This window comes from Pan paniscus, chromosome 5, assembly GCF_029289425.2.
Source record: "Pan paniscus chromosome 5, NHGRI_mPanPan1-v2.0_pri, whole genome shotgun sequence".
Lineage (NCBI taxonomy): Eukaryota > Metazoa > Chordata > Mammalia > Primates > Hominidae > Pan > Pan paniscus.
The window spans coordinates 41,001,481-41,273,713 of NC_073254.2; the positions used below are offsets into that span (position 1 = coordinate 41,001,481).

A 272,233-nucleotide genomic window follows, 5' to 3' on the forward strand; every position below is an offset into this window, starting at 1 on the left:
GTAGCTGGGATTACAGGCACATGCCACCACATCTGGCTAATTTTTTTGGTATTTTTAGTAGAGACGGAGTTTCATCATATTGTTCAGGCAGGTCTCGAACTCCTGACCTCAGGTGATCCACCCACCTCAGCCTCTTAAAGTGATGGGATTACAGGCGTGAGCCAACGTGCCCAGCCCGTTCTTTTCCTTTTTTTTTTTTTTTTTTTTTTTTTTCCCAGGCTGCACTGCAGTAGTGTGATCTCGGCTCACTACAACTTCTGTCTCCAGGTTCAAGTGATCCTCCTGCCTCAGCTTCCAGAGTAGCTGGCGTGCACCTCCACACGCAGCTAATTTTTCTATCTTTATTTATTTATTTATTCTGAGACGAAGTTTGGTTCTTGTTGCCCAGGCTGCAGTGCAGTGGTGTGGTCTCAGCTCACTGCAAACTCTACCTCCTGAGTTCACGTGATTCTCCTGCCTTAGCCTCCTGAGTAGTTGGGGTTACAGGCATGAGCCACCATACCTAGCTAATTTTTGTGTATTTTTAGTAGAGATGGGGTTTCACCATGTTGGCCAGGCTGGTCTCGAACTCCTGACCTCAGGTTATCCACTCGCCTTGACCTCCCAAAGCATTTGGATTACAGGAATGAGCAACCGCAGCTGGCCAACTTTTGTATTTTTAGTAGAAATGGGGTTTCACCATGTTGGCCAGGCTGGTCTTGAACTCCTGACCTCAAATAATCAGTCTGTCTTGGCCTCCCAAAGTGCTGGGATTACAGGCATGAGCCATCTCGCCTGGCCAAAACTTTTTTTTTTTTTTTTTTTGAGACAAAGTCTCACTCTGTCACCCAGGCTGGAGTGTAATGGTATGATTATGGCTCACTGCAGCCTTGAACTCCCAGGCTCTGCTTCCCAAGTAGCTGGGATTACAGGTGCATGCCACCACGCCTGGCTAATTTTTGTATTTTTGTAGAGATTGGGTTTTGCCATGTTGCCTAGGCTGGTGTTGAAATCCTGGGCTCAAGTGATCCACTGTGCTTGGCTTTTTTTTTCTTTTTTTTTTTTTGAGACGGAGTCTCGCTCCGTCACCCAGATTGGAGTGCAGTGACTCGATCTTGGCTCACTGCAACCTCCGCTCGGCTGGGTGCGGTGGCTCACGCCTGTAATCTCAGCACTTCAGGAGGCCGAGGCGGGTGGATCACCAGAGGTCAGGAGCTCAAGACCAGCCTGGGCAACATGGTGAAACCCCGTCTCTACAGGAAATACAAAAATTAGCCAAGAGTGGTGGCGGGCGCCTGTAATCCCAGCTACTCAGGAGGCTGAGGCAGGAGAATCATTGGAACTTGGGAGGCGGAGGTTGCAGTGAACTGAGATTGCACCCATGCACTCCATCCTGGGCGACAGAGATAGACTCCCTTTCAAAGAAAATAATAATAATAATAATAATAATAATAATAATAATGTTTTCATGATGCTTTGTTGATATCTCCTTCATCTTAACATATCCAGAGGCTGCTGGCCATAGTCACGTGTGAATCGGGAATAAAGTAATAGAACCATGGGAAGCACTCGCTATGTCTATTGACTTATGTGCTCACAACTACACAGATAATAATTGGGGGCATATTTAATCCACGTCTCTCAACTGAATGACAGTTGTCAGAGGCCAGTGATCTGCTATTGCTGTTCATCGTGCCTTCCAGCTGCCTCCACATTCTAAGGCAACTACAACATGTGAGAAGAAATCGATAGGTCACCAAAGTGTGGTATCATATGTTCTATATTATAGAGCACATATGATTTAACAACAACAAAAAGCTTTCTAGGCCAAATGCAGTGGCTCACACCTGTAATCCCAGCACTTTGGGAAGCCTAGGCAGGAGGATCACTTGAGCCCAGGACCTCGAGACCAGCCTAGGCAACATAGTGAGACCCTGTCTCTATTAAAAAAAAAAAAAAAAAAAAGCTGCCTAAGCACATCCGAGAACTGTAGAAATCACTGTGGTCTAACCACCTCATTTATAAATGAAACCATTGATATTCAGAGAGGAAGTGATTTGCCTGTGGCTACCCAGGTTTTGTCCTGGGATGACGATTTAATCCTTAAAATAGTAATCTGTTTATGAGTTTTCTGATTTTAAAAGTAATTTGTTTTTATTCTGGAAAATGAGAAAAATAAGGAACTTTTTTGGAGGTTCTAACAAGGGGGTGAGTGCAGCTACTCATATATCCTTAAATGATCTGGCTGGGCGTGGTGGCTCATGCTTGTAATCCTAGCACTTTGGGAGCCCAAGGTGGGCGGATCACTTGATGTCAGGAGTTCAAGACCAGCCTGGCCAATGTGACAAAACCTCACATTGTGAGGGGGCCTGGGGCTAAGCAATAGAAAAAATTTGCTGCTGAGCATTAGGAAGTTTCTCCCTCTCGAAACTGTGTGCTCAAAGAGGATGACCTTCCCCAATAGAGGAGGCTCATTCTTATTTTTTAATTAATTAATTAATTAATTATTATTATTATTATTTTGAGATAGAGTCTCACTCTGTCACCCAGGCTGGAGTACACCCAGGCTCACTGCAACCTCCGCCTCCCAGGTTCAAGCAATTCTCCTGCCTCAGCCTCCCAAGTAGCTGGGACTACAGACATGTGCCACCACGCCCAGCTAATTTTAGTATATTTAGTAGAGACAGGGTTTCACCACATGGGTCAGGCTGGTCTCGAACTCCTGACCTCGTGATCCACCCGCCTTGGCCTCCCAAAGTGCTGGGATTACAGGCATGAGCCACCACGCCCAGCCTCTTTCTTCTTTTATTGCAGACCCCTGGGATTCAGTTTACCATGGCCCTTCTCTCAACAGCAGCCACCAGCAAACCACTTAACCCCTTGGGCTCCTGCTTCCCTTCAACCAAGAGCAACAATCATCCTTTTCTTTTCTTTTTTCTTTTTTGAGACAAGGTCTCACCCTGTCACCTAGGCTAGAGTGTAGTGGCATGATCTCAGCTCACTGCAGCCTCTGCCTACGGGGTTAAAGCGATTCTCCCACCTCAGCCTCCCGAGTAGCTGGGACTACAGGCATGTGCCCCACGGCCAGTTAATTTTTGTATTTTTTGGTAGAAATGGGGTTTCACCATGTTGGCCAGGCTGGCCTCGAACTCTTGACCTCAAGTGATCCGCCTGCCTCGGCCTCTCGAAGTGCTGGGATTACAGAAATGAGCCACCACGCCTGGACAGAAATATTAAAATTTTAAAAAATTATTTTAATGCGAATTTAAATCTAAAAATTGTAACCTAAGCAGACTCTGTATCATCTGGTTCACATCTTTATAATCAACTGTTGTGGAGTGGTTCCAGTTTCCAAGGAAACTACTGTTTATCAAATCAGTGACCAATGACTTCCCTAATAACAAATTTTAACTTTTAATGCTGCATTTTTAACTAGTTCCCATCTCTTTCAGAAGTTAGAAGACATATTTTCAGATGTATTATAAAAATTAGTTTTTGTCTAAACAAGTTTTTTACATAACTCTGCTGAAGAAACTCTGGCCTGAAAGATGAAGTCCAGCTTTCTTGGACTTTTTTTTTTTCTTTTTCTTTTTCTTTTTCTTTTTTTTTTTTTGAAACGGAGTCTCGCTCACTCTGTCGCCCAGGCTGGAGTGCAGTGGTGCGACCTCAGCTCACTGCAACCTCTCCCTCCTGGGTTCAAGCGATTCTCCTGCCTCAGCTTCCCGAGTAGCTGGAGCTACAGGCACCCGCCACCACACCTGGCTAATTTTTGTATTTTTAATAGAGACAGGGTTTCACCATATTGGCCAGGCTGGTCTCGAACTCCTGACCTTGTGATCCGCCCACCTTGGCCTCCCAAAGTGCTCGGATTGCAGGCGTGGGCCACCGCGCCCGGCCTCCTTGGACTTTTTATCTGCATTGCAGGCACTCAGTGGTCCAGGCCACCTACTTCTGCTCTACCTTTGGACATCCTGGCCATGTGCTGCTCCTCAGCCTGACCACAACACCTGCAGTGTCCCAAACATACCATGCAGTTTCATGCCTCTGCACCCATTTCCTCTCCCTGATCAACACACCTGGGTGACCCCTATTCTACTCACTCAGACAAACCAGGACAGGATCCTTGACCTTTCTGCAACTCTATTTTTCTCACCTAGAAATAGAATTAATGGCATCTACTTCTTTAGCAGATGTTTAGGAATGAGATACGGTGTGGAGAGCACCTGGTGCGAACACAGCGCGTATCTGTGATAGTGACCGTTAGCCGTTATCCTCATCACCACATCCTTTCCCCACATCTCAGATGGTGCCACAGTCTACCACCTCAGAGAGAAAATAGAAAAGGGAGGTCCCAAACTTCCTGCTCCACCACCTATACCTGTCCCTCATGATCTGTTTCCTCTGATTTCAACAAGCAGGTGTTCTTTCTCCTGTCTCAGGCTAATTCTGCACCCACATCGGGGAGCCCCCACCCCAGCTTCCCTCAGGCTTCTCTATTTGGTCAATTCATTAATTCATTCATTTGACAAGGATCCATGAACGCTAACTATGTGCCAGTCACTATTCTAGGTGGTGGAGTCATAGAAGTGAACAAAACAGAAAGTTCTCATTCAAAAACAACATAACTTGTGGTAGGAGGCAGACAGGAAATAAAATAATTAGTAATATATATGGTGTGCTGGATGATGATAAGTGCTCAGGAGAGAAATAAACCTGGAATAGCAGAACTTGCATTTCTTTTTGAAGGGGTCTTGCTCTGTTGTTCAGGCTAGAGTACATTGGAGTGATCATAGCTCACTGCAGCCTAATTTTTTTGAAAGACAGAGATCTTGCTATGCATACTGCCCAGGTTCTTGAACTCCTGGCCTCATGCAATTCTCCTCCCTCGATCTTTCAAGGTCCTGTGATTACACCTGTAAGCCCTCGTTCCCGGTTGGAAGTTACAGTTTAAAATAGGGTGGTTATGAGCAAGGGGAGCGAGGCACAGAATACTTGGGAGAAAAGCATTCCGAGTTGAGAGAACAGCAGTGCCAGAGCACAGAGGCAGAAGCACTGTGGTTTGTGTGAAGAACAGCAATGAGACTGGGGTGGGCAGAGCACACAGTGTGATCAGGAGAAGAGGAGGTGACAAGGCCAGAGGGGGTTGAGGGCCAGATCATGTATGGCCTTGAAAGTCATCATGCTGACCTGGGCTTTACCTCTGAGAGGGGAGCCACTGGAAGGTTAGAGCAGAAAAAGGACTGGACTGACTTATGTTTTAAGAAGTTACTTCACATGCTAGACCAAGATGGGCTGTGGGTAGGGGTGGTAGATGGAGGCCTGAAGACCCAGCTGGGAGCTACTGCAGTGATCCAGGGGAAAGATGCAGATGACTTGTACCAGGGAGGAGCCATGAAAATGTTGATGCTGGATTTATTTTCAAGATAGAATAAAAAGGCTTTGCTGATAAACTTACAGGTGGGGTGTGAAAAAGGAGGGCATCAAGGGTGACCACAAGGTTTTGGTCCTAAGAAACGGTACAGATGGAGTTGCCACTTACTGAGATGGGGAAAATTAGGGAGAAACCGCTTGTGGAGGCCAGAGGAGGAGCCAGCACAGAATCCAAAGGTCAGTTTTGAATATATTGGGCTTGAGGAGCTTACTAGAGATTCCCGTGGAGATGTAGAGTAGGCAGGTCAATAATAAGCTTGCAGTCCAGGCAACGGGTCAGGGCTGGAAACACAAGTTATTCTCTTTGTCTTCTTTATATTCATGTTTGTTGCCACTGTGTGTTTCACTTACCTAACGCATTCGTGATTTATTGCTGCATAACAAATTACCACAAACTTAGTGGTTTAAAACAGTACACTTTTCCAGCCTGGGCAACATGATGAAACCCCATCTCTACTGAAAACGCAAAAAATAAAAGATAAAAAATTAGCCCAGCGTGGTGGCACACACCTATAATCCCAGCTACTTGGTAGGCTGAGGCACAAGAATTGCTAGAACCCAGGAAGCGGAGGTTGCAGTGAGCCAAGATTGTGCCACTGCACTCCAGCCTGGGCAACACAGCAAGACTCTGCCTCAAAAATAAATAAATAAATAACAGTACACTTTTATCACTTCAGTTTCTGTGGGTCAGAAGTCCAGGCAGAGCTTAGTGGGCTTCTCTGCTCAGAACTTCACAAAGCAAAAGTATTATTCATGCATGTAAACCTCTAAGCACAATACCAACATCACGGTAGGTTCTGTGTGAGTATAAGCTATTATTAAGAATAATAATCAATCCTCTTCCCTCTCCTCCATCCCTAAGGCCTCATCATTTCTTGCCTGGAGTGTCACAGTAGCTTTCTTCCTGGTCTCCTTGTCTTCTACCATCCGATTCTCTAATGAGAACTGGCTATATTGTGTAATCATAGCGTCATCATTCCACAGAATACAATGTAAATGGCACTCTTACTTCCCATCTTCCCTGGCACCTTTCACACTATTGTTTCCAATGTACACATTTTCTCATGCCATTTTTTAAAAAGATTTTCTCTTCACCTTCAAACTAAAACTCCAACTCCACAACAGGCACCAGCTGATACCGAACCTTTCATAATGGAAAATAATGACATTCATAAAGAGTTAATATGTGCCGGTGCTGTGCTAGGTTCTCCCCAAACAACTTAAGAAGCAGGTCACATCCCTACCCATAGCTGAAGAAACAAAGACATTGAGTGAGAAATGGACTTAGGGGTCTCATAGTTTGGAAACTACAAAGTTCAGAGATATGAAGAGTTGGGCTCAGAAACTCCTAATCTGAAGCTTAGCACATTGGCTGCTTCTTTGTGTCAAAGTGACTTGGATCCTCCAGGCAAAGGTGGGATGTTCATTCTTACTAATACGATCTCAAGCAGCACAGCTTCTGATAGACTCTGAATTTAAAAATAAAAAAATGAACAAATAAACAAATATTGATGGATGAATAGGGGTGAACAGCAGGATGGATTTATAAGTAAGAAACTAAAATATTAATTATACAATCTACATGGTAGATATATTGGAATTTACTGAAATTCTTTCACCTTTGCTATATATTTTAGAAGTTTTATAATAAACTGTTGGGGAGGGGGAAGGGGGAGGGAAAAATTGTGTTTTTCTGTTGATAACAGAGACCAGAAGTACCATTGGCTTAAACAAAACAAGGATTTGTTTTCCTTTCATGAAAAATAAACTTATTTGGAAATTTACCCTGAGTACTAATATATAATAAAATATTTTGAAAGAAAAAAATTTTTAAAATAAATTTAGATGGTGACAGTCCAGGGCTGATCTGGCACCTCAGATATGTCATTCATGCCCCAGCCTGCTTCTGACTTCATTCTCTGCTGTCCCAGTGTGTGGCTTCCAACCTCAAGGCTGCCTCATGGTCCCAGGGTGGGCTACTGCACCTCCGGGTCCAAAGTCCATGTTCTAGGCAAGAGAAAGAAGGAAGAAGGGAGAGTGTACCCTCGCACCCCCAGCTATTTTGGCCTCCCTTTGAAGGATTTCTGGGAGAAGTACAAGCCCACAACTTTCACCTACAAACCGCTGGCTCCAACTTAGTCCCTTGGCCTGCCCTATCTTCAAGGGGGAAGAGCAGGATGCAGTACCCCAGAAAATTAGGCCTTGTCACTAAGAAGAAGGGGGCATGCACGCTGCAGAAGCAACCAGCCATCTCAAGCAGATACCACACAGCCTAAATTCAAACTGTTGCAATATAATCAAATCCCATCAGCTCCAGTCACATATTAGCTCTAGGAGCTTTCTGGCTTGCAGCCCAAAAAAGTGTGTTTTGAGGTCGTAAGCCACAGGGAGAACAAGATTGTCCCATAAACTCCTTACAGAGATGGTGTACAGGAAACGAGCCTTACAGAGACCACAGCCTATGGAGTGTCTAGCTTCAGAGAATATGTACTCCACTGGCAGCGTGAGAAACAAATACCCAAGAAAATACAATATAGCACAAACCAGGAGCTGAGGGTGAATGAAGATGCTCAGAAAGATCTGCAGTAAGAATTTCCTGGGAAAGGTAAAACAATGTCAAGCAGCACTGCCTCTGGAAACCAGAAAAATTATATTATTTGATACCATATCCTAAGCCTAAATGTCAGAAGTTCTTAAAGAGGTGCAGTTTGTCTCATTTTCTTTCCATTCATACCTTTATTAGGCTCTGTAAAAAAGATCCTCCTCTTCTACGTACCTATCTACATGCAAGCAAACTGCCACAGAAGCATCTTAATTAGTGCACATCTTCCTCTCTTTGCACATTAAATTTTTTTATTTTCCTACTCCATTCTGCTAATATTTCTATTACCATATAAAAGACACGAGACAGGTGAATATAAAGAAATACTTATATACATCCACGCACAAGAATGATTCAAATAGATAAACACAGAAACACAAACACTAAGGGAGGTAGGGCTGGAGTTTTTCCTCAACGTGTACAATTCAATGTACTTTCAGTTTTCATTTCAACCTTCCTCAGTGGTTTCTGCCCAGCAACTGATGAGAAACATCACCTCTGAGCCAATCAAAAAACTAATTCTTCCAAAGAGCGACTCTTACTGTTTCTCATGGTGAGAAGACAATATTTGCTTTCTCTTTTTCCTTTCTTCCGGATGAGAGGCTAAGCCATAATAGAAAGAATGGATAATTATTGATTGACCATCTTTATTCTGTGGGCTCTGATTCTCCAATGGGAATACCAAGGGGTAAGTGCAGGAAATTGATTAGAGCCTGGGCTACAACGCATGGGAGGAGCGGGGCTGAATCGTTGAGAGTGGTGAGTGGGCATGCAGGGAGAGTACTCGCCCAGAGAAAGGGGTGCAGTGCCTGTGTGTGTGTGTGTGTGTGTGTACATGTGTACATGCGCACACCCGCACATGCACATATGGGCACGTGGGAAGACGGGAGAAGTACTGCAAAGTATAAGGAACTGCAGAGGTTGGGATTTAGTGGAAGGAAAGGGAGACAACATGAATGAAGAAATATTCCAACTGCATGTTCTTAACGTGTTGTGGTCAGAAAAGGGCAAACAAACAAACAAACAAAAAACCCTTAAAATCTGTTCTGGCCAACTCAAGGCATCTATTCTGAGAAATTCTGAAGAAGAAGAAGAAAAAAGAGATGTGCCTCATAGATTTATATGTAAATGTGTTTATTACAGAAGTATTTATAATATAGTAAAATCTGAACCAACATACGTATTCAACAGGTGGGGAATAGACAAACAATGCATGGTTGAGTCATAAAACATGTTCCATGTAACCATTAGGAATCATAACTTTAATTAAGTGAAATTCTTTATAATTTTAATAACACTGGATCCTTATATTAAACCATTTTTGGTATCTTTTAGGGATAGTACTTGGTTTTCTTTCCATTCATCATTTCCCCAAAACCTAAAGCATGATTTCCCATGGTTACAAGCTACTACATTGTATGAATATATAATTATTGGGAGTCTCTGTGAGCCTACTCTGACTCAGAAAGCCGCTCCTAAAGAAGAAAAAAGAACAAACAAACAAATAAAAAACCCGAATTATTTTTAAAACTCTTTCTTTATTTTGGATTTTTCAGTTTCTACATTTTGTTACTATAGATTTTACTAGATTGAACAGCCTTAACCATAAATATTTGCATCAATCTCTAAATTTTTTTCTTCAACACTAACTTTTATAGTTGGAATTTTGGGGGCAAATAATACAACATTTTAAAGGCACTTGCCATGTATACATGGCCAAATGCTTCCAGAAACATTTCCACTTCCATTAGCAAAGTATATAACTACAGAGTATTTAAGGTTTTATTCCTTTATATTTTTTTCTTTGGCAAAATTGTCTATAGTAGAAAGAATGAATAATAAATAACCTAAAAAATAAAAGTTCTCCCTCTGAGGACAGCAGAGAAATTTTTAGCTTAGCTTAATAATACCTCCTTCTCCTTAGGAGCATAAAGAGCAGTTTCGAGGAGCAGAAGATGTGGTGAAATATAATGTTTAGTCTGATGGTGGATGCAAGATCCAGGCAGGGGTGGAGCATGACCAGCTGCACAGACCTTTGTTCCCTTGCTTCCTCTACATCTCTCCCCACCTCCATCTGCAGACCTTGTTCTCAGAGGCCATTCCCAGACCCACAGCAGCTGGTATGATGGCTGCAGGCCTCATGCTCCTTTGTTTTGGGAGAAACTGTTGAGGAGTTAGTATTTACTGAGCAGCTAATATGTTCCAGTCACTATTATTCCTCATAATAATTAGTTATTAACTAATACATGAAAATTTTAAACTTAAAGCATTCCAATAATTTTAAAAGTAAAGGAAGCAAAAGGCCAAAGTGTCCTTTCACTCGCTTAACCTCCAATTTTCAGTTTAGCATCCATCATTTTAGACTTTTTCAGGCATTTACATATATAGTTATGCAGAAATGTATAGCTTTGCTTTTGTTTTTCAATTGAATCATTAGTATAGTTCTGCAAGGTGCTTTTTAATCACTTAGTATATCTCCATTATCCAGGCTAGTGACATTAAATCACTCTTTTTAACCGCTGCATTGAATTTCCTCATAGGGATGAGCCATCATTCCTCTAACCAGTCTCTTGTGAGTGGCTGGTTCGTTGGTAACCACTTTTATACTTTAAAAATAGTGCTGCAGTGTCATTCCCACAGAGGCTTCTCTCTGCACCCATGCGAGTACTTAGCTGAAGTAAGCATCAGGAAGTGGAATTGCTGGGCCAATTGTGAACATTCTAAGTCTCATACTCGATATTTTTGAGTAACTAAAGTTGAAATGGTTTTGTCCCATGACCGAGATCATCAAGCTTGTGACTTGTAGAGCCTTTACCTATTGTCTACCCTCTTTGTGTCCCTAACTCTACCATAGTGGGTCCAGCCCATTGTGGGTGCTCAGTAAATATTTGTTGAATAACTTTATGAAGGGAAGAAAGAAAAGATGAGTAAAGCCTGGTCTTATTCAAAGCTCTCCTAATCAATATCTTTGTGATTAAACATGGTGGGTTCAGCCCCTGACTGACTTCAGGGCCTCTGCCAGGCAGTCTGCCTGGATCCCACCAGGAGCAACCAGGCCATAAGTTGACTGTAGTAATGGCCAAGAGTTTGACGCTTGAGGAGTCCATAGTGTTGGACACCCATAGAGCTGAACAAGGGTGGGACCAGGGAATCCAGTGAAGAGGGTCCTTCATGAATCAGAGGGGGATGATGGAAGCTTGGACCTGGCAAGGGAAGTGTGGGGAAGTGATAGGATTCTGAATATTTTAATATTTGAATGCAGTAGAGTCAGAGATGTCCTGATCAGATAACAGATATTATTTTTACAGATGGTTTTCCATACTGGAACCCAAAGGTAAAGACACTCAAGGACAGACATTTTTGGCAGAGGTAAGATCTTCTTCGGTCACCATACTTGAGTTAGCCCTGGGAAAGTGGACATTTCCATGCAGAATCCTAAAGCTTCTTCCAGGCCATAGTGTCTGTCCCACACCTTCTGGTATCTCTTGATATGCAGCATAGATGAAAATGGCAAGTTCCCTGGCTTTCCTTCTGCTCAACTTTCATGTCTCCCTCCTCTTGGTCCAGCTGCTCACTCCTTGCTCAGGTAGGGAATGATTCCACGATTCCACATTTATGTTTCTGAAGCAGACAATTATCTCAATTACCTAATTAAGCAGACAATTACCTAAATGCCCTCTTAGAACCTTTAACTCATTCCCATACCTGGAAGTCCATCCCAACCTGAAGGATCACCTGTCACAAAGAGACAAATGGCCCTTCTGTTAGGATTGTGTTCCCCTCTAGGTTCTCTGTATCTCGCCTTCCCTGTCTGAGAAGGACCCTTCCTCTCATGACCCCAACTCCAAAACCCTCTGATGGAGCTTCCCCCTTGTGCTGACAGCTCAGTTTTCTGTGCTTGGACCCTCTGGGCCCATCCTGGCCATGGTGGGTGAAGACGCTGATCTGCCCTGTCACCTGTTCCCGACCATGAGTGCAGAGACCATGGAGCTGAAGTGGGTAAGTTCCAACCTAAGGCAGGTGGTGAACGTGTATGCAGATGGAAAGGAAGTGGAAGACAGGCAGAGTGCACCGTATCAAGGGAGAACTTCAATTCTGCGGGATGGCATCACTGAAGGGAAGGCTGCTCTCCGAATACACAACGTCACAGCCTCTGACAGTGGAAAGTACTTGTGTTATTTCCAAGATGGTGACTTCTATGAAAAAGCCCTGGTGGAGCTGAAGGTTGCAGGTGAGCCTCCAGGTTTTGTTCTGAGAACATTTCTCTGTAGGATCTAGAGCAGATGCAGAGTCCCTCTTGCAAAAGCACTGCAGACACTCCTGGCTGCTCACTAGCAATTGCCTGCACTGCCTCCCAACTTAGCTTCTCTGAGGCCCTTGAGTAAGACACAGGTTTTCCTTTAGGAAGAATTCCTGCTGTACACTACATGCTCAAGTAAAGAACTCCTTTCCTCTGGCCACCAGAGATATAAGCGAAGTGAAGGACGAGGGATAGGAAGCATAAGAAACCATCTCTTCAGTGACTGGTACACAGTCATTTTGGTTTAGTTGTGTAACAGATGGCTTCTGTTATGTCTCCAAGTGCACACTACTATGGGTCCTGGGAGGTGGAATAGTGACTGTATCTGCTGCCAGTGTTTTCCAACTAGCCATCCCCAGGAATACTCCTGTAGTAGAACTAGCTGTATTTCTTACGTGTTGCAGTGAGGAAGAACACACATCATGGGGAGCTGTGGCGGGGTCTCAGTAAGAAGGTGTTAGAGCAGACTTGGTATACAATTTGGGCTTGTGTTAGGGGATTGGGGCCGGGGGAGTTTATAGACTTAGCCCTCTGCTCTGGATGAGATTCCATCAGGAAGGTGTGGGCAGGTTAATTCTGAGTGAGAGCCTTCATCAATCTTATGTAGGAAGAAGGAGACCAGGGTGAGACAAAAGCTGTAATTGATGAAGGGGCAGCAATCCCTCATTGCTGAGGGGGGATGTTTGGTCACTGCTGTGGTTTGGACAATGTTCATGTTTTTCTCTATGCTCACATATGATGTGGGGTGGTATTGTTTTTCCCATGATCCATCATAGTCACAAAGTGCCATTGTCTGTGTTCTGTGAAATTGCTTATGTTCAACAGGATGACACAGAGACCCGGTGTCAGTTTCCATATGTTGGGACAGCTTTTCTCTTTCTCAGTGCAATCCCTTGCCCTGTGGCTTCTGGTTAGGTTTGGTTTAAGGGGATCTCTAGCAGACAATCATAGGAGGAAGAGAAGAGGAAGAAGTCTGGGTTCTTATTCACTGGCTTCCTTACTGCAAGTTACCCTCAGGCTGGCTGCATTGCCTTGCTGAAGGTAACAGCTCCTCTAAAGGAAGTCCTCAATGCATGAATCTCTTCTTTTTTGTGTTCAAAACAGCTTCCTCTCCTCCTCCCTCTGGTAATTGGGGTGGGTGGGAATAGCCCCACTGTTTCTGACCCTGGGATACTGCACTAGCAAATTTAGTTTTCCCCTCATCATGACCACACTTTTGTAAACAGCTCCTGAATGAAATATCTCTTGAATTATCAAATCTGAGTCTGACATTGATTCCCATTGAGACCCTCCCTAATACAGGAGCTATCCAGAATTTAGGCCAAATTATCCTTCCACAGCACTGGGTTCTAATCTTCACATCGAAGTGAAGGGTTATGAGGATGGAGGGATCCATCTGGAGTGCAGGTACACCGGCCGGTACCCCCAACCCCAAATACAGTGGAGCGACGCCAAGGGAGAGAACATCCCAGCTGTGGAAGCACCTGTGGTTGCAGACAGAGTGGGCCTATATGAAGTAGCAGCATCTGTGATCATGAGAGGCGGCTCCGGGGAGGGTGTATCCTGCATCATCAGAAATTCCCTCCTCGGCCTGGAAAAGACAGCCAGCATTTCCATCGCAGGTCAGTACCTGCTTGGCCTCAGGTTTTCTGAGCTGAGCTGTGGCAGTTGAATGAAGGGGGATGTGTTAATATCTGTGGTCGACCTGGGTCTCTGCACTGAATATAAGGCCCAAAGCACAGACCTGGAGGCTCCTCTTTGTGCCAGGGTAGCTTCTTTCCTCCATAAAGGTGTTAGTAACACAAACATTTTCTGAACATTTCCTATCTGCCAGAAAGTATGACAGGCAATGGGAATTGGAGGAAAAACATTAAGATAAGCTCCTTATATAATGTGAAATGACAAAATGGTTATATATATATATTTACAAACTCATATCATAGAGAAAGAGCTGATCTCCTTGAATCAGAAGGAGATTCTAAAAACCTAGTAAAAAGTTTTGGCCAGGCATGGTGGCTCACGCCTGTAATCCCAGCACTTTGGGAGGCCGAGGCAGGCAGATCATTGAGGCCAGGAGTTTGAGACCTGCCTGGCCATGGTGAAACTCCATCTCTTCTAAAAATTCAAAAAATTAGCCAGGTGTGGTGGAGTGCACCTCTAATCCCAGCTACTCAGGAGGCTGAGGCACGAGAATCACTTGGACCCAGGAGGCAGACGTTGCAGTGAGTGAGAGCACACCACTGCACTCCAGCCTGGATTACAGAGCGAGACTCTGTCTCAAAAAATAAATAAAATAAAATAAAAACCAAGTAAAAAAAATGTTAACAAAGCCCATGAATTATCAATTCACAGAAAAGGAAATAACTCACAAAAGGGTGCTCATTCTCACTCACTGGGTAAACATATGAAATAATTTTTCACTTATGATATTTGCAAAAATCAAAACTGCTTTGGCTTATAATACATGATTCTCATAGGAATGTAGGAAGGCAGTGACTCTCAGTCATTTGCTCATGTAACTTCCTGTATTTTTGATGTGCATTAGGTCAACCTCTGTTGGGGGCTCTATAGCAATATCTATCCAAACTACACACTTATCGATCCAAACTTCCACTTCTAGGAATTTATCTGATAGATAAGCTTGCATTTGTATGAGATGATCCATGTAAAAGGTTTCTGTTTTTCGTTGTGTGTGTGTCTTTTTTTTTTTTTTTTTTAGACAAAGTCTCACTCTATTGCCCAGGCTTGAGTGCAGTGGTGCAATCTCAGCTCACTGCAGCCTCTGCCTCCCAGGTTCAAGTGATCCTCCTGCCTCAACCTCCCAAGTAGCTGAGATTACAAGCATGTGCCACCACACCCAGCTAATTTTTGTATTTTTAGTAGAGACAAGATTTTACCATGTTGGCCAGGCTGGTCTCAAACTCCTGACCTCAAGTGATCCACCCGCCTCAGCTTCCTAAAGTGCTGGGATTACAGGCGTGAGCCACTGCAACCGGCCTGTAAAAGGTTTCTTATAGCACTGATTACTATTGCACAAGGTTAGAAACTGTGCAGATGTTCACTGCCAGGGAACTTCCATACAAGGGAATACTGCACAGTTTGTAAAAGGAAAAAGAAGCAATTCTCTCTATACTAATATGGAAAGATCTCCAAGATACACTTTACACAGAAAAAGCAAGATGCAGAGGGACGTGTATAGAATGCTATTTTTAGTTTAAACAAGAGGAAAAATAAGAATATATTTTAATTTACTTTTTTTAGTTCTCAATTGGGTTAGTTTACATTTTTAAACTTCAACAAGCAATTTTGTAACACTCACTGTACATCAGGCACTTTATAAGCATTAATTCAATTCTTCTAACCTCAGGAAATAGGTATTATCATTACCCTCATTTTACATTAGTAGATCGGGCCACTACAAACAGAGAGGTTATGTAAGTAGTCCAACATCACACTGCTAGTCACATGGGGGAGCCAGCATTGAAACCCATACCCTCTGACTCCACAGGTTATGTTCCTAAGCATCATATTAAGTGGATTAAGAAGTTAATACATGGAGGGAGGGAGGACAGGGTGGATGAGAGAGTTGCGTGCCTTTATGTGTATGTAGTTTTGAACGATGTAAATGTGTTACCTACTGAAAAAATATTTAGAAAAAATGTGTATGACTTTGCTCAAGTTACTTTCCATGTGAGAGGCAGACATCTCAAGATAAGTAATAGTAGTAGCTTGTAGTGAGGGTTTACCAAAGTCTTATCTATAGTCCTCTGAGACTTTAGGGAGAGAATCCTTATTTAACCTCATGAGATAGATTCCCCACCCCCAACCTGAGCTGAGCAGCTAAAGCTTGGGGCGCTGCAGGCTGGGGAGGCTGAGTGCACCAGCGCCCATGACCTACAACTCTCCCCTTCGCAGACCCCTTCTTCAGGAGCGCCCAGCCCTGGATCGCAGCCCTGGCAGGGACCCTGCCTATCTTGCTGCTGCTTCTCGCCGGAGCCAGTTACTTCTTGTGGAGACAACAGAAGGAAATAACTGCTCTGTCCAGTGAGATAGAAAGTGAGCAAGAGATGAAAGAAATGGGATATGCTGCAACAGAGCAGGAAATAAGCCTAAGAGGTATCCAACGCAAGCAGAGAATCTAAGCTCTTGGCTTGCATGCCCCAGCCTGAAAACCTCACCTCTCTCCCCCACCCTGGCACTGCATCATGTTTAAGGTTTATTTCCCAAAACACCAACCTCTCCCATAACAGTTCATCTTTTTTTTTTTTTTTTTTTTGGTTATTTTCCAGAGAGCCTCCAGGAGGAACTCAGTAAGTTACCATTCCCCCAGAGATCCAGACATGTCTTCCTATCCTCGCTTTGAGCACCTTGATGACTCTTCCCTGTTCATTCCATTGCAGAGAGGAAAAAAATCCAGTACTTGACTCATGAGTGGCTTTGACATTTTCTCTGAATTCAAATCTATTACTCTCTCTCTGCTTCATTGTTTTCCAGCCCATAAGTCATAGCCCAGGGTTGAAAAGTGGTCTTGGATCCCTTTACCCAGAAAAAGAAAACAAGTGTGGCTCTTTGGAGAAACCACCCAGTGCTTTTTCTCTCTAGAAAAAAAAAAAAAAAGAGGTCTTCAATCTCTTTGTACTAGGGGCTACAGACCCTTAAGCTCTAAAAAGCACTGAGGAATATCCAGGGGTACACTTCAAAAGGAAGAGGGAAGAGAAGGATGAGGTGCATTTTCTATGGCAGGAAACTTGTTGTTTCCCATAATCTAGAGGCTGTTGAAAGGAAAACAAGAATGGAAGATGTAAGAAATAAGAAAATCAGAAAAGAGAGAGGGAGGGAGAAAAGTGTGTCTAATAAAGAGGAGTAGCTACAGTGGCTCAGTTGGTACAGATAGATCATAACTGCTTTCAAAAACTAGTCCCTGAAATTGCTCATTAAATTTCCCAAATTCTTTTTAGAGCAAGGTAGGAAATGATACAGATTGAGAAGGATGAATCTTGTACTCCTAGGCATACACATATAGACATGGTGACACCTATGCCCAGGTACAGATTCAAAACAGATGAGCTGGACCCCATTGGGAAGGAACTCTCATAGTGCCTGCCCTGCCACTAGCGTTCAACCAATGTTCCCACACTTGATATTAAGAAGAGGTGAAGAAAGAATTGTACCTGCAGATGGAGACCGTGGGGAAGGGTGGGATGGCAAAAAAAAAAAAAAAAAAAAAAAGACTAGATGGATGCAAAAAGAAGGGGAAGGGGCCAACACAGAAAAGGCAGAGTTCTGGTGACACCTCTACCTTTCTTTCATTGTAGGTGGAGAGGAGTCTTCGTCCGATACCAATAAGTCAGCCTGATGCTCTGTAAGTTTGCTGGGTCACATGCCCTGAATATTTCAACTTTTTCTCCACTGTGACCCATGGATGCTCTCAGCTGGATTAATTAGATCTAATCTAAAGACTCAATTTCTGTGTGGTGGGGGTTCACCTCCGCTTTTCTGGAGCCTCTGAGAAACTCCTGATCCTGCACACCCCCTTGTAAAGCCTGGCCATGCATCCTGCACCCCCCATGACACAGGGAGCCAAGCCTGACATTTTTGAGAAGGTGCCACCTCTGATCCATCAGAGCTGTAGAGGAGGGAAGCTGGACCCTGGAAGAGACTCTGAAGAAAAGGAGAGAAAACATGTAGTGAGAGGAGAATGGAGTGGGAAAAGTACAAAAATACTGACCTTTTTCTTATCTGTGTCTCCTTCCTTTCAGAATGGAAAAATGGCCCTCTTCAAGCCTGGTGAGTAAATCACTGCATGTTCCCTGGACCAACAACCTGAGGGACTACATTCCTTTTTCCTTTTTTCTTCTCCAACTCTTGTGATTTGGAGCAGAAAAGTTCCCTTGACTTCCTTCCTGGGTAGGAAGACGCATAAAGGGTGGAGGTGAGGGGAAGGAGACACACACTGAGTAATACTGCAGGGAGAGTGAGGATGGAAATGCCAAGGAGAGGAGGTGATGTGTGCCCAAAGAACTTTGTCCTTCCCAGGCTTCTCATGCCACCTACTGCCTGTATCTCCTCAAAGGATTTAATGCTTCCAAGCTTTGGCCTCCACATTTTTAGATGATGATTGCAATCTGTTTTTCATGGGGGTTGAGGTGAAGACTGAAGGAATAATGAACATGCTTGGCAGAAACCTAGCAAGAAATAGATGGTGAGCTCAAACGGGGTAGTTGAACAAGGTTTCCAGAAAGAAGGGTTAAGGGAAAGCAACAAGGAAAAGTGCAGTGCCCCCATGGTTCCCAACAGTAGGGAGCTGTCTCCACCCCTAGCCTGGGAGGGCTAGAAAGGGGAGGCAATTACTGGAACCCAGAGAAAGAGGTAGCTTAAAGAGGGAGCTTCCTGAGAAGAGTCGTCAGGCCTTGTTAGAGCACCACCAGCTGCTGCTGGCAGGGAGGAAGCAGGAAATTAAACGGTGTGTCTCTCCTTTCTTTCTCCTTCTAATCTTCTATCAGGGCCTCCCATTGGCCAAACACAACAGCAAACCAGAGGACAAGGGAGCCCAGTGGCACTGTCCATAGAGGACAGATTCCTGGGGTCCAGAAGAGGGTGGAGAAAGCTGAAGGCTGGAGAGTGAACCTAGGGCATATAAGGTGCCACACAGAGCCCAGCACAGAGACGGCCTTGCAGCTATCAGGAAGATGAGGAGCTTCCTTCATGGCCTGCTGTGGGCTGAGTAAATAACATGATTGCCTTCTACAGCACTAGAGATTCATGTGTTTATCCCCGTTTTTCAGGTGAGGAAATGCTTCAGATGAGGCTCCACCTTGTTAAATAAATTGGATGTATGGAAAAATAGACTGCAGAAAAGGGGAACTCATTTAGCTCACGAGTGGTCGAGTGAAGATTGAAAATTAACCTCTGAGGGCCGGCGCAGCAGCTCATGCCTGTAATCCTAGCACTTTGGGAGGCCGAGGAGGGCGGATCACAAGGTCAGGAGATCAAGACCATCCTGGCTAACACGGTGAAACCCCGTCTCTACTAAAAATACAAAAATAAAAATAAAAAATAAAAAATTAGCCGGGCATGGTGGCGGGCGCCTGTAGTCCCAGCTACTCGGGAGGCTGAGGCAGGAGAATGGCATGAACCCGGGAGGCAGAGCTTGCAGTGAGCCGAGATCACACCACTGCACTCCAGCCTGGGAGACAGAGCGAGACTCTGTCTCAAGAAAAAAAAAGAAAAGAAAAGAAAAGAAAAGAAAATTAACCTCTGAGTATAAAGCATCAGTGGGCAGAATCAATGTGGGGAGGGAAACAACAAAAATGTAGAAAGAGGATCCTTGTTGCTTCTTGGGGCCGCATCAGGGTATTGGGTTAGGCAGATACTGACCTTACTTTCATTTCCCCTCTGGTCACCAGACCCCTGGGGCTTTCACCAATGACATTGATGAGAGAATCACATTCAGGGCAGGCTAGGGACATGGGGTTCTGGAAGGACCTCCTCAGCATGGCCCAAGCCTTGCATGCTGTGGCTCTTAAATCCAGGAAAAATGGCTGACCCCATGGACACCTCCTCAAACTCTCTGCAGCGGATGTAATTCTGGATCCAGACATGGCAAACGCCATCCTCCTTGTTTCTGAGGACCAGAGGAGTGTGCAGCGTGCTGAGGAGCCCCATGACCTACCAGACAACCCTGAGAGATTTGAATGGCGTTACTGTGTGCTTGGCTGTGAAAGCTTCATGTCAGGGAGACACTACTGGGAGGTGGAAATGGGGGACAGAAAAGAGTGGCATATTGGGGTGTGTAGTAAGAACGTGGAGAGGAAAAAAGTTTGGGTCAAAATGACACCGGAGAACGGATACTGGACTATGGGCCTGACTGATGGGAATAAGTGTCGGGCTCTCACTGAGCCCAGAACCAACCTGAAACTTCCTGAGCCCCCTAGGAAAGTGGGGGTCTTCCTGGACTATGAGACTGGAGATATCTCGTTCTACAATGCCACGGATGGATCTCATATCTACACATTTCTGCACGCCTCTTCCTCTGAGCCTCTGTATCCTGTATTCAGAATTTTGACCTTGGAGCCCACTGCCCTGACCGTTTGCCCAATACCAAAAGTAGAGAGTTCCCCCGATCCCGACCTAGTGCCTGATCATTCCCTGGAGATACCAGTGACCCCGGGCTTAGCTAATGAAAGTGGGGAGCCTCAGGCTGAAGTAACATCTCTGCTTCTCCCTGCCCAGCCTGGAGCTAAGGGTCTCACCCTCCACAACAGCCAGTCAGAACCATAAAGCTACAGGCACGCACTGAAGCACTTTACTGATATTCATTCGATTATTCCATAGGACAGTTGTTTGAGTTTGGTGCCATCTTATTGTGCCCTTTATACAGATAAGGAAACTGTGGTGTAGAAAAGTGTATTGACTTTACAAAGCAGACAGGAATAGTGAACAACAGAGCTGGGATCTGAACAACAATGACTAACATTAATGGAGAATTTAAAACGTTCTGAGTGCTGTGTTATGAGCTTTGGTGGGTGTCACTCCTTTAATCCTCACAACACCCTGTCAGGTAGTCTCATTTGGCAAGTATGGAAGCAGAGGCAGGGCAACATTAAGTAGCTTACATAACTCATACAGTAATTTGTGCAGTTGGGAGATGTTCAGCTTCAGTCCCTGGCCAATTGCTCGTTCTTTTCCAGCCTGATTTTTCCCGCATGGGAAGAACCCACATGTAGCCCTGAGGTTCCCTTCCCAGGACAGCTCCAGGATCAAGATCATTGTGAGTGGTTGTGGAGTTAAGACCCCTATGGACTCCTTCCCAGCTGATTATCAGAGCCTTAGACCCAGCACTCCTTGGATTGGCTCTGCAGAGTGTCTTGGTTGAGAGAATAACGTTGCAGTTCCCACAGGGCATGTGACTTTGAAAGAGACTAGAGGCCACACTCAGTTAATAATGGGGCACAGATGTGTTCCCACCCAACAAATGTGATAAGTGATCGTGCAGCCAGAGCCAGCCTTCCTTCAATCAAGGTTTCCAGGCAGAGCAAATACCCTAGAGATTCTCTGTAATATAGGTAATTTGGATGAAGGAAGCTAGAAGAATTACAGGGATGTTTTTAATCCCACTATGGACTCAGTCTCCTGGAAAAGGATCTGTCCACTCCTGGTCATTGGTGGATGTTAAACCCATATTCCTTTCAACTGCTGCCTGCTAGGGAAAACTGCTCCTCATTATCATCACTATTATTGCTCACCACTGTATCCCCTCTACTGGGCAAGTGCTTGTCAAGTTCTAGTTGTTCAATAAATCTGTTAATAATGCTTACTCTTCAACTTGGTTTTTTCTAGACTGTGGTGTCTACTCAGCACAGTAGAGTAGTCTACACACCCACTGTACTCCCCACAGTTTCAGTTTACCTCACTGCAGCATTTTCACAAAACGCTTATTGGATGCCTCTTCTATTGCTGCCATCTGAATTACCAGAAATTCATAGATTTAAAGCAACACAAATCTATTATCTCACTGTTCTGCAGGTGAGAAGTCCCACAGGGATCTCACCAGGCTATAATCAAGGTGTCTGCAGGCTGGATTCCTTTCTGGAGTCTCTAAGGAAGAATCTATTTCCTTGCTTATTCAGATCGTTGGCAGAATCAGTTCCCTTCATTTACAGGAATGAGGTCCCAGTTGTTTCCTGGTTTATAGCCAGGGACTGTACCCACTTCTAGAGGCTGCCACACTCTGACTCTTAGCTCCCTTCTTCCATCTTCAAAGCAGCAACAGTACATTGAGTCTCCTCTCCTAGTTCTTTTTCTCCATTGTATCATTCTGATTCTTTTACCTTCTCCTTTTTTTCCTTCCTTTTATTTATTTATTTATTTATTTATTTATTGTTGACAGGGATTCGCTCTGTCACCCAGGATGAAGTGCAGTGGCGTGATCTCGGCTCACTGCAAACTGTCCCCTGGGCTCAAGCAATCCACCCACTTCCGCTTCCCAAGTAGCTGAGACCACAGGCCCACATCACCATGCCCCGGTATTTTTTGTAGAGACAGGGTCTTGCCATGTTGCACAGGCTGGTCTCAAACTCCTGAGCTCAAGCAATCTGTCCATCTTGGTCTCCCAAAGTGCTGGGACTATAGGCATGAGCCCCGGCACTCAGTCTGCCTTTTACTTTTAAAGACTCCTGTGATTTGACTGAGTCCACCCAGACAGTTTAGAATAATCTCTCTATTTTAAGGTCCATAATTTTAATTTTGTGTAACATCCATTTTGCCATGTTATACATTCTATTCATAAGTTTCTTAGTGGATATAACTCAAAGGGTGGGTGGCGGGGACACTACTCAGCTCACCACACTGATTTGGGAAGTGATCCCAGGAAACACAAGTGCAGAAATAAATTGAGAAATGAAAGAAAGCCAATTACATGAGAAATGAGATAAAGAGTTCATTCATGAGTCAGTTACCATGTGGAAAACTTGGCTCAATCCCTTTTAGGACTCTCTAAGAAACCATATGAAATGTGTGATATAGCTCAGAATCTTCCTAAGGACTACAGGGCCTGGGACTTTATCTCCACTTCCCATCCTCCTTTGCTTGAATTGGTTGAAGGTTGGCCTGGGAGTGTTAATTCTAATGCACTTTAAGATTGGGCTATATAACTGCAGAAAAGCAACTATCACGGGTGTGATAAAGCTCACAGGCAAAGGAGAAGGGAGATACTCACTGGAGGTGGGAAGGTTGTCATCTTTGCAGAAAACTGTGCCTCAGCTATTGGCAAACTGTGATAGGCCAAGAGAATATGGGATGGGGCATCAACAGCGTCTGTTATAAGGGCTCACCTCTGAGAATATAGTGAATGCCTTTCAAGGTCTCTCTGCCCTCCCTGCACCACATTTATTTAGCATTAGTGACCTCTTGTCTTCCAATACATGCCCATATCACATGGCCCTGCAGCCTCACCACATGGACTGGGTCTGGGATGGACACTGACCCAGGCTGGGCCAGAGGACCAAGTGACATGTGGCCAGTTACTCCTGTAGCAGATGTGCATGGGAGCTGTGGGAAGTAATGCTCCATTCATGGTGTGGACTAAAGGATGGTGGGCTGCAGAGAAGACCAAAGCAGACGAGCAGAGAGAAGGCTCCAAATGGAGAGCTTAGGCAATTTTATCATGTTTGTTTCTTTTAGAAGCCCAATATCACTTCTTCTCTTTGAAAAAATTTGTTGTGTTGAGACAAGGTAAATGTACTAGTTAATATTGCAACAGTCATAAAATTTGGAAGCTTACATAAGCATTATAATATGCTCATTGATTCTGTGAGTCAGGAAACTAGAATTTGAACACGACAAAGTAGAAATGGATTTTCTGTGTGCCAAGATGCCTGCGGATCCCCTCGGAGTACTCCATAGCTGGAGATGACACACCCATATTACTTTCAAAGATTGGAGTTTATTGCACAGCAACAGTGAATCATTGCTCACTCTGGGTCCTGGTTCTTCCAGGATTGGCAGGTACACCATGTCCATAAAGAATCTTTCTGAAGTGACCCTTCCTGTCTCTTTTTCCATCCCAGGACACAGTATGATTGGGTTAGGTCATTACTATCTAACCTGGCACACCCCAGTAGAACCTGGTTTCTTGCTAAGCTACCCCATGGCCAACTGATCCTCTTCCTTCTCAGAACACACATGTTTTCCTCCTGCTCAGATCAACTTTGGCAGAGGTTGAGGCCTGGCTTAGCTGGATGCTTCTTGCACAAGTTGCTTCAAAGCCCTGGGCCTTATTTCTTCAAATAAAAATATGAAGCCGGGTCTCATCCTGGGTGGCCATGCTCTTAGACCCTTGCATCCTTCTCTTCTGTCCTTTCCCAACAGCTGCCCAGTCCTGGTTGGAATATTCTAATACTGACGTATTTACCCTCATTAGCCACTTAACCCAGAATCCAATTTTAATTATAATCCAGAAACATCAGGTGATGAGTGAGGCTGCTGTACTAGAATGGGAGAGTTCAAGTGTCAATTCAATAGTAAAAACAGTTCTTAGGCCTTTCCTTATCTTATTCTCATCAAAGAGCTTTCTCTGCAGAAGGGACCTACTGGTTCATCCTTCCTGGTCCTTGATCTTCTGACCTAGAGTGGCGTAATCCTGCTGCCACCTCTCTCTCGAACTCTGGTGCCGAATGATTCCAGGAACTGGGCCATGCTGTGGTGGGAATGACCTTACCCTGAGCATGTCACTCATGCATTGAACAACAGCTGAGAGCAGAGCTTAGAGTTGGGCCTTGTAAGGAGAGAAGAATCACATCCTGCAGAAGTCTGTCCTGAGGAACAGGTACTCCAGTCACAGCAAAGACACAGTTGATACCTGGATAACAATAATAGAAGACAGGACATGGGAACAGCAAAAGATATGGGTGTCAGAAGAGGCCGAGAACACTTCAGGCAGGAACATTCAGAGTTGTTCTTGGAGGAAGTAGGCACGAAGGCTGGGCAGGATTTCAAGGGGCAGAGATGGAGCAAGCAATTCAAGTGAAAGGCATGGCATGGGAAAGGGAGCGCTGGCCACAGGGAGTGCAACGTTGTGATGCAAGTCCACTGTGGAGCCATTGCTAGCGTATTAACTGCAAAGTTTTGAATTGAATCAGAAGGGAATTGGAGGCCTCTAGACTAAGCATTTATTTATGTATATTTTATTATTATTTATTTATTTATTTTGAGGCAGGGTCTCACTTTGTCACCCAGGCTGGAGTGCAGTGGCATGATCTCAGCTCACCCTAACCTCCACCTCCCAGGTTCAAGCCATTCTCCTGCCTCAGCCTCCTGAGTAGCTGGGATTACAGGCATGTGCCACCACACCCAGCTAATTTTTTTTTTTTTTTTTTTTTTTGGTAAAGACGGGGTTTCATCATGTTGGCCATGCTTGTTTTGAACTCCTGACTTCAAGTGTTCTGCCTGCCTCCTCCTCCCAAAGTGCTGGGATTACAGGTGTGAGCCACTGCACCAGTTCCAGACTAAGTATTTAGACATTTGAGGGGATTATTGACAACTGGGCCTTGGGAAGATTATTCTGGAAGATATCTATACAATGACAAGATTGGATTCTGTGGGGGAGGGATTATGTTTATGGGGAGGAGGGTATGTGTGCTGGTGTGTGTGTGTGGTCCTTGGACTTAACCCCACCACCTACTGGCAGAAGGTCAAGGTCAACTGAAAGTCTTTGCTCACTTCCATCTTCTGCCTCCACCAGAATACCACCTCCCCATGGGAAAGGGTTTTTAATCCTCACTCAGTATTCTCAGCACGTCTTATGCAATAGCTTTGGAGTGAACAACAAGACCTTCATAACAGCCACTGCAACTGCTGTCTCCTTTCCTTTGCTATCCCTCCCACTCCAGCCATGCCTGCTTCCCCCAAGGCCTCCCGCGCACCAGGCCCAACCTCCAAAGCCAGCAACATGAACAAGAGTCCTCTGGCTTTGGAAAGACGGCGGCTTATGTTTTCCTCCTCATGTTTCCTCCCAGGCAAAATCACTCTACATAGAGAGCCCTCTCCTCGTCGACACCAGCAAAGCCACTGACACCTTGGGGATCTCAAGGCTTTGTAAAAGAACGGAAGGAAAGAAAGAAAGAAAGAAAGAAAGAAAGAAAGAAAGAAAGAAAGAAAGAAAGAGAGAGAGAGAGAGAGAGAGAGAAAGAAAGAAAGAAAGAAAGAAAGAAAGAAAGAAAGAAAGAAAGAGAGAAAGAAAGAAAGAGAGAGAGAGAGAAAGGAAGGCGAAGAGAAGGAAGAGAAAGAGAGAGAAAGGAAGAGAGAGGAAGGAAGGAAGGAAGAAAAAAAAGAAAGAAAAAAGAAGAAAGTGAGAGAGAAAGAAAGAATAAAGTGAGAGAGAGACATATGAAAGAAAGAAAGAAAAGAAAGAGAACGAGAGAGAGAGAAAGGAAAGAAGGAAGCAAGGAAGGAAGGAAGGAAGGAAGGAAGGAAGGAAGGAAGGAAGGAAAATAAAGGAAAAAAGTCTTGCTTCCAAAGACAGAAAAAGGAAATAGAAATACCTAATAATCCCAAAAGGTTATTTGCTGCTTGAGATTTTTGGGGGGTTTTTGTGTGTGTATTCTACCTAGTAACTGCTGAGAAATAAGGCTCGAGACACCATTGGCTGGTTCAGCCTCACTCGGCCAATCCTGGGCTCGAAACTGCTCAGTGGAAATCTTGGGACTTTTTGGACACCCAGAGAACAGGTCCCAGATACCGAGTCCGCAACTCCAAACATCGCGATTAATAGGAGGTGAACACAGCTTTTCTCTTCTCTTTGGGATGCTTTGTTGTCTGGTGGTGACTGTGCCCATGGGTGAGTTGTATCGGAAAATCGTCATGTGAGGATCAGAGGGGAAAAGAAAACAGAGGTTAGTTCTAGAAGGTAGGAAAGGGAGAGGAGGCGCTACAGCTCCGGGGTGGGGGCGGTAGCTGGGGGCGGTAGGTGCGGGGAGCGGGATCTGCTCTGGAGAGGAGAGGGGGTCCTGGGAGACAGGAAGCCTACTGGTGGGGAGGCGCAGCCTCGCCTGGCTTTACCTCGAGTGTCCCGACCTGGGTCTCGGGGAGGGGGAAGTGGAGGGACGAGAGTGTGAAAGAATCCAGGGACAACTGAAGAAACCGGACTGTGGCCCGAGAAGTGAGCAGAGGAAGTAGGAAAACGGCCCCCTTGATCTCTGCATTGATGGCTTACTTATAGAATGTTTACGGAATCCGTCTTTCGGAGATACCTGAGCCTTGAGATGCAAGCGACTCTCTGAAGTTGGGGCACTGATGAGACCTACTTGAGTTACAGGAGAGGTTGGGCCCGACCAGCACTGAGGTGCCAAGACTCCTAGGCTGATTCTCCTCCTCTGTAACCCTAGGCCTCTGGTCCCTGCCTGTCCTGGGTGCTCATGGAACCAGCTGCTGCTCTGCACTTCTCCCTGCCAGCCTCCCTCCTCCTCCTCCTGCTCCTCCTCCTTCTCAGCCTGTGTGCACTGGTCTCAGGTAGGGATGTGTGTCACTTGCTGCTGTCACCTCTCAGAAAGGAACATCAACCCTGTAGTCTGCAAAGGGAAAGAAGGAAGGACTGTGGGGTTGTTGAGTTACCCTTTCATTCTGAACATGTTCACTGAATTTATACCAGCACTGTCCAAAAGAAACACAGTGAGGCACAAAGGTCAAGTGCATATACAAGTGCAAATCTTCAAAAAGATTTTTTTAACCTTTTATTTATTTGTTTATTTATTTAAGAGAGAGTATATTGCTCTGTTGCCAGGCCGGAATGAAGCAGATGGAGAATGAGATCATAACTCACTGTAACCTGAAACTCCTGGGCTCAAGGGATCCTCCCATCTCAGCCTCCCAAGTAGCTGAGAGTACAAGCAAGGGCCACCACACTCGACTAAGTTTTATTTTTTGTAGAGACAGGGTCTCACTATTTTGCCCAGGCTGGTCTCAAACTCCTAGCTGTTAAGGATCCTCCCACTTTGGCCTCCCAAATATCTGCAATTACAGGCGCAAGACCCTGTGCCTATTCTACTTTTTATTTTAAAAGGTAAAAATATACTTGAAATAAATTTTAATAATGTATTTTGTTTCATATAAATAACCACATATCAATATTTAAATGCTTAGTTAATAGAACTATTACCAATGAGATATTTGACATTTTGAAGTTTTAAATCTTTACAATCTGTGTGTGTTTTACACTTAGAGTTCATTTTGATTGGAACTGTTAAATAGCTAGTGGATAGATACCCTAATGGACAGTTCAAGTTTACACTACACTCAGGCACAGTGCTAGATTGCAAAATGGAGGAAAATCTCAGGGGCACAGGGTGCCCAGGGCGGGCTCCCCAATGTTTCCTTCATGAAGCAGGAGCAGCCTCAATAGTTACTGCTCCCAGGGGTTGGTGCTGCCGACCAGCCACAGCTACTGGTCCCCAGAAGGGTTCTCAGCCCAAGAACCCCTGTGGCCTTGGAATATCTGCTTCCTTTCATCTCTGGAGTTTTGTTTGTTTGTTTGTTTTTGTTTTTTGTTTTTTGTTTTTTTGCCTTAGAGATGTGATAACTGACATCCTTGTCTGATTCTGCCCCTTTGTTGAACAGCCCAGTTTACTGTCGTGGGGCCAACTAATCCCATCCTGGCCATGGTGGGAGAAAACACTACATTACGCTGCCATCTGTCACCCGAGAAAAATGCTGAGGACATGGAGGTGCGGTGGTTCCGGTCTCAGTTCTCCCCCGCAGTGTTTGTGTATAAGGGTGGGAGAGAGAGAACAGAGGAGCAGATGGAGGAGTACCGGGGAAGAATCACCTTTGTGAGCAACGACATCAACAGGGGCAGCGTGGCCCTGGTCATACATAACGTCACAGCCCAGGAGAATGGCATCTACCGCTGTTACTTCCAAGAAGGCAGGTCCTACGATGAGGCCATCCTACGCCTCGTGGTGGCAGGTGCATCACTTCATTTTGCTTTATTACTTTTGCACAGTGTGACTTTTGGGGAAAGTTTCTCCCTTAACCTCAGGCCTATTGCAGACCAACGGATTTCTATCTGGCGTCCCCTTTCCACAGAGAAAGTGGCTTCCTCTTGCACAAAGGCCACATGAGTGGGTTTGCCCTGCTAAGCTATAGGTTTCACTTCTTTTTTTTTTTTTTTTTTTTCAAGACAGAGTCTTGCTATGTTGCCCAGGCTGGAGTGCAGTGGTGCGATCTCGGCTCACTGCAACCTCTGCCTCCTGGGTTCAAGCTATTCTCCTGCCTCAGCCTCCTGAGTAGCTGAGATTACAGGCATACACCACCATGCCTGGCTAATTTTTGCATTTTTTTAGTAGAGACGGGGTTTCACCATGTTGGCCAGGCTGGTCTCAAACTCCTGACCTTGTGATCCACCCGCCTCTGTCTCCCAAAGTGCTAGGATTACAGGCGTGCGCCACCACGCCCAGCCTGGGCTTCACTTCTTCAGAAGCACACGCATTCCTCAGCTGAGGCCATGAGCAGGGGAAAATAGTTAATCCCGGAAAAGAAAGTCTTATGCCTGCCTTGGCACTGAACTGTGCACGTCTGAGAGTGAAAGGAGACACTGTCAAAAATTGTCCCGGGGCAATCAGAATCAATAAGAACTGCCCAGAGAACTATGACATGAAATCTTATTTTTCGATAAATATTAATCTTGACATTTTCTTCTTTCCTGAAATACTGATTGCAGAGAGAGTGACTTTTATATAAATAGATGATTTTTATTAAAGCACAACTAAATACAGAAACAAAATTATCTATAATTCCTGCTAACTCCACAGAGAAAGACTAAGAATTTAGTTGGGAAGAAATTGGTAAGGCTTCAGCATAGAAATGCACTTAAACTGGGATTTCTAAGAGTTTGTTAAAAGTGACACTAAGTGATTACCTCAGTGTTGCGGTTAGTGTATTTTGCTTTAAAAGGTATATTTCAGGACTCAAAAAAGCCTTTAAGTTGCAGAATAATTCATGGTGACATTTCAGTCCATCAGACCAGTGGAGGCAAGGACTAGGAAATTGGGTTCTTCCCAGGGGGCCCCAAATCATAACAGGTAGGAGACCCTATCTTTGCTACTCACAAAGGCAACCTTACATCTGATTAAAACAGAATATCGTGGATGGAGGGCTTCTTGACCCATTGTCATGACTGTGTTCACAGCAGCACTGCAGTGTTGCCCAGTAATGAATGGTTCTATGTGGCAGGGACCCACTACTCTTTCTCTGTAAAACCAACCCTGTCCTGGCCTTCCCTAGTCTGAATTGGGTTGCTGTAGGACTTTTTGTTTACTTGCTTATTGTACTCTGTTTTTTGGATTGGTTGGTGGCTGATTTTTCCCTTAAATCTATTGTGTCATGCTTACCTGTATTGAACCCATGGAATGTTTTGTAGGACTTTGTTTTCCAATTTGCTGAGGTATTTTAATTTCTTTTCTAATTCAGGATTTCTGTGTGAGCCTTCAAATGCACAACTAGCTTTTTTCTCCTGACAAAAATTAAACAGAGCAGAAAGCACTAGGCTTAAGTGATTGCTTTAATTTTCTTTCTTTAACATAATTTGTTGGGAGACTTTACAAAGGAATTATTCAGGAGAAGTTTGGATGATCACGCATGGCTGAAGGGTCTCCCAGGACCATGCTTTTGCAGCTCTCTCACTCTGGGTATTCTCTTTCATTGAAGCTTCTAGTAAAGATAGAATATATTTAGGATGAGCCTGAATTATTAGGATTTTTGGTGATGATCTCTGACATTGAGGAGGCGATATGGTTATCTTAAGGATCCCAGGGGCATCCAGATATTTCTAATACATTGATGTTCTTAAAGGACTGTAAGAAAATTCTCTATTGGATGGAACCTCTGGGAGGTAAACAACTGTGAATTAGAATAAGAGTTGGCTTTGCCAGCTAGCTCTGTCTATTCTCCTAAAAACCATCACCTCCTATGGAGGTAGATAGCCATGGTGATGTGAGGCCCTGAACTAGACAGAAGTGTCAGTGACTTTGCTTCAAAAAGTTTCTTAAGATTTAGTCAAGGCTGAGCATAGTGGCCCATGCCTGTAATCCCAGCACTTTGGGAGGTCAAGACAGGTGAATTGCCTTAGCTCAGGAGTTTGAGACCAGCCTGGGCAACATGGCAAAACCCCATCTCTACAAAAAAAAAAAAAAAAAAGAAAGGAAAAAAAGCTTCTGCCAACCTGATAGGTTTCTGTCATTAGTGTATTATTTTAGAGCTTCAGGAAATTGAGGTCTGCAGAGAAGTCATCCCAGGAGCAGAAAGTGAAATTCTCAACCTGCCTGTTGAGAATTTGGACACACCCTCCTGGAAGTGAGAAAATTAGTCTTTGCCAGAATAAATTGCACAGCAAGCATTTATATCAGACAGATAGATGCTTGGTGCTGTGATGGGGCCTTCAGGTGGAGCATAAAGAAAAGTGTGCAATGTGATCCTTTCTGTTTGAGATCTCACAATTTATTTTGCATATTGGTTTCCTGATGTTCTCCAAAACCAAGGGTCTTTCTAGCAACCATCCTTCAAGGTGCAGTAGGGGCTAAGACACCACTGCCTTTTGGCTGAGCCCTGGTCTCCCTTTCCAGGCCTTGGGTCTAAGCCCCTCACTGAAATCAAGGCCCAAGAGGATGGGAGCATCTGGCTGGAGTGCATATCTGGAGGGTGGTACCCAGAGCCCCTCACAGTGTGGAGGGACCCCTACGGTGAGGTTGTGCCCACCCTGAAGGAGGTTTCCATCGCTGATGCTGACGGCCTCTTCATGGTCACCACAGCTGTGATCATCAGAGACAAGTATGTGAGGAATGTGTCCTGCTCTGTCAACAACACCCTGCTCGGCCAGGAGAAGGAAACTGTCATTTTTATTCCAGGTTAGTTCTCTGCCCTCTGAGACCTATCGAGTGTATGCAGGATCCTCAGCACCCAGATGGAGCCCAGAGCGGGAATGGGGGCAGCAGTGTGGGTGGAATGGTCCTGGGCCCTGAGGAGCTGGAGGCTGCAGCTGAGTTGAGACGTCTCCCCTCTTCACAAAGGGAGATTCAAAGAGTCCCAAAACACAAGAGTAGGAGCCTCTTCTCTGAGGGTAAACCTGGTCTTTTTTTTCTTGATTAGGTCTTTATGCTGCAACAGTTGTAAAATATTAAGGACAACCATCAAACCTGGAGAGTAGTGTGGGTGGGTGACTGTCTATGCTTGGCATTCCTGTATGTTGCAGCCACCCCTTCCTGTCTATGGGACTTCCCAAAGGACAGAGCTGGGGAAATTCCCTATCAACAGACATTCATAAATGTATTCAACAAATGTTCAACAAGCATTTCTTATGTTTAAGACTGTACCGGAAACCAAGGGCCAATAATTGAACAAAATATATCAAAATTTCTCTCCTCAAGGAGTTCATATTCTAGAGAGAGACAGCGGCCGGGCACGGTGGCTCACACCTGCAATCCCAGCACTTTGGGAGGCCAAGGTGGTTGGATCATGAGTTCGGGAGTTCAGGACCAGCCTGGCCAAGATGGTGAAACACCATCTCTACCAAAACTACAAAAATTAGCCGAGTGCGGTAACAGGCGCCTGTAATCCCCGCTGCTTGGGAGGCTGAGGCAGGAGAATTGCTTGAACCCAGGCGGCAGAGCTTGAGTCAAGATCGTGCCACTGCACTCCAGCATGGGCAACAGAGTGAGACTCTGTCTTAAAAAAGAAAAAGAAAAAAAGGGAGCACGCGAGAGAGACAGCAATATATGAAATAATTGAAACAAGTGATTAAATAATAATCTATATATTCTATCACATGGTGACGAGCATGTAGGAAAAATTAAGCAAAGAGAAAATAGAGAGTTCCAGGGGTGTGAGGCATCAGAATTATTAACAAGGTGGTCAGGGAAGACTTCACTGTAAAGACGGAAATTGAGCAATCAAGACAAGGAACCATCAGATGCTTAAGGACTGAGCAGCCAAGGTACAGGAAGAGCATATGCAAAAGGCCTGAGGAAGGAGCGTGTCTGGCAGTCTCCAGGACTCCCAGGAGGTGATGCTGGTGTGGCTGAAATGGAGTGAGTTCAGGAAGTAGGGGGAGATGAATTCACAGAGTGATGCAACTACGTTATATATGGCAGCACAGGCCACAAACAGGCTTTGGCTTTTAGAGTGAGTGAGTGGGAAGCATTGGAAGGTTTTGAGCAAATAATTAACATGATCCCACTTGGGCTGCTCTGCTGAGAGTAGATTACAGAATAGGGCAGAACAAGAAGGAGGGCACTCTAGTATTCCAGGCGTGAGTGATGGTGGTTTGAGGCAGGGTGATGGCTGTGCTGACTCAGCATGGCTGGTTAGTTTTATGCACTCTGGTCCTTTCCATGGTGACTCCAGATGTTTCTGCTTTGCCCCCTTCTGGTCCCGGCCCTGGCAGTCAGCCAGTGTTGAGCCAGCATCGCTTTCTCCATCTGAGGTTTCTGAGGGAGAAGCCAACAGAACAGGTGGCTGAGGAGCTCTTCAGATGTGCTCTTAGGGGCACTCTCATCCGGATGTTCTATTTCAAACTAAATGGACTTTTCTGGCTGCCTTTTCAGAATCCTTTATGCCCAGCGCATCTCCCTGGATGGTGGCCCTAGCTGTCATCCTGACCGCATCTCCCTGGATGGTGTCCATGACTGTCATCCTGGCTGTTTTCATCATCTTCATGGCTGTCAGCATCTGTTGCATCAAGAAACTTCAAAGGGAAAAAAAGATTCTGTCAGGGGAAAAGAAAGTTGAACAAGAGGAAAAAGAAATTGCACGTAAGGAATTTGTAAAGAAAGTGTGGAAAAATAGAAAGAAATTCAAAAAGAAAAATTAAATGAGTAGGAGGACAATTGACTGTCATAGAAAGGCCACAGCTCTCACAGGTACCGGCTTAGGGAAGAGAGAGAGGAAATGCACAGCAGCAGCCACAAGGGCTTGGAACTCTCATGTCGTAAGAAGTAATCATTCAGAGCTTTCTTTCTTCCATGCTGCACACATTGCATTCATTCACCTGGCTATGCGCAGCACTACATGGCTGAACGAAAGTTCAGACAAAAGTCTAACAATGTACTGATACTACCCAGCCATCTGATCATACATCATTGCTGGTTTCTGACTGTTCCCTAGGCATAAAGGAAGGGTGATGTTGGTGTTCATAGAAAGGACGGTTCCTACGTTGTTTAATACAAGCTCAATTTCTCTTAGTTCTTCTGTTGAAGACATGATTTTGTTTCTGTATTTTGTTTTCAGAGCAACTTCAAGAAGAATTGCGTAAGTTTAGCCTTTCCTGAACTACTCCGTGTACAATTTGTGTTCTGCTTACTTAGCAGTGTCTCATGACCTTCACCTCTGTCTGTCCCTTGCAGGATGGAGAAGAACATTCTTACATGCTGGTGAGTGCCTCTGATGTTCCCTCAGATCTCAGCTTTCTCCCCACTAGCCAGCTAACAGGACTCCTTAGAGGAGATGAGCAAGGGGCCCAGGGCTAGACGGGGACCATAGGGAACTGGGGTCAGTTCATCAACAGTGTCCCAGCAATGATGCATCATGGCTCTTCTGTCAGGGAACCCCAGCAGCTCTTAATGAACCCTGCAGTTTACGTCCCCAGGACCCTTTCTCTTTTGGAATAATTTAATGCATGATTATCAAAGGTTTCCCATGCATAGTAGCCTCCTAAGAGTTACATTTCAGAAGTCATTGCTCTTTGATTCTGGATCAATTTGAAAGAAAATAATGCTGTCTTAGCAATTTATATCCTGGGAATGGTATAGACTGTGCACAGTTGAAGACCTATGTGAGGAAGAGGCCATAAGGGTCCCCAGTAAGCCTGATGCAATGGTGTACAAATAGGTGGCCAGAAATACCTTTCTGCCTCTAAGAGAGCACTGATATTCTGCGTGTAGTCTGCCAGGGGAAGGGGTTTGGGTGAGTGGGAGGGTGAGTGGGAGAGCACAGAGAAACCAATCGCCCACTTTCAGTGAGTTCTCATCTTGTCATTCGGCACCTCTGCCTGTCAGCACCAAAGAATCCAAACTTTACCAGATACCAGGGCCCATGGACCTTTCCTCTTTGGTGAGTTTCAAAATTGCCACTGTCATTTTGGGACACAATCACAACTTGTCACAATCAGACATATCAACTTGTGGAAAAGAGAAAATCATTTTAATGCAATAGAAAAGTAGACTGAATAAGTAAGAATACATGCAGAAGGTAGAGGTTTGCAGAATGCTCAGCTCCTGGGGCATTTCCTGTATGGGAGAAGTAATCCTGGTAGATGTCAGACTCATATTGTTAAAGCAAAACTGGATTGAAGTATTTCTTCCCTAACTTTGCCCACACACCCCTCAGGCACCAGGTTTTCTTTTGCACACATTTATTCTCCTTCTTTATCCTTTGAAGTGTGCCCTTGTCAGCCACTTAAAACAGTTGTCACCTATTAAAACAACCTATAGGACCAACGAAGAGGTCCTTCACCACCTAGGACAGTGTGTAATGATAGACTCACTTAACTGATCCATTGAGAGGTATGTGGGGGAACAATAGGAGATAAAGCTTCTGTGATGGTTTAAGCCAAGTTGGAAAGTTTCTAACTAAAGAAAGTCCCAGAGATCATATGTCTTGAATAGAAAAGGGATCAGATCTTAGAATGCTGAGAAAAAGTGGGAACCATTAATTTTGGCTCATTTCCTAAACTCTCTGGATTTCATAGAGCCACAATTCTTCTCAACCTGGGGGCACTGCTTCTGTCTCTGGAGAGATAGAAGTGCAGCTTCCGTAATTCTCAGGGTATGAGCTGCCTGGGATCAGGGGACCTTCATGGAAACAGCCACTACATGGGGAACCCCCTTCAGCTTTCTGAGACTTCTCTGGGGACCAGGAACCACACAATCCCCAGGGTTCCTGAGACCCCAGGCATAAACCTGAGACTTCCTCTGCAGCTGATGTGGTCCTGGATCCAGACACCGCTCATCCCGAGCTCTTCCTGTCAGAGGACCGGAGAAGTGTGAGGCGGGGCCCCTACAGGCAGAGAGTGCCTGACAACCCAGAGAGATTCGACAGTCAGCCTTGTGTCCTGGGATGGGAGAGCTTCGCCTCAGGGAAACATTACTGGGAGGTGGAGGTGGAAAACGTGATGGTGTGGACTGTGGGGGTCTGCCGACACAGTGTTGAGAGGAAAGGGGAGGTCCTGCTGATTCCTCAGAATGGCTTCTGGACCCTGGAGATGTTTGGAAACCAATACCGGGCCCTGTCCTCCCCTGAGAGGATTCTCCCTTTGAAGGAGTCCCTTTGCCGGGTGGGCGTCTTCCTGGACTATGAAGCTGGAGATGTCTCCTTCTACAACATGAGGGACAGATCACACATCTACACATGTCCCCGTTCAGCCTTTACTGTGCCTGTGAGGCCCTTCTTCAGGTTAGGGTCTGATGACAGCCCCATCTTCATCTGCCCTGCACTCACAGGAGCCAATGGGGTCATGGTGCCTGAAGAGGGCCTGACACTTCACAGAGTGGGGACCCACCAGAGCCTATAGAATCAATTCCTTGGACTCACAGCCATGCAGATAAGCCCTGGCCATCTCAGCAGCCACCGCACAACCCCGCTAATGAAAGACACGCCCTCCTCCCCTCTGGTCACGTAAGAGAACATCTTCCAGCTGCCTTTTTCACACCCACTCCAGCCCTCTGCCCCAGTTTTCTCCTCCTCACTAGGCTGTGGCTTTAGTAGTTCCTTTGCTTGTAATTACGGGATGGGATCCAGGCATAGGGAACTAGTTGTTTCATAGCTCCCAGTCAAAAAGAAAGTGAGAGAAGCTGTTGGGCAGCGAACCTACTGTTTAAAATCAGGATAACCACATTAAGCCCAATATGCCAGTTGGCACCAGATGCTGTGGACTTGGAATGAGGCCTACAGGGTTCACCAGGATGAGAGAGGAGAGAGGAATCCACAGGACCACCAGAAGGGAGAGGGAACCAGATATGCAGATCAGAGATAGAGGAAGTGGAACCAGAGAGCTGGGAGGGACCAAGGTTGTAAGGATGGCTAAGTCCCACCATAAGAGCTAAGGGGTCCTGGGAGATGATGGCTCATTTCCACCCAACCCCAGGATTTCCACAGCACACACCCACAGGCCTGGACCTGGGATGAAGATGAATGAAGAACATGGACTCATGTGGATGTGGTTTGGCTCAGATGTCCCTGCAATAAACAAGGGGTCAGTATGTAGTCCCTGAGTGTGGTTGAGGTTTGAGGTCCTGGTCGAGCAGGGCAGTACTGGACCAGGTCTACGTCAGCATTCAGGTTCAATGGGGACACCAGTGGCTTCAAACTTCCTGATCTAATTATGTTTTTAGACACTTAGAAATTATTGAGGACTTTAAAGAGCTTTTGTTTATTTGGGTTAATATTTATGACATTTGACATTGAAACAAAAATTTAAAATGTTATCTTTTAATTTATGTTAAAATAGCATTAATAAATCAGTTATAGGTTAATGTAGATAGGATGTTTTGTGAAAAAGCAATCTATTGTGTCCAAATAAAAAAACAAAAAGTGTGACACTGGTTAACTTTTTCCAGATCTCATGTCTGGCTTAATAAGAGATATTTGTATTCTCATATCTGCCTTTGTATTAAACCTATTGGTATATCATAGGTCATGTTAGCTCAAAAAAACTTTACTGCACACTACTGACAGAATGAGATGAAAAACGATTAATGTTTCATTATTATTATTGTGAAAATAGTATTAACACTGGGGACTCCTTAAGAGTACATCAGAGTTCTCTCTAGGAATTCCAAAACCACATTTTGAAACTAGAATAGTGGATCCTGGAAGTTAATCCATGTGCTGGTTAATTTTAGATGTCAACTTGACTGGATTAAGGAATACCTAGACAGCTGGTACAACATTATTTCTGGGTGTGTCTGTGAGTGTGTTTCCAGAAGAGATTGGCAAGTGAGTCAGTGGGAAATTCTCTCCTTCTGTTGGCTGGGTGCCCAATACAACAAAAAGGCAGAGGAAAGGCAAATTCTTCTCTCCTCTGTAGCTGAGACACTCTTCTTCTTCTGCCCTTGGACATCAGAACTCCTGGCTCTCCGGCCTTTGAACTTCAGGACTTGTACCAGGAGGCCCTGGGTTCTCAGGCCTTTGGCTTTGGACTGAGAGTTACACAATCAGCTTCCCTGGTTCTGAGGCTTTCAGACTTAAACTGAGCCATGCTACCAGCATCCCAGGGTCTCCAGCCTACAGAGGAGCTGTTGTGCGACTTCTTAGCCTCCATAATCACATGAGCCAATCTGCTTAATAAATGCCTGCTCATAGATCTGTATCTACATCTATATCTGTATGTGCATCTATATCTATGTCTATATCTATATCTATATCATATTGATTTTGTCTCTCTGGAGAACCCTGACTAATAAAATGAGGCATCTAAAATTCTAACTTGAATGGTAGTATTTTAGGTTTTAGACAATTCAGTAATCCAGTTGGACTGAAAAAATCTAAGTAATCAAAAATTTTATTACTGCAGTTACAAATAGACACAATATTGAAAGAATCAGGAGTGATTTTTTCAATACCTGATTTGTAAAGATGGAAAACAAGGTTGTTTGTGTTAATGTGTATGTCTTAGTCTATGTGGGCAGCTATAACAAAAATATCACCAAGACTGAATGGTTTGTAAACAACAGAAATTTATTTCTTGCAATTCTGCAGGCTGGGAAATCTAAGATCAACACCCCAGCATAATGGTGTGTGGTGAGGGCCCATAGACTTGTTCACATGCCAAAGGATAAAGATAGATCTGTAGGGTCTCTTTTGGAAGGACACTAATGACATTCATTAGGGATCCCTCAATCTCAGAAAGAAAATAGAAGGAGGAGATTCCAAACTTCCTGCTGCTACCCTGACCTGCTCCTGCCCCTCCTCATCTATTTTCTCTGATTTAAGAAGCAGGTATCCTTTCCCCTGTGTCAGGCTAATTCTCCATCCACACCCTGGACTCTCACTCTCCAGTTTCCCTTAGGACTTCTGTGCTCAGTTCATTCATTCATTCAACAAAAATCAATGAGTACTAACTACATGCCAATCAGTGTTCTTGGTACTGGGGGCAGAGAAGTGCACAAAGTGTAAAGTCCCATTCCTTATCGTTGTAGAAGACAGAAAACAAAATAAGTAGTAACAGATATGGTGTGTTGGATGATGATAACTGCTCAGGAGATAAATAAATCAGGGGAAGGAATATAGGAAATCACAATTTCTAAAAGAGTGGTAATGAGCAATGGGAGTGAGGCACAGAATACCTGGGAGAAAAGCATTCTAAGTTGAGAGAACAGCAGTGCCAGAGCACAGAGGCAGAAGCACTGTGGTTTGTGTGAAGAACAGCAATGAGGCTGGGGTGGGCAGAGCACACAGGGTGATCAGGAGATTAGGAGGTGACAAGGCCAGAGGGGGTTGAGGGCCAGATCATATATGGCCTTGAAAGTCATCATGCTGACCTGGGCTTTACCTCTGAGAGGGGAGCCACAGGAAGGTTAGAGCAGAAAAAGGACTGGATTTACTTACATTTTAAGAAGTTACTTCACATGCTAGACTGAGATGGGCTGTGGGTAGGGGTGGTAGATGGAGGCCTGAAGACCCAGCTGGGAGCTACTGCAGTGATCCAGGGGAAAGATGCAGATGACTTGTACCAGGGAGGAGCCATGAAAATGTTATGATGCTGGATTTATTTTCAAGACAGAGTAAAAAGGCTTTGCTGATAAACTTACAGGTGGGGTGTGAAAAAGGAGGGCATCAAGGGTGACCACAAGGTTTTGGTCCTAAGAAATGGTACAGATGGAGTTGCCACTTACTGAGATGAGGAAACTGAGGGAGAGGCAGGTTTTGGAGGCCAGGGGAGGAGCCAGCATAGAATCCAAGGTCAGTTTTGGATACGTTCAGGTTGAGGAGCTTACTAGAGATCCCTGTGGAGATGCAGAGTAGGCAGGTCAATAATAAATGTGTAGTCCAGGCAAGAGGTCAGGGCTGGAAACACAAGTTTTTCTCTTTATCTTCTTTATCTTCGTGTTTGTTGCCATGCCTGTTTCACTTTAATGCATTAGTGATCTATTGCTGCATAACAAATTACCACAAACTTAGTGGTTTAAAACAGCACACATTTATCATTTCAGTTTCTGTGGGTCAGAAGTCCAGGCAGAACTTAGTGAGCTCCTCTGCTCAGAACTTCACAGAGCAAAAGTCAAGGTGTTGGCCAGGCTGTAGCCTCATCTAGAGTCTCGACTGTGGGCGAGTCCTCTTTTCAGATCACTCAGGTTGTTAACAGAGTTCATTTCTCTACAGTTGTAGGACTGAGGGCCCCAACTCCTTGCAGGCTGAAGCTGGAGGTTGCTCTCAGCTCCTACAGGCCTCCTCAGCTCCCTGCTGTGTGGATCCCCATGATGACTACTTTCCTCTTCATAGCCAACTAGGAAGACAGAGCCTCTAGAGTGGGTCAGCTAGCAAGAGAGAGTCTTACACTACATAATGTAGTCATGGAAGGGACATCCCATCAGTTTTACCATATTTTATTGGTTAGCAGCAAGCCACAGGTTCAGCTCACACTCAGGGAAAGTACAGGCTGCAAACTGCAAGAGGAGTAATCATAAGGGGTCCACTCCAGACTCTGTCGGCTACATCATATAAGAAGCTCAATGTTCTCCCATTGTAACTGCCCTGCTTCCTCTTTCCCTGGGCAATACAAACGTGCTAACCTCTCTCTAGGTCTCTACTTTCATACAAGCAAAGTCTCAGAAAGAGAACACATACATGGCCATCAGGGACTGTCTGCCATCATGATGGCCACTGCTGTACCACACCATAAACATTGTTTGTTTTCTTTCTTTCTTTCTTTCTTTTTTTTTTTTTTTGAGACAGACTCTTGCTCTGTTGTCCAGGCTGGAGTGCAGCGGCATGATGTCGGCTCACTGCAACTTCTGCCTCCTAGATTCAAGCAATTCCCCTGACTCAGCCTCCCGAGTAGCTGGGATTACAGGCCTGTGCCACCATGCCCAGTTAATTTTTGTACTTTTAGTAAAGCGGGGTTTCGCCACATTGGCCTGACTGGTCTCTAACTCCTGACCTTAGGTGAACTGCCCGCCTCAGCCTACTAAAGTGCTACATTACAGGCAAGAGCCACTACTCTCAGCCCATAAGCATTGTTTCTATCAGTTACTAATGGTTTTGCAAGCATTAAATCCGTTATACATTTCTATTTTCCCCTTCCACCCCCGTGCTTTCCTTTTTAGAGAGACAGGATCTTGCTCTGTCACACAGGCTAGAGTTCAGTGGTGTGATCATCGCTGACTGCTGCCTTGATCTCCTGGGCTCAAGCGATCCTCCTGCCTTAGCCTCCCACAGTGCTGGGATTATAGCTGTGAGACACTGGGCCTCGCTTGTCATTATACACTTCTGTCCTTCCTTTATGGACAACACTGAGTTCTTCATAGACCTGCCTGAGTAGGTGTTCCTGCCTATGTGGCGTCTGCCTCATCAATCCCCAGGGCCCTCTTCGTGGTCTTTCCCTACTCCTAGGGAGATACTTCTCAGAATTCTTGTTCCACTTGTTCCAGAACTGCTGATATTCCTTAGGCTTTCGTCCTGGCCTCTCTTTTCACACCACATATGCTCTTGCGGGGTCCAATCCGTTTTCAAAGCTCTATCCCATAAGCAGACCCCCACTGGCACTTGCATTTCTGTCTCCAGCCCCACGCATTCCCTGAATGCCCACTAGACATCTCACAATGAGTGTGTCCAAAACTAAATTCCCATCAACCCTGCCTACCCATCATTATCTGAATGAGTGACACCACCTAAGAGTCATTTTAGCCTTCTCATGCTCTCTTTTACCCACCACATCTGACTGATAGCCAAGCCCTGCTATTTATACTTCCTTTCAATAGTCTAGCTCAGTGGTTTCATCACAGACTCTGGAGTGAGACAGCCTGGACTCATAGCCCAGCTTAGAAAGAAACTACTCATGTGGCCTTGGGGAGTTATTTAACCTCTCTGGACCTCAGATTTTATATCTATTAAATGTGCGAAATAAGGTTTCTACCTCTTAGGGTTGTCATGAGTCGTATTAATACATGTAAATCTCTAAGCACAATACCAGCATGGTAGCAGGTTCTATGTAAGTATTTCCTAGTATTAAAGTTAGTAATCAATAAAGTCTCCTATCCCCCATCGCCAAGCCACCATAATTTCTTGCCTAGAGTGTCACAGTAGCTTCCTTCCTGGTCTCCCTATCTCCTAACATCTGGCCCACCAGATGAGGACGGGATATATTGTGCAACCCCAGTAGACATCATCCCATAGAATACAATGTAAATGGCACCTCCTTCCTCCCATCTTCCCTGCACCTACCTCACTTGTATTTTAAACATACACATTTTCTCATGTCAAACTTTTCAGATATTTTCCCTTCACCTTCCCACTAAAACTCCAACTCCACAGCAGACATCTGTTGATGTTGTCTCCAGGGGAAGTGGATTTAGGACTCATCAATGCAGGGATCAGAATTGAGCCTTTCAGAATGGAAGACAATGAAATTCATTGAGGGTTACTACTTGCAGGGCCTGTGCTAACTGCTCCTTAAATAACTTATGGAACAGATCTCATTTCTGCCCTACAGATGAATAAACAGAGACCTTGAGTAATTAGTTAACCGGCTTTGGGTTCCAGGGCTAATGAGTTGTGAATGAGAACAGATGAAGATAGAAAAAAAAAAAATCTCGAGACAGTAGATAGTAAGGCAGTGTGCCTTGGATGTGCTGACAGATATCTAGATACAGCATAAAGAAAATGTGTGTTCATGAGAGTTCTTAATGGCAACAAGAGGTGGCATGATATCCATGAGAAATGGACATTTGTTGATGAGACTAACTAAATAAAGGAGGCGGATTTCTGGGCATTTTTCCACACCTATTGCATGCAGGACACTGCACTAGGTCTTGTAAAAGACAAAGAGAAGATAGCATCAAGGGCCTAGGTCTTGAAGGAGGGCTGAGTACACTTTCACTAAGTGTACATTCTTGTGACATTTTTTTTGATACACTGTTGTAAGCAAACTGCATGCATTATCTCATTCCATCCTCACAACAGCAATCCAAGAAGTCAAGTACTATTACTGTCCTTATTTTACAGATAGGGAAACTGGGCACAGAGATGTTAGGTAACTGGCTCAAGGTCACGCAGGCCACCTAGCTTGAGAATTAGTGCTCTTATCCACTCCATTATGCAACTTCTACTCACTAATTTTGAACTTCAGTGCCTGAGAACTACTAGATGGTAGGTTCTCAATAAAAATTTGTTGAATCACTGAATTCATTTCTGCCCCATTTCACATCCATTTCTTTCCCAAGATTTCTTTCCCAGAGTTCTGTGTGAAGGACTGCATGAGAAATGGAGCAAGGGGCCTGATACTTTGGAAACTACAAACTTGAGAGATATGAATTATTGGGCCCAGAAACTCCTAATCTGAAGCTTAGCACCTCAGCTGCTTCTTTGTGTCAAAGTGATTTGGATCCTTCAGGCAAGGGTGGGTGATCACTCTTACTGATATAATTTCAAGCAACACAGCTTCTGATAGACTATGAATTTAAAAATAAGTAAATGAGGTGCAGTAGCTCACGCCTGAAATCCCAGCACTTTGGGAGGCCGACGTGGGCAGATCACCTGAGGTCAGGAGTTTGAGACTAGCCTGGCCAACATGGCAAAACCCCATCTACTAAAAATACAAAAATTAGCTGGGTGTGGTGGCAGGTGCCTGTGATCCCAGCTACTCGGGAGGCTGAGGTAGGAGAATTGCTAGAAACTGTGAGGCGGAGGTTGCAGTGAGCCGACAGCATGCCACTGCACTCTAGTCTGGGAGACACAGCGAGACTCCATCTCAAAAAAAAAAAAAAAGAAAGAAAGAAAAGAAGCAAATGAACAAATAAATAAGGATGATGGATGGATAGGGAATGAATAGTGATATGGATTATAATAAAGTAAGAAAGTTTAGTAAAATATTAACTCTATCAATACAATTTACATGGTAGGTAATTGGTATTCACTGAAAATTCTTTCACCTTTGCTTTATGTTTTAGAAGTTTTATGACAAACTGCTGGGGAGGAAAAAGGGAGAGGGAAAAATTTTGTACTTCTGCTGATAACAGAGACCAGAAATACCACTGGCTTAAACAAAACAAGGGTTTTCTTGTTTTTTTTGTTGTTGTTTGTTTTGTTTTGTTTTCATGTAAAATCAATTCAGGTGGTGGCAGTCCAGGGCTGATCTGGCACCTCAGAGGTGTCATTCATGCCCCAGACTGCTTCTGACTTCATTCTCTGCTGTCTCTGCATGTGGCTTCCAACGTCAAGGTTGCCTCATGGTCCCAGGAGGGCCGCTGAACCTCCAGGTCAAAAGCCTACATCGCAGGCAAGAGGAAGAGGAAGTACGGAGAGTGTACCCTCACATTCCCAGCTCTTTTGGCCCCTCCTTTGAAGGATCTCTTGGAGAAGCATAAGCCCATAGCTGTCACCTACAAAACACTGGTTCCAACTTTGTCCCTTGGTCTCTGCTATCTACCAGATGGAAAAGAACGTTGCAGTACCTAAGAAAATTAGGCCTTATCACCAAGAAGAAAGGGGGAATGCATGATGCAGAAGGGACCAGCCATCTCAACCAGATACTACACGGCCTAAATTCAAACATTTACAATATAATTAAATTGCATCAGCCCCAGTCACATCTTAGCCTTAGGAACTTTGATCATTGACTTGCAATCCCAGAAAGTCTGTTTTGAGGTCCTAGGCCACAGGAAGAACCAATTTGTTTTATAGACCTCTTACAGAGACAGCATTCACAGTTTATCTAGAGTCTGGCCTCAGAGAATATGTACTCCACTGGCAGCAGGAGAAACAAATACACAGGAAAATACAGTGTAGCACAAAACAGGAGCTGAGGGTGAATGAAGATGCTCAGAAACACCTGCACTAAAAATTTGCTGAAAAAGGTAAAACGTGTCAAGCAGCACTGCCTCTGAAAGCCAGAAAAATTACATTTTTTGATAACAGATCCTAAGCCTGGATGCTGGAGGTGCTTAAAAATGTGCATTGTGGGCCGGGTGCGGTGGCTTAAGCCTGTAATCCTAGCACTTTGGGATCTGAGGAGGGAGGATCACTTGAGCTCAGGAGTTTGAGACCAGCCTGGCCAATATGGCAAAACCCCGTCTCTACTAAAAATACAAAAAGTAGCCGGGCATGGGGCGAGCACCTGTAATGCCAGTTATTCAGGAGCTGAGGCAGGAAAATCACTTGAACCTGCGAGGCGAAGGTTGCAGTGAGCCAAGATCCTGCAACTGCACTCCAACCTGGGTGACAGAGTGAAACTCCGTTTCAAAAAAAAGTGCATTGTGTCTGGTTTTCTTTCCATTCATACGTTTATTTGACTCTGTAGTAAAATCTCCTCCTCCTCCATGTACCCATATTCATGCAAGCAAATGTTAGCAAACTGCCACAGTAGCATTTTAATTAGTGCACATCTTTCTCTCTTCACCACATTAAAATCTTTTCTCATTGTGTTCTGCTGATATTTCTATTATGATAAAAGACTTAAGACAAGTGACTATATAGAAATACGTATATACACACAAGAATGAAAGAGATAAACAGTAAGGGAGGTAGGGCAGGAATTTTTCTTCAACGTGTACAATTCAATGTACTTTCAGTTTTCATTTCAGCCTTCCTCAGTGGTTTCTGCCCAGCAACTGATGAGAAACATCACCTCTGAGCCAATCAAAAAACTTATTCTTCCAAAGAGAGATTGTTATTATTCCTCACGATGACCCGACAGTCTCTGCTTTCTTTTTCCTTTCTTCCAGAAGGAGATTTAACCATAGTAGAAAGAATGGAGAACTATTAACTGCCTTTCTTCTGTGGGCTGTGATTTTCAGAGGGGAATGCTAAGAGGTGAGTAGGGGAAGTCGATTAGAGCCTGGTTCACAATGCCTGGGAGGACAGGGGCTGAATCGCTGAGAGTGGTGAGTGGGCATGCAGGGAGAGTACTCACCCAGAGAAAGGGGTGTGTGCCTGAGGGGGTGCGCACGCACACATGTGGACACATGGAAAGGGGAGAAGTAGTGCAAAGAATAAAGACCTGCAGAGTTTGGGATTTGGTGAAGAAATAGTCTAATTGCATGTTCTTAAGAACGTATTGTAGTCAGAAAAGGGCAAACAATCTTTAAAATCTGTTCTGGACAACTCAAGGCATCTATTCTAAGAGATTCTAAAAAGAGGTGTCCTTTATAAATTCATATGTAAATTTGTTCATTACAGAAGTATTAAAAATGTAGAAAAACCTGAACCAGCATACATATACAACAGGTGGGGGATAGACAAACAATGCATGGTTCAATCATAAAAGAGATTTCCATGCAGCCTTTAGGAATTGTGTTTTTAATGAAGGGCAATTATTTATAATTTTAGCAATGTTAGATCCATACATTAAACCTTGTTTTAAAATCTTTTAGGAACAGTATGTGTTTTTCCTTTTATTCATCATTTCCCCCAAACCTAACGAATGCTATCCAATGGATACAATCTATTTCATTGTATGAATCTACAATATTTTTGTTTGTTTTGAGATGGAGTCTTGCTCTGTCACCCAGGCTGGAGTGCAGTGGCACGTTCTCGGCTTACTGCAGCCTCTGCTTCCTGGGTTCCAGTGATTCTCCTGCCTCAGTCTCCTGGGTAGCTGAGATTACAGGTGCACGCCACCACACCCAGCTAGTTTTTGTATTTTTAGTAGATTCGGAGTTTCGCCATGTTGTCTAGGCTGGTCTCAAACTCCTGACCTCAGGTGATCTGCCCACCTCAGCCTCCCAAAGAGCTGGGATTACAGGCGTGAGCCACCACACCCAGCCTTTAAAATTATTTTTAAACACTTCCCTAGTTTGGACTATTTCTCTTTTCTGCATTTGGCTATTGTAGATTTTACTGTATTGAGCAGCCTAAAACATAAATTTTTGTCTTAGTTCCTGATTTTCTTTTTTCTGCAACACTAATTCCTACAAGTGGAACATTTGGGTCAAAGCACACACCTTTTTTTTTTTCTTTTAATAGCCATTCCTTAGCAAAGCATATAACTTTTTTTAAGGCCCTTGATATATATATGGTCAAAATACTTCCAGAAATATTTACCTTTTCACTACCAAAGTATATGACTACTACTATAGATATTTTATTTTATTGATTGATTGATTTGTAGAGATGGGGTTTCATTATGTTGACCAGGCTGGTCTTGAATTCCTGGGCTCCAGGGATCCTCCCATCTCAACTTCCCAAATTGCAAGGATTACAGGCATGAACCACTACTTAAACTTGTATTCCTTTATGCTTTTTTTCATTTGCAATATTGACTATAATCAGGAAAAAAAAATATATCCTTTATGAAGAAGAAAAACTTATGTCTCACTCTAAGGACAGCAGAGAAATTGTTAACTCAGGGAAAATGATAATAAAAATGATACCCCCTCTATAGCAACATAAAGAGCAGTTTCGAGGAGCAAAAGATGTGGTGAAATGCATTGTTTACTCTGGGTGGGTGCAAGATCCAGGCAGGGGTGGAGCATGGCCGGCTGCACAGATCTCTGTTCTCTTGTTTCCTTTACATCCCTCCCCACCTCCCTCTGCAGATCTTGTTCTCAGAGGCCATTCCCAGACCCACAGCAAGCGGGATTATGGCTGCAGGCCTCATGCTCCTTTGTTTTGGAAGAAACTGTTGAGGAGTTAGTATTTACTGAGCAGCTAATATGTTCCCATCACTATTGTAACTCATAATAATTATTGTTAAGTAATACATGAAAAGTTTTAAATTTAAAGCATTCCAATATTTTAAAAGTAAAGGGAACAAAAGGCCAAGTGTCCCTTCACTCACTAACCTCTGATCTTCAGATTAGCATGCATCTTTTTTGAGTTTTTCAGGCATTTACATAAATAGTTATGCAGAAATGGATAGCTTTGCTTTTGTTCTTCAATTGAATCTTTAGTATAGTTGTGCAAGGTGTTTTTTGATCACTTAGTGTGTCTCCGTTATCTAGGTTCATGACAATAAATCAACTCTTTTTACCTGCTGCATTGAATTCCCTCCGAGGGATGAGCCATCATTCCTCTAAGCAGCCTCCTGATGGGTGGCTGGTTCAGTTGGTTACCATTTTTATACTTTAAAAATAGTGCAGCAGTGTCATTCTCACAGAGGCTTCTGTCTGCACCCATGCAAGTACTTTGCTCGACTTGACATCAGGAAGTGGAACTGCTGGGCCAACTGTGCAATTCTAAATTTCACACTTCATGATATTGTATAAGTAAATAAAGTTACAATGGTTTTGTCTCATGTCTGAGACCAAAGAGCTTGTGAATCTTAGAGCCTTTACTTATTGCTTACCCTCTTTGTGTCCCTAACCCTTATATCATGGGCCTGGCCCCTTGTGGGTGCTCGGTAAATATTTGTTGAATGACTTTATGAAGGGAAGAAAGAAAAGGTAAGTAAGGCCTGGTCTTATTTGCAGCTCTGTGATCACTAGCCTTGGATTAAATGTGGTGGGTTCAGCCCCTGACTGACTTCAGGTCCCCACGAAGCAGTCTTCCTTAATCCTACCAGGAGTCCACTAGGCCATGAGTTGACCATGGTGATGGCCAAGAGTTGGGGCTTTGAGGAGTCCACAGTGTCGGACACCCACAGCGGTCGACCCCGGTGGAACCAGGGAGCCCAGTGAAGAGTGTCCTGCATGAATCAGAGGGGTATTGTGGTGGGTTGGATTTGGCAGGGGAAGTTTGGGGAAGTCATAGGATTCTGAATATTGTTAAACAGTACAGTGAGGATTTTCTGATCGAATAACAGATGTGCATTTCACATAGACATGTTTTTACAGGTGATTTTCAATGTTGGGACTCAAAGGTGAAGACACTGAAGGACAGAATTTTTGGCAGAGGTAAGATCTTCTTCGGTCACCATACTTGAGTTAGCTCTAGGGAAGTGGAGATTTCCATTTGGAATTCTATAGCTTCTTCCAGGTCATAGTGTCTGCCCCCCACCTTCCGGTGTCTCCTGATATGCAGCATGAATGAAAATGGCAAGTTTCCTGGCCTTCCTTCTGCTCATCTTTCGTGTCTGCCTCCTTTTGCTTCAGCTGCTCATGCCTCACTCAGGTAGGGAACGATTCCACGCTTGTTTCTGAAGCAGACAATTACCAAATTATGTCCTCATAGGACTTTTGACTCCTTCCCAAACCTGAAGTCCATCCCGACCTGAAGGTTCACCCGTCAGTAAGAGACAAATGGTGCTTCTGTTAAGATCAGTTTCCCCCACCAGTTTCTTTGTATCTCGCCTTCCCTGTCTGAGAAGCACCCTTCCTCTCATGACCCCAACTCCAACACCCTCTGACAGATCCTCCCCCTTGTGCCTACAGCTCAGTTTTCTGTGCTTGGACCCTCTGGGCCCATCCTGGCCATGGTGGGTGAAGACGCTGATCTGCCCTGTCACCTGTTCCCGACCATGAGTGCAGAGACCATGGAGCTGAGGTGGGTGAGTTCCAGCCTAAGGCAGGTGGTGAACGTGTATGCAGATGGAAAGGAAGTGGAAGACAGGCAGAGTGCACCGTATCGAGGGAGAACTTCGATTCTGCGGGATGGCATCACTGCAGGGAAGGCTGCTCTCCGAATACACAACGTCACAGCCTCTGACAGTGGAAAGTACTTGTGTTATTTCCAAGATGGTGACTTCTATGAAAAAGCCCTGGTGGAGCTGAAGGTTGCAGGTGAGCCTCCAGGTTTTGTTCTGAGAACATTTCTCTGTAGGATCTAGAGCAGATGCAGAGTCCCTCTTTCAAAAGCACTGCAGACACTCCTGGCTGCTCACTAGCAATTGCCTGCACTGCCTCCCAACTTAGCTTCTCTGAGGCCCTTGAGAAAGACACAGGTTTTCCTTTAGGAAGAATTCCTGCTGTACACTACATGCTCAAGTAAAGAACTCCTTTCCTCTGGCCACCAGAGATATAAGGGAAGTGAAGGACAAGGGATAGGAAGCATAAGAAATCATCTCTTTAGTGACCGGTACACAGTCATTCCTGTTTAGTTCTGTACTGGATGGCTTCTATGGCTCCACTAGGTACATGCTATTGTGGGCCCTAGAAGACTGGGCTATCTGGACTGTATCTGCTGCCAATGTTCTTGAGCCAATGACCCTAGAATACACCTGTAGTCATGGGAGCTGTGTTTCTTACTTGTGGCAGTGAGGAAGAACACATATCACGGGGAGCTGTGGTGGAGTCTCCGTAAGAAGCTGTTAGAGCAGACTTAGTATATAATTTGGGCTTGTGTTAGGGGATTTGGGAGGAGGGTTTATAGACTTTGGCCTCTGCTCTGGATGAGACACTGCTAGGAAGGTGTGGGCAGGTTAATTCTATGAGTGAGAACCTTAATCAATCTTATCTAGGAAGAAAGAGACCAGGGTGAGACTAAAGCTGTAATTGATGAAGGGGCAGCAATCCCTCATTGCTGATGGGGGATGTTTGGTGACTGCTGTGGTTTGGACAATGTTCATGTTTTTCTCTGTGCTCACACATGATGTGGGGTGGTCTTGTTTTTCCCATGATCCATCATAGTCACAAAGTGCCATCATCTGATGCTGGTGTTCTGTGAAATTGCTTTTGTTCAACAGGAGGACATTGAGTCCTGTTGCCGCTTCCAGATAAGGGGACTGCTCTTTTCTTTCTTAGTGCAATGCTTTTCCCTGTGGCTTCTGTTTAAGGGTTTGGTCAGCAGGGATCTGTAGCAGACGATGAAGGGAGGGAGAGAAAAGAGAGATCTGGGTGCTTAGTCCCTGGCTTCCTTCCTGCAAGTTACCCTCAGGCTGGCTGCATTGCCTTGCTGAAGGTCACTGCCCCTCTCAAGAAAGTCCTTAATGCATAAATCTCTTCTTTTATGTCTTCAAAAAAGCTCCCTCTCCTCCTCCCTCTGGTAACTGTAGTGGGTGGGAATAGCCCCACTGTTACTGACCCTAGGATACTGCGCTCATTCATGTAGCTTTCTCCTCACTAGGACCACACTTTTGTAAGCAGCTCTAAAATGAAATTGTTCTTGAATTATGGAAGGTGAGTGTGCCATGATTCCTTTTGAGACCCTCTCTGATACAGGCCTCTCAAGAATTTAGGCTAATTCATCCTTCCACAGCACTGGGTTCTGATCTTCACGTTGATGTGAAGGGTTACGAGGATGGAGGGATCCATCTGGAGTGCAGGTCCACTGGCTGGTACCCCCAACCCCAAATACAGTGGAGCAACAACAAGGGAGAGAACATCCCGACTGTGGAAGCACCTGTGGTTGCAGACGGAGTGGGCCTGTATGCAGTAGCAGCATCTGTGATCATGAGAGGCAGCTCTGGGGAGGGTGTATCCTGTACCATCAGAAGTTCCCTCCTCGGCCTGGAAAAGACAGCCAGCATTTCCATCGCAGGTCAGTACCTGCTTGGCCTCAGGTTTTCTGAGCTGGGCTGTGGCAGTTGAATGAAGGGGGAGGTGTTAGTGTCTGCAGTCAACCTGGGTCTCTGCACTGAATATAAGGCCCAAAGCATGGACCTGGAGGCTCCTCCTTGCACCGGGGGAGCTTCTCTTCTCCATAAAGCTGTTCATGACACAAACATTTACTGAACATTTCCTGTCTGCCAGAAGTATAACAGTAATTGGAATTAGGGGATAATTGTTAAGATAAGCTGCATATGTAAAGTCAAATGACGAAAGGGGAAAACATATATATATATATACAAACTCATAGAGAAAGAGCTAATCTCCTTGAGACAGAAGATTTTAAAAACTGAGTAAAAAATTTTAACAAAGGTCATAAATTATTTAATTTACAGAAAAGGAAATAACTCACAAAAGAGTGTTCGTTCTCATTCATTAGAGAAACATACTGAATCATTTTTCACTTATGGTATTGGCAAAAATCAAAACAAACGTCTGTTGGTTGATAACACATGGTTATGGCAGGAATGTAGGAAGGCTGTGACTCCTAGGCATCTGCTGGGATGACTTGTATTTTTGGTGTGCATTAGCACAACCTCTGTTGGGGGCTATATAACAATATCTATCCAAACTACATCTTTAGTGATCCAAAATTGCACTTCTGGGAATTTATTTGGTAGATAAGCTTGCATTTGTATGAGATGATCCATGTAAAAAGTTATTTTTTATAGCACTGATTATGACTGCACAAGGTTGGAAACTATGCAGATGTTCACTGCTGGGGAACTTTCATGCAATGGATACCACTCAACTGTGAAAGAAAAAAGAGATAATTCTCTCTATAGTGAAGTGGAAAAACCTCCAAGATTAACTTTGCACAGAAAGAGCAAAATGCAGAGTGGTGTGTATGGAATGCTATCTTTAGTGCAAATAAGAGGAAAAACAAGAATATATTTTTATTTACATTTTTTTAAGTTAACAAGTAATGTCATAACACTCACTAGGCGTCAGGCACTTTATAAGTATTAATTTAATCCTTCTAACTTCAGGAGAAGGGCAGTAGGAACAGAGAGGTTAAGTAATTAGTCTAAAGTCACACTGCAAGTCACCTAAAGGAGCCAGCATTGACACCCAGGGCCTCCAGCTCCAAAGTTCCTGTTCTTAAGCATCATATTAAGCAGACTAATTTGAAGTTAAGAAAGGGAGGGTGGGAGGGAGGACTGGGTGGATGGGAGACTTGCGTGACTTTTTATACATGTATTTTAGAACCATGTACATGTGTTACCTATTAAAAAGTTGAATTAGAAAAAAATGTGTTTGATATCCTCAAGTCACTCACTTTCCACATGAGAGGCAGACATCTCAACAGAAGTAATAGTAGCAGCCTCTAGTGGGGGTTTATCAAAGTCTTACCCACTGTCCTCTGAGATTTTAGCATGAGAAAGATTATTTAACCTTGTGAGATAGATTCCGTGCCCTGTGACCTGGGGTGAGCAGCTAACACTTGGGGCGCTGCAGTCTGGGGAAGCTGAGTGCACCGGCCCCCATGACCCACAGCCGTTGCCTTCACAGACCCCTTCTTCAGGAGCGCCCAGAGGTGGATCGCCGCCCTGGCAGGGACCCTGCCTGTCTTGCTGCTGCTTCTTGGGGGAGCCGGTTACTTCCTGTGGCAACAGCAGGAGGAAAAAAAGACTCAGTTCAGAAAGAAAAAGAGAGAGCAAGAGTTGAGAGAAATGGCATGGAGCACAATGAAGCAAGAACAAAGCACAAGAGGTAGCTGACCCTGGGAGTTTATCTGAGCCCCTGGCTTATGGGCCAAAGCCCAAAGACCTCATGCCCATCCCCACCCCAGAGCTCAGTTGCTTTTAAGGTTAATTTTTTAGAAAACCCCCTCACCTGTAACAGTTCATTATTATTTCTGCTTATTTTCCAGTGAAGCTCCTGGAGGAACTCAGTAAGTTCCCATTCCCCCAGAGACCCAGGCATGTCTTCCTGTCCCTGCTTTATGCGCCTTGATGCATCTTCCCCTGTTCCTTCCATTGCAGGATGGAGAAGTATCCAGTACGCATCTCGTAAGTGCCTCTGATATTTTCTCTGAATTTGAATCTATAACTGTCTGTGCTTGAATAGTTTCCACTCTTAACTCTTTCCCCAAGGTTGGGAAGTGGTCTTAGATCCCTTTGACTAAGGAAAGAAAATAGATGTGCCAATTCCTAGTCATTGCCAAAAAGTAAAAAAAAAAAAAAAAAAAAGGAAAGAGAAGAAAGGAAAAAAGAAAGAGTGTGGCTGATTGGAGTAACACCCAGGAGGAGTGTTTCTTTCTCCCTCTCTTTCTCTTTCTCGACTGGTCTCGAAGAAAATATGCCTTCAATTTCTCTCTACCAGGGGCCACAGACTCTATAGCCCTGCAAAGCACTGAGGAATATCCAGGGGCACACTTGTAAAGGAAGGGGGAAGAGGTAGATGAAGTGCATTCTCTATGGCAGGAACTTCACTGGTCATTTTACATAATCTATAGGCTCCAGAGAAGAAAAAGAATAAAAGATAATAAAGAACAAGAAAATCTGAAAAGAGAGAGGGAGGAAAGTGTGTCTAATAAACAAAAGTGGCCTGAACCGTTGCTCAGTTGGTACCAATTTATTCTAACTGACTTCAAACACTAGTCCCTGAAATTGCTCATTAAATTTCCCAAATTCTTTTCAGAGTAAGGTACGAAATTAGATTGATATAGAAGGATCTTGCAAACACACACACACACATACACACATTTAAATATATATACACACATATATACATATATACACATATATGTGCATATATATGTATATATGTGTGTGTATATATATATGTGCATATAGACATGGAGACACCTATGCCCAGGTACAGGTGTATAGATACATTCCAAATAGATCAGCTGAACACCATCGGGAAGGAACTCTCGCAATGTCTGCCATGTCACTAGCATTCGACTGATGTTCCTGGATTTGATATTAAGAACGACACAATAGAAAGAATTGAACCTGCAGAGGAGGAAGATACAGGTAGTTAAAAAAAAAAAAAAAAAAGATTAGATGGATGTAAAGTTAAGGGAATGGGGCCAAATCAAAAATGGCAAGTTCAGGTGACATCTCTATCTTTTTTTCATTGTAGGGGGAGAGAGACATTCAGCCTATAATGGTGAGTGAACCTGATGCTCTCTGAGTTTGCTGGGACATGTGCCATGAACATTTCAACCTTTTCTCTGCTGTGATCCATTGATGTTCTCATTTGCATGAATCAGATTTAACCCAAAGACTCAATTTGTGTGTTGTGGGGGGTTGATTTCTGCTTTTCTGGAGAATCAGAGAGACTCTTGACCCTGCACACCCCCTTGCAAAGCCTGGCCTTGCAGCCTGTACCCTTCATTGCAGAGGGAACAGAGCTCACCATTTTTGAGAAGGTGCCACCCCTGATCCATCAGAGCTGTAGAAGAGGGAGGCTGGACCCTGGAAGAGACTCTGAAGAAAAGGAGAGAAAACATGTAGTGAGGGGAGAGTGCAGTGGGGAAAAGTACAAGAATACTGACCTTTTCCTTATCTGTGTCTCCTTCCTTTCAGAATGGAAAAAGGCCCTCTTCAAGCCTGGTGAGTAAATCACTGTGTGTTCCCTGGACCAACAACCTGAGGGACTATATTCCTTTTTCCTTTTTACTTCTCCAACTGTTGTGATTTGGGGAAGAAAAGCTCCCATGACTAGGAGAATTTGGGGTAGGCAACATTAAATTCCAATCTGAAAAGTGGGCCCATCTCCAAGACCCTTTCTGCTGAGAGCCCAGGGAACCAGGGCGAATAGATCTCTTGCACTTCCTCAGACCTTCCTGGGAAGGAAGACATATAAAGGGTGGAGCTGAGGGGAAGGAGACACACACTGAGTAATACTGCAGGGAGAGTGAGGATGGAAATGCCAAGGAAAGGAGGCGATGCCTGCCCAAAGAACTTAGTCCTTCCCAGACTTCTCATGCCACCTACTGTCAGTGCCTTCTCAAAAAAACTTAATGCTTCTGAGCTTTGGCCTCCACATATTTAGGTGATGATTTCAATCTGTGTTTGTGGGGGTTGAGGTGAAGACTGAAGGAATAATAAATATCCATTGGTCAAAAACCTTAAGAAGGAGATGATGAGTTCAAACTGGGTGGTTGAAGGTTTGCAGAAAGGAGGGTTAAGGGAAAGCAACAAGGAAAAGTGCAGTGCCCCCATGGTTCCCAACAGTGGGGAGCTGTCTCCACTCCTACACTGGGACGGCTAGGGAGGGGAGGCAGTTACTGGAACCCAGAGTAAGAAGTAGCTCAAAGAGAGGGCTCCCTGAGAAGAGTCTTCAGGCCTTGTTAGAGCAGCAGCAGTTGCTGCTGGCAGGGAGGAAGCAGGAAATTAAACGGTGTGTCTCTCCTTTCTTTCTCCTTCCAATCTCCTATCAGGGCCTCCCATTGGCCAAACCCAACAGCAAACCAGAGGACAAGGGAGCCCAGTGGCACTGTCTCAGGAATCTGCCCAGAGAACAGATTCCTGGGGCCCAGAAGAGGGTGGAGAAAGCTGAAGGGTGGAGAGTGAATCTAGGGCATATAAGGCACCACATAGAGCCCAGCACAGAGACGGCCTTGCAGCTATCAGGAAGATGAGGAGCTTCCTTCATGGCCTGCTGTGGGCTGAGTAAATAACATGATTGCCTTCTACAGCGCTAGAGATTCATTTGTTTATCCCCATTTTTCAGGTGAGGAAATGCTTCAGATGAGGCTCCACTTTGTTAAATAAATTGGATGTATGGAAAAATAGACTGCAGAAAAGGGGAACTCATTTAGCTCATGAGTGGTCGAATGAAGGTTGAAAATTAACCTCTGAGTATAAAGCATTAGTGGGCAGAGTGAATGTGGGGAGGGAAACAAGAAAAACGTAGAAAGGATCCTTGCTGCTTCCTGAGGCCACGTCAGGGTATTGGGTTAGGCAGATGCTGAGGCAACCCTCATTTCACCCTCCTCTTCCCCTCTGGACACAAGATACCTGATACCTGGGGCTTTCTCTCCTGACATCGATGAGAGAGTCACATTTAGGGCAGACTAGGAACACCAGGCTTTGGACTCAGACCTCCTCAGCATGGCCCAGGCCTTGCATGCTGAGGCTCTGAAATCCAGGAAAAATGGTTGACCGCATGGACACTTCCTCAAACTCTCTGCAGCGGATGTGATTCTGGATCCAAAAACAGCAAACCCCATCCTCCTTGTTTCTGAGGACCAGAGGAGTGTGCAGCGTGCCAAGGAGCCCCAGGATCTGCCAGACAACCCTGAGAGATTTAATTGGCATTATTGTGTTCTCGGCTGTGAGAGCTTCATATCAGGGAGACATTACTGGGAGGTGGAGGTAGGGGACAGGAAAGAGTGGCATATAGGGGTGTGCAGTAAGAATGTGCAGAGAAAAGGCTGGGTCAAAATGACACCTGAGAATGGATTCTGGACTATGGGGCTGACTGATGGGAATAAGTATCGGACTCTAACTGAGCCCAGAACCAACCTGAAACTTCCTAAGCCCCCTACGAAAGTGGGGGTCTTCCTGGACTATGAGACTGGAGATATCTCATTCTACAATGCTGTGGATGGATCGCATATTCATACTTTCCTGGACGTCTCCTTCTCTGAGGCTCTATATCCTGTTTTCAGAATTTTGACCTTGGAGCCCACGGCCCTGACTATTTGTCCAGCGTGAAAAGAAGGAGAGTTCCTCCAATTCTGACCGAGTGCTGATCATTCCCTAGAGACACCAGTAACCCCGGGCTTAGCTAACGAAAGTGGGGAGCCTCAGGCTGAAGTAACTTTTCTCTGCTTCTCCCTGCCCAGCTCAGAGCTGAGGGCCTCCCCCTCCACAGCAACCAATCACAACCATAAAGCTACAAGCACGCACTGAAGCACTTTACTGATACTCATTCAATTATTCATATGACAGTTGTTTGAGTTTGGTACCACCTTATTTTCCCCTTATACAGATAAGGAAACTGGGGTGCAGAAAAGTGAATTGACTACAAAGTAGACATGATTAGTTAACAACACAGCTGGGATCTAAACAGCAATAACTAACATTAATGGAGAACTTAAAATGCTCTGAGTGCTGTGTTATGAGCTTTGGTGGATGTCACTCCTTTAATCCTCGCAACACCCTGTCGGGTAGTCTCATTTAGCAAGTATGGAAGTTGAGGCAGGGCAACATTAAGTAACTTACATAACTCATGCAGTAATTTCTGCAGCTGGGAGATGTTCAGCTTCAGTCCCTGGCCCTATGGCCGTTCTTTTCCACCCTGTTTCTTCCCCCATAGGAAGAACCCACCTGTAGCCCTGAGGTTCTTTTCCCAGGATGGCTCCAGGATAAGGATCACTGTAGGTGTTTGTGGAGTTGACACCCCTGTTGACTCCTTCCCAGCTGATTGTCAGAGCCTTAGACCCAGCACGCCTTGGATTAGCTCTGCAGAGTGTCTTGGTTGAGAGAATAACCTCACCGTACCCACATGACACGTGATTTGGAAAGAGACTAGAGGCCACACTTGATAAATCATGGGGAACAGATGTGTTCCCACCCAACAAATGTGATAAGTGATCGTGCAGCCAGAGCCAGCCTTCCTTCAATCAAGGTTTCCAGGCAGAGCAAATACCCTAGAGATTCTCTGTGATATAGGAAATTTGGATGAAGGGAGCTAGAAGAAATACAGGGATTTTTTTTTTTTTTTTTTTAAGATGGAGTCTTACTCTGTTGCTAGGCTGGAGTGCAGTGGTGCGATCTCAGCTCTCTGCAACATCCACCTCCTGGGTTCAAACAATTCTCCTGCCTCAGCCTCCCGAGTACTGGGAATATAGGTGCACGCCACCACACCCAACAAATTTTTGTACTTTTAGTACAGATGAGGGTTCACTATGTTGGCCAGGATGGTCTCGATCTCTTGACCTCATGATCCACCCACCTCGGTCTCCCAAAGTGCTGGGATTACAGGCTTGAGCTACCGGGTGACCGGCTTACAGGGATATTTTTAATCCCGTTATGGACTCTGTCTCCAGGAGAGGTGTCTATCCACCCCTGCTCATTGGTGGATGTTAAACCAATATTCCTTTCAACTGCTGCCTGCTAGGGAAAAACTACTCCTCATTATTATCATTATTATTGCTCTCCACTGTATCCCCTCTACCTGGCATGTGCTTGTCAAGTTCTAGTTGTTCAATAAATTTGTTAATAATGCTGACTCTTCAACTTGGCTTTTTCTAGACTCTAATAAGTCTACCTGGCACAGTAGAATAGTCCACACACCCACTGTACTCCCCACAGTTTCAGTTTACCTCATTGCAGTGTTTTCACAAAACCTTTATTGTATGTGTTTTCTACTGCTGCTATGATGAATTAGCACAAATTCTTAGACTTAAAGCAACACAAGTTTTTGGTTCACAGTTCTATAGGTCAGAAGTCCAACAGGGATCTCACCAGACTAAGATCAATGTGTCTGCATGCTGGATTCTTTTCTGGAGGCTCTAGAGAGCAATATGTTTTCTTGTGTATTCAGATTGCTGGCAGAATTCAATTTTTGCAATTACACGACAGAGGTCCCAGTTGCTTACTGATTTACAGCTGAAGGCTGTTCCCATCCCTAGAGGCTGCTGTTTTTTTGGCTCGCAGCTCCCTTCTTCAGTCTTCAAAGCAGCAATTATGCATTGAGGACTTGTCAATCTTTGAAGTTTTTCTGGTTCTTTTTCCATTGCACCTCTCTGATTCTTCTGCCTTCTACTTTTGAGAACTCCTGTGATACGATTAAGTCCACGCAGATAATTTAGAATAATCACTAAATTTTAAGGTCCATAACCTTAATTCTATAAGGTCCATTTTGCCATGTTATATATCATTGTCACATGTTTCACAGTAAACATCACTAGGTGTGTATGGAGGGAAGAGCACTATTGAAGCTACCACTTATTTGGGAAATCATCCCAGGAAACACAAGTGCAGAAATAGTGAATCACAGAAGGGGGAAAGCCAGTTGTGTGAGGAATGGCACAAAGAGTTCATTAATGAGTCACCATATGGACAACTCGGCTTGTCCCACCCAGGACACTGTAAGAAACTATATGAAATTGTGGAATATATGTCAGAATCTTCCTAAGGGCTGGGGGCCCTTGTACATTTATCAACACCTCCCATCCTCTTTTGCTTAAATTGGTTGAAGGTTGCCCCTGGGAATGTTAGTTCTGCTGTACTTCAAGGTTGGGTTGTGCATCTGCAGAAAAAAAAGCAAATATCACTGGTGTTAGAGAAAGCGGAGGAGGAGAGACACAAATAACTGAGGTCAGACATTGTTATCCTTGAAGGAAACTGTGTTCCTCCACTATTGGCAAATTGTAATAGGCCAAGAGAATATGGAATGGGGCATCAACAGCATCTGTTCTAAGGGCTCTGCTTCTGAGAATATAATGAATGCCTTTCAAGGTCCCTCTGCCCTCCCTGCACTACATTCATTTAGCATTAGTGACCTCTTGTGTTCCAATACATGTCTGTATAGCATGGCCCTGCAGCCTCACCACATGGACTGGGTCTGGGATGGACACCTGAGCCAGGCTAGGGCAGGGGACCTTCAAGTGACATGTGACTAGCTACACCTGTAGCAGGTGTGCATGGGAGTTGTGGGAAGAACTCTTCCACTCACATTATGGTCCAAAAGAGGAGAAGAAGTTGAACTGCAGAAACAGAACACCAAAGCACATGTGCAGAGAGGAAACTTGAAGATGGAAGCAGTTTGGGCAATTTTCTCATCTTTTTTTCCTTGAGGTCCCAGTATCATTCTAGCATGTTCTGGGCAATTTGTTCTCTTGAGACGAGGTAAATATATTGACTAATATTGTTGAAGTATGGAAAATTAGCAACTTGCACAACCATTGCACTATGCTCATTGATTCTGTGAGTCAGGAATCTGGAATATGTAAGGGGCAAAGTAGGAACGGTTTTTCTCTTCACCAAAAAGTCTGGGCCTCCCCTGGAAGGACTCCGTAGCTAGAGGTGACTCAAAAAAAGAGACATGCCCAAATTGCCGTCAAAAATTGAAACTCATTTGCAAAGCAAAAAGGGATCAGTGTTCAGTCTGGGTCCTGGTTTTCCCAGGGGTCCCATGTACACCAGATCCACAGAGAACCTTGCTGAAGTGATGCTTCCTCTGTGCTTATCCCTCCCATGACAGGGAATGATTGTGTCAGGCTGTCACTATCTAATGTGGCACACTCCAGTAGAACCTGGTGTATTAGTCTGTTTTCACACTGCTATGAATGACTGCCGGAGACTGGGTAATTTATAAAGGAAAGAGATATAATTGACTCACAGTTCTGCCTGGCTGGGGAGGCCTTAGGAAACTTACAATAATGGTGACAGGGGAAGCAAACATGTCCTTCTTCATATGATGGCAGGAAGGGTGAGTGCTGAGCAAAAGAGGAAAAAGCCCCTTATAAAACCATCAGATTTTGTGAGAACTCACTATCACAAGAAGAACAAGGAGGTAAACACTGCCAAGATTCCCACCCCATGACACCTCACACTGTTTCCCTCCCATGGCATGTGGGAATTATGGGAACTACCATTCAAGATGAGATTTGGGTGGGGATACAGCCAAACCATATCATTCCGCCCCTGGCCCCTCCCAAGTCTTATGTCCTCACATTTCAAAACACAATCATGCCTTTCCAACAGTCCCCCAAAATCTTAATTCATTCTAGCATTAACCCAAAGTCCAAGTCCAAAGTCTCATGTGAGGTAAGGTAAGTCCCTTTCCCTTATGAACCTGAAAAATCAAAAGCAGGTTAGTTACTTCCTAGATACAATGTGGGTGCGGGCATTGAGTGAATACACCCATTCCAAATGGGAGAAACTGGCCAAAACAAAAGGGCTATGGGCCCCATACAAGATCAAAATCCAATAGGACAGTCATTAAACTTTAAATTCCCAAAATAATCTCTTTTGACTCCATGTCTCACATCCAGGTCACACTGAGGCAAGAGGTAGGCTCCCATGGCCTTGAGCAACTCCACCCCTATGGCTTTGCAGGATACAGCCCCCCTCCCAGCTGCTTTCACAGGCTGGCATTGAGTGTCTGCTGCTTTTCCAGGTGCAAAGTACAAGCTGTCAGTGGATTACCATTCTGGAATCTGGAGGATGATGGCCCTCTTTTCATAGCTCCACTGGGCAGTGCCCCAGTGGGGCCTCTGTGTGGGGGCTCTAACCCCACATTTCTGTTCCAAACTGCCCTCACAGAGGTTCTCCATGAGGGCTCTGCTCCTGCAGCAAACTTCTGCCTGGACATCCAGCTGTTTCCATACATCCTCTGAAATCTTGGCAGAGGTTCCCAAACCTCAATTCTTGACTTCTGTGTACCTGCAGACCCAACACTATGTGAAAGCCACCAAGGCTTGGCACTCGTACCCTCAGAAGCAACAGTCTGAGCTATACATTGGCCTCTCTTAGCCATAGCTGGAGCTGAATCAGCTGGAACTGAGGGCACCAAATCCCTAGGCTGCAATGAGCACTGGGGGACCCTGGCCCCAGCCTAGGAAACCATTTTTTTCTCCCAGACCTCTGGATCTGTGATGGAAGGGTCTACCAGGAAAACCTCTGACAGGCCCTAGGGGCATTTTCCCCATAGTCTTGGTGATTAACATTTGATTCCTTGTTACTTATGCAAATTTCTGCAGCCAGCTTGCCTTTCTCCTCAGAAAATGGATTTTTCTTTTTTATCAAATCATCAGGCTGCAAATTTTTCAAACTTTTATGCTCTGCTTCCTCCACCACTGTGAAGCCATTGCTAGTGTATTACTTGCAAGGTTTTGGATTGAAGTGAAAGGGAATTGTAGGCTTCCAGGCGAAGCATTTAGACATTTGAGGGGAATATTGACAATAGCTGCCACTTAGAAATTTCTTTCGCCAGATACCCCAAATCGTCACTCTGAAGTTCAAAGTTCCACAGAACTCTAGGGCAGGGACAAATGCCACCAGTCTTTTGTGCATAGCAAGAGTGACCTTTACTCCATTTCCCAACAAGTTCCTCATCTCTATCTGAGACTACCTCAGCCTAGACTTCATTGTCCATATCACTATCAGCATTTTGGTTAAAGCCATTCAACAAGTCTCTAGGAAGTTCCAAACTTTCTCACATTTTCCTGTCTTCTTCTGAGCCCTCCAAACTGTTCCAACCTCTGCCTGTTACCCAGTTTCAAAGTCACTTCCACATTTTCGGGTATCCTCATAACAGCACCCCACACTACTGGTACCAATATACTGTATTAGTCTGTTCTCATGCTAGTATGAAGGACTGGGTAATGTATAAAGGAAAGAGGTGTAATTAACTCACAGTACCATGGCTGGAAAGGCCTCAGGAAACTTACAATCATGGCAGAAGTGGAAGCAAACACGTCCTTCTTCATATGATGGCAGGAAGAAGAAGTGCTGAGCAAAAGGGGGGAAAGTCCCTTATAAAATCATCAGATATCCTGAGAACTCACTATTATGAGAACAGCATGGAGGTAACTGCTCCCATGATTGCCCCCATGCCAAACCATATCACCTGGTTTCTTGCTAAGCTACCTGATGAGCAATAAACCCTCTTGTTGCCTAGAACACACATATTTCCGAATGGCTCATGTCAACTTTGGCAGAGGGTGAAACCTGGCTTAGCTGGATACTTCTGGCACAAGCTGCTTCAGAAGCCCTGGACATTATATCTTCAGATAAAAAAACTGAAGCCAGATCTTAGCCTGAGTTTTGTATACTTACAGTGTCCACTTCTGTTTATTCCAAAGAACAGTCCAGGCTTGGCTGGAATGATCCAATACTTGCTATGATTTTATCCTCATTAGCCACTCAACCTAGAATCCAATTTTAATTATACTCCAGAAGCATCAAGTGATAGGTGAGGCTGCCGTTTCAGAAAGGGACAGTATAAGGGTCAGTCCAATTGAAAAAGCAGTTCTCAGGACTTGCTTTAGCTCATTCTCATCATAGAGCTTTCTCTGCAGAAGGAACCTACTGGGTCCTCCTTCCTGGTCCTTGAACTTCTGACCTAGAGTGGCTTAATCCTGCTGCCACCTCTCTCTCACACTCTGATGCCGAATGATTCCAGGAACTGGGCCATGCTGTGGTGGGAATGACCTTACCCTGAGCATGTCATTTATGCATTGAACAGCAGCTGAGAGCAGAGCTAAGGCTGAGCCCTATAAGGAGAGAAGAATCACATCCTGCAGAAGTCAGTCTAGAAGAGCAGGTACTGTAGCCACAGCAAAGACACAGTTGATACCTGAATAACAATAATACAAGACAGGATATGGGAACAGCAAAAGATTTGGGTGTCAGAAGAGGCTGAGAACACTTCAGGCAGGAACATTCAGAGTTGTTCTTGGAGGAAGTAGGCACGAAGGCTGGGCAGGATTTCACGGGGCAGAGATGGAGCAAACAATTCAAGTGAAAGGCATGGCATGGGAAAGGGAGCGCTGGCCACAGGGAGTGCAACATTGTGATGCAAGTCCACTGTGGAGCCATTGCTAGCATACTAACTGCAAAGTTTTGAATTGAATCAGAAGGGAATTGGAGGCCTCCAGACTAAGCATTTAGACACTTGAGGGACATATTCACAACTGAGCCTCGGGAAGATTATTCTGCAAGATATCCCTACAATGACAAGATTTAGTCTGTGGAAAAGGGATTTTTTTTGGAGGGAAGAGGGTATGTGTGCCAGTGTGTATATGTGCGTGTGTGTGTGTGTGTGTGTGTGTGTGGTCCTTGGACTCAACCCCACCACCTACTGGCAGAAAGTCAAGGCCAGCTAGAAAGTTTTGCTCACTTCTATCTTCTGTCCCTACCAGAATGCCACCTGCCTGAGGGAAAGGGTTTTTGATCATCACTCAGGATTCTCAGCACCTCTTATCCAATAGCTTTGGAATGAATGACAAGGCCTTTATAACAGCCACTGCAACTGCTGTCTTCTTTCCTTTGCTACCCCTCCCGCTCCAGCCATGCCTGCTTCCCCCAAGACCTTCCGTGCTCCAGGCCCAAACTCCAAAGCTAGCAACTTAGACAAGAGTCCTCTGGCTTTGGAAAGAGGGCGGCTTTTGTTTCCCTCCTCATGTTTCCTCCCCAGCAAAATCTCCCTCTACATAGAGAAGCCTCTCCTTGTGGATAGTAGCAAAGCCACCAACCTCGGGGACCAGCCTTGGGAATCTCAAGGCTTGAGAGAGAGAGAGAGAGGAGAGAAAAAGTATCTTGCTTTCGAACAAACAAAAAGGAAATAAAAAGACCCGATAATCTCAAAAGGTTACTTGCTGCTTGAAATTTTTGATTCGGTGTATTCTACCTAGTAACTGCTGAGAAATAAGGCTCGACACCATTGGCTGGTTCACTCACACCCGGCCAATCCTGGACTCTAAAATACTTAGGGAAATCTTGGGACACTGTGGAAGCCCCGAGAATCTGATCCCGGGTCCCACAACTTCACATATCGCGAGTAAGTGGGAGGCAAAAAAAATTCTTTTTCTCCTCTTTTGGGACAGTTTGTGACTAGTAGTGCCTGTGCCCCTGGAAAGGTTGGAGACTTGGGGGACGACTGGAGAATTGCCATTTGAGGACCAAAGGAGAAAAGAAACTACACGCTAATTCTAGAAGGTAGGAAAGGGAGGGGAGGCGCTACAGCTCCGGGGTGAAGGCGGTCGGTGGAAGTAGCGGGATCCGCTGTGGACTTGAGAGGGGGTTCTGGGAGAGGGAAAGCCCACCGGTGGGGCGGCGCCTCCTCGCCTGGCTTTACCTCCGGTGGCCCAGCGTGGATCGCGGGGAGGAGGAAGTGAAGGGAGGAGGGTGTGATAGAGTCCAGCGACAACTGAAGAAACCGGACTCTGGCCAGAGAAGTGAGCCGAGGAGGGCGGAAAAAGGCCCCCTTGATCTTGGCATTGATGGCTTACTTCATGGAATGTTTAAGGAATCCCTCTCTCAGGAGATACCTGAGCCTTCGGATGCAGGGGACTCTCTGAAGTTGGGGCACTGATGAGACCTACTTGAGTGACGGGAGAGGTTGGACCCAACCAGCACTGACGTACCAAGACTCCTAGGCTGATTCTCCTCTGTAACCCTAGGCCTCCTGTCCCTGCCTGCCCTGGGTGCTCATGGAACCAGCTGCTGCCCTGCACTTGTCCCGGCCAGCCTCCCTCCTCCTCCTCCTCCTCCTTCTCAGCCTGTGTGCACTGGTCTCAGGTAGGGATGTGTGCCACTTGCTGCTGTCACCTATCAGAAAGGATCATCAACCCTGTAGTCTGCAAAGGCAAAGAAAGAAGGACTGTGGAGTTGTTGACTTATCCTTTCATTCTGAACATGTTCACTGAATTTATACCAGCACTGTCCAAAAGAAACACAGTGAGGCACAAAGGCCAAGTGCATGTACAATTGCAAATTTTCAAAAAAAAATTAAATTTTACTTTTTATTTAAGAAAGTAAAAAGAAACATGAAATAAATGGGTGTACTATATTTTGTTTCACCCCAAATAACCAAATATGAATATATAAATGCTTAGTCAACATTTCGAAATTTTAAATCTTCATAATCCTGTGCGTATTTTACACTTACAGTTCATTTCAGTTGGAACTAGCTAGTGGGTAGGTGCCCTATTGCACGGCTCAAGTTTACACTACACTCAGGCACAGCGCTAGATTGGGGAATGGAGGAAATTCTCCTCATGGGGCACAGGGTGGACAGAGGGTGCTCAGGGAGGGCTCCCCAGGGTTTCCTTCATGAACCAGAAGCAGATTTCATAGTTACTGCTCCCAGAGGTGCTGTTGACTAGCCACAGCTACTGGTCCCCAGAATTCTCAGCCCAAGGAGACCCTATGGCCGTGGAAAGAATATGTTTGTCCCTGGAATATCTGCTTCCTTTCCTGCCTTAGAGATGTGATGGCTGGTGTCTTTGTCTGATTCTGCCCCTTTGTTGAACAGCCCAGGTCACTGTCGTGGGGCCCACTGATCCCATCCTGGCCATGGTGGGAGAAAACACTACGTTACGATGCTGTCTGTCACCCGAGGAAAATGCTGAGGACATGGAGGTGCGGTGGTTCCAGTCTCAGTTCTCCCCTGCAGTGTTTGTGTATAAGGGTGGAAGAGAGAGAAAAGAGGAGCAGAAGGAGGAGTACCGAGGGAGAACCACCTTTGTGAGCAAAGACAGCAGGGGCAGCGTGGCCCTGATCATACACAATGTCACAGCCGAGGATAACGGCATCTACCAGTGTTACTTCCAAGAAGGCAGGTCCTGCAATGAGGCCATCCTGCACCTTGTGGTGGCAGGTGCGTTGCTTCATTTTGCTTTGTTACTTAGGCACTGTGTGACTTTGGGTAAAGTTTCTCTTCTAAATTCCAGCCCATTGCAGACCAGCACAATCCTCTTTCCTGGATCCCCATTCCACAGGGACACTCTCTCTATGAAAAGAAGATTCCAGGGAAAAATCCTTCCTTCTGCACAAGGGCCACCATGAGTGAGTTTGCCCTGCTAAGCCGTGGGCTTGACTTCTTGAGAAGCACATGCAGAACTCAGCTGAGGCCATGAGCCGGGGAAAATGGTGAATCTCGGAAGAGAAGTCCTATGCCTGCCTTAGCACTGAGCTGTGCACTTCTGAGAGTGAGAGGAGACACCATCAGTAATTGTCTTGGGACAACTGGAATAAACAGTTACTGCCCAGAGAACTACGATATTTGAAATCTTATTTCTTGATGAATATTCATCCTGACTTCTTTCCTGAAATGCTGTTTGCAAAGAGAGTGACTTATATGTAAGTAGAGCGTTTTATTAAAGCAAGACTTAATACAGAAGCAATTTTTTTTTTTTTGAGACGTAGTCTCGCTCTGCTGCCCAGGCTGGAGTGCAGTGGCACGATCTCAGCTCACTGCAGTCTTCACCTCCCAGGTTCAAGCAATTCTCCCTGCCTCAGCCTCCTGAGTAGGTGGGATTATACGCATGCATCACCACGCCTGGCATATTTTGTATTTTTAGTAGAGACAGGGTTTTGCAATGTTAACTAGGCTGGTCTCAAACTCCTGACCTCATGTGACCCGCCCATCTCGACCTCCCAAAGTGCTACGATTACAGGCGTGAGCCACTGCACCTAGCCCAGAGGCAAAATTATATTCCTGCTGACTCCACAGAGAAAGTGTAAGAATTTAGCTGGCAGGGAATAGACAAGGTTTCAACATAGAAATACATTTGAACTGGAATTTCTAGGAGTTTGCTAAAATGACATTAAGTGATTACCTCAGTCTTGGGGTTAGTTTATTGTGCTTTAAAAGATATATTTGAGGACTGAAAAAGCCTTTCAGGTGCAGGATAATCTGTGGTGGCATTTCACTCCATCAGACCAGAGGAGGAGAGGACTAGGGAATTGGGTCCCTCCCAGGGGGCCTCAAATCATAACAGGTAGGAGACCCCATCTTTGCTACTCACAAAGGCAAACTTGCATGTGATTAAAACAGAATATCATGGAAGGAGGGTTTCTTGATCTTGTGTCATGGCTGTGTTTGTAGCAGCACTGCAGGGTTGGCCAGTTATGGTTTCTGCGTGGCAGGAATCTACTCCTCCCTCTCTGTAAAACTGACACTGGCCTGGCCTTTCCCACTCCGAATTGGGCTGCTTAGGACTTTTTGTTTGTTTGTTTATTGTATTCTCTTGGTTAGGTTGGTTGGCCGGCTGATTTTTCCCTTAAATCTATTTTGTCATGCTTGCCTGTATTGAACCTCATGGAATGTTTTGAAGAACTTTGTTCTCCAATTTGCTGAGTTATTTTAATTCTTATTCCACTGAGCCTTTAAATGTACAAGTAGTTTTATCTCTTGATAAAAATTAAAATGAGCCTGGGCAACATGGCAAAACCCCATCTCTTTTAAAAATATATAAAAAAAAATTAGCCAGGCATGGTGGCACATGCCTGTAGTCTTAGCTACTTGGGAGGCTGAGGTGGGAGGATCACCTGAACCCAGGAAGTTCAGGCTGTGGTGAACCACGGTCATGCCACTGCACTCCAGCCCAGGTAATAGAGTGAGACTGTGTCAAAAGATAATAATAATAATTAAATTGAGCCATAGCAATAGACTAAAGTTATTGGCTTAATTTCCTGTCTTTGCCATAATTTGAAGACTTTACAAAGGAATTACTCAGAAGAAGTTTGGATGTTCACACATGGCTTAAGGGTCTCCTAGGACCATGCAGCTCTTTCATACCTGGTATTCACTTTTATTGAAGATTCATTAAACATGGATTGCAGTTAGGGTAAGTCTAGATTCTTAGGATTTTTGGTGATGATCTCTGATATCGAAAAAGTGATATGGTTATCTTAATCCCAAGAGCATCCAGATCTTTCTAATAAATCGATGTTCTCAAAGCACTATAAGAAAATTGCCCCACCTGGGCAATACTTTGTCTCTACAATAAAATAAAATGTTGGCCAAACATGGTGGAACATGCCTGTAATCCTAGCTAGTTGGGAGGCTAAAGCGGGAAGATCTCTTGAGCCCAGGACTACAGGGCACAGTGAGCTATGATTTTGCCACTGCACTCTAGCCTGGACAACAGAGCTAAAACCCTGTCTAAAAAACAAAAGAGACATTGCCTAAAAGACGGATCCTCTGGGAGGTAAACAGTATGAATTAGGATTAGAGTTGGTTTTGCAGGCTACCATGTTGAGGCTCCTAAAAACCATCACCTCCTGTGGGTGGGAGAGAGCTGTGGTTATGTGAAGCCCTAAACTAAACAGAAAAGTAAATGTCTTTAGGTCAAATGGTTGCTTAGTATTCTGCCTGCCTGGCAGATTTTTGTCCTCCTTGTTATTCAAGAGCTTCTGGAAGCTGAGGTCTACTGAGAAGTCATCCTGGGACCAGAAAGTGAAATCCAAAACCTGCCTGTTTGAAGTGGGAGTTGACAAACCCACCTTAAGTGAGAAAATTAATCTGGCAGGATAAAATGAACAAGCATTTATAGCAGACACATAGATGCTTGGTGCTGTGGTGGGGCCTGTAGGTGGACCACAAAGAAAAGGGTGCAATTGGATCCTTTCCTCTTAGAGAGCTCACAGTTTGTGTGGCCAATTGGTCTGCTGGTATTCTCCAACATCAAAGTTCTTTCTTCCTTACCTTCATCCTTTTCTTCTTCCTTCCTATTTCTTGCTTCCTACTTCCCTCTTTTTTTCCTTTACTTTCTCTCTTCACAGAAGAGATGCAATAGGCACTGAGACACTGCCTTTTGGCTGTGCCCTGGTATCTCTCCCCAGGACTGGACTCTGAGCCCGTCATTGAAATGAGAGACCACGAGGACGGGGGCATCCAGCTGGAGTGCATATCTGGAGGGTGGTACCCAAAGCCCCTCACAGTGTGGAGGGACCCCTACGGTGAGGTCGTGCCTGCCCTGAAGGAGGTCTCCACCCCTGACGCAGACAGCCTCTTCATGGTCACCACAGCTGTGATCATCAGAGACAAGTCTGTGAGGAACGTGTCCTGCTCTATCAATGACACCCTGCTCGGCCAGAAGAAAGAAAGTGTCATTTTTATTCCAGGTTAGTTCTCTGCTCTCTGAGACTCATTGAGTGCATGGGGGATCCTCAGCACACAGATGGAGCCCAGAGCGGGGATGGGGGCAGCAGTGTGGGTGGAATGAATGGTTCTGGGCCCTGAGGACCTGGAGGCTGCAGCTGATATGAAGCTTCTCTAACCCCTTTTCACAAAAGGAGAATCAAAGAGTCCCAAAACTCGGGAGTAGGAGCCTCTTCTCTGAGGGCGAACCTAGTCTTTTTTTTTTTTTCCTGCAAGATCCTTATGATGCAGCAATTTTTAAACATTGAAAACAACCATGACACATGGAGGGAGAGTGGTGTGGATAGGTGACTCTCTACACTTGGTGTTCCTGTATGCTGCAGCCATCCCTTCCTACCCAGGGAATTTTCCAAGGGACAGAGCTGGGGAAAATCCTTATTGATACACGCTCATAATTCATTCAACAAATGCTCAAGACACTGTTCTAGAAACCAAGGGTAAATCATTGAACAAAATATATCAAGATCTCCTCCCTCAAAAAGTGATTAAATAATTGACCATATACTCTATCAGATGGTTTGAACATCTGTAGGAAACATTAAGCATGGAGGGAATAAAGAGAGGCAGGGGCATGAGATATTGCAATTATTAACAGAATGGTCAGGGAAGAATTCACTGTAAAGATGGAATTGAGTCATTCTGTCTGATGGCAAGGAACCATCAGATGCTTAAAGACTGAGCAACCCAGCTACAGGAAGAGCATATGCAAAGGGCCTGGGGAAGGAACATCTCTGGCAGTTTCCAGGACCCTCAGGAGGTGATGCTGTTGTGGCTGAAATGGAGTGAGTGCAGGAAGTGAGAGGAGATGAATTCACAGAGGCAATGAAAACACATACATGGCATTGCAAGCCACAAAAAGACTGGTTTTTAGAGCGAGTGACCTGGAAAGCATTGGAAGGATTTGAGCTAAGAATTAACATGATCTCACTTGGGCTGGTCTGCTGAGAATGGACTACCAATGGTAAGGGCAGAATAAGAAGGAAGGCACTGCAGTATTCCAGGTATGAGTGGTGGTGGCTTGAGGCAGGTTGGTGGCTGTGCTGACTCAGCATAACGGGTTAGCTTTATGTACACTGGGTACACTGGTCCTTCCTACAGTGACTCCAGATGTTTCTGCTTTGCTACCTCTGGGCCTTGGCCCTGGAAGCCACTGAGGTGTCAGCCAGGGCTGAGCCAGCATCACTTTCTCCATCCAAGTTTTCTGAGGGAGAAACTAATAGAGCAGGAGGCTGAGGAGCTCTTGAGATGTGCTGCTAGGGGCACTCTCACCTGGATGTTCTGTTTCAAACTAAGTGGACATTTCTGGCTTCCTTTTCAGAATCCTTTATGCCCAGCAGGTCTCCATGTGTGGTGATCCTGCCTGTTATCATGATTATTCTGATGATACCCATTGCCATATGCATCTACTGGATCAACAATCTCCAAAAGGAAAAAAAAGATTCTGTCAGGGCAAAAGGAGCTTGAACAGGAAAGGAAAGAAACTGCGCTAAAGGAACTGGAGAAAGAACATGTGGAAAAAGAGAAAGAACTTCAAATAAAAGGTAAAAGAGGCCAGGTATGGTGGCTCATGGCTTGAATCCCAACACTGTGGGAGGCTGAGGCAGGCGGATTACTTGAGCCCAGGAGTTCGAGACCAACCTGGGCAATAAAGTGAGACCCTGTGTCTAATTAAAAAAAAAAAAAAAAAGTAAAAGAGTAGGAGGACAGTTCACCATTATAGAAAGAACACAGCTCTCCCAGGTACCAGCATACAGAAGAGAGAGGAAATGCACAGCAGCAGCAGCAAGGACTTGGAACTCTCATGTCCTTGGAATGAGTCAGAGCTTTTGTTCTTTCATTCTGCCCGCATTGCACTCATTCACCTGGCTACATGAAGTACTAAATGGTTGAGCAAAAGCAAGTGTAACAATGTACTGGTACTACCCAGCCCCTGATCATATATCATTTCTGGTTTCTGACAGTGCCCTAGGCATGAGGGAAGGGAGATGTTGCTGTTCATAGAAAGGGCTGTTCCTGCTTTGTTTACTATAAACCCGACTTCTTTGAGTTCTTCTGTTGAAGACATGATTTTGTTTCTGTTTTTCAGAGCAACTTCTGAAGAATTGCATACGTTTAGCCTTTCCTGAACTACTCCATGTACAATTTGTGTTCTGCTCATTTAGCAGCATCTCATGACATTCACCTCTGTCTGTCCCTTGCAGGATGGAGAAGAACATTCTTACATGCTGGTGAGTGCCTCTGATGCTCCCTCAGATCTCAGCTTTCTCCCGCTAGCCAGCTAACAGGACTCCTTAGAGGAGATGAGCAAGGGGCCCAGGGCTGCACAGGGATAGCAGGGAATTGGGGTCAGTTCATCAACAGTGTCCCAGCAATGATGCATCATGCCTCTTCTGTCAGAGAATCCCAGCAGCTCTCAATCCACCGTGGTTTACATCCCAGGATCCTTTCTCTTTTGAAATAATTTAATACATAATTGCCAGAGGTTTCCATATATAGTAGCCTCCCCAAGACTTATGCTTCAGTGGTTTTTGCTCTTTGATTCTGGATCAGTTTGAAAGAAGACAATGCTGTCTTAGCAATTTATATACTAGGGATGATGTAGACTGTGCATAGTTGAAGGCACATGTTGGCAAGAGGCTATAAAGGTTCCCAATCAGCTTGACAGAATGGTATACAAATAAGTGGCCAGAAATGCCTTTCTGCTCTTAAGAGAACACCTATACTTTGTGTATATATAGCCTGCCAGGGGAGGGGGTTTGGGTGGGTGGGAGAGCACAGAACCCAATTGCCCACTCCCAATGAGCACTTCTCATCTTATGATTGAGCCCCTCTGCCCATAAGCATCACAGAATCCAAGCTTCACCAGATACCATGGCACACGGACCCTTCCTCTTCAGGTGAATTTCAAAATTGCCACTGTCAACTTGGGACCAAATAGCAAAATGTCACAACCAGACATATTAACTTGGGGAATGGAGGAAATCATTTTAACACAATAGAAAGGTAGACTGAATAAGTAAGAATAAATGTAGATGGGGGAGGCCGGCAGAATGCCCGGAGTCTGGAGCATTTCTTGCACCAACAGGAAATGTACCTAGGTAGGCACCTACATTTCCTGTACCTACCTATATGTTCTTTCCCCAGTTCTTTTAGCAGTTTCTTTCCTTTCCTATTCAAATCCCTTTTCCCTAGACAGAATCTTTTCTTCCTTTTGGAGTTTGTTGATCTAATAGATATACAGAAGTCATACCTGCAGACATCAGACCCATGTTGTTGAAGCAAAACTGGATGGAAATAGTTCCTCCCTACCTTTGCCTACAGACCCCTCAGGCAGTAGGTTTTCTTTTGGGGACATTTATTTTTCTCCTTTATCCTTGAAGGGTGCCCTTGTCAGTCATTTAAATCAGTTGTCATCTGGTAAAAGGAACACATAGGACCAACGAAGAGACCCTTTATCCTCCAGGACAGTGTGAAGGGAAAGACTCACCTTAGTTGATCCACTGGGGAGAGGAGGAGCAGGACATAAAGCCTCTGTGCTGGTTTGAGCCAAGTTGGAAAGTTTCTAACTAAAGAAAGTCCCAGAGATCATAGGTCTTGAATAAAAAAGGGAATAGATCTTAGAATGCTAAAAATGTGAATGATTAATTTGGGCTCATTCCCTAAATTCTCTGGATTTCATAAAGCCTCAGTTCTTCTCAACCTGAGGGTGCTGCTTACTGTCTCTGGAGAGACAGAAGTGCAGCTTCAGAGGCCAGGATGGTGGCTCACACCTGTAATCCCAGCACTTTGGGAGGCAGAGGTGGGAGGATCAAGTGAGGTTGGGCATTCGAGACCAGCCTGACCAACATGGAGAGAAACCCTGTTTCTACTAAAAATATAAAATTAGCCAGGCACGGTGGCACATACCTGTAACCCCAGCTCCTTGGGGGGCTGAGGCAGGAGAATCACTTGAACCCGGGAGACAGAGGTTGCGGTGAGCCGAGATTGCACCACTGCACTCAGGCCTGGCAACAAGAGCAAAGCTCAGTCTCAAAAAAAAAAAAAAGTGCATCTTCAGTAATTCTCGGGTATGAGCTGCCTGGGATCAGGGGGCCTTCACGGAAATGGCCCCTACATGGGGATCCCGCTGCAGCTTTCTGAGACCTCTCAGGGCACCAGGAACCACACAGAGTTCCTGAGACTTCCTCTGCAGCCAATGTTGTCCTGGACCAAGACACTGGTCATCCCTATCTCTTCGTGTCAGAGGACAAAAGAAGTGTGACATTGGACCCCTCCAGGGAGAGCATTCCGGGCAACTCAGAGAGATTCGACAGTCAGCTTTGTGTCCTGGGCCAGGAGAGCTTCGCCTCAGGGAAACATTACTTGGAGGTAGATGTGGAAAATGTGATTGAGTGGACTGTGGGGATCTGTAGAGACAATGTTGAGAGGAAATGGGAGGTCCCACTACTTCCTCAGAATGGCTTCTGGACCTTGGAGATGCATAAAAGGAAATACTGGGCCCCGACCTCCCCTAAGTGGATTCTGTCTCTGGAGGAGCCCCTTTGCCAGGTGGGCATCTTCCTGGACTATGAAGCTGGAGATGTCTCCTTCTACAACATGAAGGACAGATCACACATCTACACATTTCCCCATTCAGCCTTTTCTGTGCCTGTGAGGCCCTTCTTCAGCTTAGGGTCTTATGACAGCCAAATCTTAATCTGCTCTGCATTCACAGGAGCCAGTGGGGTCACAGTGCCTGAAGAGGGCTGGACACTTCACAGAGCAGGGACCCACCGCAGCCCACAGAATCAGTTCCCCAGTCTCACAGCCATGGAAACAAGCCCTGGCCATCTCAGCAGCCACTGCACAATGCCTCTGGTGGAAGACACGCCCTCCTCCCCTCTGGTCACACAAGAGAACATCTTCCAGCTGCCTCTTTCACACCCACTCCAGATCTCAGCCCCTGTTCACCTCCTCATTAGGTGTGGCTTTAGTAGTTCCTTTGGTTGTAACTATGGGATGGAATCCAGGCATAGGGAACTAGTTGTTCCACAGCTCCCAGCCAGGAAGAAAGTGTGAGAAGCTGATTGGTAGTGAACCTGCTGTTTAACATCACAGTGACTACATTGAGCTCAGTATGCCAGTTGGCACCAGATGCTGTGGACTTGGAATGAGGCCAAGAGGAGTCGCCAGGATGTGAGAGGAGAGAGGAATCCACAGGACCACCAGAGGGTGAGTGAACCAGATATGCAGGTCAGAGATAGACGAAGTGGAACCAGAGAGCTGGGAGGGACCAAGGTTGTAAGGGTGCTTAAGCCCCACCATAACAGCTAAGGAGTCCCAGGAGATGATGGCTCACTTCCACCCAACCCCAGGATTTCCACAGCACACACCCACAGGCCTGGACCTGGGATGAAGATGAATGAAGAATATGGACATGTGGATGTGGTTTGGCTCACGTGTCCCTGCAATAAACAAGGAGTCAGTACTCAGTCCTTGGGTGTGGTTGAGGTTTGAGGTCCTGATTGAGCAAGGCAGTACTGGACAAGGTCTACATCAGCATTCAAGTTCAATGGGGGCACGAGTGGCTTCAAACTTCCTGGTCTAATTATGTCTTTAGACACTTAATAACTACTGAGGGCCTTGAGGAGCTCTTGTTTATTTGGGTTGATATTTGTTAATATTTATGGCATTTGACATTAAAACAGAAAATGTTAAAATGTTATTTACTAATTCATGTTAAAATATAATGAATGAACCAAATATAGGTTAATATAAATAGAATGCTTTCTGAAAAATCAACTGTTGTGTCCAAACAAAAAAACAAGAAGTGTGACACTGGTTAACTTGTTTCAAATCTGATGTCTGGCTTAATGGAAGATGTTTGTATTCTCATCTGCTTTTGTATTAAATCTGTTGGTATATCATACCCTACCAAGAGAATGAGATCAAAAACAACAAATGTTATATTATGATGATGATGATGATGAAAATAGTATTAAGACTGGGGACTCCTTAGGAGTATATCAGAGTTCTCCCTAGACATCCCCAGACCATGTTTGGAATAGTGGATCCTGGAAGTGAATCCATGAGCTGCTTAATTTTAGATGTCAACTTGACTGGATTACGGAATACCTAGACAACTGGTATATTATTTCTGGATGTATTTGTGAGTGCGTTTCCAGAAGAGATTGACATGTGAGTCAGTGGGAAATTCTCCCCTCCTATTGGCTGGGGGCCCAATACAACAAAAAGGCAGAGGAAAGGCAAATTCTTCTCTCCCCTGAGACATTCTTCTTCTGCTGCTCTTGAACATCAGAACTGCTGGCTCTCAGGCCTTTGAACTTTGGGACTTGTACCAGGAAGCCCTGGGTTCTCAGGCCTTTCACTTTGGACTGAGATTTACACAATCGGCTTCCCTAGTTCTGAGGCTTTCAGACTTAAACTGAGCCATACTACCAGCATCCCAGGGTCTCCAGCCTACAGACAAGCTGTCATGGGATTTCTCAGCTTGCATAATCACATGAGCCAATTTCCCTAATAAACACCCGCTCATCATATATATCTATATCTATATGGTATTGGTTTTGTTTCTCTGGAGAATTCTGACTAATACAATCAGGCATCTAAAATTCTGACTTGAATGGTAGTATTTTAGGTTTGAGACAATTCAATAATCCAACAGGAATGAAAAAAATTTAAATAGTCCAAAATTGTATTACTGCAGTTACAAAAAGGCACATTATTGAAAGAATCCAGAGTTGTTGCAGGAAGTCAGGGACCCCGAATGGAGGGACCAGCTGAAGCCATGGCAGAAAAACTTAAATTGTGAAGATTTCATGGACATTTATTAGTTCCCCAAATTAATACTTTTATAATTTCTTACGCCTGTCTTTACTGCAGTCTCTGAACATAAATTGTGAAGATTTCATAGACACTTATCACTTCCCCAATCAATACTCTTGTGATTTCCTATGCCTGTCTTTGCTTTAATCTCTTTATCCCTTTATCTTCATAAGCTGAGGATAAATGTCACCTCAGGGCCCTGTGATGATTGCGTTAACTGCACAAATTGTTTAAACAATTTGAAATCTGGGCACCTTGAAAAAAGAACAGGATAACAGCGATGTTCAGGGAACAAAGGAGATAACCTTAAAGTCTGGCTGCCTGTGGGCCGGGCAGAACAGAGCCATATTTTTCTTCTTTCAAAAGCAAATAGGAGAAATATCGCTGAATTCTTTTTCTCAGCAAGGAACATCCCTGAGAAAGAGAATGTGTTCCGAAGGGGAGGCCTCTGAAATGGCTGCTTTAGGAACGTCTGTCTTTTACAGTTGTAGATAAGGGATGAAAAAAGTCCTGGTCTCCCGTTGCGCTCCCAGGCTTACTAGGAAGAGGAAATTCCCTCCTAATAAATTTTGGTCAGACCGGTTGTCTGCTCTCAAACCCTGTCCCCTGATAAGATGTCATCAATGACAATGTGTGCCTGAAACTTCATTAGCAATTTTAATTTCACCCTGTCCTGTGATCTTGCCCTGCCTCCATTTGCCTTGTGATATTTTATTACCTTGTGAAGCATGTGATCTCTCTGACCCACACCCTATTCATACACTCCATACCCTTTTGAAAATCACTAATAAAAACTTGCTGGTTTTGTGGCTTAGGGGGCATCACGGAACCTGCCAACATGTGATGTCTTCCCTGGACACCTAGCTTTAAAATTTCTCTCTTCATACTCTTTCCCTTTATTTCTCAGACCAGGTGACACTTAAGGAAAATAGAAAAGAACCTATGAAGAATTATCGGGGGCGGGTTCCTCCGATACAGAGTGATTCTTTCAACCTCTGGGGTTGAGGGCCAGATCATATATGCCCCTGAAAGTCATCATGCTAACCTGGGCTTTACCTGTGAGAGGGGAGCCACTGGAAGGCTTGGCAGAAAAAAAAACTGGACTTACTTCAGATGCTAGACCAAGATGGGCTATGTGTAGGGGTGGTGGATGGAAGCCTGAAGACCCAGCTGGGAGCTACTGCAGTGATCCAGAGGGGAGATGCCGATGACTTGTACCAGGGAGGAGCCATGGAATGATCTGATGCTGGATTTATTTTCAAGACAGAGTAAAAAGGCTTTGCTGGTAAACCTAAATGTGGTGTGTGAAAAAGGAGGACATCAAGGATGACCATAAGGTTTTAATCCTAAGAAATGGTACAGATGGAGTTGCTACTTATGGAGATGAGGAAACTGAGGGAGAAGTCCATTTTGGAGGCCAGAGGAGGAGCCAGCATAGAATCCAAGGTTAGTTTTGGATACGTTCGGGTTGAGGAGCTTACTAGAGATCCCCGTGGAGATGCAGAGTAGGCAGGTCAATAATAAATGTGCATGCCAGGCACAGTGGCTCATACCTGTAATCTCAGCACATTGGGAAGCTGAGGCAGGTGGATCACCTGAGGTCAAGTGTTCGAGACCAGCCTGGCCAACATGGCGAAATCCCATCTCTACAAAAAATACAAAAATTAGATCGGTGCGGTGGCATGCGCCTGTAATCCCAACTACTCAGGAGGCTGAGGTAGAAGAATCACTTGAACCTGGGAGGCGGAGGTTACAGTGAACCGAGATTGCACCACTGCACTCCAACCTGGGAGACAGAGTGAGACTCCATCTCAAAAAATAAGTAAATAAGTAAATAAATAAAATGACAGCAATAATAATTAATGTGCAGTCCAGGCAACAGGTCAGGGCTGGAAACACAAGTTATTCTTTCTGTATTCTGTATCTTCATGATTGTTGCCACTACCTGTTTCAATTTAATGCATTAGTAATCTATTGCTGCTTAACAAATTACCACAAACTTAGTGGTTCAAAACAGCAGACATTTATCATTTTAGTTTCTCTGGGTCAGAAGTCCAAGCAGACCTTAGATGGCTTCTCTGCTCAGAACTTTACAAAGCAAAAGTCAAGGTGTTGGCCAGGCTGTATGTAGCCTCATCTTGTCTTGACTGTGGGAGAGTCCTCTTTTCAGATCACTCTGGTCATTAACAGAATTCATTTCTTTACAGTTGAAGGACTCCCTGCAGGCTGAAGCTGGAGGCTGCTCTAAGCTCCTACAGGCCACCTCAGCTCCTTGCTATGTGGGTCTCCAACGATGACTACTTTTGTCTTCAAAGCCAGCCAGGAAGACAGAGCCTCTAGAGTGGGTCAGCTAGCAAGACAGAGTCTTACACTACATAATGTAGTCATGGAAGGGACATGCCATCAGCTTTACCATATTTTATTGGTGAGCAGTAAGCCATAGGTTCAGCTCACACTCAGGGAAAGTACAGGCTGCAAACTGCAAGAGGAGTAATCATAAGGGGTCCACTCCAGAGTCTGTAGGCTACACCATATACAAGCTCAAGGTTCTCCCACTGTAACTGCCCTGCTTCCCCTTTCCCAGGGCAATACACCACACTTGCCTTTCTCTAGGTCTCTACTTCCATGCAAGCAAAGTCTCAGAAAGAGAACACATGCATGGCCGTCAGGCACTGTTTGCCATGATGATGGCCACTGCTGTACCACACCATAAACATTGTTTTACAGTTACTAGTGGATTCCCAATCATTAAATCCATTATACATTTCTATTTTCCCCTCCCACCGCCATGCCTTTTTTTTTTTTTTTTTTTTTTAAGAGAGATAGGATCTTGCTCTGTCACCCCCCAGGCTAGAGGTCAGTGACGTGATCATAGCTGAGTGTGGCCTTGATCTCCTGGGCTCAAGTGATCCTCCTGCCTTAGCATCCCATAGTGCTGGGATTGTAGCTGTGAGACACTGGGCCTTGCTTGTCTTTATACACTTCTGTCCTTTCTTTATGGACAACCCTGAGTTCTTCATAGACCTGCCTGAGTAGGTGTTCCTGCCTATGTGGCATCTGCCTCATCAATCCCCAGGGCCCTCTTCTTGGTCTTTCCCTGCTCCTAGGGAGATCTGTCTCAGAATTCTTGCTCCACTTGCTCCAGAACTGCTGAAATTCCTTAGGCTTTGGTCCTGGGCTCTCATTTCACACCACATATACTCATATGGTCCAATCCATTTTCAGAGCAGACCCCCACTGGCACCTATCCCATAAGCAGACCCCCACTGGCACCTGTACTTCTGTCTCCAGCCCCACACATTCCCTGAACTCAATGCCCACTAGGCATCTCACAATGAGTGTATCCAAAATAAAATTCCCATCAACCCTGCCTACCCATCATCATCTGAATGACTGACACCACCTAAGAGTCATTTTAGCCTTCTCTTGTTCTCTCTTAACCCACCACATCCGACTGATAGCCAAGCCCTGCTATTTGTACTTCCTTTCAATAGTCCAGCTTAGTGGTTTGATCAAAGACTCTGGAACGAGACAGCCTGGGCTCAAGGCCCAGCTCAGAAAGAAACTACTCGTGTGACCTTGGGGAGTCATTTAATCTCCCTGGACCTCAGCTTTTACATCTATAAAATGTGGGAAATAAGGTACCTCTCAGTGTTGTTGTGAATCCTGTTAATATATGTAAATCTCTAAGCACAATACCAGCATTGTAGCAGGTTCTATGTAAGTATTTCCTAGTATTAATGTGAGTAATCAATCAAGTCTCCTCTCCTCCATTGCCAAGCTGCCATCATTTCTTGCCTAGAGTGTCACAGTAGCTTCCTTTCTGGTCTCCCTATCTCCTAACATGTGGCCCACCGGATGAGGATGGGATATATTGTGCAACCCCAGCAGGCATCATCCCATGGAATACAATGTAAAAGGTGCCCCCTACCTCCCATCTTCCCTGGCACCTGCCCCATGGCTATTTTCAGTGTACACATTTTCTCACATCATACTTTTCAGATATTTTCCCTTCACCTTCACACTAAAACTCCAACTCACAGCAGGCAACTGTCGATGTTTTCTCCAGGGGAGGTGGATTTAAGAGTCATCAATGCAGGGATCAGAATTAAGCCTTTTAGAATGGAAGACCATGAAATTCATTTAGGGTTAATACATGCAGTTGCTGTGCTAACTCTTCCTTAAATAACTTATGGACCATGTCTCATTTCCACCCTATAGACAAAGAAACAGAAACATTGAGTGATTAGGTAACCAGCTTTGGGTTCCAGGGCTAATGAGTTGTGCATGACAACAGATGAAGATAGAAAAAAAAAAGCCTAGAGAGAGTAGATAGTAAGCCAGTGTGCCTGGGACATGCTGACAGATATCTAGATGTAGCATAAAGAAAATTTGTGTTCATGGGAGGTCCTAATGGCAGCAAGAGGTGAGATAACCATGAGAAATGGACATTTCTTGGTGAGACTAACTCGATAAAGGAGACAAATCTCTGGGCATTTTGCCACACCTACTGCATGCAGGACACTGCACTAGATCTTATAAAAGATAAAGAGAAGATAGCATCAAGTGCCTAGGTCTTGAAGGAGGGCTGAGTGCACTTTTCATTTAGCGTACATTCTTATGACTTACTTTTTTACCATATACTGTTGTAAGCAAACTGCATGTGTTGTCTCATTCCATGCTCACAGCAACAACTCTTAAAAGTCAAGTACTATTACTGTCATTATTTTACAGGTAGGGAAACTGGGGCACAAAGAAGTTAGAGAACTGGCCAAAGGTCACACAGGCCACCTGGCTTCAGAATTAGTGCTCTTATCCACTCTATTATGCAACCTCTCCTCACTAGTTTTGAACTTCAGTGGCTGAGACCTACTACATGGTAGGTTCTTAATAAAAATTTGTTGAATCACTGAATTCATTTCTGCCCCATTCCACATCCATTTCTTTCCCAAGACTTCTTTCTCAGAGTTCGGTATAAAGGACTGATGAGAAATGGACCCAGGGCCTCATACTTTGGAAACTACAAAGTTCAACGATACAAACTATTGGTCCCAGAAACTCCTAATCTGAAGCTTAGCACCTCAGCTGCTGTGTCAAAATGACTTGGATCCTTCAGGCAAGGGTGGGGTGATCATTCTTACTGATATAATTTCAAGCAGCACAGCTTCTGATAGACTGTGAATTTTAAAATGAGCAAATGGGCTGGGCGCAGTGGCTCATGCCTGTAATCCCAGCACTTTGGGAGGCCGAAGCGGGCGTATCACCTGAGGTCAGGAGTTTGAGATCAGCCTGGGCAACACGGTGAAACCCAGTCTCTACTAAAAATACAAAATTAGCCAGGCATGGTGGCACATGCCTGCAATCCCAGCTACTCAGGAGGCTGAGGCAGGAGAATCGCTTGAACCTTCAGAGCCGGAGGATGCGGTGAGCCGAGATCGCACCATTGCACTCCAGCCTGGGCAACAAGAGTAAATCTCCGTCTCACCAAAAAAAAAAAAAAAAAAAAGAAATAAAAATGAGCAAATGAACATTTAAATAAATAAGTATGATGGATATATAGGGAATGAACAGTGGTATGGATTATAATAAAGTAAGAAAGTTTCGTAAAATATTAAGTATATCACTGTAATCTACATGGTAGGCATATCGGTATTCACCAAAAATTCTTTCACCTTTGCTTTATGTTTTAGAAGTGTTATGGTAAACTGTTGGGAAGGAAAAGGGGGAGGGAAAAATTGTGGGATTCTGTTGGTAACAGAGACCAGAAATACCACTGGCTTAAACAAAACAAGGGTTTTCTTGTTTTTTCTTGATGTTGTTGTTTGTTTTCATGTAAAATGAATTTAGATGGCGGTAGTCCAGGGCTGACCTGGCAGCTCAGAGATGTCATTCATGCCCCAGCCTGCTTCTGACTTCATTCTCTGCTGTCTCTGCATGTGGCTTTCAACCTCAAGGTTGCCTCATGGTTCTAAGAGGGCTGCCGCACCTCTAGTTCAAAAGTCTACATCCAAGGCAAGAGGAAGAAGGAAGTACGGAGAGTGTACACTCACACTCCCAGCTATCTTGGCCTCCATTCTGAAGGATCTCTGGGAGAAACACAAGCCCACAACTTTACCTACAAACTATTGATTCCAACTTAGTCCCTTGTTCTCTGGTATCTATGAGATAGCAGAGCCTATTGAAGTACCCAAGAAAATTAGGCTTTATCACCAAGAAGAAAGGGGGACTGCATGATGCAGAAGGGACCAGCCATCTCAACCAGATACTGCACAGCCTAAATTCAAACTGTTACAATATAATCAAATTTCATCAACCCCAGTCACATCTTAATCTTAGGAGTTTTGATCACTGACTTGCAAATCCAAAAAGTGTGTTTTGAGGTCCTAGGCCACAGGAAGAACCAGTTTGTCTCACAGACCTCTTACAGAGATGGCATTTGCGGTCTATCTAGATTCCAGCTTCAGATAATATGTACTCCACTGGCAGCACGAGAAATAAATACACCGGAAAATACAATATAGCAGAAACCAGGAGCTGAGGGCGAATGAAGATGCTCAGAAACACCTGCACTAAAAGTTTCCTGAAAAAGGTAAAAAATGTCAATCAGCACTGCCTCTGGAAACCAGAAACATTATATTATTTGATAACAGATCCTAAGTCTGGATGCTGGAGGTGCTTAAAAATGTGCATTGCGTCTGGCTTTCTTTCCATGTATACATTTATTTGACACTGTAGTATAATCTCCTCCTTCAGGTACCCATATTCATGCAAGCAAATGTTAGCAAACTGCCACAGTAGCATTTTAATTAATGCACATCTTTCTCTCTTCACCACATTATAATCTTTTCTCATTTTGTTCTGCTGATATTTCTATTATGATAAAAGACTTAAGTAAATACGTAGAAATACTTATATACATGGACACGCAAGAATGATTCAAATAGATAAACACAGAAACACAAACACTAAGGGAGGTACGGCTGGAATTTTTCTGCAACGTGTACAATTCAATGTACTTTCACTTTTCATTTCAACCCTCCTCAGTGGTTTCCTCCCAGCAACTGATGAGAAACATCACCTCTGAGCCAATCAAAAAACTAATTCTTCCAAAAAGAGATTGTTATTATTCCTCACAATAACCAGATAGCCTCTGCTTTCTTTTTCCTTTCTTCGGAATGAGAGACTCAACCATAATAGAAAGAATGGAGAACTATTAACCACCATTCTTCAGTGGGCTGTGATTTTCAGAGGGGAATACTAAGAAGTAAGTGGGGAATGTTGATTAGAGCCCGGGCTACAATGCCTGGGAGGACAAGAGCTGAATCGCTGAGAGTGGTGAGTGGGCATGCAGGGAGAGTACTTGCCCAGGGAAAGGGGTGCAGTGCCTCTGTGTGTGTGTGTGTGTGTGTGTGTGCGTGTGTGTGCACATGGGCACCCATGCACACGTGGGCACATGGAGAAGAGGCAAGTAGTGCAAAGAATAAAGACCTGCAGATGTTGGGATTTGGTGGAAGGAGAGGGAGACAACATAAATGAAGAAATATTCCAACTGCATGTACTTAAGAACTTATTGTGGTCAGAAAAGGGCAAAAAAGTCGCTAAAATCTGTTTTGGCCGACACAAGCCATCTATTCTAAGAGATTCTAGAAAGAGATGTGCCTTATAGATTCATATGTAAATTTGTTCATTACAGAAATACTTATAATATAGAAAAATCTGAACCAGCATACACATACAACAGGCAGGGGGTAGACAAACAGTGCGTGGCTCTATCATAAAAGAGATTTCTATGCAGCTTTTAGGAATCATGTTTTTAATGAAGGGCAATTATTTCTCATTTTAACAGCATTAGATCCATACATTAAACCTTGTTTTGTATGTTTTAGGTACAGTATCTGTTTTTCCTTCCATTAATCATTTCCTCATAACCCAATATATGTGTTTCAATGGACACAATCTATTTCATTGTGTGAATATATAATTATTTTGTAATACTTTACTAATTTTGGCTATTTCAATTATCTACATTTGGCTACTGTATAGATTTTATTATATTTAACAGCCTCAGACATAAATTTTTGTCTTAATTTCTGTCTTTTTTTTTTTTTTGCTTCAACAATAATTCCTATAAGTGGAACTTTTGGGTAAAGCATACAACTTTTTTTTTTAATAGTATTTCCTTGGTAGAGCATGTAACTTTTTAAAGATGCTTGCTGTATATATGACCAAAATGCTTCGAGAAATATTTATATTTCTACTACCAAAGTATATGATTACTATTACAGAGTTTTAATTTTATTGATTGACTAATTTGTAGAAATGGGGGTCTCATTATGTTGCCCAGGCTGTTTTAAACCCCTGGGCTCAAGGAATCCTCCCACCTTGACCATCCAAATTGCTAAGATTGCAGGCATGAGCCACTGAACTTTTATTCCTTTATGCTTTTCTTCATTTGCAATATTGACTATAATCAGGAAGAAAATATAAACATCCTTTAAAAAGAATGAAAACATATGTCTCACTCTAAGCAGAGCAGAGAAATTGTTAACTTTGAAACCAGTGATAATAAAAATGATACCCCTTCTATAGCAACATAAAGAGAAGTTTTGAGGAACAGAAGATGTGAAATGCAATATTTAGTCTGGGTCAGTGCAAGATCCAGGCGAGGGTGGAGGATGGCCGGCTGCACAGACCTCTGTTCCGGTGCTTCCTCTTCATCCCTCCCCACCTCCCTCTGCAGACCTTGTTCTCAGAGGCCATTCATTCCCAGACTCAGGTAGCTACAGCAGCGGGTGTTGTGACTGCAGGCCTCATGCTCCTTTGCTTTGGAAGAAACTGTTGAGGAGTTAGTATTTACTGAGCAGCTTATATGTTCCAGTCAGTATTGTCACTCATAATAATTACTGTTAAGTAATACATGAAAAATCTTAAATTTAAAGCATTTCAATATTTTAAAAGTAAAGGGAGCAAAAGGCCAAAGTGTTCTTTTGCTCACTTAACTTCCGATCTTCAGTTTAGCATGCATCTTTTTAGACTTTTTCAGGCGTTTACGTCTATAAATATGCAGAAATGTATAGCTTTGTTTTTGTTTTTCAATTGAATCATTAGTGTAGTTCTGCAACATGCTTTTTGACCGCTTAGTGTATCACCATTATCTAGGTTCATGACGATAAATCAACTCTTTTTACCTGCTGCATTGAATTCCCTCTGAGGGATGAGCCGTCGTTCCTCTAAACAGTCTCCTGTTGGGTGGCTGGTTCAGTCGGTTACCACTTTTATACTTTAAAAACAGTGCTGCAGTGTCATTCTCACAGAGGCTTCTCTCTGCACTCATGCAAGTACTTTGCTAGACTAGACATCAGAAAGTGGAATTGCTGGACCCAATTGTGCACATTCGAAATTTCACACTTCATGATATTGTATGAATCAATAAAGTTCCAATGGTTTTGTCCCATGAATGAGATCACACAGCTTGTGAATCTTAGAGCCTTTACCTATTGCTTACCTTCTTTATGTCCTTAACACTAATATAGTAGGCCTCACCCATTGTGGGTGCTCAGTAAATACTTGTTGAATGACTTTGTGAAGGGAAGAAAGAAAAGATTAGTAAGGCCTGGTCTTATTCAAAGCTCTCCTAATCAATATCTTTGTGATTAAACATGGTGGGTTCAGCCCCTGACTGACTTCAGAGCCTCTGCCAGGCAGTCTGCCTGGATCCCACCAGGAGCCACCAGGCCATAAGTTGACTGTACTAATGGCCAAGAGTTTGATGCTTGAGGAGTCCACAGTGTTGGACACCCACAGAGCTGAACAAGGGTGGAACCAGGGAATCCAATGAAGAGGGTCCTTCATGAATCAGAGGGGGATGATGGAAGCTTGGACCTGGCAAGGGAAGTGTGGGGAAGTGATAGGATTCTGAATATTTTAATATTTGAATGCAGTAGAGTCAGAGATGTCCTGATCAGATAACAGATATTATTTTTACAGATGGTTTTCCATACTGGAACCCAAAGGTAAAGACACTCAAGGACAGACATTTTTGGCAGAGGTAAGATCTTCTTTGGTCACCATACTTGAGTTAGCCCTGGGAAAGTGGACATTTCCATGCAGAATCCTAAAGCTTCTTCCAGGCCATAGTGTCTGTCCCACACCTTCTGGTATCTCTTGATATGCAGCACAGATGAAAATGGCAAGTTCCCTGGCCTTCCTTCTGCTCAACTTTCATGTCTCCCTCTTCTTGGTACAGCTGCTTACTCCTTGCTCAGGTAGGGAATGATTCCACGATTCCACATTTATGTTTCTGAAGCAGACAGTTATCTCAATTACCTAATTAAGCAGACAATTACCTAAATGCCCTCTTAGAACCTTTAACTCATTCCCATACCTGGAAGTCCATCCCAACCTGAAGGACCACCTGTCACAAAGAGACAAATTAGGATTGTGTTCCCCTCTAGGTTCTCTGTATCTCACCTTCCCTGTCTGAGAAGCACCCTTCCTCTCATGACCCCAACTCCAAAACCCTCTGATGGAGCTTCCCCCTTGTGCTGACAGCTCAGTTTTCTGTGCTTGGACCCTCTGGGCCCATCCTGGCCATGGTGGGTGAAGACGCTGATCTGCCCTGTCACCTGTTCCCAACCATGAGTGCAGAGACCATGGAGCTGAGGTGGGTGAGTTCCAGCCTAAGGCAGGTGGTGAACGTGTATGCAGATGGAAAGGAAGTGGAAGACAGGCAGAGTGCACCGTATCGAGGGAGAACTTCGATTCTGCGGGATGGCATCACTGCAGGGAAGGCTGCTCTCCGAATACACAACGTCACAGCCTCTGACAGTGGAAAGTACTTGTGTTATTTCCAAGATGGTGACTTCTATGAAAAAGCCCTGGTGGAGCTGAAGGTTGCAGGTGAGCCTCCAGGTTTTGTTCTGAGAACACTTCTCTGTAGGATCTAGAGCAGATGCAGAGTCCCTCTTGCAAAAGCACTGCAGACACTCCTGGCTGCTCACTAGCAATTGTCTGCACTGCCTCCCAACTTAGCTTCTCTGCAACCGTTAAGAAAGACACATTCTTTCTTTAGAAAGAATTCCTGCTGCACCTTACATGCCGAAGTAAACAACTCCCTCCCTCTGACAACCAGAGATATAAGGGAAATGAAGGACGACGGATAGGAAACATTAGAAATCATCAGTTCAGTGACTGATACACAGTCATTTTGATTTAGTCGTGTAACAGACGGCTTCTGTTGTGTCTCCAAGTGCACGTTACCATGGGTCCTGGGAGGTGGAATAGTGACTGTATCTGCTGCCAGTGTTTTCCAATCAGTGACTCCCAGAAACATTTTTGTAGTATAATGAGGCATGTTTCTTTCTTGTTGCTTTGAGGAAGAACACACATCATGGGGAGCTGTGGCGGGGTCTCAGTGAGAAGGTTTTAGAGCAGATTTATTTTACAATTTGGGCTTGTGTTAGGGGATTTGGGGGAGGGTTTATAGACTTAGCTCTCTTCTCTGGATGAGATACTGTCAGGAAGGTGTGGGGAGATGAATTCTGAGAGTGGGAGCCTTAATCAAGCTTATCTAGGAGGAGGGAGACTAGGGTGAGACTAAAGCTGTAAATGATGAAGAGGCAGCAATTCCTTATTGCTGATGGGGGATGTTTGGTTATTGTTGTGGTTTGTACAATGTTCATGTTTTTCTCTGCACTCACAAAAGATTGGGGTGGTCTTGTATTTCCCATGATCTGTCACAGTGATAAAGTACTATTTTTTGTGTTCTGTGAAATTACTCATGTTCAACAGGAGGATACCAAGACCTGGTATCAGGTTCCAGATGCCGAGGAGAGCTTTTTTCTTTCTCAGTGCAATCCCTTGCCTCATGGCTTCTGGTTGGGTTTGGTTTAAGGGGAGCTGTAGCAGACAATGGTAGGAAGAAGAGAAAAGGGAGAGGTCTGGGTGCTTATTACCTGGCTTCCTTCCTGCAAGATTCCCTCAGGCTGGCTGCATTGCCTTGCTGAAGGTCACAAGTCAACTCAAGAAAGTCCTCAATGCATCAATCTTCTCTTTTATGTCTCCGGAACAGATCCCTCTCCTCCTCCCTCTGGTAATTGGGGTGGATGGGAATAGCCCCACATTACTCACCCTGGGATACTGCACTAGCCCATTTAGTTTTCTTTTCATCATGACCACACTTGTGTAAATAGCTCCTGAATGAAATCTTCCTTGGATTGTCAAATGTGAGTCTGCCATTGATTCCCATTGAGACCCTCCCTGACACAGGAGCTCTCAAGAATTTAGGGCAATTTATCCTTCTACAGCATTGGGTTCTGATCTTCACATTGAAGTGAAGGGTTATGAGGATGGAGGGATCCATCTGGAGTGCAGGTCCATTGGCTGGTACCCCCAACCCCAAATAAAGTGGAGCAACACCAAGGGAGAGAACATCCCAGCTGTGGAAGCACCTGTGGTTGCAGATGGAGTGGGCCTGTATGCAGTAGCAGCATCTGTGATCATGAGAGGCAGCTCTGGTGGGGGTGTATCCTGCATCATCAGAAATTCCCTCCTCGGCCTGGAAAAGACAGCCAGCATATCCATCGCAGGTCAGTACCCTGCTTGGCCTCAGCTTTACTGAGCTGAGCTGTGGCAGGTGATGAAGGGGGATGTGTGAGTCTCTACTGTGTGAGTCTCTGCGGTCAACCTGGGTCTCTACACTGCATGTAAGGCTCAAAGCAGGGACCTGAAGTCTACTCACTGCTTTAGGGGAGCTTCCCACGCCACAAAGCTGTTCATGCCACAAACATTTACTGATCACTTCCTGTCTGACAGAAACAGAAAGTGTGACAGGCAGTGGGAATTGGGGAAAAACGTTAAGAGAAGCTCCTTATGTAAAGTCAAATGACAAAATGGGAAAACATATATATATTTACAAACTCATAGAGAAAGAGCTAATCTTTTTGAAACAGAAGAGTTTGAAAACTGAGTAAAAAATATTAACAAAGGTCATGAATTGTTATTTCACAGGAAAGGAAATAACCCACAAAAGAGTGCTCATTCTCACTCATTAGGGAAACATATCTGAAATCATTTTTCACTTATGATATTAGCAAAAATCAAAACCCTACTGCTTTGCTTGATAACACATGGCTATGGCAGGAGTGTAGGAAGGCAGTGACTCTCAGTCATTTGCTCGTGTCACTTGTATTTTTGGTGTGCATTAGCACAAGCTCTATTGGGGGATCTATCCAAACTACATATTTATTGATCCAAAATTCCAGTTCTGGGATATGCTTGCATTTGTATGAGATGATCCATGTAAAAGGTTTCTGGGGGTTTTTTGTTTGTTTGTTTGTTTTTTGAGAGGGAGTCTCACTCTGTTGCCCAGGATGGAGTGCAATGGCGCAATCTCAGCTCACTGCAACCTCCTCCTCCTGGGTTCGAGAGAGCCTCCTGTCTCAGCCTCCCCAGTAGCTGGGATTACAAGCATGCACCACCACACCTGGATAATTTTTATATTTTTACTAGAGATGTGGTTTCACCACGTTGGCCAGGCTGGTTTCAAACTCCAGACCCCAATTGATCTGCCTGTCTCAGCCTCCCAAGGTGCTGGGATTACAAGTGTGAGTCACCAGCCCGGCCTATAAAAAGTTTCTTATAGCATTGATTATGATTGTATAAGGTTAGAAGCTATGGAGATGCTCACTGATGGTGAACTTCCATACAAGGGAATACTGCCCAACTGTGAAAGAAAAAAGAGATAATTCTGTCTATACTAATATGGAAAGATCTCCAAGACACACTTTACACAGAAGAGTGAGATGCAGAGTGATGTGTATAGAATGTTATTTTTAGTTTAAACGAGGAAAAATAGGAACATATTTTAATTTACTTTTTTTAGTTCTTGATTCTGTTATTTAACTTACATTTTTAAAATTTAACAAGCAATTTTGTAATACTCACTGTACATCAAGTACTTTATTTACTTATTTAGAGACAGAGTCTCACTCTGTCACCGAGGCTGGAATGCCGTGGCACAATCTTGGCTCACTGCAAGCCCCGCTTCCTGGGTTGAAGCAATTCTATAGCCTCAGCCTCCCAAGTAGTTGGGATTACAGGGACATGACACTATGCCCAGCTAATTTTTGTAATTTTAGTAAACATGGGTTTTCACCATGTTGGCCAAGCTGGTCTCGACCTCCTGACCGCAAGTGATCTGCCTGCCTCGGCCTCACAAAGTGCTGGGATTACAGGCATGACCCACTGCAGCCCATTAGGCCCTTTTAAAGTATTAATTTAATTCTTCTAACCTCAGGAGATAGGCATTATCGTTACCCTCATTTTATAGATTAGGCCACTACAAACAGAGAGGTTATGTAAGTAGTCCAACATCACACTTCTAGTCACATGGGGGAGCCAGCATTTAAACCCTTGCCCTCTGACTCCACAGTTTATGTCCCTAAGCATCATATTAAGTGGACTAAGGAAAAGTTAATAGATGGAGGGAGGGAGTACTAGGTAGATGGGAGAGTTGCATGACTTTATGTACATGAAGTTTTTGAACCATGTAAATGTGTTACTGGTTGAAAAAATATTTAGAAAAAAATGAGTATGACTCTGCTGAAGTTAATTTCCATACGAGAGGCAGACCTCTCAAGATAGTAATAGTAGTAGCTTGTAGTGAGGGTTTACCAAAGTCTTCTCTACAGTCCTCTGAGACTTCAGGGAGAGAAAGCTTATTTAACCTCATGAGATGGATTCCATGCCCCCAACCGGGGCTGAGCAGCTAAAGCTTGGGGTGCTGAGGCTGGGGCTGAGTGCACTAGCTCCCATGACCCACAGCTCTCCCCTTCACAGAACCCTTCTTCAGGAGCGCCCAGCCCTGGATCGCGGCCCTGGCAGGGACCCTGCCTATCTCGTTGCTGCTTCTCGCAGGAGCCAGTTACTTCTTGTGGAGACAACAGAAGGAAAAAATTGCTCTGTCCAGGGAGACAGAAAGAGAGCGAGAGATGAAAGAAATGGGATATGCTGCAACAGAGCAAGAAATAAGCCTAAGAGGTATCCAACGCAAGCAGAGAATCTAAGCCCCTGGCTTGCATGCCCCAGCCTGAAGATCTCACCCCCATTCCCACCCTGGCACTGCATCAAGTTTAAGGTTTATTTTCCCAAAACCCCCCTTACCCATAACTGTTCTTTTTTTCTTTTCTTTTTTTGCTTATTTTCCAGAGAAGCTCCAGGAGGAACTCAGTAAGTTCCCATTCCCCAGGAGACCCAGGCATGTCTTCTTATCCCCACTTTGAGCACCTTGATAACCCTTCCCTATTCATTCCATTGCAGAGTGGAGGAAAATCCAGTACATGGCTCGTGAGTGACTCTGACATTTTCTCTGAATGTGAATCTTGAATCTATGACTCTCTTCTGCTTGGAAATTTTCCAGCCCATAAGTCTTTGCCCAGGGTTGAAAAATGGTCCTAGATCCCTTTACTCAGGAAAAGAAAATAAGTTTGGCTCTTTGGAGAAACCACCCAGAAGGAGTCTCTCTCTCTCGTCTATCTCTCTCTCTAAGAAAAGAAAAAGAGGTCTTCAATCTCTTTGTACTAGGGGCCACAGACCTTTATGCCCTAAAAAGCACTGAGGAATATCCAGGGGTACACTTCAAAAGGAAGAGAGAAGGATGAGGTGCATTTTCTATGGCAGGAAACTTACTTGTTGTTTTCCATAATCTAGAGGATGTTGAAAGGAAAACAAGAATGGAAGATTTAAGAGATAAGAAAATCAGAAAAGAGAGAGGGAGACAAGTGTGTCTAATAAAGAGGAGTAGCTACAGTGGCTCAGTTGGTACAGATTTATCATAACTGCTTTCAAAAACTAGTCCCTGAAATTGCTCATTAAATTTCCCAAATTCTTTTTAGAGCAAGGTAGGAAATGATACAGATTGAGAAGGGTGGATCTTGTACTCCTAGACATACACATATGGACATGGTGACACCTATGCCCAGGTACAGGATTATAGACAGATTCAAAATAGATTAGCTGGACTCCATTGGGAAGGAACTCTAACAGTGACTGCCCTGCCACTAGCATTCAACCAATGTTCCCAGACTTGATATTAAGAAGAAGAGGTGAAGAGAGAATTGAGCTTGCAGAGTGAGACCACAGGGAAGAGTGGAATGGTCAAAAAGAAAGTCTAGATGGATGCGAAAGGAAGTGGAAGGGGCCAACAGAGCAAAGGCAGTGTTCAGGTGACACCTCTATCTTTCTTTCATTGTAGGTGGAGAGAAGTCTTTGGCCTATCATGGTGAGTGAGCCTGATGCTCTCTGGGTTTGCTGGGTCATGTACAATGAACATTTCAACTTTTTCTCTGCTGTGACCCATTGACGTTCTCAGTTGGATTAATCAGATCTAACCCTTAGACTCAATTTTGCATGGTAGGGGGTTGACTTCTGCTTTTCTGGAGCTTCTGAGAGACTCCTGACCCTGCACATGCCCAGGCAAAGCATAACCATGCAGCCTGCACCCCCCATGGCACAGGGAGCTGAGCCTGACATTGTTTAGAAGGTGCCACCTCTGATCTATCAGAGCTGTAGAGGAAGGAAGCTGAAGCCTGGAAGAGACTCTGAAGAAAAGGAGAGAAAACGTGTAGTGAAAGGAGAATGGAGTGGAGAAAAGAATAAAAATACTGACCTTTTTCTTATCTGTGTCTCCTTCCTTTCAGAATGGAAAATGGCCCTCTTCAAACCTGGTGAGTAAATCACTGTATGTTCCCTGGATCAACAACCTGAGGGACTATATTCCTTTCTCCTCCTCCAACTCTTGTGATTTGGGGAAGAAAAGTTCCCTTGACTAAGAAAGTTTGGGGTAGACAACATTAAATCCCAATCTGAAAAGTGGGCCCATCTCCAAGACCCTTTCTGCTGAGAGCCCAGGGAACCAGGGAGAATTGCTCTCTTGGGCTTCCTCAGACCTTCCTGGGAAGGAAGACACATAAAGGGTGGAGCTGAGGGGAAGGAGACACACACTGAGTGATACTGCAGGGAGAGTGAGGATGCAAAGGCCAAGGAGAGGAGGTGATGCCTGCCCAAAGAACTTTGCACTTCCCAGGCTTCTCATGCCCCCTACTGCCTGTGTCACCTCAAATGATTTAATGCTTCCGAGCTTTCACCTCCACATTTTTAAATGAAAATTGCAATCTGTGTTTTGTGGGGGTGAGGTGAAGACTGAAGTAATAATAAATATCCACTGGTCAAAAACCAAGTAAGAAAGAGATGACAAGTTCAAACTGGTTGGTTGAAAAAGGTTTGCGGAAAGGAGGGTTAAGAGTAAGCAATAAGGAAAAGTGCAGTGCCCCCATGGTTCCCAACAGTGGGGAGCTGTCTTCACTCCTAGCCTGGGAGGTCTAGGAAGGGGAGGCAGTTACTGGAACCCAGAGAAAGGTAGCTCAAAAGAGAGGGCTCCCTGAGAAGAGTCGTCAGGCCTTGTTAGAGTAGCATCAGCTGCTGCTGGCAGGGAGGAAGCAGGAGAATAAACAGTGTGTCTCTCCTTTCTTTCTCCTTCCAATCTTCTATCAGGGCCTCCCATTGGCCAAACCCAACAGCAAACCAGAAGACAAGGGAGCCCAGTGGCACTATCCTTAGAGTACAGATTCCTAGGACCCAGAAGAGGGTGGAAAAAGCTGAAGGCTGGAGAGTGAATCTGGGGCCCCTCATAGAGCCCAGCATAGAGACGGCCTTGCAGCTATTAGAACATCAGGAGCTTCCTTCATGCCCTGCTGTGGGCTGAGTAAATAACATGATTCCCCTATACTACGCTAGAGATTCATATTTTTATCCCCATTTTTCAGGTGACAAAATGCTTCAGATGAGGCTCCACCTTGTTAAATAAATTGGATGTATGGAAAAATAGACTGCAGAAAAGGGGAGCTCATTTAGTTCATGAGCGGTCGAGTGAAGATTAAAAATTAACCTCTGAGTATAAGGCATTAGGGGGCAGAGTCAATGTGGGGAGGGAAACAAGAAAAATGTAGCAAGAGGATCCTTATTGCTTCCTGAGGCAGCATCAGGGTATTGGGTTAGGCAGATACCTTACTTTCATTTCCCCTCTGGACACAAGACCCCTTGAGCTTTCTCCCATGACATTGATGAGAGAGTCATATTTAGAGCAGGCTAGGGATGCCAGGTTCTGGAAGGACCTCCTTAGCATGGTCCAGGCCTTGCATACTAAGGCTCTGAAATCCAGGAAAAATGGCTGACCCCATGGACACCTCCTCAAACTCTCTGCAGCGGATGTGATTCTGGATCCAGACACGGCAAACGCCATCCTCCTTGTTTCTGAGGACCAGAGGAGTGTGCAGCGTGCTGAAGAGCCACGGGATCTGCCAGACAACCCTGAGAGATTTGAATGGCGTTACTGTGTTCTTGGCTGTGAAAACTTCACATCAGGGAGACATTACTGGGAGGTGGAAGTGGGGGACAGAAAAGAGTGGCATATTGGGGTATGTAGTAAGAACGTGGAGAGGAAAAAAGGTTGGGTCAAAATGACACCGGAGAACGGATACTGGACTATGGGCCTGACTGATGGGAATAAGTATCGGGCTCTCACTGAGCCCAGAACCAACCTGAAACTTCCTGAACCCCCTAGGAAAGTGGGGATCTTCCTGGACTATGAGACTGGAGAGATCTCGTTCTACAATGCCACAGATGGATCTCATATCTACACCTTTCCGCACGCCTCTTTCTCTGAGCCTCTATATCCTGTTTTCAGAATTTTGACCTTGGAGCCCATTGCCCTGACCATTTGCCCAATACCAAAAGAAGTAGAAAGTTCCCCCGATCCTGACCTAGTGCCTGATCATTCCCTGGAGACACCAGTGACCCCGGGCTTAGCTAATGAAAGTGGGGAGCCTCAGGCTGAAGTAACATCTCAGCTTCTCCCTGCCCACCCTGGAGCTGAGGTCTCCCCTTCTGCAACAACCAATCAGAACCATAAGCTACAGGCACGCACTGAAGCACTTTACTGATATTCATTCCATTATTCCATATGACAGTTGTTTTGAGTTTCATACCACCTTATTGTCCCCTTATACAGGTAAGGAAACTGGGGTGCAGAAAGGTAAATTAACTTTAAAAGTAGACATGACAAGTGAACAGCAGAGCTGGGATCTAAACAGCAATAACTAACATTAACAGAGAATTTAAAATATTCTTAGTGCTGTGTTATAAGCTTTGGTGGATGTCACTCCTTTAATCCTCACAACACCCTGTCGGGTAGTCATATTTTGCAAGTATGGAAGCTGAGGCAGGGCAACATGAAGTAACTTACATAACTCATACAGTAATGTGTACAGTTGGGAGATGTTCAGCCTTAGTCCCTGGCTAATTGCCTGTTCTTTTCCAGCCTGATTTTTTTCCCACAGGAAGGGCCCACATGTAGCCCTGAGGTTTCCTTCCCAGGACAGCTGCAGGGTAGAGATCATTGTAAGTGCTTGTGGAGTTGACATCCTTATTGACTCTTTCCCAGCTGATATCAGAGACTTAGACCCAGCACTCCTTGGATTAGCTCTGCAGAGTGTCTTGGTTGAGAGAATAACCTCATAGTACCGACATGACATGTGACTTGGAAAGAGACTAGAGGCCACACTTGATAAATCATGGGGCACAGATATGTTCCCACCCAACAAATGTGATAAGTGATCATGCAGCCAGAGCCAGCCTTCCTTCAATCAAGGTTTCCAGGAAGAGCAAATACCCTAGAGATTCTCTGTGATATAGGAAATTTGGATCAAGGAAGCTAAAAGAATTACAGGGATGTTTTTAATCCCACTATGGACTCAGTCTCCTGGAAATAGGTCTGTCCACCCCTGTTCATTGGTGGATGTTAAACCCATATTCCTTTCAACTGCTGCCTGCTAGGGAAAACTGCTCCTCATTATCATCACTATTATTGCTCACCACTGTATCCCCTCTACTTGGCAAGTGGTTGTCAAGTTCTAGTTGTTCAATAAATGTGTTAATAATGCTTACTCCTCAGCTTGGCTTTTTCTAGACTGTGGTGTCTACTCAGCACAGCAGTCTGCACACCCACTGTACTCACCACAGTCTCAGTTTACCTCACTGCAGCATTTTCACAAGACCCTTATTGGATGCATTTTCTATTGCTGCCATCTGAATTACCAGAAATGTATAGACTTTTTTTTTTTTTTTTTGAGATTGGATTGTGCCACTGTACTCCCAGGCTGGAGTACAGTGGCATGATCTCAGCTCACTGCAACCTCCACCTCCCAGGTTCAAGTGATTCTCCTGCCTCAGCCTTCTGAGTAGCTGGGACTACAGGTGCGTGCCACCACGCCTGGCTAATTTTTTGTGTTTTCAGTGCAGACGAGGTTTCACCATGTTGTCCAGGATGGTCTTGATCTACTGACCTTGTGATCCACCCACCTCGGCCTCCCAAAGTGCTGGGATTACAGGTATGAGCCACCACGCCTGGCTTCAGAAATTCATGAACTTAATTTCTTATTCATGAACTTATTATCTCACTGTTCTGTAGGTGAGAAGTCAGAAGTCCCACAGGGATCTCACCAGGCTAGAATCAAGGTGTCTGCAGGCTGGATTCCTTTCTGGAGTCTCTAAGGAAGAATCTGTTTCCTTGCTTATTCAGACTATTGGCAGAATCAGTTCCTTTCATTTATAGGACTGAGGTCCCAGTTGTTCCCTGGTTTTTAGCTAAGGGCTGTACCCACTTCTAGAGGCTGCCACACTCTGGCTCCTAGCTCCCTTCCTGTATCTTCAAAGCAGCAACAGCGCATTGAGGCTCATCTCCTAGGTCTTTTTCTCCATTGTATCTCTCTGATTCTTTTACCTTCTCCTTTTTTTCCTTCCTTTCTTTCTTTTTTTTCTTCTTTGACAAGGACTTGCTCTGTCACCCAGGCTGAAGTGCAGTGGCGTGATCTCAGGTCACCACATACTTTGTCCCCTGGGCTCAAGCAATCCACCCATCTTAGCTTCTCAAGCAGCTGGGAGCACAGACCCACATCACCATTCCTGGGTATTTTCTTGTAGAGACAGGGTCTTGCCATGTTGCCCAGGCTGGTCTCAAACTCCTGAGCTCAAGCAATCTGCCCACCTTGGTCTCCCAAAGTGCTGGGATTATAGGCATGAGCCACCACGCTCAGTCTGCCTTTTACTTTTAAAGACTCCTATGATTAAACTGAGATCACCCAGACAATTTAGAATAATCTCTCTATTTTAAGGTCCATAACCTTAATTCTGTGTAAAGTTCATTTTACTGTGTTATACATTCTTTTCATAACTTTCATAGTGAATATAGCTCAAAGGGTGGGTGCGGGGAGCACTATTCAGCTCACCACACTGATTTGGGAAGTGATTCCAGGAAACACAAGTGCAGAAACAAATTGAGAAATGAAAAAAAGCCAATTACATGACAAATGGGATAAAGGGTTCACTCATGAGTCAGTTACCATGTGGATAACTTGGCTGAATCCCTTTTAGGACTCTCTAAGAAACCATATGAAATGTGTGATATAGCTCAGAATCTTCCTAAGGACTACAGGGCCTGGGACTTTATCTCCACTTCCCATCCTCCTTTGCTTGAATTGGTTGAAGGTTGGCCTGGGAGTGTTAATTCTAATGCACTTTAAGATTGGGCTATGTAACTGCAGAAAAGCAACTATCACGGGTGTGATAAAGCTCACAGGCAAAGGAGAAGGGAGATACTCACTGGAGGTGGGAAGGTTGTCATCCTTGCAGAAAACTGTGCCTCAGCTATTGGCAAACTGTGATAGGCCAAGAGAATATGGGATGGGGCATCAACAGCGTCTGTTATAAGGGCTCTGCCTCTGAGAATATATTGAATGCCTTTCAAGGTCTCTCTGCCCTCGCTGTACCACATTTAGCATTAGTGACCTCTTCTCTTCCAATACATGCCCATATCACATGGCCCTGCAGCCTCACCACATGGACTGGGTCTGGGATGGACACTGACCCAGGCTGGGCCAGAGGACCAAGTGACATGTGGCCAGTTACTCCTGTAGCAGATGTGCATGGGAGCTGTGGGAAGAAATGCTCCATTCATGGTGTGGACTAAAGGATGGTGGGCTGCAGAGAAGACCAAAGCAGACGAGCAGAGAGAAGGCTCCAAGATGGAAAGAGTTTAGGCAAATTTCTCACGTTTGGTTCTTTTAGAAGCCCAGTATCATTTCTTCTTTTTGAAAAAATGTGTTCTTTGAGGCAAGGTAAATGTACTCGTTAATATTGCTTGTAGTCCTAATATTCAGAAGCTTATGCAACTATTATAATATGTTCAGTGATTCTGTGAGTCAGGAATCTAGAATTTGAACAGGGCAGAGTAGGAATGGATTTTCTGTATGTCAACATGTCTAGGCCTCCCCTGGGAGTACTCTATAGCTGGAGATGACACAGCTATATTACCTTCAAAGACTGTAGTTTATTGTAAAGCAAAAGGAAATCAGTGCTTACCCTGTATCCTGGTTCTTCCAGGGTTGGCAGGTCCATAAAGAACCTTGCTAACGTGACCCTTCCTGTCTCTATCCCTCCCACTACAGAGCATGATTGGGTTAGGTTGTTACTATCTAACCGGGCACACCCCAGTAGAGCCTGATTTCTTTCTAAGCTACCCCATCGTCAACTGATCCTCTTCCTTTTCAGAACACACACGTTTCCCTCTAGCTCAGATCAACTTTGGCAGAGGCTGAGGCCTGGCTTAGCTGGATGCTTCTGGCAAAAGGGCTACTTCAAAGCCCTGGGCCTTATTTCTTCAGGTAAAAAAATATAAAGTCAGATCTCATCCCGGCTGGCCATGGTGTTAGACCCTTTCATCCTTCTCTTCTGCCTCTTCTCAACAGCTGCCCAGTCCTGTTTGGAATTCATATACATACAGTTCTAATACTGATGTATTTATCCTCATAAGCCACTCAACCCAGAATCTTATTTGAATTATAATCCAGAAACATCAGGTGACGTGTGAGACTACTGTATGAGAAAGAGACAGTTTAAGGGTCAGTCCAATGGAAAAAAGAGTTCTCCGAGCTTTCTTTAGCTTATTCTCATCAAAGAGCTTTCTCTGCAGAAGGAACCTACTGGTACCTCCTTTCCAGTCCTAGAAATCCTGACCTAGAGTGGCTTAATCCTGCTAGCACCTCTCTCTCACACTCTGGTGCCAAATGACTCCAGGAACTGGGCCATGATGTGGTGGGAATGACCTTACCCTGAGCATGTCACTCATGCATTGAACAACAGCTAAGAGCAGAGCTTAGAGCTTAGAGCTGGGCCCTGTAAGGTGAGAGGAATCACATCCTGCAGAAGTCTGTCCTGAGAAGCAGGTACTCCTGTCACAGCAGAGACACAGTGGATACCTGAGTAACAATAATACAAGACAGGACATGGGAACAGCAAAAGATTTGGGTGTCAGAAGAGGCCGAGAACACTTCAGGCAGGAACATTCAGAGTTGTTCTTGGAGGAAGTAGGCACGAAGGCTGGGCAGGATTTCACGGGGCAGAGATGGAGCAAGCAATTGAAATGAAAGGCATGGCATGGGAAAGGGAGCGCTGGCCACAGGGAGTGCAACGTTGTGATGCAAGGCCACTGCGGAGCCATTGCTAGCGTATTAACTGCAAAGTTTTGAATTGAATCAGAAGGGAATTGGAGGCCTCCAGACTAAGCATTTAGACACTTGAGGGGAATATTGACAACTGGGCCTCGGGAAGATTATTCTGGAAGATATCTTTACAATTACAAGATTGGAGCCTTTGGGGGAGGGATGCTGTTTACGGGAGGATGGTATGTGTGCTGGTGTGTGTGTGTGTGTGGCTCTTGGACCCAACCTGACCACCTACTATCTAGAAGGTGAAGGAGAACTAGAAAGTTTTGCTCAATTCCATCTTCTGCCACCACCAGAATGCCACCTCCCTGAGGGAAAAGGTTTTTGATCCTCAGTCAGGATTCTCAGCACCTCTTATCCGATAGCTTTGGAATGAATGACAAGGCCTTCATAACAGCCACTGCAACTGCTGTCTCCTTTCCTTTGCTACCCCTCCCGCTCCAGCCACGCCTGCTTCCCCCAAGCCCTCCTGCGCTCCAGGCCCAACCTCCAAAGCCAGCAACTTGAACAGGAGTCCTCTGGCTTTGGAAAGGGGGCGGCTTATGTTTTCCTCCTCATGTTTCCTCCCCAGCAAAATTGCCCTCTACATAGAGAGGCCTCTCCTTGTGGACACCAGCAAAGCCACCGACCTCGGTGACAAACCCCAGGGAATCTCCCCAAGGAATCTCAAAGCGAGAGAGAGAGAGAGAGAGAGAGAGAGAGAGACAGAGAGAGAGAGAGAGAGAGAGAGAGAGAGAGAGAGAGAGAGAGGAGAGAGAGAGAGAGAGTCTTGCTTTCGAACAAAGAAAAAGGAAATAAAAAGACCCGATAATCTCAAAAGGTTATTTGCTGCTTGAAATTTGTGATTCGGTGTATTCTACCCAGCAACTGCTGAGAAATAAGGTTCGACACCATTGGCTGGTTCACTCACACCCGGCCAATCCTGGGCTCTAAAATACTTAGGGAAATCTTGGGACTGTGGAAGCCCAGGAGACCAGATTTCGTTTCCTTCATCTGCAAACATGGCGACCTAGGAGAAAGGGAAGAACAATTTTTTCTCCTCTTTTGGGAAGGTTTGTGTCTAGTAGTGCCTGTGCCCCTGGGCAGATTGGAGAGAAGAGGGACGACTGGAGAATCGTCGAGAACCAGCGGAGAAAAGAAAAAGCAACGTTAATTCTAGAAGGTAGGAAACGGAGGGGAGGCGCTACAGCTCCGGGGTGGGCACAGTAGGTGGGGGAAGCGGGGTCTGCTGTGGACACGAGACGGGGTCCTGGGACAGGGAAAGCCCACCGGTGGGGAGGCGCGGCCTCGCCTGTCTTTGCCTCAGGCTGCCCGGCGTGGGTCGCGGGGAGGAGGAAGTGAAAGGAGGAGGGTGTGGTAGAATCCAGCGACAACTGAAGAAACTGCCTTCTGGCCAGAGAAGTGAGCCGAGGAGGGCGGAAAAAGGCCCCCTTGATCTTGGCATTGATGGCTTACTTCATGGAATGTTTAAGGAATCCCTCTCTCAGGACATACCTGAGCCTTCGGATGCAGGGGACTCCCTGAAGTTGGGGCACTGATGAGACCTACTTGAGTGACGGGAGAGGTTGGGCCCGACCAGCACTGAGGTGCCAAGACTCCTAGGCTGATTCTCCTCTGTAACCCTAGGCCTCCTGTCCCTGCCTGCTCTGGGTGCTCATGGAATCAGCTGCTGCCCTGCACTTCTCCCGGCCAGCCTCCCTCCTGCTCCTCCTCCTCCTCCTCCTCAGCCTGTGTGCACTGGTCTCAGGTAGGGATGTGTGTCACTTGCTGCTGTCACCTATCAGAAAGGAACATCAACCCTGTAGTCTGCAAAGGGAAAGAAAGAAGGACTGTGGAGTTGTTGACTTACCCTTTCATTCTGAACATGTTCATTGAATTTATACCAGCACTGTCCAAAAGAAATACAGTGAGGCACAAAGGCCAAGCGCATGTACAATTGCAAATTTTCAAAAAAAATTAAATTTTACTTTTTATTTTAAAAAGTAAAAAGAAACATGAAATAAATTTGTGTACTATTTTTGTTTCGCCCCAAATAATCAAATATGAATATTTAAATACTTAGTTAATATACCATATTACCAATGAGATAGTCAACATTTTGAAATTTTAAATCTTCATAATCCTGTGTGTATTTTACACTTACAGCTCATTTCAGTTGGGACTAGCTAGTGGATATGTGTCCTATTGCACGGCTCAAGTTTACAGTACACTCAGGCACAGCACTAGATTGGGAAATCGAGGAAAAACCCCTCAAGGGCACAGGGTGGACAGAGGGTGCTCAGGGCAGGTTCCTCAGGGTTTCCTTCATGAAGCAGAAGCACACTTTATAGTTACTGCTCCCAGGGGTGCTGTCGACTAGCCACAGCTACTGGTCCCCAGATTTCTCAGCCCAAAGACACCCTATGGCCATGGAAAAAATATGTTTGTCCCTAGAATATCTGCTTCCTTTCTTGCCTTACAGATGTGATGGCTGGTGTCTTTGTCTGACTCTACCCCTTTGTTGAACAGCCCAGTTTATTGTCGTGGGGCCCACTGATCCCATCTTGGCCACGGTTGGAGAAAACACTACGTTACGCTGCCATCTGTCACCCGAGAAAAATGCTGAGGACATGGAGGTGCGGTGGTTCCGGTCTCAGTTCTCCCCCGCAGTGTTTGTGTATAAAGGTGGCAGAGAGAGAACAGAGGAGCAGATGGAGGAGTACCGAGGAAGAACCACCTTTGTGAGCAAAGACATCAGCAGGGGCAGCGTGGCCCTGGTCATACACAACATCACAGCCCAGGAAAACGGCACCTACCGCTGTTACTTCCAAGAAGGCAGGTCCTACGATGAGGCCATCCTGCACCTTGTAGTGGCAGGTGCGTCGCTTCATTTTGCTTTGTTACTTTGGCACAGTGTGACTTTGGGGAAAGTTTCTCTCCTAACGTCAGGCCCATTGCAGACCAGCAAATTTTTGTCTGGACTCCCCTTTCCACAGGGAGATTCCACAGGGACACTCTCCCTGTGGAAACGGAATTCCAGGGAAAAATCCTTCCTCCTGCACAAGGGACACATGAGTGGGTTTGCCCTGCTAAGCCAAGGGCTTCACTTCTTGAGAAGCACATGCAGAATTCAGCTGAGGTCGTGAGCAGGGGAAAATGGTCAGTCTTGGAAGAGAAGTCTTATACCTGCCTTAGCATTGAACTGTGCACTTCTTTTGGGTTTTTTTTTTCTTTTTGAGACAGAGTCTTGCTCTGTTGTACCCTCGCTGGCACGATCTTGTCTCACTGCAACCTCTGCCTCCCAGGTTGCACTTCTGAGAGTGAGAGGAGACACTGTCAATAATTGTTCCAAGACAACTGGAATAAACTGATTACCCAGAGAACTACAACATATCAAATCTTATTTCTTGATAAATATTAATCTTTACTTCGTCTTTCCCAAAATGCTGATTGCAGAGAGAGTGACTTATTGTAAATAGATGGTTTTATTAAACCAAGACGAAATACAGAAGCAAAATTATATATAGTTCCTGCTAACTCCATAGAGAAAGACTACAAATTTCGCTGGGAGGTAATAGGGAAGCCTTCCACATAAAAATGCATTTAAACTGGGATTTCTAGGAATTTGTTAAAATGACATTAAGTGATTACTTCAGTTTTGGGGTTAGTGTATTATGCTTTAAAAGATATATTTGGGCCGGGCGTGGTGGCTCATACCTGTAATACGAGCACTTTGGGAGGCAGAGGCAGGTGGATTACTTGAGGCCAGGAGTTCGAGACCAGCCTGGCCAACATGGTGCAACCCCATCTCCACTAAAAATACAAAAACATTAGCCAGGCTTTGTGGAGTGTGCCTGTAATCTGAGCTTCTTGGGAGCCTGAGGCACAAGAATTGCTTGAACCCAGGAGGCAGAGGTTGCCCGGAGCCGAGATCTTACCACATCACTCCAGCCTGGGTGACAGAGCAAGACTCTGTATCAAAAATTAAACAACAACAAAAAAGATATATTTGAGGACTGAAAAAGCCTTTAAGGTGCAGGATAATCTGTGGTGGCATTTCACTCTATCAGACCAGACAGAGGAGGTGAGGACTAGGGAATTGGGTCTTTCCCTGGGGGCCTCAAATCATAACAGGTAGGAGACCCCATCTTTGCTACACACAAAGGCAACCTTGCATCTGATTAAAGCAGAATATCATGGAAGGAGGGTTTCTTGACCCTGCATCATGACTGTGTTCATAGCAGCACTCCAGGGTTGACCAGTTATGGTTTCTGCGCGGCAGGAATCTGCCATTCTTTGCCTATAAAACTGACACTGGCCTGGCCTTTCCCACTCTGAATTGGATTGCTTAGGACTTTTTGTTTGTTTGTTCATTGTATTCTCTTTGTTAGGTTGGTTGGTGGCTGATTTTGCCCTTAAATCTATTTTGTCATGCTTGCCTGTATTGAACCTCATAGAATGTTTTGAAGAATTTCGTTTTCCAATTTGCTGAGTTATTTTAATTCTTATTCCACTGAGCCTTTAAATGTACAAGTAGTTTTATCTCTTGATAAAAATTAAAGTGACCCTGGGCCGAGTGCAGTGATTCATGCCTGTAATCCTAGCATTTTGGGAGGCCAAGGCGGGTGGGTCACCCAAGGTCAGGAGCTGGAGACCAGCCTGGCCAACATGGTGAAACCCCGTCTTTACTAAAACTACAAAAAGTATCCAGGCATGGTGGCACATGCCTGTAGTCCCAGCTACTTGGGAGGCTGAGGCCAGAGAATCACTTGAATTCAGGTGGCCTAGGTTGCAATGAGCTGAGATCCTACCATTTCACTCTAGCCTAGGCTACAGAGCAAGACTCTGTCTAAAAAATAAATAAATAAATAAATAAAAATAAGCCTGGGCAACATGGCAAAATCCAGTCTCTACAAAAAGATACAAAAAAAAAGTAGCTGGGCATGGTGGCACATGCCTGTAGTCTCAGCTACTTGGGAGGCTGAGGTGGGAGGATCACCTGACCCTCAGAAGTCGAGGATGCAGTGAGCCATGATCATGCTTCTGCACTCCAGCCCAGGCGATAGAGTGAGACTGTGTCAAAAAAAAAAATTTTTTTTTAATTAAATTGAGCCAAAGCACCAGACTTAAGTTATTGATTTAATTTCCTGTCTTTGGGAAAATTCTTTGGGAGACTTTACAAAGGAATTACTCAGAAGAAGTTTAGATGGTCACACATGGCCGAAAGGTCTCCCAGGACCACGCTTTTGCAGCTCTTTCATACCTGGTGTTTACTCTTAAGGAAGATTCATTTAAAGATGGATTGTAGTTAGGGTGAGTCTAGTTTCTTAGGATTTTTGGTGATGATCTCTGATATTGAAAAAGTGGTATGGTTATCTTAGTCCCTGGATCATCCAGATCTTTCTAATAAGTTGATGTTCTCCAAGTACTATAAGAAAATCACCCAGCCTGGGCAACATGTTAGCCAAGAATGGTGGAAAATGCCTGTAATCCTAGCTAGTTGGGAGACTGAAGCAGGAGGATCTCTTGAGCCCAGGAGTACAAGGCACAGTGAGCTATGATTTTGCCACTGCACTCCAACCTGGACAGCAGAGCTAAAACCCTGTCCCTAAAACAACAAAAGCAATACTGCCTAATGGATGGAGCCTCTGGGAGGTAAACAGTGTGAATTAGGATTACAGTTGGATTTGCAGGCTAGATCTGTCAAGTCTCCTAAAAACCATCACCTCCTATGGGTGGTAGAAAGCGGTGGTTATGTGAAGTTCTGAACTAGACAGAAGGGTCAATGTCTTTGGATCAAAAGGTTTCTTAGGATTCTGCCCGCCTGGCAGACTTTCGTCCTTCTCGTTATTATTCTAGAGCTTCTGGAAGCTGAGGTCTACTGAGAAGTCGTCCCAGAAGCAGAAAGTGAAATCCAAAACCTGCCTGTTTGAAGTTGGAGTCGACACACCCATCTCAAAGTGAGAAAATTAGTCTGGCAGGATAAATTGAACAAGCATTTATGGCAGACAGATAGATGCTTGGTGCTGTGATGGGGCCTATAGGTGGACCACAAAGAAAAGGGTGCAATGGGATCCTTTCCTCTTAGAGAGCTCACAGTTTATGTGGCCCATTGGCCTGCTGGTGTTCTCCAACATCAATGTTCTTTCTTCCTTACCCTCATCCTTTTTTTCTTCCTTCCTATTTCTTGCTTCCTATCTCCCTCTTTTTTACCTTTACTTTCCAGTTTCACAGAAGAGATGCAAAAGGCACTGACTTTTGCCTGAACCCTGATATCTCTCCACAGGACTGGGCTCTAAGCCCCTCATTTCAATGAGGGGCCATGAAGACGGGGGCATCCGGCTGGAGTGCATATCTGGAGGGTGGTACCCAAAGCCCCTCACAGTGTGGAGGGACCCCTACGGTGGGGTTGTGCCTGCCCTGAAGGAGGTCTCCATGCCTGATGCAGACGGCCTCTTCATGGTCACCACGGCTGTGATCATCAGAGACAAGTCTGTGAGGAACATGTCCTGCTCTATCAACAACACCCTGCTCGGCCAGAAGAAAGAAAGTGTCATTTTTATTCCAGGTTAGTTCTCTGCCCTCTGAGACTCGTCGAGTGCATGGGGGATCCTCAGCACACAGATGGAGCCCAGAACGGGGATGGGGGCAGCAGTGTGGGTGAAATGGTCCTGGGCCCTAAGGACCTGGAGGCTGCAGCTGAGCTGAAGCCTTTCCGCTTCTCACAAAAGGAGAATCAAAGTGTCCCAAAACTCAGGAGTAGGAGCCTCTTCTCTGAGGGTAAACCTGTTTTTGTTGTTGTTGTTGTTGTTGTTGTTGTTTTTCCCCCCGATAAGGTCCTTACACTGCTGCAATTTTTTTTTAAGACAAGTTCTTGCTCTGTCACACAGGCTAGCATGCAGTGGCACAATCTTGGCTCACTGCAACCTCCTCCTCCCAGGTTCAAGCAATTCTCATACCTCAGCCTCCCGAAGGCTAGGACTACAGGCACACGCCACCACACCCGGCTAATTTTTGTATTTTTAGTAGAGATGGGGATTTCACCTTGTTGACCAGGCTGTTCTCGAACTCCTGACCTCAAGTGATCCACCTGCCTCAGCCTTCCAAAGTGCTAGGATTACAGGCAGGCGTGAGCCACCATACCCGGCCAGCAATTTTTAGACATTGAAAACAACCATAACACATGGAGGGTGGTGTGGATAAGTGACTCTCTACACTTGGTGTTCCTGTATGCTGTAGCCATCCCTTCCTGTGCAGGGGATTTTCCACAGGACAGAGCTGTGGAAATTCCTTATAGACACACACTCATAATTCATTCAACAAATGGTCAAGAAGCATATCGTATGTTCAAAACACTGTTCTACCAAGGGTAAATCATTGAACAAATTATATTAAGAACTCTTCCCTCAAAAAGTGATTAGTTAACCATATATTCTATCAGATGGTGGTGAACATCTATAGGAAACATTAAGCAAGGAAGGAATAAAGAGGCAATGTGAGACATTGCAATTCTTAACAGAATGGTCAGGGAAGACTTCACTGTAAAGATGGGAATTGAGCCATCCCGTCTGATGGCAAGGAGTCATCAGATGCTTAAGGACTGAGCAACCCAGCTACAGGAAGAGCATATGCAAAGGGCCTGGGGAAGGAACATCTCTGGCAGTTTCCAGGACCCCCAGAAGGTGATGCTGGTGTGGCTGAAATGGAGTGAGTGCAGGAAGTGAAAGGAGATGAATTCACAGAGGCAATGAAAACACATTAAACATGGCATTGTAAGCCACAAACAGTCTTTGGTTTTTAGGGCGAGTGACGTGGAAAGCGTTGGAAGGTTTTGAGCTAAGAAGTATCATGATCACACTAGGGCTGGTCTGTTGAAAATAGACTACAGAAGGTAAGGGCAGAATAAGAAGGAGGGCACCACAGTATTCCAGGCGTGAGTGATGGTAGCTTCAGGCAGGGTGGTGGCTGTGCCGACTCAGTATGACGGGTTAGCTTTATTCATCCTGGTCCTTCCCATGGTGACTGGTTTGCTACCTCTGGGCCTTGGCCCTGGAAGCCACTGAGGTGTCAGCCAGGTGCGAGCCAGCATCACTTTCTCCATCTGAGTTTTCTGAGGGAGAAAGCAAGAGAGCAGGTGGCTGAGGAGCTCTTCAAGTGTGCTCCTAGGGGCACTCTTACCCCAGATGTTCTGTTTCAAACTAAGTGGACATTTCTGGCTGCCTTTTCAGAATCCTTTATGCCCAGTGTGTCTCCCTGTGCAGTGGCCCTGCCTATCATTGTGGTTATTCTGATGATACCCATTGCCATATGCATCTATTGGATCAACAAACTCCAAAAGGAAAAAAAGATTCTGTCAGGGGAAAAGGAGTTTGAACGGGAAACAAGAGAAATTGCTGTAAAGGAACTGGAGAAAGAACGTGTGCAAAAAGAGGAAGAACTTCAAGTAAAAGGTAAAAGAGGCTGAGTATGGTGGCTCATGGCTTGAATCCCAGCACTGTGGGAGGCTGAGGCAGGCAGATCACTTGAGCCCTGGAGTTCAAGACCAGCCTGGGTGATAAAGTGAGACCCTGTTTAATTAAAAAAAAAAAAAGAAAAGAAAAAGAGTAGAAGGACAGTTCACCACCATAGAAAGGACACAGCTCTCCCAGGTACCAGCATACAGAAGAGAGAGGAAATGCACAGCAGCAGCAAGGACTTGGAACTCTCATGTCCTTGGAATGAATCTCTCAGAGCTTTCATTCTTTCACTCTGCCCACCTTGCATTCATTCATCTGGCTACATAAAGTACTAAACGGTTGAGCAAAAGCAAATGTAACAATGTGCTGGTACTGCCCAGCCACCTGATCATACATCATTTCTGGTTTCTGACAGTGCCCTAGGCATGAGGGAAGGGAGATGTTGCTGTTCATAGAAAGGACAGTTCCTGCATTGTTTACTAAAAACCCAACTTCTTTTAGTTCTTCTGTCAAAGACATGATTTTCTTTCTGTTTGTTTTTCAGAGAAACTTCAAGAAGAATTGCGTAAGTTTAGCCTTTCCTTAACTACATGTACAATTTGAGTTCTGCTCAGCAACATCTCATGACATTCGTCTCTGTCTGTCCCTTGCAGGATGGAGAAGAACATTCTTACATGCTGGTGAGTGCCTCTGATGTTCCCTCAGATCTCAGCTTTCTCCACACTAGCCAGCTAACAGGACTCCTTAGAGGAAATGAGCAAGGGGCCCAGGGCAAGTTGGGGACAGCAGGGAACGGGGGTCAGTTCATCAACAGTGTCCCAGCAATGATGCATCATGTCTCTTCTGTCAGGGAATCCCAGCAGCTCTCAGTCCACCCTATGGTTTACATCCCAGGATCCTTTATCTTTTGGAGTAATTTAATGCATGATTACCAGAGGTGTCCCATATATAGTAGCCTTCCTAAGAGTTACATTTCAGTAGTTGTTGTTCTTTGATCCTGGATGAATTTGAAAAAAGACAATGCTATCTTAGCAGCTTATATCCTGGGGATGGTGTAGACTGTGCCAAGTTGAAGACCCATGTAGGGAAGAGGCCAGGAGGGTCCCTAGTAAGCCTGACATAAGGGTGTACCAATAGGTGGCCAGAAATGCCTTTCTGCTCTGAAGAGAACACTAATACTTTGTGTATAGCCTGCCGTGGGAGGGGTTTCAGGTGGGTGGCAGAGCACAGAACCCAATTGCCCACTCCCAGTGAGCACTTTTCATCTTATGATTCAGCCCCTCTGCCCATAAGCACCACAGAATCCAAGCTTTACCAGATACCGTGGCACATGGACCTTTCCTCTTTAGGTGAATTTCAAAATTGCCACTGTCAACTTGGGACAAAATAGCAAATTGTCACAGCCAGACATATTAACTTGGGGAATGGAGGAAATCATTTTAACACAATAGAAAAGTAGACTGAATAAGTAAGAATAAATACAGATGGGAGAGGTCTACAGAATGCCTGGAGTCTGGAGCATTTCTTGTACCTACAGAAGTGATATGTGAAGACATCAGACCCATGTTGTTGAAGCAAAACTGGATGGGAATAGTTACTCCCTATATTTGCCCACAGACCCCTCAGGCAACAGGTTTTCTTTTGGGGACATTTATTCTCCTTCTTCATTATTTGAAGGGTGCCCTTGTCAGTCATTTAAGTCAGTTGTGATCTGGTAAAAGGAACACATAGGACCAATGAAGAGACCCTTTATCCTCCAGGACAGTGTGAAGGGAAAGACTCACCTTAGTTGATCCACTGGGGAGAGGAGGAGCAGGACATAAAGCCTTTGTGCTGGTTTAAGCCAAGTTGGAAAGTTTCTAAGTAAAGAAAATCCCAGAGATCATAGGTCTTCGTTTGGGGTTTCGTTTTGTTTTGTTTTGAGATGATGTCTTGCTCTGTCACCCAGGCTGGAGTGCCATGGCACAATCTGGGCTCACTGCAACCTCTGCCTCCTGGGTTCAAGCAATTCTCGTGCCTCAGCCTCCTGAGTAGCTGGGATTACAGGTGTGCACCACCATGCCCGGCTAATTTTTGTATTTTTAGTAGAGATGGGGTTTCACCATGTTGTCCAGGCTGGTCTCGAACTCCTGACCTCAGGTGATCCACCTGCCTCAGCCTCCCAAAGTTCTGGGATTACAGGCGTGAGTCACCACGCCTGGCCAGAGATCATATGTCTTGAATAGAAAAGGGAACACATCTTAGAATGCTGAGAGAAAGTATAAGAATGATTGATTTTACTTCATTTGCTAAACTTTCCGGATTTCTTAGAGCTCCAATTCTTCTCAAACTGAGAGAACTGCTTCTGTCTCTGGAGAGACAGAAGTGCAGCTTCAGTAATTCTCAGTGTGTGAGCTGCCTAGGATCAGAGAGCCTTCATGGAAGTGGCCACTACGTGGGGATCCCTTCAAAGATATCTGAGACCTCTCTGGGGATCAGGAACCACACAATCCCCAGGGTTCCTGAGACCCCAGGCCTAAACCTGAGACTTCCTCTGCAGTCGATGTGGTCCTGGATCCAGACACCGCTCATCCCGATCTCTTCCTGTCAGAGGACCGGAGAAGTGTGAGAAGGTGCCCCTTCAGGCACCTAGAGGAGAGCGTGCCTGACAACCCAGAGAGATTCAACAGTCAGCCTTGTGTCCTAGGCCGGGAGAGCTTCGCTTCAGGGAAACATTACTGGGAGGTGGAGGTGGAAAACGTGATTGAGTGGACTGTGGGGGTCTGTAGAGACAGTGTTGAGAGGAAAGGGGAGGTCCTGCTGATTCCTCAGAATGGCTTCTGGACCTTGGAGATGCATAAAGGGCAATACCGGGCCGTGTCTTCCCCTGATAGGATTCTCCCTTTGAAGGAATCCCTTTGCCGGGTGGGCGTCTTCCTGGACTATGAAGCAGGAGATGTCTCCTTCTACAACATGAGGGACAGATCGCACATCTACACATGTCCCCGTTCAGCCTTTTCCGTGCCTGTGAGGCCCTTCTTCAGGTTGGGGTGTGAGGACAGCCCCATCTTTATCTGCCCTGCACTCGCAGGAGCCAATGGGGTCACGGTGCCTGAAGAGGGCCTGACACTTCACAGAGTGGGGACCCACCAGAGCCTATAGAATCAATTCCTTGGTCTCACAGCCATGTAGACAAGCCCTGGTCATCTCAGCAGCCACCGCACAACACCCCTGGTGGAAGACACGCCCTCCTCCCCTCTGGTCACACAAGAGAACATCTTCCAGCTGCCTCTTTCACACCCACTCCAGACCTCAGCCCCAGTTTTCTCCTCCTCACTAGGCTGTGTTTTTAGTAGTTCCTTTGCTTGTAACTATGGGATGGGATCCAGGCATAGGGAACTAGTTGTTACACAGCTCCCAGCCAAGAAGAAAGTGTGAGAAGTTGATGGGCAGCAAACCTGCTGTTTAACATCAGGGTGACCACATTAAGCCCAGTATTCCAGTTGGCACCAGAAGATATGGACTTGGAATGAGGCCTACAGGGTTCACCAGGATGTAAGAGGAGAGAGGAATCCACAGGACCACCAGAGAGGAGAGGGAACCAGATAATGCAGATCAGAGATAGAGGAAGTGGAACCAGAGAGCTGGGAGGGACCAAGGTTGTAAGGGTGGCTAAGTCCCACCATAACAGCTAAGGGGACCTGGGAGATGATGGCTCATTTCCACCCAGCCCCAGGATTTCCAGAGCGCACATCCACAGGCCTGGACCTGGGATGAAGATGAATGAAGGACATGGATGCACGTGGATGTGGTTTGGCTCAGGTGTCCCTGCAGTTGGCAAGGAGTCAGTACTCAGTCCCTGAGTGTGGCTGAAATTTGAGGTCCTGGCTGAGCCAAGGAGTAATGGACCAGATCTACCTCAGTATTCAGGTTCAGTGGGGACACCAGTGGCTTCAAACTTCCTGGTTTCATGATATCTTGAGACGCCTTACAAATGATGGAGGATTCCAAAGAGTTTTTGTTTATTTGGGTTAATATTTGTTGGTATTTATGGCATTTGAGATTGAAACTAAGAAATGTTTTAATTTATTACCTTTACAACATTTATTTACATTACATACATACATTTACAACATTTATTAATTTATATTAAAATAGCATGAATAAGCCAATTATAGGTTAATATAAGTAGAATGTTTGTGAAAAATAAGTATGGTATCCAAAGCAAAATAAATTTTATTGTGAAGTGTGGCATTGATTAACTTTTTCCAGATCTAATGTGTGGCTTGAAAGAATATGACTGGATTCTCATATCTGCCTTTATACTCACTCTGTTGAGATATCATAGACTATATAGGCTCAAGAAAATTTTATCCTAGTGACAGAATGAGATTAAAAAGAACAAACTGTGTTTTATTATTAATATGAAAATAAGATTATTAACCTTGCAGGCCCCTTAAAACAGTTCTGGTTAACTGAGACCTTGTCTCTACCAAAAACAAACAGAAAAAATTAGGTGTTGTAGCGCACGCATGTAGTCCCTGCTTCAGGAGACTAAAAAGACTAACTCCAACTCCTTGCTTGAGCCAGGAGTTGGAGTTTGCAGTGAGCTGTGATCCTGCCATTGCACTCCAGCCTAGGCAACAGAGTGAGACTCTGCCTCAAAAAACCAAAACACAGGTCGGGCACGGTGGCTCACACCTGTAATCCCAGCACTTTAGGAAGCCGAGGTGGGTGGATCACCTGAGGTCAGGAGTTCAAGACCAGCCTGGTCAACATGGCAAAACCCCGTCTCACTAAAAATACAAAAATTAGCCAGGCATGGTGGCGGGCACCTATAATCCCAGCTACTCAGGAGGCTGAGACAGGGAATCCTTGAACCCCAGTGGAGTGGAGGTTGCAGTGAGTCAAGATCGTGCTGCTTCACTCCAGCCTGGGTGAAAGAGTGAAACTCCCGTCTCAAACAAAGAGTGGGGGGAATTTATGTCAGAGACCCCCCCCCAACCCTACCCCAGGAATCCTCAAACCATATTTGAGAGTTGGGATAGAGGATTCGGGAAGTAAATCAATGTGATGGTTAATTTTAGGTGTCAACTTGATTGGGTTAAGGAATACCTAGACAACTGATGCAGCATTATTTCTGGATGTGTCTCTGAGGGTGTTTCCAGGGGAGACTGGTATGTGAGTCAGTGGACTGAGTGGAAGAGATCTGCCATCAATATCTTTGGGCACCTTCCAATCAGCTGTGGGCCCAACAGAGCAAAAGGCAGAGGAAAGGTGAATTCTCTCTCTCTCTCTGTCTCTCTGGAACACTCTTCTCTTGCTCTTCAATATCACAACTCCAGGCTCTCCAGCCTTTGGTCTTTGGGACTTATACCAGTGGCCCTGAGGTTCTCAGGCCTTGGGTCTTTGGACTGAGTTACGCCATCAGCTTGGTTCTGAGGCTGTCACACTTTGACTGAGCCATGCTGCCAGAATCTCAGGGTCTCCAGCTTGCAGATGGCCCATCATGGGATTTCTCAGGCTACATAATTGCATGAGCCAATTCCCTTAATAAATGCCCTCTCATGTCTGTATCCCCTATTGGTTCTGTCTCTCTGGAGAACCCTGACTGAAACAATCAGGCATCTAAAATGCTGGCTTAAATGATAGTGTTTTGGATTTTAGACAACTCAGTAATCCAGTTGTAAAACTGGGTTGAACAAAAAGCTTTTTAAACAGTCTGAAATTATATTACTGAAATTACAAATGACACATTATGGGAAGAATCAGGAACATATATTTAAATACCTGATTTGTTAAGGCAGAAAACAGGGTTGTTTATGTGCATGTTTTAGTCTGCCCAGACAGCTATGACAAATATACCAAGACTGAGTCGTTTATAAACAACCAAAAATTTTTTTCTTGCACTCTGGGGGCTGGGAAATGTAAGACCAAGGCACCAGCAGTTTGGTAACTGGTAAGAGCCTGCATCCTTGTTCACAGCCTTTTAAATGTGTCCTTATATGGCAAAGGAGAAAAGTAGATCTTTGGTTTTAGTCCCAAGAAACTGGAAAGATGGGCTGGGCGCGGTGGCTCACACCCGTCATCCCAGCACTTTGGGAGGCCAAGGCAGGTGGATCACTTAAGGTGAGGAGTTCGAGACCAGCCTGGCCAACATGGTAAAACCCTGTCTGTACTAAAACCCAGGAGGTGGAGGTTGCAGTGCACCACTGCACTCTAGCCTGAGTGGCAGAGTGAGACTCTCAAAAAAGAAAAGAGAGAGAAGGAAGGAAGGGAAGAAGGAAGGAAGGAAGGAAAAGTAACTGGAAAGATGAAGTTGTTAATTTCTGAGATGGGGAAACGGAGAGACAAGGAGCAAGAAGGGAGTGGTGCAGAACCAAAGGTTCAGTTGTGGATACATTAAGGTTGAGGAGTCTATTAGAGAGGCACATGGAGATGCAGAGTAGTCCATTGAATAACCAAGAGTCCAGGTGAGACCTCAAGGCTGGAGATAGAGATTCCATACTCAACTTTCCTATATGTTTGAAGAGTTTCATGATACACTGTAGTGGGTAGAGGGAAGAATTGTATTTTGTTATTAATAACAGTCCTGAATATCATTGGCTTTGACAAAATGAGGACTTCTTTTCATGTCAATAAATATGGATGGTGGCCATCAAGGGCTGATCTGAGAGCTTGAAATGTCATACATGCCCCAGCTTAGTTCTGTCTTTATTTTCTTCTGTCTTAGCATGTGGCTTGCATCTTCAATGTTGCCTCATGGTCACAAAAGGGCTGCCCAGCTCCAAAGTCCATATTCTAGATAAGAGGAAGTAGAAAGTAAGGGGAGTGTAAGGGTCTACCAGCTGTTTTAGCCTCCCCTTAAATAATCTGATAAACTTCCACCCTCAAGCAATTGGCTCAAACTTAGTCCCTTGGCTTCCCCTGTCTACAAATGAGATGGACACCTTGCAATAAGAAAATGGGATTTTATTACTGAGAAAAGTAGATCTGGTATTGAACAAGCAGCCAGCCAACTCTACCACAGAGCCTAAATTCAAACTGTTGTAGTATCATTTTCTACCAGCCAAGGTTTCAGCTAGGTCCTAGGAGTTTTAATTACTTTAAGGGTCTGTTTTATAACATAAACAAATGATAGGCCTTTATATTTTATTTGTGACCCAACTAAAGTTGCAAGTGCTAGTGATACAGGATTTTTATTTGTCACTTTGCAAGCAGGGGACCTCTGGCCAGCAACACCCCACCCAAGCCTCGCTTGGCTAAACTGGCATGCCCCAGCTCACCTGTTATAGCTTATACCCACGTTCAGCAGTTCCTGAGCTCTTGTACCATGCCCAAGAAGAATGAGGATACACTAGACGTTGAAGGGTGAGGAGGGCTGAGAAGAATTTTATCAAGCGACTGAACAGCTCTCAGCAGAGAGGGGATGCTGGCACCCCTACCTGAAGGCAGGAAAGCTCCCCCTGTGTGGCTGGGTCCAGGCCTGTTTTATGGACTCAGAATGGGAAGTGTGTGCTGAATGGTTTGTGAGTATGCAAAAAAGGTTAAAGTGAAGACACCACTCAAAGATGGCCACAACAGTGTAAAAAAAACAATTAGGAAAGGGTGGGTATATGGAAAGTAGTTGAAGGGTGAGGACCAATCAGAGGAAAGTGCACCAAACAGGAAGACAAGTTCTCAACAAGTTCTCAATCTGGGCTGAGGATTTACCTTGTAGTTTGGCTTTCAGGCTTTAAACTGTCTTCAGCTTGGAGGTGGGGTATCACTGGGGACCCATTGCTACCTGCCTAGGCATCTGACTGCCTCCTGTCTGCTATCACTAGGTCCCAAGGTTTGTAGCAAGGACCCCTTACAAAGACATCCCCCACAGTCTACCCAAAGGTTAACCTTAGAACATATTTCATTGTCAGAGTGAGAAACAAATACACATGAAAACACCGTATGGCACAAATAAGGAGCAAGAGGTGAAGAAAGCTTCAGTCACACCCAAAATAATTTTGTGAAAAATATAAAATATGCAGTTATAGACAGCACTAACTCTGGATACCAGAAAATTCTATAATTTGGTAATGGATCTGAGACCTGAATTTTGGAGGTACTAAAATAGATGCGATAAATCTAGTTTTCATTGTGTTCATACTTTCATTTGGCTCTGTGGTAAAAGATGATAATATCCAAAACAAAAGATGATAATATCCTCCATGTAACAATTACATGCAAGGGGATGTCTGCAAACTGCCACAGTATCATTTTAATTAATACCTATCTTCTCTTCTTAAAATCTTTTCATTTTTCCACTCAGTTCTCCTGATATTTCTGTTATGATATAAAAGACAGCTGAATGTGAAGAAACACTGATTGTACATGTAACACACACATTAATGATTCAAATATGTAAACACAGAGAGCTGCAAACACTTTGAGAGGTAGGGCTGAAACTTTTCGTCAATGTGTACAATTCAATATCGTTTCAGTTTTCATTCTAACCGTCCCCAGTGGCTTCTGCCCAGCAACTGATGAGAAATGGTACCTCTGAGCCAATCAAAACACAAATTCCTACAAAGAGGATTCTCTTAGTGTTTCTCGGACCGAGTGTACAGCACATGCTTTCTTTTCCTTTATTCTGGATCAGAGAATCTTAACTATAGCAGAAATAATTGTGTTAAATTAAACTAAATTTGGTATGAGATATGTATACATTTAGCCTGAGGGATGGCTCTTTACTTGAGTCCTTAAATAATGAACTGCAACCTAACTTAGTATGTAAACTAACTGAAAGCTTAAGGCATGGGAGTATACTTTTGTAACAAATAGCTGAGTCTCAGCCAATCCCAGTAGCCGAACTTCAGTCGGCGGCAGTCAACCCTGCAGCCAAGTGATCAGACTATGTTCAAATAAGGCCAACTCTGAGCTGTAACCAATTAAGCTGTTTCTGTGTGTCACTTCCCTTGTGGAATGGAGCTCACTGAACCTCTCTGATGGCTGCCCGATCGTTCTGATGGTTTGCAAATTGTTCTTTGTTCAAATTAAACCCTGCTAAATTTAATTTGTCTAAAGTTTTTATTAACAACAGAAAACTATTGATTACCTTTTTTTGTGGGCTATGATTTTCAGATAGGAATATTAAGGAGTAAGTGGGGAAAATTGCTTAGAGCCAGGGCTACAAGGCCTGGAAGAAAAGGGACTGAAAAGCTGAGAGGGGAACTGGCACAGAGAAAGGGGTGAGGATGGAGAGGGTAGAATGCAAAGAGTAAGGACCTGAAGAGGCTGAGATTTGGCTGAAGAGGGACAACCTGAATAGAGAAACCTTCCAACTGCATGTTCTTAGGAACTAATTACAGTCAGAAAGGAGCAAAGACTCCTTTTTTTTTTTTTGTCAGACAGAGTCTCACTGTCGCCCAGGCTGGAGTGCAGTGACACAATCTCGGCTCACTGCAGCGTCCGCCTTCCCAGCCAAGCACTTCTCTGGCCTCAGCCTCCGGAGTAGCTGGGAATACAGGCATACGCCACCACACCTGGCGAATTTTTTGTATTTTTAATAGAGACGGGGTTTCACCATGTTGGCCAGGCTGGTCGGCCAGGCTGGTACTGAACTCCTGACCTCAAGTGATCCACCCACTTTGGCCTCCCAAAGTGCTGTGATTACAGGCATGAGCCACTGCCCCCAGCCAGGAGACGAAAAGACTCCTAAAATATCTCCTGGTTATGTTTAGGAACGTATTCCAAAAGGTTCTAAAAAGAGATGTGCCTTAAAGATTCATATGTATATTGTAAATTTTCAACTCCATATTTTCTAGATGTCCCCAACATCCCCACAACAGCCTGTCAACACCCTTCCCAGGTGACCAAGTACACCAGTGCAACAGGGCTGGTTCCTGCCTGCTTGCCCTTGCTTAACTGTGACCTAGTGACCTCCTCCCATCTTTTGATCTTTATTCCTCTAGTTCACTTCCTTTGTCACTATCTCTCCACCCACACCTACTTGCCTTAATCACCTTAACAGCAAAGGCTGAATTACTGTAAACAAAAGGAGTCTGTCTTTTTAGTGCATGAGTCCCCAAATTTGTATATATGAATATGCAATGAACCCCAGGATACTAAGCTTCACTTAAGGATTTTTTCCTACAAGGACTCAGCTGTCACATTTGGGGGCATTTTGTTTTGTTTTGTGAATGTTTAACCAAGCTAATGGAGGAACTATTGGTACAATGAACTCAAAAAATGTACAGGATCAGCAGGGCATAGTGGCTCACGCCTGTAATTTCAGCACTTTGAGAGGCTGAGTTGGGAGGATCACTTGAGCCCAAAAGTTCAAGATCAGACTGGGAAACATAGTGAGACTTCATCTCTAAAAAATTAAAATAAAATAAAATAAATATAAGGAAAAAAGAAAAATGTACTGGATTGAGGGGAAAAATTTATGATGCAAACAGAAGAGCATTTATGATTGAAGTGAGAGAAGGATAATGGGGGAGGATGGTGAAAGAACATCAATCTAAATTTATATTTAAATTTACATGAATCCAGTGCAGGCAGCATCTCAGGGGAGGGAGGAGTCTATTTTTCTGTTGATTTCCTGGGCTAAATTCCTGACTGACTCATTGCTGAAAGTAAATAACATATTATTATAGTTGAAAGATTTTTTTTTAGTGTAGTGATTTCAAACTGTGCTCATTTATATGCAACCCATGAACGCCTCCCTTCTCCTATGTCTCCTTTTGAGTTGTAGGGCCAGTTTGAAGTTTTATATGTCATTTACCAAACTTAGGGTGGTGAGTGGGTGCTGATGGCAGCCTGGTTTGAAAATCTCCACTGGAGAGAAGACACAGCAGGATTCAGATGCAAATGACCAGAGCACTCCAAGTTGGAAAGAACTGCTGAGCGGGTCTGTAGAGCCCATCGCTCTCTCCTGTCCATTCATCAGCTAGGCTGAAGCTCCTGACAGACTCACACCAGTATCTTGCTGCTCCAGGAAGGTCGAAGATGGCAGTTTTCCCAAACTCCGGCTTGCCCAGATGTCTGCTCACCCTCATTCTTCTCCAGCTGCCCAGGCCGGTTTCAGGTAGGTCTCTCTCTCTGGCCTGCAGAGTTAAAACATCTCAATAAATATAAAGTATAAAAAGAAGCTGGAGCCCAACCGCTTCGGCACATGTTCACAGGATCTCCTGGGGCTGTGTCACAAGCCACTGGGCACTCATATCTGGCTGAGAATAAATCTCTTGCAATATTTTACAGAGTTTGACTCTTTTTGTTTGACAAAATAAATTCAACTCATAACGCCTGAGTTTGGGCTCTGGGCTGTGGAGTTGTCTGGAAATGGGTGCTGGGCTCCCACTGCTGCCTTTCACTCAAGGCCCCCAGATATAGCAACCATCTCTTAGTATGTAAAGATCTGATCTCAAATCATCAGGAGCTTCCAGGTTATTTCATTTTTCTTTTTTTCTCTTCTTTTCACCGATGTTTGATGTCCAGGTTATGTCTAAGGTGACAGAAAGAAGCAGAACACTTTCTTGTGCCTGACTGATCAGTTGATGTTTTGTAGGCGATAGGATTCAGATAGTAGCAGTCCTCCAGTGCGTCCTTCCCACTCTCGTTTTCTTCCTCCTCCTCCTCACATCTCAGCCCCAGAGGCCTATTGAAGAATTTCTATTCATTTTACAAAGAAGCTCCTGAGATTTTTATGTTAGTTTTGTCTTTTTATTTTCCTCCTTCTTCTTCTTCCTCTTTTTCTTCTTCCTCTTCTTCACACCACTATACAAAGGAGGAAGTTTAGTTTTGTCTTTTACTTTAAATTACACAAGGTTTTTTTTTCTTTCTCTCTCTGTCTCTTTATTATTTTAAATTGTTTGTAGAGATGGAGTCTCGCTATGTTCCCTAAGGCTGGTCTCGAACTCCTTAGTTGGCTCAAGTGATCTTCCTGCATTGGCCTCCCAAAGTGCTGGGATTACAGGTGTGAGCCACCATACCCAGCTGATTTTCTCTTTAACCTGGCAATGACTCTTGTTTCTGTTTTATTATAGAATGGAAACTGGCTCGATCTTGTGCAGGTCAGTGGCTGGGCACTGCTCTGGGTGCTGAGATTTAACCTCTGAGGTATCCAAAGACCTAAAATAAGTGGAAATGAAAAATGCTGATACCCTTTTAGTGATGAACACAGAGATTTTAAGTTGTGGGAAAAAAAAAAAAAGAAAGAAAGCCTAATACTTCCTTGGAACACAGAGAGGGGCTTTGGAAGATGGCCAAGAGTCCAGCTTCCTGTGAGATTATCTCACGAGGCATTACAAGCCCTGGGCACAGTCAACTCTTAACATCACCCTCTGGCTGCTGGTGACAGAGGGAGCCTGGGGGAATGGAGACCCCTGAGCAGGCCAAACAGCCCTCCCCCTGAGGAGACCTGTCAACTCCTACAGCAGTGCTCTGTTTCTTAGAAGCAAAAATAGTCCTGTAACCATAACACTCACCAATGGTCAGACTTTTTGTTTCTGTCTTTCTCTCCAGTTGAAGTGACTCTGGACCCAAACATAGCCCTCCCTCACCTCTTTCTTTATTAGGATTCAAATCTGTTTGACTGGAAGATTCATGTCAGAAACTGCCTGAAAAACCAGAGAGATGTGACTCCTGGCCCTGTGTGCTAGGCCTGGAAGCCTTCACCTCAGAGAGACATTACCAGGAAGTGGAGGTGGGAGATGGGAAATAATGGTTGGTTGGAGTCTGTAGGAAGAAAATTCTCCTTGCTCTTAAGAATGGGATCTGGGCTGTGGAGTCATCTGTAAATGGGTACTGGGCCCTCTCCCCACTCAAGACCCGTCTCTTCTTGTCAGATCCCAGCCCCCTGGTTGAGATTTTCCTGGACTATGAAGCAGGAGGCATCTCCTTCTACAACATGAGTGACAGAACCCCTTATCTATGCTTTCCCCAAAGGCTCTTTCTCTGGCTCCCTTCAGCCTTTATTCTTCTTGTGGTCATGCGATAAAAAGCCCCTGACCACCTGCCCAATTGTTGATGGACTTTCAGGAGGTCACAGTCTTGTGAAGCCTGGGGCCTAAGGAGATTCTGTTGTCCAGAATTCAGAAAATTCTGCCTCCAGAAATACAAATATGCTCTTTTCTAAACAAGTGACAACACAATGTAGCCATAGGCTCCCTTAAGCAGCCACCTCATGTCAACTAATAGTCTTTGCTCTCTAGCCTCTCTCCTCCAAAGTCCATTTCCTCTCCTGAGGCTTCAGCTATTACTGTCAGACCCTCAGTTACTTCTGATGAACAGGGATTAGGCTTGAGAAAATGGAGATGCATCTAGATTGGCAGATATGGGGGACTTCTTAATGTGCTTTTATTGCTGCCTTATCTCTGAAAACAGGTTCTGGGAGTTTGGGAATAAGTCTGAGGGCATATAAAGGATTGAGACTGAGTGACTTAGGAGTGTGAGAGGAAATATCTTGGTGTTGACAACAGGGTTGATGTGGAGGGGTATTCTCTATGTTATGCATGTAAAAAGAAAAAAAGGAAAAAAAATCATTACTGGGAAAGAAAACACCCCAAGCTGAAGTCCAAGAAAGGTACACAGAAGAAACACAGAAACAGTTGTGTTAGCAGAAGATGACATGAAACCCAGCTGACAGTGAAATTAGGAAGTTGCCTTGGAATTTCAAGAACTTGCATTCTCAAGTTTCTGGTTCTGTGTCCAACAGAGCAGCAAAATCCAGCACTTCATTTGAGTCTCCGTATCATGCTAACAGAAAGACAAGGGGTCGGGAGATGCAGGGATGAGGAGGAGCTCAGGAGTGACAGTGTTGAAGAGATTCTGAGCAGAACTCCACAGTGATCTGTGTAACTGATATCCAACCCTGATCCCTCCATCTTCTGCCTGTCCAACCCTTGCTTATATCTCAATGTAACTTCACTTCATTGTGTCCAAGAAGTTCTCTGATCTTCTCTTCCCCTGTGGATTTAGCAACCCTCCATTTTAGAGGCATTTTCAGGAATCTTTTTGCAATGCATCATCTCTATGAAAGCTCAGCTTCCTGCTCCCCAGGCCGATTTAGCCTAACATCCCTGGGCTACACCACTCCGACAGACATGCTGTCAAATTAGTCACCATCTTTCACACAGCCCATCCCCAGCCCACCCTTCACATATACAAAACCTCTTCTACCTACAGATTGTGTTTCTGTAATAGGAATTAGCTCATGTGCTTTTTGTTAATCCTGGAATTATGACAGCATTATAATGTCGGTGTTCCTTTTACTCATACTCAATTTTCTCCCAAATTAATGTTTTATGCCATTGAGGAAGAGTTATTTGAGTACAAAATACACCAGTAGCTGAGCTCAGAAAACCACAGAGAAATGCACTAGCATATGTAATGCCTTTTTGCCCCATGGTTTTCCTTTTGGCTTAAAAGAAACACAAGACCATAGCTTTGTAGATCACATTTTGTACAAAGATGACAACTTCTCCACCTTTAGCCTGTTGTCACAATGTTACTCAGCCCTTACTCCTGTTGGTGTCCTAGAGCCAGCCAGCTTGCACCAGTTTAGGAGAGGTGATTGTTAAATTTTCAGGAAAGTAGTGAGCAAAAATCACTCATAGTAGGAGTATTTACACCACAGAAATTGCCAGACAATACTAAACAAGGCATTTCTTCCTGCATACGATTTATTAGCCCACCATTGCTTTGTTCCCAAATTCAGCAAACTCATCTTTTTGGTATACTTCTTTTTGAGATGGAGTTTTGCTCTTGTTGCCCAGGCTAGAGTGCAATGGTGCGTTCTCGACTCATCGCAATCTCCGCCTCCCAGATTCAAGTGATTTTCCTGCCTCAGCCTCCCGAGTTGCTGGGATTGCAGGCATGTGCCACCATGCTTGGCTAATTTTGTATTTTTAGTAGAGACGGGGTTTCTCCATGTTAGTCAGGCTGGTCTCAAACTCCCGACCTCAGGTGATCCGCCTGCCTCGGCCTCCCAAAGTGCTGGGATTACAGGTGTGAGCCACCACACCCAGCCAGTATACTTCTTTCTATTAAGCCACATTCACCTACCTTCAGGTAAAGCCCTACATTTACTATTCAACATGTTTAGTTATTAGGAGTTTGGGTAACTGTGCTAAAAGTATCACTATCATTGATGTTTTTATTAGTGTTCTTTTTTTCTCTTTTTAAGGGTTTTTATGGACAATTTGGTGGGCATTAGGGAATGGGTGCTGCTGATTGGTTGGCTTTATTAGTGTTTTGGAAACAAACCTGCATGGGTTTTTAGTTGTCTAAGCCCAACTCTATTTTTTTGTAAGCCCTGGTGTTTTTGTTGCATGATTTTGCAGAATTCAAGGTGTTTGTTGTTTTTTTTTTCCAGGAAAATAATATGTTGGGTTATTGCAGAACACATACTTTATTTTCTCTAAAATCCCATAAATGCTTGGTTCCAGAATTTCAAGCATCGTTTTTTTGTTTTTGTTTTTGTTTTTTTTGTAGAGATGAGGAAGTTGAGGCCAAGAAAAGTGAAAGTATTTAGTTAAAAACACATAGTAAGTAACTGAGCTGCAAGTAAACCAGTCTCCCAGCTATTCATGCAGTAAAATGACTGAACTACAAATGGGAATGAGAACAGATTAAACTAATCTGGAGCCAGAGTTGTCAGAAAGTTCTCTAGGGAAATCCATGAGCATGTCCCCATTGGTTCAAGGATTTCTTATGCAGAGGGAGAGAAATAATGTGATTTCTCTCACATGAACTCAGGGGCCAACTTTGGATAGAACTGAAAGCTGTACCTGAGAAACAAAGAGAAATATTCCTTCCTCCTTCATTTTATACTATTTCCAGCACCAAAACCTTTTCTTCTCTCTGCCTGCCCCCTTCCACACAAACTGTCCAACTCCATTCTCATTTCCCCACTGAGGTGGATGCTGTGGTGCCCTGCCCTGGTCACTCCGTGTTGGACTGAGACACACAATCAACCAGCTGCAGAGAGTGTTGGTGGCTCAGGGCCCTCAGCTGACTCCATACCATGAATTGTTAAAGAGCCAAAGAGAGCCCTGTTGCCCAAGGTTATTCCACCTCTCAGTGAGTGGACCATATCCAATGACTGGAAAACATAGGTGTAAAGGTCCTGGACCCCTTGCACAAGGTACACAACTCTGAAGGGTCACCCCAGTTCCAGAGTTAATTGTGAGACTGCATTATATTTCAACTTCTCCTTCTGTCTATCCTCTTTCCTTAACTTCCTCAAGGTATTGATGCTGAGGGGCTCTCCAGTGGATGTCCTATAGTCTATTTCTCTGGAACCACCAAAGACAGGGATTCTCAAAAGTGTGGTCTGACCCTAAGATTCTTTCAGGGGATCCATGAGGTGAAGACTTTTTTTTTTTTTTTTTTTTTTTTTTTTTGAGATGGAGTCTCACTCTGTCACCCAGGCTGGAGTGCAATGGTACGATCTCAGCTCACTGCAACCTCTGCCTCCTGGGTTCAAGCTATTCTCCTGTCTCAGCTTCCCAAGTAGCTGGGACTGCAGGTGTACACCACCACTCCTGCCTAATTTTTATATTTTTAGTAGAGATGGAGTTTCACCATATTGGTCAAGCTGGTCTCAAACTCCTGACCTCAGGTGATCCACCCATCTCTGCCTCCCAAAGTGCTGAGATTACAGGTGTGAGCCACCACACCTGGCCAAGACAATTTTTATAATGATACTAAAATGTTATTTGTGGCTGGGCATGGTGGCTCGTGCCTGTAATCCCAACGCTTTGGGAGACCAAGGCAGGCAGATCACTTGATGCCAGAAGTTTGAGACCAGCCTGGGCAACATGGTGAAACCCCGATCTCTACAAAAAATACATAAAATTATCTGGGCATGGTGGTGAGTTCCTGTAGTCCCAGCTACTCAGGAGGCTGATGTGGGAGGATCACCTGAGCCTCGGAAGTCGAGGATGCAGTGAGCCATGATCACGCCTCTACACTCCAGCTTGGGTGACAGAGTGAGAACTCTGTTTCAAAAAAAAAAGAAGCGAGAGGATCACTTGAGCCCAGGAATTCAAGACCAGCCTGGACAACATAGTGAGACCCCCATCTCTATTTTTAAAAATAAATAAATAAATTTTTTTTAAGTTATTTGCCTCTTTTACTCACATACTCTCACATGTGTGCATTGGAGTTTTCCAGATGTTGAAGACATGATGACATCATCCCTCTGACACCTACTGGAATGTATGTCACAATGTGTATTATTGTGTTTAAAATGCTGTGTTTTAAGGGCCGGGCATGGTGGCTCACACCTGTAATCCCAGCACTCAGGGAGGCCGAGGCAAGCCGATCACTTGAGCCCAGGAGTCAGACCTGGCCAACATGGTGAAACCTTGTCTCTATGAAAAATAAAAAAAATAGCCAGACATGGTGGTGCGTGCCTGTAATCCCAGCTACCAGGAAACTGAGGCAGGAGAATCACTTGAATTTGGGAGGCGGAGGTTGCAGTGAGCCGAGATTGTACCACTACACTCCAGCCAGGGCAACAGAGCGAGACTCTGTCTCATTTAAAAAAAAAAAAAAAAAAACCTGTTTTATTTATTTATTTGAGACAGGGTCTCAATCATTCGCCTAGGCTGGAGAGCAGTGGTGCCATCTAGACTCACTGCAACCTTCACCTCCCAGGCTCAAGTGATGTTCCTGCCTCAGCTTCCCATGTAGCTGAAATTACAGGTGCATGCCACCACACATAGCTAATTTTTGTATTTTTTTGTAGAGACAAGGTCTCACTATGTTGCCCAGGCTTGTCTTGAACTCCTGAGCTCAAGCGATCCACCCACCTTGGCCTCCCAACGTGCTGGAGTTACAGATGTGCACCACCACACCCAGCCCAGTTTTAATTTTTAAATGCTAAGTGTTGATAGATATAACTCACATAAATAAAAACTCTCTGGGATTCTCAATTATTTTCAAGAGTATAAGAAGGTCATGAGACCAAAACATCTGAGAATTGCTGCTCTAAGATAACCAAATCTACCCTGGGAGGAAAAGGCTGAGGTTTTAAAGCACAAGTTATTTTCAAATTATATTTTTAGACATTAAACACGTGTGCATGCACGCACACACACACACACACGTAGAGAAGTCAGTGAGAATGGTTAAGTGAGGACTTCTGAAAATCCCTCCCTCCATAAAAGCAATAAACACTGGCAAAGATTGGCAGAAAAGGCCAGGTGCAGTGGCTCACGCCTGTAATCCCTGCACTGTGGGAGGCCAATCAACTGAGGTTGGGATTTCGAGACCAGCCTGACCAACATGGAGAAACCCCATCTCTACTAAAAATACAAAATTAGCCAGGCATGGTGGTGCATGCCTGTAATCCCAGCCACTCAGGAGGCTGAGGCAGGAGAATCTCTTGAACCCAGGAGGCAGAGGTTGCAGTGAGCCAAGATCGTGCCATTGCACTCTAGCCTGGGCAACAAGAGTGAAACTCCATCTCGAAAAAAAAAAAAAATTGCCAGAATCAACTTTCTCAGAACTCTGTAAATTAACCTAAGGCTTGCAGCAATCAGAGTGAATTTTATTCAAGAAAAATGGCTGAACCTCAGTAAGAACAGTAAGTTTTATAGGCATTTTAACATGTCCTATTACACTACCACCACCCCACCACAGCTCTGCAGTAGCCTAGAAACCACCCCACAATCACAGTGAAAAACAGCGCCTGACAGTCACTGGAGGGAATAGAAAGGGGTTGGGGCTCCTTCAAAACCCCATTCCTAGAGAATTGTCATTACTAGACCTGCCTGGTTGTTCCTTGTGTAGGGGAGGGAAAAATCTGCCTCTCTCTACCCCTCTAGGTTATTTGGCTAGGCTATTAATTAAATTGATCTAAAACAGATTAACAGGAGAAAAACCATTTTAATTACATGCGTATGTACAGGAGTCCCTCAAATCTCAAAATATGAGACTCAAAGAAGGGCCGGATGATTGAAGTTAATATAGCATCCTGAGCTACAGAAAGGAGGAGGTCAGGGCTTCTGGGAAATGATGGAGACAAATTATGGGATGGTGAGAGAAGAAAATGTATGGTGAGTAAAGGTTACCTTGTTACAGATAAAAGTTCCCCAAGTGGTAAAACTTGTCTCAAAGCAGTTCTCTTCCTGGTATAAATACCTCTACTAGTAAAAATTTCTTTTATAGATGTAAATTTTTCCTTACAAAAGGGGTGTTTTATAATTCATTTTAGACAGTTGAGGGGAAGGCAAGGAGATTTTTCTATGTTGGCTGGTCTTTAATTTCTTTTAGCTCAAAAAGATCAGTATGCCAGGGTGGCATATTTTGAGATGACATATTCTGGTCTCCTGCACTCATATTTTTGGATGGTGTGTCCTGAAACTCAGCACCCAGAAGACGTCACTTGCAAGCTTTGTCCTTATTTGATCTGACTCAAAGCTCACCAAGTGTGAACAGGGTTTTCTCTGGGAGCATTTGTTGACAATAACCAGTGACAATTGTTTAACATCACAGCTGTCTGAGATGGTGGGTAATCATTGGAGCAAACAATAACTAAAAAGCTTAATAGGAAAGGCTGAGGAGTGAAATATATACAGAGGGCTTTGAAAATCTCTGACGTATTTCTTGGATTCTAGAAGTCCACACATATACATAGGGTTGTGCACATGCCCAGGGCTGTATGTGTGCCCTGGAAAGACCTGAGAAGGCCCTAAGTTCTCACTCTAGCTGATCTTGAGGCTCTGTGTGGCCTCATCCTTCACAGGATGGGGACCCACTGCCACCACCACCAAATTCCTGGTCTCAGAGTCATGTAGAGAGGGCCTGGCCATCTTGACTACCACAGCACAGCACACTCTACCCCATGCCTGGTGGTAAATGAGCTCTTCCCTCTGGTCGTATAAAAGGACCTCTTCCAGTTGCCGCATTGACATCCATTTTAGGCCCCAAACCCACCTCTCTTCCCGATTAAACTGTTGCCTTAGTAGCTCATTAGCTTATAACCATAGGGCGAAGTCCCGTCTCAGGGAAACTATTGCTGCCACAGGGTTGTCAACCAAGGAGAAAAGTGTGAGAAAATGACATGTTGTAAACCACTTGCTTTAACATCAGGGTGGCACATTCAACCTAATGCTTGATTGACACTGTACGCTTGGACTTACAGTCCTCTCTCTCTATATATATAGAGAGAGAGGGGGGTGGGGGGAGAGAGAGAGAGACAGAGAACTATGGGGCCTCCTAAGGAGAAGAGGAAACCACAAATGAAGGTCAGAGACAGAAGTGGATAGAAAGCTGGGAGAGGGAAACAGCTGTGAGCCTGATTAAATTCCACCATGACAGCTATGAGGCCCAGGAGCTGACAGCCCATTTCCACCCAACCTCAAAGATTTCCAGTCCACACTGGAAATCTCCAGGCCTAGAACTGGGATGAAGGAATATTGTACTCTAAGTTTCCAGGAGAACAAACTCATGATAAGCTGACTTGGTTCAGGTGATCCTAGAATAACTAAGGCTGTAGGCATGGTTACCCATGACCTGAGTTTGAGCTTACTGGCAAGCAAGTAAGTAGTGAACCCGGGCTATCATTAGGTTCATCCTCAGTAGCTGGAGGGGACTGAAAGTGAGCCGGGCATCTAAAATGATGGCTTTAAGGGTAGTGTTTTGGATTCAAACCAATTCAGTAATGCATTTTTGTAATAATGACCTGGAAAAAAATGTTGTAAAAAAATAAATTTATCAATGTTGGTCAAAACCATCATTAATGCAGTAGTCAGATCTGGAAATATTTAATAGGAAAGTATAAAATCGGTCTTTTATGGCTGCAGCTCTAGAGGAGTTGTATGCTTCTTTCATTTATTTCTGGTATTGCTGATACTCTTTGAACAGTTTTGTTTAAAGAAAAGGTACAACACTAAGTTTCAGGAAGAGAGAAATTCAGCCGTGGTCTCACTGGTTGTATTTTTAAAAAATCATTTTATTAGACCATTTTCACATTGCTATAAAGAACTATTTGAGACTGGGTAATTTATAAATAAAAGAGATTTAATTGACTCACAGTTCTGCATGGCTGTGAGGCCTCAGGAAACTTACAATTGTGGCAAAAGGTGAAGGAAAAGCAAGCACCTTCTTCACAAGGTAGCAGGAGAGAGAGAGGGAGGGGTGAGAGGGAAAGTGTCACACTTTTAAACCATCAGATCTCGTAAGAACTCATTCACTATCACGAGAACAGCATGGTGGAAACTGCCCCCATGATCCAATCACCTCCCGTCAGGTCCCTTCTTCAACACATGGGAATTAAAATTAAAGATGAGATTTGAGTGGGGACACAGATCCAAACCATATCAGTCTTATCTTCATGGTGTCTCTGTTTCTTCATCTGTACAAAGAGAGTTAAACCTGAGGACTTTTTAAAATGAATTTGTGTGTGCATGTGTGTTTAAGTTATAGAATGTTTCTATTCACTCTTTTAGAGTTCTCATGACAACCCCGTGAGACAGTTTATTTATTTTATTTTATTTTATTTTTTTCTTTGAGACAGAGTCTCGGTCTTGCCCAGGCTTGAGTGCTGTGGTACAATCATGGTTCATTGCAGCCTCAACTTCCTGGGCTCAAGCAATCCTCCCACCTCAGCCTCCTGAGTAGTTGGGGTGGGAAGCGCATGCCACCACACCTAGCTAATTTTTTATTTTTTTGTGGAAACAGGGTCTCACTATGTTGCCCAGGCTGAGATAGAGATTATTAAGTCCATATTGTGGTTGATAAAACTGAGGTCTGGAAAATTTAAGTCTTTTCCTTTCTGAATATTTCCAGATAAAATAAAAAAGAAACTGTTTTGTTTTTTCTTTTCTAAATCCTACTCATCTATATCAATTAGCTATTGTTGCTTAGTAAACCATTCAAAAACTCAGTGGCTTTAAAAAGCAAGCATATCTATTGCTTACATTTCTACAAGATGACTTGGGTTTGGCTAATCTAAGTTAAGTTCAGATAGGGTGCTCTACTTCTCACCTGCCAGTTTATGTGTCAACTGGAATACCTCTGCTCTATGAATCTACCAACCTCCTGGGACCAGTAAGCAAGCCAAGGTATCTACTTCTCATGCTGCCGGCAGAGACAGAAGAGGATGAGAAGTGACAGTCATGAGGCTTTTAAGTCCTATGATTAGAACTGGCACACTATCATTATCACCCACATGCTACTGGCCAAAAAAGTCATATGGGCAAGCCTAGAGTCAAGAGGTAGGACATGTATTTCACCCATGAAGAAGCATTGCAAAGGTTTCAGGGATGGCCAATAAGTCCTTCAACCACAACATATCTCTAGGCCATAATTATTCATGTCTCTCACACATACAAAAATATCAATACATTCAATCCCAATCACGGGACCTTCAAAAGTCTTACCCATCCTGTCATCATTCTTAAAGTCCAGCACCTCATGTTCTACCTGAGGCTTGATCCAGCTCCTCTTGATCTGGAGACCAATGAACAAAAAAAGGATAAGTCCATCCACCATCAGCATAGATCCCTGCATTACACACACACACCCAATGTACAATGGTGGAATAGAAGCAGAATTACCACATTAACTTCCGTTTGAGAGAGAATTATTGGAGACCCATAGCTGTCACAGTTCCACAGCAATTATGAAATGAAATCCCACTGGGCAAATGTTGCCATTCTTCCTTACTTTGTGATAGAGTCTGTTCCTTGATTAGGCTGTGGTTCTGTTCACTGGGAGTGGCTCTGGTGTCCTTGTCCTCCACAGCTCTTGGTTCCACCCTTTGGGAGAGTCTTCATTTTCCATCCTCCTCAGCCCCTTCTGAAGAGAACTTTAGAGAATAAACCATTTTGGTCTGCTGAGTAACTTTCTCAGCCAGCTTCATGGCATTCAAAATTGGGAGTCCAAACAATCTCAGTCTCTTCTAATGTAGGCTGACTTTGTCAATACAGTTTTCTCAAGGCTTTGTGAGTTTTCTTTGTATTTGATTTGAGTTCACTCGCATGTCAAAAGCAACACCCAAATTATTTTAGAGAAATACCTCTTTCTCTAAATCTTATTTGGGGTACAGCAAGCTGTTATGGGTCCACACCCTTTAAGCTACCCAGAAACCCTCTTGTACATTACCTTATTCCTTTCAAGGGATTTGAAAAGTATTTTGGTCTACACTGGGCTGTAATAATAACAATAATAATAATAATAAAGAAGTATGTTACAGCCACACCCATCATTTGATCTTAAGCCAGAAGCCATATCTTACATGGCAGTCCCTGAATTTCATCTTTGCTCCCAGAGTATGTCAACTGCTGGCTGGAGATCTACTGTCTCATCTACACTCATAGATGAAAAACAGTTTTATTTTTCAACCCAGAAGCTCAAAGTTCTTTATCTTCTAAATTCTACTTAAAAGCTTGCCTGGGCCGTGCCCAATGGCTCACACCTATAATCCTAGTACCTTGGGAGGCCGAGGAGGGTGGATTGCTTGAGGCCAAGAGTTCAAGACCAGCCTGGGCAACATGGCAAAACTCTGTCTCTACTAAAAATACAAAAATTAGCCGGGTGTGGTGGTGCATCCCTGTAGTCCCGGCTACTTGGGAGGCTGAGGCACAAGAATCACTTGAGCCTGGGAGGCAGAGGTTGCAGTGAGCGAGATCGATATTGCACCAGTGCACTCCAGCCTGGGTGACAGGGCAAGACCCTGTCTCAAAAAAAACAAAACTTGCCCATTCTTTCCTGAGCCCACCTCTTTCCTGCAGTATCTTATATGCAACTAAAAGCAATTAACTCACATGTCCAACATTTTGCCTGGAAATTTCTTTGCCTAAATCCAAAAGTTCATTAGATAACATTTTATATCTCTCAAGTTCTACAGGCAACAGTTTGAATAAATATTTGGTAAATACATAACACAGGTCGCCATTTCTTCTAGCCTTCTCTGAGGGAAAAAAGCAGGTTTTCTCTCCCTCTACTCACACACTCAAACACAGAACACTTTTGTGATCAGACATATGGGGTTGGCCTCTGCTAACCACAAGGCAATTATCCAGTGGACACCAATTGGGTATCTTATAATTCAATTCTGACACCATCTACCTGGAGATAGTGACAGATCTCACAAGTTGGGGGCTGGGTCCAATAAGACTGCCCCCACTTCAGATGCCATTCTAAAATCTGGGCCACCCATTCTTCTGACCCAACAGCTACAAACCAGGGTTTCCACGACCTCTTTTTAGCGGGGAGGTTCATTAATTTGCTAGGATGACTCAAAACTCAGAGAAATGCTTACTTACATTTACTTGTTTATTCACTTATTTTTATTTATTTATTTTTTTTTGCTAAACATCTCCTTGCAGACATTTACTGGGTTACTGTAAAGAATATTACAAAAGATAAGCTCCACAGCCAGATGAAGAGATGGACAGGACAAGGTATGTGTGTGGATGGGAGGGCGACACGGAGTGGCCATGCCCTTTCTGGGCATACCATTCTCTAAGCACCTCCATGTGCTAAACAATCTGGAAGCTCACAGAGAGCTGTAGTTGTATAGTTATTGTCAGGCCTCTGAGCCCAAGCTAAGCCATCATATCCCCTGTGACCTGCACATATACATCCAGATGACCTGAAGCAACTGAAGATCCACAAAAGAAGTGAAACTAGCTTTAACTGATGACATTCTACCATTGTGATTTGTTGCTGCCCCACCCTAACCGATACGATATAGTTTCCCCAGCCCTTAAGAAGGTACTTTGTAATATTCTCCCCCACCCTTAAGAATGTACTTTGTACACCTATCCCAAACCTATAAGAACTACTGATAATCCCACCACCCTTTGCTGACTCCTTTTTCGGACTCAGCCCGCCTGCACCCAGGTGAAATAAATAGCCTTGTTGCTCACACAAAGCCTGTTTGGTGGTCTCTTCACAGTGACAGGTGTGACAGTTATATAGTTGTATAGTTTGTGTAGAGCTTTGTCTGCAAACCCCATACCATTTCCTGGAGGTTGGCCAGTGGTGCTAAAAGTTCTAACCCTCTACTCCTCTGATCACTTAGTCTTTCTGGTGATTGGCCCTGTCCTGAGGCTATCTAGGGGCCCTACCCTAACTTATCGAATTTAATAGCTCAGGTGTTATCTAATTGGCTCACTATGAATAACAAAAGACACTCCTAAGAATTTTCACTCAGGACATTTCAAGGGTTTTTTTCTCAGTACAAAGACCAAATATATTTCATATTATACCACGCCTTCCATAACAGTTTCCAGCCATTTTCAGCTTCCTATTAAGATTTTTTTTAGCTCCCGCCTATCCAAAATCAATGCCACATATTTTTGGTTTTCAATATTGTAACACCTCACTTTCAAGTATCAATTTCTGTATTGTGTAGCTATCGCTGAGTAAAAAATCACCCCAAACTCACTGACTTACAACAACTCTTATTATTGTTCATCTTTTGGGTCTCAGCTGAGTGTGGCTGATCTAGTCTGATGATGAGTTCTCATGCCTTCAGGGTCCCCCCTTCCAACACCTGCCTAAATTTAAAAAACAAAACAAAACCAACACCTTCATAGCAGTGACCACATGGCCAGAGTTAGCCACTTATTCCAGAGTTTTTAGAGATATGAAACTTGCTCCAAAAATCTCCACTTAAAGAAACTGAAGATTAAGAAACAAAACAAAACAAAAACAAAAAACGCAGATTGGGTGCAGTGGCTCAGGCCTGTAATCACAGCACTTTAGGAGGCCAAGGCGGGAGGATCACTTGAACTCAGGAGTTCAAGACCAGCCTGGGCAACAGAGCGAGACCTTGTCTCTACTAAAAATTAAAAAAAACAGCCTGGCTAACATAGTGAAACCCTGTCTCTACAAAAATACAAATATCAGCTGGGAGTGGTGGCACGCGCCTATAGGCCCAGCTACTCCTGCGGCTGAAGCAAAAGAATTGCTTGAACCCAGGAGGCAGAGGTTGCAGTGAGCTGAGATAGCACCACTGTGTTGTAACCAAGTGATTTATAGAGAAATGCCACACTTTGAGACTAATTCAGGAGTCCTTTATTGCCGGCAACTGAGAGATGGCTAGCGCTCAAAATTATCTTGGCCCCCAAGAAGGGGCTAGATTTTCTTTTACACTTTGATTTATAAAGAGGAGGGGGAGCCTAGCTGAAGCAATCTTACAGAAGTAAAACAGACAAAAAAAGTTAAAAGACAAATGGTTATGGGAAAACAAACAGTTCCAGGTGCAGGGGCTTTAAATCCATCATAAGGTGATAGATGCAGGCCTTTTGGATACCATCAACCGGACACAAATGTGGGGGCTTAGGGTACTATCAACCGGGCGAATACCTGGGAACTGCGGATATAGCTTGCCACAGTATCTTATCAGTTAATTGCATTATTTGATGTGCTGGGAGTTAGCTTGCACAAGTTAACTCCTTGAGGAAGCGGGTGGGTAAGGGGCTGCAAGTGAAGAAGCCAAAATGGAGTTTGTCTGGCTCTCTCAGCTAAGGGAGAGTCAATTCAGGTTAGAACAAGGTAGGGTATCACAACTGTACTTCAGCCTGGGTGACAGAGTGAGACTACATCTCAAAAAATAAAAAAAATAAAAACAGCTGAGTGTGGTGGCACACATCTCTAGTCCCAGCTACTCGGGAGGCTGAGGTGGCAGGATCATTTAAGCCCAGAGGTTGAAGCTGCAGTAACCAAGCCTGGACAACAAAGCAGGACACTGTCTCAATAAATAAATAAATAACCAATACCTGAAGGAAAGTAACATCTCAATAGTGCCTGTTTAAAAAGCAGAGAGGGGCTCCTCAGGAAGCTGACTTATTCCTGATTCTGTGTGACTCTTGAGAAGGTAGAGAAAGGGAAGACAGAAGAATCTCCAAAGACGAGACCCCTTGCCACTTCATGTCACATTTTCCCCATTCCTACTCACCTCCCCTTATTCTCACTTTCCTGATCCTCCTCATTTCCCATACTGTATTTATTAGTTTGGAGGGATTTAAACATCAACTCCAATGGTTTATTTTTTTTGTTTCTTTTTTTCACAAGCCCTTTCTCATAATATCTCTTGCTTATCTCCCTCCTTCTCTCTCTCAGAAAGATTCAAAACTTTTTTGAGATGATCAGGTTGGACTTGGAGCCACTGTTTCTTGCTGTAGGAGGGAAGAATGGATTGGAGGACAGATGCAGCAGTCACAGAAGGCCCTGAGTCGCCCCCGACTCCCACACCAATCGTGCAATTAGGGGGAAAATACTTCCTCAGAGTTTCTCATCAACTTTTCTGGGGTATTTTGTTTTAGCTCCCTTACTCTAAGAGTGATTCTCTGCTCAGTGACTGTAACATGCCTCAGACTTCCCATTTAGACAATAATTTTTCTTTCAGAAATGAAATGGGGGGAAAACAGAGAAACGATGAATTTACTTCCTGGTCCATTTCACCACACCAGGCTATTTGTCAGGAATGTTCCATCCTGGTGGGGATTTAAACCTTAAACATGTGCTTGGATTCACACACTTTATGATGATTTCCAATCAAAAGTCATCTAAATGTATACATCTGGAATCTAGAAAATGATTCTAGGTTTTTCAAAATGGAAGGGACAATAAAAGTTATAAAAGCCAAATATGGCTGTGCGCAATGGCTCAAGCCTGTAATCCCAACACTTTGGGAGGCCAATGTGGGCAGATCACCTGAGATCAGGAATTTGAGATCAGCCTGGCCAACATGGTGAAACCCCATCTCTACTAAAAATACAACAATTAGCCAGGTGTGGTGGCAGGCCCCTGTAATCCCACCTTCTCAGGAGGCTGAGGCAAGAGAATCGCTTGAGCCCAGGAGGCGGAGGTTGCAGTGAGCAGAGATCGAGCCACTGCACTCCAGCCTGCAGGACAGAGTAAGACTCTGTCTCCAAAAAAAAAAAAAAAAAAAAAAAAAAAGCCAAATACCTTTTAGACCTGAAAGAGAATGAGGGCTCTGATTGAGAAAGAAAAAAAGCAGGCCTGACAGCTATCAGCTGAGAACAGGTCAGGCACTCCCAGCTAGGCTGTGTGTTTCCTACTGAAAATAAGAAACTTCACAGAGCACTAAATATCAAACAAGGCTATTCTGTGACTGTGACTGAGTGAGATAAAAACAAGACCACTTCATAAGCTTGCCAGAGCACAGACAAAATGACCATACATACCCCTCTCCTGGCTAACCAGAGTAACTGCTGCTTCTTTACCAACTACAACTTGAGCCTTCTCTGTTCTCCTACCTCCTAATAAAAAGCACTGGAATAGGGCCGGGCACGGTGGCTCACTCCCGTAATCCCAGCACTTTGAGAGGCGGAGGCAGGAGGATAGCTTGAGCCCAGGAGTTCAAGACCAGCATAGTGAGACCCTATCTCTACCAAAAATAAAAAAATTAGCTGGGTTTGATGGTACACACCTGTAATCCCAGTTACTGAGGAGGTTGAGGAGGGAGGATCGCTTGAGCCCGGGAGGTGGAGGTTTCAGTGACCTGAGATGGCACCACTGCATTCCATCCTGGGTGACAAAGTGACACCTTGTCTCAAAAACAAAAACACACAAAACATTGTCTAATGCTTCATGACATTCATCCAGATCAATCCATTGCTTTCTTGAACATCTCCCAAATCACCTACAACAAATTCCTCCCATATTTTCTCGTGGGTGATGTGCTCCACCTTCCAATTCCCCATGGTGTGTGGAATCTGCCCACAGTGTGTGGAATCCAGGCTGCTGTAACAAGTATCCATAAACCCACTTGGTTGGGCTCCAGGGGGCTCCAGCTGATGAGGTTCAGCACGGCCACAGGTCAGAGCCCACTATAATCCTCCCAGTGCCACTCTACCCACCCCAAACTTGGCCCTAAGACTTTTCGTTCCCAGGTACAGCAAAATTTCCTAGCATCTAAAGCCAAAAGGAACTTCCCACAGATTTCTAAGAACAAAAACTGAAACAAAAAGCAAGTTCATGATTTACTGATAATGTTTCAGTAATCAGGTATTCACAGAAGGGAACAGTTGTTTCATTGTGTGTTTCATGCACACATTCCATCTTCCTTCCGACATCTTTAACTCAAATGATAATTTTTTTTTCATTTTCTAAATACACTCATCAAAGGGCTTGAAAAATTCTGAGTTTTTACCCCTATTGTTCCACAGACAACAAACCTTTTATAAACCCCTCCGTTACTGCAAAATGGAAAAGAGCACAATTGTGTCCAGGTCAGAGACTCTTCACTTCTCCAGGATTCTGAGCTCCTTCCTCCCAAGGGCTCAAGGCCTCAGGATATATGAAAATGAAGAATATTTGAGACCCTGTCTCTACCAAAAAAACGAAAGTAGGGTGAAGTCAGGACAATAATGAATTCATAGGCTGCTCCTAAGATGTCTAAGTCTTGCATTTTCACATTTATCATAGCCTGTCCTCGCGCGGGAGAATGTACACCTGTTTTGGAAGGATCTACCCCACCAGGTAACAGGAAGAAAGACTAAGATGAACAGATATGGAAGATAGCTCAGAGGCTGCAATGGGATAAATTCTGGGCAGAACTTAAACAGTGGTCCACACAACCTTGATCCCTTCCCTGAACTCTTTCTCTCTTACTCAATCCAACCTCAATTTATTGGCTCCCATAAGTTCCCTGTCTACCCCTCTTGTTCTAGGAACTCTCCATTTCAAAAGTACTTCCAAGAATATAATTCAGGGACGTCCACACTCCACCAGATCTCAGCCTTTTGCTTCCCCAGGGCAAATCCCTGCTAACCCCTCTTCCACACAGAAGTCCACCATCTTCATCTCCACACCATCTTCACTTCACTTCCCCTCCACCTTCACATATGCAAGCTGTTGTGCATAAATTACACAAATTATAATTATAACATTATACAAACTCTGTATGTATAATTTTAACACGGGCTTGGTAAATAGCGGAATTATGTCACTATAATAATGTTGAAGCACCATTAGGTCATATCTGATTATTACTACCATATCAATAGTGTGTGCCCCCAAGAAAGAGCAGCTGACCACAAAGCTCACTAGCAAGCCACAGAAGAATACAGTATTGTACATGATGCCCATTCACCCCAGTCCTTTGTCTTGGCTCAGTATGGCCACATGTATAACAAGCCCAAGACCTTGAGCCAGAACCATCCCTCAGAGGCATCTCCATAATTCATGCAAAGCTGGTAGCTGCCTCTTCACAGAAAGCTTCTGAATAAGGAGCAAGATAAAGAGCTATAGCTGGGTGGGTGCAGTGGCACGTGCCTGTATTCCTAGCTACTGGAGAGGCTGAAGTGGGAAGTCCCTTGAGCCCAGGAATTTTGAGTCCAGCCTGGGCAATATAGCAAGACCACCCCCCAACCCCGCACCCTACAGTGAACACCACCCCCACTCAAGAAAGAGAAAAAAAAAGAAGAGCTGTAGGCTGTAGATCTTGCCCTGTGGACCTGTGGACCAGAGCAACTAGCAGTGAGAATCCTGGTCCTATTCCAGACCTACTAAATCAGAATCTCTTTTTCAGTAAGACCCAAGTGCTGCTCTGGGAAGAATGAAGAGAGGGGATTGATAAATTACCTGATATGCTTGACTATGGAAACTGTGCTTAGAGTCAATTAGAGGAGTGGGAAAAACCTGTGAGGGGAATAAAGAAAACTAAACAAAGGAACAAAAATGAATCATTTCACCCCCTCCCTACTCCTAAAAAAACAAGAGGTTGTACATGAAAATAAATGTAATCATATATGATACTTGGTCCCGTAAAACTATAGTTACATAGCCACAGTATTGGAAATATGAAACAGAAGTTGTGATGTATTACTACTGGTGGTATAAGAGAGCTAAATCATAATTGATCATAATAGGGTATAGAAAAGTAATATCTAGAAATGGATATATAGAGAAATAGCAGCATAAATATGGTATTGTCTCTAGAAATATGCAGATAAGTACCAGATAAAACAACTGAGCACTTAAAGAAGCTGTTTCTGGGGATTCAGGAGTAATAGGTTGGAAGTGGGAAGTGGAACTGACATTTCTTAAAAGCTCTTTGTCCCATTTGGTTTTTTTTTTTTTAAATACATGTAATACATATAAAGAGCTTTTTTAAAAACTTTGACAGAATATGATATTGTCTTGAGAAATATGTAGATAAGTACCACATAAAACAACTGAACCACATTTAAAAAGAAAAGACGTTGACTGGGCGTGGTGGCTCACACCTGTATTCCCAGCACTTTGGGAGGTCAAGGCGGCCAGATCACTTGAGGTCAGGAATTCAAGACCAGCCTGGCCAACACGGTGAAACCCCATCTCTACTAAAAGTACAAAAATTAGCCAGGCATGGTGGTGCATGTCTATAATCCCAGCTACTTGGGAGGCTGAGGCACGAGAATCGCTTTAACCCAGGAGGTTGTAGTAAGCCGAGATTGTGCCACTGCACTCCAGCCTGGGTGACAGAGTAAGACTCCGTCTCAAAATAAATAAATAGACTCAAATGGTTGCCTCAGTGATGAAAGTCAAGTAAGATGAGAACGAGAGTAACCATTGAATTTGACATGAGGATAACACTGAGAAATTTGAACAGATTATAGTGAAAAGCAGGGAGGGGAAACAAATGCTGACATTTTATCATTAGGTTCCATATGAAGCATATCATATTCCTCAGCCCAAATGATTTCATGTCTAAGAAGAAGAAGTTTTTGTTTCTATCTCGCAGTGGGCCTGGGAAGAGCAGGAACTTCCTAAGAGCAGCACTACCTCACAAGGCCTCTCCCAATCAGGAACCATGACAGGCAGGGGCATCCTAGGGGCATCCTAGAGGTTCTGTTCTCTAAACCTTGGGAAATTTAGAGATCCTGTCTTTCATTGTGTAAGACTGATGACTTGGTTTCTGTCAAAATGACCCAGATGCTATCCAATCAAAATAGTGTCTGTTATGCAATAGCTTGAGCTCCAAGTACTTTCTTCTTCTTTCCCCCAGACCCTTTCTTTTCAGTATGGCTCCATTAGTTGCAAGTAAAAGCTCTTTTTCCCCACTGAAAACAATGTCTTATGAGAATATGAAGCATGAGACAAAAGTATCATTGAAAGGGGCTGATAAGAGAAGTGAAATGAGGAAGGGGAAATAGATTATAGGTGATATGATCAGAAAGTTAAGCATGAAGAGGAAAATGGGACAGGAGCCTTTCAAACTAGGAAGGCTAAGGAACGATGGGTTTGAATGAAGCCACAAATTCTATTTCAGTCTATGTGCTGATGAAAAGACAGGGAGTAAGAACTAGGAAAGCTCAGTTTAAGAGGGGAAGACAAGCTTGGAAACAAAAGATGACAATAAACACATCTGCTTCTGAAACTAGGGCTCAGATCAGGTGTCTGCCATGAGAAAGGGACCAAGTGTCACAGGATACACCTGGCCCATCTTCCAGGAAAGCCTACTTCTCTTGGAGGGGACAAAGGCTAATCAGGAGAAGCCCTAGAAGTGAGGTTGCATCTGCTTGATGCAATGTCTGAAAGACATTGCAGAAGGTGCAGCCCTTACATGAGCTTTTGAGGGAAGAATAGGAGCTCATCATAAAGATAAGAGGGAACAGGCTAGTCACAGTGGCTCACACCTATAATCCCAGCACTTTGGGAGACCGAGGCGGGTGTATCACTTGAGGTCAGGAGTTCAAAACCAGCCTGGCCAACATTGGGAAACCCCACCTCTACCAAAAATACCAACAAAGCCAGGCGTGGTGGGGCACGCCTGTAGTCCCAGCTACTTGGGAGGCTAAGGCAGGAGAAATGCTTGAACCTGGGAGTCAGAGGTTGCAGTGAGCTGAAATTGTGCCACTGCCCTCCAGCCTGGGTGACAAAGTGAGATTCCATCTCAAAAAAAAAAAAAAGTTAAGAGGAGACAGAATATTCTGGAAGGGGGAAGGCAAGCACTGCTATCTGGAGGCCTGAGAGGCATTGTGGGTTGAGGTAACCACACCCACTCCAAATTCAGCCTGTGGGTGGACAAGCAGGGAAGGAGAAGGGGAATGGAGAAAAAGCCCTCAGGAAAGAAGCAAGGAGACTGCCAGAGTATTTTCTTGACCAGATCAAGCTAGACCTACAGTATTTTCCTAACCAGATTAAGGTGCATAAACTTGATGCTGAAGTCACTAGGGAGACGTGGAAGGATGTTTAAGCAAAAAGTGATATGATCAGATTTGCATTTGGGAAAGATCATTCTCTTGGCAGTCTGGTGGGTGAAATGGAGCAACTGTCTTTTGTCTTAATCACAATTCCAACTCAAAGATAAATAACAAAACTGGGAAGAATGTTTGTTACAAATATAATACAGGATTGATATTTTTAAGTTATTAAAATTCACACAGATTGCTAAGAACTAGCACCAGGACCAGTCTTGAAAACAATGGGCAACTGGCCTGAACAGCTCATTTCTAGAATGTATTAAATGTCTAATTAACACATAAAAAACTCCAGCCTCGCTAACATATAAAGGCACAATAAACAATAATTTAATTAACTTGACCCATCCCAATAGTAAGGATGTGAAATAATAACTTCTCAGTGCTAGCAGGGATTAGGTGAGGGCACCTCCAATGAGGGTGTGATGGATTCAACATTTCAGGAAGGGACTGTAGAAATATGCTGATACCAGGTCGGGCATGGTGGCTCACACCTGTAATCCCAGCACTTTGGGAGACCAAGGCAAGCAGATCATTGAAGCTCAGGAGTTCGAGACCAGCCTGGCCAACATGGTGAAACCCTGTCTCCACTAAAATACAAAAATTAGTTGGGCATGGTGGCACGTGCCTGTAATCTCAGCTACTCAGGAGGCTGAGGCAAGAGGAAAATCCCTTGAACCCTGGAGGCGGAGGTTGCAGTGAGCCAAGATTACGCCACTGCACTCCAGCCTAGGCGACAGAATGAGATTCCATCTCAAAAAAAAAAAAAGAAAAGAAAAGAAATATGCTTATACCATTTGATCTGATGACTCTATTTCTGGAAATTTATTAAACAGTTTATCAGGACATTATCCAATTTGTAAATAAAGACTTATATATAAAGTGTATTATTTACAATAGGAAAAAAATCCCAAATGTCCCACAACCATGGCAATTATACAACTATTAACAATATTTTGAGTTACACAAAAAGTCTAATTGATTGCTTTTATGATATACATAAGCATAAAATAAATCTTGGAAGGACTATGCCAAAATGTGAATTGAGGCTATCATTAGTTAGTAGATTAAGTGTGACCTCCATTTTATAAACATATTTTTCTGTATTTTTAAATTTTTTCATAACAATGAGAGGTAGGTTTCGTATAAATTAAGGAATTGTAGGCCTCATGATGAGTTGCTTCAAGAGAAATAATTGTCAGGGAGGCAACTTTTGGGCCCTGTAAACAGAATTCACAGCCTACCCTTAAGACTGGCCTTTAATGGAGTTGTGCCAACAGACACAGCACCTAAGGTGGACGGACGCTCCAATAACGAAGATGGCTATAGCCAGAGGCTACTGCTACCTTGGCCTCTGGGCTTTCATTTTTCAACCCGCAGAAATAATAATAGAATAACAATTTATCCTCCGCTGAGTTCCTACTATGTGCTAAGCACTTTACCTGCTTAATCTCACTTAATCCTCCCAACACCTCTTCAAGAAAGGTATGATCAATATTATTACCATTTTAGAGATCAAAGAACTGAGGCTTGGAAAGAGGAAATAACTGGCTGAAGCCATCACATTTCATTTGTGTGCTTCCTTGCCTCTCTTCTTTTTTTCTCTTTTCTGCCTTTCATTTGGTCCAGCTCATCAACGCATATCTTGATTTCTGAGCTGAAGACCACAAATTCAGTTTTCCATCTCTCTGAAAAACTTCATCTCCCTTTTTTTTTTCTCAGAGTGAATATACCAGGCCACCTGGAGGCAGGCTTTCCTGAGAGCACTTCCCCCTTCCTTTTCCTTCTGGCTTTTAACTTTTGCCCCAGGGGCCACAGCCAGCTTTCTCACTTGGTAGCAGTGGCCTCTTGTGCCTTTTTCTCCAAGATCACCCAGGTCAGTATGTGTGGTTACTCTCAGCTCCCTGAGGGAGTGAGCAGCCAGGGGGCCATAGCATACTTCTCTCCCTCCAGCTCCTTTCTCCTTGGTCCTAGGCCCTCTACTCTTCAAGCCCTTTTGCTTGCTTCAGCTCCTGCTTCTTGCTCCATCTCCTCCCATCTTTTCTCTCTTCTCCAATTCATTTCCTTGGACTCCATTTCTGCCTTTATACCCTTATCTTTATTATCATTGCCAAAAGCAAATACCAAATTCTTGTATTTGAAAAAAGACTTTGGCCAGGCACGGTGGCTCACGCCTGTAATCCCAGCACTTTGGGAGGCCAAGGTGGGTGGATCACGAGGTCAGGAGTTCGAGGCCAGCCTGGCCAACCTGGTGAAACTCCGTCTCTACTGAAAATACAAAAAATAGCGGGGCATGGTGGTGCGCGCCTGTAGTCCCAGCTACTCCGGAGGCTGAGGCAGCAGAATCGCTTGAACCCAGGAGGCTGAGGTTGCACTGAGCTGAGAGCATGCCACTGCACTCCAAGCTGGGCAACAGAGCAAGACTCTGTCTCAAAAAAAGAAAATAAATAAATAAATAAAAAGGAGACTTTTTTTTTAGTGCAGTGATTCCAAGATTTGTTCATCGATATGCAACCAACTAATGAGTGTTATGCCTCACAGTTCCCTTCTCCTAAGTTTTAGAGTTAGAGTAGTGGGTGGGAAGGTGATAACCACAGTGTAAACTAAAAATCCATACTGGGGATGGAGGCTGAGAGGAGGTTTCAGGGGCAAATGACCAGAACACTTGCAGCTGGAAAGAACTGTAGAGAGGACTTTGGAAAGCGGAGGGTTGACGGAGCCGGTAGTTGTCTCCTGTCCTTTCATCTCCTAGGCTGAAGCTCCTGAGGGACTCACATCAGTTATCTTGCTGCTCCAGAAGGGTGGGAGATGGCAGTTTTCCCAAGCTCCGGTCTCCCCAGATGTCTGCTCACCCTCATTCTCTTCCAGCTGCCCAAACTGGATTCAGGTAGGTCTCTCTCTCTCTCTGGGCTGCATAGTTGAAATATATCAATAAATGTAAAATAAACAATCCCACTTGGCTCTCCCTGGAGACCTCCACTGGATTCAGACAAACTCAGCTGTCAAAGGAGTAAGAGAGCGCGGGGCACTGCGCTTTGGCGGGAATCTGGTCGGTGTCTGTCCGTAGTTCCCATCTCCACATCCCGTCTGATCCCGCTCGTTTTTCGGCAGCTCCCTTTGACGTGATTGGACCCCTGGAGCCCATCCTGGCCGTTGTGGGTGAGGACGCCGAGCTGCCCTGTCGCCTGTCCCCGAACGCGAGCGCCGAGCACTTGGAGCTACGCTGGTTCCGAAAGAAGGTTTCGCCGGCCGTGCTGGTGCATAGGGACGGGCGCGAGCAGGAAGCCGAGCAGATGCCCGAGTACCGCGGGCGGGCGACGCTGGTCCAGGACGGCATCGCCAAGGGGCGCGTGGCCTTGAGGATCCGTGGCGTCAGAGTCTCTGACGACGGGGAGTACACGTGCTTTTTCAGGGAGGATGGAAGCTACGAAGAAGCCCTGGTGCATCTGAAGGTGGCTGGTGAGTAGACGGGTTTTGACTTTCTCCGACGACTCCCCTGCTGTATACACTTTAGTATGGATCAGTTACTTTGGAAACCATCAGATTCACTCTCAAAATCTCTTTTAGGTTGATGTCGCCGGGGAGGGACGACTATCTGGGCGGGAGGCGAGGGGGGTAAAAGAATTTACCAAGACAGTTGTAAAGAAAGGCAGATTTACTTTTAAAAGTATGAAAATACTTTTCGAGGAGGCAAAAGGCAGGATCAGCAAAAGAGAAGCTGACTGCCAGGAAACAAAGGCTTGCTGGATAATTTATAGAATAGTTTTTATGCTGTCTGTTGAAGATGGCTTTGTGCAGTATCTATAAGGCAAAGGTTGCAGTGAGCTAACTTGCAGGTGTTTGGTGATAGTTAGACACAGGAAGGACGACTGTGAGTTATTTGCACAGGAGGGCTGTGTACTGGACCATGAAGAAAGGCAGACTTGTAGCTTATCTGCCTTATCTCTTTGTTTTCCCCTGATTAGGACTCCACAGCTAGAAGGTACTGAAGGTCCTACAGCAGGAAATCAGTGAGAAAGGGTTTTGAGTTGAACATGGAGAGAACAGTGCAATGTCTTTATTGTAGAACATTATTTCAATTATCTCCAGCCCTTTTTCAATAATAGGGTAAGCATTTCTTCATGAAATAATTAAATACATGTAAGAGTTATATAACATTCTTTTATACAAGTACACCATAATTTACTTCATCGAGTCCCTGAATTGTACATTTAAATTGTATTTCTCACCATTACACATCTTATGGCTGTGGTGAGCATACCACACACTTTAAGGCTGGCTTATGGATTAGTTTCTAAAGACTGACATCCTAAGATTAGAGAGCATGGCCGTTTGTCACATTCCTGATTCATATAGAAAAGATTCTGTTCTTGTTCCCTTTTTTGCTTCAAGCCAGAATTCAAAGGGAAACAATAAAGAAAATAATAAGCTTTGAGGAGGAAAGTACTCATTGAGGTCTGACTTTCTCAATTCCTAGTGAATGACATCAAGCAAATCTCTTTCTGATTTTTACTGTAAAACTGAGGATGTTTTTATCTAAGATTATTTTTCAAGAATAAAATAGTCTGGGACCAGTGGCCAACTCCTATAATCTCAGCGCTTTGGGAAGCAGAGGCAGGAGGATCTCTTGAGCCAAGAAATTCAAGGTTACAGTGACCTGATGGTTGCCACTGCACTCCAGCCTGGACAATAGAGTGTGCTGTCAAAAAAAAGAAAAAAAAAAAGTGGGGTGTGGTGTCTCATGCCTGTAATCCCAGCATTTTGGGAGGCCAAGGCGGGTGACTCACTTTTGATCAGGATATTCAAGACCAGCCTGGCCAACATGGCAAAACCCCATCTCTACTAAAAATACAAAAAGAAATTAGCTGGGTCATACCTGTAATCCCAGCTACTCAAGGAAAATCGCTTGAACCTGGGAGGCAGAGGTTGCAGTGAGCTGAGACTGCACCACTGCACTCCAGCCTGGGCAACAGAGTGAGACTCGTCTCTAACAAAAAAAAAAAGAATAAAATAAAATTAGACAATATATGAGAAATGACCTCGCCAATTCTAAAAACATTATAGACTTATTAGATACTATACTGTGCCTTAAACTGATCTAAAACATATAATATACAAACATATTGCCTTTCACATATATATCATATATGTATATGTTATCTAATTCTATATGCATATATTATATATATCTATATACATAGATATATATTCAAGTAAATATAAAGTTTGAAAAATACTTGGGTGAAATGTGGGTCCCTGCTTCACAACAGGGTCCCCCAGTTGCAGCATCATGTATAATTCAAATTTTGACATTTTGTTTTTAGGGAAGAAGTATCTTAAAGCTTGATTATAAAAACATAGAAAAAAAAATTTGATGGCATAAAATGTGTTACCTTTTATGAGTGGCAGACACCCTTGAGAATCTGCTGAAAGTGGCAGCTTCTTCCATGAAAAGAATATATATTCTTGTATATACACACATTCTTGGAATGTGGATTTTAACCAGTGGTTGTGGAAATGTGTTTAAGAGCTCTTTTATGCAGCTCAGTGTTTTTCTGTACCATGTGGAATTACAGAAAAAAATAGGCTAAACACACAAGAAAAGCAGCTTTATGTTTATATATAACAGGCCACAATTATGTGAGGGAATATGAAGTTGAGACCATTTAAGAAAATTTCTGAATCAACATCATAGATAAAGAAAGCTTAAATTGTCAACTATAATCTCAAGCCAAAGAATCGCCAATCCTCTCCTCAAGGATATTCCTCTGTTCATCCTTAAATACCCAGTCCTATTTCTCCTCCTCCCCACCAAAGTCTTCTCATAATGCTCTCAACCACAGAGCTATCGGCCAGCTCTGAGGCTCTCAGCCTAGACCACTAACCCACCTCTGAGTTATTGGTCTTAGTGTTCCTGCTGGCTGGACAAGCACCCCCAAGTCTGCCCACCAAACTGCTGCAAACATTTCAAAGGCTTGATCCCAACAAGGCATCCCTCTCTGATAAGGTATATGAAATTCCTTTTATTGGTACTTCAATTTCCTTTAAAAAAAAAAAAAAAAACTTTTTTAGAAACAGCATTTCACTCTGTCACCCAGGCTGGAGTGCAGTGGTGCCATCACAGCTCACTGCAGCCTTGAACTCCTGAACTCAAGCAATCCTCCAACCTCAGCCTCCCAAGTAGCTAGGAATACAGGCAAGAACCACCATGCCCAAAGAGATGGGGTCTCATTGTGTTGCCCAGGCTGGTCTTGATCTCCTGGACTCAAGTAATCCTACCTCAGCCTACCAAAGTGCTGACATTACAGACATAAACCACTGTGCCTGGCCCTCAGTTTCCTTGTGTATTGAAATATGGAGATGAGTTCTTCCCACTACTAGTCCACTTGTGCCTTTCTGTCTCTCTCTTTCTCAAACTATGTAGCTCTCTGGTTATAAGGCTCCCAAAAGGGGTCCGCTAAAACATTAAGTCTAGATTCTCTCTCCATAGCTCTGGGCTCTGACCCTCACATCAGTATGCAAGTTCAAGAGAATGGAGAAATCTGTCTGGAGTGCACCTCAGTGGGATGGTACCCAGAGCCCCAGGTGCAGTGGAGAACTTCCAAGGGAGAGAAGTTTCCATCTACATCAGAGTCCAGGAATCCTGATGAAGAAGGTTTGTTCACTGTGGCTGCTTCAGTGATCATCAGAGACACTTCTGCGAAAAATGTGTCCTGCTACATCCAGAATCTCCTTCTTGGCCAGGAGAAGGAAGTAGAAATATCCATACCAGGTTAGTGGAACCAATGCTGCTGGATTCCTATGTTGACACAGCTTCAGAGCCACACCACCTGGGACACCTGCCCAGATGTGACCTCATGGCAGAGTTGTCTACTTTCCCCACCTAAGCTCTTGTCCAGTGACTTAAGGGAACCCCACCAACTTTATCAGAAGAGTTAAGATACTGAAGACATAAACCTACCTTGATCTCAAATAAATTTCAGATTATTTATCTATTTATTTTTTGAGACAGTGTCTCACTCTGTTGCCCAGACTGGAGTGCAGCAGCAGAATGATCTCAGCTCACTGCAAGCTCCGCTTCCCAGGTTCAAGTGATTCTCCTGCCTCAGCCTCCAGAATAGCTGGGACGACAAGTGCACACCACCCTGCCCAACTAATTTTGTGTATTTTTAGCGAAGGCAGGGTTTCACCATGTTCCCCAGGCTGGTCTTGAACTTCTGGCCTCAAGCAATCCACCTGCCTCGGCCTCCCAAAGTGCTGGGATTATAGGTGTGAGCCATCACACCCAGTGAAATTCCAGATTTTCCATTTCAGGAGATCTAAGTGAGATAGAGAAGCTTTGTCCCTGGAGGCCTTCCTGATCCAGAGCCTTCTCTCCTCAAGTAAACAAAAAGACTAGGTTGGCCGGGCGTGGTGGCTCACACCTGTAATCCCAGCACTTTGTGAGGCCGAGACAGGCAGATCACAAGGTCAGGAGATCGAGACCATACTGGCTAACATGGTGAAACCCCGCCTCTACTAAAAATACAAAAAAATTAGCCAGGCATGGTGGCGGGTGCCTGTAGTCCCAGCTACTTGGGAGGCTGAGGCAGGAGAATGGCGTGAACCCGGGAGGCAGAGCTTGCAGTGAGCTGAGATTGCGCCACTGAACTCCACTCCAGCCTGGGTGACAGAGCGAGACTCCATCTCAAAAAAAAAAAAAAAAAAAAGACTAAGTTATTTTTCTACTTTTGCCATTTCCACCCATACTCACTTCTCCTTCCCATCCCATGCTAGGGCTCTGTCTAGGTTTCCAGGGTCCTTAGGGAAGAAAATCCTCTCATTATTCCCCAGATACTGTCTCTGGTTCAGGCAGAAACCTTTCCTTATTCTTTGGTCAATGAGTCCCATTCTGTTACATACAGAGGCACACTTCCCCTTCCTTATTTACCTCCTTCATCCTCTTGGCTCCCATTCTGCACTGATAGTTAAGGAAGAATTTCCATAATGACATGAATTGGTCCATTATATTTATTATTTCACAGGTCCTGTCCCAAAATTACTCGTCATTTCTCTCTTTCTCTGCTGACTCCTGCTTGAAGTCAATTTTTTTCTGAAAAGTTTAGAGTGGCATTGGAGTGACTACTTTTTTGCTATATGAGAGATGAGAGTGGTCCAGGCCATCACCTCTTCTACCCTCCTTTGGAATCTGGAGAAAAGCTGGACTTGCTCAGAATTTCTCAACTAATGTCCTTCTTGGGGATTTTGTTTTAGCTTCCTCCCTCCCAAGGCTGACTCCCTGGATAGTGGCTGTGGCTGTCATCCTGATGGTTCTAGGACTTCTCACCATTGGGTCCATATTTTTCACTTGGAGACTATACAACGAAAGACCCAGAGAGAGGAGGAATGAATTCAGCTCTAAAGGTAAACCATAGAATCCACAAGGGCTACGTGTCAGGAGTGCTTCAGAGGCAGGCTGGATCCAAGTCCTTTAGAATGACTTATTTTAGGATGACAGGAAGATATTTGAGGCTGGGCATGGTGGCTCACGCCTGTAATCCCAGTGGTTTGGGAAGCCGAGGTAGGTGGATCACCTGAGGTCAGGAGTTCGAGATCAGCCCGGCCAACATGGCAAAACTCCATCTCGACTAAAAATACAAAAATTAGCCAGGCTTGTTGGTGGGTGCCTGTAATCCCAGCTACTCGGGAGGCTGAGGCAGGAGAATTGCTTGAACCCAGGAGGCGGAGGTTGCAGTAAGCCGAGATCGTGCCATTGCACTCTAGCCTGAGCGACAGAGTAAGACTCCGTCTCAAAAAAAGTAGAAGATACTTGATTCTAGAATTCTGAAAATTGGAGGAAATCATAAGGGTCCTGAAGTCACAGATGCCAATATGAAGAAGCACAGAGGATTGGGGCATAGGCAGAGTCTAATCAAGATATCAGGGCTGATGTTTACTCACTACCCACCCTCAGACCCTACTCCCACTTTTAACTCAATTACCCAGTACCAATCTTATTATTAAAGATCTGAGGCCGGGCGCAGTGGCTCATGCCCGTAGTAATCTTAGCACTTTGGGAGGCCAAGATGGGTGGAACACATGAGGTCAGGAGTTCAAGACCAGACTGGACAACATGGTGAAACCCCGTCTCTAATGAAAATACAAAATTTAGCCAGGGTCGTGGCCCACACCTGTAGTCCCATCTACTCGGGAGGCTGAGGCGGGAGAATGGCTTGAACCTGGGAGATGGAAGTTACAGTGAGCAGAGATTGCACCACTGCACTCCAGACTGGGCAACAGAATGAGATTCTATATAAAAAAAGAAAAAAAAAATCTGATCCCAAGCCAGTTCCAATATGTAGGAACTTCCTGCATCTTTCTTCGAAAACAAAGCAAAACAAAATCCTTGTTCTTGATTTATTGGCAATGCTTCAATATTCAAATAGTCATGAATTAAACAGTTCCTCCTTTGTGTGTTTCCCACACGAGTTTTGTCCCCTCCTTTACGTCCACTATAGAAAGCCATTGAGGTATTTTTGTTTGTTTTCCAGAGAGACTCCTGGAAGAACTCAGTAAGTTCTGTCTTCTTGTTATTTCACCCACAGAGTTTTCTCTCTCTTATTATATAACCTGTCAATGACTATCTTTCTCTTTTGTTGCAGAATGGAAAAAGGCTACCTTGCATGCAGGTCAGTGGCTCTGAACTTCTCTAGGGCTCTGAGGCTCTATCCCCTAGGAATTCAAAGTGCTATGATACTTGGAAATGAAAACACTAACACTTTAGTGATGAGGACAGGAAGGGAAACGGTGACGACAGATGGCCTCAACAGTTTCTGTGAGGCACATAGAGAACCCTTGGAAGATGGCACTTCCGACAGAGTCCCATTAGGCCCTAGGCACAGTTAGCTCTTACATCACCTTCTGGCTGCTGGTAAGGGGGGATCCTGTGGTGAATGGAGACCCCTGAGCAGGCCAAACATCCCCCCACCTCCAGAAGACCTGTCAACTCCTACAACAGTGTTCTGTTTCTTAGGAGAAGGAAAGACAGTCCTGCAACCTGTAACATTCACTGATGTCAGACCTGCTGTTTCTTTCTCTCCAGTTGATGTGACTCTGGACCCAGACACAGCTCATCCCCACCTCTTTCTTTATGAGGATTCAAAATCTGTTCGACTGGAAGATTCACGTCAGAAACTGCCTGAGAAACCAGAGAGATTTGACTCCTGGCCCTGTGTGTTGGGCCGTGAGACCTTCACCTCAGGAAGGCATTACTGGGAGGTGGAGGTGGGAGACAGGACTGACTGGGCAATCGGCGTGTGTAGGGAGAATGTGATGAAGAAAGGATTTGACCCCATGACTCCTGAGAATGGGTTCTGGGCTGTAGAGTTGTATGGAAATGGGTACTGGGCCCTCACTCCTCTCCGGACCCCTCTCCCATTGGCAGGGCCCCCACGCCAGGTTGGGATTTTCCTAGACTATGAATCAGGAGACATCTCCTTCTACAACATGAATGATGGATCTGATATCTATACTTTCTCCAATGTCACTTTCTCTGGCCCCCTCCGGCCCTTCTTTTGCCTATGGTCTAGCGGTAAAAAGCCCCTGACCATCTGCCCAATTGCTGATGGGCCTGAGAGGGTCACAGTCATTGCTAATGCCCAGGACCTTTCTAAGGAGATCCCATTGTCCCCCATGGAGGAGGACTCTGCCCCTAGGGATGCAGACACTCTCCATTCTAAGCTAATCCCTACCCAACCCAGCCAAGGGGCACCTTAAGGAATATCTCAGCTCATCTGTTTTCCTTTCCTCTAACCCCTCTCCTCCATAGCCTTCTGAGGCTTCACCTGCTAGCTTTACCCAGTCTGTTTCTTCCAGTTGGGTGGCAATTAATTAATCCTGTGAAGGTTACATTGCTGCTGCTAGAGAGGGTGGGGATTGCACCTTCCAAATCTGTTTCTGTACCAATATTTGGGGGATGGAGGGGTGACTCAAACTGCTTCTAGTGTTCTCCTAATCCCTTAAGACTAGAACCTATAGGAAACTACTTGGAGCAAACTCAAAGGACAGATTAGAGATCGAGATTGGGTCAGGTTAGCATGGGGTTGTGGTTGAAATATCTTGGTATCCAGGATAAGGGTATGTGGAAAAACAGGCTTTAGGCAAGTGGAAAATTCAAAATGTGCTGTGAAAGGACAATCTCAGGCTGAAATCCCATAAAGGAACTTGGAGGGAATATTATGATGGAGGGAAGTGAGGTGAATCCAGGCACATGATGAACACCTGGCTCATCCATAGAGTTTTCACAGCCTATATCACAAATTTTCTAAGCCACGTCCTATAGGACAGAGGAGACTGGCCCCACTTCTATGGGTCTGAGCTGTGGAAAAGGGGGAGCAGAGAGGAACTGAGATGAGCAGGGATGAAGGGTCAGGCAGAAAGCGTGATAGAGGAGAGAATTTTTGACAAAACTCAAAAGTTGTTTGCACAGCTGTTCTTTGTACCCTGTTCCTTTCTCTGCGCCCTCCTGTTTCTCCCTTGCCTGGAAGTCATTCCACCCTCAATTTGTTGACTCCACAAGTTTCCAGTTGTCCTCTTCTTTTTGTTATAGCATCTCTCTATTTCAAAGACATTCCTAGAAGTCATCCTTCAGTGATATCACCACTTGCTCAGTCACCATCTCAACCTTATGTCACCTCAGCCCTCATCTCAATGCCCAAACCCCTTACACACACCTTCAGTTAGCTTCAACTGCCTCCGTTTCCACACTGTGCACCTTTCACTGTTTCCCTACCCAGCTTTCCTACATGCTGCCTCTCCTCAGGGTCCCCTGAATGCTGCATCATTGTGTTCAGTGCAGCTGGACTGATTGCACCTGTGTATTTGCCCCTGAGCACTTTCCTTTACACATGTGGCTTGTCTTGCCAATAGACTCCAGGCTTACACCTTCCATTTCCATCGTATTCTCCAGTTTCCAGGATAGACGTTGCTCATCGTCTTTACCTAATAAATAAGTTTGTCTGATTGCTGAAAGCAACCTCTTAACCTTTCTTTTTTAATATCAACTGAAACAAAATAAAACATAGGGCAAGAAACCTGCATGGGAATGCAGCTGTCTAAAGCTTTGCCATTGTATGTGGTCTAAGACCCATCCCTAGGCCTGATGGCAGTGGGCTCACCAGGGCAGGTGCACATGGGGGCTGATGCCTCATGAGGGAAAAACTACTTACCAGGGTCTTCAAGCAGGAATACAGAATCTCAACTCAGGAACAATTTTTTATTAGTCCATCCTCATATTTCTGTAAAGAAATACCTGAGACTGGGTAATTTATAAAGATAAGAAGTTTAGGCCAGGCACGGTGGCTCATGCCTGTAATCCCAGCACTTTGGAAGGCCGAGGCGGGTGGATCACGAGGTCAGGAGTTTGAAACCAGCCTGACAAACATGGTGAAACCCCGTCTCTACTAAAAACACAAAAATTAGCCGGGTGTGGTGGCAGGCACCTGTAATCCCAGCTGCTCAGAAGGCTGAGGCAGGAGAATCACTTGAACCCGGGAGGCAGAGGTTGCAGTGAGCTGAGATCGCGCCACTGCACTCCAGCCTGGGTGACAGAGCAAGACTCCATTTCAAAAAAAAAAAAAAAAAAAAAAAGATAAGTTTAATTGGTTCATAGTTCTGTAGGCATGACAGCTTCTGCTCAGCTTCTGGGGAGGCCTCAGAAAATTTACAATCATGGCAGAAGGCGAAGGGGAAGCAGGCACATCTTACATGGCCATGGCAGAAGGAAGACAGCAGCAGGGACAGGGGAGGAGAGAGGGGGGAGCGGGGGATGTGCTACACACTCTTAAACAATCAGATCTCATAATTAGTCACTCATTCACTATCACAAAAATAGCACTGGCCGGGCATTGTGGCTCACGCCTGTAATCCCAGCACTTTAGGAGGCCGAGGCAGGCAGATCACCTGAGGTCAGGAGTTCAAGACCAGGCTAACATGGTGAAACCCCGTCTCTAATAAAAATACCAAAAAAATTAGCCGGGCTTGGTGGCACATGCCTGTAGTCCCAGCTACTTGGGAGGCTGAGGCAGGAGAATTGCTTGAACCTGGGAGGCAGAGGTTGCAGTGAGCCGAGATCATGCCACTCACTTCACTCCAGCCTAGGCGACAGAGAGAGACTCTGTCTCCAAAAAAAATAGCACTGAGGGGATGGTGCTAAACCACTCATGAGAAACCACCCCCATGATCTAATTACCTCCCAACAGGCTGCACCTCCAACATTAGGGATTACAATTGAACATGGGATTTGGGTGGGGACTCAGATCCAAACTATATCAAATAATATCCAAAGATCACCCACCCCATTTTTTTTCTTTTAATTACAAGGCCTTAACATTAAAGATTTCCCAAATATTTCCTCCTCTTGCAAAAGTACTGTTAAAGAGTTGGCTTCACTTACCTATACCATTGACCAGGTTACCTTTACAGTAGTAGAAATGAAGTCACCACCCAAACAGGGGCAGAGGGTAGGTAGCCATTGGCACTCTGGCCTTTTGGATAGCTGAACACACGGAGGTTTCTGGAGGGCAGTGTGTGCACAGAGAAAGCTTCGGAGCTGCATGCCCCTTCCCACACATCTTGCCCTGTACATATTTTCCATCTGTCTTTTCATCTGTATACTTTGTAATATCCTTTATAATAAATCAGTAAACATGTATTTGCAGGATAAGTTGGATAAAATCAAGAGTAAAGTCTATTGAAGGAAGGAGGAGGCTTAGTAGCATCAGTCCCCGGATTTAAAAGGGATGTTTGAACGAAACTGGGATTCCGAGAAGAGGAAAGAGAAGACTAAAAAAAGGAGCTAAAAGAAATTGCTCGATCTATTTATAATACATTATGATGTGTATTATGAAAGTAAATACCACTCTAATACTTTCAGAATACATTATAATCCTCCCTGCACTTACTTGCTTAAATCCAGCATCTATTTCTGCAATATTAAAATCCTCCAAAGCATTCTATTTGTTTTAGGGGCAAGTAGGCAGTGGAGAAGCTGTGAGCCTGCATTGCATTCTAGTGTGGGCCACAGAGAAGAGGACTCTCAAGTTGAAGAATGGATGGTATCAGCCAGAAAGAGGAAAATGGGCTTGTTTCTGGAGCTGAGGGGAGAGAAAAGGGGGTCAAATGGGAATTCGCTTGGGGTTATGCATTACATTCAAGTGTGTATTTAGATACAAGCCTTTACCTCAACACCTTCCTTACCCCCATTCTGAATAGATCTCATGCCAAAGTAAAAATAAAACCAATTCATAATCATTCTATTAAAAATAATAAATATTTAAGAACCTCAGGCAGTTGCTTTACTGATTTAATGTGGAATGTATATCTTAAAATGTATCTCTAAACCTCACCCAGAATAGATGGACTGCCACAGAAATCCCCCTCTGAGAGTAGGGAAAAAGAACAGTCACAGATTATAATCAGCTCTATGACTCCTCTTTCCTTTTTCCCCATGACCTTCCAGGAAAATGGTCACTGGGCACAGTAGTGAGCTTGTGGTAGATTCTTAGGAGATACAATGTCCTTCCTTTTTCCCTCCAGCTCCAGCCCCACACACCCCTTAGAAAGAATTTACGTGGGCCAGGCGCGGTGGCTCACGCCTATAATCCCAGCACTTTGGGGAGGCCAAGGCGGGCGGATTGCTTGAGGCCAGGAGTTCTGAGACCAGCCTGGTCAACATGGCAAAACCCTGTCTATACTAAAAATATAAAAATTAGCCAGGCGTGGTGGCACACGTCTGTAGTCCCATCTATTCGGGAGGCTGAGGTTGGGGGATGGCTTGAGCCTGGGAGGCAGAGGTCGCAGTGAGCCAACATCATGCCACTGCACTCCAGCCTGGGCGACAGAACCAGACACTGCCTCAAAAATAAATAAATAAATAAATAAATAAAATAATTTATGTGATAGAGCTAAGAACCTGCCTCTGGCTCCCTGTCCTGGTGGCACCAGCTATAAGAATTGTGCCCCAGAGATAAGGAAATTATCAGTCTCAGTATGTCTGGCCTTATTTCCAAATCTTCTAAAAGACAAGAAATGTTGCATTGCCAATGCTTTACCAAAGCCTGTCTGAGTTACCCAGGCAAAGTAGGTGACACTATGAGTTCAAAAGCACTGAAACTAACTGAAGTATTTGTTAATGTCTGTTTTTATTTTTAATCTAGAAACAAATACCTTTCCACCCTACAACTAAAAATCATACTAAAAATGCACTTACCCCTAAAATAATAATAGCTGACTTCATTTCACACTGCCAAATGCCAGCTCTGGTAGTCACATGTTTCTGGGAGCCTGCCTCTATTTAACAGAGACTATGAGGTAACTAAGCCCAGACATTCAGATTGTGAGAAAAATAACTGAACAACTTCCCTCTTTCCTAATCAATAGCAGCTCTTCCATGCCATTCCTCCACACATCTTGAGTCATGTCTCTTCTGCCTCCAGACAGCACTCATATTTCCTCAAATCCCCCTCTTGCAATAGTCCCTGACAGCCCACTCCCAACTACATACACATTTACTCTTGTGCTCATTGTATTATTTTAAAATGGAAATAACTTATTTTCCTAAAAATACATGAAAGTATATTTTACAAAGTAAAAATGGTCCCAAATCTCATCACTCAAATATGACCAATGCCAATATTTGGGTTTATCCTTTCATTTAAAATACATATATATATATGTATGCACACACACACACACATATATATACACACATATATATAATATATGTGCACATATATATATTATATATTTTATATATATATAATATATATATGTGGTGCCAATAGCTTCCAAGAAAAGGTCAGATGAGCAACAATCATCCATCATAGAAGACTGGCTGACCATGGAGGAGAGCACTGCATAGGGATTCCATGCATACTTTAAAGCATTGCTACTCATGCTGATTCTGGACTGTCTTGTTAGAACCACAGAACCTTAGATCCCACTGAGAACTCCTGAATCAGAAACTGCATTTAACAACATGGTGATTCATGTGCACTTTAATGTTTGAGAACAGACTAGATGTATGCTTCAAAATATTATGCATCTACTTGGGATTAAAGATCTTAGTTGAAGTAACAAGAGTCTTTCTAGAGGAATATCTCGCTGGGTGCGGTGGCTCATGCCTGTAATCCCAGCACTTTGGGAGGCTGAGACGGTGGATCACCTCAGGTCAGGAGTTTGAGACCAGCCTGGCCAACATGGCAAAACTCCGTCTCTACTAAAAATACAAAAATTAGCCGAGTGTGGTGGCCCATGCCTGTGGCGCCAGCTACTCGGGAGGCTGAGGTAGGAGAATTGCTTGAACCTGGGAGGCAGCGGTAGCAGTAGCCAAGATTGCCCCATTGCACTCCAGCCTGGGTGACAGAGCGAGACTCCGTCTCAAGAAAAAAAAAAAGAAAGAACAAGAAATATCTCCAAATTTTGATCATCATGCAAAATGCATTTATGTAGCGACTGAATATGCATACTCATAGTATTAACGGTAACGAAGTACTTATTATGCGTCAGGTCCTGTATTTTGTGTGCTGTAATTCCTGCCATTTTTCAGACCCCTAGGAGGTAGGTAGGCATCAGTGCAGTCTCCATTTTACAAATAAAGAGTCTGAAGAGCAGAGAGATAAAATGGCTTCTATCACCTGCTAGAGAGTAAGCAGAGATGAGATTTGACTCCAGGCCATCTGACTCCACGGTCCATGCTGTTGGTTAGGTACAAAGTACATTGTCCAGAAAATGACTTTCAAACAATCCTATAAGCTGAGCAAATCTTGTGTTAGTTTACAAAGCAGTATACAAGTTAGAACAAGTAGAAGGTAAGAAAGTTAACGTAACATCAAGCTACTGCCACAGAAAGACCTTGTACTGGATTGTACAATAATTTGGCCTCATGTTCTTCTAAGAGAGAGAGGTGAAGGCAGCCACCAGTTCCATTCAAACAGCAAAATAGCAGTGGAAGATAATCAAGTGCCAGGACAGTGGCTTTGGATTGTAATAACCACAGTGAGACACTGTTACATTGTTGTAGTTGTTGAATTGTAGTTCTGGTTGACTAGTTTATTGTTGTTTAAAGCCTTTTAATCCTTTCAAGAGCCTGCTGAAGACTTAATTTTTCTCTCCGTCTGCAGCATTAACTCTCACCTATCGGCTCATTACTCCTGAATCGATGACTCTGGCCCCAACATGGTTTCCAGAATGGCCTTACTTATTCTACTCCTGAACATCTTCTCTGTGACAAATAATAGGTACCTCAAATTTAAGGGGACCAAAGTACAACTCTAGATTCCCTCTGACCAATTTACACCTTACTTAATCTTTTCCACTCCATTAATGACTCTGTGATCCATTTTCTCGAGCCAAAAATATAGGCATAAGCACTAATTCCTCTTTTTATCTCATTTTCCACCTCCAAACGCCTAGTAAGTCCTGTCAGCTCTGCCTTCAAAACATATCCTGGACATGAGCACTTCTTTCCTTCTTTACCACTAGCTCCCTAAGCCATCATCACTTCTTACCTGGATTTTTTATATAGCACCTGCTTCTACCCTTGCCTCTATGGTCAGCTACCCACAAAGACCAGAGTATTGTTTTGCTTGGTTTGGTTTGGTTTGGTTTGGTTTCGTCTGGTCTGGTCTGGTTTGGTTTGGTTTTGAAATAGAGTCTCACAGCCAGGCGTGGTGGCTTACACCTGAAATCCCAGCACTTTGGGAGGCCAAGGCAGGTGGATCATGAGGTCAAGAGATTGAGACCATCCTGCCCAATATGGTGAACCACATCTCTACAAAAAATACAAAAATTAGCTGGGCATGGTGGTGTGCGCCTGTAGTCCCAGCTACTCTGAAGGCTGAGGCAGGAGAATCGCTTGAACCAGGGAGGCAGAGGTTGGAGTGAGCCGAGATCATGCCACTGCACTCCAGCCTGGCGACAGAGCAAGAGTCCGTCTCAAAAAAAAAAAAAAAAAAAAAAAGAATGAAAAAGAAAAAGAAAGAAAGAAATAGAGTCTCACTCTGTCGCCCAGGCTGGCTAATTTTTTTTTTTTTTTTTTTTTTTTTTTTAGAGACAGGATCTCCCTATGTTGCCCAGGATGGTCTCGAACTCCTGAGCTCAAGCGATCTGCCCTCCTCAGCCTTCCGAAGTGCTGGGATTACAGGCATGAGCCACTGTGCCCCGCCCAGAGTACTGTTTTCAAAGACAAATCAGATTATGTTATCAAAATTCTCCAATGGCTTCCCAATGCAGCCTCAGGATTAAACTCAGGCCCTACTAACACCATCTGGTCCTTGGCTATCTCTGCAATTTCATCTCTTTCGTTCCCTTATTCCTCCTCTTCAGACACAGAAGCCTTTTGTTGCTCCTTCATTCTCTCCCCAAGTTCTTTGCCCTTGCCGTGCCCTCTGTGTGTCCCCTGGATATGTTTGTCTCGCCCCCCATTTCATTCAGGTTTCTGGTCAAATGATATCTCTAACCACCCTCTGTAAAAAAGCATCCCCCCCCCCACACACACACACACACTTTTCTACTTTCTGACTCGTCACCCTGCACTACTTTTCTTTTGGGAAAACTCCTGCACAATTACTATTTTTCTTGAAAGTACTTATTAATACTTGAAACTATAAGCATATTTGTTTTTTTAATAGTCTTTCTTCATCACAGAGGCAAGAATCCACAAAAGCAGAGATTTCCTTTGTTTGTAAATAAAGTACCTGGCACATATTAGTTGCTCAATAAATATCAACCAACAGATTAAGTTATGAGTGTGCGCAAAGTTCAAGGAAGTTTGAAACTGACCTGGAGGTCAGGGAAAGTATGGTTAAACTACATGAAAGAGATGGCTGCTGGCTGTTTTTCAAACACACGTGTGGACAGACCAAACCCTACCTCCCAAGTAGGCTTTTATTGACTCAGCCTCTTTGGGAGTCAGAAAGTAATGTATTTTAATGTTGGACATACTTAAACTAAAAAGTCATTCATTGTTTAGCTGAAATTCTAATTTAACTATGCATCCTGTATTTCATCTTATTTGAGAGCCCTGAGCCCTTATGCCCTCTGGCTGAGTAAACCCCACGCTTCATCAGAAAACAGCTTACCTCAAGAAATTTGTATGAACACCCACTCTCTATCCTCTTCTTATCTTTCACCTGATTTTCAATTTTGTGTCTTACAACTTAGTTTTTCAATTCTTAATTTTGTTTCTTCTCACTATTCTTTAAGATTACTGTGGTAGATGGTTGTACAAATACACCCAATAAACCTTTCCTCCCTGGGCCCCACTCTTGCAGTACCCTCTCCCTACACTGCCTTTAGTTTGGGCCCTGTGACTTGCTTTGGCCAATGTGAGGCAAGCAGAAGTTGGATAAGAACATGGCACTGGGGCAAGACCTCGGGGAACTGCTTTCCCATCACGTCTAGCCTCCTTGGGAACGAAAGACTTTATGAAGAGAGAGGCTTAGCATCTTGGCTGAATGGTGGGCATAAATGAGCCTAGGCAAAGCCAGCCGGAGCGGGGGTGGGGAGGTGGGGGGTAGGGGAGTGGGGGGGGGGTGCGGGGAGTGGGAGGGTGGGGGGAAGTTTCGTTCTTGTTGCCCAGGCTGGAGTGCAATGGCAGTCTCGGCTCACTGCAACCTCCACCTTCCAGGATGAAGCGATTCTCCGGCCTCAGCCTCCCGAGTAGCTGGGATTACAGGTATGCATCACCATGCCTGGCTATTTTTGTATTTTTAGTAGAGATGGGGTTGAAACCCCCCATGTTGGCCAGGCTAGTCTTGAACTCCTGACATCAGGTGATCCGCCCGCCTTGGCCTCCCAAAGTGCTGGGATTACAGGCGTGAAGCCACCACGTCTGGCCTTCGTTTTGCTTTCTATATTTTTAACCATTTATTTATTTGAGACGGAATTTTGCTCTTGTTGCCCAGGCTGGAGTGCAATGGCACGATCTCAGCTCACTGCAACCTCCGCCTCCTGGGTTCAAGCGATTCTCCTACCTCAGCCTTCCAAGTAGCTGGGATTACAAGCGTGTGCCACCATGCCTGGCTAATTTTTTTTTTTTTTTTAATTTTATTTGAGATGGGTTTTCACCATGCTGGCTAGGCTGGTCTCGAACTCTTGACTTCACGTGATCCACCCGCCTCGGCCTCCCAAAATGGTGGGATTACAGGTGTGAGCCACTGCACCTGGGCATTTTCAACCTTTTATAAAACTATCTAGCCAGGGCAACATAATAACAAAACAATAAAAAACAGCCAGGCCAGCTGGTGTGTGCCTGTAGTCCTAGCTACTGTAATCCTTGCTCCTGTACTCCTCCTGGGAGTTCGAGGCTACAGTGAGCCAGGATCATGCTGCTACTCTCTAGCGCGGGCAACAGAGCCAGATCCCGTCTCAAAAAATACATACATGTATTGTTTCTAAATTGGGCTTTTCCTCCCCCACTTCTCTTTCTTTAGAGGGCAATTCTATTTTTCACTGGGGAACTAAGCTGGGATTTCTCATGAGGCCTAGAGACTGGAGTTAAAATAACTACTTTATTAGAGGTCTCAGCTTCTCTCCATTTTATTATTTTTTTAAATTTTTTATTCTTTTTTTAAAAAAATAGAATGCTTCGGTCGGGCTCAGGGGCTCATGCCTGTCATACCAGCACTTTGGGAGACTGAGATGAGTGGATCGCCTGAGGTCAGGAGTTCGAGACCAGCCTGACCAACACAGTGAAACCCCGTCTCTACTAAAAATACAAAAATTAGCCGGGCATGGTGGCAGGCGCCTGTAATCCCAGCTCTTAGGGAGGCTGAGGCAGGAGAATCGCTTAAACCCGGGAGGAGGAGGTTGCAGTGAGCCGAGATCGCGCCATTGCACTCCAGCCTGGGCAACAAGAGCGAGACTTCGTCTCAAAAAGGAATGCTTCACAAATTTGCCTGTTATCCTTGTGCAAAGGCCATGCTAATCTTCTCTGCATTGCTCCAATTTTAGTGTAAGTTCTTGCCGAAGGGAACACAGCTCTGTCCATTTTATTTCATGTTTCTTGGGCTCACTGCCCCATTATAGTGTAAGCCCTTCGATGGTGGAGCTTATTCTGTCTGTTTGTTTACTGTTGGATCACCAGCACCTAGAATGCTGCCTGGCACATAGTAGGTACCCAATAAATATTTCCTGTATGTTGGATGAATTGCCTCTCTCCTCTCTTGTCTCCAAAGTTGGTATCCACCACTACCCTGTGAAAAGTGCAGAGGTGACTGAATTTTAGAGGCCTTGCAGAGGACTTATTAAACACTTACTGTGGGACTCTATCCTCATAACTTTTTAATTTACTTATTTGTATTTTTAAAATCAACAAATAAAGATATATATATTTATGATGTACAAAATGATGTTTTGTTCTATGTGTACATTGTGGGAAGGCTAAATCAAGCTAATTAACATATCCATTACATCACATACTTATCTTTTTCTTTTTGTGGCAAGAACATTTAAAATCTACTCTCAGCAATTTTCAAGTATTCAATAACGTTGTTATTAACTATAGTCACCATGTTGGACATAGCAAAACTTCTGAATCGGTAGGCCTGAGAAGAACAGAATTTGCCTCTAATTCATTCCCTGGAGATGGGGATTTAATGCTTAATTTAAGGGATTAAACATTGTATTCTATCAATTGAACCCACGATGAAAGTATTATAGGTGTCTAAGAAAGCTGTTTCTAATGTCCACAGAAGCAAAATGACTTATCTAAGATTCTCCAGGTAGTGACCAGTTCTAGTTCTGTCTGAAATTCGTACTCAGGTCCCCTGACTTCCAGTCAGTGATATTCCGACCATGGCATCCTGACTGCTAACGCTTGCTAACAAAATTTGAAGTAGGTCACCTCTGACCTTTGTTTATGTTTAGAAAAGTTGTTGTGCTCGAGGCCTTCTATCAAGTAGCCGCTGCGCCAGGTTTAGTAAAATACATAAGCTACTCCCCATTTTTGTTGTTGTTGTTTTTGCTTTTGCTTTTTAAAGTTTTTATTACAGTATAACATCCACACCGAAAAGTGCACAAATCCTCCATAAACTCCGACCGAGAGGCAAGACAAGCCAGTCTTCCCACGCTCCTGTCCCCTCCACCGGCCCTGCCAAGGGTAACCACGTGCTGGGAGATTTGCAGCACAACGCAAAGGAGAAGGATTAGCGAGCACCTTGTTCCAGCAAAAACTGGAGCAAGCCTAAAACTTCCTGGGAGTTAAGTGTAAATTTAAGCCAAGTATTCTAGTAATGTTGAGTTCAACAGGATTGCCATTATTTTAACTAGAATTCAGTTGAGAGCAGAGCGCCATCGCCGTCTTCCGCCTTAGTCACTCGGCCCTGGGCTGGCTCACGCCCGCCCCGCCCCCGCCCCGCCCTGCCCCGCCCCGCCCCTCCCACGCCCCCGCCCCCGTCCCGCTCCCCCTACCCCGACCCGCCCTCCCTCGCCTGCCGCCCCACCCGCCGCAGCCCTCCCCGCGCAGCCTGGGAGTGACTCGGCGTTCACTCGGGAGACGCCGCTCTGTGGCCCGGACAACCGGTCCTATGCATCGCCGTCCGAGGCAGTTCGCGGAGTGGCGGCTTACCTTTTAACCCAGGAATGCCCATATCTTGAGAAAAAGAACAACAAGGGGGTGGGCGGGGGTGGGGACATGGGGTAGGGGGGCGGCCGGTGGATGGGGAACTAATAGCGTTTAGAAAAGAGACAGAAGTGAGTCCTGAGCACAACCTAGCATAAGTGGGTCAGGATGGCCGAGCGGTCTAAGGCGCTGCGTTCAGGTCGCAGTCTCCCCTGGAGGCGTGGGTTCGAATCCCACTCCTGACAGTGGCTACTTTTAGTATTTAGACACAAATCGAGTTTAAGTTTACGCTACGTTTTCCTACCTGCTCTTTGTGACACGGTCTTCTCTCTTTTTAAAAAATAAATTTTCCGAGTTCCGGAATAAAAGCACTCTTTGTTTTTATTAGCCACTCCAAGGACAGCAAAAAGTACTCTGTACTCCGAAAATAATTTCAGAACCTACCGGTGTTTTGAAATCTCACCTCCTTTTTCCGTTTCTCCTCTGTCTCTAGTTGTCTTTCCCTCTCCCTCCTTCACAGGCAGAGTTGAATGAATATTATTCTTCAGTTCATGGCTCATTACATTACTGCAGGGCTCCTCTTTATTTAGTTATAGTTATCTTTTTAATTCCATTTCTTCAGTCTCATTCCCCACCTCATCCTTACTCCCCGTAAGAAATCACTGCAAGAGTTCCGGTCTGGCAGAGAACGCGGAGAGACGCAGAGCGCGGGCCGCTCCTCCAGGGCCCTCCAGGCCCTCCGGCCCCGGGTCGGCGGGTGAGCTAGGGGGCGCCCCGGGACAGGCCGCGCCCTCTGCCCTGCAGATACCGGAGGCCTCTGCTGTGGCTGCCCACTGGCTGGGCCCAGGCCTTGAAGCGGTAGCGAACCTCTCTTCCCTACCCTACCTCGGTGACTGATGGCGGCGGCGGCCTCTCCCAGTCCGGACCCTGCCGGCCGTCGGGTCTCCCGGCCCAAGGCTGCCGGGCCTGGACGAAACCCCCGCCGAGCAGCCTGGACGCAGCGCCTTTGGGTGGCGGCGGGAGTAGCGTGCCGGGAAGCATGGCGGCCGCTCGAACGCCGCGCGGCGGAGGGCGTTAGGGCATGGAGGGCCCGGGAAGGCGGCCTAGGGACGCAGGCAGGCTCGGCCGCCTCTTCAGGCCACGGAGCCGCCAGATCTGGGTCCCGGGTGACCACTCTGTCGCCATTGGGCGAGACCTACCTAGTCCTAACGACAACGGACAAAGGCCTTAACGGGCCTGGGAGGTGAGCGAAGTCCCGAACGACGACGGGTGGAACGGTTAGCGGCGATCGGGCGGTTGGTCTCCGTACTACCAGACCTTGCTGTCGGAAGAGACAAATGGTAGAATGACAGGCCACGTTTGGCCCGTTGGAAATGCCCTCCATCCTCTGGGAAGATTCACTGGCCGTTTACGGAAGGCCTGTGTATATAATATGAAAAAGCTGCTCTCAACTCCACCCCAACCTTTAAATAGAAAACATTTGTCACATCTAGCCCTTCTAGATGGAAAGAGGTTGCCGACGTATGATAGAGTTAGAAAGTCACACATCTTGTAAATTCTCATTTGTTTAAAAGAAATCATAGAAAATACATGTCTTCTGGAGTTGACTTTTGGAAACTGAGTTGTTAGACGGCCTCTAGAAGCGATACGTTCACGTTTGTTCAGTGGGTTAGATGACATGGAGCTCGAAGACCTGAGAAGGAAAAAAAGAAGGTTCTATGCTAGACTGGTCATATTTAGAAGACATTTTCATATTCTATCCATTGTTTTGTGTGCATTCGCTTCCTCACTACTATGTATATAGTTGACAATGCTAAGCTTTTTTGAAATGTCTATTCTTTTTAGATATTCTGAAGTGTCTGATATATGTTAAAATTAGAGGTAGTAAAACCACATTTTGTAAATATCTTTTTGTTACAATTCATAGAAATGTTGTTTTTTGGGGGGAATGGCCAAATCACCTGTTGAGTAATACTCATTGTGTTTGTGCAGTGGTTCAGGGGAGGAGAGAGGAGGGGGAGGTGCAGAGAGCTCTATGCCATCCTGCTTACAGCGAGGCAAGATGAATCACTATGTCTGTGCATTTTGTTTTATCTATGTATATAATGTACATAAAGGACAAACGAGTCCTAATTTACAACATCTAGTCTTTCTGGATGTTAAAGAGGTTGCCAGTGTATAACAAAACTAGAGTTAGTAAACTAATATATTTTGTACATTTTGTTTTACAAGTCCTAGGAAAGACTGTCTTCTGAAAATTTGAGCATTCTTGCCCACTGGGTTGATGGAGATGGGAAGGGTTCTAGGCCAGAATGTTCACATTTGGAAGACTCTTTCAAAGTATAACTGTTGTTACATGTTTGCAGTTTATTCAAGACTGCTGTGTACATACATAGTGGACAAATTAACTCCTTACTTGAAACATTTAGACTATCTAGATGTTTAGAAGTGCCCGATGTATATTAAATGTAGAGGTAGTAAAATACCACTTTGTAAATATCTTTTTGCTAAAATTCATAGGAAATACTTTTGGAAGTTGAATTGTGAAGCCACCTTTGTGAGCAGTATATTACTGTCTATACTTGCTCAATGGTTTAGAGGAGGTGGGAGGGAAGAAATTGCAAAAGATAATATGCTAGTGTGTTCATACTTGGACATTTTCAGACACCATTTTTTCTGTATGTTTTGTGCATTTTGTTTTGCTCTGTATATAGTGTATATAATGGACAAATAGTCCTAATTTTTTAACATCTAGAGGTTGCCAGTGTATGACAAAGTAGTAAAATTAGCATATTTTGTATGCTTTGTGTTGAAATTCATAGGAAAACTTGTCTTCTGTAATTGACTTTTGCATAGGAATTTGTTCAGCCATCTCTAAGCATTACACATGCGTGTACTTGTCCACTGAATTGAAGGCAGAGAAGGAAGAGAAGAGGGAATGATTCAAGGCCAAAATGGTCACATTTAGAAGATACCTTAGATGATAACCATTGTTATGTGTGTGCAGTTTTATTTAACAGTGCCGTGTACATGGTGGACAAGCTATGAAATATCTAGTCTTTAGATATTTGGAAGTGCTTGATGTATTTTAAAGTAGTAGTAGTAGAATAACACTTTTTGTAAATAGCTTTTAAAAACTGATGGGAAATGCTGTTTGGAAGTGGATTTGTTGAACCACCTGGGAGGTGGGAGGGAAAAAATTGCAAAAGGTGTTTTGCCATTGTTTATTAGAAAATTTCAGCTTAATCCATTGCCTATATGTTACAAGCATTTCATTTAACTTTGCTATACTGTATATATTGTGTATATACTGGACAAATGAGTCCTGATTTTATAATATCTAGTCTGTAGCTATTAAAGAGGTTGCCAGTGTATGACAAAAGTAGTTAGTAAACTAACGCATTTTGTACACTTTGTTAAAATTCATAGAGAGGCTGTCTTCTGAAAAGGACTTTTTGGAAGTGAAATGATAACATCAGCTCGAAGTGACACATGTGCTTATATCCACCAGGTTGGTGGTGGAGAGGAGTTGGAAGGAATGAAGGGTTCTAGACCAGAATGTTCCTATTTAGAAGACACTTTCAGATATAACCATTGTTACATGTGTGTAGTTTATTCGACAGTGCTATGTATATAGTGGACACACTTAAGTCCTTATTTGAAATATCTAGTCTTTCTAGATGTTTAGAAGTGCACAAAGCATGTTAAAAGTAGAGGTAGTAAGTAACACATTTTGTAGTTATCATTTTGATATGAAATATTGTCTTGGAAATTGATCAATTCTCTGAGAAGTACACGTTATGATATTTGTGCTGGTTCAGGGGGAAGGAGGAGCACAAAGTTCAAAGGGCTTTCTGCCAGTGTCCAGTGTGTTTATGATGAGGCACATTGACCATTGTCCCTTATGTCTGCATTTTCGTTTACTGTGCTGTGTATATAAGCAGACATAGGAGTCCTAATTTACATCTAGTCGATGTTAAAGAGGTTGCCAGTGTATGGCAAAAGTAGAGTTAGTAAACTAATACATTGAGTACACTTTGTGTTAAAATTCATAAGGAACACTTCTTAAAAACAGAAGTAAAATTGTTAAACGCCCCCCGCCCCCAAGCATTACAGATGGCTTATAGCTGTCAACGGGGTTGGTAGAGGTCAGAAAGGGAAGTGTTCTAGGCCAGAATGTTCCTATTTAGAAGACACTCAAATTATAGTCTATGTTAAGTATATATGCCATTTATTCAATACTACTTTGTATATAATGGAAAACTTAAGTGCAGTTTGAAACATCTAGTCTTTCTAGGTGTTTAAAAGTGCACAATGGTCAGGTGTGGTGGCTCACTCCTGTAATCCTGGCACTTTGGGAGGCTGAGGTGGGCAGATCACGAAGTCAAGGGATCGAGACCATCTTGGCCAACATGGTGAAACCCCATCTCTACAAAAAATACAAAAATTAGCTGGTCGTGGTGGCACGTGCCTGTAGTCCCAGCTACTCGGGAGGCTGAGGCAGGAGAATCGCTTGAGCCCGGGAGACAGAGGTTGCAGTGAGCTGAGACCACACCACTGCACTCCAGCATGGCGACAGAGCAAGACTGCATCTCAAAAAAAAAAAAAAAAAGAAATTCCACAACATAGGTTAAAAGTAGAGGGCTAAAGTAACACCCCTCTAAGCATTTGTTTTCAGTACTTCCTAGGAGTGGTTGCATTTGGGAATGGAATTGTTAAAACTTGATGCTTAGGAGCGTATGCTGACTATTCACTGCGTGGTGGGGTGGGGAGGAGGAGGAGGTATGCAGGGAGAAGGGTTCTGTGCCCCTGAGTTAGATTAGTTCAGATGGTCTAACCATTGTTCTATATACGCATTTTATTGTGTTAATATTGTGTATTAAAGGATAAACAAGTCTTAATGCTCAAAGTATGTTAAAAATAGGTGTAGTGAATCAGTCCCTTTGTGAATGTCCTATTGTTAGTTTTTAGGAAGGCCTGTCTTCTGGGAGTGACCTTTATTAGTCCACTTCTTGGAGCCAGACGTCCTATACTTAGTCACTGGGGATGGTGGAAGAGGGAGAAGAGGAAGGGCGAAGGGAAGGGCTCTTTGCTAGTATCTCCATTTCTAGAAGATGGTTTTAGATGATAACCACAGGTCTATATGAGCATTTTTAGTAAAGTGCCGGTGTTTATTGTGGACAGAGTTTATTATTTTGCAACATCTAACCTTTATCAATGTCTGAGGTGACAATGTATGATAAAAACTAGAGCTAGTGGGCCAGGCGCGGTGGCTCATGCCTGTAATCCCAACATTTTGGGAGGCTGAGGCAGGCGGATCACAAGGTCAAGAGATCGAGACCATCCTGGTCAACATGGTGAAACCCCATCTCTACTAAAAATACAAAAATTAGCTGGGCGTGGTGGCGCGTGCCTGTAGTCCCAGCTTCTCAGGAGGCTGAGGCAGGAGAATCACTTGAACCTGGGAGGCGGAGGTTGCAGTGAGCCAATATTGCGCCACTGCACTCCAGCCTGGGCAACACAGCAAGACTCCATCTCAAAAAAAAAAAAAACAAAAAAAAAAAAACTAGAGCTAGTGAATTAGCCAATTTGTAAATACCTTTGTTACAATTGATAGAAAAGATGCATCTTGGACATGGAATTGTTAAACCGCCTCTGAGCAGTATATGTCAGGACTTGTTCATTAGGTTGGCAGCAGAGGGGCAGAAGGAAGTATACAGGGAGAGATGTATGCAGATGTGTCCATATGTGTCCATATTTACATTTTGATGATAGCCATTGATGTATGCATCTCTTTTGGCTGTACTATAGGAATACATTAAGTAATTCAATGGAAATATACCTTGCTAATATTATAATGGTATAGCTCTGCTAATGAATTCTCTTAGAAACATTATACTTAGTGTATTCTGTTGCTGTATGTTTCATTTTAATTGAGCTTTAAGGGAATGCAGCATTTAAATCAGAACTCTGCCAATGCTTTTATCTAGAGGCGTGTTGTCATTTTTGTCTTCTATGAAATTTTTGTCCCAAGAAAGATAGGACTACATTTTTTTTTAACAGATTAAGTTGGTGTAGTGTATTGTTGTTTATCAAAATACTAATAAAGCTTTGGGATTTTGAATTGGTAAATATTCATGATGTGTCAAAAATCATGATACATACTGTACAATCTCAGTCCCATAAGATGGGATGTTGTGCCTACACACACACAGGACCTAGAAGAACATGTCAAACTGTAAACTGCTTGTGATTGTGAATGACTTTGTTCTTTGCTTCTTGTAATTTTCAGTTTCCTATAATGCACATATTAACATATTAACTTTTTAAAATAAAGGTTATTTTAAAAGCCTGTTTAAAAAGAAATCACTGGAAAAGGCATCCTTTTCTTTCTATATGCTTTTATAGAACAGGTACGATTGGTTTGGGTGAATGTGTTTTTATTTTACGTAAGTGGTACTGCGTCATAGATCTCTTTTCTTATTCCATTGGTACCGCAGTTTTGAGCTATGTTGCTGTGTGCACATCTAAACCAACTATTTTCATTGCCGCATAGAGGTCTGCAATGTGAAGTCACCTACTCTTCCACTTTGCCACTACAAATAAGGGTTCCATCAATGAACATCTTCCTATATTTCAATTATGAGGCTGTGTAAGATTTTCCTTGAGATACAGCAGGAACACATTGCAGGTCATGAGATCTGACAATCTACTAATTTTGCAGTTCAGAACAGGACCTAGGACCCAGGGAGCATGATGTACACACACAGAAGTTCATGTTTAATGACATCTCCAGAAATATTCCTCAAATTGAAGTTTCCTAATGTCTAGCCTGATCATCTTGAGCATTAATAGCTACTGTTAGAAACATGAATAGGCAATATTTCTATTTTGAGCTCATAATTTACTGCAAAGCCTCAATTAATCAAAAACCTCAGATGACTGGAATTTTCTCTTCATTATTCCTTTTTAAAAAAGAAATTCAATCTAATTACCGAGTTACCAAAGCAGAATATAGAGTGAATCTGTTTTATGATCATTGATATTCAAAATTTTTCTGCCCTCTTTCTCTCCTAAAACACTCAAACTTCACAAAAAGATTCAAGCATGCACTAAAAGAAAAATGAATTGATATGTGTTAGAAATATCATCATCAGCAAGGCTAGAAAAGAACAAAGGTCCCCCTTATTGCCCAAGTATTCACTCCACATATTCACTCCATTTCTGCCTACCCTGACATTCTGATCAAACATGGCTTTGAATCCCTCCTTCAGAGGTGGCAACATAAGAGAAAGGAGGAAATGGCAAATAGGTGTACCCCCTAGGGTAGCAGAAAAAACACTTAAAGGTGCTTGGAAGGCCAGCAGATTAGTCGAATTCAATTCAGGCTGCCTAGGCCCATCTCTGGACGTTGCCACTTGCCAGCTACTTACCTTCCAGGAAAGTGACTTTGCATCCTTGTGCCTCAGTGCCCTTCTCTTTAAAATGGAGGAAATAACTGCACCTTTCCTCATAACTATGCAGTAAGGATTACATGACTTGGAATATGTAAAAAGCTTAGAAGAGTGTCTGGCAAACAACAAATGCCTGATACATTGTATTTTTTTTTTCATAGTTGAGTACCTGCTTGTATTAGGGTCATTCAGAAATACCGAACTAATAGTCTATCTATCTATTAACTATGTATGTATGTGTGTATGTATCTATCTATCTATGCCTGTCTATCGAGAGAGAGACAGTAATTTATGATAAGGAATTGGTTCACACAATTATGGAGGAGGCTGAGAAGTCCCACAATCTACCATCTGCTAGCTGGAGCCCCAGAAAAACAGGTAGTGTAATTCAGTTTGGGTCTCAATCAGGCCTGAAAGCCCCAGGAGTCAACGAAGTAAATCCCAGTCCAAGAGCAAGAGGAAAAAAAATGAGATGTAAATCAGTGGGGTAGGGGGAGAAGAGGTGAATTCCTCCTTCCTCAACCTTTGTTCTATTAAGGCCCTTAACAAATGGGAGGGATCATACCCGGGAGGGCAATTTGCTTTACTGAGTCCCTGATTCAGATGATAATCTCATCCAGAAACACCCTGAGATAAGATCTCGCTCTGTCACCTAGGCTAGAGTGCAGTGGCACAACCAGGGCTCGCTGCAGCCTCGATCTTCTGGGCTCAAGCATTCCTCCCACCTCAGTCTCATGAGTAGCTGGGACTACAGGTGCGTACCACCACACCTGGCTAATTTTTAATTTTTTTTTTTTTTTGTAGCGACATGAGGGCCTCACTATGTTGGCCAGGCTGGTCTCAAACTCCTGGGCTCAAGCGATCCTCCTACCTCGGCCTCCCAAAGTGCTGGGAGTACGGGCATGAGCCACCAAGCCCAGCCAGAAACAATGTGTAATCTGAGTATCTAATGAACCACTCTAATTGACCCATAATATTAATCATCACACTGCTGTTGGCCAGGCCCTGTGCTGGTCTCTGGAGATACAGCAGTGAAGAGGACAGGCACAGCCCTTGCCTTGAGAAGTAGACAGGCTAGCTCAGACAGATATGAAGCAAGTAGATGAGCATCGCTACTTAGAATGCAATGGGAAACACAGTCCCTTCTAGCTCCACCTGCCCATAGGAGAACCTCAGCAGCTGAGCTAGAGTCCCTACTTAATCCACAACTTGTAAATTCAAATGCTATCCAAACTGCTTTGGTAAGGCATTGTCTTTTTAAAAGAAAGCATGAAACACCTGACACTTATCAACTGCCAAGTCAAATGTTCTCCGGCTATCTCCAGACAAAAAACAGTTTTAAGACTTGCACATACCCTCACCTAACTGCTTTCCACTTATCTGAACTGAGCATTCTCTTCCTCACCTTTAGTTACACACTGTTCCCTTTGCCCAGGGCATCTATTCTACTCCTCCCACGTCTATCCTCTTTCCTTGACAAGTTCTGTGTCTCCCTCATGGCTCAGTGTGGGTATCACTTCTTCCGTAAAGTCTTCCTTCCACCTTCGCCCAATCAGGGTTTTTGTTTGTCTGTTTTTCTGTTTTGTTTTGTTTTTTTCAGCCTCAACCTCCTGAGCTCAAGAGATCCTTCTGCCTCAGCCTCCCGAGTAGCTACGGCTACAGGTACACACCATTATGCCAGGCTAATTTATTTTATGTAGAGATGTGGTCTCACTATGGACTATGTTGCCCAAGCTGGTCTTCAGCTCCTGGCTTCAAGTGATCCTCCTACCTTAGCATCCCAAAGTGCTGAGTTTACAGAGGTGATCCCCACTGCACCCAGCCCCACACAGACAGGTTTGTTTTCAAATGAGGCTGCAGGCCTGCGCAGTGACCCATGCCTGTAATCCCAACACTTTGGAAGACCTAGGCCAGAGTATGTCTGGAGCCCAGGAGTTGGAGAACAGCCTGGACAATATTATGAAACCCTGTCTCTACAAACAAAACACAAAAATCACCTGGACGTGGTGGCAGACCCATAGTGGCACACACTGGTAGGCCTAGCTACTCAAGGAGGCTGAAGCAGCAGGATTGCTTGAGCCCAAGAGTTCAAGACTGCAGTGAGTTAGGATTGTGCTATTGCACCCCAGCCTGGGCAACTGAGCCAGACTCTGTCCCTAAAAAAAATAAATAAATAAGCAAATGTGGGGCCGAGCGTGGTGGCTCACACCTGTAATCCCAGCACTTTGGGAGGCCGAGGCAGGTGGATCACTTGAGGTCAGGAATTCGAGACAAGCCTGGCCAACATGGTGAAGCCTGTCTCTACTAAAAATACAAAAAGTAGCCGGGCGTGGTGGTGGGTGCCCGTAGTCCCAGCTACTCGGGAGGCTGAGGCAGGAGAATCGTTGAACCCAGGAGGCAGAGGTAGCAGTGAGCCAAGATTGCGCCATTGCACTCCGGCCTGGGCAACAGAGCGAGACTCCATCTCTAAATAAATAAATAAATAAATAAATAGGCAAGTGTGGCTCAAAGCACCCTGTACTCCCAATAGTATTACATCCCACTATACTATAACTGCCATTAAATTGTTTTCCCTTCCCATCAGCCTCTTCACCCATGTGTGATTAGCATGGTAACTGCCACATAGTAATTGGCCATTGACAAATAGCCACTCACTAGACAAACAAGCATCTGATTGCAAACCATTTCCACTTTTACACATAAATTGTTTCCATGATGTATCCATATATGGAGAACTAGGAAGACATAGGCTTTTGGGAAAGATAGTGAGACTCATCACCTGGAATATTCAATAGCTTCAGTAGCCAGTACCACTACTGCCAACTCAGTGTACAGACCATGCAATCTGTTGAGGGCCACTTGGCCACAAGCCTCCTATAAAGGTATTTCTGGAGCTGATGGAGCAGGAGAGTGGAAATGAGGCAGGATTGGTAAGGGGATGAATTAGTGATTTAGTGTTGACATCTGCACCAGTGACCCAGCCTGTCTTATCATTTGAGGGAAGTTTGTATCTGGGCCTAGGGAAAAAGAACAGAAGATAGAAGGCTCTAGTGAAAAAAAAGAAGGGTCTGCCTTTCCATTGGTGCTTGATGTTTATAAAGAAAAGTGGGGAATTGGCCGGGGGTGGTGGCTCACACCTGTAATCCCAGCACTTTGGGAGGCCGAGGTGGGCAGATCACCTGAGGTCAGGAGTTCAAGACTAGCCCGACCAGCATGGTGAAACCCCGTCTCTACTAAAAATACAAAAATTAGCCGGGCATAATAGTGGGCGCCTGTAATCCCAACTACTCGGGAGGCTGAGGCAGGAGAATTGCTTGAACCCTGGAAACAGAGGTTGCAGTGAGCCAAGATCACACCACTGCACTCCAGTCTGGGTGACAGAGCGAGGCTCCGTCTCAAAAAAAAAAAAAAAACAACAACAACAAAAAAGAAAAGTGGGGAATTAAGCTGCAGAATGGGAGTAGAAAGTCTCCATAAAAGTAGAGTTGCTTCTGAGCTGTTCCTCCAAGTGTTGGGATTTTGTCTCCAGAGCTAGAACAGGAAATCATATTGCAAGCCTTGACAATCTACATAAAATAATATGCTCTGAAAGCAAAAGCCAGAGAAGTGGAACTTTCTGTGCCAGGTGAGCTGTGGGCTGGGTCTTGGGAGATGGGTGAGAGGGTTGGTAATAGTTACAGTGAACTTCCATTTCCTTGGTCTTGTGTTTCTATGTGGAGAACTTCTGCTAAGAGTAAAACTGACTTCTTTCCTACTTCTCAATTTCTCTTTCTTCCTCTTGGAGAGTTTGGGAGAAGGCATCTCAACCCTTCCTGGACTTCTTCAAGTCAGCCTGTTCTAGTGGGCCCCATAAGCAAATGGAGGCTTCTCTGACAGCTTCTTTTCTCAAGTCTTGGTGACAAATATTTGTTTTTGCTTTGATTTGTTCCTTTCCAAAAAACTCTGAGTACAATGCAATCTTTTTAAATAGCGAATCACAGCTTGTTTTATGTGGCCAGATCTTACTGTTTGCTGTGAATTTTCAGAGATGCTACAGCCTTCTCAACAACAGATTATGAATCATTCCAAAGATTGACCTTCTAAAAACATTACCTGCAGATTCTGACAATGAATCTGTTTAGGATTTCCCCAGGAAACAAAATAGAATGACTAGAGATTATGATGTTGCTTGTAGTTTAAATTTGGTGTTTGCCTTCTGCTTTCCCTGGTTCCTCTCGTACATGTTGTAAGATATAACATGTGGAAGAAAAGTGTAAGAAAAGCAAGAAATTCAGAATTTCATCATTCTGAAAGAAACCCAAATTTATCTTTGCTTCTTTTTCGTAAACAAGGAGGTTTCACACCGGACGCATATAAAACACTGTGATGGAGCCCCATAGGGGAAAATATCCTTTCACGCTATACTTCAACGGTTCCGTGGGTACTTTGAATGCAGGAAAACTACAACAGGCCCCGCTGGGATTCGAACCCAGGATCTCCTGTTTACTAGACAGGCGCTTTAACCAGCTAAGCCACGGAGCCACCGTGACTCTGATACTACAAATGAGCATAGAAAAGAGATGATCTTTGCCTTTGTTCTGTGCATTGACACACTTTCTTGTTACTGAGGTTTGAAAGTAGCCACACGCTTCTTCAGACACTGAAGATTAACTTTGGCTTCGCCCCAAAAGACCTAAGAAACCGCTCAGCTGCAGGATAACGAGGTTTTTCGCGTGGGGGAGGTGGGGGGGTGAGGGAAAGGCTGGCGATAGCCTGACCCCCGCCCCGGGGCGAACAGGAGAGTCCTCCGAGAAACTGCCTCAAATAGCAAACAGCTCATCCTAACGTGGGTAAAGTATGACCTCGGGCTTCAGGGAGAAGAGGGTAGGAGAGCGGGTAGCCAGCCACATTTACAGAACACTCCTCCGAGTCGTGTAATGCATTTACACCAGAACACTTACGGCACCAAGAACTGATCTAGCAGGAAGCAAGCTATTTGTTTCTTATTTCATGGCTTTTAAATTAAACTGGAATTAGATTAAAATTCCAGTCATTCCTTACCCCATTTCTTTCCGTTAAAATTGGGCTCCACCTACCTGCTTCTTGCTTATTAAAGATTAACTAATGGGGTTCCAGAGTTGCTTCTTAAAAATGCAAGATTTAAGAAATAACAACTTAATCTTGGAAAGAGATAAAGAAGTCCCCTTCCCGGTATAGCTACACAGAAAGAAAAGCTTTCCTGTCCTAATACTTGTCCAAAGGATCTGATTTGATGTGTCAAATCAGCATTATATATATGTGTGTGTGTGTGTATGTGTATATATATATATATATATTATAGAGAGAGAGAGAGAGAGAAAACTTCTATATTGTCATGGGGGCTTATGTGTTTCTAACTTATTCTGTTCTCTATTAAAAATAAATCTGATCTTGGGAGTATAATTTGAATAAAGGGGTTTAATGAAATTCTGAAGAGTATACAAATTGTTGGCACAGCTGTGAAAGTAACTTCCCAAATGAAACCTGTAATTATGTTTGGCTGTTTTACTTGAAATCTGTTGTCCTGGTGATTATGGTGAAACAGACATTTCAGTATTCCTTAGCTGTATCAATATTTGAAGGATTTCTCTGTCACAGTCTAAGGCAGACATTGGCATGTACCTTTGCCTATGTATGTGATGGGGGAAACAGTAAAAGGTCACGCCGACTAGAGTTTTCATTTTTATAAAAAGATGCAAGTCGGCCGGGCGCAGTGGCTCACGCCTGTAATCCCAGCACTTTGGGAGGCCGAGGCGGGCGGATCACGAGGTCAGGAGATCGAGACCATCCTGGCTAACACGGTGAAACCCCATCTCTACTAAAAATACAAAAAAATTAGCCAGGTGTGGTGGTGGGCGCCTGTAGTCCCAGCTACTCGGGAGGCTGAGCCAGGAGAATGGCGTGAACCCGGGAGGCAGAGCTTGCAGTGAGCTGAGGTCGCGCCACTGCACTCCACCCCGGGCGACAGAGCGAGACTCCGTCTCAAAAAAAAAAAAAAAAAAAGATGCAAGTCTATGAACTCAGCACTCACTTTGATTGAGACTCATGAAATAAGCACTTATTACTTTATTATTATAAGATTAGCCATCATATTATTAGTGTGCTTGGAGCCAATATAATCATCATAAATAGCACAGTCACACCTAATATGGCTTTAACCCAACTGTGGCAGGCCCCAGACAGCAGAGCCAATAGTATTTTATTTTGGTTTTTCCTTTGACTGGCAGCTGACGAAGTTTGCACAGAATTTCTAGAATGTCAAAGGAATTGTTTAGCCAGAGATGAGACTTGGAAGCAAATTGAGACTTTGAGCAATCATTTACAGATCTCTTGGTGTGAACCATATCTTCTATTCAGTTCCGACTGTGATTAGGAACCATGGAACCCTCACATTGGCTCCGCTCCACACATCTGAAATTGGAGAGGATGCAGGTGGCTGTGTCACAGACTGCCGACAGTCATGTAAAACAATGTGAGAGTGGCAGATGGTGTAGTTTTCCATGTGCCTGGGAGTGAAACTAAAAAAAACTGCACTGAAACAGAGAAGAGTCCACCACTGTCATAGTTGTATGTGTCAACTTAGGCTACCCAGTTATTCAATTAAACACTAACCTACATGTTTCTGTGAAGTTATCTTGTAAATGTGGTTAACAATCAGTTAACCTTAAAAAAAGATTCTCCCTTATGTAGATGGGCCTTATCCAATCAGTTAAAAGGCTTTGAGAGCAAAACAAAGGCCTCCCTAAGGAAGAAGAAATTCTGTTTCAAGACTTCAGCATCAGCTTCTGCCTGAGAGTTTCCAGCCTGCCCTACAACCCTACAGGTTTCAGACTTGCCAGTCCTCACCCTAGATATATATAGATATATATCTAGATGTATATATCTGGACTCTTTCTCCAATATATGCTGAAGAAAAGACTGGAAGTTGAAACTGGAACTGTCAGAAAAGATGTAGAAAGATTTCCAAGAGCAAAGCAAAAGCATTTCTTTCTTTCTTTTTTTTTTTTTTTGAGACAGAGTTTTGCTCTTATTGCCTGGGCTGGAGTGCAATGGGCGCGATCTCGGCTCACTGCAACCTCCGCCTCCCGGGTTCAAGTAATTCTCCTGCCTCAGCCTCCCGAGTAGCTGGGACCCACGCCAGGCTAATTTTTTGTATTTTTAGTAGAGACGGGGTTTTACCATGTTGGGCAGGCTGGTCTCGATTTCCTTACCTCGTGATCCGCCCACCTCGGCCTCCCAAAGCGCTGGGATTACAGGCGTGAGCCACCGCGCCCAGCTGAAAGTATTTATCGTAGTGAATATGGCTAAGAAATTTGAGGCACCCAAGGGAGGTCTTCAAAGCCTGCAAAACACAGATAAATTTTTATAGACAAACACTAAGGAGACTGAATGTGGACAGAGCCTACAGCCAGCTGGGTTAAAGCTCATTTTTAAGGTGCTAGGTGGGACCTGTGACTTCCAGGGATGCTCTAGCCTGACCAGCATGGAGAAACCCCGTCTCTACTAAAAATACAAAATTAGCGGGGCGTGGTGGCGCATGCCTGTAATCCCAGCTACTTGAGAGGCTGAGGCAGGAGAATCGCTTGAACCCGGGAGGCAGAGGTTGCGGTGAGCCGAGATCGTGCCATTGCACTCCAGCCTGGGCAATAAGAGCAAAATTCTGTCTCCAAAAAAAAAAAAAAAAAAGTTTTGGTAACCTATTTTAACATAATTAGTTTTCTTTTGAAATCTTACATATTTATCTTTTCTTTCGTGTATTTAAAAGTATTATTCTGAGATAGAGTCCAGAATCACCAAGCTGCCCTTGGGGTCCATAGTACAAAACCTAACGAGAAGATCCCTATGCTATTGCCTAGGGAGGAATCCATAACCTAGGTCTACCTTAATATTTATGCAGAAAGAGCAGAATATTTTTTGTAACGGCTGTTGAAACCTTATGAACTGAAAACAAATATTTTCTAATCTCAACGTGTATATTCTCAATATCAGGCAGTTTTACTTCTGTTTAGTAGACCTCAACTTATTTAAAATGCTCACCAGGCATGGGGATGATTTATTTTCAGAAATATGGACAAACTAAAACACACACATATGAGACGTCTGTTTGCTTTCAAAGTGAAAAAGTGAACATTCATATGTGTGTCCGGGTTGATGATGCTCCTTATAAAGCTGTCAAATTCTGAGATCAAGGCCCTGCAGTAGAAGCAGCATGCAGTGAGGAGGCCTAGCACAGTTTCGCTTAGTAAAATATTTGAAGAAAAAAAAAAAAAAAAAAGACCCACAGAGAGACAAATAAAAACTCAGACCACGTCACCGTACAACGGCTTCCAGTTTCCTACAGAATACCAGCCAGAGTCCTTACAAGAGCCTGTAAAGCTGGCCAGAGTCCTTACAAGGGCCTATAAAGCTGGAGGTGGTCTCCCAGGATCTCCTATTCCTCTCCACTGAGCACCGGCCTCCTCAACATAACTCCCAAGCCTGCTTCCACCTCCAGGCCTTTTCCCTAGCGATTTTTCCCTGTTCCAGATCATTCATTTCCCCTGATATCAGCATTTATCCCTCATTCATCACTTTCACTGCTGGCCTTTCCTATCCTCTTTCCCTGTTTTATTATTATTTTTCTCCAATCGCTTATCACTATTATTTTGTTTATTTAATGCTTTATTATCCGCTTCCGCCACTGCCATGTAATCTTGAGGGCAAGGGTCTCTCATGTTTTCTTCACCGTTATCTGCAGTGCCTTGAACACTAATACTGGTTGAATGAACGAACGCATTAATGGAGCGGTGATATTGGGGCAGAGAGGATGCAGGGCTTGCTTTTCACCGCCATTTTTCAGCCGGCAGAGACAGACCGAGAAAGGAATGAAGGCCACGGGGCGTGTGCAGAAGTAGCTACCAGGGAGTCCATGCGCTGCGAGCCTGGACCAGCGGGCAAACGCGGCTTACAGGCCTTCACCCAGACATTACGGGTACAACCTAGTTTCTTATGAAATACCTCGCCCTTAAAGCACGCGCAGGGCCAGTGGCGCAATGGATAACGCGTCTGACTACGGATCAGAAGATTCCAGGTTCGACTCCTGGCTGGCTCGATATAAGTAGGCTCATTTTACAACTTTCTGACTCCGCAGGAGTAAGGAAATTCCTGCAAGGTAAATTTGCCTGGAAGACTCAGAAGCAAGAGGGGCAGCTCCCGACAACATATGGGGCTATCATTTCTTTGCGGAGCATTCTGCCACTGACCACGTGGTAACGCCAACTACGTCAGAGAAACGCTCGCCCTACCCAAGTTGTGCCCAGCCTTGCCTGGCCATTTTGGCCGAAGAACGAAGGACCTTTCAGAGATTAAACTAAAGTCTCTATTGTGTTCTTCCCTATTCAGTCATTTGTAGAATAAATTCTATGGCTTCAGTTTGAACACTGGAGGGGCTGGGTCTGAGCTTTTCATTGGTTTTTCTGGTTTGCGAGGTCGGTACAGAGACGCACGCGCACATCAGCAAAACTCGCACTTGGAACGAAGAAACACGGAACTAGGCAGGAAGAACTATTTACTCTGAAAAATAAGTGCTTAGTGGGTTTCCGTAGTGTAGTGGTTATCACATTCGCCTCACACGCGAAAGGTCCCCGGTTCGAAACCGGGCGGAAACACGTTTTTTTTTTTCCCTCATTTTACTACGAAATTCTTCCAGTGTGTATCTTTGAAAGACTTTTTCAGGCTGTCATAAATTTCCTGTCTTCTTGTCTTGCTAGATCGGGGCAGCAGTGCTTAGGGCGGGCCTCAGAGGCTCACACACGTATCGCCAGGGGGAGAACCAGCTCTCTCCGGCTTGGACTCGGGGCGGCTCCCCGCCTGCAGCCCCGGAAGCGCATCCTCACCTTCCCTCGCCTTCCTGTTCCTGGCGGAGCCGGGCTCCGCTAGTCTTCTCTGTCTTAGGGCTGGTGCTGGCCCTGCCCACGCCTAGGGCTCCGGCGCGTCACGGGCCTCAGCTGGGATTCCCGCGCCCCTCGGACGGCCACGAGACTCGGGTAAGTGCCTCACAGACTTTGTGCGCTAACCCGGAAAATGAGGGGCGTGGTGGGGGGGGTCCCGCCGCCCTCCGTATACTTAGGACCCTCCTGCCAGCTGGCCCCGGTCATGATTAGGGGCCTTGGGCCCCGTCAGCCCCGCCTGTCTTCCCGTCTCCAGAGTAATCGCAGCATCTCTCCTGAGCTCCGAGTGTGAATCCCTGGAAAAGCTGAATCCAGAGGTGGGGTCACAGAGAGCCGCAGGCCCGACCGGGATGAGAAGTCCTAATCGGCGCTCTAGGGGCGTTCTAAAAGAAGGAAGGAAGGGGATTTGAAAGGATTGCTCCCGCAGGGCTGTGGCCTTGAAGAGGTGGTGACTGGCAGGTGGGACTGACCTGCCGTGGGCTCTCCCTTCCTCCCCAATTTACCTTCGAGAAACCCTCGTTGAGGAGACACCCAAGGGCTGAGTCCTCCTCCACTTTGACCTTTTGCTATTCCATCACAAAGAAAAAATGGATCCCAAAGTTAAGAAATGGACCAGCACTTGTTTAGAATCAGGACTGGTGCCTTGGTGTTTGGCCTCTTACCTCTGCCACATGGCTTGCTTACAAGTTAATCGGATTAATCAAACGCTTTTATGAGAAAGTTTTGTTGTGTCACCTGGCAGCCTCTGGTGTTCCCTAAGAGGGATTTCTTTCTTAGATGTATTACTACTTTTTCTAGGGATTAGCCAAGCCTAGCCTCTCAGATCATATTGCTCCAGGTTCCCTCAAATGACTAATAAGAATGTGATGTGTTTGTTTTTGTTTGTTTGTTTTTGAGACGGAGTCTCACTCTGTCGTCCAGGCTAGGGTGCAATGGTGCGATCTCGCTCACTGCAACCTCCACCTCGATTCTTGTGCCTCAGGCTCCCGAGCAGCTGGGACTACAGGTGTGTAACACTACACCCGGATAATTTTTGTATTTTTAGTTAGAGACGGAGTTTCACCATATTGGCCAGGCTGGTCTCAAACTCCTGACCTCAAGTGATCCGCCCGCCTCGGCCTCCCAAAGTGCTGAGATTACAGGCATGAGCCACCGCGCCCAACCGAATGTGATATTTTTATGACCATGAGGAAAGAAGGGCTGCATTCTTTGGTGGGTCCGCAAAATTAAAAAAAAAAAAAAGAAAAGAAAAGAAAAGAAAGAAAAGGACAATGTTAATGAGCTGTTTTCTTTTTATCATTTTCTTAAACAGGCTGCTTGGGTAGACGTTGACTTGAAAGGTCCATTCTTTTGTCATCTTGCTGGTTCCCTTAACAAGACAACACCTTGGCTAGCAAGATAATATCTTGGTTAGCAAGACAATAAACTTGGGCATGTGCTCAACAGCAACCTGTCTAATACATTTTCATTTAAAATCCCCTCTGTACTACTCAGAAATATAAGCAAGTTATTATGGTGCCCAGAAAGGGGGCAAAGGTTCCAGGGTCCTAGGAGATGACAAGGATTTATCCTCTTCATCTTTCTCCGATCCCAGTTAGCAGGAATACTTTAGCCTGGAAGGTGAGTGTGCCCCTAACCAACCTTTACAGATGGGTGACTGTTTGGGAGCTTATGGCTCACTCCTTCTCTTTAAAGCAGATGCATTCTGGCAAGCTGCAGCAGCAAACCTACCCTTTTAGACACCCTGCGTTTTCTCATCTTTCCTTTCTACCCCTGCATCTCCCAGTCTCTCTCACTTAACCTCCGTGGAAACTCATGCTGCGTCTCTAATACTTTGGAAGATGAAGAACAAACGCCCTGGAGAGTGACTGACACCATGTGACCTCTTGCTTCTGTAGCACACTGCATCTTGCCTGTGAATCTTTTTTTTTTTCTTTTTTTTTTGAGACCGGGTCTTGCTCTGTCACCCAGGCTGGAGTGCAGTGGCACAATCTTGGCTCACTGCAACCTCCGCCTCCCGGGTTCAAGCAATTCTCCTGCCTCAGCATCCTTAGTAGCTGGGATTACAGGCACGCACCACCACCCATGGCTAATTTTGTATTTTTAGCAGAGATAGGGTTTCACCATGTTGGCCAGGCTGGTCTCGAACTTCTGACCACCTTAGCCTCCCAAAGTTCTGGGATTACAGGCGTGAGCCACCACGCCCTGCCTGAGTCACTAAATTCTTACACTGTTCCCTCCTATGTTAGTCCGCTAGGGCTGCCGAAACAAGGTACCACAGGCTGGGTGACTTAAACAACAAAAATTAATTTTCTTTGACTTCTGGAGGATAGAAGTCCAAGATCAAGATGTCGGCAGGTTTGGTTTCTTCTGAGGCCCCTCCTTGGCTTGCAGATGGCCACCTCCCACTACATCCTTAGATGTGTTCCTCTATGTTGTCTGTATCCTAATCTCCTCTTCCTACAAGTACACCAGTAATATTGAATTAGGGCCCACCCATAATACCCTATTTTGCTTTTTATTTCACTATTAGTTTTTTTTTTAAGCTATTTTTGCCAGTTAATTTAAACATCATGATCTTCTTCTAATGATAAAAATGCAAGTCTTCATGCTAACAAAAGGATTGGAAGAAGGATGAAGCAGATGTTTCTTCTCCCCTACAGCAATCTGGTTAAATGAGGAGTTAAATTGAGAGCTTTCATGAGAATTTCAGTCCAGTTCTGTGCAATGAAGACGAGTGATTCAAAACTTTCACTAACTTGCTCTGTTGTTTGTAATATAATGTTATTGGAAGAGTTATTTTAACAAAGGGGAACTGTTATATTTCTAAAACTTTTAAAATTGTTGCCATGTCTTGGGAAAATAACTTCAGTATCTGTCTTGATAATTTCTTGCCCTGATGATACCATTGAAAGTCATTTCTCTATGTTTCCAAAAGTTGTACAATTACTAGTAAGATTTATCTGCCAGTTAATAATTTTTCTTTTCTTCCACATGCTTGAAGGAGTATTTGTAATGACTTTTATATTTTATCATTAACATTATTTTTTTGAACTCTTAAAATGCGTATTTTTTTTACATTAATAGACTTCTTTTTTTCAGAGCAATTTTTGGTTTACAGAAAATTGAGCAGAAGATACAGAGAGTTCCCACATACTTCCTTTCCCCCACCTCAGTTTCTCCTAAGTTATTAACAACTTGCACTGGTGTGGTACATTTGTTACAAATGATGAACTAATATTGATAGCTTATTATTAACTAAAATATATAGTTTACATCAGGGTTCACTCACTGTATGAAGTTCTGTGGGTTTTGTCAAGTGCGTAACATCTACCATTTTATAATATATGCCATTACAGTAGCATACAAAAGAGTTTCATTTACCTAAAAATCTCTTCTGCGCCACCTCAAATAATTTCTTCTAAGTTAAAACCACTGTGTGGTGAGAGCTCCTTCCTTTTCCAACCTCCTTGTCCTTTATGGAAATGGTAAGAGCTTTTACCCATCTCTCTGGTCCCTTTTCATTATGTGTGTATCTGTCTCCTACATTTGTAAGGTCTCTAGAGAGTCAGTGACCTGGTATCCTAATCAGCTTCCTAAAGGTGAGTTTCAAGAATTAAATCCGTATTTATATACTCAGATACAGCATCCAGGCAGTGGCCTATTTTTCCTGATTTTATTTTGTCACCTGCTGTATTTTGGCCTTTGACATGTGGAGATCATGGCCCCCCTACTTCGGATGGACTTCAATGGATCTAACTCGAAGAAGACTGAACCCAGGAAAAGAGACTGTGTTAGCATTCTCACACCAGGAAATGGGCTGAGAAACAATTTTGGAGTGAGATGGAAGGAGAATGGTATGGAGTATCTATTCTTAGGGAAATGTGTGCTAGGCCAAAAGCTCACTTTTTGGTTAAACACTCTCATTCTCTGATAACATAAAGGCCTCTAAAAATATATGCAGAATATTTGGGGTAACCTTATTATTCATTGCCCAAGTTAGGTCACCTTTCAAAGTAAAAGGGAACATTATGAATAATTATACTAGGGCAACAGGTATAAATCAAGTCACCCTACCATTAGACCAAGTGATTTTCACTGGTTGCTTCATTGTAAGAGTAACTCCTTTTGTTTCCTAAAAATTGTTAAAATGATTCCTTAATGTTGCATTTGAAATAAAGGGAAAAAGACAAAAATTAGCAATAAATTCATGTAATGTCTAGGCAAGGATTTCTTCAGAAGAGAGCAGGTCAGGTGTAGTTAGATCAGTAGAACTGTATGTCTCAGTGGCACCATTACCTTTTTTTTTTTTTTTGAGGCAGAGTCTCACTCTGTCCCCCAGGCTGGAGTGCAGTGGCACAATCTCGGCTCACTGCAACCTCCGCCTCCCAGGTTCAAGCAATTCTCAGGTGGATCACCTGATGTCAGGAGTTCGACACTAGCCTGGCCAACACGGTGAAACCCTGTCTCTAGTAAAAATACAAAAATTGGCTGGGTATGGTGGCGTGCGCCTGTAATCCCAGCTACCCAGGAGGCTGAGGCAGGAGAATTGCTTGAACCCGGGAGGCAGAGGTTGCAGTGAGCCGAGATCGCACCACTGCACTCCAGCCTGGGTGACAGAACGAGACTCTGAGACTCGATCTCAAAAAAAAAAAAACAAAAAACTGGAGCAATTTGGAGACAAGATTAAAAAAATAATAATAACATTGTAGAATGGTGGCCACTCACAAGGTTACAGAATTTCCCAGTAAATGTTTTCAAGGGTGGGGCAGAAGGTATGATAGAAAAAAGCTTTAAAAAAGTCACACAGTGCCCATGAATGCCAACCCTAGGCCTAAGTCCTAATTACTCAAACTCAAACTATTTTCCATTTCCTACCTGTGTGGCTCTCAATCTGTGCTCTGGGCTACCCACATTTTTTAGTACTTTTATTAATTCTTGAGCAGACACATACAATTTTTCTGTGTAAGACATAGGTAATACTCCAGCCATGTGCTTCCCCTACAGTTTAAAGAAGAGAATGCAACCTCCCCCATCTCTGGACTAACCTACATGCCTTCTCCAACTACATCCCTTTCCCAACTCCCAAGAGATGACCACTGTCCAATTTTTATTTATCCCTTTTTTTTTTAAGTTTTACTATATGTTTGTGGCCTCAACATGTCATAGTTTTACATGTGTAAATGGATCTATAGTGTACATATTCTTCTGCAACTTGCTATTTTTCTTCGGCATTATATTCTTGAGATTCATCCTCGTTTTTGAACCTACCTGTAATCTATTTGTTTCTGCTGCTGAATGGTATTCCCTTTTATAGATACTACCAAAATATATGTATCCCTTCTACTATTGAAGGACATTTGGGTGATTTACAGGTTTTTGAAATTACAGTGTTGCTAGAAACATTCTTGTGGAGATCTCCTGTCCACACCTCCAAGAATCCCTCTAAGTAAACACCTAGAAGTAAAATTGCTTTACACAATACCACTGTTTGCAGAGTGCTTTACAAATAACCACTGTTTCCAAAAGCAAATACACTAATTGGCACACACACACAGCAGTACATAAGGGTTTTGATTGCTCCATATCAGCTGAGCCCTTGATATTGTCAGACAACTTGGTTTTCCTCAATTTGATAGATATGAAATGTTATATCCTATGCTTTTAATATGTACTTCTTATATATTTTTAGGTGCTTATTCCTCACTCATGCTTCCAAGAAGTACCTGTTAACATTTTTTGCCATAGTTGTAAAATTTTCATTTTGTCCTTTCCTCATGGATCTATAGGAATGCTTTATGTATTCAGGATTCTAACATTTTGTCTATTATATATGTTACATATATCTTGCCAAGCTGGTACTTATTGTTTTACTTTTATTATGCTATCTTTTTTGATATACACGAATTATTAACAACATAGTCAATTTGATTTTTAACGTTTACATTGGTCAGTCTTTCCCTTTATGGTTTACACTTTTTGTGTCTTGTTAAAGACATCTTTCCAGGAGCAGCGTGAGGAGGACAGAAGCACCCAACAGGACTGCTCAAGCCACCTGCGAACACTGCTGCTACCATGCCCAAGAGAAAGGCAAAAGGAGATGCTAAAGGTGATAAAGCAAAGGTGAAGGATGAGCCACAGAGGAGATCAGCTCGGTTGTCTGCTAAACCAGCTCCTCCAAAACCAGAGCCCAGGCCTAAAAAGGCCTCTGCAAAGAAGGGAGAGAAGCTTCCCAAAGGGAGAAAGGGGAAAGCAGATGCTGGAAAGGATGGGAACAACCCTGCAAAAAACCGAGATGCCTCTACACTCCAGTCCCAGAAAGCGGAAGGCACTGGGGATGCCAAGTGAAATGTACATTTTTGATAGCTCTGTACTTATAGTGACTCTACTGTTTGAAATACTATTTTTTTAAATCAAGTTTTATAAAAGTGTAGAATTTTGGCTTTTTTAAGTTATGTTGTTAGCACACAGGACACTTCCTTGTTGTCTTTTGTGGAAAGGGCAAGTACCACTAATAGGGTGTATCTCAGAAACTGAATTGAAATAAGGGAAAATAGGATTTTCTGTCCTGGTTTTTGAAGATTGTTCTTGATTCCCTTGATTCCCAGGAGAGATTCTCTGACATTCACGTGTCAGCCACTTTGGCACGGAAGCCTTACAGTGTGGGGTACCAAAACTTCGTGTCTCCTCTTTCCCTGATGCCATCAGCATAGACTTGATTTCCTTAAACCGAGAGTTTTGATGTGGCCTTGGCCACATCAAACTCAACTGTGTTAAGTAACAAAAGTACCTAAAATCAACTGTGTTAGGTAACAAAACTCAGGCTTTCTGTTGATGACATTGAGATGGTGTCACTTAAAAGAGCCAAGATTCCTGTTTTCAGTTTGTGGATTCATCCCGCTGGTTTTACTTTAGTCCCTCCATGTCAAAGTGGGCCTGTGAAAAGCTCATACATGCCTCACGTGAAGTGTCCACCCTCTCTGAAAATCTTTCTTGTTCAAAACAGCAGCGACATATGTTGTTAACTTTTACAGTGACTTTTGGAGGAGGGGAGTTTGGAAATTGTAAAATGTTATAGATTGTTGCCTATTTCCTGCTGAAAGTAAATGTTTTTAAAAAGTATCATATAAAGCTGAATACAAATTGGTTTGGGGGGAGATCCTTTCCTACCCAAAGTCATAAATATATTCTTTACTGCCTTGTGGAAATTTTATAGTTTTGCCTTTCACATTTGTCTTTAGTCTGTCCTGAACTGATTTTTGTGAAAATTATGAGTTAGAAATTCAACTTAACATTTTTCATATTCGAAGTGGTTGTCTCTGCACTATTTACTGAAAAGTTCATCCTTTCCCCAGTGATTTGTAACACTGCCTCTTTCATAAATTAAATTTTTGTGTACGTGTGTGGGTCTTTTGATGGTTTCTATTCTGACTGACATCAATTTGTCTAATCTTGTAGCAGTACAGTACAGTCCTGATTATTGCAAGTTTAGGAAAAGGTCTGATAAAAACCAAGATGCCTCCACATTTTGTCATAATTGTAACCAATTTCACCTCTGTCTCCAGTATCACCACAAAATTGTTCTTCCTTGGAGTGTCTTGGCTATTCTTAGCCAACTGTTCCTCCATATTACTTCTAGAATTAGACCAACAATTTATAAATCAAACAAACCCAAGAGCATTGAAATTTTGATTGGATTTGTATTGAATTTATAATAGATTAATCTGGTAAACCATGTCATCTTTACAATGTTGTCTTCCAATACATGAATATGGTACAGCTCTTCATTTACTTAGGCCTTTGAAATATCTTTCAATAAAGTTTATAATTTTCTCCATAAAGGTCTTCTTGTTAATATTTCCTAGGGACTTTATGCTTTTTAACACTACTTCGTATGGTATATTTTTAGTTACCACATTTTCTGTTTTTAGCTAATGTTGATTTCGATTTTTGTATCCAGCAGCCTTGCTACCTCTCATTCTTGTATCTGCATATTCTTGTGGGTTTGTTTGTTTTTTTACATAGACAACCATATATTCTGTGTATACAAACAATTTTGTTTCTTCTTAGTCCTTATTATACCTGTAATTTCTTTTTCAAATGGTCAGCGTAGTCTAGGTGTTGGCGTCTGCTTTTTTTTTTCTTTTTTTTCCCAGACAGAGTCTCACTCTGTCTTCCAGACTGGAGTGCAGTGGTGTGATCTTGGCTCACTGCAACTTCCACCTCCCGGGTTCAAACGATTCTTCTGCCTCAGCCTCCGAGTACCTGGGACTACGGGCGCGCGCCACCACACCCGGCCAATGTTTGTATTTTTAGTAGAGACGGAGTTTCACCATGTTGGCCATGCTGGTCTCGAACTCCTGACCTCAGGTGATCCACCCGCCTCAGCCTCTCAAAGTGCTGGGATTACAGACGTGCGCCACCACGCCCGGCCGTGTCTCTGCATTTTTTTTTTTTTTGAAATGGAGTCTCACTCTGTTACCCAGGCTAGAGTGCAGTGGCGCAATCTCTGCTCACTGCAACATCCGCCCCCGATTCTCCTGCCTCAGCCTCCCGAGTAGCTGGTATTACAGGCACCTACCACCAGGCCCGGCTAATTTTATTATTATTATTATTTTGCATTTTTAGAAGAGACGGGGTTTTGCCATATTGGCCAGGCTGGTCTCAACCTCCTGGCCTCAAGTGATCAGCCCGCCTCGGCCTCCCAAAGTGCTGGGATTACAGGCATGAGCCACCATGCCTGGTGCCATTAGAGTTTCGAGCAAAGAAATGGCACAATCTAAGGTGTTTTATATATGTGTGTGTGAGTATGGCTGCTGCATGAGCAATAGACTGTAAGCTGTCACAGCAATCTAGGCAAAACATGTTGATGATTTGGACCTGGTATGGAACGGTGAAGAGGTCTGAGAGAGTTGGCAGTAAATAATGCCAAGCTTGGATGATTGCTTAGCCTTTCTGAGCCACAATCTCCTCAGTAACAAAGCAAGAACTATTATCTATTTTGCAAGGTTTTGAAAAGAATTAGAGATACTTTATGGAAATGACTAGTAGTGCAATTTACCTCATTAGCATATTGATGCATAAAGCTCTGTTGAAGATTTGAAAAAAAGATTCATATTTCCCAGAATCTTACATCGCCACTGAAAAACAAGGAAAAAAGACAATTCGATTACTCCACAAAACTGAGACCCAGGCCACTCCATATGGAGCCCTTACTAAAACCAGTAAGTAGCATATATAGTAAAACTGGAATTACATAATAGCATTTTTTTCCATTGTAATAGTGAATTGCTGGCATTTCTACTTTGTCATGCCGTATTACCATCCTTCATCTGCTCAACTATTCCCAATCCATTTTATTTGATAAACAGCAAACATTTATCTGCACTTTATGCCTGACAACAGATTAGGATCAAAGATAAAAGAAATATTCCCTGTTCTCAGCTCAAAGTTGAATGACAGCCGGGTGCAGTGGCTCACACCTGTAATCCCAGCACTTTGGGAGGCCAAGGCAGGCAGATCATTTGAGGTCAAGAGTTTGAGACCAGCCTGACCAACATAGTGAAACCCTGTCTCCTACTAAAAATACCAAAATATTAGCCAGGCGTGGTGGCGCATCCCTGCAGTCCCAGCTACTCAGGAGGCTGAGGCAGGAGAATCGCTTGAACCGGGGAGGCGGAGGTTGCAGAGAGCCGAGATGGCGCCACTGCACTCCAGCCTGGGCGACAGAGTGAAACTCCATCTCAAAAAAAAAAAAAAAAAAAAAAAAAAAAAAAGTTGAATGGGATAGAGAGATAGGTCGCCATACAGTAGTGTGCTCTCTGTTATAACACAGCAAGAGACCCAAACCCTGATGCCAGGGCATGAAGGGGCCTTAGGGAGGACTTCCTGGAGTATGTTGACATATGACCAGCAAAATGAAAACAGAAAGGAGCTGGTCAAGCAAGGAGTGGGGAAAAGGCTTCCAGTAAGAATAATAACATTTACGAAGATGTTAAGAGAATATGGATAGTGCATATAGATGTGCATAGTAGTTGTTTACCTTTATTCTTTCTCACCCCTCTTGCTGTCATCTTAGGTGCATAGTAGATGTTCAATAAATTATTGTTGGATCAAAAAATTAAGATGAATAACCAAATTATATCAGGTTTCTGACTATAATAAAAGAGAATTATTAAGTGTTGTTGCCAAACTGTGTGCCCAGTGATTTACATGAAAAATTTTATTTCGAAAACCCTATGAGCTGAGTAGTATTGTTCTCATTTAACTTTACATTTAGACAAACATAAATTTAGACATATATCAGCCTGGGTGATCTAGAGTTTTTTTTGTTTGCTTGTTTGTTTTTTTGAGACGGAGTTTCACTCTTGTCGCCCAGGCTGGAGTGCATTAGCGCGATCTCAGCTCACTGCAACCTCTGCCTCCCGGGTTCAAGTGATTCTCTTGTCTCACCCTGCCGAGTGGCTGGAATTACAGGCGCCTGCCACCATGTCTGGCTAATCTTTTGTATTTGTTTTAGTCGAGACAGGGTTTCACCATTTTTGCCAGGCTGGTCTCGAACTCCTGACCTCGTGATCCACCCGCCTCGGCCTCCCAAAGTGCTGGGATTACAGGCGTGAGCCACCACGCCCGGCCTAGAGTTTTTAATAACCAAATTTCTGACCCTCACATCTGAGGCACTGAGCATGGAAGAGTTGGGAAGAAGAGGGAGGGAAACTTATTTTTCTGTATCTGTCCTTGCACCACTACCTTCTTTTCTCAATAGTTGTTGTGTTACAGAAAAAGGGTCCCGATCCAGACCCCAAGGGAGGGTTCTTGGCTCTCCCGCAAGAAAGAATTCAGGGCGAGTCCGCAGTGCAAAGTAAAAGCAGGTTTATTAAGAAAGTTAAGTAGTGAAAGTACAGCTACTCCATAGACAGAGTAGGGTGTTCCTGAAACGCGGAGGAAAGCGTCCACCCTAGATACATACTTGTAAGTATGGGGAGATGTGCTCTGCTACAAGGGTCTGTGATAAAGGATTAATTTTCTTATTATATTTTGTAAGAATCGATATTATTATCTTTAAAGCAAAATTTGGAATGCCTTTGTTCTCCAGATATGGGGACATCTAGACACTCCCAAGTCTGGGTCTGTTTAGTAAACATTATTAATTTGTTCCCTTAACCATAAACATCTAGAGGCTAGGAATGCCTGACTTTCTGGGAATGCAGCCCAGCAAAAGTCCCGGCCTCGTTTTCCTAGCCCTCACTCAAAATGGAGTCGCTCTGGTTCGAATGCCTCTCACAGAAATCCCGCTAAAATGTACCTCCCTCGGTTGCGGTGAGCCGTGATCGTACCACTGCACTCCAGCCTGGGAGATAGAGTGAGAACTCCGTCTCAAAAAAAAAAAAAAAAAAAAAATACCTCCTTCTCTCAAAACTCTCCAATGGCTTCCACCCTGGGTCATCAACATGGCCTGGAAGAGCCCTACTCCGGATACCCGAGGGCGCGGCCCCAGCGCCGCGACGCCCCGCCCCTCTGGCTGCTCCGCTCTGGGATGCACTTCCGACGCCCTCTAGGCTTGGGAGTTCCGCGCCTCTCGGTGTCGCCTGGGGGGCCTGCTCCGGTTGGCGCACTGATTCCCAGTTGGGTAGGGGAGGCTTGACTGAGCTCCCACCCGGAATTTCACCTTAGACCTTTAAAGACCTTGCTCCGGCCTCCCGCGCCAGCGCTTACACCTAGTCCTCTTTAGTGGAGTTCCGGCGGAAGGGGATGGCGGGCACCAGACGGTGGTCTCCTCCCAGACGGCGAATTTCCGCGGCTTCTTCATCTTTTAGCTCCCAGGGAGCCCTCTGGCCCCAGCATGAAGCCCATGGAGCCCTTTTCAAAATTGTATTTTTAAAAGCTTTTAAAAAATACACAGGATTTTAAAGAAAGCCAATTGTACTACAAAACAGTTTTCAAACGATTAAAATAATTTCATAGAGTAATGTGTGCTTCTCATTAATGCATTAAATATTAAACATCAAGACCCGTCTTATGACTGCTGTAATTTTCAAACAGTTGTCTTGGGTATTTGTAACAACTGTATTGTGATACAAAAATATGTGATTTTTCTTTTCTTTTTTTTTAGACAGAGACTCCCTCTGTCGCCTAGGCTGGAGTGCAGTGGCGTGGTCTCTGCTCACTGCAAGCTCCGCCTCCCGGGTTCACGCCATTCTCCTGCCTCAGCCTCCCGAGTAGCTGGGACTACAGGTGCCCGCCACCAATTTTGTTTTTGTATTTTTAGTAGAGACGGGGTTTCACCGTATTAGCCAGGATGGTCTTGATCTCCTGACCTGGTGATCCGCCCGCCTCGGCCTCCCAAAGTGCTGGAATTACAGGCATGAGCCACCACCCCTGGCCAAAAATATGTGATTTTTCTTGATGACAGAGTCGTAGTTACTTCTCTTTCAATTGTGGTTTGTTACCTGTATTAGTAAGTGAAAGATATGTTAAATTTCAGTTAGAATAGACTAGAATCAGAAATAATCAGAATGCAGTGTGTGTGTTAAGAGTAAGGAATAGTTCATGCAACTTTTGTTTCTGTTACGTATGTATGACTGAATTACGATGTAAACTAAACTAAATTGTAGGTCACCACCAAAAAAATGAAAGCTACTGCCACTAGGCCCAAGTTCTGGGTGAAGAACCACGTCTGTTTACCTGGGCAACCCCATGGATCAGGAAAGCAGGGGATCAGAAAGGAGCACGCTAATGGAGAAAAGAGGGAGCCTGTGCATTTTTGTTGCTTTTCAAGAAAGAGTTTAACCTTTAACAACTTGTAGCCATTGTTATTGCAACTTTTACTCCTATTGCAGATGAAAAGCTTTGTGCGCTGTGGCTCCCTTTCCAAAAGGCCCATCTATTTTCTAAACAGCTCCTAGGTTATGAGACCTATGGTCAGCTCAAGAGTCCTTCATTTATTCGGGGATATCAGCCTGTGACTTGACCTTAACCTTCCTCTCTCTAACTGCAGTAACCTCTCCCGCCTTGTCCATAGTTTCCCTTCCGCTGTCTCAGTTACCCCCTTCAACCGTGGTCCAAAAATATTAAATGAAAATTCCAGAAATAAAAAATTCATAAGTTTCAAATAACTCCCCTTTCTCAGTAGCGTCATGAAATCTCCCACCCGCCCGAGGATCATCCCTTTGTCCAGACTATCCACGCGGTATGCGCTCCCCACATCTTAGTCACTTAGTATTCATCCTGGTTATCAGATCGAAAAAACATAGTATACTATGGTACTATCCAAGGTTTCAGGCATTCACTGTGTGTCTTGGAACATATCTCCTGCTGATAAGGAAAGAATACTGTACGTATTGGGTTAAAAATGAAGAAATGGAAATAAAAAAGGAGAAATACAGCGACACTTGAACAGGGACTTGAAACCTGGTTCCTCAGATTAAAAGTCCATGGCCATACTGACTGAGCTACCAAGCTTCATACAAAATGTCCAAACTACATCAATCCTGGTTTATTAATCTATGTATCTGACCTAGAAGGTGATTTTAGAAGGTTCAGCTGCGATTTTAATAAGGACCTGGTAATTTAGAAATTCTTGCTAATAACAGCACAGAAGCTCAGCCATAACGAGGGTCCGTTTTAAGACCGAGGTCTAACCATATTACAAATCCATACTAACATCCCCCCAAAATTCTATCTATCTATCTATCTATCTATCTATCTATCTATCTATCTATCATCTATCTATCTACCTACCTACCCATCTACCTATCTTTCTACACGCATATATATGTATTCATATAATCCAGTCCAGTCAAGGACTAACAGAATGCTCGCCTTCAGTTCCTAGGCTTCCCAGATAAATATCTCAAATCCTCTCTCTAAACTTGGGCCCAAACAAAACATTTTCAAAAGTAACCCGATCTGACGCTGGTGCACGTAAAGGGGAGTAATTGAATCACCTTTTCGGCGACGGACTTAGGGAAGCTGTTGTGAGACGAAAGATAGAGAAAACTGATTTAGCAGTTCTTGGTTTCACCTGCCTTGGTTTTCCTTAAAAAAGGAAAAATAAATTAAAGAAGTTTGTAAAGAAGCGTCCTCACTCTCCTTTTTCTTGTCAGATTTCCAGGTAGTTATCAATAGTTCTATCCCTGGGTCAGTAGGTTAAGTATTTGACAAGCGTGTCTGATGGCTGGAAGGTTTTCCACACTTTGAAAACTGATGGATGCTGCCCCATTAACCATTTCAGGATTTTGTTCGACAAATAAAAGAGAATTTAGTTTCAGCAGTCCGCAAATCTTAGAATTTTGGGGACAGAGATGGGGACGGGGACAGATATGGGAGGACGGAGACGGCGGGGCGGTGGGGTGGTAGCAGAAATCTTTCACAAACAACTAGGGAGAGCTACAAAGAACGGCTTCTTAGGGTAGGGGATGTAGCTCAGTGGTAGAGCGCATGCTTCGCATGTATGAGGTCCCGGGTTCGATCCCCGGCATCTCCAAGTTATTTTGTCCTATCTGCCCAATACTATTAGAAACTATATTTCAAAATGTCAAATAATTATGTTTTGTATCCTCCACTTCTTTAACTTTTTATGGGTTTCTTTTAGCCACTGTATGTAGAATTGTATATGGAGCACGGGGAACAAGATTGCTTTGAAGTGTTTTGAACTGTCTATGTGAAACAAATGAAATTGAGAACACAGAAAAACATGCCCAATGGGGAGATGACAGAAGAGGAGCAACCTGGAAAGTTGCCCGGAACCCATTAATGAGCCCTATTTGTGGTATATGGTTTGCCTTTAAGGCAGAAATAATCTTGGCTTGAGAACATGGAAAGGGGAGGGAAGACGGGCTATTGTTAGTCCTGTGAGTCATAGGATGATAAAAATAGGACAAATATCGGGAGAAGGATGAATCTCAGCTCAGCACGGGCGAATTTGGCTGCTCTAGTGCACCGGTCTCCCGTAGGGGAATAACAAAAAGAAAACATTCCGAAACACTGATGAAATTCTTGATACAGTTTTTAAAACTTTTCAAAGGCAGGTGGCCGGTTAGCTCAGTTGGTTAGAGCGTGGTGCTAATAACGCCAAGGTCGCGGGTTCGATCCCCGTACGGGCCAACTTCGTTTTCTTCCATCACGTAACTTACGGCCAAAGAGAAGGAAAAATCAATTGTCTGAGGACTGTTACTACAAGAAAGACCGTGCTAACCTTTATAACTAACACTTTGCCAGAAGTCCAAACCTTTGTAGCAAGTCCAGAGGTCTTGTTTTCTTAAGTCATGGTGCTCAAAATGTTTGCTCATGAGAAGCAGAAAAGCAGTAGGATAGTTTAGGAGTTAGATTTAAATTCAATAGAGGGCAAAACAGTGTCACCAATTTGTTTAGTGCCCCAACACTGTCCTTGAAATAGTCTGAAAACAGATAAATCTTCAGATAATGAAATGTGGGGCAAGTGTGAGAAGGCAGTGTTCATTATCTCTGATTGCCCAATTAAGGATCCCTACTTGGGAAGATCAACACTCACACATCAAGACAGAAATTCCATTCCGAGAGAAACATTTTCTTGTTACTTTGATTTCCCAAGAAAGGACTATGCCCCTTTCCAAAATCTACTTTTTCACATCAGCAACCTGGACCCGTTGGTCCAGGTTGGCCAACGCCAGGAATAACTGCTCAGTCCACATCTTGATGTTAAATATCCCCTGTTCCTTGTACAACTAATGCTCTCTGTTTATTTACGACCTCACAGCTGTATAGCCTGTTGAGTGATTTTTCACGTGTTTTACTATTTTCTGTGGAAAATGCTGATCGCAACTCACGAGCTCCACGTGGGCTTTGTTAGCCCCACACCTGTGGGTGAGCTCTAGCGCTTGTCAAAAACGAAACTTACTGGGCCTCGCCTCCAGAGACTTTGACTCAGATTTGAGAAGGAACCCAGATTTCTGCGTTTTAAACAAAAGCCACAGCTGTTTCTCAGAAAGGATGTGTCAAGAGCCCTTTGAGATAACAGTCCTTAGGATTGGATTGAGGGAAAATTCGGAGAAATTCTGAGAGCCTCATTGACCTGATAATTTTTTTTAACAAAATTAATTAAAGGTATTATCAATTATAGTTGCATATAGCTACACGTACATTTAAAAAAAAAGAAATTTGGTAAATATTTAACGCATCTAAAATAATGAATGCTCAGGCGGCTCGTTGGTCTAGGGGTATGATTCTCGCTTAGGGTGCGAGAGGTCCCGGGTTCAAATCCCGGACGAGCCCTAGTTTTGTCCCTTGCTTCTGAATCTGGCTGCTTTCGCCCAACCTTAGTATATAAGTTAAAACTTGCCAGTTAGAAGCGCCGATAATTGTGGCATCGATATGCGTTAGAAACCAACAAGTGAGTTGCGAGCTCTAGTTAAGGACTTTTTTTTTTTTTTTTTTTTTTTTGCTTCTCTTTAGTCCGCGCTACAGACTTTTGCAAAGGCAAACGTTTCCGGATCTTCTAGAAGTTCCGACTCCACGATTGTGTTCATGTGAAATATGTTAGAAATAAAATGGTCACATCTTAATTCAATGCTATTTATTATTGATTCATTACATCAAAGAATGGATTTAAACGGGAAGATCAAGAGTCAAGGTGTTAGGAACCTTTGAGTTATTTAGACTTTCCTCGTTGCTACAGCGTCAAGTACTACCCTGTCACACAGATCACGGTTCTGCTTTCTTCTGAGAAGGAGCATTTTTTCTCTCCTCCTGGAGCGTACCATTGGTATACTCATTAAGTAGATTTTTTTTTTTAATCTGTTGTGCTGAATCTACTTTTGCGGTTGGCGGTAAACACAACATACAAAAATCACTGCATCCTATATTGTAGTGGTTGTCAGATACTTCATATTAAAATATAATTGCAACCCTGCCCCCTTTTCTACGTGTGCCTTGATTATGAAGGACAACAAATGAGCAAACATACGGGTCCCGCAAAGGTGGGAGAACACCGCAGACATTTTCTTGAGGGCCATATAGCTTGGCAGGAGGGGCAAGAATTGATGGGTTATGAGAACAAGAGAGGAACGCCTCACTGGGCCACAGAGAGGGTCCAGGAAATTGTTTGGGCTCGAGGACCTAAGGTCCTTGGGACTATGCTTGGAGCCACATTGGTAACCGGGTCTGGAGTTTTGGGAGTGCCAGTGCAGGGGTCACTCTGGTAAGCATCCAATGAAACTGACTTTTAGGTCCTGGAAACATTTTGCGGCCTATCAACACAAATTGGTGAGAAGGGGGAAAAGAGGGAAAATGTAGAGAAAGTGACTGGAATGCATGCTAATGATTCAGGTTACGTTTACGTCCTTTGAGTTTCATTTCATCTTACCTATAAAACCAACATAGACATTGAAATCTAGAATCCTAATCATACAAAAGAAATTATGTATTCTCTTAGTGTATTGGGGGAAGAGCTACACCTGTGTGAGCCCGGCTAGCTCAGTCGGTAGAGCATGAGACTCTTAATCTCAGGGTCGTGGGTTCGAGCCCCACGTTGGGCGCTCTGGTTTTCAATCCTAAAATGTTTTCAGGTTTCTCATTGCGGTCCAAAAAAAGGGCATTATTAAAGCTCATCCCTCTGGAAGAAGGGAATTGTGTGATCATCGTGACCATTTTAGCCTTACTGACTTGACTGACGCATTCCAGCCTTCTCTGAAATTCTAGCTGAACTTAGTCTCAGTGCTCCCTGGTGTGGATACACTTCTCTGGCCTAGAGGTTTTGTAAAACCAGATATACTTAAACATAGGTTATGTAAGTCGTCGGTAGGGCATGAGCTCTTGTATATTTAACAAGTTCCTGGGCTGATTCTAAAGCACAAATCCCAGCAAAAAAGGTTTAGGAGGCAGGAAGGACCCATGACCATCAGTTAAAAAAGCATACCGCACACCTCTTCGTTGATTTCAAAAGTCCAATTAGCCACATACCTTCCTCTCACTTCACTAACATAGTTCTCATCTCTTCAGGTCTCAGGACAATATAAAGAAAATGCTCTAGCTCAGGTGTCCAAGACTGGCTGTGCATGTGAATCACCTGAGGCACTTCTAAAATTTTAGATTCCTGGGCTCACAGGATCTGAATCTCCAGTGGTTTAGAAGCCATTGTTTTATAAGGTCCTTTTTAAATTTTATGATACATATAGCAAGTTGGCTGCCTACTCAGTCTAGAATTCCACAGGAAATCAATGCCTTATGGAAAACATCATCTTTCTATAATAGGTGTAAGGTATTAGCTTTTTGGGTTGAGAAACTTGATGTTACATGTTTTCCTGCCATTCCCAGTGGCTGCAGCAGTATGAGAGAAGAATGGCGGGGAGGAAGTCAAAAAGATATGGAGCCTTCTGGGCTTGTAAGGACTTCAGATTTAACTGAGAGATGGGAAGTCTGTGAAGATTCTGAGCAGAAGAGTAACAGAATCTAACTTACCTTTTAAGAAGATAATTCTAACTGCTGTGTTGCGAAAAGACCTTAAGGGCACAATGATAGAAACAAGAAAACCAATTAAGAGGCTCCTGGTAACAAAAAGTATTAAGAAAGATCAGAGTGCTAACAGGGGAAGAGGAGAAGTGGGTCTATCTGGAAGGCTGAATCAGTAAGATTTCCTGGTAGATTTGAATGGGAGCGAGAAGAATAGTCAAGGATAACTTTAAGGTCAGAACACCAACCTTATACATCGATACCAATGAATAAAGTGTTAAGTGGCCCAGTGTATTTTTTAAAAATTGCCCTCAAACTTGGAAAGACTGAATTCACATGAAATGTTCTCTACTATATAATCAGAGCAAAAGGGGTTCAATGACAACAAGAGTTATATTACTGTGAAGACTTGATATATCAGGTCTGCAGCCCACATCATCTGTAAGGAGCCCCAGAATATGGATATTGCATTAAAAGAATGCTCACCTCTGAGCACACTGGAGACACAGTGACAAATTACCACTGTCTGTCTTCTGCCATCCAACCCTTCCTTTCTTCTTCTTCTTCTTTTTTTTTTGTAGATCTCCCTATGTTGCCCAGCCTGGTCTCAAATCCCCGGCTCAAGGAATCCTCCCCCCTCGTCCTCCCAAAATGCTGGGATTACAGGCATAAGGCACCACAGGCCCTTTTTTCTTTACTCAGTAACCTAAATATTATCAGTAATTTATCACTTGCTCCATGTGATATGTTATATCCCGTTTTAAAATGATTCCATATTTTATCTACTTAGATAAATAGCACTTACAGTTGGGCACAGGAAATCAGCAGTATTAAACTGGACGGGGCCAGTCACAGTGGTTCACGCTTGTAATCCCAGCACTTTGGGAAGCCAAGCTGAGTGGATCACTTGAGCTCAGGAGTTCGAGACCAGCCTGGCCAACATGGCAAAACCCCATCTCTACAAAAAATACAAAAATTAGTTGGATGTGGTGGTGCTCACGTCAAGTTCCAGCTACTGGGGAGGCTGAGGAGGGAGGATCGCTTGAACCGAGGTGGTGGAGGTTACAGTGAGCCATGATTGCACCACTACACTCCAGCCTGGGTGACAGAGCAAGACCCTGTCTCTAAATAAATAAATAAACTAACTAACTAACTAACTAGATGGACTCCCTAGGATTTGGGTGTATTGTTAGTATACACACCATGAAACTGAGAATTATGAGTTAACAAAAAATGGATGAATTTGACCACAGTAACTTTTCTTGAGTACACTGAGACTTGACTGTTCTCTAAGTCTACTTTATAAAAGATACAGTGTCTTTCAAAACAATTGACAAACACATTTTTATTAAGCACCTTTTCATTGCTGGACATTTAATAAAAATATGAAGATGATATAGTCCCTGCCTTCAAGAAAGTTGCCATCAAGACTACTTTCAGTGATCGTTTCTATGCTTTGTTACTAGAGAAGGTTCTCTGAATGTATAGAGCACTGCAAGAAAAAATAAATAAAAAAGAAAATTGCCATATACCTACTGGGTGAATGTGACTGATTTAACAAAAATTACATCCACAGCTATATTTTAATTGTCTGGCAATAGGAAATGAAGATGCAGCCAGGTGCAATGGCTCATGCCTGTAATTCTAGCACTTTAGGAGGTCAAGGCAGGAGGACTGCTTGAGGCTGGGAGTTCAAGACCAGCCTAGGCAACATAACGAGACCCTGTCTCTATATTTAAAAAAAAAAATTCTTTTTCAATAAATACAAAAATTAGCTGCGTGTGGTGGTGCACACCTGTAGTCCCAGCTACTTGGGAGGCTGAGGTGGGAGGATCACTTGAGCTCGGGAGGTTGAGGCTGCAGTGAGCTGTGACGGAGCCACTACACTCCAGCCTGGGTGACAGAGCAAGACCCTGTCTCAAAAAAATTAAATAGGCCGGGCGCAGTGGCTCACGCTTGTAATCCCAGCACTTTGGGAGGCCTAGGCGGGCGGATCACGAGGTCAGGAGATCGAGACCATCCTGGCTAACACGGTGAAACCCCGTCTCTACTAAAAATACAAAAAAATTAGCCAGGCGTGGTGGCGGGCGCCTGTAGTCCCAGCTACTCGGTGGCTGAGGCAGGAGAATGGCGTGAACCCGGGAGGCGGAGCTTGCAGTGAGCCGAGATTGCGCCACTGCACTCCCGCCTGGGCGACAGAGCGACACTCCGCCTCAAAAAAAAAAAAAAAAAAATAAAATAAAATAAAATAAAATAAAATAAAATAAAATAAAAAAGGATAAAGCATTGTGCATTGCTTTATGCTTCTGTAAATAATTCTAGGGTTTGAGTGCTAGAAATAGCATCAAAAAATGTTAGTGGGGCCAGGCGTGGTGGCTCATGCCTGTAATCCCAGCACTTTAGGAGGCCGAAGCGGGTGGATCACCTGAGGTCAGGAGTTCGAGACTAACCTGGCCAACATAGTGAAACCCCATCTCTACTAAAAATACAAAAATTAGCAGGGTGTGGTGGTGGGTGCCTGTAATCCCAGTTACTTGGGAAACTAAGGCAGGAGAATCATTTGAACCCAGGAGGCAGAAGTTGCAGTTAGCCGAGATCGTGCCACTGCACTTTAGCCTGAACAACAAGAGCGAAACTCTGTCAAAAAAAAAAAAAAAATTAGCCTGCCGGGCATGATGGCTCATGCCTGTAATCCCAGCACTTTGAGAGGCTAAGGCAGGTGTATCACCTGAGGTCAGGAGTTCAAGACCAACATAGCAAAACCTCATCTGTACCAAAAATACAAAAATTAACTGGGTTCGGTGGCTCGCACCTCTAATCCTAGCTACTTGGGAGGCTGAGGCACAAGAATCGCTTGAACCCAGGAGGCAGAGGTTGCAGGGAACCGAAATCGCACCACTGCACTCCAGCCTGGGTGACAGAGTGAGACTCCGTCTCAAAAAAAAAAAGTTAGCCTTGTATGGATACGTGATTTTAAATATCAACTTAAAAGCAATCTAAAATGAAAATTGAAAATATTTGGGCCGTCTAATGTATTACAATATGAAATGCCAGCAACATCTATGAAATCCTTTTGCCAAAAATATTTTAAGTTGAATTGAATCAAGTTTCTAGACATACCTTCTAATTTATAGAACATAGAGGATCAAATGCAACAAAACTATGAATCAAATGGTCTTTAAAAAGTCAATGTTATAAAAATATTAAGAGACTAAAGACATTACAGTCACATGTAATGAGTGACTCTATACTGAATTCTAGTTCAAAAAAATAAATACATAAATATATTCTTGGGATAACTAGAGAAATTGGGTCATAAGCCAGTTATTAGACACAATGAAATTACTGATACTTTTCCTAGGAGTGATAATAATTTTGTGATGTGTAGAATGCTCTTACATGTAGGAGTGCTTGCTGAAGTGTTTAAATGGTAAAGTCATCACATCTGTCACTTATTTTCAAACAGCTCAGCAAAAGAAATGTACATGCTGTGTGTGTCCATACACAAGAAAGAAAGATTGATTTAAAGCGAGTATGGCAAATACTAGCAATTGTTGATTGTGGAGTGTATATATTGTTCACTGCAATATTATTTCAACTCCTTTTTGTAAATTTAAAACTTTTCATGGTAAAAACCCTAGAGGGCAAAAATAACCTCCTTCAAGAGCAACATAAAAAACATGACACAACTAAAAACTGTGATAATTGTGTCCCTTTTGTCATTTCTGAGAATCCCAAAACATTGTCTTGTATTCTTTTGTAAAGGAAGAAAGTTTAGTCAAGAGTTTATTTTAGGGACAAGCCTAAGAACATGTCCTCATTTATTATTTCTGTTTTAATCCAAAGAGCTTCTTCAGATGTCAAAAGTCATGTAAAATTTGTGTATGGATGAGATTATACAGCAAGGCAAGTTCCTAGCTAATGATTCACATTAAGGGGCTGAACATACTGGGTTTGAAAATGGCTCAGGCTGGGCGCTGTGGCTCATTCCTGTAATCATGGCACTTTGGGAAGCCAAGACCAGCCTGGCCAACATGTTGAAACCCAGTCTCTACAAAAAATACAGTAGTTAGCCAGGCGTGGTGGCAGGTGCCTGTACTCCCAGCTACTCGGGAGGCTGAGTAGGAGGATGGTTTAAGCCTAAGGAGGCAGAACTTGCAGTGAGCCATGTTCATGCCACAGCACTCCTGTAGCAGGAGGAGTCATGGACAAAATCCCTCAGACACTGGATTGGGGAAGGAAAGAGCTTTATTCAGCTGGGAGCATCGGCAGACTCGCCTACTAGAAACCGAGCTCTCCGAATAAGTAATTCCTATCCTTTTTAAGGGCTCACAACTCTAAAGGGGCTGCATGAAGTGGGGGTTATGATCGATTGAGCAAGCGAGGGGTACATGACTGGGGGCTGCCTGCATCAGTAATCAGAACGAAACAGAACAGAACAGGGAGTTTCACAATGCTTCTTCATGCAATGTCTAGAATCTATAGATACCAAAAGCGGTGAGGTCAGGGGTTGAATTTTAACTACCAGGCCCGAGATGTGGCGCTGGGCTGTCTGACTATGAATTTCACTTCTGCCTATTCTTTTAACTTCTACCTTTTCAGCAAACAAGAAATTAAATATAAGACAATATGAGGAGTGGTCTCCTCTTTCACTCCAATCTGGGAACAGAGCCAGACCATCTCAAGAAAAAAAAAGAAAAAGAAAAAACAAAGAAAGAAAAGAAAATGGCTCAGTAAATTGGATTGGGATTGTTGCGAAATTTGAGAAACTAGGTATTAAAGCATGTACAGTGGCAGCATCTTGTATGCACTATATGCTTATAAATAATTACTTAATATTGGTGAGGTTTGGCAGGGTAATGGAATATGTGTTAACTGAAAGAGGGCACCAACATCTAAAAAAGGCAAAGTTCTTACCAGCTGAGAGCTGAAAACACAGCTAATATTTAATTATTCATAGAAGGAAAATAAAATGAAGAAAAATCTCGACTGATCTATCTTCTAATGTTCTGAAATTTACAGCTCATTGCCTAAAGTAGGCCTAGTAAAGAGAATGGAGTCAATGCTCTTTTTTTTTTTTAACCAAATAACATCTATTAACATCTCAAGGAACTATTGATACTCAAGGAACTAACATTTAGCAAAAATGTATTTTAGAAAATATGGTTCTTTTCAAATGTAAATTATTAATTGTGACAGGCAAACAACCAGGAAATAACAGAAAAGACTGGAAGAACTGGTTAAAGACACATCTAATGCCATAAAAGTTCACAAGACTACTTACAGATAAATAATAGTTTATTAACAATCTTGTACTTTTAAAATTCACATTGGTAATTCTAAAATGCTTCAAGTGACATCAGAATCACCTAAGATGTCGGCATGACAATCAATTAATTAATTTATAATTAATCTAAGAAAAGTGATATACATTTTAGAGACCAGGAAGACTAAAGTGGCTTCTGAATTACTGTGTTTATGAACCAAGAACTGGATTATGAAGACTTTTATAAAATCATCTTGAGGTAGGGAAAAAACCAACATTCTGGGAGTATGATGCCCATTTTTGTGTGTGTTTACAATATTGTGATTGCTGTAATAATCAGGCAGTGAGAATACTAGCCCTTCATCTGATAAGCCTTACCCTCAGGTCCCTCTTAACTGTTTATAAAGCTGGTGATATGGTGTGATATGGTGTGGCTGTTTCCCCACCTAAATCTCATTTTGAATTGTAGTTCCCAAAATCTCCGTGTGTCATGGGAGGGACCCAGTAGGAGGTAATGAAATCATGGGGAATGTTGCCCCCACGCTATTCTCTTCATGGTAAGTTCTCACCAGATCTAACGGTTTTTATAAGGGGCTTCCCCCTTCACTTGGTTCTCAGTCTCTCTCCTGCTGCCCTGTGAAAAGTAGGCACCCTTCTAGGGGCATGCATTATCACGTGAAAGTATACCAATGTTAAATGCAGAAACAATAGACTCTAAGGAGACTTCAGAAAGGAAAAACAGTAATATAAAAGAGGTCAGAAAACGGATACCTCTCATTGACACCTATTAGACAAGTACAGGACGAGATCTTGACAGGGAGTGGAAGGATATCCTGCCCTATCTCATTAGGGTTACTCTGTGAGGCAAGACCAGGAGTGGGGATAGGTCTGGAACAGCCATGTTGTAATAAGCTTTCCAAGAAAACGTCACTACATTATTTTGGAGGACAGTATGAAAGGTAATGTAGCTGGGAGAATTGGGGATAATCAAAAAACAGGCTATCTCACTCAGCTTTCTTCCTATTTATTTATTTATGACACAGGGTCTCCCTCTGTTGCCCAGGCTGGAGTACAGTGGCGCGATCTCGGCTCACTGCAGCCTCGACTTCCCAGTGAGGCAGGAAAATAGGGCCTGGAGTCAAGGAACATAAGGCCAACTCACACTTCAGCTATAACAGGAAATATCCTCTCCATAGGGCATACACGGAGTAAATTACTTTGTAACTTTACTTCATCCTCTTCATTTACATAGGGCGTACCCCAAGTAGATGATATTTAAACTCACAAAAACTCTGTCAACGGGGCCTTTGAGCTCCTATGCTCAGCCCCACTCCCACACTGTGGAGTATACTTTCATTTTCAATAAAACCCTTCATTCTTTCCTTGCTCTGTTTGTGCGTTTTGTCCAGTTCTTTGTTCAAGACGCCAAGAACCTGGACACCCTCCACCATTAACACCATTAACACCAGGCTCTAGTGATCCTCCCATCTCAGCCTCCTGAGTAGCTGGAGCTGTAGGCACGTGCCACCACGCCCAGCTAACTTTTGTATTTTTTGTAGAGACGGGGTTTTGCCATATTCCCCAGTGGTGGCTCACGCCTGTAATCCCAGCACTTTGGGAGGCTGAGGCGGGTTGATCACGAGGTCAGGAGTTTGAGACCAGCCTGGCCAACATGGTGAAACCCTGTCTCTACTAAAAATACAAAAATTAGCTGGGCGCGGTGGCGGGCGCTTGTAATCCCAGCTACTAGGGAGGCTGAGGCAGAAGAATTGCTTGAACCTGGGAGGCGGAGGTTGCAGTGAGCCAAGATCGGGCCACTGCACCACTCCAGTCTGGGTGACTGAGCAAGACTCCGTCTCAGGGGGGAAAAAAAAGTGATTCTGATCAATCGCTTCTTCAAAATTCCTAACTAAGCATGGGCAACATAGTGAGACCTATGACTCAACATACTGAGTCTCTACAAAAATACAAAAACAAAATAAGCCAGCCCATTAGCTGGGCATGATGATATGTGCCTTAATCCCAGCTGCTCAGGTGGCTGAGGGGAGAGGATCCCTTGAGCCTAGGAGTTCAAGACTTTAGTGAGCTTTGATCCCACCGCTGCACCCCAGCCTGGACCACTGCACCCCAGCATCAACAACAGAGTGTGACCCTGTCTCGAAAAAAAAAAAAATCCTCTGTAAGGACTATAACTCCATCTAGGAGGCTTTCCTTAATTAATCTCAACCAAATCTGATCTCTTACATAGTCTAAATTCTTGTGTACTTAGCTTTTTTTGTGGTACTGTTTGGGACTTGTTTTAGTGATTACATTATTACTCGTATGCTTCCTATGGTGTTATTCTTGAATTTTTTATACTCTAATTTCACCAAAGATAAGGCCCAGCTAAAAGGCTTTCAAAGTACCCTCTGTGGGTTCCCCTGTTTGAGCCTGTGGGAGTAAGGCAGTGGACAGCACACTCTGAGAACTGTGCGTTACAAATTCTATTTCATTTGATATTCACAACTATCCCCTTAGGATCTGTATTACCTTCATTATCATCATCTCCATTTTGTATAAGGCATGAGGAAGTTAGGGAAGTCATACTACTAGTGAGACATAGATTCAAAGGTGGACTAAGTGGCTCCAATACCTCTCTGTGTTCTTTCCATTACATCATACATACCAGTAAATAGCCTGTCCATGTTGCTGTAACTTCTACTACCAAAATTCATTATTTACTTTTAAATTGTGTTCAAAAGGGTCTACGTATACAATTAGTTCAATACATATTTACTCTTTTTAGGAAGTATTACAGTACAGTTACTGTTGAAACACATGCCACAGAAATTGGTTCTTCACTCACTCCCGAAGGACCCAAGCAGCCTCCACTTGGGGTTCTTCCGGCGTTATCTGGCGCTGCTGCACCACGTCCTCCCCTACACGTGGAGGTCGGTGGTGCGATTTCCTCACCCTCAAGGGACTCAAGGGACCACGCGCTCGCAAAGAACCCAGGGCCTCTTCCATCAGCTCGCAGCAGGTACGCAGTAAACCTTTACCGAATGAATGAATGGAAATCAAATCTGCGAATTAACTGCATGTTAGTTTGCCACATGGGCTGCATTTTAAAATTTTATTTATTTATTTACTTATTTTTATTTTTTTTTTTGAGACGGAGTCTCGCTCTGTCGCCCAGGCTGGAGTGCAGCGGCGCAATCTCGGCTCACTGCAAGCCCCGCCTCCCAGGTTCGCGCCATTTTCCTGTCTCAGCCTCCCGAGTAGCTAGGACTACAGGCGCCCGCCACCATGCCCGGCTGTATTTTTAGTAGAGACGGGGTTTCACCATGTTAGCCGGGATGGTCTCGATCTCCTGACCTCGTGATCCGCCAACCTCGGCCTCCCAAAGTGCTGGGATTACAGGCGTGAGCCACCGCGCCCGGCGGGAACTTCTTTTAATGGTGCCAATCTTATGGACCTCAGACACCTCTCAGTGAGAACTTGCTGGCATTTTGTGTGGAGAACAGAACCGAGGGGACCAATCTGGACAAGGGGAGCCAATTAGAAAACTGCAGGCCCAGGATTATCTTATTTTCATTCTCTAGAGCAGAGTTTCAATAGAGCGCTATTGACATTTTGGACTAGATATTATAATTCTTTGTTGCGGGGGCTGTTCTATGCATTACAGGATGTTTACTAGCATTCCTGTTCTTTACCTACTACATTCCTCAGTTACAACAATTTACCTACTATATTCCTCAGTCACAACAATTAAAAATGTCTTCTTACATTGTCAGATGACCCTTGTGAAGGCAAAATTGCTCCATTAGAGAAATTACTGCTCCACGAGTATGTACCATTGTTTTGGCTTACTATTTATTTTTGAGACAGGGTCTGGCTCTGTCGCTCAGGCTGCAGTGCAGTGACACAATCATAGCTCACTGTGGCCTCAGACTCTTGGGCTCATGGGATCCTCCCTCCTCAGCCAGTCCCAGTAGCTGGGACTACAGGCCCCCGACCACTACGACCCGCTAATTTTTGTATTTTTTGTAGAAACAGGGTTTCACCATGTTGGCCATGGCTGATCTCGAACTCCTGGTCTCAAGAGACTTAGCTGCCTCAGGCTCCCAAACTGCTGAGATTACAGGCCTGAGCCACCAAGCCCGGCCTAGTTTACTATTTATTTATTAGGGTAGTTTTTCAGCTTTGTAAGGGAACGTCGTGATGTGGTGATGCAAATGAACTTCATCTGATATTTAGTTATTTTCCGTCCTGTAGAAACAGTAACAGTTTTATTGTCCTGTAAGGCAGTTTCCAGTTCTCTACCTCACTTAGCAGTGTTAATTTACAGCATTGCTTCTTTCAGTGACTATCAATAAATTCTTCGATCCAGTTTTACCAGTTTTACCATCTTGATGATTCCCTCATTAGTGAATTAAACCTTTGACAAGTGTTTATTTCATATTCGTATACGAATCATGCATTTAGCCGTTTGAAAAGTGTATTTTGACCAAATGTATAAAAGTAAATACATCTGTGAAATAGGATAACTTATTCAGGCAATTGAGGTTGGAGAGGAGATAAAACATTACATTTAATTCATCGAGACTCGCCCCACTCAAATAAATGTTTCATGGACTTGAGGAGATTAATGGCCAAGTTAAATGTACTTTCAATTTTTGTTCAGAAAAAAAAAAAAAAAAATCTGTGTGCCATAAAGGAGTGAACATTGGGCTCAATGGCCTACTTGCACAAGAAGGATCATTTGCCCTGTGCATGTTTCATTATATGACAAGGTAATTATCTTTAATGGAACATGAAAAAGAATGAAACAGATTTTTTTTTTTCTCTTTTCTTTTTTTTTTTTTTTTTTTTGAGACGGAGTCTTGCTCTGTGGAGTGGCTGGAGTGCGGTGGCAACATATCTGCTCACTGCAACCTCTGCCTCCTAGGTTGCAGTGATTCTCCTGCCTCGGCCTCCCGAGTAGCTGGGATTACAGGCGCCCACCACCACCACGCCGGGCTGATTTTTGTAGTTTTAACAGAGACAGGGGTGTCACCATTTTGGCCAGGTTGGTCTCGAACTCCTGACCTCAAGTGATCTCCCCGTCTCGGCCTGCTGAAGTCCTGGGATTACAGAGGTAAGTCACCGCGCCGGGCCATAATGAAACAGATTTCGGATGCCAGATTCCACCACAAGTGGATTTTTTCATTAACAAGGGAGGATAATAGCTATTCTGAGCTTCAGAGTCATAGAAAGCTAGACAAGAATCTTACACTTTGCAAAACTAATATTTGAAATGATATTACCTTGTGTTAAAGTTCATCATTTAAAAATGTATCATTTTAGCACACCCATAGATAGGTTTTTGCTGAGTTAAGAATTAATGTGATGGCCAGCTGCTGTGGGCTCACGCCTATGATCCTAGGGCTTTAGAAGGCCAAAGCCGGCGGATCACTTGAGGCCAAGAGTTCGAGACCAGCCTGGCCAACATGGCAAAAATCACATCTCTACTAAGAATATAAAAATTAGGCGGGCGTGGTGGCTTGCGTTTGTAATCCCAGCTGCTCGAAGGCTGAGGCGGGAGAACGGGAGAATCGCTTGAACCTGGGAAGCGGAGGTTGCAGTGAGCCGATATCGCGCCACTGCACTCCAGCCCGGGCGACAGAGCGAGACTCTGTCTCAAAAAAAAAAAAAAAATTATTATTATTATTATTATGCTTTCGAAGTTGCATTATTTTGCCTGCTCTTCCTTCTCTTCCTCCTGTCAGTTATCTCAATAAAATCTCATTAAAATTGCATTGTTAAAGTGTTTCAAATTCTATTTTTAGGTAGAGGTTAAAATTGGTTATATAATGCATTCATCACAACAAAAGATGGTCATTGCTAAATTCTTATCAGTTCCTTGTGCCTCCTTAACATTTTATGTTTCTTTTTGTAAACTAGTGAGGGTGGTGCTCCCGTTTTCTCCCTGTTTCAGAGAAAAGGGCCTCTGAATATCAGTCAGTTCCGAAGGGGTAGTGGATGTCAAAAGAACATCAACGACGCAGGTAAACAGGACGACAAGCATCCACGATTGCCCAACCTTCCGCAGAGATGGCATCCCCAGCGGGAAGTGGAGATTGTGTGAATCCTTCGATAGCTCAGTTGGTAGAGCGGAGGACTGTAGTTGGCTGTGTCATTAGACATCCTTAGGTCGCTGGTTCGAATCCGGCTCGAAGGAGTTCACAATTTTTTTTTTTTTTTTTTGCGTAAGTTTTAAAATTCATTCTCAGAAATGCGTATTTCACTTATACATATCCTCGATGAGAATCTATTTAAAACTATTCTGGATGTGCAGTGAATCTCTTTAATTTTTTATTATTCTCCGTAACAATTTTTAACACGCGCCATCAAGACTTCATCCCTATAATTCGTATAATCCAACCCTCTTAGAAGCCCTGGGCACTGAGGAAGTGAATCAGACACTGGTCCACTGGGCTAGAGATCCACAGAGGCGTCTCCACCCCTCAACCCCGGATCCACAGCCGGGGGAAAGGGGCGGCTGGTGGGAATTACTCGGAGCAACTGGTAATTGGTGGGGCACGCGCGTCCCCTGGTGTTCAGAGTTCTGAATCGTTGCGAGTCAGTTACAAGCTGAACCACTAGCGTCTGAACCCTACACATCTGAAGCCGGGATGAAATTCAGGGGTTCTATTCCCCCTTCTCCTTTTAATTGTCATGGTGGTGTCTTTCGACCCTAGCTGAGAATATGTGGTCGATATTAGAATCACCTGGGGAGATTTTACAAAGCATCTATGCTTGGGTTTCTTTGGAGGTAAGATTCAGGTATTGTAGTTTCAAAAGCTCACCAGGTGACTTTCCTGTACTGCAAGTTTTGAAAAACACTGGTAGAAGAGAATCATTTTAGGAGAAAATAGTACATAAGGGAAAAAATGGACAGGATTTCCTACCCACATAGGGAATTAGCTCACAAAGTAGAGATCTGGCATAACAGTGGTACATATTTGCTAATTTTGTGTCAATCTAATTACAATATATTAATCCCATTGTACCCTTTTGTGTCTCAAAAATGTGATCCCAGATACCTATGGAAGAGTTCTTAATGACAAATATCTTTGTCTAGATCAAAGTAAGGAAGCGTTTTCTGAGGATTTTGTGCCTGGTAATTTCTTGTATGTTCCTTCCCATGTTTCCAAACTTTTATTCTTTATGAAAATAATTCTCAAACTTGGATATCAGAACCACCTGGAAAACTAACAAAAAACACAGAAGCCCAGGCTTATTGAATTAGGGTGGTGGTTGGAGAGCCCTGCCCAAAACGCATTGGAAGCCACTCCTATTAAGGGCTGGAGATGGATCTAAACTGATAGCTCCCCCATGAACTTGCTTTTTGAAAGCTGGTTGGGGGCAAAAGAAAAATGGCCTTTTGTTTGTGGTTTTTTGAGACGGAGTCTCGCTCTGTCGCCCAGCCTGGAGTGCAGTGGCTCCATCTCAGCTCACTGCAACCTCCACCTTCCGGATTCGAGAGATTCTCCCGCCTCAGTCTCCCGAGTAGCTAGGATTACAGGCGTCCGCCACCACGCCGGGCTAATTTTTGTGTTTGTGGTAGAAACGGGGTTTCACCGTGTTGGCCAGGCTGGTCTGGAACTCCTGACTTCAGTTGATCCACCAACCTCGGCCTCCCAAAGTGCTGGAATTTCAGGCGCAAGCCACCGCACCCAGCCAGAAAACAAAACAAAACAAAACAAAACAAATAGGTATTTTCAAAGGTAATGTTTGGGGCTTGAATGCAACATTTGTTAAATAGTCCTGGACTAAGCTTCTTGCCAAGGCACAATAGATTTCAGTCCAGATAGATTCTCTGTCACAATTCTCCTCCCATGTGCCAGCACCAGTAACAGCAGCAGACCCCCCCACCCCACCCTCCGGCAAGATATAGCAAGATGACTTCAGAAGAGGAAGAGAGAAAGTCAAAACAAAACAAAACAAAAACCCTCAAACATACCTACATACCCTTTGGCTCTCCATCATTTTATTTTTATATGTTTTATTTATTTTTTTCGAGACGGAGTTTCGCTCTTGTTGCCCAGGCTGGAGTGCAGTGGCCCGATCTCGGTTCACTGCAACCTCCGCCTTCCGGTTTCAAGCCATTCTCCTGCCTCAGCCTCCGGAGTAGCTGGGATTACAGGCATGAGCAACCACGTCGGGCCAATTTTTGTGTTTTTAGTAAAGACGGGGTTTCACCATGTTGGCCAGGCTGGTCTCGAACTCCTGACCTCGTGATCAGCCAGCCTCGGCCTCCCAAAGTGCTCGGATTACAGACGGGAACCATCACGCCTGGCCCATCCACCATCTTATTGAGATAATGGGAGTGCCTTTGTTACAATTGTAACAACTTAAGGTGGTCCTCAATAGGTCGGACATGTAGGAAATAGATTCCAAGAATAAAAATGTAATTTTAAAAATCTTTTAAAATTTGTGATACAGGGCCAGGCGCGGTGGCCCACGCCTGTAATCCCAGCACTTTGGGAGGCCGAGTCGGGTGGATCAGTAGAGGTTAGGAGTTCGAGACCAGCCTGGCCAACATGGTGAAAGCCCGTCTCTACTAAAAATGTGCCGGTGTGGTGGCGCACAGCTGTAATCCCGGCTACTCCAGAGGCTGAGGCACAAGAATCGCTTGAACCCGGGAGCCGGAGGTTGCAGTGAGCCGAGATCCTGCCACTGCACTCCAGACTGGGCGACGGAGTAAGTCTGTCTCAAAAAAAAAAAAAAAAAAAAAAGGAAAAGAAAAAAATTTGTAATACGTCCTCAGTCTGCTGTGATAAAAATGTAATACATAAACGATCGAAGTGTATAATAGATTTGCCAATGCACCTGGCAGAGGCCAACACTCAGAACTGAAAATAGTGAGAGAAATTCGAAGAACCCAGCTCTGTCTTCGATAGAACAATCTGAGGACTAGGGAACCACCGAGTAGATGGGTTTTCATGGGTGGTGAAAGAATCTTGAGCTTGAAGGAAAGACCACCCCCATTATGATACGGGAGTGTGTTGATAGCTGCTTATGTGTCAGCAAGATATTCATGGAAAGATAGGAGTAAAGGCCAAAGGGTAAGGTGGGAGAGGAAACCACATAAAACTGGAGAATGCGGGCATCGATCCCGCTACCTCTCGCATGCTAAGCGAGCGCTCTACCATTTGAGCTAATTCCCCTTGCGGGAAAGCGTCTTTTATATCCTTTACCCTCTTTGATATCTGGAAGTAATTCAGGACTCGCGCTATTTCAATTGACTTTCGTCACTAGCCAATAGGAAAAAAATGAAGAACTGTGTACAATGGTGACTAAAGAGCCTCAGCATGACTTCCGCCCCTCAGCGCCATCTATAACCTGTTTTACCATGTCGGATCCCGTCTGGAGAAGCCCACCGAGTGCAGGTGAACCAGGGAGGCGAAGTCCATAGAAACAGCTGTTTTGGGGATCCGGGAAGAGTTTAACACTGGAATCACATCTGCGGAAACCGGGAACTGGAAGCAAATTGAGGATGCGGCCAGAAGGGAAAATCAAGTTTTTCAAGCAATGAGGTTCGGCCTTGGCCTAACCAATAGTTTCTACCACTCTCCGCACCCCTAAAATTTCCATCTATTCATCTGGTTCCAGAAACAGATTATCCAGCGTCTTTGTAGATCTACGAATATCCCTTAAAGTCGGGTGCGGTGGTTCACGCCTGTAATCCCAGCATTTTGGGAGGCCGAGGCGGGTGGATCACTTGAGATTAGGAGTTCGAAACCAGCCTGCCAATATGGTGAAACCCCTGTCTCCACTAAAAATACAAAAAATTAGCCGGGCGTGGTGGCGCACACCTGTAATCCCAGCTGCTCGGCAGGCTGAAGCAGGAGAATCGCTTGAACCCAGGAGGCAGAGGTCGCAATGAGCTGAGTTCGCGCCACTGCACTCCAGCCTGGGCGACCGAGTAAGACTCCCTCTCAAAAAAGAAAAAAAAAAAAAAAAATCCGCTTTTTGTCTGGCTTTGTCGCTGCCGGAGGACCTTGTGGCCACAAGGGGGCGTGCGTCCCATTTGATTTCTTTATTCTGGTTTCTGTAGTCCTGATTTCGATCCAGGGGTGTACAAATTATTTTTCTAAGGTAAATATTAGCAAGAGAAGCGAATATACTTATGGCTGCAGACTTAGAGGCAGAGTCTTTGCACAAAGACAAATGCTTTAGTTGCCACTTTTTCTTCTGGGCCTATTGAGTACCAGGTACTGTGCCAGGTGCTAGGTGCTAGGTACTGTTCAGCAGAAGCTAGTTGGGAAAAGGAGGATCCGTTGGGCATTACTAGAGTCCCATCACTCTCAGAAAAGCCATACGAAAGCCGTCACCCAACATCTGCACCTTCAACTGCTTCTTTTCCAGAAATTCCATCATTAGAAACTTCCTCTTTTTATTTTCTAGTCTCTATGAAATTGGGACAAGATACTAAAAATCGAAAGTGGAGAAGACAAAATATCTTATTTAAGAAAGTAACTTTGCTTCGCAGGGCATAGTAGGTCTTTTAAACACCTTAAGACAACCTTTAATACTTGCTTTTCTCTTTTGCTTTTTCATTGCAATCAGGGCTGACAAAAAGTGGATAACTCTGTTGGAAGAAGACCTCCCAATTTCCTGCCCCCACCATTTTAGACAAGAGAGTTAAAAACTCAGATATTAGCCAGGCGCAGTGGCTCACTCCTGTAATGCCAGCACTTTGGGAGGCTGAGGCGGCTGGATCACTTGAGGTCAGGAGTTCAAGACCAGCTTGACCAACATGGCAAAACCCTGTCTCTACTAAAAATACAAAAATCAGCCGTGGGCGGTGGCGGGTGACTGTAATCTTGGCTACTTGGGAGGCTGAGACCGGAGAATCGCTTGAACCTGGGAGGCAGGGGTTGCAGTGAGCAGAGATTGCACCACTGCTCTCCAGCCTGGGCGACACAGCGAGACTCTCTCAACAAACAAACAAAAAACCAACTCAGATGTTCTAAGCAAGTGTAGAAACCCACCATTCATCTCAGAACTTGGCTCAAAGTCAGCCTTGCTTTGAGGCTCACACCACCTAGGTGCTTTCTCCTTCTTCAACCCTGGACAGAATTTACCCAGCCAGTTTGGCCTCCCCTTACTCTTTTCTGGTTATTTTCTATGACTCTATTAGGCGCGCAGGTGTGGAAATGAGGTGAAAGAAAATTAGCCCAATCCCATAGTTCAGATCCATGGGTTGTGTATTGGCATGACTGTAAACTGGGAGCAATTGGTTTGCCTAGGGCTTTTGAATTGGGAGTTCTGGTTTCTAGCAACATTGGATTAGGTATCAAATTTTACAACTTCTTAGCTTCCACAGAAGTAAATTAAGGTCAAGAAACCCCATCTCTACAAAAAGTACAAAAATTAGCTGGGCTTGGTAGCATGTGCCTGTAGTAGTCCCAGCTACTAGAGAATCTGAGGTGGGAGGATCACCTCAGGAGGGTGAAGCTGTGGAACTGTGATCATGCCTCTGCACTCCAGCCTGGGTGACAGAGTGACAGACTGAGACCCTTTCTCAAAAAAAAAAAAAAAAAAAATCTTAAATTTCACATGGAAGTTTTAACAGTTGTTAGCAGTTGTTAAACTATTGACTCTCAACTCCAAACCCACTGCTATGGACTGAATTGTGTTTCCTTAAAATTCTGTGTTGAATCCCTAATCCTTAAAGTGACTTAGTTGGAGTAAGGAAGTAGTTAAGGTTAAATAAGGTCATAGGGATGCACCTTGATCCCTAAGATTAGTTTCCTTATGAGAGGAGACAGAGTACTCAAACCATGTGAAGACACAGCAATAAGGTGTCCATCTGCAAGCCAGGAAGTGAGCCCTTACCAAGAACCAAATCAGTTGGCAACTTAATCTTGGACTTCCCAGCCTCCAGAACTGTGAGAAAATAAATTTTTGTTGTTTTAAGCCATCCAGTCTGTGGTATTTTTGTCATAGCAGCCTGCTATAGTTTGAATGTCTGTGTCCTTCCAAAATTCATTATACTGAAATCTAAGACCCAATATGATAGTATTAAGAGGTGGGGACTTTAGGAAGTCATTTGGCCATCAGAGCTTGGCCATTTTTTTTTTGTGGGGGGCCTTCTCTTTCTTCTGCCATATGAGAACACAGTGTTTCTTCCTTTTGCCCTCCATTTCTTCTGCCATGTGAGGACACAAACATAAGTGCTATATTGGAAGGAGAAAGCAGGTCTCACCAGACACTGAATCTATGAGACTGAATCTGCTGGTACCTTGATCTTGGACTTCCCAGTCTCCAGAACTGTGAGCAATAAATTTCTACTTTTTTTTTTGAGATGGAGTCTTGCTCTGTCACCCAGGCTGGAGTGCAGTGGTGCAATCTCGGCTCACTGCAGCCTCTGCCGCCCGGTGTCTCCTGCCTTAGCCTGCCCAGTAGCTGGGACTATAGACGTGAGCCACCATGCCCAGCTAATTTTTGTGTTTTTAGTAGAGATGGGTTTTCACCATGTTGGCCAGGCTGGTTTTGAACTTCTGACCTCAAGTTATCCACCCACCTTGGCCTCCTAAAGTGCTAGGCCACAGCACCTGGCCTATACTCTTTATAAATTACCCTGTCTCAGGTATTTTGATACGCAGCACAAATGGATTCATTATACAGAATATGTCCAGTGTCTGAAAAAACTGCTTTAAAGCCGATTGTAGTTTTAAAAATGAGTATCAATATAATTAAAACTGAGTCTCCTTAATGCAACAAGACTTGAAAACCCAGAAACTTTCAGGACACATTATTTTAGGAATTCTAGAAGGTGAAAGACTAGGGGTCCTTCGATAGCTCAGTTGGTAGAGCGGAGGACTGTAGGTTCATTAAACTAAGGCATCCTTAGGTCGCTGGTTCGAATCCGGCTTGAAGGACGAAAGTTTTGAACTACGGGCTAATAATTCCAGAAAGGGCTAATAATTCCAGAAATAACGAACTTTACGAAAATCAGGATCTAGACAGGAAGATGTATTAGACTGCTGTTTAATCCCTTCTTTAATCCCCTTTGTGATACAGGAAGTAGGACTCTGTTAATCACATTGCAGTTCCACCACTTGACCCTATGGGTAAGCCTTGCCAAAAGGGTGGTTAGAGACTCCAAGGCTGAAGGTGGGAAAGTGAACTTGTTTTCTTTCTGGGCCTTCCTGTTTCTCTAGGTGTCACCCCAGTAATCCTAACAGAGACAACAATTTTGTAGCAGCCCCGTCTTGAAATTTCACTTCTTATTGGCATCCCTGTAGCTTTTCCGCCTGGTGTCTAAGGCACAGATAGGACACACAATAATGTCAGGAGAGACTGTCCACATCCTGGGATCCCTCCTCTCTAGCTGCTAGCTCTCTATTAGGTTAGAAACATTGAAAGTTAGCATATACTATTTTCTTAGTTACTCATGCAAGGGACTTAATTACAGAGTTCAATATCAACTGTATGCTATTAATATTTCTGACAAGAGGCACTGGCAGTTGCCATTTGAAGAAAAATTTGGGATTTTTCCTTTTAAAGCCTTTTCTTGCGAGATAGTTTTAACATATTCCCCATTTCTGCCTTAGGTATAAGGAAGCTGAGCAGACAACAATCTACACAGAACCTCCCTTTATGTTGGACAATTTGCTTTGAAAAACGAATATTTGTATTTCCACGTAAAGTTTTCAAGAATTTTTGCTTCATTTTAACTGCTCCACCATGATTATGTAATATACACTCAAATTTACACATACACGCACAGATGACACTTCCACGTTTCATCACTACAGTTGTGAATACACACAATTTATCATTCGACTTTCAGAAAGGAGAACTGCAATGATACCAGAATGCTTTGTTCACAGCCCTGGGATCCTCATCAACCCGGTTGTCTGTATTTATCAAGCAAATACATTTTATCAAGCAAATACAAAAGCCATAGCATTTATCAAGCAAATCCAGACACTTTTAAGACAGAAAGGAGGAGTTAATCAGACAAAACAGCAGGACAGAGGGCGTAATCTGGGAGATTGTGTATATCTAGGGGAGGAGGACGGGGGATTCCAGTAAGGTTTTTGGTTTGAGCTATACATAAATATCCTAATGTTTTCAATATAAAACCCAATGCCTTTTACATATTTACAAACCCATGAAGCCAATTACCTAGAACATTACACAGAATACTTCCGGTGTATGAGAATACTGCTTTAAAGCCGATCGTAGTTTAAAAAATGAGCATTAATATAATTAATTAAAACCAAATCTCCTAAATGGAACAAGACTTAAAAACCCAGAAACTTCCAGGACGCACATTATTTTGGGGATTCTAGAGAACGCAGAACTACGTGTCTAAAAAGGACAGCGTTACGTGTCCTTCGATAGCTCAGTTGGTAGAGCGGAGGACTGTAGGTTCATTAAGCAAGGTATCCTTAGGTCGCTGGTTCAAATCCGGCTCGGAGGACGGTAGTTTTGACCTATCAAGCTAATAATTCCAGACAATACGGTCTTTACAAAAATAAGAATCCCGACAAAAAAATGTATTAGACAGCTCTTTATGCTCAAACACGCGCAAGTGAACCATTTTTGGTTACATGAGTAAAAAATTTTAGGAATAAACTAGAAATGTGGTAGCTTCACCGAAGGGCACCTGCGTAGATGAAAAGCAGCGTTTCCAGGAAGTCTGAGGCTTCACTTTTTCCTTGTGAAATTTGTACCTCGCAACACTCTTCACCTCCACTCCCTCCCTGAGTCTCCTGCTGGCTGGCTCTTGGTTTCTCGATGCCATTCTTATTTCCGGCTACTGATGGTCAAATGCAGTTTTTATTCCCACTTCCCCTCTCCATCCCCGACCCGAGCTGACGTTCGACCAGCAAACCACAGCCAACGCCCGCAACGGAGTTCAGTTAAGAAGGCTCGTGGGAGGTGTGGGGAATGACAGGAGCACTCTGGCCCCAAGGTTTTCATTTCAGTTTTTATTGGAGGTTAGGATATACGATGACTTTTGGGGTCCTCTGTTATCCTGTTACTTTTCTTCTCTCTCTCTGTTTCTCTGTGTGGTTTTTGTTGTTGTTGTTGTTGTTGTTGTTTTAGACAATCTCGCTCTGTCGCCCAGACTGGAGTGCAGCGGTGCAATCTCGGCTCACTGGACTTCCCGGGCTCAAGGGATCCTCCCACCTCAGACTCCCGAGTAGCTGGGACTACAAGCGCAAGTCAGAACCCCTAGCTATTTTTGGAGAGACGAGGGGTGTGGTGGGAGGGTCTCGCTATGTCGGCCAAACTAGTCTCGAACTCCTGGATTCAAGTATTCGTCTGCCTCGGCCTCCCGCAGTGCTGGGATTACAGGAGTGAGCCACCGCGCCTGGCCAATACTTGTTTATTCTTTAGGCACAGAAAATGAAGAATAAAAATTGAGAACTTTTTTATTTTTAAATTTTCGGTTCAGGGGCTACATAGGCAGATTTGTTACGTGACTAAATTGCGTGTCGCTGGGTTTTAGTGTATGAATGTTCCCATCACCAAGGTAGTAATCGTAGTACCCGATAATTTTTCAACCCTCATCCTCCTCCCATCCTCCTGCCTCTAGTAGTTCCCAGGGTCTATTGTTCTCACCTTTGTGTCTGTGTGTACTCAATGTTTAGCTCCCTACTTATAAGTGAGAGAACATGAGGTACTTGGTTTTCTGTTCCGGAGTTAATCCACTTACAATGGTGGCCTCCAGCTGCACCCATGATGCTGCAAAGGACGCGACTTTGTACTTTTTCATGGCTGTGTGGTATTCCATGATGTATATGTACCACGTTTTCTTTATTCCACCCTTAGTGGTATGTAGGTTGATTCCATGTCTTTGCTATTGTGAATAGTGCTGCAACGAAGATACTGATGCATGTGTCTTTTTGGTAGAACGATTTATTTTCCTTTGGGTTTATACTCAGTAGTGGGATTGATGAGTCAAATGGTAGTTCCAAGTTATTTGGGAAATTTCCAAACTGTTTTGCACAGTAGCTGAATTAATTTACATTCCCACCAACAGTGGGAATGTAAGCATTCCCTTTTCTCTGCAACCTTGCCATATATCCATTATTTTTGATGTTTTAATAACAGCCATTCTGACTGATGTGAAATGGTATCTCATTGAGGTTTGATTTGTGTTTCTCTAATTAGTGATGTTGAACATTTTTCATATATTTGTTGGCTGCATGTTTGTCTTCTTTTGAAAAGTGTCTGTTCATGTCTCTTGCCCATTTTCTTTATTGGAGTTATTTGTTTTTTGCTCATGCAATTATTTAAGTTCCTTATGAATCCTTGGCATTAGAGCTATGTTGGATGCATAATTTGTGAATATTTTCTCCATTCTGTAGGCTGCCTATTTACTCTGTTGATGGTTTTGTTGTTTGTTTGTTTTGTTTTGTTTGTTTCAAGACAGAGTCTCACTCTGTTGCCCAGGCTGGAGTGCAGTGGTGTGATCTCGGCACACTGCAAGTTTGGCCTTCCAGGTTCAAGTGATTCTCATGCCTCGGCCTCCTGAGTAGCTGGGACTACAGGTGTGTGCCACCATGCCTGGCTGATTTTTGTATTTTTAGTAGAGATGGGATTTCGCCATATTGGCCGGGCTGGTTTCGAACTCCTAACCTCAAGTAATCCACACACTTCCACCTCCCAAAGTGTTGGGATTACACGTGTGAGCCAGTGAACCGGGCCCCTTGATGGTTTCTTTTATTGGGCAGAAGCTCCTTAGTTTAATTACATTCCCCTTAACAATTTTGGTTTTTGTTGCAAATGCTTTTGGAGACTTAGTCATAAATTACTTGCCAAGGCTGATGTCCAGAATGGTATTTCATAGGTTTTCTTTTAGGATTTTTATAGTTTGAGGTCTTGCATTTAAATCTTGAATCCATCTTGAGTTAATTTTTGTATACGGTGAAAGGTATGGGTCCAATTTCAATCTTCTGCACATGGCTAGCCAGTTATTCCAGCACCATTTATTGAACACAGTCCATTCTTCATTGCTTGTTATTTTGTCAACTTTGTCAAAGATTGGATGGTTATAGTTGTGTGGCTTTATTTCTGGGTTCTCCATTTTGTTCCATAGGTTTGTATGTCTGTTTTTGTACCAGTACCATGCTGTTTTGGTTATTTGTAGCTTTGCAGTATAGTTTGAAGGTGAGTAGGGCGATGCCTCTGGCTTTGTTCTTTTTGCTTAGTATTTCTTTGGCTATTTGGGCTCTTTTTTATTTCATATGATTTTATTTTATTTATTTATTTAGAGATGGAGTCTTGCTCTGTCACCCAGGCTGGAGTGCAGTGGCACGATCTTGGCTCACTGCAACCTCTGCCTCCCAGGCTCAAGCGATTCTCCTGCCTCAGCCTCCCGAGTAGCTGAGATTACAGGAGTGAACCACCACACCCATCTGTTTTTTGTGTTTTTAGTAGAGATAGGATTTCACCATGTTGGCCAGGCTGGTCTCAAACTCCTGACCTTAGGTGATCCGCCCACCTCAGCCTCCCAAAGCGCTGGGATTACAGGTGTGAGCCACCATGCCCAGCTTGATTTCATATAAATTTTAAAATAGTTTTCTCTAATTTCTAATTGGGGAAAACGATGTTGGTAATTTGATAGAAATAGCAGTGAACCTGTAAAGTGCTTTGAGTAGTATGGCCATTTTAACAATATTGATTCTTCCTATCCATGAGCATGGAATGTTTTTTCATTTGTTTGTGTCACCTCTGATTTCTTTCAGCAGTGTTTTGTAATTCTTCTTGTAGCGATCTTTCACCTCCTTAGTTAGCTGTATTCCTAGGTATTTTATTCTTTTTGTGGCTATTGTAAATGGGATTGAATTCTTGATTTGGCTCTCAGCTTGACCTTATTGGTGTATAGAAATGCTATTGATTTTTGTACATTGATTTTGTTTCCTGAAACTTTATCAAGGTAGTTTATCAGTTCTAGAAGCCTTTAAGGTTTTCTGAGTATCGTATTATGTCATTTGCAAAGAGAGAAAATTTGCCTTATTCTTTTCCTATTTGGTTGCTTTTTTTTTTTTTTTTTTTCCTGAGACAGAGTTTCACCCTTATTGCCCAGGCTGGAGTGCAATGGTGAGATCTCAGCTCACCACAACCTCTGCCTTCCGGGTTCAAGAGATTCTCCTGCCTCAGCCTCCGGAGTAGCTGGGATTACAGGCATGCGCCACTACGCCCACCTAATTTTGTATTTTTAGTAGAGACAGAGTCTCTCCATGGGGTAAGGCTGGTCTCAACCTCCTGACTTCCGGTGATCTGCCTGCCTAGGCCTCCCAAAGTGCTGGGATTACAGATGTGAGCCACCACGCCCAGCTTGGATGCTTTTTACTTCTTTCTCTTGCCTGATTGCTCTGGCTAGGACTTCCAGGACTTTTTTCTTTATTCTGAGGGCAATAGATAGGCTTTACAGCTGTTTATCAAATATAGTTACCCTCTTAGATTTGTTTTTTATAAAGCATTTAGTAGCACCATGAGAGTGGGGAATACTGTTGGAAAGGGGGATGGAAAAGGAGTTTGGGGGAAAGGCAGAGAGGTTTTCTAAAAGGTTACATGAGAGATAGTGAAGGGTGATACTGATGTACTATGCCGGCAGCAGAAATGGAAACATTCATTTAGAAACATTCTGGGTTTCTAAAAAGTGATTGTTGCCACTCTCTTGCATCGTGGAAGATGCTAGTCTGAGTCCAGAGACTATTCTAGCCTCCCAAATAGAGGCTGTCAAGGAAGCAAAGGTCTGTCAGAAAGGGAGGTTCAGGATCAAGTGTGAATGGTGGATCCCTATTTGTATGCCAAGCTAATGGACAATTTACTTTGATTAAACAAGTTAGTAGAGGTACTGATTTTACAGATACTCTTACATAATCGTATTGGTCCTCCTGGGCACTAGATCCCATCCCATTCTCAAGGATGACACTCCAGCTGTTGTCCTGATTATCATTCCTACATCATCTCCCCCGCCCCCTCACTTCCTGATATTTTACATTCAAGGCTAGCTTTATGCATATGCAACCTGTGCAGTTGCACAGGGCTTTGTGTTCAGAAAGACTAGCTCTTGGTTTAATACTCTGTTGTTGCCATCTTGAGATTCATTATAATATAATTTTTGAATTTGTGTTTTGAACGTGATGTCCAATGGGACAATGGAACATTCACATAACAGAGGAGACAGGTCAGGTGGCAGCCTCAATTCCTTGCCACCCTTTTCACATACAGCATTGGCAATGCCCCATGAGCACAAAATTTGGGGGAACCATGATGCTAAGACTCAAAGCACATATAAACATGTTACCTCTGTGACTAAAAGAAGTGGAGGTGCTGACAGCCCCCAGAGGCCACAGTTTATGTTCAAACCAAAACTTGCTTAGGGTGCAGAAAGAAGGCAATGGCAGGGTCTAGGAAACAGCCCATCATATCCTTGTTTATTCATGTTACGTCCCTGCATAAACTAATCACTTACACTGAAAATATTGACAGAGGAGGAAATGGAAAGATAGGGCAACCCATAGTTCTTTTTCCTTTTAGTCTTTCCTTATCAGTAAACCAAAGATAGTATTGGTAAAATGTGTGTGAATTAATTAATGAGTTAGTTTTAGGCAGTGTTTCCACTGTTGGGGTAAGAACAAAATATATAGGCTTGTATTGAGCTATTAAATGTAAATTGTGGAATGTCAGTGATTCCAAATATGAATTAAATATCCTTGTATTTGCATTTAAAATTGGCACTGAACAACAAAGATTAACAGTAAAATTAATAATGTAAAAGTTTAATTTTTACTTAGAATGACATTAAATAGCAAATAAAAGCACCATGATAAATCAAGAGAGAGACTGTGGAAAGAAGGAAAACGTTTTTATTTTAGTATATTTAATGGGACTTTCTTCCTGATGTTTTGTTTTGTTTTGAGAGAGAGGGATGTGGGGGCAGGGAGGTCTCGTTTTGTTGCCCAGGCTGGACTTGAACTCCTGGGCTCCAGCTATCCTGCCTTAGCTTCTTGAGTAGCTGGGACTACAGGCACACACCACAGTGTCTGACATTTTCTGGATTTTATTTTTTATTTTTTATTTTTTTTTTTGTGAGACAGATTCTGGCTCTGTTACTCAGGTTGCAGTGCAGTGGCATGATAGCGGCTCACTGCAGCCTCAACCTCCTCAGCTTAAGCTATTCTCCCACTTTAGCCTCCTGAGTAGCCAGGACTACAGGTGTGTGCCACCACACCTGTGGCTAATTTTTGTAGAGATGGGGTCTCTCCACGTTGCCGAGGCTGGTCTCCAACTCCTGGTCTCAAGCGAACCTCCTGACTTGGCCTCCCGAAGCGCTGGGATTACAGGCTTGAGCCACTGCATCCAGCCTGTCCTCTGTGTTAAACCTACTCCAATTTGTCTTTCATCTCTACATAAACGGCTCTTTTCAAAGTTCCCATAGACCTCACTGTTGCTAATCTAATAATAAATTATCTGCCTTTTCTTACATGGTTCATCAGTAGCAGCATTAGATTGGGCTGCTCAATTCTTCTTGGTATATTTTCTTCATTTGGCTTCTGGGGCATCACACTCTCTTTGAGTTACTCATTCCTCATTGATAGCTTCTTCCTAGTCTTCTTTACTGGTTCTTCCTCTTCTCCCTGACTCCTTAATATTGTTTTTCTCCCCAGGCTTTAGTTCTTAGTCCTCTTCTGTTATCTATTTACACCCAATTCTTTCAGAGTCTCCTCCAGAGTCATGAACTTAAACCTGTTTCTGTGCAGATAATTCACATTATTATATCTCCAGCCCAGACTCTCCCACAAACTGCAGACTGATCCTACTGCAGTATTCCTACCTACTCATCATCTCCACTTAGAAGCTAATAATCATCAAAACTGGACTCCTTATCTCATTCCCTCCCAAATCTGTCGCACCCACAGTCACCCTCACTCCATTCCATCCTTCACAGTTCTCTGGTCAGATACCTGGGAGTCATCCTGATTCTTCTTTGTGTAGCATTCCGCATCAATTTATTGGGTGATTCTGTTGCTTCTATCTTCACTACATATCCATGATCTTACAGCATCTCACCACTCTTACTGCCACAACTCCTTTTGGAGACATCGTAATTTTCACCTGAATCAATCTTGCCTTCCTGCTTCTGCCCCTGACTACTTACCTATTCTTCCACAGCATATTGGATGACCTTTCAAAAACCTACTGTTTTTTTTCTGGGGTGGGGTGGGGTGGTTTATTCAAGGATTTAGGGGCAAGTGGTTTAATCCAGAAAACACTGGTGTGGAAAAAAACAAAGTGAAAAAGAAAAGAAAAGAAACCAAGGAATACCACTCTGGGCTATTCAAGCTTAATCCTTCTTAACCCCTCTTAATCCTCAGAGGAGGAACTCTGGGAAACAATGTTGAAAATATGCCTAAAAATGATCAAACTTCAAGGGTAAGGGAGCTGGGATAGTCATACACCATTTACCAAAAATTGCTTGGGAGCTGTTCTAAACCTCCAATTCAGTGGAAGATCTGGCCTGCCATGAATGTGGGCAAAGTGTGATCAGCAGGTGGGGAAAGCTCTCATGCAATAAGATGCAAGTACCGGCAGGTAGAAATCAGCCTGGTGGACATTGACATGGTGAAGGTCAGGGGGATATGGGGGGGGCTTCTTGGTGGGATGCCAGAGGTAATATGGTGAGGCTCCAACATCTTCAATGTGGAGTTGATCCTTGATCCTTGGTCTTCAAAGTTGGTCAGTGGCCAGGTGCCGTGGCTCATGCCTGTAATCTTAGCAGTTTCTGAGGCAGGTGGATCACTTGAGGTCAGGAGTTCAAGACTAGCCTAGCCAATATGCTGAAACCCCGTCTCTACTAAAAATACAAAAATTAGTCGGGCGTGGTGGCACATGCCTGTAATCCCAGCTACTCGGGAGGCTGAGGCAGGAGAATCACTTGAACCCAGGAGGTGGAGGTTGCAGTGAGCCAAGATCACACCACTTCACTCCAGCCTGGGCAAAAGAGCGAAACTCCATCTCACATACACACACAAAATAATAATAATAGTAATAATAATAATAAAATAAAAGTTGGTCAGTGGTCAATACATTTTCCAGGTCATTCCCGGGAGAATAAACAGTTTAAAAAAGGCTCAGATGTCTTAGAGAGCCTGAGATGTTCCTAGAACTGAAACCAGTGTTGTACAAAAGGAACACTGATGTTGAAGAACTACTGCTGGATTAGAAGGAGTTAGGAGTATTAGGAAGCCCTACCTGCCATTGGGAATAAAAGTAGAAGTTAAGACAATGGTCAGGTTCCTTGTAGCTATTTTAGCCATGAAAATAGAAACTTTAGACCAGATACAGCATGCATATATAAGATAGTCATGTAACTTTCCATTGAATGTGATGCTCAGTCTATTTACTAATAATAATTAGGCATAAAACTCAACATTAAGAAATGATCTCGCATGGTAATTTTCAGGTGCAGCAAGGATTTAAGAGGCTAAGATTTTATGATTCATGCTACAATTTTCTATTTGTCTTAGGGAAGATCTGTCCCCAAAGAAGCAAATGGTTGGTAGAAGTTATGAGGGAAAAAGGAAAGCAATCTGAATTGTGGGTGCTGTGGCAAGGGAGAAAAGGAGAAAAAGGACAGTCACTATGGCTGCATATGGGGCCAAGAGACAGAGCAGGTGAAATGCCTCTTGTGTCTAATAATTATTTTTGCTGTAATCCTAATGACTAAACTTTCCAGGCTTGAAAAACTGCCATAGTATTTTAAAATCCCAATCTTAGATCTGTGTTCATTCTAATTTTGAGATTTTTACTACTTTTAGCTCAATATATTTAAATGTTCTAGAATTCTACCACAAAGAACCAAAGAAACTTTAGACATTTTCCTAAGCTTATCATAATATAAAGTGATATTAGGCTGTACGTAGACCACTGGCAATACTTCACTAAGCTTTTTCTTGGGATATGTTGATATTAATATATTAAAATATACATGTATATTTAAAAACCTGTTTTCTATGAACACTTTTAGCATACCTCTTAGTGCTCAAGTTCACACAATTTTGTTGGATATTTACCTAGAAAGGAATCTGGTCTTCTTAATGAATTCATACTTCTGAATTTCCTGGATGTATCCATCTGGATACATTAGCTTATGCTGCAATAATAAGTAATTCCTCTCCCCCACGCCAAATCATACTGGCTTATAACCATAAACTCCTATTTCTGTGTCATAAAAATCTATCATGATTTGGTTGGTGGTCTCTATTTCACTAATAAACCCTGATTTGTAGATCCTCTACAATCAAAATAATCAATTATTTTGTCAAGGTAAGGTAAAAAGGGACCCGATAGATTGCTCACTGACTCTCAAACATCTGGAAGGGACACCTCATTTTCCAGAACAAATGTGTCATATGTCCACATCTATTTCTGAGGAAGTAAGAACTACAATCTACACATGCTACATTACTAGAAGACTGTGGATCAGAATGACCATATGACCATCACAGTGCACCATAGGGCCACCAATTATTCTGGCCGCTCTCCTTCCTAAAAGCCAAATACACTTAGCTTTTCCCTATGGGAGACAACACAAAGGTCCATTAGAACATGAGCCAGTTGGAAGTCTAGCATCTCTGAACCATGGTGGTCCCTTCATTGATGAAGGATTGCAGTAGTTTCTATGTTGATTTTCATAAAAGCAGCTAGGCAAGTTTCCCAAATCTGAAACTTAGTGCAATAAAAAATATTGTACATAATACGAAAACATCAGAACAAAAGCATTGGAGACAAAATATGGTGAAAACAAACTTGTATTGTTGTATAATACGTTAGAACATAATTATTATGGGTAAAAGAACAAACAGTTCTTTTAGTTCTCCTAAATCTTAGAGAATACTTTGATTTTGTTTGCTTTTATTTTTTATTTGATTTATTTTTTGTTTTTGTTTTTGTTTTGAGACGGGGTCTCACTCTGTTGCCCAGGCTGGAGTGCAGTGGCTACATCTCCACTCGCTGCAACCTCTGCCTCCTGGGTTCAAGTGATTCTCCTGCCTCAGCCTCCCAAGAACCTGGGACTACAGGCACCTGCTCCAATGCCTGTAGTGAAGGTACCTGCCACAATGCCAGCCGGTTTTTGTATTTTTAGTTGAGACAGAGTTTCACCACATTGGCCAGGTTGGTCTCGAACTCCTGACCTCGGGTGATCTTCCCACATCTGCCTCGCAAAGTGGTGGGATTGCAGGTGTGAGCCACCATGCCTGGCCTAAGCAGTGTCTTTTATAAAGCAAACATTTAAATTTGATTAAGTCTAATTTATTAATTTATATTTTTATAGCTTTTTTTGTGTGTGTGTTCCTTTAAAGAATTTTTTGCCTAACCAAAGGTCATATAAATTTTCTTCTAGAAGTTTTACAATTTTATGATAAAGTTTTAATTATTAAATATGTTGCTGATGTGGGGCCATAGATTTTTTTAAATACATGAATGTCCAATTGTACCAGTACCAATTACTGAACGCCTATCCTTTTTCCATTGAATTATTTTGACAGCTTTCTCAAAAATCAATTGTCAATATGTATGTGAGTCTGCTTCCTGGCTCTCTAGTTTGTCTCATTGATCTGCAGGCCTATCCTTACACCAACACCATTTTGTCTTGATTACTTAATTTTTAAATAAATCTTGAAAACTTAACAGTGTATGTCCTCCAACTTTGTAATTCTTATTTAAGATGGCTGTTGTTATTCTGAGTTATTTGTGTTCCAAGTGAATTTTGTAAAATAATCTGGCCCATTTTTACAAAAAAAAAAAACCCAACCCACTGGGATTTTTATTGGGATTGTGTTGAATCCATAAATTAACCGGAGGGACTTGGCAGCTCCACAGTATCAAATCTTCTGATCCATAAATATGTTATATCTCTCATTTATTTGGTTCTGAGTGATTTATTTATTTATTTATTTATTATTTATATTTTTGAGACAGAGTTTCCCTCTGTCTCCCAGGCTGGAGTGCAGTGGCAACATCTCCGCTCACTGCAACCTCGGCTTCCCAGGTTCAAGCGATTCTCCCGCCTCAGCCTACCGAGTAGCTGGAATTACAGGCGTGCGCCACCACGCCCGGCTAATTTTTGTATTTTTAGTAGAGACAGGGTTTCTTAGTCATACAGTAAGTTGATGCAAAAGTAATTGCCGTTTTGCCAGTAGAAAACGGCAAAAAGTAATTGCGGTTGTTCCCATCTTTTACTGGCAAAACCGCAATTACTTTTGCACCAACCTATAAAGTACAACTTATAAAGTATTTTGTTTACTTTATAAGTCAGGGTTTTGTACAAGTAAAACTTTCAAAGTGTGCATTTAAAATTTTTTTTAAAAAAATTGACAGCAGTCTGTAAGTGTTGAGAGGAAAGTGCACATTTTAGCAAGTTCAGGCAAATGTATGCTGGAAGTAACCAACACAAATACAAAGATAAATACATATCCTTTGCTTCCCAAAACTGTCTTATGCCCTTTTACAGTCGATTGCTGCTATCCATTCTCAGCCCCTGACAACCCAGGCTGGAGTGCAATGGCGTGATCTCGGCTCACTGCAACCTCCATCTCCTGGGTTCAAGCGATTCTCCTGCCTCAGCCTTCCGAGCCTCAGCCTCCCGAGTAGCTGGGATTACAGGTATGTGCCACTACGCCCGGCTAATTTTTTATTTTTAGTAGAGATGGGATTTCACCATGTTGGTCAGGCAGGTCTCGAACTCCTGACCTCAGGTGATCTGCCCGCCTCGGCCTCCCAAAGTGCTGCGATTACAGGCGTGAGCCACCGCGCCCGGCCTGATTTTGGTTTTTATACTTTTGTCTTTTCTCTAACTGTATAAATGAAATAATTTGGGACCAGGCACCGTGGCTCATGCCTGTAATCCCAGCACTTGGGGAGGCCGGGGCGGGTGGATCACTTGAGGTCAGGAGTTGGAGACCAGCCTGGGGAACAAGGCGAAAACCCGCCTCTACAAAAATTAGCGGGGCGTGGTGGCACGTGCCTGTAGCCTCAGCTACTCAGGAGGCTGAGGTTGGAGGATAACTTGAACCTGGGAGGCGGAGGTTGCTATGAGCCGAGATCCCACCACTGCACTCTTTAGAGCCTGGGTGACAGAGTTGAGACCCTGTCTAAATAATAATAATAAAAAATTGAATGTATCCCTTTGTAATTCCCTTTTGTTGTTGTTGTTGTTGTTGAGACAAGAGTTTTGCTCTGTCACCCAGGCTAGAGTGCAGTGGCGCGATCTTGGCTCACTGCAGTTTCTGCCTCCCGGGTTCAAGCGATCCTCCTGCCTCAGCCTCCCAAGTAGCTAGGGTTACAGGCTCCCGCTACCGCGCCCGGTTAATTTTTGTATTTTTGATAAAGACGGTGTTCCACCATGTTGGCCAGGCTGGTATCGAATTCCCGATCTCAGGTGATCCGCTCTCCTTAGCCTTCCGAAGTATTGGGATTACAGGCGTGAGCCACACCGCCCAGTCAATGATTGACTTTCTTTATATAACATAATGCTTTAAGATTTATCAATGTGGTGGCCTTTTCGGAGGCCGAGGCAGGCGGATCACCCGAGGTCAGGAGTTGGAGGCCGGCCTGCCCAACGTGGCGAAACCCCCTCTCTACTAAAAATACAAAAAATTAGCCGGGCGTGGTGGCGGGCACCTGTAATCCCAGCTACTCGGGAGGCTGAGGCAGGAGAATCGCTTGAACCCGGGAGGCAGAGGTTGCAGTGAGCCGAGATCAGGCCACTGCACTCCAGCCTGGGTGATAAGAGCGAAATTCTGTCTTAAAAAAAAAAATTATCAATGTGGCTTATATTAGTAGTTAATTCCTTTTATTGCTGAGCAGTATTCCATTATGTGGATTTACTACAACTTATCCATTCACCAGCTGATAGATACTTGGATGTTTCTAGTTTTTGGCAGTTATGCATAAAGCTACTATAAATATTCATGTAGTGTTATGGCAAATATATGTATAACTTCATTTTTAAAAACTGACAGTGTTTTTCAAGGTGGACCAGTTTGTATTCCCACCAGCAATATATAAGAATTTCAGTTATTTCACATCATCATCGGCGCTTGGCACTGTTAATTTCTCACCTTTTTTTTTTTTTAACTTCAGCTATTCTCTTAGGTGTGTAAAGTATCTCATTGTGGCTTTAATTTGCATCTGCCTAATGAATAGTGATGTTACATATCTTATTATGCTTATTGGCCATCAGTACAGCTTCTTTTGTAAAATATCTGTCCAAATCATTTGTCCATTTAAAAAAATGTATTGTCTAGTCTTATTATTGAGTTGCAAGAGTATGTTATTGTTCTGGTTATAAGTCCTTCATCAGGGAAGTGTTTTCCAAGTATCTTTTTCTAAACTGTGACTTTTTTTTTTTTTTGGTAGAGAGGGGATTTCGCTGTGTTACCCAGGCTGATCTTGAACTCCTGGACTCAAGCAATCTGCCGGCCTCAGCCTTCCAAAGTGCTGGGATTACAGGCTTGAGCTACCATGCCTGGCCTGACTTGTCTTTTCTTAACAGTATCTTTTGAAGCGCAGATTTTTTGTTAAACTTTGATGAAATTCAACTTATTTTTTCCTTTATGGTTTATGCTTTTGTGTCCCATTTAAAATCTTTTTGCTTAACCTAAAGTCACAAAGAGTTCCTTCTACGTTTTCTTCTAGAGGTTTTGTTGTTCTAGTCCTTGCATTTAAGTCTTTGATTAATTTTGAATTAATGTTTGTACATTGTGTGATATAAGGGTCTAAGTTCACTTATTAGCACATGGATATTCAGGTTTTTTAGCATCATTTTGCAAAGATTATCGTTTTCCTGTAGAATTACCTTGGCACCTCTGTCAAAAATCAATTAATCATAATCATGTAAGTTTATCTCTAGACTCTATGTAGCTTTGTTGTAAGTCTTGAAATCAGGTAGTGTTCTTCCAACTTTATTCTTCAAAATTGGTTTGGATATTTTGCATCTTTTGACTGTCTGTATACATTTTATACATTTTATATTCGGCTTGCCAATTTCTAAAAAAAATCATTGAGATTTTGACTGTCATGGCATTAAATGTATCAGTCAATTTGAAAGATGTGGAATTGATATCTGAAAATTGTTTAAATTTTCTGTTCTGGAAACAATGCATTGCTTTCATTGCATCTTGGTAAATTTATCTCTAAATGTTTCATATTTTTTATACTATTTCAAATGGTATTTTGTATTTCAACTTCTAACTATTTATTGTTAACAAATACAATCTATTAATAAATAGAATTACAATTTATTATATTTGTGTCCTGCAGTTTTGGTAAGCTTACTCATTAGTTGTAGTAGCTTTGTAGAAGTTTCCTCAGTATTTTCTCATAGACAATAATGTTACATGCAAATAAAGATAGTCTCACTTTTTCCTTTTAATCTGTATTTTTTTCTTTCTCTTGTGTTATTGCACTGGCTAGAATCTCTAGGATAATGCTGAATAGAAGTTGTGAGAGTGGACATCCTTGCTCTGGACCTGATGTTAGGGCCAAAACATTTGAGTTTTTCATCACTAAATATATTAGCTGTTGAATTCTTAAATATGTCTTTTATACTTTGCAGAAATTCTAACAAATGTATCTGAATTTTGTCAATTGCTTTTTTCTACACCTACTGGAATAATCATATGGCTTTTCCTGTTTAGTCTGATAATAAAGTAATTACACTGATTACATTGATTTTAAAATTAAATTCTAAGCTACACTTTTCTTCTACTTTAATTCTTTGAAAGTTACTCTTCCCATTTTTTAGATTAAGATACAATTCACATACAGTAATGTCACCAGTTTTAATGTACATTCTCCTTAGTGTAGCAAATTTTGTCAAATATAGACAGTCATGTTATCACCATTACAATCAAGATATGGAATAATAATATCACTCTACCCCCAAATTTCTGCATGTTTCTTCTTCTTTTCCTCCTTCTTCTTCTTCTTCTCCTTCTCCTTCTTCTTCTTCTTTTTTTTTTTTTTTAATAGACAGGGTCATGCTCTGTTACCCAGGCTGGAGTGCAGTTCTTCCATCATAGCTTACTGCAGGCTGGAACTCCTGGGCTCAAGCCATTACAGGGATGACACCAGGCCTAGCCTCCCAGGAGGAAAGAAGAAAGAAGTTGTTTCTTCTTCTTCTTTCTTCCTCTTCTTTCTTCCTTCTTTCTTTCTCCTCCTCTTCCTCCTCCTCCTCCTCTCCTTCTCCTCCTTCTTCTTCTTCTTCTTTTTCTATTTTGTTCTTACTGAATCACTATGTTTCTTTTATACTTAATTTCTCCCCTATCTTCTACCCCAGTAGCAACTAAGGATATTTTCTGTCCCTATAGTTTTGCCCTTGCAAGAATTTCATAGGAATAATATAGTATGTAGCATTTTGTATCTGGCTTTGTAAATTCAGCATAATGCAGATGAGTTTCATCCCTGTTGTTACGTTTACCAATAGTTTGTTCCTTTTTATTCCATAGGAATATTATAGTGGTCTGTAAGCTTCAAGAGAAGTTAAAACCATCTAGGTAGGACTCAATTCGCAAGTTGAAAAGGTGCTAAAACAATAGAGAAGCTACAGGGTGAGATTGTAATCAAGTGATGATGATACATTTCCAAGAATTATTTCAGATAGTTAGATTTAGCCATAAACCCATTTTGAACTTGTGTCTGCAACAAGAGGGAATAAATAGAATGGTCGTTCTGACACCAGATTGTGTAAGAAGAGGAAGAAGGAAGTCTTCCCTCAAAGTGATACAGAAATCTAGTGCGGAAAGGTACTAATTACTTGTTCTTGTATTCCCAGGAGGCAAATCTTGGGGATTATCAGGGGAAAGAGCATTTCAGGCAAATGAAATTCCAACTTTAACAGCCCTGAGGTGGGATTCTTATGCTAAGATTAGTTTATAGGTAAAGAAAATAATTGATGAGATTAGCTATTGGAGTTCTTCCTGATCAAAATCAACTCTATAGTACCGTGTCACTGAGAGTCAGGAGGCTCTGGGAGCTCCTGAGCATAGCAGTAACTGATGAGAAACATACTGAGCATTTTTTTCTGTATGTTTGCTGCCCCCTGTGAAAATTAGTGAAGCTTTTATTCGAGAAAGCATGTGAACTGAGATCCTGGGGTTTGGTGGTGAAATGGCAGGGTTGGTCAACTGCTTTCACATCTGGTGTCCAAGGCTCAGTTAGTACACTTCATATGGGCAGAGACCATCTCATAAGAATCTGCTCATTTCTCTTCTCTGGCTTCTCGTATTTTCCCCGACTAGGTTACATTATTGGAAAGGAATTTACCAGACCATATATTCTTAGTTTCTCATGGCAATGAATTGAATAACTGAATTAAATATTAGTTATGTTGCTGCAGATATTTCTCATGGGAAACGCTGGAGAGGATCTTTTGAAAAAAAAAACCGTATTTTTGTCAAGATTACAATTATGGAGAACTTTAACTGTAATAAGTGATGATCTTTTATAAATAAATTCACCAACACTCCTTTCCATAAATTTCACAATTTATAATTTCCATATACTTCTAATAATTTTATAAAAAAGAAAAGTCTCTCCAGATGCCTTCCCGTTCTTCCCATTGGTGTTCATTTCTGTTTTAGGCACGAGGAAGCTGAATACCATGATAGGTACTTATTAGCAAAGCATGACAGCATACCTTTGTGAAAACTGTCAGAATCAAAATGGAGTCACTATTGTTAAAACACACAAACACACAAAACAAACTAAAAACGCTAATTAATAGAGCTGGAAAAGGCCATGCTTGATAACAAAAACTATCACAAAAGACTGCAAAAACCACAATCTTGCACAGGCCATCACAATCTTACACAAAAAATACTTCTACAAGGACATCTGCCCCACAACTGCCTGTCCAACCTCGGACTAGCTTCCTCTTTGCTATCCATTTTTGTAGCAGACAATAATTACTTCAACACAGTTATATAATCCTTCTCATTTTTTCCCTTACAAATCTTTGTCGCTGAGCTTGGTGGCTCACGCCTGTAATCCCAGCACTTTACATTCTGGATCATGAGGTCAGGCGGGCGGATCATGAGGTCAGGAGTTCGAGACCAGCCTGGCCAATATGGTGAAACCCCGTCTCTACTAAAAATACAACAATTAGCCGAGCGTGGTGGCGGGCATCTGTAATTCCAGCTACTCCGGGAGGCTGAGGCAGGAGAATTGCTTGAACCCGAAAGGCAGAGGTTGCAGTGAGCCGAGATTGCGCCATTGCACTCCAGCCTGGGCGACAGAGCCAGACTCCAACTCAAAAACAAACAAACAAACACCTTTGTCTTCCTTTACCTCCCTGAATATACATAGTTTCCTATGGCACTCGTATTTTCATTGCAATGCTCTATTCCCAAATAAACATCATTTTCTTTCAGAGAGCTTCTCTTTGTCATTTAGGTTGACACCTGTAAATAGAATGCTATATTTCTTTTTTAAATTGTAGGGGGAGAGAGAAGTGTTGTGTTTCATTTACTTGTCCCATTACAATTGTGCAATATCATATGAGCCGCTCAATTCCAAAACATACGTACACACACAACGCACTTCTGTTTTGTGTCTCGAACACAAATTACAAATTATACAAATTGTGTAATTTTCCTTGCCCTTCAGAAAGGAGAATCTCAATGTTTCCGAAATGAACTGGGCAGTAACTTCGCTTCAAGGCGGTAGGTCCCCCCTCTTCAACCCAGTTGTCTAAAATAACCTTGTCTTTATTATTCACTTCCTATAGAGAGAGGAGGTGCTAAGCGGACAGGACAGCTGGACAACACGCGCAATAAGGGCAATGGTCCTATCTATTCTAAGGGAGCAGGACATGGAATATTGGTGTGGTTTTGTTTATTTTTTATTTTTTTGGACATATGTGAAACATTTTTACAGTAAAACCCACAAAATTTAAATGTTCAAGAGAATTGTTCATATACTTGTATAGTCAGTATCCCTACTCAGATGAGAACATTTTGGAACATTTCTAATATCTTAGAAAATTTCCTCACGTTTCCCTATATTTTCAAAATGAACAAGAATACAGGATAGTCAAAAGCAATAGGTAAATCCTAAAGAATCCAAAACGAGGTTAACGACATCCTTCGATAGCTCAGCTGGTAGAGCGGAGGACTGTAGGGGTTTGAATATGGTCATCCTTAGGTCGCTGGTTCGAATCCGGCTCGGAGGAGTTCCATTTTTAAAAGTGTCTCTTCTGGGCCTGAAATAAGGAAACTTGGAGAACGCAGTGTGCAGCTTGCTTATTCATGAATTTGTAAGACGCTCAGAGAAGGAAAATAATCCACCCTGAAAATTGCTAACAAGGGTTGCTTCACGGACAGTCGAGTGGGACTCGATTTTCACCAAGTTGAGAAGGGATCATGAGGAATGTGGGGAACGGGAAGAACACGCTGCCCCAAGGCTTCATATTTTTTTTTGTCGGTTCCACGGTCCTTTAGCACCCCCTGTTATATTGATGATTGGTGTGAATAAACATTTTATTAATGATAATTTCAAATATATACAAAGTAGAGAAAATAGCTAATAGCTACCATTAGCCACCACACTGGCACAACTTACCGACACTCTTGCATCCATCATGCCCCTCCCCTAGCTCCAGATCTTTTAAAGCCACCCCAACACGTGTTCTCATTTCATTAACTGTACTGTGTTTTGAAGATGTCAGTGTTTATAATTAAATAGCAGTAGACGGAGTTTATCGCTCTCATCGTACCCCGCTCCTCTTCAAAAAAGGAGCAGTGGACACCTACCTGGCAGAAAGTTCTCTTCAATAAAGTTAATGAAACAGGCGTGTTTGAATTCGAGAAGTCTATTATTAGACTTTTAGACACTCCATGAAAGAGTGCAGGGCCCTGTTACTTTAGAAATATACTTGGGGACTGGCAAAAACTGTCATCTCTGATTTTAATAGTGGACACATTTACTCCCTGCTTCCATTCTCTGGGCTACTCTGCGCTCTTGGAGCGAGATGGGAAATTTTGTCAGGCCGCAGCAAGGGCGGATTTATGTTGATAGTCATCAAACTCGCCCCGGGCTGCTTCCAGAAAGCTAACCGGATTACTTGTACGCGGTTCCCAGCACTGTCCTTTGCAGTCAGCTTGTCGCTGGCGCGGATGGGAAGAACTGAAACGCCTCAAGGGTGGGGACGGCGCCCCCTGCTGGTCGCGCCCTCGGGCGACGATAAGAGACTGAGGACCCGAGCCCGCGCGGGGAAAACTGCCCTGAGCTTGGCTTAGGAATGGTCCGCAGGCCCATTCCTGGTGGGAGCAGGGAAAACTGCCCTGCTCCTGGTGGGAGCAGGACCGCCGTGGCCCGGTCCGTTCTGCGGTTGCGTAGGTCATAGAAGGAAAAGTGGTTTGTGATCTGATGGGGAATCTGAGGACAGACCCAGGGAGAGCAGAAATAAGCGCGCCGCCCGGGGGTCGCCAGAATTGGAGGCTTGTGCGCCTCTGACAAGTATTTGCAACATAAGTATGCATATGGATAATGTATCAATACACACGTGTAATAGATGCCAAACAAATTCTTCAAATAATTGTCACACATTTAAATTTTCAGACATTCACAAAATCAAATGTAAAATATTAAACTGAAAGTTCACAACTTAAATTTTCAAAAATTAAATCTAATTAAATTTCCAAAGTTAAACTGTTTTCAAAATTAAATTTTAAAGTATTCAAAATTCCGAGGTAAATTTCCAGAAATAGTTAAAACCTCAAAACTCAAAAATTTTAAATGAAATTTATAAACTTTAAAAGGTGAGTCATTCCTCAGCTGGACTCGCACCCGGGGCCCTTGAATAAAATGCTATTTTGATCGCTAGAACACATAGAAACTTCTCTAAAATTGTTCTGCAAAATTCCCTAAAAAGCCGGCATCAACCCGCCTTTTAGCGTCTCGACAAGGCGTTCTATAGGGTAGGTTATATTTGGGGATCTGCCTTTTCTGGTTCGGCCTGTCCTGAGTTGGCGATCTGACCGGGAATCTGAGCCTAACCCAAGTTTCCCATCCCGCTTCCACGCTCTGAATCAGGCTTCCGACCTGACACACCACTTCCTCCCTCTCCCCTCGGCCTTCCCCCGGACCCGACTGTATTGCCCAATCATTTCCTTTCATTTGTCATCACCACCTTGGACCCGCCCCCTCGTCTCAGGCCGTCGCACGCGTTTTGCGTCAGTTGGCAAGGCACTTTACGGCCGTCGTGCCGCTCGTGTCAGTCAACATGGAGGCAGAGGAATCGGAGAAGGCCGCAACGGAGCAAGAGCCGCTGGAAGGGACAGAACAGACACTAGATGCGGAGGAGGAGCAGGAGGAATCCGAAGAAGCGGCCTGTGGCAGCAAGAAGCGGGTAGTGCCAGGTATTGTATACCTGGGCCATATCCCGCCGCGCTTCCGGCCCCTGCACGTCCGCAACCTTCTCAGCGCCTATGGCGAGGTCGGACGCGTCTTCTTTCAGGCTGAGGGTAAGTATGCAGGCCCTGACGGTGACAGGAGGAGGTTGTCGCTCGCTGGCGGGGTGCAAGCATGCATGTCCTGTTGCTTCGCTGCGCGAGGCTGAGGCACGAGTTGCTGGATTTTGGGGGTGGGGAGTGCGGTGCTTGGCTCCTGGCTGGTCAATCAGTCTGTGAGGATGCTGGGGTGGGCGGGCGGAGGGGATATGGGGAGAGTGGGTAGCGCAGTGTGTCTGGTGGTTCTTTAGTTCTCGGATTGTTACTATTTGTGTTCTTATCCCGGCTCTGTTCACCTCTCTTTCCGGACCTGTTTACTGGTTTGTTACATGAATACAACCTGAGTAAAAGTCTCGTCAGCTTTTCTACAAAACTGAACATAACTCTTTAGCATTGCTGCCTAGGTCAAGAAACTATTTGATCAACCGCCCCTCTTCTTTCCACCCTCAATTTTACATTGAGGCTGAGGACTTGTGCCGGTTTTAAGTACCGTTCAGGGCTGGCCAGATTAAGGAGTGGACAATTAAGGAAAGAATTGAGTTAGCTAGAGGAAAGGGTGCGATTTACAGTTCCCTTCCTCCTGGGCAAAAACTCTTCAGGTGGGACTCCCACTGGCAGATGTGAAGAACGTTGCGGGCAGTGGGAGGTGCTTTTGAGTGAGTGCTGCATAGGCGTCCTGGACGGGTCTTTGTCTTTGGCGCGCAGACCGGTTCGTTAGACGCAAGAAGAAGGCAGCAGCAGCTGCCGGAGGAAAAAAGCGGTCCTACACCAAGGACTACACCGAGGGATGGGTGGAGTTCCGTGACAAGCGCATAGCCAAGCGCGTGGCGGCCAGTCTACACAACACGCCTATGGGTGCCCGCAGGCGCAGCCCCTTCCGTTATGATCTTTGGAACCTCAAGGTGAGAAGATAGATCTTTCTGCCACACCTCTCACCCTCCCTTCTCCCCAACTCTGGCCCAAGTATCCCCATGGCCTCTCATTGGCCTTGTCCCCTTGTCTCATCTTTCTCCCTAATCTGCACTATCCTGATCTTTTCTTCTTTTCTGCCCACAGTACTTGCACCGTTTCACCTGGTCCCACCTCAGCGAGCACCTCGCCTTTGAGCGCCAGGTGCGCAGGCAGCGCTTGAGAGCGGAGGTTGCTCAGGCCAAGCGTGAGACCGACTTCTATCTTCAAAGTGTGGAACGGGGACAACGCTTTCTTGCGGCCGATGGGGACCCTGCTCGCCCAGATGGCTCCTGGACATTTGCCCAGCGTCCTACTGAGCAGGAACTGAGGGCCCGTAAAGCAGCACGGCCAGGGGGGCGTGAACGGGCTCGCCTGGCAACTGCCCAGGACAAGGCCCGCTCCAACAAAGGGCTCCTGGCCAGGATCTTTGGAGCCCCGCCACCCTCAGAGAGCATGGAGGGACCTTCCCTTGTCAGGGACTCCTGAGGGCCTGGGTGGCCCCTTCCATTTCCTGGCCCTGCTCTGCTTCCTGTCTACCTCATACTAGAATGATCGTGACTACCCGGGCAGACATTTTACTGTGTTTCTCAGACCAAGTGTCTACTGATGGCTCAAACATGGAGTTTTGTGGGCTTCCACTATCCCCACTCCGAACTCCTGTATGTGCCTGGCTGAGTCACCTAATTCATACTGTCATACTAGCATAATTATGACTATTGCATATGCTTGTTTTGTTTGACTCTTGGCTGCCTACGTCTGTAGGGTCCCCTGAAAATCCCACTTCCTGCCCCCAGAAAGGGCCTTTATTTCCAACTAGGAGGATAATGCCTAGTCCAGGCAATCTTTCTCTGTTTAGCAGTCACAGGTGAGGGTGGTATTAGCATCTTTTTTATGTAGAAAAAATTGAGTTAATGGGGTGGACTGGGTTGGGAAGAAATACATTTCTTCCTAATGTATTTATAGAAAATAAAAATATTTTTATATGCCTTTTTATTTTTGTTGGTGGGGAGGTCGTTGGACAAGTTCCAACTTTCATCTTGTGTTCCCTTCACCTTCATATCCTGATCTTAGAGCCCCCCTCCCCCTGCCACCCACCTTACTGTTTAACCTGGATTTTTTTTTCTATTTAATTTTTGTCTAATATCTTAGCCCAGTTTATCAATCAGTTATCTTAAGTCAGCATTTTCTAAGCCATTGTTTGAGGAAACAGTGACAATAGGTAACACATCTTAGTATTAAGAGTTTTACAGGCCACTAGTATAAGATAGGCATCGTGGTAGATGCGTATAAAGGGTGGAATGGGAGCCATGGCAGGTCATAGAGTCCTCTCAATGGGAACCTGATTGATGATCACAGTCTTCAGTGGTGAGTCAGTCCTCACCAAGTTTTCCAGATCATTCCTACAAAGTAAACTGGGAGAATAATAAGTCTGAAAGTGTGGAGTGCTCCCACAATTACAAAGAATGCTTCCTGGGTGGAGTGTTGAGTTGGAACCATTGTAAAGGTGGGCAAAGCCTAGTAGAGAACCAGTGCACCTCAGGTGCACTTACATATGGTGGGGCTGAGGCAAAGCAGCCCTGTAGGCTTCAAAGAATCAGTGTAAGCCACTAAAAGGAACTGAAAACCTAGGTGTCACAATAAACAGTCTACACAGTCTCACGTAGACCAAAATTCTGATCATTTTCCAGGCTGTTGCAGGAAGTGATAGAGTATGATTATAATTTCTATTTGCTTGTGCTGTTTGTTTTTGTTTTTCATCTGTCAATGTGATGATCTGTGTTTTATAGGGTAGAGTGGATTTGTCTACTTTGGCTGTAAAATACCCTAACCACATTATGATCTTGACAGGTGCACTTTACTGGGGAGAATAAAAAGGACCATACGGTAAAGCTGGTATAACATTTCTCACAACCCACATACCTCTTATACTTGGCACACAAACTATGTTTCCATTTAGAAACTTTCGTCTTGTTTCTGTTTTTAATTCTTGTGGGTTTGTTTCATGTTAATTGTTTCCTCAGATCATTGATGTCTTAAAGTGAAACAGAAAAATCCAGAATCAGAATTTGACAGGCTGGCATATTCATTTATTCAGAATTCCAAGTGCCCATTGCTACTTCTGCTAGATAAAGAGATACCAAGGTGAAGAAGAAACTTTCCCTCTAGTTGCTAACAGCTTAGAAAGTACAGTAGACATACTGGGGTTTTATTTAAGACTTTCTTGAATGAAGAAATAAATTGCATTCCCACGGTGGACAGCATTAGATAACAGTATGTTCAAGGGCTGGTATTTCAGGGTCCATCTCCAAAACAGTTCTGTACAAAGAGCTCACACCTGCGGCCAGGCAAGCTAAGTAAGTCACAGGTGGAGTGAGGAATGAGAATAAATGGGTGGAAGAAAATATCCTAGGAACTTTCATCTTGACTTTAAGCCCATTGAGTGTAGGAAAATAATTTTTTACATCCACAATTTTGTTTCTATTTAAACAGCACTTGTTTTTTTATATGAAGTAACTCATTTAATCCACAACTATATAATATTGTTATCCCTCCATTAAAACTGAGCTCAGAGAGATGACTCAATTTGCCTCTTAATATTTTATCCTTTGTTCCCTACCTTTTCCCCAGCTTTTCCCAGTGTGCATATGGTGAATGCTTATTACATGAAATTCATGAGAAATGCACATGTTATAGACTAGAGAATGAAGTGTACCTGCCAATATGAGTGGATTTATTTTATCTAGCACCAAGAGTAGCAAACTGACTAATAATTCTCACTCATGATCCTGTGGTTGTAGTGTATACTCTGATTGAACTTAGTTTCACTCCTGACTGAGAAGCTGGGACTCTGCATTTGATGGCAATGGAGTGGGCTGATTTCTTTCCAAATAAGTTGAGGTGGGACTCCTGGTAGAGTAAGAGGGCTTTAATAGGGTATGTCTGGGTGCCTAAAAGCTTTCTCTCTCTTTTTTTTTTTTTTTTTTTTTTTCAGAGACAGGGTCTCTCTATGTTGCTCAGGCTGGCCTTGAGCTCCTGGGCTCAAGTGATCCTCCCGCCTCAGCCTCCCAAAGTACTGGGATTACAGGCATGAGCCGCCACGCCCTGCCCTAAAAATGTTCAAAAGTCGTATTTACAGCTACTCTCAAATTCCTTTTTTTTTTTTGTGATTCCTCATAAAACCTTTCTCCCTGCAATTTATCTTGTTATATTACAGTAGAATTATGAGGGGAAAATCCTTTGGTGGAAGTCTAGGGACATGCTCAGTTCCCAGGAGGCTTAATGTGAATTTTAGTGAATTGCTTAAGATCCAGTATTAGATCTGCTGGTCCCTGCCCACCCCCCTTTTATTTTTTGAGACAGGGTCTCACTTTGTCACCCAGGCTGGAGTGTAGTGGCATGATCCTGTCTCACTGTAGCCTCCATCTTCTGGGCTCAAGCAATCCTCCCACCTCAGTTTCCTGAGTAGCTGGGACCGCAGGCATGCACCATCACGCCCAGCTAATTTTTAAAATATTTTTTTGTAGAGATGAGGCCTCACTGTGTTGCCCAGGCTGCTCTCGAACTCCCGTTCTCAAGCGATCCACCCACCTTGGCCTCCCAAAGTGCTGAGATTACAGCCACGGCGCTCGGCTCCCATCTTGAAATCAATACCTGACAGAATATTAAAGAAAATGAAAATTGGCCGGGTGTGGTGGCTGACGCCTGTAATCCCAACACTTTGGGAGGCCAAGCCTAGTGGATCACTTGAGGTCAGGAGTTCGAGACCAGCCTGGGCAACATGGTGAAACCCTGTCTCTACTAAAAATACAAAAATTAGCCGGGTGTAATGGCGGGCGCCTGTAATCCCAGCTACGCAGGAGGCTGAGGCAGGAGAATCGCTGCTTGAACCCGGGAGGCGGAGGTTGCAGTGAGCCGAGATTGAACATGAAAAATTTTCTATCTTCTGTTACCAGGGCCCTTGAAACCACACTTTTTTCGCACCCCTTGTTAACTGGAGACACGAAGGCGGGCGGAGGGGAGAGGCCATCGGAAACCTGGCAATGTCTTTTGCAGCTGCATGGTGTGTGCCCAGCCACCTTCAGCAGTTATTGTAGTGGCCAGTCTGTGGCTGACCTGGGCTATCAGGGTTAGCGCACTCCAGTGAGCTCCGCCAGCACATTGCCTGCAAATGAATTCAGAGAACTTCTTTTTGTTTTTCACCTTTGCCTCCAATTCCATTGTGTCAATTATCATTGATTATTTAATCAGGACTTTATGGTTGGACGTGCAGCTTCTTCTAATCTTTTTTTCTTTTAAGTGTTTAAAAGAATAATGCTGACATGAGTCAATTTTAGTTGTACAAATATAGCTATTGTGTAAAAATTGTCAGAAGCGGAATTGCAGAGTCTAAGAGAGACTATCTTTGGTATTTATTTTGTTAGCAAGAAAAAAATTGAGAGTCTGATAATTTAGGAAAATACCAGTCACAGGAAAATACCAGTCACAGGAATACAGGTGGAAACCTAGCTAGAGGTCTCTACCCCTTTTATTCGTGTTCTATTGTGACGTCCAAAGCCTGACCCAAGGAACTGATTCAGGTAGAGGCGACGCCAGCTCAGTGTAGGGGGCAAGCTCTGCAAGACCTTGGCCGAGTGACTTCTGCTGCTTTTTGCTGTGGGGACTCTACTGGATGGACCAGCACATGAGAGAGATGGAGTTTGGAAACAAAACAAGTGGTTCAGAAACATGGGATTGCTTTCATATCTACTGGCATTTAGAAGGAGCTTGGTAAATTTAATCAAGAAACAAGGAAATGAAAATACCCAAGGAACACCAGGGGAAGAATAATGGTTGGATTTTCATTTAATTTGCCAGACACAATCCCTGAAGTAAGAAAATACCGTTTCTCACGAAATTCCGGCACCCGAGGCTCAAACCGCCAACCCTACAGTTAACAGCCGAACGCGCTAACCAATTGTGCCACAGAAATGAATGTGGTGGAATATCTCCATTCCAACAAGGTTATTTTACTTTTTTTCAGTCTGAACAATACATTAGAAAGGAGGCTGCTTCTCCGTGTATTGGAAAAATGTTTTCCCTTTTTTTGACTCTCATTGTTGCTATGTTAATGTGTTTTAAAAACGGAGGTTTATAGGCTTGCCGCCGTGGCTCACACTGTAATCCCAGCACTGTGGGAGGCCGAGGCGGGCGGATCACGAAGTCAGGAGTTCCAGATCAGCCTGGCCAACATGGTGAAACCCATCTCTACTAAAAATACAAAAATTAGCCGGGCGTGGTGGCGGGCGCCAGTAATCCCAGCTAGTTGGGAGGCTGAGGCAGGAGAATTGCTTGAACCCAGGAAGCAGAGGTTGCAGTAGGCCGAGATCGCGCCACTGCACTCCAGCGTGGGTGGCAGAGCAAGACTCCGTTTCAAACAACAACAACAAAACACAGAGGTTTGTAATAATACAGATATTATTCTTAGAGAGGAACGTAAGAGTGTTAATTGGGTGGAGAGCAGGACGCGGGACTGGTGCGTTTTGCAAAATAAGTATGAGTAGAATCAAAGGAAAGAATTTATTTTCGGTTCAATAAGGAAGTTTTCACTGATAGTTCAGTTGAGAGAGAAACCACTGGAAGGCTGTTGCATAGAAGGAAATATATTAAATGAGAAAGACACCAGCAAGAGCAGAGGGGAAAACCATTTAATGGAAAATCTGATACAAATATTAAGGGGAAGTAAGGGGCCAAACACCAGGACATGAAACCAGAAACTCCTATACATTAGTGCTTGTCCACCAAACTGTGAGCCCGAAATTGCGATCATACTTTATATTTGTGTTTTAAAGAGTAAGTTGGTGACAGATTTTATTTCATTTCTTTTCTGCCTGTCTTCCTGCTTCCTCTTTTTCTTTCTGCCTTCCTGTCATTCTCCAGTATGTATACCTTCTAATCATTTTCTTCTGGGTTTTATTCTGAATATTAGGATTTTCTAAATTTGTTCCTGTTTTTCTCATTTTCTTAAGCATATGTGGGTTGACCTTGGAAGTACGATGATGGGTAGGGGGTGGGTGGATGTTGTGATATTCACTACCCTATTTGTTTTTCTAGTCCTTTCAGTGACATTTAAGCCCAAGAGTCAGGTTACATTAGGATGATGTCCTCAACTTGAACTGTTGACTCTTGGATGTCCTCTATTCGTTTAGTCTCCCAACTAACAGTTATTGAGTGTCTGCTAAAAGCTAGGCACAGTTCTAGGCATTTGGATACATCAACAGTACACAGCGGAGACTAGGGTGGATTTTTCAAGCTGGGGAGAAACACATAATAAACACAAATAAGTAATTGTATATATTTGAAGGTAATAAGTTCTATGGAGCAAAGAAAAAGTCAAGCAGGGTAAGGGGACCAGGGAGTGGGAGGTATGTGGTTTGCAATATTAAACAGGCAAGTTAGGGTGGCCTCTTTGTTTATGATATTTTGGAATGGCTTGTTGGAGTTTTGATATATCCATCTTTGTCTTTAAAAGATGTCTCTCTGAGAACCTAGGCTGAAACAGACAAAAGAGACTGGATAGATCTTTCAACAGCAATTATGGGGAGTTTTGAGAGGAGGTGCTCCCTGGGATTGGATGAAGATACCAGTTAGGAAGGATGTAAATGTCTATTATTTAGGAATAGACAAACCTCATAATCTATTTTACGACCAAGAATTCTGTATTTGCCATTTTCAGAGATTTGGGTTGGTGGCTCAATGTAGAATGCCCTTTTCTACGGATCACTATATTCCATGTTGGACTTCTGGTTGGCTTGTTTAGTTTTTTCTTTGGAATTCAGTGCTACCACACAGACGTGTGCAAACACACCCACACACACACCATTAAACAAACAAAGGCCAGTGGGTCTCTTGGCTAAGGATTCTATGGTGCATATGCAAGAAATGCTACTGATAAGGAATGTTATATCAAGTTTCTCAAGAGTGGATAAAGCTGACCAATCTAGCTGCTATACTTGGAGAGGATAATATGGATGGTGTAAATTAGAATTGTATATAAGCAATAAGTTAGAATATGGACAGTCTTTTCCCCCCCCCCCTTTTTTTTTTAAAGAAAATGGACATTCTTTCATGATTCATCAAAAGAATCATTGGAGAAACTGATTTATCATGTGACCTCAAGTGTTTCTTGGAAACCTTTTGGAGGAAAAAGAAATTAAATATGCTGAATTGGCTGAAAAAAATATAGAAGAAGCACTTTCAGATCATATTAAATATATACAAACTGGAAAGAATCTATGCACACAGAAAACACCCAATTTGAAGTGACTTTTAAAGTCTTCAGCAGAGTTAGTGGCATGACAACAGAATGAAATGAAAGTCTGGACAATGTTTGCTCCACTTAATATGGAGAAAAAAAATTTCCCAAAATAGATGATGATCTGAGCCATGCACATGAAAGTTGCATTTCTACAGAAAATGGGCCAAACGTCTTACAGAAAATCCTGAAAGTGCTATTTGTTCTTCACAAAGCCAGATGAGTTCCCATGAGGAAAAATTATGATAACTGGAGGTCATCGAATCTGCTTGCTGAGAAAAACTTAGTTACATAAGAAAATAAAATGAGCCAGGCATTGTGGCTCATGCCTTTAATCCCAGCACTTGGAGAGGCCAAGGTGGGAGGATTGCTTGAAGCCGGAGTTCAGAACCATCCTGGCCAACATAGTGAGACCTCATCTCTATTTTTTAAAAAATTAAAAATTTGTTGTATGCATTTTATATTTATTTTATATTTTATATATAAAGGAACATAAAATGCATACAACCAACAAAGTATATTGAAGCCAAGATCACATGCAGCTTTTGGGAAGAGGATCCACATGTTCCTGTTCTAACAGGGCCACTTTGGAAAGGCCCAGGACAATATGTTTCCCTGGAATATCAGTTCACTAAGGAAGGTTGAGCTAGGTGGGCTCAGAAATCTAGAATCCATAGTTGTCCTGTGAGGACCTGAAGAAACTTAGGATAAAAGACAAATGATTTCCCTAGAACGATTCCATTCTGATCCAGATCTTGCTCCAAAAAGCCTTTTGACTTTGATAGACTTGCTGAATCTGAAGACTTCAGAAGTTTCAGTACACCTTAAATGGAAATAGAGTCCAATAGAAATACTACAAAGATGTACCTGATGAGAACAAGTGACTTGTCTCCCCCACCTGAAAGTGGAACGGCTGGCTCAAGCATAGTTCTGCCATCTCACAGTCAGAGTCCCAAACATTCTCATGAACTCCAGGGGCATTTCATGTTCCAAAGACTTCCGTTTGCTCGCCCTTCTTTGGAGAGTATATATGGATGTTCCCCAAGTGCTTGTTCTCTTAAGTGATTTCCAGGACCTAACACACTCTCCATTTACAATGCCAAGTTATTCTCTCCTAATTGCTGTATTCCTCCCCTCCCATTTGAAAACCCTGAAGGTAGATGTGACCCGCATTTAGGGTTAGCTGAGCTTTCAAATAAAACTCGATCCAAAGATCCGAAACCATAGTAAGGAATTCTTTGGTCCCTTGTGTCAACTAATTCTGAATTATCTCTTATTCAATGCAAATAATGTTAGTTAAGTAGTTATAAAATTGGATCAAATGGAAGCCTGATAGAATTTTAAATCTTAGTGCTTCCATTATATCCTAGAAGAGATAGTATAAGTATAGTAATTGTTATTATCTGGTCTTCTATAACAAAAACTTCAGTGGAAGTCTGACATGAGCAGTTTAGCATTTGGAGAAATTTGGAAGTGCAAAGGTCATATTTCTATGTCATAAATTGTGTTTATTATAATTCTTAGACAAATGTTAAAATAACTTGTTTACTAATACAATTTAATTTTTTTTAAAAAATCATCTGTATGTTGTCAAAATTAGCATGATAATTTGGGATACGGGAAGAAACATTGAGGACCATGGGGTAAATCAATGTGTTGCTGGTTTTAGGGTTGTGTGAGGGAATAAGCAGTATATATTTGCATGAGCACAACATATTCCAGTAACTGAGGCAGATCTAGAGTCCAGGTTTTCTGAAGTTCAGATTTGGATCTTAAGCGCAGGGAAAAAGGAATTTTATAAGAAATTTTTGATCATTTCTTAATTTCTATTCAATTTACTTTGCAACAAACATGTAAAGGTATAAGTTTACCTCTGCAATAAGGTCTGGAAATAACACTTTTAAAACTTCTTGCGGTGGGGTAACTTGTAGTAGGAAAACTCACATAAACACACAAATTCAATATAAAAATGATGCCAGTTGTCATATGTGCCAGTTATCACACGATTGTGTCCCAGCCCTGAATCCACCCTCAAGTACTGGGCTTTGAGATGTGGGGCTTGGGCTCTGAAAAACATATTTCTCTTTTGCTTGCGGTTCCCTGTTAGATTCTGACACTAAAGGGCCCCAGGAGCCTGTTCATTCTCTGTTACTTTATTATAGGGCAACAGCCCTTCACCCTGGCAGTGATAGAACAGTTTGTTTCACTTTCCAGATTTTGAAAAGTGCCTGCAGACCCAGGCTCATTGCACCTTCAGAGGTGCCAGGGTCATCTAGGAAGTGTCTCCTTTTCAGATACTGAGACTCAGCTCCACAAGACCCCAATCCTAGGAGCTCCTGAGGTACTGACGGCAGCCAGGATGCACTTTCTCTTCAGAGGTCTAAGCCCACATGCCGGGATCTCTCTTCTCACTTTCTAGTTTCTGATACCAACTCCTTTCCTTTATTCCCCACCATAGTGAGTGGGAGCTGTTTGCTGCAGTTTTCAACTCTGTGTTACCTTTTTGTGTTTTAGATTTCTAAAACCTGAGCAAGCATTCCCTATATGAACTTCATGTTGAAATGCCTCACGTGGTTTTTGAGTTGCTGACTAATTTATTTCTCCTTGATGTCTATCCGAATCCTGCCCACCCTTTCAGGCCCAAGTCTTTCCCCACAGGTTTTTCTCTTTGCAGACTGGATGAATCTCCAGGTCCTCCAAATGACTACATTATATCATGTACACCTCAGTTATAGACCTCTGGGTAGTTATTTTAGTATTCATGCTTTATTACAAACTTCTAGGTTTTTACAGTCATATTGAAGACATGGTATTTTGTTACCAACTAGGATATATGCTCTTCAGGGACAGAGAACAAACCTCAATGTTCTTGGGATGTTTTTCTTGTTTTTTTTTGAAAATCAAAATGGTAAAAGTGAAAATAAATATGCCCCATCCAAACTTAGAATTTTCATTGGTTGCAGAGCTGAGATGATCCAGGAAGCTGCCACCTAGCTAACAAGCCTGTCCTATTTGGGAGAGTATGGGCATGGGGGATAATTCTAAGTTAGGAGAAAGGTCTTTAAGTGTTAAAAAGACAATTAGGCCAGTCATGGTGGTGAAGGCCTGTAATCCCCCCACTTTGGGAGGCCAACGCGGGCAGATCACTTGATGTCAGGAGTTCAAGACCAGCCTGGCCAACATGGTGAAACCCCATCTCTACTAAAAATACAAAAAACAAAAAAAATAGCCAGGCGTGATGGCACATGCCTGTAATCCCAGCTACTCAGGAGACTGAGGCAGGAGAATCACTTGAACCTGGGAGGCAGAGTGAGCTGAGATTGCACCACTGCACTCCGGCCTGGGCAATAGATCAAGACCCTATCTCAAAACAAGAGAAAATTATTCCAAAGTATGTTCGTTATTCAGAATTCTTAACATACACTAGGGGTGACATAGGCTGTACTGAGGTCAAAAAGATGGACAAGAACCAAAAGAAGAAAGAAGCAAGGGTCAGCCATGCCCTATTCCTTCCCTGTTTCCTCTGTTTCCTAAACCCTCACTGATGAAAATCAATGCATGGTTTGACAATTCAGAAATTCGTATTTGAAGACATAAAATGGTGCTGCTTTCTTTATCCTGAAAACTTGGCCCCAGAATATGTTAAGAAGTAAATTTCAGTTCTTACCAACATACCATCTTTGGTAGACAGAATGACTCCCTCAAAGATATCTAAGTCTTAATCCCTGTAACTTGTGAATGTGCAGCATTTCATGGCAAAATAGACATTGCAAACATAACTAACGTTGTGAATCTTATAATAGGAAGATCATATTGGATTTCTGGGTGGGTCTAATCTAATCACATGAACCCTTATAAGCAGAGAACTTTGAATTCAGAGAGATGCAGAAGGAAGAGAAACCAGATATTTGAAAAAAGAAAAAGACTTGACAAGCCATTGCTGGCCTTAAGATAAAGGAGTCCATGAGTCAAGGACCTTAGTTATAAGAATACTAGAACCTGAAAAATGCAAGCAATCTGAACGATCTTGGAAGGAGAATTTTTTTACAAGCCTCCAAATAAGAGTCCAGCCCAGCTAACACCTTGACTTTGGCCTCGTGAGGTCCTGAGCAGAGCACCCAGTTGGAATACTCTGTGCTCAGACTCCTAGCTCAAAGTGCTGTGAAATAATAAATGGGTGGTGTTTTAAGCTGCCAAGCTTGAGGTGATTTATTATGGAGGCAGTGTAAAACTAATTTATCATCTTTCATGCAAGTCAATTCCTCCTCCAACTCAAAGAGCAAATATACACAAATGTCAGACAAAGTCACAAGAGAAAGGCTTTTCATAAGCAAACCAGGGGAGACAGAGATGAGTCTAGTAAAACAAATGGGGAAGGAAGGGGAGGTGACAGCTGTAAGCAGCAATGGGCATTCGGCCCACTCCAAAATTGTAGGAAAACTGTCTAAGAGGTTCTTTCTCAAGGAGCAAGGAATCTGACTGATGTTTTCCAGGCTAACAGGCTTAAACCTCTAGGTGTTTAAGGCTAAATGGGCAGAGAGAGGATGGGGATGGAACATCATTTTTCTTTTCTTTTCTTGTTTTTTTTTTTTTTTTTTTTTTTTCTTGTTTTTTTTTGAGACGGAGTTTCGCTCTTGTTGGCCAGGCTGGAGTGCAATGGCATGATCTTGGCTCACCGCAACCTCTGCATCCCAGGTTCAAGTGATTCTCCTGCCTCAGCCTCCTGGGTGGCTGGGATTACAGGCATGTGCCACCACGCCCAGCTAATTTTGCATTTTTAGTGGAGACAGGGTTTCTCCTTGTTGGTCAGGCTGGTCTCAAACTCCCGACCTCAGGTGATCCACCTGCCTCAGCCTCCCAAAGTGTTGGGATTACAGGCGTGAGCCACCGCGCCCAGCCTGAGTATTATCTTTCTAAGGGACAGTGCAGACTTGGTGGGAGGAAGTCATTCAGCAGGAGTAGCATCCACAGTGTCTCTCAGGGGATGATCAATGTTTCCCAAGGATAAGCTAGATTCAAGATTTTCTTAGAGCTCCTCCAAGGACTGTGTATGAACAACTAGTGAAATGTGGACAAACAGGCTCCCTACGAAGCCAGAGGGGGCCGGGCCTGGTGGCTCACACTTGTAATCCCTGCACTTTGGGAGGCCAAGGTGGGCGGATCACTTGAGACCGGGAGTTTGAGACCAGCCTGGCCAATCTGGCGAAACCCCATCAAAAAAAGCCAGAGGAAGAAAACCACACTTTAAAGCCAGACCAAGGAAGGGAAAGATTAAAGGCAAATGCAATTTCCCACCCCCAAGATGCAAGTGAGGAAAGACTATCTTCCCTTTTCTTCAGGCAAGCATATTCCCAGGGAAAAGCAGGAAGGTAAGACTCCTATCTGAGCTTACATATTGAAAAGAGAAATGTCGGCCGGGCGCAGTGGCTCAAGCCTGTAATCCCAGCACTTTGAGAAGCTGAGCTGGGTGGATCACTGGAGGTCAGGAGTTTGAGACCAGCCTGGCAAACATGGTGAAATTCCTTCTCTACTAAAAATACAAAAATTAGCTGGGTGTGGTGGCGGGCGCTTGTAATCCCAGCTACTTGGGAGGTTGGGGCAAGAGAATCACTTGAACCTGGGAGGCAGATGCTGCAGTGAGCTGAGATCGCAACACTGCACTCCAGCCTAGGTGGCAGAGGGATGCTGTCTGAAAAAAACAAGAAGTAAATAAAAATAAAAAATAAATAAAATAAAAAGAGAAGTGTCAATAGCATGGGCAGAAAAGTTGTGGAAATTTCCCAAAGGTTGTTGCTTCTGGGCTTGCAGCTGTGGCTGAGCTCTTGTCTTATATCCCAAACTGATGGAAAATGAAGGTGCTGGTGCTCTGACAGGTCCTTCTCCCACTGAACCCTAGTCAGGGGGCATTGGCTCCCTAGGGGCACTTCTGCTGCTTAACAGGCCCACTCTAAGCAGGACACTCTGACTGAGGCAGCAGTGAAGAGGTTTCGAAACCCAGGCTTACTCTGTGGTGCTGTCTCCTTTGAAGGGAAATCATGTGCCCTGAATAAAGGATCCTGGGTGTTCAGGACCAAGTATACCCCAAAAGACTGATGGCACCAGTGGTCCTACTAGGGCCTGCTTCACTGATGAATGCTCCAGAAATGGAACTCCTGACTGAGCTAGACAGACCTATCCTAAAGCACCAGTGCCTTAGGATTGGCATTTCTCCAAAAGGAAGGCTCATGGGGCTGTGCTATCAAACGCTGAGCCAGTGGCCTCATTGTCAGGTGACTGTGTGGGACCCAAGTGGCCTTCTTTCTTTCTTTTAGATTGGGCTTGTATACTAGCCTAAATATAGATGGATCAGAAAATCCAGAAGGATCTGTATATGTAGGAGAATTAAGGGTTGGGATGCTTACAGGAATTGGTTTAGAGCAGGGATGGTTGGGGACTTGGCAGACCTGTCAGCCTGAGGGGTCAGAGGTGGCTTGGTGGGGTCAGTGATGAGTAATGTGGTAGAAGCAGGAGTCAACCAGGAGTAAGTGACTGTTGGCCTCAAGTCTGAAGAGGTGCCTGGAAGTGTCTCTGACTTCGAGGACACCAAAGGGGTCAGCAAGCTGGATGTCTCCTGAGGCAAAGCAGCCACACAGGTTATCCCTCCAGTGGACTATAGGAAGGCCAGTGGGCCTGGGGTATTCTGCATCACTTTCAATCTCTCCAGCTTGGATTAGTGCTCCCAAATGGAGGGGTAGTTGGAAATGGTGCAGTCCCAGCAGCAGGTAGGGTGACAGAAAGGATGGGCTGAGTGGCAGGCACAATCTCAGGGACAGTCATTGGTGGCCTCAATCTGCTCCTTTATGACTTCATTGACCTACCAGAGTGCAGCTTTCTTGTCCAAGTTTTCTGCAGTGACTGCATAACCAAGTTGGGGAGTTGAAGACAGGGTACCCTCCCCCTATGGCTTAGAAGGCTGTAGCAAAGTTTTGCCTTCATGAGGCCCAGAACTAACAGATGTGGGCGATGTATTCCTTGAGTTTTGCTTTGTTTTCTTCTGTGAGGGAGTGTCTGCAGCCTGAACCTCATTGTTTAATCCCTATACAGCAAAGTGTGGACAGATGTTTTTCTGTGCCTTTTTGTTTTTGAGAGGGAGTCTTGCTCTGACGCCAGGCTGGAGTTCAGTGGCATGATCTAAGCTCACTGCAACCTTAGCCTCCTGGGTTCAAGCTCTTCTGTGCCTTTTTTAGGGGAAGAGGATAATGAGTACTTTAGACATCAGGAGCAGATCAGGAGGGATGTGAAACTGCAAACTGGGACCTCCTCTCTTCCCTGTCTTTGAAATGTTTCCAGGAGAGCTGTAGGAGCTGCCAATGTCATTTCTGTTGGAGCTGAGGGGACCACTTGGGAATATGCTGGTCAAGGGGCTCTTGGAGGGATGATGAGACTTATTCTAGTGGTCATCTGAGCTCTGGAAATGGAGGTTTGGCTTCAAGGGACTCGGGCACCAAATAAACAGGGATCCCATTGGCTATCACAGTTGAATGCGAATATCTGGTCTCCTGGAGACTTGTTTTCCTGTCCTGGCTCAGGGAATATTGGGACTTCCACTTTCATTTTTTTGCATTCTCTGAGGGCCTCGGTTTGATTTTTTGTGCCATAAGGGTCTGGAAGCTTTAAGGGTGCTTAGCTCAAAGTCGGCTTTGGTACTGGAAACTGGCTCACTTGGATGAGGTCAGGGAAGCAATCTTGATGGTCACCAGGCTCCTGCAGGGTGACCTCCTGGCTAATCTGTGGAAGGGAGTGGGGCGAAACACATCAATGTATTGAACACTGCAGGGTCGTAGAGAGCCAGCGGCTGGCGGGCTTCTCCGAAAGCTCCTGGTCCCCCTAGGAAGGCGGCGGTGAGGGATCAGGCTTCTCCATGTAGAACTACCTTTGGTGAGTGATGTGGCTGGACCTGGGTTTTCGAGCTGGATACTGCCTCCAGGGAGTTTTCATTGGCTGCCGATGAGACCCCGCGCGAAGTGCACAGTATTCTGGTGACAGGTGACCGTCAGGGATGAATGATGTGCACGGGTCTTCCGCGGCCCTGGAGCCCTTCTAGACAGCCAGCGCCCAGCACATGGGCACTAGGGACCCCTGAGGTATAGCGTCAATCCCAAAGAGCGTCCCCAGCCCCAGCTCTGCCACCCCCGTCCCCACCAGTTTCTCGTCCAGCCATCTCATTTATCACTTGCCTTAGCGAGGGCTTGGGAGACACCAAAGGAAAACAAACCCTGCGAAAGAGGAGCCCGGGCATCAGGACTGATAGGCCTACCCGGCTGCCTCATCTCCCGCTCCTGCTTAACTGCTGGAAGTCTCAGATTTGGGTTCCCGGGCACACGGGAACTCTCCCTCCGCGCTGTCCGGACCCTAAAGGCAAGTTGCCGGGGAAGGTTCCTTAACAAACAGCGGGCTTCCCGGTAGCCGGGTTCCCAGCCCAAGAACCTTCTCATTCACCTGCGCAGCGCCGCGGGACCTCACCCTTCCGGTGTGGTGCCAAGATCCAGACTGCCTGACTTGTTTTCGTGCCGCCGGACGGTGTGTTTAATAGATGCTGATGTTTTACTCTCTAGTTTGAGGACCCGGCGACAGGGCTCTAGCCCCTCTTCCTGCAGCTGCGGATGACAGACATTGGCTCTTTGGGAATCGCAGCGCGCTAGCCCAGGAGCGCCGCCGCGCTGTCTGGGGACTGTGGGGCAGTGGTCCCTCGGGGCGGACAGAGCTTGGGTACAGGGGGCTCGCGCTCCCTGATCCCGGCTTCAAGGTTCAGCTTGAAGAGAGTCGGTTTACCTTTCCACCCACACCGGGCCCTGGTGCGGGTCGAAGGCCACAGGCTGAGAATTTGCTGGGAGGGGTCGGGAAGAAGCGTAGGAGCGCTGACCGCCTCCCCTTCCTCTTTCTCTGTCTTTGCGGGCGGCGCTACTTCCCTTTCCCGAATTCCGAGCCCCCCTCTTCAGGTCAAATGCTCGGCGCGGCCTTTCCGAGACTACCCGAGAAATTCTGACGGTGAGCGCCAGACAGCGGCGTGGTAGCGGCCTTCCAGGGAACTGCCTCTCGGGAGAGGAGGGGACGGGCGGGGAGAGGCCCTTGGCCCCGCTCATTCCCTGAGTCCCTGCGGCGGCGCCCCTCCTGGAGCTTGAGACCTCAGGGATTGAGGATCGCGGGGAGCCTGGGACACAGCAGGCAGGTGGTGTGGAAGGTGCCACCTTCATTCTTCGGTCTCTGGGGGCTCTGGCTTTTTCTTCTTACTGCCCATCGCTGGCGATCCCGGGAGGAAAGGGTCAAATGGCAAACTCTCTCGCAGGAAAATTCAAGTTTCCAGGGTTTTTGCCCCACAGGTCTTTAGAAATTTTTCGTTGAGTGAAAATTCTTCCGGGGTCCCTCTTCCTTCACGTCTCTCTCACCTATGACAACTTCAGATTGTGCACCAAGGATGGGAGGGAAGTTATCGGGAAAGGACAAGATTATATTTAGAATTCACTGGGGAGGTGGTGATTTCTGAAGACAGACCATGGGATCTTGGTCCTGTGCTTCTCAGGAGTCAGGTGTGGAGCTGCTTTTGCCCTTGCTCTGGCACTGATCTCCCATAGGATCTGCATCTCCAGCCTCTCCAAACTCCAACTCATCCTACGCGGGACATCAAACCCACCTTTATACTGCCCAACGATAAAAAATTGTTATTTCAAGGGCTCCTCAACCTTTGGATACAAAATGAGTTATCAGTAAAGCTAATTGGGATATTCCCAACTCACAGACCCCAGGGAGCAGCAGGGGGTGAGGAAGGATTTAGCAGCAGGACATCAACACCGGGGCGAGCAGTGCAGGCCTGATGGAGGTGTGGCAGGGAGACACCTCAGTGCTGGAAGTCTGGATAAGGCACCAAGACCTCAGCACAGATCTGGGGTGTGTTCACAGTGGGCTTCTTTATTAGAGTGGAGAGTGGAAAATGGAAACAATGGAAATATCCAAAAAAAATTGGAGTGTTTAATTAATATAAAGATAATTTAGATAAAGTCATGTGATGGGAAAACAGACAAGACAGACTGTGTGTGTGAGTGTTCTGTATCTTGTCCCTGATACACAGTATATTATGTAAATCATACTTCTATTTATATTTTAAAATGGCTATTGATATATAGATAGAGATGTGTTTACAAAGGCATAAAAGAACAATTGAAAGGATATAGACTGAACTGTAATAAAGTGATTAACTCTGGTTTGGGACTGGATTGGGAGGAATGGCAATGTTATAGTGGTATATTGTTTCAAATTTTCTACTTGTATTATATCTTTCCAGTAACAAAACAGTGAACATAATTATAACTTTATTTATTTATTTATTTTTGAGACAGAGTTTTGTTTTTGTTGCCCAGGCTGGAGTGCAATGGCGCGATCTCGGCTCACCACAACCTCTGCCTCCTGGGTTCAAGCGATTCTCCTGCCTCAGCCTCCCGAGTAGCTGGGATTACAGGCATGTGCCACCATGCCTAGCTAATTTTGTATTTTTAGTAGAGACAGGGTTTCACCATGTTGGTCAGGCTGGTTTTGAACTCCCAACCTCAGGTGATCCACCCTCCTCGGCCTCCCAAAGTGCTGGGATTACAGGTGTGAGCCACCACGCCCATCCATAATTTTAATTTTAAAGGCAAAGAAAAAAAGAGTTCATTTTGGCAACTTGGAAGAATGGATTGGAAACCAAGAGTTTGGAGGCTGAGATGTGAAACAGTTCATTGGAAGAGTCAACATTATCCTGATATCAAGATCAAATAAAGACAGTACAGGAAAAGAAAAACTACTACTATCCTTCATAAATATAGACACAAAAATTCCCAGCAAAATAATAGGAATTTGAATCTGGCAATATATATTTAAAAATACAATTAGGAAAAAGGTAAGGATGTCCCTCTCATCACTCCTTTTCAGCATTTTACTGGAAGTTCTAGCTAATGCAATAAGACAAGAAAAGAAAATATAAGGTATACAGATTGGAAAGGAAGAAATAAAAACTGTCTTTGTTCACAGTATTGTCTATGTAGAAAATCTGAAAGAACTGAAAAAAATTCTTGGAACTAATAAGTGATTATGGCAATGTTGCAGGATACAAGGTTAATATACAAAAGTGAAATGTTTTCTATATACCAACAAAAAACAAGTGGAATTTGAAATTAAAAACACAATACCATTTACACCCACCCAAAATGAACATTAAATGCATACCACTAAGTGAAAAAGGCCAATTTGAAAAGGCTACATCCTGTATGATTCCAAATAATGTATATGACATTCTGGAAAAGGCAAAACTATATGAAGACAATGTAAGAACCAGTGGTTTCTAGGAGTTAAGAGTAAGGGAGGGTAGTAGGGAGGGATGAATAGACAAAGTACAGAGGATTTTAGGGAAAAACTGTTCTATATGATACTATTATGGTGGATACATGTCATTATACATTTGTCAAAGTCCATGGAATGTACAACACCAAGAGTGAACTTTAATGTAAACTATAGACTTTGAGTGATAGTGATGTGTCAATGTAGGCTCACCAATTTTAACAAATGTACCACTCTGGTACAGGATGTTGATAGTGGAGGAGGTTCTGCATAGTGGAGGAGGTAGCAGGTATGTCGGAATTCTCTGTACTTTCTGCTCAATTTTGCTGTAAACCTAAAACTTCTCTAAAAAATAAATCTATTTAAAAACACACCACTGGTAAATGGGGTTAATCCCTTAAGTGCAAGGCTGTTTGAATATTTGAAAATCAATCAATATTCTCTACTACATTAACAGATTAAAAAAAGAAAATCACATTATCATATCAATGAATGTGAAAAAGCGTTTGACAAAAATCAACCAGCATTCATGATTAAAACTTTCAGCAAACTAGGAGGAGTTTGCTGTTCCTAGCAACTATTTTTGACCTAATAAATGACATCTACAAATTATGTATATTAGACAGCATATTTAATGGCAAAAGACTGAATGCTTTTCCTGAAGTTCAGGTACAAGTTAAAGATGCCCACTATCATCACTCTTATTCAATGTCTTACTGATATTTTTGACAGTGTAATAAGGCAAGAAATTGGCATAAAAAGTGGAAAGGAAGCAATAAAAAATGTTCCCATTCACAGATGACATTTCTGTCTACATAGAAAATCCAAGGAAATCTATAAAAAAGTTCTTAGCACCGGCTGGGCATGGTGGCTCATGCCTATAATCCCAGGACTTTGGGAGGCCCAGGCAGGCTGATCACCTGAGGTCAGGAGTTCAAGACCAGCCTGACCAACATAGAGAAACCCTGTCTCTACTAAAAATACAAAATTAGCCGGGCTTGGTGGTGCATGCCTGTAATCCCAGCTACTCGGGATGCTGTGGCAGGAGAATCGCTTGAACCTGGGAGGCAGAGGCTGCAGTGAGCTGAGATTGCACCATTGCACTCCAGCCTGGGCAACATGAGTGAAACTCCATCTCAAAAAAATAAAAAATAAAAGATTCTTAGCACCAATAAGTAATAAGTTTGCAGAATACAAATTCATCATAAAAAAATCAATACTATATATACTATCATTGAATAATTGGAAACTAAAATTTTAAAACATACTATGTACAGAAGCTCCAAAATATTAAATTACTTAGATATAAATCTAATAAACATGTGCAGAGTCTGTATATTAAAATTTACAAAGTGTTATAGACCTAAATCAAAGAACAGATAAATTAATGGAGGGATATACCATGTTCATAGATTGGAAGACTAAACACAGTTTAGATGTTAGTTCTCACAATCTGATCTATAAATGTAACCCAATTTAAATTAAAACCCATCATTATTTTGTTTGTATATGTATACAAGATGATTCTGAAATTCATATGGAAAGGCAAAGAATCAGAATGGCCAAAACAATTTTGAAAAAGAACACAATTGGAGATCTCAAACTAGCTATTATAAAAATTATTATAAAGAAACAGTCATTAAAAGTTTGGCAGCTGGGCTCGGTGGCTCACGCCTGTAATCCCAGAACTTTGGGAGGCCAAGATGGGCGGATCACGAGGTCAGGAGTTTGAGACCAGCCTGACCAACATGGTGAAACCCGGTATCTACTAAAAATACAAAAATTAGCCTGGTGTGGTGGCACATGCCTGTAATCCCAGCTACTCAGGAGGCTGAGGCAGGAGAATGGCTTCAACCCGGGAGGCAGAAGTTGCAGTGAGCCAAGTTCATGCCACTGCACTCCAGCCTGGTCAAGGGAGCAAGATTCCATTCCCCTCCACCCCCACCCCAAAAAAAAGTTTGGTATTAGTGAAAAGATAGACTCACAAACCAGTGAAATAGAACAGAGAGTCCAGAAATAGACACATACAAATACACATAGTTGATTTTTTTTCCTTGAAAATTATACTACTTTATTTGGAGTAGAGACAGAGGAAAGAGTTTGGAATGATATTATCAAAAATATGTGTGTGGTATCTAGAGCAAGGCCATTTACTATGTATAATGGAAATGAATAAGAAAACAACTGTGAACTCATACAAAATCAATAATTTTAATCATAACATCATAGCTAAAAATATTAAGAGATTTAAGAATAATTCATTTATTCTTTTAGTGTCAAAAACTCAAGGGACTCCATCATCTCCTCATTTTCTTTAAAAAATCTGTCTGCATATTAATGTTCTAATCATGTCAATATAGAATGAAGAAAATATTTAAAATTGACAGACTGACATTATAGGAAAGGATGCTTTCAGCCGGGCACAGTGGCTCATGCCTGTAATCCCAGCACTTTGGGAGGCTGAGGTGGGCGGATCACGAGGTCAGGAGTTTGAGACCAGCCTGACCAATATGGTGACACCCCCGTCTCTACTAAAAATACAAAAATTAGCCAGGCGTGGTGGCGTGCGCCTGTAGTCCCAGCTACTCAGGAGACTGAGTCAGAAAGATCGCTTGAACTTGGGAGGCAGAGGTTGCAGTGAGCCAAGATCACGCCATTGCACTCCAGCCTGGGTGACAGAGCAAAACTCGTGTCTCAAAAAAAAAAAAAAAGGATGCTTTCAAAATTATACACGTTGTGCAGAGATTTAATGCTCAGTTCAAAGATGAACAACAGAGAGCATGTACCTGGCCTTATTTCTCCTGGTTTTCAAGGAATCATGATCTTTGATAGGTTTCCTGAGAAATGCCACAAAAAAGAACAACAAAAACGTTCTGGAATTTTCTATTCTTTAAAAAAGAAAATGGACCAAAAAATAATAAAGTATAACTTTTTGCCATAGAAAAGATAACAAGCAAAGAACTACGAAGTCAAACACAGATTCAGAAGACACTTGCTCATGAGCAGCTTTGTCTTTTTTAGCCGAATCTACAGCCATAATTCCTGATTCAGATATGCATTTTTATTGAAGATTACTTTTTTTTTTTAACATACTAACTGAATCACAGGCCGTTTACAGTTAAAGAAGTAGCAGTGGGTAAACAGATGGCACTGGAAAACAGTACAGATCACAAACAGTTCAGGGATGAAACTCTGAATGTAGCATCTTCAGTGAAACTTGAAAAGGCCTTTTTGAACACACACTGTTATGTGAGTGTGGGCAATTGATTTTTGATAAAGGTGCAAAGGAATTCAACGGAGAAAAAATAAAGTATTTTGTTGTTGTTGTTGTTGTTTGTTTTTTTGAGACAGGGTCACATTCTGTCATTCAGCCTGGAGTGCAGTGGCATGATCATGGCTCACTGCAGCCTCCATATCCTGGTCTCAAGTGATCCTCCTACCTCAGCCTCCCAAGTAGCTGGGACTTACAGGTGTGCACCACCATGCCGGGCTAATTTTCATTTTTTTGTAAAGATGGGGTCTCATTATGTTGCCCAGGCTAGTTTCAAACTCCTGAGCTCAAAGCAGCCTCCTGCCTTTGTCTCCCAAAGTGTTGGGATCACAGGCATGAACCACTGCACCCCACATAAAGTATTTTTAACAAGCGCTGTTGAAACAATTCAGCATCCGTATGTAAAAATAACAAGCCTTCACTAAAACTTCATGCTGTATATAAAAATTCACTTAATATGAATCATAGACCTAAATGTAAAATCTAAATTAGCTATTAAAACTTTTAGAAGAAAGCATGAGAAGAATTTTGTGAGCTGACATTAGGCAAAGACTTCTTAGATATTAGATACTAGGACTAGCCTAACATTTCTTTGGTGGAATGTTTATTCAAGTCCACTGCCCATTTTAAAATTAGTTGTTTTTGCTACTGAGTTGTAGGAGTTCTTTACACATTTTGGATATTAATCTCTTATCAGAGATATGATTTGCAAATATCTTCTACCATTCTGTAGGTTGTCTTTTACTTTCTATGATAGTGTACTGTGATACACAAGTTATTAATTTTGATGAAGTCCAATTTATTTATTTATTTTGCTGCCTGGACTTTTGGTGTCTGTCATATTTATGAAATCGTTGTCAAATCCAATGTCATAAAGATTTCCCCCAATTCTTTTTCTAAAAGTTTTATAGTTTTAGCTCTTGAGTTTAATTTTTGTGTATGATATAAAGTAAGGGTCTAACTTGAATCTTTCACATTGTGAACAAATGTGAACCTGAAAGAGCCAATCTTTAAGATGGACCTTAAGTGGCTAATTGGGCCTAGATTTAAAATACAGCCAAGTGGGCCTTTTATTGATTAGAGGTCACACCGGTACACTGAGATTCCTTGAAAACGCTATCTTTGTTCAACTTAGGAACTTTCAGAGCTGATCTGAGCCAACCAATCAGAGCTCACCTGTACCACGCAATCAGGGCTCAGCTGTATTGATGAATCAGAACTCAGCTGCATCAACCCATGGGAACTAAAGCAAATTTCAATCTTTAATTTCCATAAAGGGACTAATTGGGAACCTTGGCGGGAACGTTTGCTATAAAACCCTCTCTTTGTCCTCTGGAACACACCTTTGTTTTTGAAGGCTGCTGCATCTCCCCATTTGCAAACTGTTCACTGGACAAAAGTCACTTTCCTGTAAATTTCTTTTCAGAGAACTTTTGTTCACAATATGTGGGTCTCTAGCACCATTTCTTGAAAAGGCTCTCCTTTCCCCATTGAATTCTCTTGCCACCCTATCAAAAATGAGTTAGTCATATATCTGAGGATTTATTTCTGGACACTATTCTATTCCATGGACCTATATCTTCATATGCTACTACTATACAGTTTTGATTACTGGAGTGTCATAGTAAGTTTCAGACAGGTCAGGAAGTTTGAATCCTTTAATTTTATTCTTATTTTTCAAGATTGGTTTGGCTGTTAATGGCTCCTTGCAATTCCATAAGCACTTGAGAATCTGCTTTTCCATTTAGGTGAAAAGGGCTGTTGGATTTTTAGCAGAGATTTCTTTAAATCTGTAGATCAGTTTGGGTAGTGTTAGCAGTGGAATATTAAGTATTCCTATCCACGAATGTGGGATGTCTTTCCATTTATTTTTTGTAAATTTTTTTCAGCAATGTTTTGTAGTTTTCAGTATACATGTCCTTCAGCTTCTTGGTTAGATTTATTCCTAAGCAGTTGATTATTTTAGATGTTATTATAAATGGACTTGGTTGTTAATTTCCCCTTTCTGATTATTCATTGTTGGTGTATATTAACACAACTGATTGGTGTGTGTTGATCTTGAAAACTGAAACTTTGCTAAATTAGTTTAGTAGCTCAAGTAGCCTTTTGTAGATTCTTTGAGATTTTCTTCATAGAGGATTCTGTTATCTGTGAATAGAGATGGTTTTACCTTTTCCTTTCCAATTTGGATGCCTTTTATTTCTTCTTCTTATAATTTCTTCTATTATTAACATATTATAGCAGTATAATTATTTGTTACAATCGATGAACTAATTATTACATTATTATCACATTATTAACTAATAGATGTAGCATTCATATTTCCTTAGTTTTTACCTAATGTCCTTTTTATGTTCCAAGATCCAATCCAAGGTACCACATTTAGTTGTCATATCTCCTTAGGCTCCTCTTGGCTATGCCAGTTTCTCATACATATATTTTTAGTTTTGACGTCCTTCACAGTTTTGAGGAATGAAGATGATCAGGTCCCAGTGGATCCTGGATTCAAAGTCCAGAGTGCTAATCATTACACCAAGAGGTCTGGCAAATTGACCAATTTTTACTTTTATGGATTGTAATTTTGGTGTCAAGTCTAAGAACTCTTAATTTTTAGCACTAGATCTCAAAGATTTTCTTCTGCTTTTTTCACAAGTTTAATAATTTTACTTATAGAATATTACACTTAATGCAAAAGCCCACCAACCAAAGGCCAGCAGGGAGCACACTTACAGATAAACAAAATTAGATTTATTTAGCTTCCTGTGGTAAACCAGAATGCACCCCAGAGGAACCTGCAGAAATCAGTAAGGAAGAGATGGGAAGTTAATTTTTTTAGAAAAATAGGGTTTGGCCTGTACTAGCTGTCTTCACCTCCAGTTGAAGACATTGATTTAGCTGTTTGCTGATTTAGCTTCTAGAAGAGGTTCAAATACCAATGGTGAATATGTCAGTTTTGGCTTAGCTTGATTGATAGTTTTAGTTTTTATTTTCCGGTATGAACCTTGAACAAACAAAATTAAATCAGGGTTATCCAAAGGAGTTTCCAAGAGAACTATAAGGGGTATGGGTAGTTCACAAACAGAAGTTAAAATATTGTGTGGGCCTGGAGCAGTGGCTCATGTCTATAATCCCAGCACTTTGGGAGGCTGAGGCAGGTGGATGGCTTGAGCCTAGGAGTTCGAGACCAGTCTGGGCAACATGGTGAAACCCCATCTCTACAAATAAATTAAAAAAAAAAAATGAGCTGGGTGTGGTGGCGCATGCCTGTAGGCCCACCTACTCAGGAGGCTGAGGATCACTTGAACCCAGGAGGCAGAGGCTACAGTGAGCCATGTTCACACCACTGCACTCCAGTCTGGGCAAAAGACAGGGACTTTGTTTAAAAAAAAAAAAAAGAAACAAGGAAAGAAAGAGAGAGAGAGAGAGACAGAAAGAAAGAAAAAGAAAGAAAGAAAGAAAAGAAAGAAAGAAAGAAAGAAAAAGAAAGAAAGAAAGAGAAAGAAAGAAAAGAAAGAGAGAGAAATGAGATAAAGGAAAGTGTTACTAGATTAAGGGTATTATAAAGATGAATAGTGGATATGTAAAGATGAAATAGGAAAGGCATAACATCTTCAGAGCCTTTAATTTTTCTCATAGAGTATAATATGAATACCACTTAATGATGAAGGTATTTAAGGCCAGAGACAAAATCTTTTTTGCAATCAATTTGTTGACAGTTATTGTGTCAGTCTTTATATCTGAAAACCAGTATTTTTATTTTAAGAAGGACACAACTGTTTCAGCAACCATTAAAATATTATATTTTTTGACTTCATCTTTTAATAAAATTTAAAAATGTTAATTAATAGACTTTATTTTTTCCTTTCTTTTTTTTTTTTTTTTTTTTTGAGACCACATTTCGCTCTTGTTGACCAGGCTGGAGTGCAATGGTGCGATCTCAGCTCACCACAACCTCTGCCTCCCGGGTTCAAGTGATTATCCTGCCTCAGCCTCCCCAGTAGCTGGGATCACAGGCATGTGCCACCATGCCCAGCTAATTTTGTATTTTTAGTAGAGATGGGGTTTCACCATGTTGGTCAGGTTGGTCTCGAACTCCCAAACTCAGGTGATCTGCCCGCCTCAGCCTCCCAAAGTGCTGGGATTACAGGTGTGAGCCACCACTCCTGGCGAATAGACTTTATTTCTTTGAAGTACTTTTAGGTTTATAGAAAACTTGAGCAGAAAGTACAGAGAGATTCTATATGCCCCCACACCACCCCACAGTTTCTTCTATTAATATATTACATTGTGTGATACATTTATTACAACTGATGAGCCAAGATTGATATATTATTATTTAACTAAAGCCCATAGTTCACATTAGGGTTCAGTCTTTGTGTTGTACATTATAGGGGTTTTAACAAATGTATGATGTAATATATCTACCACTACAGTATCATGAAAATAGTTTCACTGACCTAAAAATTCCCAGTGCTCTATCCATTTGTCCCTCCCCCAACTCACCCCCATTCTGGAGAACATTGATCTTTTTACTGTCTTCTAATAGTTTTATCCTTTTCAGAATGTCATATAGTTGAAAGTATATAGTATGTAGCCCCTTAAGATTGGCTTCATTCACTTAGAAGAATGCTTTTAAGGTTCCTCCATGTCTTTTTTGTGGATTGATAGCTCATTCCTTTTTATTTGTTGAATACTATTCCATTGTATAGATGTACCACAGTTTGTTTATCCATTTGCGTAGTGAAGGACTTCTTGGTTACTTCCAAGTTTTGGCAATTATAAATAAAGCTGCTATAAACATCTGTGTGCAGGTTATTGTGTGGACATATGTTTTTAACTCATTTGGGTAAATATTAAGGAATAGGATGGCTGCATCATATGTTAAGATTATGTTTAGCTTTAAAAGAAACTGCAAAAATGTCTTCCAAAGTGGCTGTATCATATGGCTTTTTCCTATCAGCAATGAATGAGAATTTCTACTGTTGCATATCTTGGCCAGCATTTGGTGGTGTCAGTGTTTTGGATTTTTGACATTCTAATAGTGTGTAATGCAATTTCATTGTTGGTTTAATTTTCAGTTCCCTAATGGCATACAATGTTGGGTATCTTTTCATATGGTAATTTGTCATCTGTATATCTTTTTTGGTGGTGTCTGTTTAGATCTTTTGCCATTTTAAAAATTGGGTTGTTTTCTTAGTGAATTTTTAAAGCCTTCTTTGTATATTTTGAATACAAGTTCTTTATTGATACATGGTTTGCCAGCATTTTCTCTCAATATGTGGCTTGTCTTTTTCATTCTTTTAACACAATCTTTCACAGAGAAGTTTTCAATTTTAGTGAAGTTCAGCTTACCAGTTATGTCTTTCATGGATTGTACTTTTGGTGTCGTGTCTAAAAAAAATCACCATTGCCCGGGCGTGGTGGCTCACACCTCTAATCCCAGCACTTTGGGAGGCTGAGGCAGGTGGATCAACCTGAAGTCAGGAGTTCGAGACCAGCCTGACCAACATGGTGAAATCCCATCTCTACTAAAAACACAAAATTAGCTGGGCATGGTGGCGCATGCCTGTAATCCCAGCTACTCAGAAGGCTGAGGCAGGAGAATTGCTTGAACCCAGGAGGCAGATGGTGCAGTGAGCAGAGGTGGCACCATTGCACTCCAGCCTGGGCAACAAGAGCAAAACTCCTAAAAAAAAAAAAAATCATCAAATCAAGTGTCCCTAGATTTTCTCCTACATCATCTTGTAGAAGTTTTATAGTTTTGTGTTTTACAGATTAGGCCTATAATCCATTTTGAGTTAAATTTTGTGAAAGTTGTAAGGTCTGTGTCTAGATTTCATTCTCTTTGAGTAACTCTCCTATCATTATTTTGGATATTTGTTTTGTGTTTCTGCAGTATTAAATCTCCTTTTCCCTCTATCTCATATCTTCTCGTGGCTTGGTTTCTTCACTCAATTCAATGGATCATATCACTCAATATTTTTCTTGGCCAGAAGCAGTGGCTCACACCTGTAATCTCATCAAATTGGGAGGCCAAGGCGGGTGGATCACCTTAGGTCAGGAGTTCAAGACCAGCCTGGCCAACATGGTGAAACCCTGTCTCTACTAAAAATACAAAAAATTAGCCGGGCGTGGTGGCACATGCCTGTAATCCCAGCTACTCGGGAGGCTGAGGCATGGGATTCGCTTGAACTCGGGAGGCGGAGGTTGCAGTGAGCCCAGATTGTGCCATTGCACTCTAGCCTGGGCAACAAGAGAGAAACTCTTGTCAAATTTTCTCTGAGAAAATGTGCATTTGGGATAGATTTTTGAGACCTTAAATGTATTTTTGTCACCCTCACTTTTTTTTTTTTTTTTTTTTTTTTGAGACACGGTTTCACTCTATTGTCCAGGCTGGAGTGCAGTGGCGCCATCTCAGCTCACTGCAACCTCCGCCTCCCAGGCTCAAGCGATTCTCCTGCCTCAGCCTCCCAAGTAGTTGGGATTACAGGTGCGCACCATTACAATTGGCAAATTTTTGTATTTTTAGTAGAGACAGGATTTCACCATGTTGGCCAGGCTGGTCTCAAACTCCTGATGTCAAGTGATCCACCTGCCTTGGCCTCCTAAGGTGCTGGAATTACAGACGTGAGCCACCACGCCCGGCCCACCCTCACGTTTAATTAAAAATCTGATGGGTTAAGGAATTGTAGGCCACAAAACATTTTACTTCTGTATTTTAAAGGCATGACCATTGTTTTACAGCTTTCAATGTTGCCATAAGAAGAAAATTTTCATTCCTAAGTTTTGGTATGTTATCTGTATCTTTCTGTGAGGAAGTGAATAAAATCTACTCTTCATCGTAGTGTTTTGAATTTCAAGATGACATGCCTTAATTGGGTCCATTTTATCCACAGTTCTGAGATATTAGGTCTTTCTTTCCTTTCTTTTTTTTTTTCTTTTTTTTTTTTTTTGAGACAGAATCTCACTCTATCACCCAGGCTGGAGTGCATGGCTCACTGCAGCCTTGATCTCCTGGGCTCAGGTAATCCTCTCACCTCAGTCTCCTGAGTAGCTGGGACCACAGGTGTGTGCCACCATGCCCAGCTAACTATTGTATTTTTAATAGAGATGGGATTTCGCCATGTTGCCCAGGCTGGTCTGGAACTCCTGACATCAAGTTATCCACCCATTTCAGCCTCCCAAAGTGCTAGAATTACAGGTGTGAGCTTTCGCACCCAGCCTACTGGCAGGTCTTTCAATTTGAAAACCTATATTCTTTAGGGTTAACATTTCTTTTCTTTTATCTAATGAACTATTTTCTCTGTTTTCTTTGGAATTCCAAATACTTTGGCATTGGAGATTCCTGGGCTGTTCCTCTAACATTTTTTTCTCTTTCTTATTATCAAAATTCTTTTCGTCTGAAACCTCATCTTTATTTTCTAAACATTTACTGAATTTTTCATTTTTGCTATCATATTTTTAACATCAACATCTTTTCCTTGTTTCATTTACGTGTAACTTTTATTAATTGTGTGTGCATACTGATAACTTTCTCCTTGAATATTCTGTCATCCATGGTTCTCCCTCCGATTCATTTATTTCAGATTTTTTTCAGATGCCTGGTGTTTCTTATTTGATCTATCCATGTTTAAAAATCATAGGCTAAAAACTGGCAGCAGGCCAGGCACGATGGCTCACGCCTGTCCTGTAATCCTAGCACTTTGGGAGGCAGAGGTGGGTGGATCACTTGAAGTCAGGAGTTCAAGACCAGCCTGGCCAATATGGGGAAACTTCATCTCTACTAAGAATACAAAAATTAATCGGGCATGTCGGCGCATCCCTGAAATCCCTGCTACTCAGGAGGCTAACGCAGGAGAACTGCTTGAGCCCAGTAGGCAGAGGTTGCAGTGAGCAGAGATCGCGCCACTGCACTCCAGCCAGGACGACAGAGCAAGACTCCATCTCAAACAAAACAAAACAAGACAAAACAAAACAAAAAAAACTGGCAACATTTAAAATGTAGTGGGGCTTGTTGACAGTGATCTTCACTAGAGGGTAATGTGGTAGGGCCATGTTTTCGGCATTGATGATGTTCGTTTCTTTACATCTCTCCTCTTCACTTGGTCAGATTTACCAAGTAGAACTCTTTCAATGACATGCCTGGAAGGTAAGGACTGCCTAGCCTGAAATCTGGCAGTAGAGTTGGATAAGACTGCCACGATTTTGTAGCTAGCATGAATAAATTTGTGTGATAATTCTATTTCCATCCTCCCACTCCATGCTACCCATCACATCATCTGTGCCTTGTGTCCTTCATTCAAGATACTATCTGTTTCATCCTCTTTCTGCCAGGGTTGGAAAGACAAGAGAGAGAGAGAGCTTTTATACATTCTTCCTTATTTTAGCCCTTCATCAATTATCCCTCAGATCCAGAAGTACCTATGGTCATAAATTTCTGAGTCTTTAGAAAATCCTGTGGTGTAACTTAGGCTGATTTTTAGCTTTTCCCACTGCAAGCTTAGAACTCAGTTTTCTCTTTTCAATATAAAATATTTTTTCAATATAAAATATTATGATTCATTTTTTCTTGTCTTTTATGGCTATACAGTTGACCTTTGAACCACACTGGTTTGAATTACCAAGGTCCATTGTTACGTGAATTTTTTTCCTACTAAACGCAAATGGAAAATACAGTATTTGTGGGATGTGACACCTGCCTACAGGGAGGGCTGACTTTTAGTTTCCGTGGTTCTGCAGGGCTGACTGCTGGACTTGAGTAAGTCCAGATTTTGGTATACCACAGGGTCCTGGAAACAATTTGCTGTGCCTACTGAGAGATGGCTGTACTTTTTTTTTTTCTTCAAAATCAATTTTTGTGTCCCATTTGTTTAGAAGCTCTATATTCTATATCTATTACTTTTTGCATTTGTCATAAAACTTTAAGACCCATAATTAATTAAAATTAATCAACATGTTTACAATTCTCCCAATAGAATGACACTAGAACACTTTTGTCTTACAACTTTCCTCTCAAATTTTGTGATATTATTGTTCAATAGGCTGTTCACTCTGTATAAATCACTTACCATTATTGTTTCATATATTGTATATTTGTTAATATACACCTACCTAGTGATATCATCTCTCCTCATCATTTCTGCATTTCCCTT

The 272,233-nt window shown here is 43.6% G+C and overlaps 8 protein-coding genes, 2 long non-coding RNA genes, 14 other non-coding genes and 1 pseudogene across 65 annotated transcripts; 20 read left to right on the top strand and 5 right to left on the bottom strand.

The window, feature by feature from the left end:
- The first annotated feature begins 8,561 nt into the window (after window positions 1-8,561).
- LOC100984125 (uncharacterized) lies at window positions 8,562-21,627 on the top strand (annotated as a pseudogene).
- A 3,075-nt stretch (window positions 21,628-24,702) lies between these two features.
- Window positions 24,703-37,403, top strand: LOC100975566 (butyrophilin subfamily 2 member A2). 3 transcript variants are annotated; one of them, XM_055113252.2, is made up of 8 exons: window positions 24,703-26,646; window positions 27,194-27,317; window positions 28,422-28,769; window positions 31,424-31,705; window positions 33,401-33,607; window positions 34,083-34,103; window positions 34,199-34,225; window positions 34,811-34,989. In XM_055113252.2, exons 2-8 carry the CDS (start codon window positions 27,224-27,226, stop codon window positions 34,906-34,908), a joined length of 1,077 nt encoding a protein of 358 aa, XP_054969227.2. In that variant the 5' UTR covers window positions 24,703-26,646; window positions 27,194-27,223; the 3' UTR covers window positions 34,909-34,989. The 3 variants fall into 3 exon arrangements, with proteins under 3 accessions (XP_054969227.2, XP_063461257.1, XP_057158431.1); XM_063605187.1 differs by lacking the exon at window positions 34,811-34,989 and adding an exon at window positions 35,771-37,403 and having other exon boundaries at window positions 24,713-26,715; XM_057302448.2 differs by lacking the exon at window positions 34,811-34,989 and adding an exon at window positions 35,771-37,403 and having other exon boundaries at window positions 24,713-26,583.
- Window positions 37,404-45,660: 8,257 nt separating this feature from the next.
- LOC100976134 (butyrophilin subfamily 3 member A1) lies at window positions 45,661-58,626 on the top strand. Of its 15 annotated transcripts, none has more exons than XM_063605193.1 (11): window positions 45,661-45,818; window positions 48,779-48,838; window positions 48,911-49,055; window positions 49,316-49,663; window positions 51,078-51,359; window positions 52,940-53,140; window positions 53,301-53,321; window positions 53,413-53,439; window positions 54,518-54,544; window positions 54,964-54,990; window positions 55,821-58,626. In XM_063605193.1, exons 3-11 carry the CDS (start codon window positions 48,971-48,973, stop codon window positions 55,937-55,939), a joined length of 1,137 nt encoding a protein of 378 aa, XP_063461263.1. In that variant the 5' UTR covers window positions 45,661-45,818; window positions 48,779-48,838; window positions 48,911-48,970; the 3' UTR covers window positions 55,940-58,626. The 15 variants fall into 15 exon arrangements, with proteins under 15 accessions (XP_063461263.1, XP_014200727.3, XP_034817494.3 ...); XM_014345241.4 differs by having other exon boundaries at window positions 56,114-58,626; XM_034961603.3 differs by having other exon boundaries at window positions 56,576-58,626.
- Window positions 58,627-64,866: 6,240 nt separating this feature from the next.
- On the top strand, window positions 64,867-76,545 carry LOC100983789 (putative butyrophilin subfamily 2 member A3). Its single transcript, XM_003804443.6, is given in 9 exon segments — window positions 64,867-65,055; window positions 65,520-65,637; window positions 66,374-66,718; window positions 69,688-69,969; window positions 71,325-71,437; window positions 71,439-71,561; window positions 71,706-71,712; window positions 72,208-72,234; window positions 74,199-76,545. Coding segments are annotated over 8 exon segments (1,851 nt in total). The 5' UTR covers window positions 64,867-65,055; window positions 65,520-65,549; the 3' UTR covers window positions 75,065-76,545.
- A 7,373-nt stretch (window positions 76,546-83,918) lies between these two features.
- LOC100976925 (butyrophilin subfamily 3 member A3) lies at window positions 83,919-101,605 on the top strand. Of its 21 annotated transcripts, XM_055113259.2 has the most exons (12): window positions 83,938-84,095; window positions 86,819-86,879; window positions 87,007-87,096; window positions 87,383-87,730; window positions 89,137-89,418; window positions 91,670-91,870; window positions 92,039-92,059; window positions 92,150-92,176; window positions 93,084-93,110; window positions 93,529-93,555; window positions 97,182-97,275; window positions 101,499-101,605. In XM_055113259.2, exons 3-11 carry the CDS (start codon window positions 87,012-87,014, stop codon window positions 97,235-97,237), a joined length of 1,074 nt encoding a protein of 357 aa, XP_054969234.1. In that variant the 5' UTR covers window positions 83,938-84,095; window positions 86,819-86,879; window positions 87,007-87,011; the 3' UTR covers window positions 97,238-97,275; window positions 101,499-101,605. The 21 variants fall into 21 exon arrangements, with proteins under 21 accessions (XP_054969229.1, XP_054969234.1, XP_054969235.1 ...); XM_055113254.2 differs by lacking the exons at window positions 97,182-97,275; window positions 101,499-101,605 and adding an exon at window positions 95,093-96,831 and having other exon boundaries at window positions 83,919-84,095; window positions 87,012-87,096; XM_055113260.2 differs by lacking the exons at window positions 97,182-97,275; window positions 101,499-101,605 and adding an exon at window positions 94,654-96,831.
- On the top strand, window positions 101,471-120,093 carry BTN2A1 (butyrophilin subfamily 2 member A1). 5 transcript variants are annotated; one of them, XM_014345237.4, is made up of 8 exons: window positions 101,471-101,608; window positions 102,073-102,193; window positions 102,955-103,302; window positions 106,712-106,993; window positions 108,654-108,875; window positions 109,426-109,446; window positions 109,535-109,561; window positions 119,632-120,093. In XM_014345237.4, the coding sequence occupies exons 2-8, from the start codon at window positions 102,103-102,105 to the stop codon at window positions 119,637-119,639; spliced, it is 999 nt and encodes a 332-aa protein (XP_014200723.2). In that variant the 5' UTR covers window positions 101,471-101,608; window positions 102,073-102,102; the 3' UTR covers window positions 119,640-120,093. The 5 variants fall into 5 exon arrangements, with proteins under 5 accessions (XP_014200723.2, XP_034817501.1, XP_014200722.2 ...); XM_034961610.3 differs by having other exon boundaries at window positions 119,788-120,093; XM_014345236.4 differs by lacking the exon at window positions 119,632-120,093 and adding an exon at window positions 111,192-113,111.
- LOC130541583 (uncharacterized) lies at window positions 115,412-120,968 on the bottom strand. Its single transcript, XR_008955650.2, has 2 exons — window positions 119,623-120,968; window positions 115,412-115,661 (listed from the first exon to the last, which is right to left on the bottom strand). It is a non-coding gene; the product is annotated as an uncharacterized LOC130541583 (long non-coding RNA).
- Window positions 120,969-129,849: 8,881 nt separating this feature from the next.
- Window positions 129,850-147,265, bottom strand: LOC117980551 (uncharacterized). Of its 2 annotated transcripts, XR_010112393.1 has the most exons (5): window positions 146,889-147,265; window positions 137,257-146,006; window positions 131,517-131,648; window positions 131,231-131,300; window positions 129,850-130,203 (listed from the first exon to the last, which is right to left on the bottom strand). It is a non-coding gene; the product is annotated as an uncharacterized LOC117980551 (long non-coding RNA). The 2 variants fall into 2 exon arrangements; XR_004671876.2 differs by lacking the exon at window positions 146,889-147,265 and having other exon boundaries at window positions 131,517-131,658; window positions 137,257-137,742.
- Window positions 144,821-154,612, top strand: BTN1A1 (butyrophilin subfamily 1 member A1). Its single transcript, XM_034961611.3, has 7 exons — window positions 144,821-144,899; window positions 145,124-145,471; window positions 148,503-148,784; window positions 150,266-150,415; window positions 151,543-151,563; window positions 151,654-151,680; window positions 152,094-154,612. Exons 1-7 carry the CDS (start codon window positions 144,821-144,823, stop codon window positions 152,765-152,767), a joined length of 1,581 nt encoding a protein of 526 aa, XP_034817502.1. The 3' UTR covers window positions 152,768-154,612.
- An 8,311-nt stretch (window positions 154,613-162,923) lies between these two features.
- LOC112440187 (U6 spliceosomal RNA) lies at window positions 162,924-163,026 on the bottom strand. The gene has a single exon (XR_003028375.1). It is a non-coding gene; the product is annotated as a U6 spliceosomal RNA (small nuclear RNA).
- A 1,748-nt stretch (window positions 163,027-164,774) lies between these two features.
- Window positions 164,775-164,857, top strand: TRNAL-CAG (transfer RNA leucine (anticodon CAG)). Its single transcript has one exon. It is a non-coding gene; the product is annotated as a tRNA-Leu (tRNA).
- An 11,656-nt stretch (window positions 164,858-176,513) lies between these two features.
- TRNAT-AGU (transfer RNA threonine (anticodon AGU)) lies at window positions 176,514-176,587 on the bottom strand. Its single transcript has one exon. It is a non-coding gene; the product is annotated as a tRNA-Thr (tRNA).
- Window positions 176,588-181,102: 4,515 nt separating this feature from the next.
- Window positions 181,103-181,175, top strand: TRNAR-ACG (transfer RNA arginine (anticodon ACG)). Its single transcript has one exon. It is a non-coding gene; the product is annotated as a tRNA-Arg (tRNA).
- A 483-nt stretch (window positions 181,176-181,658) lies between these two features.
- On the top strand, window positions 181,659-181,731 carry TRNAV-CAC (transfer RNA valine (anticodon CAC)). Its single transcript has one exon. It is a non-coding gene; the product is annotated as a tRNA-Val (tRNA).
- A 47-nt stretch (window positions 181,732-181,778) lies between these two features.
- On the top strand, window positions 181,779-189,854 carry HMGN4 (high mobility group nucleosomal binding domain 4). Its single transcript, XM_024929278.4, has 2 exons — window positions 181,779-182,109; window positions 188,009-189,854. Exon 2 carries the CDS (start codon window positions 188,089-188,091, stop codon window positions 188,359-188,361), a length of 273 nt encoding a protein of 90 aa, XP_024785046.1. The 5' UTR covers window positions 181,779-182,109; window positions 188,009-188,088; the 3' UTR covers window positions 188,362-189,854.
- A 6,572-nt stretch (window positions 189,855-196,426) lies between these two features.
- TRNAA-CGC (transfer RNA alanine (anticodon CGC)) lies at window positions 196,427-196,498 on the top strand. Its single transcript has one exon. It is a non-coding gene; the product is annotated as a tRNA-Ala (tRNA).
- A 546-nt stretch (window positions 196,499-197,044) lies between these two features.
- On the top strand, window positions 197,045-197,118 carry TRNAI-AAU (transfer RNA isoleucine (anticodon AAU)). The gene has a single exon. It is a non-coding gene; the product is annotated as a tRNA-Ile (tRNA).
- Window positions 197,119-198,192: 1,074 nt separating this feature from the next.
- On the top strand, window positions 198,193-198,264 carry TRNAP-AGG (transfer RNA proline (anticodon AGG)). Its single transcript has one exon. It is a non-coding gene; the product is annotated as a tRNA-Pro (tRNA).
- A 1,189-nt stretch (window positions 198,265-199,453) lies between these two features.
- TRNAK-CUU (transfer RNA lysine (anticodon CUU)) lies at window positions 199,454-199,526 on the top strand. The gene has a single exon. It is a non-coding gene; the product is annotated as a tRNA-Lys (tRNA).
- Window positions 199,527-211,813: 12,287 nt separating this feature from the next.
- Window positions 211,814-211,904, top strand: TRNAY-GUA (transfer RNA tyrosine (anticodon GUA)). The gene is given in 2 exon segments: window positions 211,814-211,850; window positions 211,869-211,904. It is a non-coding gene; the product is annotated as a tRNA-Tyr (tRNA).
- A 2,919-nt stretch (window positions 211,905-214,823) lies between these two features.
- TRNAA-AGC (transfer RNA alanine (anticodon AGC)) lies at window positions 214,824-214,896 on the bottom strand. The gene has a single exon. It is a non-coding gene; the product is annotated as a tRNA-Ala (tRNA).
- A 3,630-nt stretch (window positions 214,897-218,526) lies between these two features.
- TRNAY-GUA (transfer RNA tyrosine (anticodon GUA)) lies at window positions 218,527-218,616 on the top strand. Its single transcript is given in 2 exon segments — window positions 218,527-218,563; window positions 218,581-218,616. It is a non-coding gene; the product is annotated as a tRNA-Tyr (tRNA).
- Window positions 218,617-220,077: 1,461 nt separating this feature from the next.
- TRNAY-GUA (transfer RNA tyrosine (anticodon GUA)) lies at window positions 220,078-220,166 on the top strand. Its single transcript is given in 2 exon segments — window positions 220,078-220,114; window positions 220,131-220,166. It is a non-coding gene; the product is annotated as a tRNA-Tyr (tRNA).
- A 17,686-nt stretch (window positions 220,167-237,852) lies between these two features.
- TRNAY-GUA (transfer RNA tyrosine (anticodon GUA)) lies at window positions 237,853-237,941 on the top strand. The gene is given in 2 exon segments: window positions 237,853-237,889; window positions 237,906-237,941. It is a non-coding gene; the product is annotated as a tRNA-Tyr (tRNA).
- A 1,991-nt stretch (window positions 237,942-239,932) lies between these two features.
- ABT1 (activator of basal transcription 1) lies at window positions 239,933-243,748 on the top strand. Its single transcript, XM_003804415.5, has 3 exons — window positions 239,933-240,234; window positions 240,925-241,121; window positions 241,276-243,748. Exons 1-3 carry the CDS (start codon window positions 239,994-239,996, stop codon window positions 241,654-241,656), a joined length of 819 nt encoding a protein of 272 aa, XP_003804463.1. The 5' UTR covers window positions 239,933-239,993; the 3' UTR covers window positions 241,657-243,748.
- Window positions 243,749-272,233: the final 28,485 nt, after the last annotated feature.

What these genes read in the sequence shown, in the direction of transcription:
- LOC100975566 (XM_063605187.1), top strand. Translation starts at nt 27,224, where the DNA reads ATGGAACCAGCTGCTGCTCTGCACTTCTCCCTGCCAGCCTCCCTCCTC. An exon ending in AACTGTCATTTTTATTCCAG is followed by an intron (nt 31,706 to 33,400) that starts GTTAGTTCTCTG and finishes CTGCCTTTTCAG; the next exon opens with AATCCTTTATGCCCAGCGCA. An exon ending in AAGAACATTCTTACATGCTG is followed by an intron (nt 34,226 to 35,770) that starts GTGAGTGCCTCT and finishes CTTCCTCTGCAG; the next exon opens with CTGATGTGGTCCTGGATCCA.
- LOC100976134 (XM_057302449.2), top strand. Translation starts at nt 48,971, where the DNA reads ATGAAAATGGCAAGTTTCCTGGCCTTCCTTCTGCTCATCTTTCGTGTC. An exon ending in GCAAGAACAAAGCACAAGAG is followed by an intron (nt 53,141 to 53,300) that starts GTAGCTGACCCT and finishes CTTATTTTCCAG; the next exon opens with TGAAGCTCCTGGAGGAACTC. An exon ending in AAGTATCCAGTACGCATCTC is followed by an intron (nt 53,440 to 54,517) that starts GTAAGTGCCTCT and finishes TTTTCATTGTAG; the next exon opens with GGGGAGAGAGACATTCAGCC.
- LOC100976925 (XM_055113254.2), top strand. Translation starts at nt 87,012, where the DNA reads ATGAAAATGGCAAGTTCCCTGGCCTTCCTTCTGCTCAACTTTCATGTC. An exon ending in AGCCAGCATATCCATCGCAG is followed by an intron (nt 89,419 to 91,669) that starts GTCAGTACCCTG and finishes TCCCCTTCACAG; the next exon opens with AACCCTTCTTCAGGAGCGCC. An exon ending in AATGGCCCTCTTCAAACCTG is followed by an intron (nt 93,556 to 95,092) that starts GTGAGTAAATCA and finishes AACTCTCTGCAG; the next exon opens with CGGATGTGATTCTGGATCCA.
- BTN2A1 (XM_003804417.6), top strand. Translation starts at nt 102,103, where the DNA reads ATGGAATCAGCTGCTGCCCTGCACTTCTCCCGGCCAGCCTCCCTCCTG. An exon ending in CCTGCACCTTGTAGTGGCAG is followed by an intron (nt 103,303 to 106,711) that starts GTGCGTCGCTTC and finishes ATCTCTCCACAG; the next exon opens with GACTGGGCTCTAAGCCCCTC. An exon ending in AAGTGTCATTTTTATTCCAG is followed by an intron (nt 106,994 to 108,653) that starts GTTAGTTCTCTG and finishes CTGCCTTTTCAG; the next exon opens with AATCCTTTATGCCCAGTGTG.
- BTN1A1 (XM_034961611.3), top strand. Translation starts at nt 144,821, where the DNA reads ATGGCAGTTTTCCCAAGCTCCGGTCTCCCCAGATGTCTGCTCACCCTC. An exon ending in GGTGCATCTGAAGGTGGCTG is followed by an intron (nt 145,472 to 148,502) that starts GTGAGTAGACGG and finishes CTCTCTCCATAG; the next exon opens with CTCTGGGCTCTGACCCTCAC. An exon ending in GAATGAATTCAGCTCTAAAG is followed by an intron (nt 150,416 to 151,542) that starts GTAAACCATAGA and finishes TTTGTTTTCCAG; the next exon opens with AGAGACTCCTGGAAGAACTC.
- HMGN4 (XM_024929278.4), top strand. Translation starts at nt 188,089, where the DNA reads ATGCCCAAGAGAAAGGCAAAAGGAGATGCTAAAGGTGATAAAGCAAAG.
- ABT1 (XM_003804415.5), top strand. Translation starts at nt 239,994, where the DNA reads ATGGAGGCAGAGGAATCGGAGAAGGCCGCAACGGAGCAAGAGCCGCTG. An exon ending in CGTCTTCTTTCAGGCTGAGG is followed by an intron (nt 240,235 to 240,924) that starts GTAAGTATGCAG and finishes TTTGGCGCGCAG; the next exon opens with ACCGGTTCGTTAGACGCAAG. An exon ending in ATGATCTTTGGAACCTCAAG is followed by an intron (nt 241,122 to 241,275) that starts GTGAGAAGATAG and finishes TTCTGCCCACAG; the next exon opens with TACTTGCACCGTTTCACCTG.